We start from the raw sequence: 288,358 nt of genomic DNA on the forward strand, positions 1-288,358 counted from the left end.
GTTTTTTAGATCTCTTCAGAGATGTTCAATCGGGTTCAAATCTGGTCTCTGGCTGGGCCACTCAAGGCCATTCACAGTGTTGTCCTGTAGCCACTCCTTTGTTATCTTGGCTGTGTGCTTAGGGTGGTTGTCCTGTTGGAAGATGAACCTTCGCCCCAGTCACTCTGGAGCAGGTTTTCTTCAAGAAAGTCTCTGTACATTGCTACATTCATCTTCCCCTTCGATCCTGACTAGTCTTCCAGTTTCTGCTGCTGAAAAACATCCCCACAGCATGATGCTGCCACTACCATAATTTACTGTAGGGATCTACAGTAATGGCCAGGTAATGAGCAGTGCCTGGTTTTCTCCAGATATGCTTGCCATTCAGGCCAAAGAGTTCAATCTTTGTTTTATCGGACCAGAGAATTTTGTTTCTCATGGTCTTAGAGTCCTTCAGGTGCCTTTTGGCAAACTCCAGGCAGGCTGTCATTTGCCTTTTACTGAGGAGTGGCTTCCATCTTGCTACTCTACCATACAGGCCTGATTGATGGTGTACTACAGAGATGGTGGTTCTTTCTCCTCTCTCCAGAGAAACACTGGAGCTCTGTCAGGGTGACCATCAGGTTCTTAGTCACCTCCCTGACTAAGGCCCTTCTCCCCCGATCGCTCGCTTTGGACAGACGACCCGCTCTAGGAAGAGTCCTGGTGGTTCCAAACTTCCATTTTACGGATGATGGAGGCCACTGTTCTCAGTGGAAATGTTTCTGTACCCTTCCCCCTGATCTGTGCCTCGATACAATCCTGTCTCGGAGGTCTACAGACAATTCCTTGTACTCCATGGCTTGGTTTGTGCATTGCTAACTGTGAGACCTTCTATAGACAGGTGTGTGCCTTTCCAAATCCTATCCAATAAACTGAATTTTCCACAGGTGTACTCCAATTTGTAGAAACTTTTCAAGGATGATTAGTGGAAATGGGATGCACCTGAGCTCAATTTTGTCAACTTTGTCCTGCAAAGGCTGTAAATACTTCTGTACATGTGATTTTTGTTTCGCCTCGCCTCTCCTTTCCCCCTCCCTTCCAGTCAGAGCTCTACTCACTGAGTTCTGCAGAGTGTAACCGTGTTTTTGCACTTTTGGCTTAAAGCGGAGTTCTGCCGTTTTTTGTTTTTTTTTCCGCAGCTACAAATACGGCAACTGCTGACTTTTAAAATAAGGACACTTGCCTATCCAGGGCGCCCATGATGTTGGCACCCAAAGCCGATCAATCCCTCGGCACTCGAGTGCTGCCACCGCCATCTTCGGTAAGGGAATCAGGACGTTAAGCCTTGTGGCTTCACTTCCTGGTTCCTTACTGCGCATGTGTGACTCGCGCTGCGCGATCCCACTGGTCCCTGCTGTCTTCTGGGACCCGTGTGTCTCCCAGAAGACAGCAGGGGGCAGAAGTGGTGTAGATACCCACGGCTGGCTCTGGTATCTATGCACAGAAGTGGGAGAAAAATGCCTGTATTGGACAGGTATCTGCTGGGTGTTGCTCTGCTTTAATACAGATGTTTTTGTGCAGACTGCCTCTGTGACTAAATTTTTTTTCAAAATCCTGTGTGGAGAAATTTTCTGTTAAGGCCCAACTTCAGACAAAACATTTTTGTTCTAGATAAAGTGGGAAAGGGTTTGAACCACTGCCAGCTTTTATTGTCCCCATTTTGATTACTGTGGTGACAGGTTCATATTGATCGGAATGAGCTTTATAGAGATAGAAATTTGTTTTCCATGAAGATCAAGACACAAACAAACATTAGAGGGTAAGGGTTTTTAACTACTGTGGTTTTTACTACAATCTTTTGAAATTTTCTCAAAGGGCTTATTTTATGCTATGTACACATTTATGTAAGCAAATTTCTAACGATTTTAAACTTTTTTTTGGCTGCTCCATATGCTGCTTAATTAGTATCTTGACCATCTAGCATATATGGGCATCTTCTTTAGCGGAACGTAAAATGCTTTAGAAATGATAGAACTGGTAATGATTTTTTTAGGGAATCAATCAGTTTTGTAAAGTTGGCTAGTGTAAAGAGCATCTAATAAAATGTATAATCTGGCAAAACAAGGTGATTTGCCACCTTTTTTTGTGTTTTCCTCTCCCAAACCCCCCCTTCTGGGAGGGGAGGAGAGTGGATATTTTCTTTAATGCTCTTTACGGGGATAGTGGCGGTTTAATTTTTGGTTATTTTTTTTTTACTTCATCCACATTTATCAATTGTAAAATAACTTTATTGAACCATTGGCAATGGACAGTAAGACATTTAGACTGCCAATCTATGTATACGGTACATCATACTGTATATTTAAAGCTCTGTGTGGCAGAAAAAGCCAAATAGTTCCAAGTTTTTGCTATACACTATACAGTGTATAAATGCATATGTAAGCTTGCATGAGGTTTAAAGTAACCTACAGTGTTGAGTTGCTGATCCTGTCAGGCTTGACAAAAAAGACCTCTGTAAAACATTGCATATTGCTTAACATGGAGATAGTCTCTGTGCTGCACTGCCAATTTGTGCAGTATAATGGGCGTAGTGTAAAAAGCTAAGAATACAAACTGTCCATTTGGTGTTGTCTGGTAGAGCAACAGTTTGTACTGCTAATGGTATCTAAACAGATTCCCACATACTGCTATGGTTTTCTATGTGAAAAAGGGGAAAACATTTTTTTTCTTTTCAACACTTTAGATCATGTAGTCTAATGTCACTTGTAGTGCTCATGAGTTATGCTTCCATTTTTTTTATTTATTTTTTATTTTGCTTTGGTTGTTTCTAGTTATACAAATCATAAGCAGATTTTCAATGATTTGGTATATACTCGAATATTTACACTCGTGAGACCTATTACACAGTTTGTGAGTGTGTGTGTTTGCTTTACTGCATGACTTTCTGCAGCTCCAAGTTCATTGTGCCATTCAGCTTACATAATGCTTGGCTTCATAGTTGGTATCCTAATTCCTGGCATGAGAATTGGTTTACCTGTTGTGCCAATATTTTTAATTTTTTTTTTCCTGAATTTATTTCTAAAAAGCATCCAAACGTTTTTAGCACTTTTTGGCACTGATTTTTATTTTTTAATATAGTGTTTGTCACTGAATGCAGTATGAAAGTAATGACTTTATATTCGCCACCACAAAAAAATACATCAGTGTTTTTTTTTTATATTGACTAAAAATGTGTTTATTTTTACAGTGTGTTGCAAGTCCACTGCATTTTGCACAGTTTTGACTCATTGTTGTAGTATTTGTGAATTCAATATCACATACAAACCATATCCAGACCCCTTTTTTATTCATATGCTTATTAAAAAAAAATTCTTTTTTTCTTTCCCTTTGCTCTGTGACTTTGACAGATTCGAGTGGTGAATGCATTTCGTAGTTCTCTGTATGAAGGATTGGAAAAGCCTGAATCACGAAGCTCTATCCACAATTTCATGACACACCCAGAGTTTAGAATAGAAGACGACTCCGAGCCTCATATTCCGCTCATTGATGACACAGATGCTGAAGATGATGCTCCCACAAAACGTCACTCTACTCCACCTCCCTCTCCCAATCAAAATAATAATGCTGTTGATAGTGGAATACATCTTACTATAGAACCGAACAAGTCAGCTACCTCTTCATCCCCAGGCAGTCCACTACATAGTCTGGAGACTTCACTCTGATTGTAAGACGAATGTCAACATTCTAGCTGATTTGAAAAGAAAACTGGGTCCTTTACACACAATGCAGCGGGCAGAAGAGTGCCTGCTCCTTGGACTTCAAATGAAGACTCACTTGTATGAATGTAGATTTATTTTTTTAAAAAATGCTTTCTGCCAGACTGAGGGTGCTTTTCTTGGGAAGGAAAAGGGATGGGATAATTGGGATGAACTCTTTGACAAGATGCTTCGTAACCCAGCAAAAGCAACCTGCAGAGCATCAGTTACACTAAACGGTGATTGGCCTGGACAGTATGTTAGAAACATTCTAGTTTATATTGATCCACATTATTATTTTTTGGGGGGCCCGGGGTTGTTCATTTGATTATTTATGTTATAAATGATACAGATCTGTTTACAAGGTTTATAGATATTTTTTTCCTGTTCATAGAAGGGAAGTTTCCTTATTTGCAATGAAAGCGATAATGTCCATTTAAACACTGCTGTATTTTCAAGAAAAAAGGGGTGTTTCTATTGAAATTGTTTGAAAAAAAACTTTGCCTGCAATTTACTCAATATGGTAGATAAATGAACTAATAGCCAAATATAAAACAAAAAAACACTAATGCTTCAGACAAGATAAGAGCAGCAGTGTTATAATGAAAAAGATGGCCTCTATCCTTAGTTTCTTTAATAAAAAAAAAAAAAAAAAAGTAAAAATAAAAAAAAAAAGAAGAAAAAGAACTTGCATTTACTACTTAATGGTTTTCAAATGATTTTTTTTTTTTTATGTTCAAGAAATGGGAAAAAAAATACTTTTTTGTTCCAAAGCTCAACAGAAGTTTGTGAAATGCAGGACATCATGTGTGGCGGATCTTGCTTGAAACCTTTTTGCTATCTCCGTCAAAATATATAAAATCAAAATACATCAAAACTTTAGTCTTCTTAATTTTCTATATATATATATTTTTTTTTTGTTTGTCTAACCATGTTAGTTTTAGATCTGTCTTGGTGAACTGTGAGTGGAACCGTGTTGATTTTCTAATAAATCTTTAGATGACCTTCATGCAGCATGAGGGCCTGTTGGCATTTTGGAAAAAAAACCACAAAGATACTACTAGAAAGTAGTACAGTCATACATGTTTTCCTTTTTTGTTTTTGGAACTTGTTTGTAAACACAATAAACATGCCCTTTTACTAAATACAAATGCAGCAATGTTTTCTTACCTATGTTGCCACTGTGCATTTTCAGTGGTTGTACATGTTTCAAGATAACGCCAATAATGTGTTTTTGAAATATGTATATAATTGGTAGTAGCTGAATTCAGCCATATGGCTGACTGCTCTACCATGTAGTCGTTTAAAAAAAATAAAAGTTGAAATGAATTAAGGGCTTGTCCGCTTAATATAAGTTTATCTTTGAGTAGATGTTGATGGGCTAAATTCATTTTTCTTTCATCTTTTTTTAATGTTTAAGGATAGAAACATACACCTGGAGCTCTTGCTCTTTTCCCCTTACATCAGCATGCACCATACATTGTTTTAGTGTTTTGTTGCATTCCCTGTGTGGGAATTGAGACCTGCTTTTGAGGGCAGTGAACAAACCTAGTCTTCTGTGAGCAGGGCCACTTCCTCCATATTCTTCAGTAGATAGCCAAAGAATTTGACAAACCTCAAAATATTTTTTTTTGGTTCCGTATGAATGTGCTAGTGTAATCTATTGGTGTTGTCTTTTAAGGGTATAACAGTTTTCTGTGTTTTGATTCATAATCTAAACCCACAACATTATTGTAATTAATTGGCTTTGCATTACCCGCTGTACCATTGTATTCTGACATTAGGGGAATCTCCAGAACACACTAATCAGTGCCTGCGGCCCATTGGCTTTGATTGAAAAAAGTTGTCCCTTTTGACAGAAGTCGACCCATAGATTGACTTCTGTCGAACAGGAGGTGCCACGCAGAGAGCAAAATCTGTCTGGTCCCTGCTGAACCAGCCACATTTTTAATTGTGTGTACCCACCTTAAGCCAGTCATTTGATTATACCTCAAGGCTACTGCTCCAATCAGACTGACGGATTCCCTCTTTGTCCCATTTTTCTGGACCTCGTAAATGACACCTGCTTAAGGTCCACCATTGCACAATGCATATGGAATCTGGTTGCAATAACCTACATTCTCAAAGAAATCTCCTCACACGCTTCTACGTGCCCATTCCACCAAATCGGTGGGTGTTTAATGGGCATTTCGGCACCAAACCTTAGTAGCACAGTTGTGTAAGGCCATCATCTCATCTTCTGTTCATGCTTTTTTCAAAGTTTTACCAGTTGGACTTCCAATCTTCTGCTACTTCAGCTTTTGGCTGTTTGATCCTGCTCTCTGAAGTTGGGTATTTTGACCCTTGTTGGGCATCTTGGCACAATTGTGTATGCCTCCTTGTTGCCCACCCTTCTTAATCATTGCTTGGTGTAAGAATATTCTGCCTGTGTCATGTACTGTACAATTAAGATGGGAATTGACTTCCCTGTAAATTCTATATCTTTGAGTACTGTACAGGGCACAAGTCACCTTCCATTCCATTCCTTGGTTACTCTTCACTGCTTGCAACAAAACCTGAGGATTTGTGGACTGGGATAGGGTTATAGGGGGGGTGCCCATGGGGCATGTCCACTAAAGTTTTGCCAGTATCCAGTCACATGAAGGTACATGCCTATACCCCATGGTGTATGAATATTCTGCCTGTGTCCTCTATTGTACTCGGATGTGGAAATTACAGGTAAGCCAAAATTCCTCTTTTGTGTTTTTATAGTTCTTTTAGGCACTCCACTTTTACGTAGAACTTTTTTCCCCCCTGTAATCTCAGTAAAATGGCTAGAAAAAAAATTGTGCTTGTATGCATACCTTCCCTGTAGTAGTATCAGAAACCCACCATCTTGCAAAAACCTTTGTTAATGGTGGTGCCTTTGTTAGGTTATTTCCCTTACAGAAGTAATCTGCAGCATCTACTTTCATGTTTTGCGTGTATACAGTATATATTATATAGAATGTTTTCTCCCCCCACATTACTTTGCCCATGCAATCCCCTTATACTCATCTTGCTTGTGCTCCCTCAGTTGCAGCTGTTGACACTACCTGGTGCTTCCAGGAATTGGGGAGCATGTGACCTGCTCCCCCGTACAATGTGCTTGGGCCTAGCATCCAGTTTCTAGGCCCTAGCACTGTCACATGACCAGAGAATTGACGTCCACACTCACCCCCCCCCCTTTTTAACCACCCCACCGATTTTAGTGCAGGCTGCAATTTAAGAGGGGAAGTCAGGCAAGGTGAATATACATAGGGGGGGTCAGGGAGGAGGGGTGGGGAGGGTCCCTTTGCAGAGACCCTGACACTTTGCCTTGCATGAACAAGTTGACAATGTCTCAAGATATTTTTTGGTATGTGTGCATTTTATTCAAGGACAGATGTATACAAAACTATAGTTGCTCAAAAGTCATTTAAATTATGGCTGGCACAAAAAAAAGCACCAGAGTTGAAAAACCATACCCTATGTATTCCTGATTGTAAAGCTAATTTTATGAAAAATTCCAGAAAAACTTTACTGCACAGTTTCTACATTTTCATAGGAAGATATTTACTAAGGTGTAAAAAAGAAACCAGAACAGAAGTGATATTGTTACCCAATGACCAAACACATTTGTATTTTTCTTTTCTGTGAAAATCAAGCCTAGAATCTTATTTCTAATGATTTTTTTATAAATGGGGCTCATTTATTCCATTTCAGGTTTGAATCTTGCTGGGATGAATGGGAAAAGATAGTGGCGTTTAAACCAAGCTGGTCTTTACAGCTTTACTGCCTCAGCCTTTATTAATTTACCACACACAATTATAAACTGCTATGGGTAGGCTTTTTGCTAATACAATTAGTGCAGCATATGTTAAAATAACAGGATTTGAGTTTACAGAAAATCCACATGTTGGGTAAGTATGCATCTGTTGTAGGTAGTGTTACTGATGCTTATCAGAATTTGCGCTGAGTATGGTAAAGACAAAGACTGATAACATCACAAGTTCATTTAGAGTAATGTTCATACATAGTTGTAAATGAATGAAGCTATTGCGAGTCATTGTCATGACCAAACACTGGTAAAAATTCACATTGCAGCAGCTATAAAGTGTTTTTAAACTTTGTGTAATATATTGTGTAATATCTATAATAAAGGATTACACTTTGAAATACTTTTAAATTTTATTTTGTGAGAATTGGTGAGAGGTTTGATCTTCATTTTCAGGGATTTGGCCATATATTCTGTTTGACATTTAATAGGGGGTATGACCTCAACTTGTAGGGACACATTTATTATTTGGATTCTAGTAGAATGTAATTTTAGACCTCTTCCATGTAACTTAACCTCTTGGCGCCGGCCACACGCAAATATGCGGCTGCTCGGAGGGTAAGCCGTAGTGCCACGAGGCAGCATATTTGCGCGCATTAGTGCAAATATAGCTGTGCCGAGAGCATACGCGTTGTGTGCTCCTGACATTTACAAATTCCCAATTGCTGCTTGCCACCTGGAGCTTTCTGATCATGTGACTGCCAATCACATGATCATAAACCCCACCAGGAGGCATTGGCTCCAAGAGGCTCATATTTTAAGTGTATGGTACAAAAACTGTTTTATATAAAAGTCTCATTGACTCATTGTTTGTCTTATCTATGTCCAGTTTTTGATGTAATCTGAAGTCTGATATCCTTTTTATGGGGAACAAATTGCAGTTTTTAGGTACAGGTTTGTGCAATGTGACGACACTGTTAATAACTGGACTAGCTGTCATAGTCCCTGAACTATACCTAATTTGTCAGTGTCCAAACCCTCTGTACTGAGGAAGTTTTCAGTACTTTGAGTTGCAGAACCAGAAGTATGTGGATCAGAAGTTCTCACTTAAAACTGATCTCAGGGAGTTGAACTTTAACCACTTAAGGACCGGACCAATATGCTGCTAAATGATCCAAGGGGTTTTTACAATTCGGCACTGCGTCGCTTTAACAGACAATTGCGTGGTCGTGCGACGTGGCTCCCAAACAAAATTGGCGTCCTTTTTTTCCCACAAATAGAGCTTTCTTTTGGTGGTATTTGATCACCTCTGCGGTTTTTATTTTTTGCGCTATAAACAAAAATAGAGCGTCAATTTTGAAAAAAATTCAATATTTTTTTACTTTTTGCTATAATAAATATCCCCCAAAAACATATATCAATTTTTATTTTTTTTCCTCAGTTTAGGCCGATACGTATTCTTCTACATATTTTTGGTAAAAAAATCGCAATAATCGTTTATCGGCTGGTTTGCGCCAAATTTATAGCGTTTACAAAATATGGGATAGTTTTATTGCTTTTTTTTTTTTTTTTTACTACTAATGGCGGCGATCAGTGGTTTTTATCCGTGACTGCGACATTATGGCGGACACTTCAGACAATTTTTTATTTTTTTTTGAAAATTCTTTTTTATTTTTTTGCGCACAAATACAACACACACAGGCGGGCAACATACCCACCACAAAAGCGGCCAAGCAGGGCCGAAAACACATTTACATAGGGAAAACACAGTTCCCTGAGCATACCCTCCCCCCCCCCCCCTCCCCGACCAACACCCTCCCCCACAACCCTTACATACAGGAGTTTTTGTGTATATTTGTTCTAACAAACTTGAAATGAGAAATCTTGCATAGTTGCAATCACATAATACTGTAATCTATTGACCTAGAGTTTTAACCCACCGTCACCGGACTGTCTAGCCATTCCTGCCAAACCTTTGCAAACTTTTTCCCACAACCTCTTGATCTGTATGTGGCCCTATACAGGTGAATTACTGAGTTTACTAGCCCCTTCCAGTACTCTAGCGTGGGAGCAGCAGACTTTTTCCATCTCAGTAGGATAGCTTTCCTGCCATAGAAAAGCCCTATATTTATCAAGGTGCGATGGGCCAAGGAGGGAGCAACCTCCTCGACCAATCCTAGGAGACAGACTCTAGCCGTCAAGGGGACCGGTATGCTGAGAACCTCTGACAAGCACTCCACCACCCCTGTCCAGAAAGTTTTTATGAGGGGGCATGTCCAAAAAATGTGTTCCGAATCCGCTGGAGAGAACACACACCTCCAGCATTGACTACTAGTCGATGGGTACACTCGAGACAACCTGGCAGGAGTATAATAAATACGGTGTAGAAACTTAAAGTGAATTAAGCGATCCCTAGCCGAGACTAAATGTTTGAAGGGATGATCCCACATATCCTCCCAGTCTTCTCCTTGAATGTCTGGAACTTCCCTCTCCCAACGCTCTCTACATCTGGTGACTCCCATGGGTGTCCTCGTGAACAATGCTTTGTATACTGTGTACAAAGTTTTGGGCAGTTCTTCATTTCTCAAGAGATTCTCTAGTGTCGAGGGCAGAGACTCCACCCTGCGATCTCCAAACTGCGCCTGAAAGGCATGGCGCAGTTGTAGGTATCTAAAGAAAAGAGTTCGGGAGACCATGCCTATCTTTCAACTGGTCAAAGGTAATGAGCTCGCCCTCTCTGGTAATATGCTCTAACAACTTAACTCCCCCACAAGCCCAAATCATCGGGTCCGGGAGGGAGCAAAAGTCTGGTAAATTGGGGTTTAGCCATAGAGGAGCCGAGGGGGACACACCCAAATAGGAGGGCGACATCAGGACCGTGGCAGTCTCCCACACTCTGATAGTTGCCTTCATGGAAGTGGTGATAGGTAGGGAGGATTTCGGGCCTCTATAGAGGGCTAACCGTAAGCTTTCGTACGAACCTAATAATGCGGCCTCCAGTACAGTGGCCGTGTCTCCCTCATCAGCCAACAGCCACCTCCTGGCGAACACCATCTGGCCAGCCAGATAGTATTTCTGCCAGTCAGGAAGCGCCAGCCCTCCCTGTCCCCATGGTTCCTGTAGAACCCTGATGCTAATCCTGGGTGCCCGGGGTGACCATATGAAAGCCCCAATTAAACCATTCAGCTTGGTGAAAAAAGATTTTGGTATCCAAATTGGAGAGTGTCGCAGGAAATAAAGAAGCACTGGTAAAAACTTCATTTTAAGTAGATTGATTCTACCCATCAATGAGAGAGGCAGCTTTTTCCAGGCCTGTATTCTCTGTTTCACACTTCAGACAATTTTGACAAATTTTTGGGACAATTGTCATTTTCACAGCAAAAAATGCATTTAAATTGCATTGTTTATTGTGAAAATGACAGTTGCAGTTTGGGAGTTAACCACAGGGGGCACTGTAGGAGTTAGGAGTGTGTGTTTACAACTGTAGGGGGGTGTGGCTGTAGGACTGACATCGATCGAGTCTCCCTATAAAAGGGATCACTCGATCGATGCAGCCGCCACAGTGAAGCACGGGGAAGCCGTGTTTACATACGGCTCTCCCCGTTCTTCAGCTCCGGGGAGCGATCATAAACGAATAGCCGTGCCGTCGTCCCGGATCGCTCCCCGCGGGAATCCGACCGCCGCATGTAGCGGGGGGGTCCCGATCGGACCCCGACAAGGCAGGGACGTACAGGTACGCCAATGTGCCTGTACGTGCCATTCTGCCGACGTATATCTACATGCGGCGGTCGGGAAGCAGTTAAATTGTTTGGACCAAGCTGGTCCAAATGAACTATTTGTACATCGCACACAGTCTCTGCATCTGTTACTAAAGTAAACTATACAGCACTGTTCCAGCAGTGGGATGGGAACTTGGTCCTGCAACAAAATCGAGTCGGACTGAGTGCTACTCGGTCATTTACAGGGAACTTTGTAGTCTATGGAGGAATACAAAGCTTCCTTTAGTTGGTTGAGGGGGACGTTGTGACATCCATTGGTCTGCTTCCATCAATCAGAGGAAGCTTTATATTCATTCAAAGAATAGAGTTCCTTGTGAATGGCTGAGCACTGCTCAGCCCAACTCGTTTTTTTTCAGTTGGATGGGGAAGTTCCTGTTCTCTATGTACCTGAGTCTACTGCATACAGTTTATACAGCGCTCACAGCCACTGCATCTGTTAGTGAAGTAACTAGTTTGGACTAGCTTCACTGAAACATGGAGTTCTGCTTTAATTTTAACATTTCGGATCTGCATGCTTGTTCCAGGTCAGCGAGTCAAAGTACTGAAGTCATTGGTTCGGCACAAGATGCAGTTTTAGCAGGTGTTCCACAGTGGTAGCAGCCATAGTACATATTTTCTTTTTAAAGTCTAGAAATAGAAAATCTCCAGTTAACTTATGTTGTCTACAGACCCAAATAGCAGTCATTGCTGAACACAATTCAATGCCATTTGTCTAATTCATCCATGCTGAATTGTTTTCTTCAGTGGCTTAGTATTGGTGATATATGCTGTTGGGCTTCTGTATGAAAGTGGCAGGTCTTTAGACACAAACATGCAACTTTTGAGGCTGCTGGAGACACCGGAACATAAAATGGGTATATTGCAGCACCACAACATTTTTCCCTGTATTGAATGAAGACTTTAAACATGTCGGCACAAAGTAAAGGCTCCGTTACTTGAATTTGTCATGACTAATACAAAAAGCTGAAAATTGACTTGACAGTACTGTGCTCATGAGGTAGGAATGACCCTGAAATTGGGGTATGAAACAAATATATTCAAGCAAATAGTTTGATAAATGACTCCTATTTGAAGACCAAAATCATCATCTAGTCACAAGATTCTACCCATAGACATGGAACTGGTGTTGTACAATCTAATTGTTTTAGGTAAGGCAGAAGCATCAAATTATTTTGATGCTCAAAGTTGCAGTTCCTATTTTCGGTAGTGTTGAGTAATTTATACTTGTGTAAAAAAAAAAAAAAGCTAAAATCTGTTAGTTACTGTATTTCCAGCCCATCTCTTAGCCATCAGCTTCCTGAAAATTTAGTTGAAAAACAAAAGAGCACAGACAACTGTTGGAACTTAACTCCTAAATAGGCCAGAACAATCCTCTCACGTCTTCAATCAGCTCAGAAATCTTAACCTTAATTTGTGAAAGTTGGTTTACTACCCTGAGATAATCCCACATTACCAAAGGGTTCGAATTGCCCACAACTTCCATGCTGGTCAAACAACAAATGGTCAATAGAAGTATATCTCGCACTAAATGTCTTGCTGTTCTGTTCAGATTCTCCTGGCACACTCCATAGCCAGGTGTGAGTTCATGCTTCTTTATAACAGATAAACATTACAGCTTGAGTGTTTCACCCTAACCTGGCAAATGGAAGAGCTACCTGCTGCCAAGGTCACTCTTGTAAGCAAGCCCACAACGTTCTATATAAAGAAATATGCAATACAATAAAACTAAGACTGGCTCACATTACAGGCCTTCACACTCAGTTTGTAAGGCTGGGATCAGCCCCTGTTCCAGGGATGAATTGGGCCTGAATTTGGACCTAAAGCGAAGGCAAAGATGCGTAGGGTTTTGCAGCTGCCCTTGAGATGTATGAACAGGCTCCATTGAGAGCCGGTCAGTCTCCTGTCATGCAAATCCACATCCAATTCGCATAAGTGTGAATCCAGCCTCAATGCTAGTGTGCAGGGGTCAAGTCCTGGTGAAAAAAGTGTGGGAACTCCACCCAAGATCCACTCGCCCACCAAAAAAAAAAAAATGATGCGTTCATATGCATAATTACTAAACCGCATGTTTTTGTTTTTTTTCGATCCACTGTACCTTAGTAATCCTTTGTTACTGGCTGCTTCCTGTATATGGATTCATTGTGTAGTGTTCGGGTATTACGTCACTTCCTCAATGCCGCAATGTCTTCTGGGAGCTTTTGTCATTGTTCCCAGGAGATATTGCGGAGGTCTGCCGCGAGTTATCGCGGGATTTAGAAAGAACTTTAAGCAAGTACAGGAAGCAGCCAGTAACAAAGGATTAATAAGGTTCGCCTGCCCCTGACAGTGACTCGAGCTGAGCATCGCCGCTTAGTGAAGGATTGGCTCGGCTGCTCTAGTCCTGCAAAGGGAACTGCATTCCTGCTGTGAAAAAAGTGCAGGAACTCCCTTCCCGCAGGACTTGAGCCCTGCTAGTGTGACTGTGTACAGCAGATATTGCAAACATTTCAGCCACCTAGTAACTTTGAGGTCTATTACAGATCTTTATGGAAGAGCTGGTTGCCACTGCAAAGTGAACCTTTGCATTGCCTATGCAGAGAAAAGCAGCAGGTTCACTGTAATTGTGGCCCCACTGTAATACAAGTACCTTCCCTTCGATATTCTGTTCAGACACTGAGAGCAAGAAAAATACTGAATTGGTTTGGGAATGGGGAGCATCTGATTGATTCCTATTTCTTCCATGTGACATGACAGCACAGCTTGGATATAAGCAGCTCCAGCACTCTGTTCTTGGTGTCACCACAATGAATAGGTCTAAATCTGCCCTAAAATTACTTGCTAGCCACTTGAGTACATGATTGAAACTCCAATAACCTCTGTTCAACATCATCAAACTGGAGAGGAAGGTTCCTGTAGGGCCCTGTTCACATTTTTTTATATATTGTGAAAGATAATGTTATGCCCGCTCGTGGAATGGCGACAAACTTTTACCCCTAAAGATCTCCATAGGCGATGTTTAAAAATTGCTACAGGTTACCAATTTTGAGTTGGAGGTCTAGGGCTAGAATTATTGCTCTCGCTCTATCACGGTGTTGCCACACATGTTTTGAACCCAATTTTTTTAAGGCACTTATTTTTTATTACAAGGACCTCTTAAATATGAGATCTGGGGTCAAACAGACCTCAGATCTCATATTGACACTAAAATGCAATAATAAAAAAAAAATCTCCTTTTTAAGAGCTATGGGCGGAAGTAATGTGACGTCGCTTCCGCCCTCCCATGCCTTGAAGCTGAGCATGGGCCATCTTCCCCTCAGTCGGCATCCATCGGAGAGGACGTGATCGTGGCGGAGACGACCAGAGCGTGGTGAGGGCACGTCTCCCGCTGCCGATTTAAGTGCTCTTGTGGCGAATCGGACATGGAGACAACTTATTGTAAAGAGAAACTCATGACGTTCCTGAAAATACTGGCATTATGACAGCTAGCTGCTGCTATAACCCCGGTATTTGCGTGAAGTGGTTAATCCTCATAAGGCACCAAGTGAGTTTAATAACCACCTTAACCACTTCCTGCCCGGTCAATAGTGAATTGACGTCCGGGAAGTGGTTTTGTTATCCTGATTAGACATCTATTGACGTCCTGCAGGATAACAGCCGCCGCATGCCCGGGGGGGGGGGTGCGCATCGCGGCGAACGGTGATGCGGTGTGTCGGTCTGACACACCGCTACACTGATCTTGGTAAAGAGCTTCCGGCAGAGGCTCTTTACCACGTGATCAGCCGTATTCAATCACGGCTGATCACAATGTAAACAGGAAAAGTCGCTGATCGAGTAGAGGAGAGCCGATCGGCTGCTCTCCTGACACGGGGGGTTTGTGCTGATAGTTTATCAGCGCAGCCCTCCCTCGGATCACTGCACAGGAACACCGGCATACCGCCTAGGACCACCAGGGATGGGCATCTACACTGGACCACCAGGTATGCCCCCTAGACTACCAGGGAATGCCAATCGGTGCCAAGGCAGCTGCCAATCAATGCCCAGGCAGCTGCCAACCAGTGCCCATTCAAAATCCCTGCCAGTGCCACCAGGGATACCTGTCAGTGCCACGTATCGATGCCCATCGGGGGCCACCCATAAGTACCCGCCATTGCAGCCTTTCAGTGTCGCTTATCAATGCCCATCAGTGCTGCCTATCAGCCGCTGTAGTAGCATGCTGACAAACCATTACTGCCCTGTGGTTTACTGAGTGTAAGACTGCTGGATGCTATTACTCCTGTACTCTCAGCCAGTGGTCTTGTCACTTACCACATGTAGTTCTATATACAGCAAGCAGGGATGCATGTCTGTCCAAGCTTGCTGTATTGGGCAAAGGGTTCTCACAGCCCCCAGTCTGTACCACCCATAGAGGTGATGTCGTCTTTCCACCCCCCCCCCTCCCTGCCAGTCACTGCTCCCAACACCCCCCACCCGGTGTTCTGTCGAAGTGCACCCATCAAATAGTGCCCGGTTCAAATGGCGAATGCGCCGTACGTCATAGCACAAGAGCTGATTTTACGATCAGCTGGGCTGACGTAACCATGGCGCATGCGCAGATCGTAGAAAGGTATCTCTCGATGGGAGATACCATTTCATGGACACAATTGAAACCTATACAAACAATGGAGGGAGACCATAGTTCTCAGATTGTGCCTCGCTGTTGCGGGGCAGCTTTACAGTGTGCTGATGGTCTGGTTTTGTTTGTGTTGAATGGCCAGTTTTGCCTGTGTGAAAGGGCACGTTACATCACAGACAAAACCAGCCCTTCAATACAGCCACATGCCGCCCTCCAGCAGCAGCGATACACAATCTGAGAACTATGGTCTCCCCCTGCTGTATGTACAGGTTTAAATTGTGCCTGTGAAATGGTATCTCCCATCGAGAGATGCCTCCTACGATGTGTGCATGTGCCATTGTTGCGTCAGCCCAGCTGATCGGCAAATCGGCCGTTTTGCTGTTCTATACAGTGTTTATATAGTATGTATATACACACACCCCGGTTCTCGCTGTCATGTCGTCTCGCTGTTATTGCACCCGCTGGGCACTCTCATCGGCTCTAGGGGCGAGCAGCGCCACCTAAACCCTAGTGGCCACAGGGTGAAGCGACGTAACATAACGTCGTTTTGCGCAGCTGAGCCATGCTGCTGCAGTAAAATTGCAGCTGCTGGTTGGCAAGTGGTTAATCATTGTGTAGCTAAGGTTAAAAAAAAAATGGCACCGGTCCATCCAGTTAAACTTATATTTGTGTATGTGTGTTTTGAGTCTAAGAATTTCTATACCCCTGTAGATTATGCTCGCTAAAAAAAGACATCTAAAAGGTTTTGGATTTTATTAACGCACTCAGCTAATACCGCTACCTGGGAAGAGAGCTCCACATTTTCACTGCTCCTAGTAAATATCCCCTTACACAATTTAGGACAAATTGCATCCCATCCAGCATACATATATAGGTATAATCGATCTGGATGGGAGGTTGCTATACCAGCTGCAGCCAGGCTCCTAATGGTTTTTTCTTTTGTCAGCTGGCGATTGGCTTTCATGGAAAACTGATCTAAGTAGTTTTGCAACCGCCTGATTCCTTTTTACAGGGCTCACGTTTAACTCTAAACGGATAAACTGTGAACGCTTTTACGTTTTTTAATCTGAGTTATTGAAATCTTTTTCAATAACAAAATGATAGCAAATAGATGCCAAGTCCATAGTGCAAGGATACATTACATACAGTGGGGAAAATAATTATTCGATCCCCTGCAGAATTTGTAAGTTTGTCCACTTAAGAAAAAAATGAAAGGTCTATCATTTAAAATATATCTGATAAAAATTATAAATGCAGAATATCAACCAAAAATCCAGAAAAAACACAATACAAATGTTATAAATTGAGTTGCAGTTCAGTGAGTAAAAATAAGGATTTGATCCCCAAGCAACACATTACTTGGTGGAGAGACCCTTGTTGGTAAGTACAGAGGTAAGATGTTTCTTGTACTTGGTTACCAGGTTTGCACGCACTCCGAAGGGATTTTGGTCCATGCTTCTTTACAGATGTTTTCTAAATGCTTAAAGTTTTTTGGCTGTCGCTTGGCAACTTGAAGTTTCAGCTTCCTCCATAAAGTTTCTATAGAATTAAGGTCTGGGGACTGGCTAGGCCACTCCATGACCTTAATGTGCTGCTTTTTGAGCCACTCCTTTGTTGCTTTGACAGTATGTTGTGGGTCATTGTCATGCTGGAAGACCCAGCCACGAACCATCTTCGGTGTTCTGGCTGAGGGAAGAAGGGTCTCATCCAAGATTTTACAGTTCGTGGCACAGTCCGTTGGCCCCTCAATGCAGCAAAGTCGGCCTGTATCGTTATCAAAGAAATGGCCCCAAAGCATGATGTTCCCACCTCTGCTTGACTGTAGGGATGGTATTCTTAGGGTCATAAGCGCCATTTTTCTTCCTCCAAACTGAGCAAAGTCAAATTAATGCTGAAGAGCTCTATTTTGGTCTCCTCTGACCACAGTACTTTCTCCCAATCCTTCTCTGAATCGTTTACATGTTCGTTGGCAAACTTCAGACGGGTTTGTATATGTGCCTTATAGAGGGGGACCGCGCGGGCGCTGCAGGATTTCAATCCATAGCAGTGTATTGTGTTACCAATGGTTTGTTTGGTGACTGTGGTCCCAACTGCCTTGAGATTCCTCTGGTGTAGTTTAGGGCTGTTCCATCACTTTTCTCATGATCATCCTTACCCTATGTTTAAACCAAAAAAATGGAAGAAAGAGGTTCTGTGGACAGGTGTCTTTTATAAACATAACAAGTTGTTGTTAAATTGACAGGACTAATCTGTGTACCACATGAGCACATACTGTAGTCTGTCGGAGCCAGATTTATTGTGGTTTGGTAGGGGATCAAATACTTATTTTACTCACTGAACCGCAACTCGACTTATAACCTTTAAATACACCTATAATACAAAGAAATGAAGGATCTATAATTTTTTTAAGTGGGCAAACTTACAAATGCTGCATGGGATCAAATATTTCTGCCACTGTATGAGTAAGGCAGGTACATTAAGGCTGTATTCACACCTGCAAGTTTTTGAATTGTGGGCAGATTTGTTGCAATTTCAAAATGCCCAGGTGTGAATGACAAACTGCACAATGCGCTATTCAGATGCCATTCATTAGAATGGCACTTAAAAACGTGGCGTGATAAATCACGCTGCGACATGCTTCTCAGCAAATGGCGTGGGGTGCCTACTTTCGAAAAAGGGGTAATTTTGGGGGAGTTGTGTGCTATCTTTGCATTTCAGGGTCTCCAAACTTTTATAGGTAGTGAGGAATGAAAATGAGCAATTTATGCCCTTTGAAAGCCTGAAGGTGGTCATAGACCTGAGCAGAGACTGGAACGGATCCAATCATCTCTATGGCCTAAGAAACCGGAAGCTACAAGCATTTAATCACTTTTGTTTCAACAGTGCCATTTTTAAATTGGTAAAGCATCTGATCACACCGATCTTGTGGTGGTCATATGCTTTAAGGGCAGAGGAGAGATCTAGAGTCTAATAGACCCCAGATTTCAGACAAGAGTACCTGTCACTGCTTATAGCTATCACAAGGGATACAGTATTTACATTCCCTGTGATAAAAAAAGTGATACAAAAAAAATGAAAGGGATAGTGTAAAATAAAAAAGCAAAATAAATGATTTAAAAAAATGAAAGCACCCCTGTCCCTCCCGTGCTTGCACGCAAAGGCGGATGCAAGCATCAGTCTCATGTCATATGTAAATGGCAATTGCACATGCATGTGAGGTATCACCGCAAATCTCAGATCGAGGGCAGTAATTCTAGTACTTGACCTGTTTATACCTAAAGTGGAAACTTTTAAAGGCTTTTTTTTTTTTAAAAGTATGTTGTTTATTGCCACTGCACGGGCGTGCACAGTTTTAAAGCATGTCATATTTGGTATCTACATTATTTACTCGGTGTAAGATCATCTTTTAGATTTTGCCAAACAATTGGGCAATATATTGTGTTTTTATGCATTAAAATGTAATGTATTTTTTCCAAAAAATGTGTGATTGAAAAGCCACTCTGCAAACACTGTGTGACATAAAAATTGTAACACCCACCATTATAGTCTGTAGGGCCTCTGCTTTAAAAAAAAAAAATATATACCCTGCTCAAAAAAAAAATGAAAGGAACACTTTGAAAACATATCAGATCTCAACAGGGAAAAATCTCGTACTGATATGGACTGGGTAATGTGTTGGTAATGAAAGAATGGCACATCATTTGATGGAAATAAATTATACACCTACAGAGGGCTGAATTCAAAGACGCCCCAAAAATCAAAGTGAAAAAATTATGCAACAAGCTCGTCCGTTTTGTTGAAATTTTATTGCAACAAATCAAAATGGTCCTCAGTAGTTGTATGGCCCCCAAGTGCTTGTTTGCATGCCTGACAATATCAGGGCATGCTCCTAATGAGATGACGCATGGTGTCCTGAGGTATTTTCTTCCTAATCTGGACCAGAGCATCACTGAGCTCCTGAACAGACTGAGGTACAACCTGGTGGCATCAGATGGACATAAACAATGTCCCAGAGGTGTTATTTTGGATTTAGGTCAGGTGAGCATGGGGGCCATTCAATGGTATAAATTCCTTCATCCTCCAGGAACTGGCGGCATGCTCTCACCACATGAGGCCGGGCATTGTCGTGCACCAGGAGGAACCCAGGACCCACTGCACTACCGTAGGGTCTGACAATGGGTCTAAGGATTTCATCCTGATACCTAATGGCAGTTAGGGTACCATTGTGTAGCCTGTAGAGGTCTGTGTGTCCCTCCATGGATATGCCGCCCCAGATCATCACTGACCCACCACCAAACCAGTCATGCTGAACGATGTTACAGGCAGCATAAAGTTCTCCAGAGCCTTTCACGTCTGTCAAATATGCTCAGGGTGAACCTGCTCTCATCTGTGAAAAGCATGGGGCACCAGTGGCGGACCTGACAATTCTGGTGTTCAATAGAAAATGCCAATCGAGCTCCACAGTGTCCGGAAGTGAGCACAGAGCACACTAGGGGACATCGGGCCCTCAGGCCACCCCCATGAAGTCTGTTTCTGATTGCTTGGTCAGAGACATTCACACCAGTGGCCTGCTGGAGGTCATTTTGTAGGGCTCTGGCAGTGCTTATCCTGTTCCTCCTTGCACAAAGGAGCAGATACCGGTCCTGCTGATGGGTTAAGGACCTTCTACGGGTCTGTCCAGCTCTCCTAGAGTAACTGCCTGTCTCCTGGAATCTCCTCCATGCTCTTGAGACTGTGCTGGGAGACATGGCAAACCTTCTGGCAATGACACGTATTGATGTGCCGTCCTGGAGGAGTTGGACTGCCTGTGCAACCTTTATAGGGTCCAAGTAACGCCTCATGTTACCAGTAGTGACACTGACCCTAGCCAAATGCAAAACTAGTGAAAAACCGTCAGAAAAGATGAGTAGAGAAAAAAATGGCGGACACCTCCACCTGAAAAAACATTCCTGTTTTGGAGGTCGTCTCATTGTTGCCCATCTAGTGCACCTGTTGTTAATCAGTTTTTAGCTGCTTTGCTGTTAATTGAAATTAACAACCCCCTCTGTATACACCCCTCCCCCTCTGCTACTTAACTGACCAGATCAATATCCCAGGAGTTCTGATTCAAGTGTGTGTGTGTGTATATGTGTGTGTATATATATATATAATGTGTGTGTGTGTGTGTATGTATATATATATAATTTGGGGGTTCAAGCTTAATTTTCGAGCAAAAAATAAAAAAAATGTTGTTCATGTAAACAAAGTGTCAGAAAAGGCTTGGTCTTCAAGTGGTTAGAAGTTAGAAGAGTGGATGATGTGTGGCATAAGCTTCTATTGTTGGGCATAAAATGCCAGTTATATGCCACACCAAAAGTACACAGCTTGTTGCGTGCACAGTCATCCTTCCTAGACCCCTCTGCACAGTGTTGCCAACCCCCCCAAGTGAAATTTACTGGCAAGGTGCCTAAAAATTATGAACGACACCAATTTTTTACTGGCACTTCAAAAAAGCACCTAAAATGGCTGTTTTCGGTGCTAAACTGTGCAACTTTTAGTATGTAAGCTAAAAAACATGTTGCTAGTGCTATTAGCAATGTGTTTAAGTTAAACAAAAGTCAAAAGCTGAATTTCTCTATATACATGAAGGTCAGGTTAATATAACACAGCCAGCACAGAGTGCCCCCTTACAGTGCAAGGGAGAACTCTGTGAACCTTGATGTAAAGGACGATGCCACAGATCATGATCTAAGGGGGAACTCTGATGTAAGGAGGGGCTCTGCGCTCCCATTTACATCAGAGTTCCCACTTACATCAGGGTCTACAGAGTTCTCCCTTGCAATATAAGAGGAAATCCTGCATACTCTGATGTAAAGGGGAACATTGGGAACTCTGAGGGGGGCGACGACTCTGGTGACCAGAGATTACCTTCCGCAGAGTGAATACACTAAGGTAAGGGGGGTTACTGATATAAGGGTTAACCTTTATTTCAGTGCCCCCTTACATTATTTTGTTCACTCCCCCCCCCCCCCTTACATCAGTGACCCCCTTCTCAGACTGACCTCCTCTCAGGTGCACCGTGCATGGCTCAGGCAACTCCAGCTTGGCGGCTCTGGTTTTATCTGATTAGTCTCCGCTACACAGTCCACACACATCTGACTTCTCTCGCGATTTCCAATCTGTTGGCGCTCCCACTCTTGACTCCTCTACTGGCTCCTCCTCAGAGACTGCAGACGTGATAAAAGATGAGATGGTCAGAGACTGCAGACATGGTACAGGAGATGGTCAGAGACTGCAGACATGGTACAGGAGATGGTCAGAGACTGCAGACATGGTACAGGAGATGGTCAGAGACTGCAGACATGGTACAGGAGATGGTCAGAGACTGCAGACATGGTACAGGAGATGGTCAGAGACTGCAGACATGGTACAGGAGATGGTCAGAGACTGTAGATAGACATGGTACAGGAGATGGTCAGAGACTGCAGACATGGTACAGGAGATGGTCAGAGACTGCAGACATGGTACAGGAGATGGTCAGAGACTGCAGACATGGTACAGGAGATGGTCAGAGACTGCAGACATGGTACAGGAGATGGTCAGAGACTGCAGACATGGTACAGGAGATGGTCAGAGACTGCAGACATGGTACAGGAGATGGTCAGAGACTGCAGACATGGTACAGGAGATGGTCAGAGACTGCAGACATAGTACAGGAGATGATCAGAGACGTCAGACATGGTACATGAGATGGTCATGTGGACAGGATACAGGAGATGGTCATGCGGACAGGATACATGAGAAATCAGAGAGACAGCAGACAGAGATTGTGTACAATGATTTTGTACAATCTTACCACTGCCATTTTTGTCAGGAAACTGCTGCCTGTGCCTGTCTGACAGCACTGTGCACCACGGCTCCACCTGAGCCCCCTCCTCCCTTCCCCCTCCACCATCAATGAATCATTTCAGCCTGGCTGTCTCCCTGCTCACCCTCACACAGTCGACTCAAGATAGTCTCTCTTGTCACACTCACTGTCAGTCCAACTACTAGTTTGCTCCGACTGACTGGTTCACAAGAAGAGGTTTCAAGTGGTGAGAGAACCAAGTTCACCCCACAAAGTAAGGGGGGGAAAGTTGAAGCCACATAAGAGACACTGCAGAAAGGTTTTGCTTTTAAAGAATGGAAAGCCAGATGTCTCTATAATAAGTTCACATGCACAGAAGTTGTCAAGGGACAAATGTTGGTCTTGGCCCATATGCAAAAAGACTGGAATATGACCCACTGAGAATTGCCTTAGATTAAAGTTTCTATCCTTGCATCAAGCAAAGAGTGCCTTCCATGTGCAATGTTCGACCCTGTGATAAGTAAACTTACTAGCTTTTAGTATAACGGGAATCACAAATTCAGAGAAGCCTCTGTCACTCACAACCCTGGCTTTACACAGCCATACTGTTGAGGTCATCAATTGCTCAGCAGGATAGTATATTGGTCTTTGAAACTGAGGAATAAGGAGCCAGATGATCTGCATACACTCTTACCTCTATTGACACAGTAAAATGTATGACAGTTAATGTAAACTACTTTCATAGCCCTCTCCTACTTAATCTGGATCGGATGTCCCTCCAGTCAAGTGGGGGGTAGAAGTTGGGGATGGAGTAAATTTTTTTAGAAAATTGGCCAAAATTCCAGAAAGTTGATTGGAAGCTGAGAGTCCTCTGATTAGTGAAGGGGAGAAATTTCCAGAAGACTGGAAGGAAGGACTTGTTAAGTTCTCCTTGTGAACCAGTCTCCAACGGCGGGCAGCAGGCTCCACACGTCACTTACTCACTCAGTCAGGGCAGGCAGGGGTCTGTCCGTTGCTCCCGTGGGGGCAGGGTGTGTGTGTATGCTCTGTTTGTATCCAGTCCACCAGTCCCGAGTCCGACTGGCCAGGCTCCCTCAGGTCAGGTCACAGACCGTCACACACGCAGCCCTGCTGAGTCTGCTCTCCACTCTGAGGCTCCTCTGTCCTGCCTGTTCATAGGCTGGCGGGAAAATGGAATGAATTCATTGGCTGCGGGGCGGGTGGGCTGGGCAGAGTCTGTGCAGGAGTCAGAGTCTGCGGTTTAGGATCGGGTCTTCTCGGGGATTTCCGGGAATTGCGCATGCGCAGTTCTGACCTTGAGCCAATCGCCGACATTTTTACTGGCACCTTTCCCTTAATACGGACTTTGACGTACAGGGAAAAAGTGCCTTGTTTTTACGAACTGTACGTAATTCTACGGCAACACTGCCTCTGCATGTGAGATAAGCCACTGCCAACTCTCTTCAAGCCTCAGGGCCTGTCCTCCTTACTGCTTCCTTAGTGAGTCAGTCACAGATGGTAATTAACTCATCCTGCTTGTGTAGATAGCATGCCCTTCCAGCTTACGTACGGTCCACTACTGGCTCCAGGGCAGCTTGCAGCTTTCCTAATAAATAATTGGCCACTGATAGCCTGGGTCACTGTTACCCTCTCAAGTCCACATGTTCCACTGAGCCCTTCATTAGCTCCTTTAGGGAGGAATTTTCTGCAACTATGTCAAAGTTGAGGACATTCTAGATCAGGCGAGGGCAAACTCTGCCCTCCAGCTGTTTTGAAACTACAAGTCCCATGAGACCTTGCAAGACCCTGACAATCACAGGCATGACTCCTAGGCCGGGTACACACGGACAAACATGTATGGTGAAAGCGGTCCGTCGGACCGTTTTCACCATACATGTCTGCCAGAGGGCTTCTGTACGATGGTTGTACACACCATCGTACAGAAGTCCGCGGTGTCGCCGCGTCGATGACGCGGTGTCGCCGCGACAATGACGCGGCGACGTGGGCGGCCCGCCTTTAAAATGCTTCCACGCATGCGTCGAAGTCATTCGACGCATGCGAGGGACGGCGGGCGCCTGGACATGTACGGTAGGTCTGTACTGACGACCGTACATGTCCGAGCGGGCTGAATTCCAGCGGGCTGTTTTAAAACAAGTCCAGGAATATTTGTCTGCTGGGAAAAGGCCCGGCGGGCAAATGTTTGCTGGAATTCGGCCCGCTCGCGCCCACACACGACCAAACATGTCTGCTGAAACTGGCCTGCGGGCCAGTTTCAGCAGACATGTTTGGTCGTGAGTATGGGGCCTTAGAGGCAGAGGCATGATGGGATTTGCAGTTTCACCACAGCTGGAGGGCCGAGATTGCCCACCCCTGTTCTAGATTATGTGGATTAAAGTGACACTATGGCTAAAATAAAAAAATGCTCCTCCATAGATGAAGTGAAGGAGTGAATGTAGCCAACATGAGACAACAAGTTTGTTACTGGCTGATCACTACAGGAAAAAAATTGAATAAAACTTTGAAGAAAAAAAAAAAAAAAGAAAACAATTGCAGCCACCACATCCAAATGTCTGGTAAGCTGCATTCGAACCTGAAACAGAGCCAAAGACGTACAGGACCCCTGTGCAATTCACTCTGCAGCCGCCATGGAGAGGTGTGCACCAGATCCATTGAGAGCCGGGCACAGTCTCCTGTCATGTGAATTAGAAGCTGGGAAACCCACATCCAATTTGCACTAGTGTGAACCCAACCTTACACTTTGAAGACTGAAAGCTGTTGTCGCCCGGGTTCACACTGAGCTGCGGGAATGAAGCCATGTGAGTTCAGCTGAACTCGCACGATTTCACACCTGCATGTCGGTCCCGATTTCGGACGTGATTTCAAATACATCTGTACGGGTTTCTGCACAGATGTCAATGTAAATCGCAGCCTGAAATCGCAAAAAGTAATACAGAAACTACTTTTTAAAATCGGTGCAGCGCTGCAGATGTGGCGTTGCACCGATTAGGATGCCAATTTCTGCCGACTTGACATGTATGCTCCCGTGTGAACCAGGGCTTAAAGACCTTTTCCCCAGCAGATCCTGCCCTGCAATCTGTCATTGCTGTCATGCTCATTTGCCAGACTGTCAAGTCTCTGGTGTGAGGCCGGATTGCTGAGAGGGCGCCCCTTGCGGCTAAGTGCACCGCACCCCTGGGGATGAGACAGGGAGTGCAGGCCCAAAGGTGCACAGATTGCCGGTACTGCTGCTGACTGGGTAGATGCAGGCAGAAGGTAGCTGGGGTGCTCTGGAAGAGCGGACTCAGTAGCCGTGCAAGGAAGGGTTCTGGTGCGGTACCCTAGGTAAACGAAGAATGGAGTCTTAAGCCAGGCCAGGGGTCATACACAGGAATCAGTGAAAGGGAATTTACAGGAACAAGCCGAGTCATACACAGGAGCAGAAGATAATAGAGTAGTCAGCCAAGCCAGGGTCAGATGCGAGGAGATAAGCAGAGTCACAGGTTCAGACGTAAGCCAAGGGTCAAGCCAGAGATTCAGGATACACAGGAAGCTGATGATAATCCAGCAACCTGTATGCGCCAGTGACAGGTTTAAATAGGCCGGGGGGTGCGCCCACACAGTCACGGCGTGCGTGAGCGCCTGTGTGTGTCTGTGCGCACCGTCCGCCGTACGCATCTGCGTGCACACATGCGCAATGGAGTAAGTCTGGTGCGGCCTTGATGGACACTGGCAGGAATGCCAATAACTCTGCTATTTCCCTGACACAGACCTTGTGTCTGGTCCAAGGATATACCAAAGTCTGCACTGACACCAGAATGGACAGCTGGCGCATTTACCAGGAAGCTCTCCATTAGAGGACAATGTAGTTTATAATTTCCACCGTGGCTTAAATGTTACCAGCACAGTAGCTGGACACTGATTTTTGATATCTGAGCTCCTATTGCAGCCATATGGCCGTTTCCCCTGCCATTGACTGACTGGTTTAGTGGGTATGTGTTACGGTTAAAGCCTCTTTTGGGTAGGTATGCATCTCTGTCTCACCTAGTGCAGGTGCCTCATTGGCCCACTGTGGCTTTAAGGTGGAGCACCGCACCTGGTGTTAACAAGTGCTACCTCTGAGTTTTGGTGGGATGGTTTAGGGTCCTCTGGTGTGTGGGGGGAGGTTTTTGTGTAGGGGAGGGTGGGCTCGGCTCCGCTCCGCTTTGAGACTGTATCCTTTCTCTTTTTGTAAGGGTGATCCTAGGTTCTAGTCTGGGAAGGATCTTTTGGGGGATTCAGGTGGTTGGTAGGATTCATGGGGATAGCTTGGGTGGATATGCTTGTACTTTCTACTGCTGAGTCTACTGCTCAATACATTTGTAGTATACTCATTTTGGTGTCTAGTTTCTATTTTTTTTTATGTTTATCAATGTACAAAAGTACACTTGACTCATGGTGCTGTACAGCAGCATGCTGCAATAACATGCAGCATACCTCCTGGCTGTGTTGCAGTATGATTGGGACACGCATCAATCGCTCCTCAGAGAGGCAGAACGGGGATCTGTCAATGTAAACAAAGCAGATCCCTTTTCTGTCAGGGGAGTAGAGAGAGATCGTCTGTTCTTAGTTATCAGTAACAGCGATCTCTCTCTTCTCCCAGTCAGTCCCCTCCCCCCAGTTAGAAACACCTCCCTAGGGAACAGTTAACCCCTTGATCGCCCCCTAGTGTTAATCCCTTCCTTGCCAGTGTCATTAATACATTGATCAGTGCATTTTTTTTTTATAGCTCTGATCACTGGTCCAAAAAAAAAGTGTCAAATGTGTCCAAACTGTTGACCGCAATGTCGCAGTTCCGTAAAGAATTGCTGATCACCGCCATTACTAGTAAAACAAATAATAAAAATGCCATAAATATATCCCCCTTTTTTGTAGATGCTTTAACTTTTGCGCAAACCAATCAATTTACGCTTATTGTGATTTTTCCCAAGAATATGTAGAAGAATACATAACGGCCTAAACTGAAGACTTTTTTTTGGATATGTATTATAGCAGAAAGTAAAAATATATATATATATATATATATATATATATATATATATAATTTTTTTTTTTTTTTTTTACAAAATTGTTGCTTTTTTTTTTGTATAAATAAAAACTGCAGAGGTCATCAAATACCACCAAAAGAAAGCTATATTTGTGGGAAAAAAAGGACATCAATTTTATTTGGGCACATTGGCCCAGATTCAGGTAGGGGCGCGCACTGATACGGCGGCGCAGCGTCTCGTCTTTACGCTACGCCGCCGTAAATTACAGGAGCAACGCTGTATTCACGAAGCACTTGCTCCGTAATTTGCGGCGGCGTAGCGTAAAAGGGGCCGGCGTAAGCGCGCGTAATTCAAATGATCCCGTAGGGGGCGTGGATCATTTAAATTAGGCGCGTTCCCACGCGAACGTACTGCGCATGCGCCGTCCCTAAATTTTCCCGATGTGCATTGCGGTAAATGACGTCGCAAGGACGTCATTGGCTTCGACGTGAAAGTAAATGGCGTCCAGCGCCATTCACGAAAGACTTACGCAAACAACGTAAAATTTAAAAATCGCGACGCGTGAACGACGTCCATACTTACCATTGGCTGCGCCTCCTAATAGCAGGAGCAGCCTTACGACGAAACCGACGTACGCAAATGACGTAAAAAACGACCGCCGGAAACACGTACGTTTGTGAATCGGCGTAAGTATGCAAGTTGAATACTCTACGCTGACAACTACGGGAACGCCACCTAGCGGCCAGCGTCAGAATGCACCCTAAGATACGACGGCGTAAGAGACTTAGGCCAGTCGTATCTTAGGCTACAGTCGGCGTATCTAGCTTTCTGAATACAGAAAATAGATACGCCGGCGCAGCTTTTGAATTACGCGGCGTATCTATGGATACGCTGGCGTAATTCTTTACTGAATCTACCCCTCTGTTGCACGACTGCGCAATTGTTAGTTAAAGAGATGCTGTGCTGTATTGCAAAAAATTGTCTGGTCATTAAGGGGGGGCGTCCAAGGCTGAAGTGGTTAACTAGAGGTTTTTTTTTTCCATAATTCTCCTTTAAGTGGGCGTGACAAGGGGTGTGTCCTATGCTACATACTTTTATTAATACGTGTCCCGCATTCCCTTGTCAGAAAGTTGGGAGGTGTGGCTTATGCTGTGGGCCAAACCAAGATAGTTACAAGCAGCATGCTTTTAGGTGGTATTTGCGCCCCTGCTACGTTCCGTGATTTGCCACTCGCGTCCCCGCTCGGAAAAGGCTCTCCATACATACACATGGATTGCACTTCACCGTGCTGTTGATATAAACTCCGCCCCCCTCCCCCTGTAATTCGGTATGTCCAATAAGCGCAACGTCTTCTAACAGCCCCGCCGCCGCTTTCTAATTCGCGCTCTGCAGTCACATGGTAGAGTAGCGTCACTCCCCAACTCCGGTCATGTGACCGCAAAGGTTGTTGTGACGGAGATTTGAATGTGGCGCTTTTGGGTTCCATGGCGTCTGTTCTGGTGAGACCTTGTCAGTCGGCCTTCAGACATGACATGTTGATTTACGCCTGGGGGCGCTGTGTTTCCATATGAGATATACCTGTAGGTAGGGTGTCATAGGACTGCTCTTCTGTGTATGGACCGGGGACTGCTTGGAAAGGACTCCTGTGTACAGTGCTATCCACATACAGATTTCAGGCTGTTTAGATTAGCAGGGTGGCAGACAGTGTCCCTGCCTAGTCCTATGATAGCAGGTATAGTGGGGGAATATTTACTAAATGCATAGTAGCCAATCAGTTTCTATGTTTTAGAGTGGGTTTACACTTGTGTGATGTCAGACATCCCATGTGATTCGCACCACACATCACATGCCATGTCTGTGCGATGCCAGTTCAGCCATACACATTGCATTCGCACCAAAATAGTGCAGGACCCTTTCCTTGGTCCGCACTGAGATTGGATCACATGGGTGCTCACACCTATGCGATCCGATTAGGGTTGCCACCCTTTCATCAAGCCAAACCTGAACACTTTAGTGGAGCACAACAATTTTTTTTGCAGTTTACACTATAGGGTTGTAAAAGACCTGGCACACCTTTGGGTCCCCATGTAGCATCTTGTGACGAACAGTTGGTGTGACCAAATTGTGTTTAATAATAGGAGACGCTTAAGGAGCGTAGTTGGATCAAACAAGGTCAGTCAGTCCCCCAGTACATTCCCCCCTAGGTCAGTCTGGCCCCCAGTACACATGAACATATTCGCCAGCACACCGCGCATCGTATATAACGTCCAAAAAGTTTTAATGCACAGAAAACATCACACTTGCCTGACGAAGAGGTCCTGCCTGGCCTCGAAACGTTGCAACTCTTGTGATGTTTTCTGTGCATTAAAACTTTTTGGACGTTATATACGATCCGTGGTGTGCTGGCGAATATGTTCATGTGGTTGATTGTTCCAGTGCCCAGCTGGTGATCGCGTCAGCACCCATTTTTGTACTTATGAGCCGTTTCCCCAGGAAGGTGTGCGATTGGAATATTTATCAGACTGTCCCCCAGTACAGTCCCCCCTAGGTCAGCCTGTTCCCCAGTATAACCCCCCCCCCCAGGTCAGCCTGTTCCTCAGTCTGTCCCCCAGTACAGTCCCCCCTAGGTCTGTCTGTCCCCCAGTACAGTCCCCCCTAGGTCTGTCTGTCCCCCAGTACAGTCCCCCCTAGGTCTGTCTGTCCCCCAGTACAGTCCCCCCTAGGTCAGCCTGTTCCTCAGTACAGTCCACCCTAGGTCAGTCTGTCCCCCAGTACAATCCCCCCTAGGTCTGTCTGTCCCCCAGTACAGTCCCCCTAGGTCAGCCTGTTCCCCAGAATATCCCCCCAGGTCAGCCTGTTCCCCAGAATAACCCCCCCCCCCGGTCAGTCTGTCCCCCAGTATAACCCCCCAGATCAGCTTATTCACCAGTTAAAGCGGAGTTCCATTCTAAAGTAGGACTTCCGCTCACCTGATTTACCCCCCCCCTTCCGGTGCCCCAATTGGCACCTTTTCGGGGGGAGGGGGGACAGGATACCTGTCTTTGACAGGTATCCTTTTCCACTTCCGGGAATCTGGGTCGCGGCCCATGACGTCATCACGGGGCTCCCTCCCCCGGACGCCGGGCTAATAGGAGAGAGGAGGGACTTTGCGCATGCGCAGTCGTTTTCCCGGCGTGAAGCCGAAAAGGCTACATTGCCGTGTTCCCTTACCCGCAATGGCAGCGACAGCACCCAACAGCTGTTGGAAACATCAACTGTGGTGCCAACATCAAGGGACTCCAGGACAGGTAAGTGTCCTATTATTAAAAGGCAGTAGGTGTAGCTGCTGGCTTGAGATCTTTTTTTTTTTTTTGGCAGGAACACCTCTTTAAAGGCCCCCCCCCCCCCCACCAAAACAATTAAAAGCACTGAAAACTGACGAGAGGGGGATACAAGGACTTGTTCTGCAGGGCTGTCACTGATGTGCCTGGGTTTCAGGATCACTGAAACCTGGACACAGGATCTAAAACCTGGACTGTCCGGATTAATCCTGGACAGGTGGCAACCCTAGATCCGATTCCTGCACCATTTGACAGTTCGCACTGTGAACAGATCTGGGGGTGTCATTAAAGGATATGTAAAGGTTTGTTTTTAAAAAAAAAAACATGTTATACTTGCCTCCTCTGTGCAAGGGTTTTACACAAAGCGGCCCGTGATACTTCTCTTCTGGTGTCCCTCAGCGGCGCTCCTGGCTCCTCCTCTTCTCGAGTGCCCCGTTGGAGAGCCGCTTTCCTTCAGGGAAATCATGCGGGCGCGCTCCTGAGTCCTGCTTCTGCGTCCATTGACACAGACAGCAGGACTCTGCTCCCGCTGCTGTCAATAAATCCAGTGAAGCGAGAGCCGAGTCCTGCTGTCTGGCTGCACTGCTATCAATCTATCCAATCAGGACCTGATTGTGTCATCAGTGTACAAGGGGCTATATTGCACATTCAGCATTGGAGCAATTTGTCGTGCAATTTGACAGGTCAAATCACATGACAAATTGCAGGCAATGGCACGGGTCCAATTGGTGTGTCAACGACTTTGCGGCGCCGCACCAATTTGCAAAAGTAGTTCCTGCACTACTTTTGCTGCTTTCAGGTGCAACTTCAATAGACATCTCTGCATGAAGCCGCACAGATGTCCTTCAAGTAGCACCTAAAATAGCGCTGACCTGCAAATTTGAATACGTGCTACTTCAAGTGAAGTAGCATGATTTCAAAGTAGCATCAATGTGAACCAGGGTTTAAAGCAGAACTAAACCCTTCAGTTTAACAGTTTTCCAAAACCATTGCATTTGAGGCATGCTGTGAATGATACCTGTCAAAGTAGTTTGTACGCAACCTAAAATTTCAAACCATCAAATGACTGGTATCATAACTGATCACATGTGCAGCACCATGGTAATTGCAGATCACACAGAGGACAAAATGGCAGCTTCCTTGGCTGTAAATTATAGGAGGGTTTAGTTCCACTGTAAGTGACTTTGGAACAAAACTTTTTTTTATTTGAGATAGAGCAGGGTTTAACAAATTTGCTTGGAATCTAGGAGCGAGCTAAAAAAGTTTAGAGCCAGAAAACGTGCCCCGCGCACAGAAGCGAACGCATACGTGAGTAGTGCCCGCATATGTAAACGGTATTAAAACCACACATGTGAGGTATCGCCGCGATTGGTAGAGCGAGAGCAACAATTCTAGCCATAGACCACCTCTGTAACTCAAAACATGCAACCTGTAGACATTTTTAAAAGTCGCCTATGGAGATTTTAAAGGGTAAAAGTTTGTCGCCATTCCACGAGCGGACGCAATTTTGAAGCGTGACATGTTGGGTATGAATTTACCTGGTGTAACATTATTTTTTACAATATAAAAAAAAATTGGGCTAACTTAACTGTTGTCTTACTTTTTAATTAAAAAAAGTGTATTTTTTCCCAAAAAAAGTGCGCTTGTAAGACCGCTGCGCAAATATGGTGTGACAGAAAAGTATTGCAATGACCGCCATTTTGAGCTGTGGTGTGTTCGCAAAGCCCACGTGCAGAGCCTGCCAGAAGGTCGGCACTGCACTGCGCTAATCACACACAGGCAGTGAGACATTGTCCCGATGCGCGGCTGCAGAGATCGGGAAATGTCTCACTGCCTGTGATTAACGCAGCGCAGTGCTAACTTCCTGGCGGGCTCTGCGCGTGGGCTTTGCAAACACGCCAGAGCTCATCCTTAATGCGCAGTAAGCTGAGACGGACCTGTCAACCACCGGCTCAGCGGAGCGATCCCCCACTGAGCAAGCAGTCCGTACACAGACAGCCCTGTGTGAAAGAGCCCTAAGGCCCTCCCCAGCCAGTTTTTTTTTTTTTTGCCATCTGTGTCTCATTGGGGAGATTTCCCCTTACCTCCTGTCCCATAGCCAGAACAGGAAGTGAGAAGAAATCCCATTAAAATGAGAAAATCCCTGTTTGTCACTAGGGTAACTATTGGAAGATTTTCCTCTATTGCTGCTCTGGTGATAACCCCCAAAAAATTGCGATCTTATTTCAATAACGATAAACTGGGTGAATCTCCCTTACAGGGGCACAGACTGCATTAAAGTGGAAGTAAAGTCCACTTTTGAACGTGTATCTACTTGTAGGTACAGTGAATATCTCCTAAACTTGCCATCGTGACCCTGGCCAATTATACAACCGGAGCACACAAACCCAGAAGGAAGACCATGGGTGAACATGGAAGTGCCAGGGAGCCATGACAGTGCTGCACTGGAGGGCTCTGTTTATAGGTAAGTCTGCCATAATGTGCTAGTATGCAGTGAGTAATTGCAGGGAGGACTAGAGACAGCCACCGAGGGACCCCAGAAGACGTGGATCGGGGCCACTCTATGCAAAACGAACTGCACAGTGGAGGTAAGTATAACATGTTTGGTAGTAAACGAAAAAAATAATTTTCATTTAAAATAACGCTTTAAGTCATAATGTACTAATGTACATTATGACTTAAAGCGTTATTTTAAATGAAAATTATTTTTTTCGTTTACTACCAAACATGTTATACTTACCTCCACTGTGCAGTTCGTTTTGCATAGAGTGGCCCCGATCCACGTCTTCTGGGGTCCCTCGGTGGCTGTCTCTAGTCCTCCCTGCAATTACTCACCACAGTCATGCGAGCGCTCGTATGGTGGTCAGTAATTGCGGGCGCGCTCCCGTGATACAGCCATAGCTGCTCACTGTATCACTCGGCCCCGCGGCGCGCCGCGTCACTGGATAAGATTGACAGTAGCGCCAGCCACTGGCTGCGCTGCTCTCAATCCATCCGCTCTAGTCAATCAGCGGCCAGGCTGAGCGGTGAAGAGGATCTCGGGATCGCGCGGGACTTTCGAGGGGTCAGGTAAGTATATCGGGGGGTGGGGGCGGCTTTGCATCCGATGTTCTTTCACCTTAATGCATAGATTGCATTAAGGTGAAAAAATGTTTTTCTTTACAACTCCTTTAAACCTGCAGATGCCTGTTTTTTTCCTTGGTGTGTGTGTGTGGCAGTTTACTACCGCTTTAAGATCTAACAAGGGCCCTAATCTTTTTGCCTTTAGTTATATTTTATTGTGAAACGAAACCCTTCTATCCTTTACAGTGAAGGGAACTGCCATCTTAGCCTCAGCTTAGATCTGCAGTTGTCAGGGTGCTGAACTCAGTTATGACACCAGCCATTTGACAGATCGGTTGAGAGCTGGCAACATCCATTTTTGCTAATGTTATCTATAGATAATCGGGTTGGTTGATTTGACTGATGAGCACCCTGGCAACCTTGACAGTTATTACTAGGGCCATAGGCTGGGAAGCAGTTAAAGCTGAAATAAACATACCTTCTCTCCAATGGTTCTGTCCCTCGCTGGAATCTTCTGCCGTGCGCCAGTCTTCTGTCATCTTCATTGGCCAGCATGATATGATGTCACTACTGTGCATGAGTAATCCCACACACAGAGACCAGGCCAGTAGTGTAAGCTGAGCTGCGAATGCGCGGCTCCGTGTACAAGCTGGTGAAAACAGCGGGCAGGTAGGGGCATCTTATTGCATGTCTCTTCTGCAATAAAGAGCCTGCCTGCTTGCTGTTTGTGACAGTGGATCTAAACCATTCTATCCTCTATAGCAGGGGTCTTCAAACTACCGCCCTTCAGTTCAGGAACTACAATTCCCATCATGCCTAGTCATGTCTGTGAATGTCAGTGTGTTACAATGCCTCATGGGATGTGTAGTTCCGCAACAGCTGGAGGGCTGTAGTTTGAGAATCCCTGCTCTACAGCCAAGAAAGCGGCCATCTTTGCCTCTATTTTTTCTTTTACTTTCACTTTTGGTGATAGAGGGGGTGAATCTCCTTAACAGTGAAACAGACCGCATAAAACCTGCCAGAGATTCTAATCCCTCTCCACTTTAGTTATAATTTAAGAAAAGGTTTGGGCTAGGCATACACTTCAAGAAGACTATTTATAAAGCAATGAATGTGACATTTACCAAACAAATGCTGCAGGTGAATTACTCACTAATTGAAAACATATAAACCAGAAAAAAAAACCCACATGCGGGGTGCAGTATATGTCACATTCGCTGCTTTGTAAATATGCCCCTTAAAGGGGTTGTAAGGGTTCGTTTTTTTATTTTCTAAATAGGTTCCTTTAACCACTTAAGACCTTTATGCAGGTAAAGGACCTGGCCAGTTTTTGCGATTCGGCACTGCGTCGCTTTAACTGACAATTGCGCGGTCGTGCGATGTGGCTCCCAAACAAAATTGGCAAAATAGAGCTTTCTTTTGGTATTTGATCATTTTTGGGACCATTGTCATTTTCACAGCACAAAATGCTATAAAAATGCACTGATTACTGTGAAAATGACAATTGCAGTTTGGGAGTTAACCACTAGGGGGCGCTGTAGGGGTTATGTGTGACCTCATATGTTTTTCTAGCTGTAGGGGGATGGGGCTGGACGTGTGATGTCATTGATTGTGTTTCCCTATATCGGGGAACACACGCTCAATGAAGATGCCACTGTGAAGAACGGGCAACCTGTGTTTACACACAGCTCTCCCCGTTCTTCAGCTCCGGGGACCGATCGCGGGACTCCGGCGGCGATCGGGTCCCGCGGCCGCGGTGCTTCGGACCGGGTCGCGGACGCTCGCCCGCGACCCACGGCTGGGCACTTAAAGAGGACGTACAGGTACGTGCTTGTGCCCAGCCGTGTCATTCTGCTGACGTATATCTGTCCTTAAGTGGTTAAGCTAGTGCATTGTTGGTTCACTAACCTTTTCCTTCGATTTCCCTTCTAAATGTTTTTTTTTCTTTGTCTGAATTTCTCACTTCCTGTTTCTCCTCAGTAAGCTTGCCCCCATCGTCCATGGGGGTTAGTCAGCCAGAACAGCTTACTGAGGAGGAACAGGAAGAAAGAAATTCAGACAAAGAAAAAAAAAACATTTAGAAGGGAAATGGAAGGAAAAGGTAAGTGAACAATGCACTAGCTCAAAGGAACCTATTTAGAAAATGAAAAACGAACCTTTACAACCCCTTTAAGTGTGTATGTGTTAATTATCAGCTAATCAAGATAGAGGCATCTTTCTAGCAACCCATCTTATATTTAATAATATTAGTATTTTAGTGCACTGATACCAATATTGTATTTTTTTGCCAGGAGGATCCAGCTCTGCAGCAGCATTTCAAAGGACATAAAGATGCAGTCACATCCATTGACTTTAGTGCAGACAACAAACAACTTGGTATTTTTTATGATCCTATATCTTGTAAATGTAGATCAGGTGTATTACTGGCAGGAGTCTGTGATTTAAACCACAATTGTATAGACAAAGTGATGGAAACATAGATGTCAGCCACATGAGCTGCGATATTGTGTGATATGGCCTTAGAGCACAGCGTCAATTTCCCAAAAAGCATGATGTTGCTGAATTGATATGTGTGTCCATATGGTCATCATTATTTTATGTGATTGGTAATCGCAGTACTTGCATTGGATTGTTAGTGCAGTGGCTCCAACCGGGGGGTGTCAGGTTTTTTCCCCCCCAAAAGAAGAAAACACGTCTAACTCAATACTACCATTGACAGTTCGCTAATACAACTAGTAATATAGCCTGACCTAGAGAGAAATCATACCTTGTTAATCAGTGTATGACTATCAATCCAACTATACACAAAAACAATCAATGAGATATAAAAGTGCAATCAATATTTCTGATAATAAATTTAGAGTCCAAAATCTTAGTTACATTTGGCTAGATTCAGGTATCTGCGCCCATTATTACGGCGGCGCAGCGTACAGTATTTACGCTGCTCCGCCGTAAGTTAGAGAGGCAAGTGTTGTATTCACAAAGCACTTGCCTCCTAACTTACGGCGGCGTAGCGTAAATGGGGCCGGCGTAAGCGCGCCTAATTCAAATGATGATGAGGGGGGGCGTGTTTTATTTAAATTAATGGTGACTCCGCGTATTTTACGTTTTTACGAACAAAGAATACCAGTGCGCATGCTTGAAATTCAGCCGCAAATCGTCATTGCTTTCGACGTGAGCGTAAATTACGTCCAGCCATATTCGCGAACGACTTACGCAAACAACGTAAAAAATTCAAATTTTGAAGCGGGAAGGACGTCCATACTTAACATTGGCTGCGCCTTCTAATAGCAGGCATAAGGTTACGCCGAAAAAGCATAACGTAAACGACGTAATTAAATTGCGCCGGGCGTACGTACGTTTGTGAATCGGCGTATCTAGGTCATTTGCATATTCTACGCCGAAAACGATGGAAGCACCACCTAGCGGCCAGCGTAAATATACACCCTAAGATACGACGGTGTAAGAGACTTACACCAGTCGGATTTTAGGCTAATGTCGGCGTATCTTGCTTTCTGAATACAGAAAAAAGATACGCCGGCGCAGCTTTGAATTTATGCGGCGTATCTATAGATACGCCGGCGTAAATCAATGCTGAATCTAGCCCATTGTAGGCAAGGTTGACAAAAGACACAAGTCTATTAAGTCCAACCTACTGTAAGATTCCAAAATCAAGGTGCAATAATAATGTATGCCCCAATGTGAACTTGGGCCTCGTACACATGGTACCAAAATCAGAAGGGAAAAGTCGTAAGACGAGCTATCTGCGGATTTTCTGATCGTTAGTACGGTGCATTCGACATCGGATTTGACTTTTTCGTCAGACAAAAGCTGGATGTGCAGGCTATAAAGTTTTTGTCTGATGTGAACTCAACGTCTTTTTTGGATGATCAGTACAGAAATCCGTCACGCAAAACACGCGTGATCAGAATCGAGGAACGACTGGGAAGAGTTCTGTCTTGTAAACTATGGTTCGTAATCTAGAATTAACATTCGTGATGTGGCAATTGATGAAGTGTCAAAATTCTCATCTTCTTTTTTGGGATAATAATGAAGCTGCTTTGCATGTAACTTGTGTTACATACACACAGTCACACAAAATTCCAACCGTCAAGAACGCGGTGACGTACAACAAGCCGAGAAAAATGAAGTTCAGTGATTATGAGCATGCGTCAAATTGATTAGGAGCATGCGTGTTTTTTTGCGTGTCGGAATTTTGCATACAGGCGATCGGAATTTCCAACAAGAACTTTTTTTGTCGGAAAAATTGAGAACCAGCTTTCAAATTTTTGCTGTCGGAAATTCCAACAGAAAAAGTCAGATGGGGCCTAAAAGTTCAGATCAAACTTTTTTTGTCGGAATTTCTGATCGTGTGTACGCGGCATTACACTAAAGTTCTCTGTGCGACGATACAACAAAATCACTGTGTAATCTTTGTAAGCACTAATAAAATCTAATGTGCAGTTCATGCAGAAACGCTCTTCTTGCACATAAAATAATCTTTAGGTGGCATACTGCTCTCCCATATTACTTTGAATTGTTCACCTTGTGGTGTTGACCTCAAAGTTACACAGAAGTCAGCCAACACGGGGGCGTGGCCTGGCAATGGCCGAGTAAAGACGTGTGCTAGAAGAGCTCCCGGCCCGCCCGACTTCACACGGCCACCGCTACACTTTCCTTGACCGTGGACACGGTATGAACACCCCTAACAGATACGGGACACGATCGGCTCTACGGGGGTCCCTTGCTTCGACCTCGCAGCCCAGCATACACACCTTTTTCAGGAGCCCCCTGACTCTCTCGCCGGGCGCCAGCGCAGCCGCGCCAGGAGGATCCCACACGGAGCCGACCTCCACCGCTGCAGCCCAGATGTCGACACCGGCAGCCTCACAGGACACAGACCTCTTCGCGGTCATGGAGATGGCCGACCCTGCGCCGAGTCAGAGCCGCCTGGATGCGGAGCTCTGGAGCATGCTTCAGGCCCTCCCCACGAGGTCTGATATTGAGGCCCTAATCCTGAAAATTGAGGAGGCACATAGCCAAGACATCCAAGAGGTCCGGACCGAGCTAACCTCGGTCGCGGACCGGGTCACGTCGGGGGAAGCTGCAGTTGCCTCACTAGAGTCCCGGGTGCAGGCCCTGGAGCGGAGCTGTGAATCCCAGACAAGGGAGGCCCAGGAAATGCAGCTGCACATAGAGGAGATGGAGGACCGCAGCCGCCGCAATAATGTGCGGCTGCGGGGAATCCCTGAGGCCACAGGCTCCGAGGATTTAGCGGCGACAGTTACCGCCATCTTTCACAGGCTGCTGGAGTCCCCGCCGCCCTCCTTGGAGATCGACCGGGTCCACCGCACTCTAGGCCCCAGGCCTACAGACCCCGCTAGACCGCGGGATGTGCTGTGCCGCCTGCATCGATATGCACAGAAGGAGGTGATTCTGCGGAGGGCCTGGGATGTGGGGGACCTAGACTTTGATGGGGCGACCATTCGGATCCTCCCGGACCTGTCTAGAGCTACCCTCCAGCGACGGGCGATGTTGAAGCCTGTGCTGGAGGTTGCGAGGAGACATGGCTGCACTTACAGATGGGGATACCCATTGGCGGTCACCTTCCGCATGGAGCGGTCTTCATTCACCCTGCGTTCACCAGCAGACCTGCCAGACCTCTTCACCGCATTGGGTGCAGAGCCAATCCCGGTACCGAACTGGCTGCGACGGATCCCCAGACCGAACGGCCGCCTGGGCCCTGCCGGCGGCCGCCACGACCAACCTACCCGCTCTCAGAGGTCCCGCGGCCGTATGCGATCCGCACCTCCCGCTGAGGAACACGAGTCATAAGTGCTTACCAACTGCCCTGACTGACGTTTTAGCCCAGGCTGGCTGCTAGTTCACCCCGCATTTAGACAGCCGGGCGCTGCCCGCCCCTCCCCGGGGCCGCGGTCTGGATGCGGCGGCCCCCCCCTTTTTTCTATTTTTTTTTATATTTTATGATTGAGACCTGGCACCGGAAATTTGCTGTTCTGGCCCCCCATGATTGGCCGCGGCTGCGGTTCGGCGCCCTGCGGAGGGATCGCCGCCTGATCGCCGGGGCCCGGACGCCGGGGGTTGGATTGCCCCTCCCCCCGTGCCGCTGCCGCCTGAGATCGGCGAGACCCTGGCACACTTGTTTCTACCTGCCATGGTCCTCCTCCCTCGGATGCGCTGGAAATTACATGCCCCCCCCACCTGGTCCCCACCCTCGGCCAACTTGAGACACCAGGAACCACATAAAGGCTGCAATCGGGACAATGTGAGTACTTCTGGGATGGGGAAGACACTGCTGGACCGGGGGATGTGCCTGGATTACATATAATATGCCGGAGGGATGTGGAAGCGGGGTTGGGGGCTTAGTCTTATTGGGACGGTGGATGGCGTGCCGACTGGGGATCCGGTTGCTTGGGGGGGGGCGGGGGCGGCTGTGTTCCTGGTTGGGCCCCGGGGGGGGGGGGGGCGGGAGTGCCGCGGTGACACCTCCATGTTGGACAGCCGGCCTGGCCACTGAACTTAAAATGTTGTTTTGAAATGTCATCTGTTTCATTTACTGTTGTTATATAATGAAACCGTTGGTAATGTTAAAGTTCCTGTATGTTTATGTTCATTTTATTTTTTCTATTTTTTTTTTTCTTTTCTGTCCACACATCTTCAAGGCGTGGAAGCCCTATCAAGGGCCCACACCCTCATATTAGGCGGTGGCCGGTGGGGCTGGGGGGGTCCGGGAGTATCCCATAGACCCTTGCTAACCGCACCCCCACTTAGGCCGACGCTCGTTACCTGGATAATCTGGGGAGCGTTCTCGCAAAATATTTGCGCCACTTTAGTTACCCAGCTAAGCTGGTTAGCACCCGCTGCAGGCTTACCCCTCCAGCGGACGCGTCTTGCCTACCTACGGGCTGGTCACCCGTGGGGAGCTACTATCTCTTTTTCGACTTCTGATACCTGTACCTCTCACTAACCCTCTCTATTCCCCCCACCCCCTCCCCCCCCCTTTTTTGTTTTTTGTTTACTCTCCCAGCCACCTACATACCCCCCACCTTCCTTTGTGGCGATGGATGAGATCAACGTAGTAACCCTTAATGTAAAGGGGCTTAACATTCCCGAGAAGCGGCGGATGCTGCTGAATGACCTGAGACACCTAAATGCTGATGTTGTCCTCCTACAGGAGACACACTTCAGAGAAAATAACTTCCCGATTCTCAAAAATAGATTTTACCCGACTGTGTACCACTCGACATATGCGGAGGCCAAGTCCAGAGGGGTCTCTGTCTTGATCTCAGCGAAACTCCCATGGACCCTGACAGCGGTCCAGACAGACCCGATGGGCAGATTCCTTTTTCTCCGGGGCCTGATTGGAAATACGAAGGTGACGATTGCCAACCTCTATGCCCCCAACAGTCAACAAGACACCTTCATTAAAAAGCACCTAGCCGCCCTCCGTAAATTCTCAGAGGGTCAGCTTATTCTAGGGGGAGACTTTAACGTCCCCCTGCTCCCCACTGAAGACACCTCTACGGGTCGCTCATCGACTACTCGGGGCATGCGTAGGGCTATACACTTAGCTCTACATGCATCGCAGCTTAATGACGCTTGGCGTCTTTTTCATCCCGGGGAACGGGACTACTCTTTTTTCTCCCGCCCCCACAACGTGTACTCGCGCATAGACTACATCTTCGTTCCCCACAACCAACTGCAGGCTGTTAAGGGGGTCTCGCTGGGCTCCATTACTTGGTCGGATCATGCCCCGGTCTCAATGAAGTATGCCCTGACCGACTTTTACAGGGGCCAGCGGAAGCCGTGGAGGCTTAATGAGAGCCTTCTCCAGGACCCAGAGGTACTAGCCGATGTGAATAGGGAACTATCCAACTACTTTCAGTCTAACAACGCTGAGGAGAGCGGGGCGGGTCTAGTATGGGAGGCCCACAAGGCGGTGATCCGCGGAACCCTTATTAAACACGGCGCGAGACTCAAGCGGCTAAGGACCACTCAACTGACCTCCCTACTCGACAGACTTCAGGACCTGGAAATCAGACGCAAACAAACCCCGACGGGCTCACTGACGGCAGAATTAGACACGGTACGCGCGCAGGTTACGGACCTACTTACTTTTAAGGCCAAGATAGCACTTCAGACGACTCGCAAAAGGGTCTATGAATCAGGCAATAAATGCGGTAGACTTTTGGCACAGTCCTTACGCGATCAGAAACTGGCATCATACATACCGTTTGTACACTCCTCGACGGGACAGAAAATAACTATGCCTCAGCAGATAACACAGGAATTTAAATCTTTCTATGAGTCACTGTACAACCTACCCACGACGCCCCCGACACCAGACCAGTTGACGGAATACATAACGTCCTCCGGTATGCCTATCTTGGCCGCCGAGACACGTGCCCTTTTAGAAGAACCTATCACGTTGGCCGAGCTACAGCTCGCAGTGAGCAACACTAAACTAGGAAAGTCCCCCGGCTTCACGCTTCAATATTACAAGACCCTGCTACCATCTCTAGGCAATCACCTGGTAAAGATGCTTAATGGCCTTACCGAGGGTGATGTTCTACACGCCTCCACGTTGCAAGCGCAGATTGCCGTTATCCCCAAAGAAGGCAAAGACCCGTCCTATTGTGGGAGTTATCGCCCTATATCCCTTCTTAATACGGACCTTAAATTATTCACCAAAATCCTGGCCACCAGATTGCAATCCCACCTCCCTCACCTCATCCACCTAGACCAAGTAGGCTTTGTCCCAACCAGAGAGGCGAGGGATAACACCACTAAAGTCCTGAACTTGCTCTATACATCCACCCGGACTAAGACGCCTAGTATTTTCCTGAGCACTGACGCGGAGAAGGCTTTTGACCGGGTCGGATGGGCCTTTATGTTCGCCACGTTGCGCCACGTAGGACTCGGCCGTAAAATGATGCATTGGATTTCGGCGACCTATACGCCGCCCGCAGCCAGAGTCCGGGCTAACGGAGTAACCTCCGATCCGTTCCAGATTACCAACGGAATGCGTCAGGGCTGTCCGCTGTCACCCCTGTTATTTGCCATCTCGTTGGAACCGTTCCTTTGCCATGTGCGGCGGAACCCCGATATATTCGGAGTGACGATAAACCACACCCAACATAAGGTGTCGGCTTACGCCGATGACCTTATGTTTTCCCTTACTAGCCCCTCCGTCTCCATCCCAGCCCTCCTGATGGAATTTGAACGCTATGGAGCCCACTCCAATTTGAGAATTAACTACGCCAAATCGGAAGCCATGGGGGTGGGGATCCCGCACACACAACTCGCGCACCTGCAGGCCAGATTTAATCTAAAGTGGACAACAACTGCCCTGAAATACCTGGGCACACACATCTCTCAAACACTCACACGACTATATGAGCTCAATTTTCCACCCCTGCTGACGGCGATCCGGGCACTCCTAAACAAGTGGAACGCAGGACTACACTCTTGGGTAGGCCGCTGTAACATCTTGAAGATGACAATCCTCCCAAAGCTGCTCTACCTCATGCAAGCACTGCCTATACATATCCCTACATCATACTTTAAACGGGTGCAATCCGTATTCACTGAATTTGTGTGGGCTAAAAAGAGACCACGGCTATCAGCTAAACTCCTGGTCCTACCCAAATGCCAGGGAGGCCTTGCACTCCCAGATATCCGGTCCTACCACCAAGCGACCCACCTAAGCAGGCTTATAGACTGGTGCCGCAACCGAGAGAACAAGCTCTGGGTGCAGATAGAGCAGGACCAGACCGAGATCCCCCTTAACAGAGCACCTTGGTGCGCCCCGAGCCTACCGGCAGACGTTAAACGCCACCCGCTGATAGGCAACACGACGCGAGTCTGCGCCAGACTCATCTCACAGACGCCCTTGTCCTCGAACAACTCACCGCTGTGTCCCATTTTGGGGCACCCCCAGTTCATACCGGGCATACGTGACTTGGCCTTTCGAGATCTAGTCGAGGCGGGATTCCACCAAGCCTCCCACTTTAGTTCGGGGGGGCGGTGGAATACTATTGCGGAACTTTCTGACCCCACAGGCCCGTTTCGGTTGGACTTCCTGAGGTCCCACCAACTAAACCACTTCCTTCGATCCCTGACACCGCCAGCCACCAATCCCCAGCCCCTCACACCACTAGAGGACCTCTGCAATTCCTCAGGTACCACGTCACATACACTCTCCGTAGCCTATAGTCTTATAAACGCTCCATGCGCAGACTTCGTGCCCCCGGGTATGCTTAAATGGGAAAGGGAGCTAAACCGGCAGTTTACTGCGGTCGAACGACAACGCATTCTGAGATTCACGCACAAATCCTCAATCTGCGCCAAGACGCAGGAAACTAGCTACAAACTCCTGTCACGATGGTACAGGACACCAGTGCTGCTCCACAAGTTCTTCCCGGCGACGCCTGACCTTTGCTGGCGCTGCCGGGCAGACAGGGGGACGCTACTGCACATTTTTTGGTCTTGCCCTGGCCTTAGCCACTTTTGGCGGGTGATCCGTGAGGTGGCCCAGAAGTTCACGGCCCGCACTATACCGGACGACCCAGCGTTCTTCCTCCTGCACGTATCTACCGTCCCGGAGAAGACATACAAAAAATCTGTGATCAGGCACCTGTTGGATGCAGCAAAGGCCTGCATCCCTCTACATTGGAAGGCCACGCTCCCGCCGACGGTATCCCAATGGATCACGAAGGTAGAGGAGATAAAGCACATGGAGGATCTCATCCTCACAGCACACAACAGGCAGGAAACATTTACCGACACCTGGCAGTTATGGAATATTTTCATCTACTCAGCTGAGGGCCAGGCACTGAGAGAGCCCGCGACGGTTGGGTGAACGCTACCATACCAATGCGACTCCCCCCCCCCCCCCCCCTGCCCCAGTCCATTTACATAACAGGATGCGAACCCACAAGGTACAGGGACTACCCCTATGGCGAGACTATCTGTAAGGTGACCGACCCCCCCCCCCCCCCCTATCCCTGCCCACCCTCTCTCTTTCTTCCCTCTTTCAGACCTGTTTCCTTTCCCTGGAACTTTCTACTACCCCACACTGGGGCTCTTTCCCCCCTTCCCTTTCTTCTTCTCGACATAAAAAGAAAATGAGGGGACGGGACGCGTGGACCCGACACTGGGCTACGACTCAACAAACACGCTTCCCTATTTTAATAGGAGACACCCTCTGGGAGCCACCACTGGTTTTACCAGGGGACGGAGCCCGGGAGCCCTCCTAGGACACACACGCCACTTAACGCTTGCGCCACACAGTAGGCACCTACCATGATCCATCATGCAATGTGTAACGTTATATTGATCCCGTGTATTGTTGTGACCTACTTATCATATCACATGTACTGTTTGTACTATTGTAACATGTCGGCCCGCGCGGCCTTGTCCCTGTCTATAAATAAACAAATTAAAAAAAAAAAAAGAAGTCAGCCAACACATGTATCCCCTCCTGGGATCATAAAATGATGATGATCTCCTCTACAGAACTCCTGCAGGGAAAGCAGTTCTAAGGGGTGCCTCGTCCATTTAGAAGTCACATGAAAAATAAAGCCTATTATAGTTCCCACTGACCGTTAAAGGGACACTCGCATGCATAAATTCTTTAAAACAATGAATAAAAAGCCGCCACATGAATGACACTAGTGTGGCTCACCACTTGCTGGGCCCAATCCACTGCTAACCCTGTCACAGCTAACCCGCTCCCCCAATCTTCTATGCTCGATTAAAGCATGATGATGTCATTGGCTGGAAACTCCACCCCCTCACGCGTATCGTCCAGTGCTGGACTTCTTCAGAAATGTATATTCTCTCTCCTAAGAGGACATATATGTGTTTGCTGACCTCTGTGTAACATTGAGGTCAACACCACCAGTGACTTCTGAGTGGATGAGGCACCCCTTAGAGCTGCTTTCCCTGTAGGAGTTCATCATTTTATGATCCCAGGAAGGGATACATTTGTTGCTGACCTCTGTGTAACTTTGTGCCACAAGGTGGGCAGTTCAGAGTGATTTGCCTTGGTTCTCCTCTTTTTTGGAAAGCCGATCACAAACAGTGAAATTGGGACCTTTCACTTCTGAGAAACGCACGGTACCGTACGGAGTCCCTCAAGGATCGCCTCTGTCGCCAGTGCTGTTTAACATCTATCTTCGTCCTCTTTTTCGAAATCATTAGCAGCCAAAAACTGCTTTATCACTCCTATGCAGACGACACGCAACTGTATTTCCGCATTTGCAACAAAAAGGATCACCATCTCAATCTAGAGACATGCCTCTCTTCGATAGAGAACTGGATGACAAAGAGTTATCTTAAACTCAACAGAGCGAAAACAGAACTTCTCCTGTTTCACGCCAAGCGTATGAATCAATCTGCAACAACCTGGACCCCCCTGCCCATTCTGGGCGAAATCATCTCCCCTAGCGCCAAAGTCAAAAGTCTCGGGGTCATCTTCGACTCCCACATGACAATGGACGCACAAATAGGGTCAGTAGTCAGTGCATCTCACCATCTGTTGCGCCTACTACGCAAACTCACCCCTTTTATTCCCAAAGAAGACATAGCAGTCGTGGTGGGAGCAATTGTAAACTCCAGATTGGATTATGCAAACGCCCTTTACCTCGCGCTCCCAAAGTACCAAGTCGCCCGTCTGCAAGTCGTTCAAAATACGGCCGCCAGACTAGTGACTGGGAAAAAACCCTGGGAATCAATCTCACCTTCACTGAGAGCCCTTTATTGGTTGCCAGTAAAAGACAGAATTGTTTTTAAAGCACTCTGTCTAACGCATAGATGTATCCATGGGAACGCTCTCCATTATCTATGCGAAAAAATAAAAGCTCACAACTCCAATCGCGTTCTGCGATCCACCAACCAAAATCTGCTCCAAATACCGAAAGCCAAATACAAGTCCAAAGGAGAAAGAAGATTCGCGGTCCAAGGTCCCAGACTATGGAACGCTTTACCAACCAGCATTCGGTTGGAGGAAAATCACTTAGCGTTCAGGAGAAAGATCAAAACTCATCTCTTTTGATATCAAAGGAGACAGCAACAACAAGCGCCCAGAGGCGATTTAGTTCGCATGTGCCGCGCTATATAAGTTTTTCATTCATTCATTCATTCAGAGTATTATGGGAAAGGAGTGCATCACCCGAGTATTGTTTTGCTCACGAGAAGAGTGTTTTTGCATGTATTGGATTGAGTGCTTACACAGATTGCACAGTGATTTTGTTGTATGATCACACGGAATGGGCAGAGGCGTTTAATGTGTGTTCACACTGGTGCACAAGTTATTATTGCACCATGATTTTGGACTTTATATTTACACTGGTTATATTGATTGTAATTTTATATATGATTGTTTATTTTTGTATATGTGGATTGATAGCGCTAAACTGATTAATGAGTTACGGCTGCACTAAGGGTCATATTTTATAAAGCCATGAAAGTGTCTTACAGCAAATATTCACTGGTTGTTGATCACTGTCATTTAAAATATATGCACCAGAAAGGTTCACCTGCAGATAATGTGAGATTACCCGCTTTATAAATATACCCCTAAGGGTTCATTCACATGAGCCGCCAGGGAGCAGTAAAAGTAGGTGGTCGAACCGCAGTTTTACTGGCTGTGTAAACGCAGAAATGCAGCCAATCAAGGCTGTACAAATGCCGCAGACATATGAAAAATTAAATAGAGTGTCGCATTCAGCAAGTCTTACCACAGCTGAATGTGACCAATTCAAGTGAATGGGGCAGTTCCACAACTGTTTGCAATGCACGTGTTTGCAGTGCATTGGGTTGACATTTTGGGTCTTCATCGCCAGTCAAATGCCCACTGAAAAACAATCACTTTTCAGAGGGGTGACAATACTAGCCACACACGTGACCAAGACCCAAGAGGGCGTGGTTAAGGATCACTCAATCAAAATGGTTTGTACAGTATGTAATGGGTTTTCAGCATTCTAGTGCTTTGACTTCTTCTACTTTAAGACAAAATTCAGTGCAGGTATGTCTGTGGAATTTGACAATTTTTATTAAAAAAAAATATTTTGAACGCAGTCAATTGCTATAAAAGTAAAAACGATATATTATATATAAATATATTATATTATATATAAACTATAATAATTTCAGAAATACTTCACTGTGACATTTTGAAGCGAGTAAAAAAGCTGGTGGCTATTTTCATTAATTTACAAAATTGCTGATGTTCATCTTGGCATTGTACCTCCTATGTATACAGTATACGATTAACATTAGGCCCCGTACACACGACCAAACATGTATGCTTACACTGGTCCGCGGGCCAGTTTCAGCATACATGTTCGGTCGTGTAGGCGCGAGCGGGCCGAATTCCAGCAAACATTTGCCCGCCGGGCCTTTTCCCAGCAGACAAATATTCCTGGACGTGTTTTAAAACCGTCCGCTGGAATCCTGCCCGCTCGGACATGTACGGTCGTCAGTACAGACCTACCGTACATGTCCAAGCGCCTGCCGTCCCTCGCATGCGTCGAATGACTTGGACGCATGCGTGGAAGCCTTTAAATGGCAGGCCCGCCCACGTCGCCGCGACGACGCGGACACGCCCCGCGTATTGTTTACGCGCGGACTTCTGTACGATGGTTAGTACAACCATCGTACAGAAGCCCTCTGGCAGGCATGTACGGTGAAAACGGTCCGACGGACCGGTTTCATCGTACATGTTTGCTCGTGTGTACCGGGCCGTAGGGTTACCCCAAATGGAATTGTGAAAGAATTACATATTTTTTATTTAATGAAAAATACTTATTTTAGCCAAAATGTATGCAAGTTTGAGACGCTGTTGTCTTGATATTTTTAGATAATGAATCACTTAATGGGTTTGTTGGCACATACAGTACATTTTGTATCTAAAATGACTGAAAGAGTTATGCATTTAATAACAAAATAATTAAGCTACAATCACATTTTGTATCTTAGCTTTGTTTAGCCTAAAAAGGGAATGTAGTTTGAGAACAATTCCTGAAAAGGCATAAACCCTTAATGTGTAGAATCTATGGCACCCATTGGCTTAAAATGATATATCTGTAGGTTTAAAAAGACACAAAGCAATAAGAAATTTCCCAGTACACTCTAGACTAGCTAGTCCGCCCGAACGCCTGGCTGAACTGTTTTAACATCTCATGTGTTTCAATAATACAAAAAGCTTCTTGGTTTTTTTTTTTTTTTTTCCTCCTACTAAAATATTGATTGTGTTTTACTTCTGTAGCAACATCTGCAGCAGACACATTTGTCATGATCTGGAATTTCAAGCCTCAGTCACGTGCCTTTAGGTTTATTGGCCACAAGGAGGCAGTACTGAGCGTGCAGTTTTCTCCCATAGGACACTTGGTGGCATCGGCTTCTAAAGACAGGACAGTGAGACTCTGGACCCCTAATATGTAAGTAGGGGTTTAAATTAATAGTTTTTGTGCACTACTCAAAGTCCTGATGTTTCCACCTTGGCAGCTGTGCTGATAACAAGGCTCTTTTACATATGCATTTGATATTGACGTAAAAATATGTTAATTATATGTCCCATTTCACACTGCCAGCTGTCCGCGTTAGCAGAAATTTTGGCTTTTGTCAATAGGCTTTGGTCCGTATCCATGACATTCATTTGCGATGCTTCTGTGATCATGTATAATTGACTGACGCATGCAGTGGACCTCCTCCTGACCAGCATTAGAACTGTTTCAAGTGGGTTCTGTATTCCCAAAGACTTGTATGGGATTGTAAATCCCATTTAAAAAAATAAAAATAAAAACAGGTCCACACAATAAATTATTAAGAAAAACATGCAAAAAAAATGAATTTGCCAAAAAATTCAATGGGAACAAATTGGAGTAAACAAGAGGGGAAGGAACAGTATTAACAGAAATTATGTGGGGCTGCAAAAAAAAACAAAAATTCTTGTATTTGTACAGTTAAAAGGATTGGTTTTGTCAGGACCCGGGGCAGTAGATAAGTCATCCTCTCATTGGCTTCATTGAGAGCTCTAGCATTTGTTGCAACTGTACATTTCCAGTTTTTATTCAACATGCATTGAACATAACAAATATCCACCGACCAGTACATTGAAAAAAGGAGGTTGTGAAATCCAATATTGGAAAATAAAAAGTGAAGGAATATGGATAAAACATAAAATATATAAGCAGCACATGAGTAACACGCCTAAGTATAAAAGGCAAGGTAAACCTCCATAAATAAATGTAGGGAAACTTAAGAAAAATAATATATATTTTTTTTAATTAATTAGAAAATTACTACTAATCATCACAGCAACTAATAAAGAACCACAACACTCCTCAAAAGCCAAAGCATAATAAAAGACCAAGTGAACCTTTTTATATTTTTCAAAAAGGTAATGCAGTGAGGCCTAAAAATAAAGAATGTGGGCGTTTTTCAATGTGCTAGTGCTTTACTGTTATAATATTTTGCCCTGTTTCAGCAGATCTCTGGACTGCTACTATCACACAGAACTCGGTCTCATCCTTATTCATGCTGCATAGGGCTGCAGCATGAATAAGGATGCATGCTGTACCGTTTCCTTCTGTGTGAGCCTTGATTCATAAAATTTGGGTTGAAAGCTGCCAGATTTTTATATTAAATTGTATTTTGAAGTCTTCATTCACTATAGTCATGGTTACGTATTTTGTTATCCTATGTGATAATGGGGAACCCATATGGACCATTTTCTTTCAATATACTGTCCTTCTTTTTTATTTATTTTTTTATTTAGGTAAAGATTTGTGATTTTTGTTTTTTATTTTTGGAGAATTTTTTACTTTTTTATGCCAATGAAATCCTTTGTGACCAGTGCTCCTGGCCCTTCCCCTCCTGCCCCCCAGCAAGCAGCTTGCTATGGGGGCCCCTGAGCCGAGTCACAGCCCTGTGAGTCCATTCGGACACGGAACCGTGGCCTGGCCCCGCCCTTTTCTCTCCTCATTGGCTCACTGACTTTGACAGCAGCGGAAAGCCGATGAAAGAGTCAGAGAAAACACCAGGGGTCTAATAAACCCCTGATATCTCACTAAAGGAAACCTGTCACTATAAACATTCCATCACTTTGGGAACTATTTGTCCTCTATGTATAAGCAATACAGGTAAGTGAAAAACCCGGTAAAGAAAAAAAGGTGCATTCAAACACTTTAAAAAATAAATAAAAAATGTGTACATACATAAAACATCAAACGCACAAAAAACATTAATTGTGTTATACCGGTTCCATATTCCAGTGCACATCGGAGTTAGAGAAATACTTTTAGGGCCACTATTCACAGTTAACTCTAAAGTAATGACCTGTAAGTAATTTTAAAGCCCACATCAATAGAAAATGTAGGTACTGAAGTTTGTTGCAGTTTTATTGGCATGCACAATTTTAGGGCTTCACATGTTGGATATCTATTTACTCAGCACAACCTCCTCTTTTATAGTTTACCAAAAATTGTATGAAAAATTGCATTTGTGCACAATAAAATGAACTTTAATGTATTTTTACTGAAAGTTCGAAACTGCTGTACTAATATCATGTGTTAGATTTTAAATTCATTAATATTTTTATGTAATAAATGTATCTGAATCAATGCTTAAGACATGGTAGCTTTGAGGGCAAACAAGGTTAGCAGGACAGAACAACTGGTGTAGGTTAGGCCACATCTATTCTTGAAAGTCCTACGTCAAGAATGTGGGTGGAGATGTTACTTAAATATACACAAATGGGTGTATGCATTTGTGACAGAAGCTTGCCACCATCCTTGGAGCTATGAATTATCCTAAGTTTGGCTTTTAAATCAGTATATAAGAACACATGGGTAGTGTAGTGAGTTAGGATCTCCAGGGTCATCCGGCCCAAAGGAAGCCTCAGGGTCTTCGGACTCTGCAGGAGAGATGGGGGTGGGGATGGCACCCTCTCCCAGCAGAAAGATCATAAGGGGCTCTATCCAGCAGAGAAGATGTAACATCTAATTCCTGTTTCTGAATTGCCACCCTGCCATGATGTCTGTAACAACGTAAGCATTAAACTGTCTTGCTGTCATATCTTTGGAAGAATAAACATCGTATAATGAATTAAACCTATGTCTGAATATTTTGGAACCAACTACGCCTGGAAAAGGGAGAGGTTTTGACACATCGCATGACACGTGTTAGAGGCATATGTTCTCTGTTCTATCTCTCTCACCTCACCCCCCCTGCCCCCCGGCATCTTACATCATGTTACTAAAATTAGGAACTGCAACCATTTTATTCTCCTGTAGGATTTTTCTAGATGTTAAGCATCCTTTTCTTGGAATTCATTGAGGGACATAGGTCCTACTGCAGAACTGCTTTGCTACAAACTGAGGCATGCTGGTCTATCCTGGTCTGGCCTATAGTTGAAGGTGTCCCTCAATAAACTTTAAGATTTAATGGTGAAAAGGAAGTGTCTTTTTACTCTTGTGCTTGGCAAACTCCTCTTCCCTTTTCCTCAGCTCCCTACATATCCTTTCATGTAGCTACTGGGCTACTCAGCCCCCCTAATACTTACATGAGCCCAATCTTCCTCCAGCGATGTGCATGTGTGCCTCGGCCGTCTGGGACTTTACCTCCTGACTGGCTGAGACACAGCAGCGGGATCATTGGCTCCCACAGCTGTTAATCAAAGTTATTTAGCCAATCGGGAGAGAGGGGGGCGGGGCTGAACCACGCCTCCGTGTCTGAATGGACACACAGAGCAAGCTGCTTGCTGTGTGGGCACTAGGCAGGAGGGATGAGCCAGGAGCCTGAGGAGGGACCCGAGAATGGGAAAATCCAGGCTGCTCTGTGCAAAACTACTACACATAGGAGGTAAGTATAACATGTTTTTTATATTTAAAGAAAAAATAAGCAATACTTTAGCATCACTGTGCATACAGGATATTCTTATGGGAAGATTTTTGTTGAAATGAAATGAATGACCTGGCTACAGAGTATCTTTTAAATTGGCGATAAACTCGCAACTATTAGGAATCAGACGTGGAAGCCTCCTTATTTTTTCGTAACAAGTTTCTATTAAAATCACATTTATAAAATTCATAAAATTGTTTATTTGCTTGCCCCTCACCTTTTTGCCTGTTATCCCAACCCTCATCTAGAAAGATGAGCACTTCAAGTAGTTCAAGTCCATTTCAAGCATCCTACGGCCTTGCATGAGTCCGGCAAGGGGTTCTGGATGGTAGTAGAACCAGGAAGTGTATAGGGCACAACTAGCAGAACATAGGTACTAATGAAAAAAGAGGCATTTTCTTATCACTTCCTTCTGATAAAAGATATTTACTGGTCTTGTCTTTACAAGCCCTCTTATGTCTTGTTTTACAGATTCATGCTGGTAATGTTTTAGCTTTTACAGTCATTGTTCCAGTGCCAATTGAATTATTCGGATGTGTCTACTTTTGGGTGTCAGTAGAACAATATACACAGTGCACTTCAAAGTTCATACTTTCTGCCCACTAATTGTAATGGCTTGTTTTACACAGTACCTATGGGAAGCTAGTTTTAGAACACAAGGTGCTTGAAAGTGTTCTGGGAATCCTTCCAAAAGTTACATCTAGCTTTACTTACATTTTTATAGATGTCCCTTTAGAAAAAAATTGCCATAGAATGCTTTTCTGTAAAATTAAATTTTAAAAACATCTGAACTCAACTGTGACTTGCATACCCTCATATATAAGTGGAGTATATTTCATTCTGTTACAGGAGAATTTTTCATTTTGTTGGTTTATCCATATTTGAACATCTAAATTGATTTGCTTTTCTTGTATTCAGCAAAGGTGAATCAACCATATTTAAGGCCCATACATCTTGTGTGCGATGTGTTGACTTCTCAAATGATGGTCAAACTATTATCACTGCATCCGATGACAAGTCGATCAAAGCGTGGAATGTGTATCACCAACGTTTCCTTTTTTCACTTAGCCAGCATACAAACTGGGTGAGATGTGCCAAGTACGTATTTACAATATTTACATGTTTTTGTGTTATTGCATTGGCTATGATGAAAACTTTTTCACCTTAGAAAATACATGTTAACATAGAAAAAAAGAGTATTAAAGTATTTTGTTTTCCATTGATTAATGCAGAATTTTGGAGTTTAGATGATAACATTTATTGACTAACTTAGTTTGCTAAAGATGCAAGTTTTCGGGACCTGTTCAGTCCATTCTCTGGGTTTATACAATTCTGAAAATTGGTTTTAAATGCACATATACAAAGAGTTACAAAGATAAGTATTGTTTTCCTGACACACTTGAGTCCAAGCTGCGGCTCAGGGGCCGGATTTGGCCCTTTACTTGCCTTTATCTTGCACTTGGGCTCTATTGCACCAACTAACACCAATAATAGGGTACCATTCCCCCTTCTGACACCATAAATGGATCACTATGCCTCCCACTCAATCCAATAATGGGGCACTGATACCGGAGCATTTTCTACTCCCACTGGCCACAGTCCAGCCCCCCTCTCCCCAAAGGACAGTAAACTTGCCCCTCTCTTAGAAAGTTTGGGGACCCCTGGTTTAGGCAATAGAGATCAAAACTTCAGAGTCTTATTAGGAACATTATCTAGGATGAAGTTCCATTTCATCACACGTGATGAGAACTACCTCAAATGATATATTACAGAGAATGAGGGGAGACATCTGCATGCCCCCAAGAAAGGGAGTCCCCACACTCAAAGGTGCCTAACTGGTGAATATCAGGGAGTTAGAGATGCTGGAAGTTCGGCAAAATGTTGTGCTGAAGAAAATGTAAATATGATATGGAGATGAGACCCAGATATCCTTACTTGCGTGCGGCGGTCGCTATGTGGTTAAAGGAAAAAGATCTCCAAGGCACCCTCCTGTAGATGAATCTCTACTGTTTAACCCATGTGGTTTTGCTTCTGAGCGCCTGTTATCCACCATTGCTAATTGAGGATTTTCCCTTTTGTGGGGTACTCACGGAATGAATATGGACTGAGGGGGTTAAGCATGTTTAGTATGAAGAACTTGCAATAACCTAGGCGCTAACCTAGTTTCTGTGGCTGTGTCTCTGAGGTATATTGAGCAACAGGTAAGACAGTAAGTGATCCGCTTGCGTGATCGGCAGAAGTAGCGACCTGAAATGCACAGTCAGATGTCTGACGAGCAATTTGTCACTAGCCAGGGTTGTACTTCAGTAGTGAGGTGGTAGAAAAAACTACCAATTTTTTAAGCTTGGTAAAGGTTATAATAACATTGGAGGTAATTCAATAAAACTGGAGCAAACAGAATCGGGAGCAGCTGTGCATAATAGCAAATCGGCTTCTAAACTCAGCTTGTTCAATTCAAGCTGTGAAAGCTTGAAGCTTATTGGTTGCACAGCTGTTCCAGATCGGTTTATCAGCTGTTAATCAGCCATGACTAAGCACTAACAGTGTGCGAAATGCGTCGGCTGTCCCCTCATGTGACTGTATTTTTGGATTTACATGTCCAGTTTTTATTAATAAAGACTACTTCTTCAAGTTCCTTTGGAGTGCGGCTGTCCATCCATTTCCACTTTTTCCATGTTTACAGCTGTTCCAGACTTGGTAAATACCCTAATTTATGTATAAAGCTGAGTATGGAGAATAATGGGATAAAATCACTCAAAGTGTAGATTACCCCATAACTAGTGCCCTCCAAAACCATGTGCGTGCTTAGCACTGCAGTATGTCTTGTAGGTTAAGCAGTTAGTACATATCCAGATTATATTGCAACAAGATGTGTGGCCAGGAACCGGTGAGTATGGTGCAGAGAAACCCAGTTTTACCTTGTCCTTGTCGTTGGTCCCATACAGGGTCCAGGTTTCTCCTGTTGCTGTAGGCATACCCCCCAAGGGGTCTTCAGAGTCTGGGTGCCATAGGGATGGACAATGGCTCTGGACCTGTATAACCTCCTGTGGTTAACTTACTTGTTGCACTTACCAAGGTGCAAAGCTTTTCTCTGTATCCAATCACTTGAAGGTAATGGCATATAACCCATGGCTCAGGAATCATCTCCTGTGTCCTGTACTGTATGCATAAGATAACAATTATTGTATTATGTAGTAGTATTACCAATAACACATTTTTTTAACTGTGTTGTTTAGTAGGAATTGTCCTTTGTATTGTTGTCTTGTATAGCTTCCCTCTTTCGGGGGCTATGTGCTATGCTGTCACCCATTTTTGACCGATTTCTTTTGATCTTATATGATGCTTGGTTTTAGCCCTGCCTACCCGATCTTCTGTGTCTGTATTGTCTCACTGGTTCCATTTTTATCAGGTGCTAAAAACAATATAACATTTTTTTCTTTTTTCTGATGTTCTCACTGCATCTTTCTGCATTTACAGATTTTCCCCAGATGGAAGACTAATCACCTCATGCAGTGATGACAAGACTGTAAGAATCTGGGACACAACAAACAGAGTTTGCATTAACACTTTCATGGATTACAAAGGGTAACAAAGCTCATCTACTTGACTGAACATTTGACCATTGAGTTGTAGTCAAAATATAACATTAATAATTTTACTTTCCTTACATGTTTCATACTTTTGTTAGGTTATTAACCATGCTTGAATATTCATTAATGTTGGACAAAAGTTGCAAAAAATGGCAATGCATTTTCTGTGCCTAAGGCCCCATACACACGAGAGAATTTATCCGCGAATACGGTCCAGCGGACCGTTTCCGCGGATAAATCCTCTCGAGGATTTCGGCGGATTTTCATGCGATGGAGTGTACACACCATCGCATTGAAATCCGCGCTGAAATCCTCTGGCGATGACGTGTCGCGCCGTCGCCGCGATTATGACGCGGCGACGGGCGCGACGCTGTCATATAAGGAATTCCACGCATGCGTCAAATCATTACGACGCGTGCGGGGAATCCCTTTGGACGGATGGATCCGGTGAGTCTGTACAGACGAGCGGATCCATCCGTGGGATCCGATTCCAGCGGATAGATATTCTGTGCATGTCGACAAATATTTATCTGCTGGAATTCGGAAATATCCGCGGATAAATATCCGCCGGAGTGTACACACCATAGAATCTATCCGCTGAAACCCATTCGATGGGATTTATCTGCGGATAGATTCTATGGTGTGTACGGGGCCTTAGAGTTTGATGTTGTGTGAGTGTCGTGATAGTCATATCTGTTACATGCCTACCACCAGAAACCATGTTCTGCCTTATTTAGTAAAGCAGAGCAAATGACAATTACTGAGTGTAAAATCATAACCCATAGCAGGCTTTCTATTTTCAGATTAGTGTGATTGTAAATGGCAAGATTTCATGCTAATTTGATGGCCTGATGTATTAAAAAAAAAAAAAAAAAACACAAAACAAAAAAACACATTTAATGCAAGCATATCAAGCTAGTTTTTTTTTTTTTTTTTGGTATTCAGGGAGGCCTCCTGCTCTTGCGCCTTCACTGACTTATGTCCAAGTTCACATAATAGCTGAGACCACTCGCACCATAATGGATGCCATTCATAAAAATCATTGCTTATAACAGTGATCATCAAATCCTGATCACTTCCCCAGAGTAGTACTGTGTCAGTATGGTAACACTACTGCTCTGATTACAGTATGTAAAAAAAATTGTCAAAACCACATACTGTCTCCAGTCAGTATCCCTAATCACCACCATACTGGTCATATGACGACACTGTACTGCTCTGCTGACAATATGTAAAAAAAGAAACCTTGTGACAAAAAATTCACCATGCCTCTTACTACTTTTTTTTTCCGCCTTATATAGCAAACAAAAAAAAAAAAACAGTGGTTTAATACCACCAAAGAAAAGCTCAAAAAATATAAAACATTTATTTGGGAACAGTGTTGCATTACTCATTACTGAGTAATTGTCATTCAAAGTGCGAAGGCATTCAAATCCTTAAAACTGAGGTAAAATGTCCGGTATTGAGGCGGTTAAATCTCATGCGTTATATCATTTTCAGGGATTACCATAGCATTCTATTTTCAGAATCGTAGACTACTTATTTACATCATTGTGAAATTACTGCTTATTTTCTTTATTTATAGAGCAAAATATCTTTGATTTCAGGCATTCCAACTATGTGAACTTCAACCCATCGGGAACATGTGTAGCATCTGCTGGTGCCGATAGTACAGTAAAAGTGTGGGATATTCGAATGAACAAATTGCTGCAGCATTATCAAGGTAAAATGGCAGCATAATAAATATTTACCAAACAAGGCAGGTTTTAAAGCGAAACTTCAGGTATTGCCGCACTTTTAAAAATATGCAGGTTTATATGGGGTTAAATCCAACTAGGTGAAAAGCATGCTCTTCTCACTAAAGAAAAAGATAAAGGAAACAGGTCAGAAACTTGTGATGCCTTTTGAAAAATCTTTATTTATAAGCATATAAAAGACATAGTAATGAATCCGAAAGAGCAGATTCCAATACAATTCTGATTACATAAAAGAGAAACTATATCAAAGAGATCACCCAAACAAAATGAAATAGCTTGTAAAACCCAAGAGCATAATACAACAATAATTGTTACAAATTGGTGCAAAGTCCTTTGTTAAAAAAAAATGACAACAAAGTCTCAAATAAGGGCCTAATACCTGAGCCTACTGAGTCCAAAGAAGACCAAGAATTACAGAGCCTGGCCAGCAACTGGTGACACCTTTTTAGGATAAAAAAAGAAAAAGTTCCTTTCATAAGCAGTTAGCCTTGGGCTCAAAACTCTCTCTCAGAAAATGACAACCACAACGAAATTAAATATAACCTCCAAAGTTTTTTCTACATGACCCAACATGAAAAACAAATAGATCATATTAAAAAACATAGAATTCAGTATTAAAAACATCAATGGTATGAAAACACCCACAACTAAACAAACAGAACCCCTTATAGTGTTGGCTCAACCACAGCTTTATATATAAATCGTATTTTTATGCCTAATATAAACCATAAGTTCAATTGCCCAAATTTATAGTATTCATGTCAAACCTCTAAAGCAAAAAAGTGAAATAATGTCAAAAGCTGTAGAGGAGTGTCAGTATTTTAACGTGTTTCGCAGGTGTGCTTCTTTAGGAGAGGGGGTGTTTTGAAGTAAAAACAAAGACATAGTACATAGGTGTTATTACAAAGCACACACAATATGGTTTGGGGTGGTCACTACAAAGTGGCCATCCAAATAAGACGCCCTGCCTTATAAGGAATATTTTAGAGAATATTTACCTACATCAAGGAGTCTAATCCAAAGTGGTCACATGGAAAACGGCAACATTTCCTGAGCACCGAGGAGAGGGAGGGCCCCAAGAATAGGCGCCAAAAACAAGGGTCTTTAAAAAAAAAAAACACATATATTGAAACCCAGGAAGTCCCAGACGACTGGATCTACAGCATCGAGTGTGGAGGCTACAAGCTAGACACCATGTTTTGCTGCGTTCCACCACTCTACGCTTTTTGCAATCAAGGTTAGTCCCAAAGGATCATTGCAACTGTGCTGGGAGAGCAAAGGTCTCGTACCTTTTTGTTCCATCCTATTTATGGTTCCCAAGCCAAACTGAGCCAGTCGGCCTATTCTGGACCTCACAAGTCTCAATAAGTTCCTAAAGAAAAAATTCAGGTCAACCTGGTCGGGGATTACATCATCAAGGGAACTCTGGTGTTGGTGGATATCAAGGACGCCTACCTACACACCAGTGTCAAATGTCCAGCAGATGGTTACAAGGGCTGGAGAGGCTTGGCTGGGTGCTGTACTTTCAGAAATCGCCCTTGGTTCTGACACCATGCAGTACTTTGGGCTTGATTGGCACAGAAAATGTTTACATTTCTTCAGCTGGTTTCTGGGCTGATGACAGCAGGGACTACATCCCTTTGGCCTAGGCCAGAAACCTAAAGGCAGCTGAAGAAATGTAGTAAAAAAAAAAAGTGTAAAACCACCAAAAATAATATGCATTCTTACCTATTTATGAATGCTAACAGCATGAGGATTAAAAATAGTTGATTGAAAGACTTTAGTTCCACTTTAAGCTCTATTGCATTGTGCAGTGCAGACAGACTGATACGTTTCAGAGTTCAGGAGAGTTCAGGAAGGATCTTGCCAGTGGGGAAAAATACTATCAATATAATGAAGCTGTTTCTGTTCATGTTCTAGTTCACAGCGCAGGTGTCAACAGTTTGTCATTTCACCCGTCTGGTAACTACTTACTTTCTGCATCTAATGATGGCACTGTGAAGGTGCTCGATCTTCTGGAAGGAAGACTTCTGTACACACTTCATGGGCACCAGGTAATTGTTTCTCATAGTTACAGCAAGGAAAGCTTTTACTTTTTAGTACAGCTTTACATAAAAAATATACCTTCATGGCAATGACAGTTCACAGATGAAGAACCTAAAAGGGTTGTAGACCCAAAACCAAAAATATATTGCAGCTTACCAATCATTGAATGTGGTGGATCCGTTTCCTTTTTCTTTTTTTCCCCCACCTGGTGATGTGGCCAGTAATACATCTCCTATATTATTGAGCCACACATGAATGAGAAAAGGAGGCACAGCAGGCATTGTCAGTTTGAGGGGAGGATAGTGTTAAATGTATTAGCAGATTTAAACACACTAAACAAATTAAAGCCAAATGCTAGCTCACACTTTATAATCAGTTACAGAAAACTTTTTTTTTACCTTTTCAGATACAAGTTTGGTGTGAATAAATAAATGTTGATCATTTTAACAACCCTTGCCTTTTGTAAGTGGCTTGTCTTATTCATGTACACTGATGCATTCTGCTAGAGAACTTGTGCTTTTGAAAAACAATAGACATGCTGGCTGGATCAGCAGATGAAAATAGAAGAAAGAAAGCCTAAAATAGAAACAAATGCACTCATCACATCTCAGAATTGCAAAGCTGTAATATAATGTTTGGGTTTAAACCACTTTAAACTCCTCCAAAGAATGCATCCATAAGCTGGTGTTCTGGAAAGCATATTGCGAAATGTAATCCCTTATTCAGGATCAAAGTCATCTCAGAGCAGAGCTGTATTAAAAGAAGTGATGGGCTCAGGCGTGTTCGGGATCATAGTCCCAACCCACCTAAGAAATCTCGCCAGGAAGCAAACGCTGCACTCCGCCAACTGTAGGCAGTGAGGCATTTCCCAGTCTGTGCAGCTGCGGACCGGGAAATGCCTCACTGCCTATGTTTGGCAGTGTACAGTATGCACTTCCTGGTGGGATTTCTCAGGTGGGTTGGTACTATGATCCCAAACACGCCTGAGCCCATCACTAGTCAAGAGGGATAAATGTCTGTATATAATATTTATCTAATAACATTGTACATGGCATGGAGAGGTGCTGAATATACATTTTTACACACAGTACCTTCGTCCCATCAAAATTTGAAATATGTATTTGGGGGAGGCTGGGTTTTGGACTTTAATGGTACCATATATCAACTGATTACCAGTCAAAATTAGAAAAGTATAAAGAAGGTTTTAATGCAAAAAAACAATTTCACCATGTGGTGTTTTAATAATTACTACCCTGCTCTGCTACCCATTTCTGTAATTTCTATGGATTTCCAGTTACCTAATCAAATAAGCAAGCCTGTTTAGAAGGTGTGGTTCTTCTTTTTTTACGTACATACAACTGCAGGAAACACAATTCATAGCATGCAAAGTGTTCCAAAATATGCCTACAACATGCACAAGCCAATTACCCTTTTTAACGAATAAGCATAGCTTTCCTATTCTAAAAAATGGTGGTACTACAGGTCTAAACATGAAAAATCTAAGAGAAGAATGCTTTTTGTAACATCTCATCCTAGGTTGTTTGTCTTGCAGGGCCCTGTTTTGTCAGTGGCTTTCTCTAGAGACGGAGAAAAGTTTGCCTCTGGAGGGACGGATGCACAGGTGTGTTACAATACAAACTACCATAGTAAAACGCCACAAACAAAAGTGAAAAATTCAGCACTGTATCTTTATTCCTATGACCAGAAGTCTGTTGAAATACATCATCAGAGGTTGTGACCTCCGTATTTAACTGCTGGTAAAATCAGAGACTGCTAATGTTTAGAAACTAGCAGGACCTTACTCACTATGGTGGGTTTCTTTTTAGTGACAGTAAATCAATCATTTTAAGGAGTCTCTAATATTTGCTATGCCAACTGTGTCTGTCCAACCTGAGTGAATTAGAACATGCAGACAATGTAACTGTGTGAATGTCCAAAACAAATCTGCTCAATCATAGCTTTTCTTAGCAGTTCAAGAGGGACAAGCAGTCAGTCATCAATACGAAAACCTTGCCGTGTTTTGCACATAAAGCACTTGCTCCTAATGTTCCTTCGGAGAAAGCACTTTTATTTTCCTAGCACATCAAGGTTTTCATATTGATGAATGGCTGTGAGACCGGGCAAGGTCTGGGAGCTGCGATCTGCAACTGCCAAGGTTTCAGGATGTTTGCTGGTCTCCCTTATGGCAGCAGTGAGTTAACTGTGAACATAGTGAGTTAAAAATATTATTTTGTGGACCTAAAAAAAAGTGACATTGAGAGAGCCAACAGCAATGTATTCATCCTAAGCTTTGCTCATCCATATTAATCTTATTGAAGCAATGTTTTAAGTAGGGTTGTCCCGATACCACTTTTTTTAGGACCGAGTACAAGTACCGATACTTTTTTTCATGTACTCGCCGATACCGAATGCCGATACCGAATGCCGATACTTTTTTTTAAATGCAGCCACGTGTCCCCAAATGCAGCCTTGTGTCCCTAAATTCAGCCATGTCCCTAAATTCAGCCATGTCCCTAAATTCAGCCATGTCCCTAAATTCAGCCATGTCCCTAATGCAGCCTTGTGTCCCCTAAGACAAAGCCAAGTCAATCCCCCCCCCCTCCCCCCGCCGCTGCCGACATCTAGTTACTATGCACTGGGGGAACACAACAGCTGTCATTTGCATTTGAATAGCTGTGTGTTCCCCCACGGCGCCGTCATGTATAGCCCCTCCCCCTTGCCCAGAAACTTTGATAGACAGGTCACCCGTCGTATCAAAGTGCCCAGGCAAGGTGGAGGGGCTATACATGACGGCGCGGCGGGGAAACACACAGCTATTCAAATGCAAATGACAGCTGTTGTGTTCCCCCAGCGCATAGTAACTAGATGTCGGCAGCGGCGGGGGGAGGTGGGGGGATTGACTTGGCTTTGTCTAAGGCGGCAGTAGCTCTCCTCTCCCCCATACGAGGACTGCTCTGCTCCGCTCTCCACCCCCTCTCCACCCGCACTCCACCCCCTCTCCACCCGCACTCGGGGAGAAAAAAATAATTTTTTTTGACTGCCTCCAGAATGTTGGTAGAATATTTAAAAATGTATTTTAAAGTATATGTGATCCCTTACCTTGCAAAACAACCCATTTAGTTTAACTAGTTCCACTCTAGAACAATTTTTTTTTCTTGTGCTAGAATTAATACTCTTACTCTGACGTTGGCGATATGTGACACATATGATGCAACCGCAGGTTGCATAAGCCTGTACAGCCTGAACATATGTTTGTGTTTGCACATGTGAGCTGGGCAACTGTGGCTACGGCATATCATTTTTTTGTATACATTTTCTTTTATTTATTTATTTTTAATTTTTATTTTATTTCTTTTTACTTGATTGCTATCACAAGGGGTTAATAAACCCCCATGTGATAACACTGGGCAGGTGACAGTTACTCCTTTTGGAAACATTAGGGGTCTGATAGACTCCAATGTCTTCCTTACCCTTCACAGCATCTAACGAAGCACAGATAGGCTTGGTTAGACATGTTGTCTGGTTCTACCAGCCTGAAAATGGTGATGCCAAAACTGACAAAATCATCATTACTTCCATTTTCTTTGTTTACAGGGGAGATTAGGCATAGATTTCTCACACTGCTTCTCCACCCTGAAGCGGGCGGTTGTAATTCTGGGCTCCTGCTAAGAGCAGGAAAGGGCCCGGGAACCAGGTGGGGGCCAGCCAGTGGAAAGGGGAGGTTCCACTCCCCCTGTTCTGTTAAAATGATCAGCAGCTATGGAGCCACTGCATAATTTTAAGTTGATGGCTGCTACTGCAGTGCCAGTACTGCTGAGCTCTCATGCCTAGTGTGGTCAGTTTTTATAAGGAAAGCAGGGGGACTGACAGGAACACCAGGTATTTTTCCCAAAGAGAAAAGGATACTTTTTCATACAATAACATGGTTCAGCAGGCACATATCAGGAATTTTAAATGTTGGGGTAACATATTATATTATTTAAGTAAAAGCAATAATGTTTTGCTGCTACAAAAACAAGATGATCCATATAGCCTTTGGCTTACTTGCAGAAGTATCAACAACAGTTATCTATATTTACTGTATACTGTCTTTTTTTTTTTTTAGGTTTTAGTCTGGAGGACACATTTTGACAAGTTTGGCCATAAGGAAGTTGTGAAACTGCAGCAGAAAAGGCTGTGTCCTGAAGTACCGCCTCATTTAAATGATATTTATCCACGGTCTTCACATTTCCATACAAGCACTGGTCATTCTATTCAGGTAAGATGGCTTCTTCCCCAGAAATGTCCTTAATGCAAGGATGTGTTTTTTTGTTTTTTTTGTTATTAATGTGTAGCTGTGCCTTTGGTGCAGTTATATTTATATCCTAGCCCCTCTCAGCCCAGTCTTAGGCCCTGTACACACGATCGGACCAAACCGATGAAAACGGACTGAAGTTCAGTTTCATCGGTCCAAACTTGCTTTAAAATTCAACTGATGGACGCCTAACCGATAGGTCAAAACCGATGGTTAGTACGCAAAAGCATTGGTTCCAAACCCGCGCATGCTCAGAATCAAGTCGACGCATGCTTGGAAGCATTGAACTTCATTTTTCTCTGCACGTCGTTGTGTTTTACGTTACCGCGTTGGACTCGATCGGTTTTTGAACTGATGGTGTGTAGGCACATCAGACCATCAGTCTGCTTCATCGGTTAACTGATGAAAACGGTCCTTCGGACCGTTCTCATCGGATGAACCGACCGTGTGTACGCGGCCTTACACTCACCTGTTCTTAATCCAGATATCACTGACTAGATCACAACTGTTTGTCAATCTTCCCATGTGGGGCCTGCATATGCACTCTGCACTCTCCTTTAACCTGCCAGAGTATGAGCTTTTCTTTGGAAGCTCCATAACACTGAATGAGAGTGCAGAACATTTGTGTGCCCATCTGGAAAGATTCTGATAAGCAACGTCTCTCTGGTTCGGGGTCGGGTAAGTATGTGATTAGAATAAGAAGGCTGGGAGACTACAGTGTAAGTGTATCTGCATTAGATGGGCAGTTATATTTTAAGCAAACCAAACAAACACCTTTAAGGGAAATCTACTTATCTATTTTACGTTCTCCAAAAAGGGGGAGTAAGCAAAGACCAACCAGGGGCTGTATTATTGTACATTATTTCAATGATTTGCTTATGTTTTTATGTGTTAACCTTAGCTTGTATTTGTTATTCAGATCTTAAAGTGGTTTTAGAGCCTAAACATTTTTTTACCTTAATGCATTCCTTGTAGTAAGCTAAAAATGTTTTAGGTGTCAGCATCCCCCCCCCCTCCCCTTTTACTTACCTGAGCCCTCATTGGATCCAGCGCCATGCACATCTACAGCTCTCCTCTCACTTGTGGGTCTCCTGGCTTTGCTGGGGCTCTGGGAATCATCGGCTCCCAGTGCTGTCAATCAAAGCCAGTGTTGAGGAAGCAGGGGGCCAAGTCTCACTGTCTGTCAATGGACGCAGCAGCAGGGCACTGGACAGAGGGGAGCACTTGTGGGGGCACCCGAGTAGAGGAGGTTTGCGTTTTTTTTTATTTTTATTTTACCTTTACAATTACTTTAATGCTAGTCTTGGGCAGAATCCTTTGTGTAAACCGTGTACAATTACTTACATGCAAACCTTGCTTCATTATTTCTACTTCTTTGTGTCATAAATGCCATATAGTTCAAAACTTTGGGTAGATTTTATGCAAAACATACCCGACAAGCTTGCCTCAGAAGTGCAGCAGCCCTCTGTCATTACTCCAAAACTAAGAGTGACCATTATGATATAGTGCCCACCAGTCTTGGGTCCTTTAGAACCCCCAAAACCACATGGACTCTCCCAGTGCACTTACTGTTCCAAGTCTTCCTATTTGGATACTGTCTAAGATATGTCTCATCTGCATGGCCTTTGAATGACCATGTCTCTTTAGATCTACTTTTGAAACTATTTTCAAAGAAACTGTTGTTGGCAAGAATGCCCATCTTCTGCAGCGGAAGAAGCCCAAGAAACAGACTTTCTCTTGTACTACACCATCCACCTCCAGACCCTCCAAGGTTTGTTACCAATCAATCTTCAAGGTTTTGAGGCTTAAAATCTGTCAAATTTTCCGACAAACTTTCCTCAGCATAAATATGCACCCCCGCTTTCCTCTGTCATGGTACAGATGAGCAGATCTACATCAAGCCCATTCAGAGTCTTCTAGATCAAGGCATATTTGCCTCAGTTCTGTTAGAGAATGGCATTAAGTAGAAACAAAAAATAAATAAAGTGACAGACAACAGAAATGGCCCAGCTGATGCAAATCACCTGAAACGGCATCAACTAACCACACAGGAAATTAATCTATTGGACATGTATTCAAATCTATATGTAGATGGAATAAACCCCATATATACTGTATTTAAGTAACCAAGTCAAAATGAGGTCTGTCATGAGCTAGGAAAGAATAATACTGGTCAGAGTGGATATTGGGCACTTACGCACACAACCCCCAGGCTTCTGCAGATACAGGCTCCTCCAGTGCCAGCTTTTGACATGTAAGCCCAGGGTGTCTACATGCCAGCTTATCTTGTGTTTTTTCATTCATTTTGCTATGCAGCTCCATGGTGTTGGGCTTAGGCTTGCGGTGCACTTGACCCTTCTGACATTTAGCACACGGTGGCTAGAATTCAACTGGGCTAGTTTGCTATCTTTTTTTTCATTTTGTGTGTTTCAGGCCCAAGATAAAAAAATGTGTGGTTTGTGCAGATAAGTAAGCATCTTCTTGGGGAAAACCCTTTTGCCACTGCGGTATTGGCAGTCTGGTTAAAGAGGTGTTCTGAGCCCACGAAAAAATACTGTAGCTGCTGACTTATAATATTAGGACACTTACCTGTCCAGGGTTCCCATGATGTTGGCACCCCAGCTGATTTTTTGGATCGGCTGTCAAGTGCTGCCACCACCATTCCTGGTAGGGAAACAGGCAACAGTTGGCCTTATGACAACTTGCATTTTAGCAGGGCCTTGAGCACATCTAAATCAAAGACCTCCTCAGTTATTCCTTCTAAGAGGTTGGGATGGGTTCAAGGAGAAGCTGGACAGGTTGTTATATGTTTCAGTCAGGGTAAAACATTCTCTGTGGTGGTCGAAATCTCAGGCTTATCTCTGCAAGGTTTTTTTCTGGAATGGCCTATCTGTTTAAGAATAACTATGGAGGCAAGCTCTTGGAGAGCTCATCTGGAGGATGTTGGCCCAAAGTCAGTGGTGCAAAAACAAAGCCAGGGCCTCTTTAAACGGAAGAAAACTATTTTTCTCTATTTCTCCATTTTGAGCACTGAAGGTTTCTTAGAAGGATGTGAAGGGCCATAATTTAAGGTTCTTGCGTACATTACTATGGTTTCTCAAATGAGAAAGCAGGGGGGAGTACAAGTAGTCTTGCTCTACAAAGGGTAGCACATGACTATGCTTTGAGATCAATTCAATCCGGCTTTGATTTTGGAAAAACGCCTGAAAAGGCGTGGGAAAAACACTAGACAAATGGTCTCTCAATCCAAAAGTTTTCTGGTAGACGTCCAGGACAACCACTGGTGGAACTGTTTGCCTATATATTATTATCCAGTGCTCAGGGTGAAAACGTGTACGCCAAGACTACCGATTAAATATACTGTCCCTGCAGCTAGAAAAATCTTGCCCCCCTGGACAATTTTTACTAATTTTATAAATAAACAGTGATAGAAAAAAAGCGCTGCAATTCCCACAAGGGCCAATTATTGAACAATCTTACAAGGGTGTGTAAAATAAAAAAAAAAAAAGTTCTAAAATCAGTGCTTGTGTGTCTTAGTCCTTCATACAATCATTCAAATAAATAAAACCCTCACCAGTTGATAAGACCCTTATATTTCAATTGGTCATAGCAAGGATTATGCAACAGCAAGCACAGCCTCCAGATGTTTCTCTAGTTCATCCGTGTTTATCTGTGCCATGAATTTTCCAAGGACTACTAAAGGAAAAGCCACAAGGGTGGTGAAAGGGGGGATAGTTTCTCAAGGTCAAGTACAGCATCCATGGGTGGCTACTTTAAATCTTGCAACTTGGTTCTGGAGAACAGATTATAAAACAGAGTAGTCAAGACTTGTTGAACTGCTGCAAACCTCTCACGAGAACCATCTTTTGGAAGGTTTGGAAAATATTGAATTCTTGGATGATGGAACATCAGAGGCCAGTCACTATCATACAACTCTTGAAATGTTTTCAGGATGGTGCAGATTAGACAGTGGTCCTCCACAGGCCAAAGTTCAAGCATCCACAATGTGTTTTTCTACAGATTTCCCTTTTGGAGGACCCCACAGTTTTCAGAATTTTCAAAAGAGGAGACCTGTATTTGCAAAGATTTAGCCCCACATAGGACATTTTTTCGGGCCATTATTCTCCCTCCATTTGAACCTTTTGGAAGAGGCTTTTATCAAGCGTCTTACTTTAAAGACTGACCCAGGTTTTGTTTTTCTTCCATAGATCTCAGGATATTACTTACCTTTTACAATTACTCAATTAGAGACAGAAAATGAAGCTTCAGTTTAACTGGCGGATGTCTTTTGGCCTACCTGGAAGCTATTAGACATTTTTAGAATGTTGAATGCCTTTTTTGTTCTCTCTTACGGTAACCACAAGGATATACAAGCCTCAGTCTTTTTTTTATAACCAAATGGATCAGACAGGCCTTATGCAAAGCATACTGGAGCATACAAGCATCTCCGCCTTTTTGTTCATGCTCTCTCTCTACTAGGGCTTTATATACCTGTTGCAAAGAGAGAGGTGGTGCTACACCTGAACAGATTTGTAGGGTGAATTGGTCCAGATTTTCCACCTTTTGTGAAGCATTCCCATTTTGACTTATTATCTAGTCAAGACCAGGAGTTTGGTAGAAAGGTCCTCCAGTCGGTGGTTTTGCTTATCGTCTCATGGGCTGTCCTGGAAGACAACTGGGTGAAAATCTGTGTTTGGCTTACTGGTAACTCTATTTCCAATAGTCTTCCAGACAGTGGGATTCCCGACTTATTAAATTGTCATGGTTTTTTGTACTGTTCTTTTTAGTTCCATCCTTAAGTTCACTACTAGTCAGAGGTGAGGGTCTGGAGGACAGCCTTTTAACTATTGATGGTAATGGGTTTCCTGTCCCAGTGGGAGGAGCTCCACATCTAATGGGCTGTCCTGGTTGACTACTGTAAATGGAGTTACCGGTAAGCCTATCTCCAGTTTTATCTGCTTTAAAGAACAGAAATAGGGGGCATTCCAGTATTTCCTTTTGATTTGGACTGGCCCAGTGGATGTGGTACGCTGAACTGGTAAAACTCCTGACAGACGCTCCATGGGTTCTGAAAGCTTGTCACGATCTTCATGGTTGATGGCATTACTGGCATTAAAGATTTTGAGAGATAGTCAATCATTCCTATGATGCTAAAAGCAAGGAAAGCTTGTTTATGCAAGGTCTGTCTGTGGACATTAAAGGCATAGTTGATTTGAGTCTTGGCTGGGTCTTGACATGCGTATGGCTCTTGTTTCCCCTCATTGCCTGGATGTGGTTCCAGCTACTACTTCTATCAGAAGATTGGTTCCTCCTATTCATCTCAGATGAACCCATGTTGGATGCTTCAGCTTTTCGTTATACTATTTCTGGGTGGCTCAGGCGCAAACTATTACTCAAGGTTATAGTCTCGGACATCAGTTTCCACCTGTTTTATCAAGACACACTCTGTTAGATCTGTGAATGCTTACTAAAGTCATATTAAAACTAAAAACAAAAATGTAATTTTTTTTTGCAGGTTATTGATTCTTGGGTGTGGTGGCTGGATTTGTTTTTCACTCTGGACAAAGGCACAGCAATCTTTGGACAGCAGCCTACACTAGCATATTTAGATCGGATTGACTTAACAAATTAAAGCTAATCTCTACCTAGCACTTTTTAACTAGTTAAAGACATGTGCCTTTATTTTAAATGGCTTGTATCAATCCTCTTACTGCCACTTTATTGGACAGCTTTGTCTATTGGAGGAAGTAAAAAAATAAATGGGTTCATTATATAAAAATAATGGGAAAAAATTACAAAAGGGAAACAAATGCAGCCACAACATTTAGGAATTAGTAAGCTGTAATATAATACATGTTCTGTTTCTGGGTTCAATACCACTTTAAGTTTTTCTGCATCAAGCAACTGTTTCTCAGACTTTCAAGGCTGCCACCTGGTCTTCTGTTCACACGTTCTCTAAAAGTCTACCAGGTGGACATTTCAGCCTCAGTTATTGCGAGCTCTGAGCCCCACTTCCTGAGCTGGTTGGCATTTATTGCTTGTGTTGCCCACCCCTCAGTTGGACTGCGTTCGGATGTCCTGAAGCTTAAAGATCATGCTCTTTTGATATACTTTGCCATCAGACTGAGGTATGCTTTTATTTGGAAGGGATATCCTGGTCTGGTCTAGAGTTATATATATATATATATATATATATATATATATATATATATATATATATATATATATATATATATATATATATATATATATATATATATAAAAATCGGTGTCTAATACTCCTAGGTAGCAGCATAACCCAAAGGTGAAACAATGTGTCCTGCAATAGAATCTTGGAAAAGGATTTTACAGAAGTACAAAAATTCTATTTTGCACATCTTAAAAAATAAATGTTTAGATTTGCAACACAATGAAAAAGGAAGCTAAACGCACCCATAGCCACTGTTCAGACTCCTTTTTATAGATAGAATTGATAGTATTTCGGATGCATTTTTATTTTCATGTCCTTTTTTTGCTATTTAGAATGAGCCTTTAATTTGTTGTGATCTAAATGCTGTAACACACATAACTGAACAGTAGATGTCACTGTTTGTTTTCTGTAGAGGTTTCAGTTTTTATTCTGAATGTGAAAACCTCAATAAACCTATGTCTCCTGTCTTGATTCATGAAACCTGTTCAGATTTCAGCCAGTAATGGACTTGGCAGAATGAGAACAATCCCTCTATAGTGTGCACAAAAAAAAGCTGCTCAGTTGGCTGCTGAAGTAACTATTTAAGGCCGTTATCTGGACCCTAAATGTTATACAGCACTGAAATGTAATACCATGGTGATTGACATTTGTCTTTTGTATCCCTTTTAGTGCTCATGTAAGGAGATTTTATTAACTGATACATATTAAAACTCCTTATTGCATTTTATGGTATAGAGTAGACACACATAGCCATGTGCTAGAATCAATTTTATCTGTAACGGCTAATATATAAATATGTATTATATGTAGGTTTTATGTGCAATTATATGCCATATAGTTATTGGTTTTTGCATTTTTAAAACACTTCATTGGTTTGCATGAGTAGGCTTGCTTTCATGACTGCATAAAAGTGGTCATCGATAATAGTCGGGACATTGGTAAAGGAGCAGACTGCCAGAAGATAACCAGTTTGTCATCCTAACTGCTGGAAACTACCTCTAGTAAATGACCACCATCTAATATCTACAAGTACCCTTAACCATGATCACATATCTTCATATTGTATATTGTTAAAATTGTCTGTGACTCACCAGACCTCCAGATGCAGTGCATATCCTTTCAATATTTTGTTGCCCCACAGGTGCATCAAGCTGCTGGGAGAGCTGATTTTTTTTTCTTTTTTATGTATTTATTTGTATGTAACGTGTCACATAATAAGCAAAAAAAAAAAAAAAAACGTTCTTCTTGAAATCAAGACCTACTATGGGATTATTCAGTTAGTAATATAGTTCTGAAAAGGTTAGCTGAGGCAAGAATTCTTGAACCAGGAAACTCGTTTTCGCTTACTAATAAAGGAAGATTATGTTGCAACTTGGTGTGTGGCATTCCTGTTTCTGATACAGTTGATTGCTTTAGTGGAGACGAGCTGAGCCAGCATTAATGATGTGATTGTGGCTTGTGAAGACTGATCTCACCTGTAGCAACATGTGAAATATATGATATCTTTAATATGACTAAATATGTAGTGCTCTGCTAAAGCTTTAGGTCTCGTTTAGACTTGGGGTTGGGGGGGGTTTAGAAAAAATGTGCGGTTAAGCCGCATTTTTTCTGCCTTCCAACACAAACACCCCCCCCCCCCCCCAAACTGTGGGCAGCAGATGGGGGTGTTTAAATGCTGCGGCCGCGATGCTTCACTTCACACCTGCAGACAAGTTGACCTGACATGTAGCATGACCTGACATGTAGCAATCGATGGATGACAAGCCCCCTACACATTCAAGACCATGGGGAAGCGCCACAAATGCCCTCAACCCTGTACATTGTACACAGTTGCAATGCACTTGTCATTAAAAAAAAAAAAAAAAGAGGGTTAAAACAGGTGGCAAGTCGTTGCATTGCTTCCTCACCGCTGGTCAGTAGCCTCTGGAGCGCAATCCGAGTACAGATCGGTTCAGAGGCAAGGGAGATTTACACTCATGTCTAAATCTACCCTTGGGAACCTGTAAAAGAAAAGTGAGGATTCTTTGGAATATAATGCAGTAAATTGTTCATTTATCAAGTAATAGCCTTCAAACAGTGGTGGTTCGTCCATAGAGGGCGCTGGAGCACCGCCCCCTCTGGCTCCGCACCGCCACTGACTAATAACATAGATTCATTGCATTGCATGAATCTATGTTATTGTCGCCGCTGTCGCTGGTCTATTCAGATAGCCGTACATAGAGCGCCGGCCACTTGAATAACGGCAGCTGGTTGGCTGTACGAAAGTGTCTATCAGAGCCAGCGGCCATGCTTATCCTCGGGACGTACCGGCGGTGCGTTCCTTGGATAAGACTGACAGGCGTCTCAGCCAATCGGGTTCACCGGTTCTGACTATCGGTAACCTGATTGGCTGAAGCGTCATCAAGGGCAGGAGAAGACATTGAGGGATGTGGATGGCTGACTCCAGTAAAGGTAAGTGCCGGGCGGGGGGAAAGGGGAATTTTACAGGGCACAGCAGCGATGAAGGGCACAGTGACATCAATGGGCACAGTGGCGACAATTGGCACAGCGGCATGAATGGGCACAGTGGGGACAATGTGGCACAGTGGGGACAATTGATGGCACAGTGGCTGTTTGATGGCATGGCACAGTGGCTGCGTTTGGTGGCATGGCACAGTGGTGACAATTGATGGTACAGTGACTGCATTTGATGGCATGGCACAGTGGTGACAATTGATGGCACAGTGGCTGCATTTGATGGGCACAGTGAGGCTGCAATTTTTTTCTTTTTTGTTTTGAGCACCAGCCGCCACTGCCTTCAAAGTGTGTAAATTAAAAATTTACACACAATTCTCTAAGATACTTGCACATTTTTTTAAGGATCTCAACAGGCAGGTTTTCAAAACATCTAGAACATCTGTTGATTAAGGCTGTCTCAGTTCTCTCTCTTCCTGATAGATTTAATGATGTTAAAATCAGGGCTCTATGGGGGCCAAACCATCACTTCAAGGACTTCTTGTTCTTTTCGCTAAAGACAGTTTCTTATGTGGCTGTATGCTTGAGGTAATTGTCCTGCTGCTGTATGAACTTGGGGCCGATCAGATCATCCTTGACGGTATCGCATCATCGATAAGTATCTGCTAGAGCTGCACGTTCATTAAAAAAGAATCGTGATCTTGATTCAACCTTTCTCATGATCTTAATCCCGCATTTCCACGATTTATGTAACGAGTGCAGAGACATTCTCTGCTCAGAGTTGTCAAAAAAGAAAAAGGGGGCTGGGAAAGTTTATCACAACATTGCTCAGCGCTGAGATAAAAAGAAACATTGTATCATTTAGTTATTTTCTTTTGGATCAAAGGGTGAACTTTGGTCTGCAAATGAAGGCAGTTTAACCACTTAAAGAGGAATTGCAGTCTGTTCACATAATTTGTAATAAAAACCATCTTTGCCATGCTGAAGCTTCCTCCCAACGACTTTGCATATTATTTTATATATACTGCGATTCTGTACTGGCAAAATATGCTGCAGAAATCTCCCTCCACCGAGTCTGGCTGCAACCATTTTAACTGTGGGCAGCTGAAGCTGCTGCCTGTTCACTTCCTGGAAATGCAGCCCCAGACCTTCCTCTGAGGAAGAAGGTAAATCCTCCGTAATGAGTCAGACAGCAGGAGCTCCTGTATGGTTTCTCCTGTGGTCTGTGTAGTGCGGTTTCCAGGACTGCAAAGCCACATGATGATGGCATGTTCAAGCGATATTCTGTCTGTATTGTTGGTAGTTTCTATACCTTTTTCTCCTTTTTTTTTATTTAATTTTTTTATTTATTTAATAATTTTTTTTATACAATAAATGTATCTGGGATAATGCACTAGGCTGGTGCGGCCATCTTTTTTTCAGCAATAAAAACTGCTGTGTTTTGATCCCTCTCCACTTTATCCAAAACTAAGAAAGTTTTTCCTTTAGTTATAACTTAAATTGTAGCGTCATTGGCTTTTTTTTTGCATTTAACACTACCCTCTCCCCAGATTGACTATGCTTCTGAACCAGAGACCAGGATCTAAAAATAGATCAAACTGTTTAGACCAGGATCTAAAAATAGATCAAACTGTTTAGACCAGGATCTAAAAATAGATCAAACTGTTTAGACCAGGATCTAAAAATATATCTAGGCTATAAAAATAGATTGAACAGTTGAAACCAGGATCTAAAAATAGATCAAACTGTTTAGACCAGGATCTAAAAATAGATCAAACTGTTTAGACCAGGATCTAAAAATAGATCTAGGCTATAAAAATAGATTGAACAGTTGAAACCAGGATCTAAAAATAGATGGAACTGTTTAGACTAGGAACTAAAAATAGATCTAGGATTTAAAAGTAGATTGAACAGTTGAGAACAGGATCTAAAAATAGTTCCTACTGTTGAGACCAGGTCAGGATCTAAAAATAGATTGAACAATTGAGACCAAGATCTAACAATAATTTGAATAGTTGAGATCAGGATCTAAAATTGGATACCCCGCTATCTATTGCACAAAATGGTGTACAGGTACGTTTCATGCAATAGAGCCGCCCTGCCACACTATATCTTCGGTTGGTGGTCTTTAAGTAGTTTTAATAGCAAACATGTCATACTCGCCTGCTGTGGGCAATGGTTTTGGCCAGAGCAGCCCCATCCTCCTTTTCTGGGGCTCCTGCTGGCACTCTTGGCTCCTCCTGCCTTCAGAGTGCCCCCCATAGCAAGCCGCTTTGTGCTTGCCCCCCCCCCCCCCAGCTACCTCATACTAGCTGTGATTGACAGCTTCTTACTGCTGCTTCTGAGTCCTGTGAGGAGGGAGAGAAAAATCAGCACTGCTGCCCCTGGGCACAGCACTGGTTTAAGAGCGAGATCAGGCAAGTATTACAGGGGAGGCTTGGGGGAGCTGGTCACAAAAGTTTTTTTATCCTAATGCATAGAATGTATTAAAGTAAGAAAAATAACTTTCTGCTGTTTAAAATCACAAATCACCTCCTTCTCCTGCCCAGGACTACATGTCCATGAGACATTGTTCCTCACATTTAATTTCACAAATTCTCAGGCACTTACTGACATGTATGGACGGTGTACTGAGCTGCATGTGTGTGTTGCACAGTGTATACAGACATGTGCACATAGTGCAGCACATTAACAGCTTGGTACATTGTTCGCACATGTCTGTATACACAGTGCAACACAAATACAGCTCAGTACATAGTTCATACAGACATGTAAACAAATAATGCATTCTGTATGCAGGTCAACTAATTGGCTTCCCAACTAATTGATACTGAAAATAGTTGACAACTATTTTTGTTATCGATCATAATTGATTTAGTCTATTAGTTGTTTCAGCCATACAAAGGTGTCTGTTGCTCCTGTATCCGCAGTGGAGAAACCCTAAGACGGGAGTGTGTTATTGGCTGGATCATGTGGTGGGGAAAAAGCCTAAAAAGAAAGCCATCACATTCCAGAAATTCAGCGCACACTATGAGTTAAGTCCATAGAGGTGCATGGCATCTCCTGGACTTCTCTCAATAATTTATATCTGGCAGGTTCATGGCACTACTGAAAGACAGATCTATCTGACCGTATTTACGGGAGCCTAACACTAATCCTGTTCTGTGCATCTTTAACAGTAAAATCCTGCCGCTGCTATGCCATCCCCTCCTTCCCAATCACAGAAGCGTTGGTATTATGTAAACGCATTCACAAACTACAAAGGCTTCTCTGAATGGGCAGCAGAGGGGAGGCGTGAGCATAGCTGCTCTGTGTGATTTCCTCAGATTCTGGAGTGTCTCTTCAGCACATCAATAAGCCTGTCAAATGTAAAAAACTGAGAATTCCTGGAATTCAGCTTTAAGTATTGATAAACTCCAATGTATTAAATTTTTTGCTTTTGGGTTTAGATGCGATTAAAAGGCTCGTTCACGTAGGGGGTAGCAAAAGCAGGCGACTAAGCTGCGGTTTTACCACCTAAGGGCATGCAGATGCTCAGAACTGAGCCTGACTATGCAGAGTTTCATTATTTTTAATTGTGCCTGTTCACACTTGTAGCTGTCCTACACTCGAAACATTACATGAGCTTCTTTTTTTTCACTTTATTCAAAGTCTTTATTGGGAGCCTGGTAAATGTGCATTTTTTTTTTAGTTTTTTTTTTACACCTGAAAAATTCCTTTCCTCCTCTTGTCCAGCCTAGTCAACAGGCTCGATGTATGGGCCCATGCAGCAATTGTGTACAAGGCACGAGATTGTCATGTGGTGGTTTAGCCTTTTTAGAGTTAAAACAAGCGGTGAGGAGGTGACATATAACATGCCAAAGCCCAATTGTTAATTGATAAATAAAGATTATTCATTTTATTACAGCTTTTTCCACAAGTGCCCAAATTGTTTGCGTGCGTGCGTGCGCGCACCTGTGTATACCTAACTTTTCTCAGGTGAAATATTTATCTTTAACAATACTTTTTTCCTGTTCTTTCCATTTCCCTTTTTCAGATTAATCCGGTGTTTGAAGTACCAAATACACAAAATGTACATCCTGCAATTATCGATGTAAGGAACAAACCATCTTCCAAACAGCAGGTACTGAAGATGGTTGCAATATGACTGTCTATATTCATACATGATTGAGTTAGATTTTTTTTTTAACTTGTGATAAAACAATGAGTTTCTGCCTTAATGAAACTCGAAATTGCTTTTGCTGGTAGCATTACAGCTTTAAACTAGTTGTATAGGTGGAAGGCTTTCACCTTAATGCATTCTTAGTGGTGTATTGTAATTCATGTGTGTTGGGGCTGTGTTGCCTTAGTGTGCTTTGATGCTATTCAAAATGAATGTGCAGTGTGCTAATACTTGTAATGTCATGTGTTGTGGTAATGCGTACATCAGTGAAAAACTGGAAGCAAGGCCCTAGTGTAAAAAAACAAAACAATCTGTAGCTATTATTTTCATAAACAGTGTTCTGTTCATTGTTTGTTTGTCTAAAGCTCTACAAAGATATTATCACTTTGCCCTCCATGAGCGAGGTGACAACGTTTCTTTTAGGGGGCAAATCCTTCCACTCTGCACTGCAGGAAGTGACTGCAATGCATGAGTCTGTTTTAATAAAATAACACCTTGGAAATGACCTGCGGAGGATTGTATTTTTTTCTTTCAGTAAAGTTATATTTTAAAGATAAAATATAAATTCAGAGTATGTCATAATTTTATATTTTTGTTGTCTCCTGTAGCACGGAGTTTCATTTGTCACTAAAAAAACATTATTTCTTTTTGAAAGGACGATTGGTTTGGGACTTTGAATGAGGCATATGGTTAACCAACATATGCCTTCTTCCCTATCATAGGATAAAGGAAGGGGGGTTTTGGGACTTTGAGTGAGATGTGTAAGAACAGTATGTAATTGTTCCAAAAAAAGATATAATAAAAATATATTTTATTCTTAATAACATAAATAACACATGAGACATAGTACATAGCAATTATGACAGACTGACATGAATTATAGCCCAGACATTTCAGACATTGCACATAAGTAAACTTCCTGTAAAAGATGGAATATGGACGCATAAAAACTGCATAAAAAAATCTTGATGTGTTTTGTGGATATCATTCCACTTCCTCAGAAGCAAAGCAGAATGCATGTCTAAAAATAGATATTCAAATTACTCAAAGAGAGAGACGGGGGGAAAAATAAATCTAACGCACCAAAAGATTACTTGCATAACAGTTCTGTAAAGGGTCATAAAATGCTAAGAGCTGGAAGTTTGTAGAAGGCTAGGGAAAGTCCCCGTTGGGAGCTGAGGGGGACGTGCATCCACGAATAGCCAGGTGGACTACCCCACACCCGAGGGGAGGAGCGGAAAAGTGTCCACGGAAGGGGACATGGTAATGCCTGGTAACACATCCCAAATCTGAAATGGTGATAGAAAAAAAGAGTGAGGTGAGAGAGAATTAAGACGGTAAAGGACGAGCAGCAAGAGAGATGGTAGGAAAAAGAGTGGGGAATCCCGAGCAGCACATCCCAAACCTGAAGAGTGATGGAGAGATGGGTGAATAGAGAAAATGTGGAACAGGAGTGATAAACTGTGTGAATTGTGGAGAGGAGGAGTGTAGAGAAGGCAGAAGAAAAATAATAGAAAAACCACCATCTACTTGGATACCTAAAGACCCGAGTGAGTGCAAAGTCCTGGATCGTCCCAGACCAATCCTGTCCAGATTTGCAGGCATGGTCTGGGGCGACTAGATTTGGGATGTGTCACCAGGCATCACCATGTCCCCTTCTGTGGACACTTTTCCCTTTTCTGCTCCTCTCCTCAGGTGTGAGGTTGTCCGCGCGGCTATCTGTGGATGCACGTCCCCTCAGCTCCCAACGAGGACTTTCCCCAGCCTTTTGCAAACTTCCAGCTCTTAGCATTTTATGACCCTTTACAGGGCTGTTATGCAAGTACATTTTTGGGGTGTTATATTTATTCCCCCCCCGTCTATCTTTTTGAGTAATTTGAATATCTTTATTTTTAGACATGCATTCTGCATTTGCTTTTGAGGAAGTGGAATGATATCCATGAAATGCATCAAGCTTTTTTATGCATCCATATTCCATCTTTTACAGGAAGTTTACTTGAAATCATTTATCTGAAATGTCTGGGCTATAATTCATGTCAGTCTGTCATAATTGCTATGTACTATGTCTCATGTGTTATCTATGTTAAGAATAAAATATTTTTATTGTATCTTTTTTTTGGAACAATTATATACTGTTCTTGCACATCTCACTCAAAGTCCCAAAACCCCCCTTCCTTTTTACATGATTTTTTGCTTAAAGTTTAATCTGAAAGAGTGTACCTTTTAGAATGCATAAAAATTTTATAATGTTCCATGTAATGCCATACACGTTTAAAATGCTTTAAATAATCCAGAGATTCCACAAAAAATTAAGTCACTATATACTTTTATTCAGAAAGTCACTGATACTCCCTAGTAAGAAGAAAACAACGTTTCCCACAGCAAAGTCTACAGATTTCAGAACAGTTCCTTTTTGTCTCTTTCAGACCTCCGCTTTAAAAGCCATATCCTCTAATCAATTCCATAAGTCCTGGGCATCTAAGCCAGCTAAATCTGGGAAAAAATTCTCCTGACAATAACCGCACCTCCACTTTGCAAGCGGTTGGGGAAATCTACCGACCTTTTTGACCACTTGGGCTCGGGGCAATTCAGATCTTTGGGTTCGGGATGGTGTGACCCAGAGGTACAGGCTGGAGTTTACTCCCTACCATCTCCTCACTTTATGTCCCTAAATCTACCCACTTGTCCGAGGTTGTGGGCGTTTCAGACTCAGGGCTGTGGAGTCGGAGTCGGGGGAAATTTTGGGTACCTGGAGTCGGAGTCGGCAAACAATGCACCGACTCCGACTCCTACTAAATTTAGATTGGAATTAAAAAAAAAATTCCAACAGGAGTTTTATAAAGCACTAAAAGAAGTTGAAAAGTATGATCGCTCATCAAAACTTACTGTTGAAGAAGCCATCCTTGTTTATCCAGAGATCGTTAGTGATGTGGCCAGAATAGTTACTGCAATGCCACCCACCCAAGTCAGTGTCGAAAGATTATTTTCAGCCCTAAAAATAATAAAGTCCGACTTGAGAGCCTCTATGAAAGAGGATCTGGCAGAGGCAATTATCTTCCTTAGAACTCTACATTGAATTGATTTGCATTTGCTAAGCCTATAACTACATTTCAAGATTAATATAAACCATTTCTGGGTTTTACAGATTTTGTTTTTGGTTCATTATAGATGTTCTAAAACAACCAAATAATGTGGTTTGTATTTTTGAACTGGTAAAGATCCTGTTTCTGATGTTTATGCCTGCTGCTACTATCCAGCCACTTGATTGATTAATATTTTTTTTTTATAAAACTTTGTTTTCATTGTGTTTGTCTTTTGCTTAAACTGTGCAATACAGTAGACTGTTGGCTTCCCCGCCAGTAGTTCTGTGGTAGGCAGGGCCATCTTTTCCATTGGGCACGCTGGGAAGTTGCCCGGGGGCCCCGCTTGCCTGGGGGGCCCCACCGGCTGCCCAGCAACCCCAGTAAAAAATTATGGAGAGTGACGGGTTAGAACTGCCCATGCCCAGTTCGCGGAAATCACAGAGAAGATCCGGTCCTCCACGAGTGCGGGGGGTTGCTGATGTAAGGGGGGAGTGAATGCAAAAATGTAAGGGGGCACTGATATAAAGGTCCCCCCTCCTATATTAGTGACCCCCCTTACCTTAGTGTATTTAATCTAAGGAAGGTGGTCTCTGGTCACCAGAGTACCCCCCACATCAGAGTCTGCAGGATTCCCCCTTACAATGCAAGGGGGAACTCAGTCTGCGGACCCTGATGTAAGTGGGAAAGAGAAAGCAGTGGACTCTGATATAAGGTGGTCTCTGGTCACCATAGCCCCCCTCCACATCAGAGTTCCCCCCTTAGATCATGATCTGCAGCGTTCCCCTTTACATAAGAGTTCCCTTTCACTGTAAGGGGGAATCCTGCAGACTCTGATGTAAGAGGAAACTCTGTGTTGGCTGGGTTATAGTAACCTGACCTTCATGTCAATGAAGACATTTTTTTTTTTTACTTTTGTTTAACTTAAACACATTTCTAATAGCACTAGCTATATGTTTATAGTTTAAATACTGACATTTGCATTGTTGGGCACTGAAAACTGTAATTTTAGGTACTTTTTTTGCAGTGGCAGTAGAAAATGTGGTTCTGCCAGTAAATTTTATGATTTTTGTCAGGAAAATCTTGTGCGTGATTGTGTAGACAGGGCCCCAGTGCACTGTATTGCCCGGGGGCCTATAATGCTCTTAAGATGACACTGGTGGTAGGTTGCGTTTCTTTCCCTCAAGGAATGTATAAAATACATTCGCATATTAATACAGAGGAGTCGGAGTCGGAAGTACATAAAACTGAGGAGTCGGAGTCGGAACATTTATCTACCGACTCTGAAGCCCTATAGCAACTTCACTCTTTGGAAGTGATTGTTCCTTCCGAGGAAGGGTTTTTAGGGACTTTAATTCAAACCTGTTTAGAATTCCAACTTGAAGGTCCTCAATGCCTTAATGTGGGTTCAAAAGTTCTGAATGGAATTGGCCCAGTCTGTGATTACTTTGCTGCACAAAGAGAACTTCTAGCAACTTCAACATTTCCAGTTTGTGGCTCTTCCCCTTTGGCTGGTCCTCACCAAGGTGCTTGCCCCAAAGCAGTGTTGTATTGTCAGAGAATCCATATAATTGGATATCTAGATGACCTTCTCTTAAAGAATCACTCTGTCCCAGCCCTGGCAGTCCATATGCAGTGAACGACAGACATTTCAGGGCTTTGGATGGATTTAACCCTACAGATGTCTGAGTTGGATTCAACTCGGTGCAGACATGTGTAGGTGTTTCTTACCTGGAATTAGTGTTGACCCTCTAAGCTCATGTGTGGACCTTGCACTCCAAAAAGCTTCCAGCAGTCTGATTTTGCTTGACAGTACTAAGTCTCTCATTTGAGGCGATGTTTGTCCAGTTTCACTCCACACCTCTACAGCTCAATTTGCTAAATGCGTTGCAAAACTACAAGTCCCATGAGGCATTTCAAGGCTGACCGTTACAAGCATGACCCCTACAGGCAGAGGCATGATGGGACTTGTAGTTTTGCAACAGCTGGAGGGCCACCAGTTGGAGACCCCTGCTTCATATACAGGTGCTAGCCTGCCAGTCTGGAGAGGTTTCTTAGGGAAGGAATTGGTCCAAGGGACATGGTCGTCGCAGGAGTTCAGACTTTCCACCCATATTCTTGAATTAAGGGACAGAAATAACCTTTTGGTGGTTTTAAGGCCTTGGGCTTCCTTTTTGCTTTAGGTAGCTTTCTCCTTCCACCATAATCAGGACATCATCCTGCCCTTTCTTTATCTTGCCCCAAGCACCCCAATGATCTCTCCTATACTATTTAGATGTAGTACTTGCAGTGCAAGTTTACCTCTCAGCCTTACCTGTGGGCTCTTGCATGGATTGTCCTGCTTCTCGTTCTGCCAATTCTAGGTGCATTAGGCAGGCTATATCACTAAGGCTTAGGCCTTGAGGGATAGGAGTCCTTTACATGTTAACGCTCATTTGATGTGTTCATTTAGTGCATCTTGGGCTTTTCAGCACCAGGTGTCTGTTTCCCAAATTTGAAAGGCCAACACGTTTGTGAAGTTTTACCAGGTGAATGTTCTCGTCTCTGCTGGTGCTAGCTTCAGGTGTATGGCTTCAAGCCTGTGTTGTGTAGTGTACTCCAAGAAAACTATTTTACAGGCAAGTCAAAAATCCCTATTTTATTCACTTGAAATTTGCCTTTAAACGTTGGGGAATTCGACTATTCCAGGATGGGTCAATTCCCTTGCACTAATCGTGTGACCGTTTACTGATAGTTCTGAACCTGCTGACATCACAACTAAGATGACAGGGCACAGCAGCAGTTCCAGGTGTTTTGGCTAAATAACATGCATTAAATGCACATGTAATCTTATAGGAAGATTGTGCTTTAAATTGCAAGCTTGTCTGTACAAAATTACAAATTCTTTGGCAGGTTCATAAGTAAGGGACGTTCACACTGCTCCAATGATGCTGCACACTAAATGTGGTGTTGTCTAACATATTTATTTTTGTCAGTGAAAGCACATATTTTGTATTCCTAAAATTAGATTCTAGCACTAGATTGAACAGCACTCCCATTGCGTTCTGGGTTATTGCTATAAAAATAACATAACAAGAATAATAATAAATAAAGCTTAGACACGTTATAGACCATCGTCGTTTTATGATGTGCAACAAGGTTTGTTGCAGTATGGACATTGTATCTGCCATAAGATTCCAGCTATGGAAAGTAAGGCAGTGAAAAGCTAGACTTCCGCAGGCCTGTTATTAATAGCAACAGCACTAGTGTTGGTTTCCCTACAGTTATTCTCCACTGGTTCTCTGCACAGTACAGCTGAAAATAGTTCTGTTCAAAGTGACATCGCTCTACTCATCAGAGCCTGATCCTTCTCTCATGGGAACCTGTCATAGTTAAGGCTTGTCTTTTGCCGATTCATTTAGAGAGTATATTTCTGCAGGAGCCCACGACTGACACAATTAAAATCCCAGATGTATTGGCCAGTCTGGTGTAGTAATGTAATAATCCTTGTCCATAGACCTTTAACAAATGAAATGTTACATAATAAGGGATTTCTTTTCTTCCCCGTTTCATAGTAACATACCAAAACAAATAGACTGCAGCTGTTTTACCGTTTTTTTTTTTTTTTGGGGGGGGTGTTTTAATGCTTCATTTGAAATAATTATTCAGTTGTGTTTTTTAAAGCTGTCCATACACTAGTAGAATTTCAGAAAATCTTTGTTTCTCAACTCATCTTCCAGGATGGCACACCTGAGATGACACGTCTCACCTGACAGATAACACAATCAACAACAGAGTTTAAAAGGCCCCACTCTTTCCTCTGTCCCTCAGTTATTGATTGTGCTTCCCACAGGATGCAGTGAAACCGTTTTTGTTTCTTTCTTTTTTCCAGACCAAAGCATGGGGCTGAGGATTTTTTCCAAAAAAGATTCTCAGGGGAGGTACAGGTATTTAAAGAATCCCCCTGAGAAGCTGGAGGCTCCTGGACAATGTAAAGGGTGTTCAGAACTCCAGGGACCACTTAACCCCCTCTCTCTTCCTACCTGATGGTGGCAGATGGAACAGAGGAGCCACTCGATGTATCCCCATCTTTCTGGGGAGGAGGTCCCTGAAGCACTTGATGCGTACCCGGCGTCAGGTTTGGCTGGCCAGGCTAAGGGGATCTCCTGCTTGCCGGTGTGCGCCGTGCTGGCGGTTCTTCCGGCTGCTACTGCGCATGTCCGGATGACGCTGATGTCACTTCTGCATATTCCGGAGCACATGCTACAACAAAATTGCGGTGATCTGCACGGCAGGCTTGCATAAAAGCAGCAGCTTTTCCGGGTCCAGTTTTCTACCCAGTCTATCAGCGCGATCCCTCCCTGTTGGTTGAATCGTCCAGTTGGGATGGAGAAGGAGGAAGGATCCACAATGGCAGCACCTGAGGAGACCACAGGGGTGAGTCGACCCAGCTGATGTGGGGGTGAGATTAGGGGTGGCCCTATTCCCTCTCCCCCGCAGGATATTTTAAAAGAGCAATGGCTAACAGGGATTTGTTTTTTTTTGTTTGTTACAGAGACTGAATGCCCTGCCCAGGGGACAGCCAGTAGGTCTAAGTCCAAAGCCACCTCTAAGTCAAGACATTGTGAGTACTGCAATGAGAAACTCTCGCAGGACCACACCAAACCTTTTTGCTTTAAGTGCATCTATAAGTTAGCGTGCAAGGAGACAGCGCAAGCTATGAAGGAGTGCCGGGCGCTACAATCTGAGATGCTAGCAACTCTCCAGTCCTTCAAGACTACGGTAGAGAAGAGGCAGGTAGAGACCCCTTCCGGTAGGGAAAGCTCCTCCTCTCAAGAAGGAACCTCGGTGAGTAATTCAAGGGGGTCCCAGGGACCGGCTTCCTGTTATTTGGATGAGGAGGAGGCAGAGGCCTCAGAGCAGAGCTCTCTGGAGGACGGAGAAGACTCTGACCAGGATAGTCAGGTTGAGACTAGACCTGGAGGGCCATCTCTTCTCAGCCGAAGATATGGAGGGTCTCCTCAAGGCAATCTACGCGTCTGAGGATATTTAGATGCCACTCACTCAGGTCTCGGCTCAGGATAGAGTATATAGGGGACTAGACAGACCTCAAGCTAAGTCCTTTCCTGTACACAAATCTCTCAAGGACATAATCCTGAGAGAATGGAAGGAGCCTGAGCGTAAGGTAGGGGTGTCAAATTTAATCGCTGCATCGCGATTCCGGTGTCCCCGATGCGGCACCGATGCATGCGACCGTATTGATCGATGTTTGGCCCCGTCTCCGCCCCTCCCGGGAGAGCGCTCCGTTCACTGAGACGTTGCCTTGTTTGTATAAGGCACGCTCATGTGACTGCCTGGCCCGCCTCTCTCCTCTTACGTCTCTCCTGGCGTCAGCCTCGCCCACTGACTGTAGAAAGGTGTGAGGTGCACTGCTGACGCTGAGAGACCTGAGAGCATGGAGATTAGAGGCAGAGATTCTTCGGTTGTCTTGGTAACAGTGCGCCCACCCATGTCTCCCCCCCAGCCTGATGCCTAGCGATGTGCGAGTCCCCGGATAGGAAGGCTTATGCAGTGCACAGGAAAGAGATGATGGACTCCTCCCAGTACACCCGGAAGTGTCTGACTGCTGTGTACTATGGGGAAAGGAGAGTAATTCATGGTGAACATTGTTGCTGGGAGCAGACAGAAGGGTGAGTGGTGATCACAGACACATCGTGCAGGACTCTGACCACAGCTGGAGCAGTTCATAGAGGCTGCCTAGGAAAATTGGGGGTACAGGAGAATTAAAGGCTATGCAAATCCAGGAACAGACATGTAATATGTCAGCTTACCAGTGCTTAGATGTGGTGGCTGCACACTTCCTGTCCTAGAGTGACAACACTCACTCATCTATGGAGGGAGTCGTGGTTGTCACCCAGGCTGAGCTTTTGCTTATCTCCATTACATGACATTATCGACCATGTCTCAGAATATCACCCAAACTGTCCACTCGGCTCCTCCCAAGACTCTCTATCCCCCTCACCACCTCTTTCTATGATTGCCTCCAGGACTTCTCCAGTCCTCTTGAAATCCTTACCCCAACCTGTCCAGCTTTCTCCTGCTCTGTCTACCCTTAGGTGATTGCTGAAATCTCATCTCTTCCAGCAGGCCTACCTTGCCTCCACCTACCAACTAAACTTTTACATAGGGGCCACACAGGACTGGTACTATTACTCCTCACATATGGGCCACACAAGAGCTTCTTCCTCACATTCCAGTCACACCAGGCTTTTTCCTCACATAGGGGCCACACAGAGATGGGACTTATTTCACACATAGGCTGGAGCTTCATACTCAGACAGGGGCCACACACAGGGCTGAGACTTATTCCTCCTCACATATACAAGCCTGGCTAGTAGGTGAGGAGTGTGCAGCTTGTGGGAACTTGTCTGGGGTTCACACACATCTGTAAAAAAGCACTCAATAAATACAAAATAAACATGTAAATCCAGCAAAATTGGTACCATTGTGACTGCAGGCAGGGACTGGGCTGTATGGAGGAGAAATATAGACGATCTCCTGTATTATGTCTGCAGTCTCTGATCATCTCCTGTACTATGTCCGCAGTCTCTGATCATCTCCTGTAGCATGTCTGCAGTCTCTGATCATCTCCTGTAGCATGTCTGCAGTCTCTGATCATCTCCTGTAGCATGTCTTCAGTCTCTGATCATCTCCCGTACCACGTCTGCAGTCTCTGATCATCTCCTGTACCACGTCTGCAGTCTCTGATCATCTCCTGTACCACGTCTGCAGTCTCTGATCATCTCCTTTAGTATTTTGGGGGGAGAGCCATGCACACTTGCGCTGCAATCTTAATGCATCGCGGAATCGAATCGTGGACTTGATAATCGTAATTGCATCGAATCGTGAGATTGGTGAAGATGCGCAGCCCTAGCGTAAGGTACTAAAACTTAAGATCTGGAAGCGTAGATGCCCTCTAAAATTGAGGAGGAGCAAAAGTTCTTTAAAGTACCGCGTTTGGATGCTTCTCTAGCTCAGGTATCCAAACATTCGGACCTCTCCTTTGAGGATTCCGGCAACATACGGGATAAGATGGATAGGAGATCAAAAACTCTGCTACGCAGGGCCTGGCTCGCCACTGCTGCAGCTATGGGTCCAGCACTGGCATTGCCAGAAACGCAGATGCAAGGGGTCAGCAGGTTGACAGGGTCGGGCCTGAATCAGGTCCTATGCCGATCGACAGAAAAGGGCAAGAAATTCCTGACTAAACCCATTAGGGATAAAGGGAAGATGTTTTTTCAAGGCCACCCTTCAAAAGACCGTTTTCAGGGTAAGAAGGAGCAGAGGAGAAAGTGGGGGTTTTGAAAAAGGTGGGATCCTTTTTTCTGGGACCGGACCTTCCAACAAGGAAACCAAGTGACGCCAACCTAAAGGTTGGAGGGAGGCTCACATGCTTTCTCCCCCAGTGGTAAAGGATCACACAAAGCCCCAATATTCTAAACCTCATAAGGGAGGGCTACAGCCTAGAATTCCTGTCCACCCCTCCTCAGAGCTTTACCCTTGCCTATCTACCCAAAGATCCACAGAAGGCAAAGGGCCTTTTGGAGAGTGTCCGAGAGTTGGCAGAACAGGAGGTCATCATGCCTGTTCCTGTAGGTCAGGTCGGCCAGGGGTTTTACTCCCACATCTTTGCGGTCCAGAAACCCTTGGGCAAATTCCGACTGATCATAAACTTACGGAAGCTGAACAGATATTTGCTATACAAGAAGTTCCGTATGGAAAGTATCTACACGGTCAGAAGACACCTTTAAGGGGGAGTCTTCATGATCACGTTGGATCTGAAAGATGCTTATCTGCATGTCCCCATTGCCCCGAAACATCAGAAACTTCTGCGTTTTTGCGGTTTAGGGCATGGTGTCCAACACTGGCAGTTCAAGACGCCCCCCTTCAGCCCAGCGGCCAGTCCGAGAATCTTTACAAAAGTTCTCGCCGAGGTGGTATCTTTTCTACACCTCCAGGGGGTAGCATTGATCCCATATTTGGAAGATATGCTAATCTGCAGTCCGGCCCTAGAACAGCTTTGGTTAGACCGAGACAAAGTGTTGTCCACTCCAGAAATGCTAGGTTGGATGGTCAGTCGGGAGAAGTCCTCCCTGGATCCCTCACAGTCCAAGGTGTACCTAGGCTACCTGGTAGACTCAGTGGCCCAAAGAGTTTTTTCCTTCCCCAAGAAAAGATTGCAAAGGTGCAGAGGGCTGTCAGCTCGCCACACGGCCGAGGGGGCCTCTCTGAGGACCATTATGAGAGTGCTGGGCCTCAAAACATCATGCGTTCCACTCTCGAGGGCTGCAGGGATTCCTTCTCTCTTCCTGGAACGGGAGAAGGGAATGCCTGGACACAAGAGTATCCCTGTTAAAAAGTAAAAATAATGCGCAACCAAAAGATTGCAACAAAGTGCGAATGTGTGAAAAACTATATGGATACACACAAGCCTAAGAACTTGAATATAAATTAAACAGTGTATAATCAATAAAAATTATGTGGTTAAAGAAAAGCACAAGCAAAAATCAGTGTCCATTTAGTCAACTGTGAAGATTTGGCTGTAATCACAGGAGCAGAGGTGCAAATCTTCATCCTATACTTCCATTAGGCAGGTAAAAATTGATGATAAAAGGTATATAAAGGGGCCGCTTACTGGATCTGCTGGATCTCTATCACAGAGATCAAATGAGCTAAGCATGTGAGGTTACTCCAGATATTCACAGCAGGCAATCATGCATTCATCCAGGTCCTCTCCTCCACTAACCCTCCAGGGGACTTCAAACATTCTCCTCCAGAGATTTATTGTGGGTAAGACCGCTCATAGAGCATAATAAGGCATGTTGGAAACAAGAAAAAAGGGCTTTGTGGTGCAGTAAGTTCATAAAAAGAATACCCTTTATTTGAGTACCAGGTTATTGACATCCAGAAACATGAAAAAAGTTTGTCAAACGAAAAGACGAATGCAACAAGCGGCCAGACGCAGCTCAAGCCAGTCAGCTGGAGTGTGGTGACGTCAGGATCCTTGGCTCCGCCCGACGCTGCGTTTCTCCGTATGGGCCGTCCACTGGGATAGCTCCTGGATGAATGCATGATTGCCTGCTATCTGGAGTTACCTCACATGCTGAGCTCATTTGATCTCCGTGATAGAGATCCAGCAGATCCAGTAAACGGCCCCTTTATTTATCTGTTATAAATTTTTACCTGCCTGATGGAAGTATAGGATGAAGATTTGCACCTCTGCTCCTGCGATTACTGCCAAATCTTTACAGTTGACTAAATGGACACTGTTTTTTGATTGTGCTTTTCATCAACCACATAATTTTCATTGAATATACACTGTTTAATTTATACTCAAGTTGTTAGGCTTGTGTGTATCCATACAGTTTTTCACGCATTTGCACTTTGTTGCAGTCTTATGGTTGCGCATTATTTTTACTTTTTAACATATTTACCTTAGTTCATTATTTAAGCTAATTAATAGTTGCAAGCACCGTCACACAGTTTACTTCAGGTTTAAGATATCTGTCCTTGTTAGGACCATTGCACTTTTTTTTGCACTATTGCACTTTCGTCTTTTTTTTGTGGACAGTGCGGATTGTCTACATTACATATAAGAGTATCCCTCACAGGAGAGGTAAGAAGCATTAGACTTTTTCAAGGACCAGGTTCAGGGGAGGGAAGTACAGATCTTCTCGGACAATGCAGTGGCGGTGTCCTACCTAAGCCACCAGGGAGGAACAAGATCCCACAAACTAATGAAGCTCATCCAGCAAATCCTGGGGGAAGCCGAGAAGATAATATCCTCTGTATCGGCAGTCCATATAAGAGGGTCTCTCAATACTCAGACAGACTTCCTCAGCAGGCAGCCCGTTCTTCAGAGAGAGTGGGAGCTTTCTCTTTGGTAAGCCAACACTTTGGCAATCCAGAAATAGATTTGTTTGCTTGCCAGAAGAACAGAAAAGTTCAGAAGTTATTTTCTCTCACCAGGGAGCTGAGCTCTCAGGGGGAAGATGCCTTGGTGCTCATTCCCAGGGTGTTACAAAAGCTGTCCCAGTCAAACGGGTGCCTCATTCTGATTGCACCCTGGTGGCCGAAGCGGGCATGGTTCCCCACCCTGAAGAGGTGGTCGGTCGCTCCTCCATTGCCTCTCCCATTCCGACAAGATCTCCTTTGCCAGGGACCAGTTTTACACCCCGCCCTGGGGGTTCCTTTCCCTGATGGGCTGGAGTTTTGAGAGGGAGATCCTCGGGAGTAGGGGATGTTCAGAGAAAGTGATTGATACACTTTTACTAAGTAGGAAACCAATCGCTAGTCAGATTTATGCTAAAGTTTGGAAAGTCTTCTCTTGCTTGGCTCAGGCTAGGGAGAGCACTGTCCAAACAGTCCCTACGGTCCTGAACTTCCTCCAGGAGAGGGTCTACCAGGGCTTAGCAGTCAATACTCTGAGTTCAGGTCACAGCCTTGTCTGTATTCTTTGATGTTGGACTCGCCCTGAACCCCCTCATCAAGAGATTTTTGTCAGACAGGGAGAGGGTAACCCTGGTGAGAACAGACAGATTCCCACCATGGGACTTATCCCTGGTATTAGATGCCCTAACTAAAGGGCCCTTTGAGCTGGTGGCTCAGGTTTCAGTTAAGATTCTTTCCCTTAAAATGGCCTTCCTTCTAGCGATCATGGCTGCCAGAAGGGTTGGCGACCTACAGGCCTTGACAATTAAAGAGCCTTTTCTGTTGCTCCTAGAGGATAGGGTAGTCTATTGGTTAGTTTCGGTGGCCAGAGAAAAGGTCTTCAGACCTCCAAGCTGACGATAGCCAGGTGGATTACACAGACTATCGCAATAGCCTATGAGCGCTCAGGTAGACCTATCCTTAAAGCTCATTCAACTAGATCACTGGCAACCTCCTTGGCAGAGAGGGCAGGTGCTTCGATCGACCTTTCCTGAGGCATTACAGAGTGGAGCTAATGTCACCTCAGGACTTGGCGTTCGGCAGGAAGGTCCTACAGGCGATGGTCCCGCCCTAAGGTAGGCCTGAACTTCTTGCTTATCGTCCTGGAAGATGACTGGAGAAAATTACCAGTTACACTTTCCAGTAACGGGTTTTCTAGGAAATATTCCAGGATGGCAGGCCTACTTCCCTACCCTTAATTGTCGGTGATGTTTCAATTCTCACAGAATGTACCCTCTGGCACCGGTGTGGGCTTATACTTCCTCATAACTGAGGGAAGGGTGGGGCCTTTTAAACTCTGTTGTTAATTGTGTTTCCTGTCAGGTGAGATGCGTCATCTCAGGTGTGCCGTCCTGGAAGATTTTCTAGAAAACCCGTTACCAGTAAGTGTAACTGGTTATTTTTTATAACATTTGTTTGACTTTCTAATTGTTAGTTTGGCCAAATTGGCATTTGTTTTCAAACACGTTGACAAGAAAATTTAAAGGAGCAGGATGGAAAATTTTCTTTAGCAACGAAATTTCTAACAGTGAATGTGGTTTTCATTCTGTAAAGTCCATGCTTTTCAAAACTAAATGTTTAAAGTAAGATTTTGATATACTTTGGAATGAGGTTCATCAAGTCTGATAGCATTATCAAAAGTACTAATGAAAATTTTCATGCAAATGTTCATTTGGAAATCTACTATTGTATGAACAGCGTTCATACAAAGAGAGATTCACAAAGTAGGTTTGATTAAAAGTGTAAAACAAACTGATGTCCATCTAGTTTTTTCCTCCTAATTGTCCGGTCTGCAATCCGATCTCATGCCTAATTAGCAGCCTGCAGGGTAGCAATGCGACCTTTCAAAATCTATCTCCAGTTTGATGACTTTAGCTTTCTTTGAAGTCTAGGTGTAGTCATCACTACAAGAATTCTGATCCAAATAAAAGGGATAAGGTTTCAAAATGAAGAACTATAGATATTACTAAATATAACCAATTAACATTTTCACCTACTGTCCTTACAGTGGCAAAGCCATATTCAAACACCGTAACTGACTCGGCTACATGCTGCGTGTGTGTGTGTGTTTACTCCCCCATTACATTATGTTAATTGGAAGCACAGCACATACAGGATTAAAGAGCAAAGAGTATAACATCAAGGAAACTGGGATATTTTTTTTCTTCAGTCAGACATGCTGTGCTATTTTTGAGCTTGAATACTGTGTGTAACCTTTCAATTCTTAAAAAATTCGGACTCTAGTTGAAAGCATGTGATGGGCATACATTTTTTTTATACTAAGAAGAAAAAAACTGCTAGGCTACACTTACTATCGCATAGCTTGTATAAATTCCCTAAACGCGTTACTAAACCCACAACAGTAAAATCAGTATGTATATGCAGTAAAGCGTGCTTGTTCTACTCACTGTGGCATCTAAGGGGTAAATCTTTCACATTGTGTAAAAAGGCTGTTTGATCTTCTCAGATCCTCCCCTTCTTCCACTGACTCCAGAACATGACCAAATAAGACTAAGTTAGTGGAGTCAGGCTGCACATGCTCAGTTGGGGGGGTATTGCTAGAGTTTTTTTTCTTTCTTGGGAGAGTGCATGTGATCAGCACAGGACCAATCAGCACTGTCCAGACAGAGGGTCAAGGGTCATGCATCTTGATAGGACAGCCAGTGCAATGTAAAAACTCCTCCTACAATCTTTAGCCAGGCACTGATAGAAGTCCCAATATTGCTATATACTGCTGATTAGAAAAGGTTTTGAGCAGTTTATATTTACTAAAATAATTGCATTTCCATTTTCTGTGTACTGTGGGAGACCAGTTGAAGTTACTGCAGGCTCCTGGGTTTAGTAACACTTTAAGACTCAGTTGCGCCCTGCATATGTTCTGATATTGCCGGTGGCTTTCCTGCTTCACTTTTGGTTAGGCTTTTTATCATGTAGACAGAAAAACAAACAAGGCACCTCTAAGTGCAGAAGTAAAAAACTTTTAAAAACACTTACAAGATAGTGAATGAAACAGGCATGTAGCAGGTAAGTGCGTGCAGGAGATGTTCCAGTGGCAGGGCAGTCCCAGTCTGTGATGGTAAAGCTTCCAGGGAAGTCCACGAGATAACAGCCAACTTGTGCTGTGAATGTTCAGAGGACACAATAATGCTGGAGCCTGGGGATGACGTCGGAGGAAGCGAGACAGAAACCAGCATGGAACACAAACAGGAAGTGAACAGGAAGTGTGTCATAGAGGCAGAACGCGTTTGGGAACAGCTCATTAGTTCTTTCTTCAGCCAGTGACAATGGTTCCATAAGAGCTAGACTTCTTATAGTCTGTGTTGTAATGGGGGCGGGACTTGAGGACAGCAATCAAATAGAAAGCAACACAGTGTTTTAGCAGCAGAACGTTGCCAAATGACTATACACTGATTACACACACACAGATAAAAAAACGTTCTGCTGCTAAAACACTGTGTTGCTTTCTATTTGATTGCTGTCCACAAGTCCCGCCCCCATTACAACACATAGACTATAAGTAGTCTAGCTCTTATGGAACCATTGTCACTGGCTGAAGGAGGAACCAATGAGCTGTTCCAAAATGCGTCCCGCCTCTGACACTCTTCCTGTATGTGTTCCATGCTGGTTTCTGTCTCGCTTCCTCTGACTTCAACCCCAGGCTCCAGCATTATTGTGTCGTCTGAACATTCACAGCACAAGTCGGCTGTTATCTCGTGGACTTCCCTGGAAGCTTTACCCTTTAGGGGATATTAAAAGTTTTATACTTCTGCACTTAGAGGCGCCTTGTTTGTTTTTCTGTTTCCATTAGAGATTGCTTGTCTCCCTGAGTGCTGCCTAAAGTGTGTGAAGATTTGCTACCCTCTCCAACACAGACTTTATCTGTCAGGATTCAAATGCTTGGAGCGCACTGGATATACACATTTTTTTTATCATAGAGATGGACTGATGGTTAAGCCTGGTTAAGTGGTGGATGTGGGACCAACCTTGGCTTTAATAACTGAAGTTCCTGTTTGCATATTCAAGCACCCTAGGCAAGAACTCTGAAAACGGTGTGCCTGTATGTGCTGGCACCTTTAGTTGCTTGCTTTGCATATGTGTTAGCATGGCATGAAGGCATACATAGAAATTATACTGTACCTTAGCAGGAGTTTAGATCTGTTCAAGAAAATGTCTACATTCAATTAGAGACAGATATGCTTGGGGCCTTTGTAAGCCCCTACTGGGTGTTTAGGGTACAATGAGACATGCATAATTTTAAAAAATTACAAGCCGCTCCTTTTGAAATAGTAAGTACACCACAAGAAAATTGTTGACTTTAGCATACTGTATTGGAACCAACACATTATTAGATAACTTTTATCTTTAGGCTCTTTTTGAATAAAGAGAACATACACAAATGACACAAAATTTACATGGTGTATTCGTTCTCATAATCTACATTCACAAAAGTGCAAATTTATTACCTAGAATTGGTAATTGCAACCCTACATTTGCCACCACATCAAATCCCTGAAATTTGAATCGGCTGTTCAACACTAGGTGTTGGGGAATAAAACCTCCATAGGGAGTGTTCAGGTAGAATCCTTAGATGTGTAGGGTCTGGTCTTCTCTTTGCGTAGTGTCATCATGCCAAGATAAAGAGCTATTTAAAGACCTCAGAAAGAAGGCTGAGGATACCTGTGCTTATGTCTTGCTAGGGATTTAAATATATCAGCAAATTTATTTTAAATCATTAATTCCACTTTATGGAAATAATTTACAAGTAGCATAGATTTCAAATGACTGCTAATTTATACAGGGTCGGCATGCTCAGCAGATTCAGCACAAGAGCTGACTGAGGCTAAAGTTAGGCTTATGGAACCCCAAAATGTCATTGGGGGATCTGCAGGTAACTTTTTGCAACTGTTGGGGGTGAATTATTAAAAAAAATTGCATAGCCTTCATGTACATTCTTCATTCCTCATTTGGCAGCCAGTAAATGGTGCAAGCCAAAGAAAATATTTTGGAAGAGCCTTGTGTCCACTGTGTGTCTGTAGAAATAATATGGTTTGTGGTTGCTTTGCTGCTTCAGGGCCTGGACAGCTTGCAATCATCCAACTATGAATTTTGCATGCTTTTAAAGGGTAGAGACTGTGAGGCCATCTAACCAAAAGTTAAAGCTGAACTGAAAATTTATCTTTTAAATCAATATTGGTCTGAAGTACACTAGCAAATCTATCCAGGAATGGCTCACAAGAGAAGAAATGGAGGGTGTTATGGATTGGACTAGTCAAATCACTGATTTGAATCCTATTAAAATGGTATGTAGCATTTTGAAATGGGCAGTTCATGCAAGGAAATTTCATCGAAAAATGGTCAGAAATTTCACTGAGCCAGTGTCAGAAACCTGGTGGTGGCAAAACCCCCCACAAGAAGTAATTTCTGCTAAAGGGGCAAAATCAGCTTTTGAGGCCAGGGCTGTACTCCAATCCACGTGTATCGCTTGCAATGGTTGCTCTTTGCCTTATGTGTGTAACAAAATCTTTGTGTCTCACTATACCCATCTGATGTGCTGATGTTGGATCTAGGGCATTGGATGCTAAATCTTATTAGCTATGCACCAGCATCTGAGAATCCCTAGAAACCTCAGAAACTCGGTCTGCTGACCTGTTTTGTGTAAACAGGTCTTTTAAGAAATGATTGCATCAATGTTTAGGAATATTTTACTTATTAAACAGGTATACATCAAGTATTTCCCTGGTGTATTAAATGCATGGTAATATACACGTAGAGTCATTTTTGTGAAGGGAAGGAACCTGGAGAAGTAAATGAGGTTGTTTTGGAAAGCTACTAGTCTAGGTTAGCAGTTCTATAAGCTGACCTCCGGGCAAATGTTTTTTCCGCACTGCACGGGTTAACTGCTTGTTTTTTTCCCCGATGCATTGAGGCTGTGCCTGCACTACATGGGTTAACTGTTTGTTTTGTCCATGGGTGAGCATAAAGCTGTATACTCACCCAAATGTACAATAGTAAAAGCACTGCATATATTGTCAGCAATTCATAAATACCAGAAACAAATTAAATAAGGAGCCAACAGTGTTCGTGTGCTAGCAATAAATATTTTAATAGGACAAGAGAGCTACTTTTCCTTTACTGTCCAATCTCAGGTTGTGGCAATGACGAGAACGCTAAGGCAGGCCAAAGATGATGCCCCTTTCTTCCCTAGGCATCACTGTTGGCTGCTGTAGCCGCCAGCTGGTTGTACTAAAATCGTTTGATGGATCGATTTAGCACAGTCAACCTGTTCATAGTTCGCATCTCAGACAGTCCCTTTTGAACAAGCCAAGAATCGATCCATCTATGGCTGCCTTAAAATTATACTAAAGTCTTCTTTTTTTTTTTCTTGAAAATAACAAACCTTTTATACTTGCCTGCTTTGTGCAGTGGTTTTGCACAGAGCAGCCTAGATACTACTTCTCGGGTCACTCTTCGGTGCTCCTGGCCCCTCCCTCCTGGCGAGTGCCCCCACAGCAAGAAGCTTGTTATGGGGGCACCCGAGCCGCAGTTCCGCAAGTCCATTCAGGCCTTGCCTCCTCTCTCTCTCTCTCTCTCTCTCCTCATTGGCTCCCTGACTTTGACAGCAGCGGATCACCGCTGCTGTCTCAACCAATGAGGAGGGATATCCCAGGCAGCCGATTCTTTCCTGAAACATTGCTGGATAGAGATGCGCTTGGGTAAGTATAGGGGGGCTGCTGCACACAGATTTTTTTTTTTTATCTTAATGCATTAAGAGAAAACACCTTCTGTCTTTTAAAACCACTTTAAGTGTTTAACTGTATACCCGAGAAAGATCAGGTGTTCTGTCCTGCCAGACTGGTCTGTAATATGTAGCAGAGCTGTGTAACTCCCCAGACTGCATGATTGAGATACATTTGTTTTAGCTGGTGAAACTGCTGTCTTTTATATATACAGGGCTCAAAATTTCAAGTCCTGAGCTACTAACCAGGCCTCAAGAGTTACTCGCCACCAGTTGCCCCACCTAATTCATACACTGCCCTGCGCCTAATTGCACCCGTAAACACGCCCTCGTAGATTATCTCATGAAATGACAGAATCAAGTTACAAAATTAAATATTACCAACAACAACTTTAACAAAATGGGACAGGGCACTGGGGGCAGACCAGAGGGACAGGGCACTAGAACTGGGTCTCTTCCCCATTCTCTTGCTGTCTCCTCTGCAACTCCCATCCATCCTCTCTCTCTCTCCCATTCATCTCAATATCAGGAGCCTGTGTGTGCGGCTCCACGCTTGCATGTCCCCACTTCCCCCTTTTATTCAGGCTGGCAGAGAGGAGAGGAGCTGCAGCACAGCGGGAGGGAGTACAATCCAGCGCTGAGATCCACACAACTGCACAGCCATTGACACCATAGCACAGCGCACACTGACAGCGCACAGCACACATTGAGACCAGTCTGTTCACAGTGCTCAGGCTAAACTGTTGGACACTTACATAGAGCACAAGGAGAAGAAAACGGCACAAACTAGAAGGCTGCCGCTCTCATGTCAGGGCAACTTTCAGTGAGCGCTGCACCGGAGTGGTAATTTTTGCAATCCTCCATCTCACTCATTACTTTCTGCTCTCCAGCTACATTGGGAGGGGGAGGGGGGGAGGGGGGCAGGCTCAGAGAGGTCATACTGTTAGGTCCCATGGCTTAATGAGAATTGTAAGGAGAGCACCTGTGTACTGCTCTGCCTGTGCGCGGCTCACCAGACTACTTTTCCCGAGCATGCACCTTTCCTCTTCGGCCGCCAATCTCATCGGGACTCTAAGTGGAGGGAGATTGGTCATGCAGCCCTGTCATCACTCGCCCCCAGCTTAAATCCACTCGCCAAATGCTAGTAGGCGAGTGGACATTTTGAGGGCTGATATATATATATATATATTTGTGTATTTAACTCTTTCCCTAGAGTACCAAAAAAAAATCCCTCAAGGCTGACAGATTTATTCCCCGTCTACTTGGACGATTTGCCACTGACTGTAGTCATGAATGGAAATTTTTCTAAAAGTGTGCATCAGTGGAACCTATAAGGGTAATCTAAAAGCAGTGAAGTTAAAATTGTCTAATCAAAAAGGTGTTGTGTCTTATCAGTGCCAGGTTTATGGTGTCCATTAGCTAGGGTTTCAATATGTGAGCCCAATCCCCCTGAGAATGTTCAGGAGCAGAATGTGTTGTCGCTGCCCCGGCCATTAGATTTATTTGCTGATGACTTGATATCCTTTTGCATTTATGAAGTTAATCCAATTACAACATCCGCAAGAATGCTCTTGTGAGATAATAATCCTTAAGTCAATCCATAAATCTCAGAGAAACATATTTCTGAGAGTGTCAGTACCCAAAAGAGGGCAGCCATACCATCCTCATGTTACCATAGTGCTAAATGGAATACATTTGCAGTTTTATTACACTGAATTTATGCATGCTGATATATCAAATGCTGGCTAATCTGTCCTGAATGTTGATGGTAAAAATAAATGTACTTAATAAATGTACTTAATATTGCGTTGATCAATTCTGGCAATAAGGTATTCAATTTAACTTATTTTTGTAGTGTGAATACAGTATTAGAATTAGCATGTTAGAATATTGTTTAACCTCTTCCTTACCGGGCCATTGTAAAATGATGCCGGCAGGAACCCTCCCTCGATCCGGGTGGACGTCACATGACGTCCTTTCGTCCCGGCAATCTAGGGCGCGCGCCCGCGACATCCGCCCGTGATGTCCGCCCCCGCGATTGCCGGTGATGACGGCAGGAGTGTGGATCTGTGTGTGTAAACACACAGATCCACCTCCTATCAGAGGTGAGGAGACCGAAGCTGTGTTCCCAGTACAGATGAACACACAACGGTCTACTCCCCTTGTAAGCCCCCTCCCCCCTACAGTTAGAACACACTTTAGGGAACATATTAACCCCTTCAGCACCCCCTTGTGTTAACCCCTTCCCTGCCAGTCAAATTTACACAGTAATCAGTGCAGTTTTATAGTACTAATCGCTGTATAAATGTGAATGGTCCCAAAAATGTGTCAAAAGTGTCCGATGTGTCCGCCGTAATGTCACGGTCACAATAAAAATCGCAAATCACTGCCATTACTAGTAAAAAAAAAAAAATGCTTGATTTCCCCCATCAACACAGTCGGTGTTGATGGGAGAATCCTTCCCACTGAGATTGTGTCCCTGCCGGGAGAACACAGTGATTACTGCTAACAGCTGCTTGTAGTAATTGCATGTAAAATCCAACAGACTGGCTGTACTCAAGTTGGTTAATTGACTGACTAACTTGGGTACATTCAGCCTGCCCACTAATGGTTCGACTCTCGGATGGTCCCTGCTGAACCGGTCGAGATTATGATTTTTTAGAAATCGTAACTGAGTATGTGTAACAGAAACTCTCATAGGTGGGTGTTGATTGTGTGGGTGTGTGCAGAGTGAATATTTCCTGAAAAAAAATATTAGGGTGGCTATTGCTGACCTCATTTTGAAAATGCTATTTAACTGGCTACCATGCTGACCAATTGACCTTTATGCCTGAGTTACTGATAGTTACTGATCTGGAACAGATCAGTAAAGTCATACCTCTTGATCTGCCTGCTTGTTCAGGCCTGTGACTTATGAAGAAGAATGAATGAAGAACATGATTAAGTAATGAAGCCAGGTGGTCAGCAAGGTAGCCAGGCAAATAGAATTTACAGAATGAGACCTCAGTAATTGCAAACTACCATAATTTTCTCATGAATAGTTCCTCATTGATGAGCATATTTTAAATGCTGGGAGCCCCTGTGCGAATTCTTGTGTTGAGGAAAATTAAGAAAGGGCTCTGCATATACAGTTGGGGCCATACATATTTGGACACAGGCACAATGTTCATACTGTATGCCTCCAAAATAAAATTTAAAACAAAACAATCCAAATGAATTTGAAGTGCAGATTTTCAGCTTTAATTGAAGGAGTGGAAAATAAATATCATATGTACAAACTTTAGGAACTGCGACCAATCTTATACACAGTCCCCCCATTTTTCAGGGGCTCAAATGTAATTGGACAAATGAATATAATCATAACTAAAAATGTTAATTTTTAATATTTTGTTGAGAATCCTTTACTGGAAATGACTGCCTGAAGTCTGGAACCCATGGACATTACCAAAGACTGGGTTTTCTCCTTTCTGATGCTTTGCCAGGCTCTAACTGCAGCTGCCTTCAGTTCTTTGTTTGTGGGCCTTTAGTTTTGCTTTCAGCAAGTGAAATGCATGCTCAATTGGGTTAAGACCACCGGATTGACTCGGCCATTGCAGATTATCCCACTTTTCCTTTTAAAAGCTCTTGGGTTGCTTTTTCATTGTGACTTGGGTCATTGTCCATCTGTACTGTGAAGCGCCATCCAATCAACTTTGCTGCATTTGGCTGAATCTTGGCTGACAGTACATCTCTAAACATTGCAGAATTCACCAGGCTGCTTCTTCTGTCACATCATCAATAAACGCCAATGACCCAGTGCCACTGGAAGCCATGCATGCTCATGCCATCACACTGTCTCCACCATGTTTTACAGATGACTTTGTGTGCCTTGGATCATGAGCTGTTCCAAGCCTTATCCACGCTTTTTTTATTCCCGTCATTCTGGTACAGATTAATCTTAGTTTCATCCGTCCAAAGAATGTTTTTCCATAACTGGTCTGGCTTCTTTTTTTTTTGTTGCAAAGTCTAATCTGGCTTTTCTATTTTTCAGGCTTATAAAAGATTTGCACCTTGTGGTGAACCCTCTTTATTTTCTCTTGTGAAGTTTTCTCTTGATTGTAGACTATGACAATGATACACCTACCTCCTGGAGAGTGTCCTTTATTTTTCTGGATGTTGTGAATGGGTTTTACCATAAAGAGGATCCTGCGATCATCCACCACTGTTGTCTTCAGTGAACATCCAAGACTTTTTATGTTACTGAGCTCACCAGTGCGTTCCTCAGAATGTACCAGGCCGTTGATTTGGCCACTCATAATGTTGCTGCTATCTCTCTGATGGATTTGTTTTGTTCTTGAAGCCTTACAATGGCCTGTTTCACTTGCATGGACAGCTCATTTAAATGCATGATGTAGGTTCACAGAAATAGATTCCAAATGCAAATACCACACCAACTCCAGACCTTTTACCTGCTTAATCACTAGCCTACCAGCCGCCGTCATACTGTGGCTCTCCTGCGCAAATTGCCGTAGTTGTACGTTGGCCCTTTAAACAGCTATAGCAGGCGCATGTGTATAGCAGGCAGGCGTGTGGTCCGCCGGCACAAGAGCCAGAGCAGGGATGTGTGTAAACACACAAATCACTGTTCTGACAGAGGAGAGACAGATCGTCTGTTCCTACTAGTTGGGAACAGCGATCTGGCTCCTACTCTAGTCAGTCACATCCCCAACAGTTAGAAACGCACACGAGGGAACATATTTAATCCCTTGATCGCCCTTTAGTGTTAACCCCTTCCCTACCAGTGACATTTACACAGTAATCGGTGCATTTATATAGCACTGATCGCTGTATACCGGTCGATGGTCCCAAAAATGTGTCAAAAGTGTCTGATCTGTCTGGCACAATGTCGCAGTCCTGCTAAAAATCGCAGATTGCAACCATTACTAGTGAAAAAAAAATTATAATAAAAATGCCATAAATCTATTCCCTATTTTGTAGACGCTATAACGTATGTGTGTGTGTGTATATATGTGTGTGTATGTGTGTATATAATATGTATGTGTGTGTGTGTATGTATGTATGTATGTGTGTGTGTGTGTGTATGTGTGTATATATATATATATATAATATATATATATATATATATGTCATGGACCTTGAGATATTAAAGTGTTTCTACTTGACATATGTTACACAGGAGAGGGACATTCAATGCAAGGCTTTTGAAATGCTAAGTGGAACCAGCTTGCGAAATACCTTTTATTGTGTTCTGCAGGTTAAGAGCGGGTGTCGGAGTCAGGCCGTCTAGCTGGAACCAGGTTATTGTGTACATTGATTACCCCCTGGGGCTTCTGTCTCAATACACAAGTCTTTCTATCCAAGCTATTGGACCAATCCCTGTTGACAATTTCAAGTCCTCATTTGCATGGTCAAGGAGGACTTGAGTGAAGACTGGATATACTTTACAATTGACCAATAGGAAAGCGGTTGTTGGGAGTGGGATGTTCCAAATTCTGTATAAAAGTGTGCTGTGTATTTGAAAATAAAGAGTCCTGCTTGAACTTACATACAGCCTGCCTGGTGTTTGTTCTTAATGGGTCTGAATGGCACATAGCTGTAGTTCGGACCCCGGAACCTTGGATGACTGGACCATCAGACGCTGCAATCTGCAAGCTGACTCACTGGTAGCAGAGGAGTGTCGGGAGAGCAGGACCTGGGCGAGGAAGGATCTCGTCACATTGGTTGGCAGCGGTGGGATTTGCTCTCCAGTTACTGGGACAACTCCAAACCACCACCATGAATGACCAGCTATGCAGCCTGGAGGAGAACCATGCTAAAAGACTTGCTTGAGAGCCGTGGAGGGACCGGTGGGAAGAACAAGGCCACCCTGATCATTGCGCTAGCCGAGATGGATCAGAGGGATGGTGATGCAGGACCCCGGTCAGTTGAAGACTTGTTCCAGCAGCGAGTTCAACAGCGGTTGGCATTATATGGTGCGAACCCATCAGAGACCGCCATACAGAATACCATTAGAGACCTCCAGCGGCAGGATGAGAGAGAACGAGAGCGACAACAGAGAGAACGAGAGCGGCAACAGGAGCTGAGAATTGCAGAAATACGGCGATCGGTGACAACGCCTAAAGAAGCAGCACCAAATGAAAGAAGAGGAGAGGTACAGATATCAGTAACCATGGAAGAGGAATTCAGAAGGAGGTTGCGAGAGAAGCAGATACAGCGCAGAGGACCAGTATCAGAGGAGGTCCTGCTTGGATGGTCTGATTCGATCCGCTTGCGAACTCTGGAAAGAAGCGCTAGCCCGCGAGCAGCGACACCAGGGAAAAGCTCTCCCCTCCATCCATGTAAGGTACTGGTCACAGTATGAAGTACGGATGCTGTTATTGGGGGAACAACCAAAGCAGGAGTGGACAGCAGAGTTAAGCAGGCTGATCCGGGAAGAGATGCGGTTGGACGAGAGCTACAGAGCCCTCCGGTGGTATGTAGTCCAAGAGTGCCCGTGGTCAGCGGATGACAGCCCCACGGAAGGCTTTGACTATGATGGCCTGGGATTGTTGTATTGGAGGATGTCCAGGGATCCCAACTTTGGGAGCGATCGGGAGTGGCGTTGGGAGGAAATAATGGAGCACAGAGAGCGAAGACTGAATGTCCCGGAAGTGCACTGGTTACAGGAAGATTTGGAATTCCTGGCCGCTCAAGAATGGGAACTGGAAATCACCTACAAACAGCTGCTAGACTCCGCTCAGCAGCAGGGTGAGGTTCCCTTTACCTGGGACTATGAGGAAATATCAGCTGACAGTGATGAAATCCTGGCTGATGAATCAGCAGTGGAAAATCGGGAGCTTGCCATTCCCAAAGCTGAAGTGCTGACCGCACGGCCGAGCTCTGCTAACCTCTGCTCAGTACCCATAGCATCTTCTGGGTTCCATGGACAGGAGATGGTGAACCTCTATCCCCAGACACCAGTTGTAGAGACAGGGGATTTGATAGACTTTTCTGCTGAGGAAGAACAACCTGGGGAGCCTCCAGCAGAAGAGCTGGTATCAGGGCCAAACTTCACTGTGCTCTGCCCAGCACCAAGGGCAGTATTTGTGGAGTTACAAGGAACTTCCCCAGCTGAAGCGCTGGTCACAGGACAGAGGGATCAAGACCTCTGCCCCACCCCCGTGGCAGTTCCGGAGGCTCAGGGTGAGAAGATGGCAATCACTCCCCAGCCACAGATTACAGAATGTATGGACTGTTCAGAGGATGTTATGGATTATGCACCCCCAGCAGAAGTGCTGGCAACAGGGCAGAATGCTAGCCATCTCTGCCCAGCACTGGGACCAACTGTGGAGTTCCAGGGAGCCGGGGCGGTTGGCCCCCCTCCCCAGCAACAAGCTGAGGTAGTAAAGCTGTTACTCCCAGCTGAATCACTGGCAGCAGGGCAGGATGCTACTGGCTGCTGCACACAACTACAGCTTGAGCGGATATCGGTGGATGGGACTGTGGTCCCCACTCACAGCAACCCAGCGGAAGAGCTGGCAACAGAGCAGAGTGCCCCGGGCCTCTGCTCTCAACTAACAGAAGAGGGGGTTCCTGTGGTAGTGGATGGGACTCCGATCTCCACAGACACAACCCCAGAAAATGGTGCGGCACTGAGACAGGAGGATGTCGGCTTTGCTTTGCAAGCACCGGGGGATTTTTACCTAGCATCAGTGGATGGGACTGCAGTCTCCACTGGTATACCCCAGGAATGGTGGCCAGTTGGCCCAGATTCCCAATGGCATGATGAACTGAGCCCAGCCACCCTGTCTTCTCTCCAGCGGCTGAAAGGACTCCAGGGAGAAGGGCCAGTCCAGGCCTCTCCCCAGCGGCAGGCGTGTTCTCTGAGAGAGGCAGAGATTGGCTGGGTGAGTAATGCTCTCTTTGGGACAAGGTATCTGGGGTACTGGGTGGGTACCGAAATTGGGGTCTCTCCCAGTGTTAGTCTCCTGCCAAAGGGGGAGATGTGTGACAGACCTAGCCGGGACAGGGGCTTTTGGAGAGGACTGAATGTGAGCCTCTTGCCGTCCGATTATGGGCCAGGACCTCAAAACAGGAAGGCAGATGGGTCATCCCAGCACAGTCCTGGAACTTTAAGACTACTTTTCCAACATCCTCGAGTTGACCCGTTTGGGTCCCACTGCGGCTGTTGGACTGGTTCCCAGGGGAAGTAATGTCATGGACCTTGAGATATTAAAGTGTTTCTACTTGACATATGTTACACAGGAGAGGGACATTCAATGCAAGGCTTTTGAAATGCTAAGTGGAACCAGCTTGCGAAATACCTTTTATTGTGTTCTGCAGGTTAAGAGCGGGTGTCGGAGTCAGGCCGTCTAGCTGGAACCAGGTTATTGTGTACATTGATTACCCCCTGGGGCTTCTGTCTCAATACACAAGTCTTTCTATCCAAGCTATTGGACCAATCCCTGTTGACAATTTCAAGTCCTCATTTGCATGGTCAAGGAGGACTTGAGTGAAGACTGGATATACTTTACAATTGACCAATAGGAAAGCGGTTGTTGGGAGTGGGATGTTCCAAATTCTGTATAAAAGTGTGCTGTGTATTTGAAAATAAAGAGTCCTGCTTGAACTTACATACAGCCTGCCTGGTGTTTGTTCTTAATGGGTCTGAATGGCACATAGCTGTAGTTCGGACCCCGGAACCTTGGATGACTGGACCATCAGACGCTGCAATCTGCAAGCTGACTCACTGGTAGCAGAGGAGTGTCGGGAGAGCAGGACCTGGGCGAGGAAGGATCTCGTCACAATATAGTTTTAATATGAGGTACAGCGCTAGGAAATTAATATTGATACCCCAAATTTCTGTGAAAAAATTGGGAAAATATACAACATATGTGCAAAATACGTGAATGAAAAAGTCGAAACTAAATAATAAACTATTTAAATGCATAAATAAGTGAACATGGTAAACCACTGTAAATAATACAAAAGCCCCAATAATCCACAACTGAATTGGCATAAGCCAAGGGAATTCTTCATATATATGAACTGTGTGGTAAAGCCAAAAATACACTCCTTCCACCAGGGGGTGTTAATGCAGTCTCCTTACCAGAAGCTGTGACCACAATCACAGCGGTCAGTATGTGCCTGGGGTGTTTAACGTCTCCCTGAAGACCCTTGGTTAAAACTGGACGTATGCAGAAGATCGGATCAATAGTATCTCAGAGAAATAAGAAAAAGAAGATCCATAGTGTATACTGCGATAAAATAGGTTTAATGAAAAAGATCGTATTGCACTTACAAGAGCAATTAGGGAATGCGCGGTGGATATGGCTACAAATACAACGTTTCTCTGTGTCGCCTCCACTAAGTTTGTGGGCCGTTTCACAGGATCTCCGCATGGAGAGACGTAATGTCGTCGGGAACGCAGACCACCCTACGCGTTTTGTCACTAGCGGACATTGTCTGGAATTGTCAGCAGCCAATCCCAGACGACGTCCGCTAGTGACGAAACGCATAGGGTGGTCTGCGTTCCCGACGACATTATGCCTCTCCATAAGGAGATCCTGTGAAATGGCTGACGAACTTGGCGGAGGAGACTTGGAGGAGACGCGAGAAACGTCGTATTTGTAGCCATATCCACCGCGCATTCCCTATTTGCTCTTGCTGCATTTAAATAGTCTATTATTGTTTCGATTTCATTTTTATTTCATATATGTTTGTTTTTGGAATATTGTTTTTCATTCATGTATTTTGCACATATATGTTGTATATTTTCCAATTTTTTCATCGAAATTTTGGGTATCATCAATATTAATTTTCTAGCGCTGTACCTCATATTTAAACACTTTTCCAATTTTGTAGCCACAATTTTTTGGTACTGGCAGCAATTTTCCCAATCACTTGATTTAGTTCAGCGCAGTATTTTTTTCCAATTTTATATATATATATATATATATATATATATATATATATATATATATATATATATATATATTGGTGGGGGGGGGGGTATTTGTTATAGCAAAAAGTAAAAAATATTGCTTTTTTCACATTTGTCGCTTTTATTTTTTTGTTTATAGCGTAAAAAATAAATGCTGCAGAGATGGTCAAATACCACCAAAAGAAAGCTCTATTTGTGGTGGAAAAAAGGGACATCAATTTTGTTCGGGTACAGTGTCGTACGACCACGCAATTGTCAGTTAAAGCGGCGCAGTGCCGTATAGCAAAAAAAATGGCCTGGTCATTAAGGGGGCAAATCCTTCTGGGGCTGAAGTGGTTAATTGGTGAACAAATAATGGAGTAGCCCACACCTGGCCATGAAACCGATTTTGGTTCATTTGTCCAATTACTTTTGGTCCCTTGAAAAAGGGGGATGGCTATTCTTAGGAGTTGTAATTCGTAAATTTGGATGTACATACCCTCAAATTAAACCTGAGAGTGTGCACGTTCAGCCCATATACATTATATAACTATAGCCTGAATATGTTTTGGTACATATCTGAAAAAAAAAATTGTGCCTGTATCCATATGCACCTGTACGTATCACATTTTATTTCTGGCCTGAATTGCAGACATAATTGCAGCTGACCGCCATGTTCTAACAAGAACAGGCAGTTAAGCAATCGTCCCATCTTAATAACAGTGTATGGCCATCGTAATGTACAAACCACACGGAAATAATTTTTGCGGCAACATAAATCATCTCTGTCCCATGGATTGAGGTGGCTATATTAAGATTATTTTCCTAAGCTGTTTATATTACAGGAACACCCACAAGTGAGTCATTCTCTGCAGAAGGGAGTTAGTCTTAATTAAATTCTTCTAGACATCCATTTACAAATTTTAGATTTCAGATAAGCTTTAACACTGTGTCACTATTTTCTTATGTAACCTTTAGTAGGTGTTACACAAGTGATACATACATTTAGTTCTTGAAGTCTAATGGGAATGAAAATGCAGTGCACCCCACGTGGGAGCCGCTGGTGAATGGCGATCTCCCACCCTGCATAGCCAGGCACACTGAACCTTCACAGGCACATTTGGGTCAGGAAAACAGTCCAGTAACTTTGTTTTGTCTGTTTATTAGGGGTATTGAACATGGATGGGGATTTGATTATTCTTGGATGCCCACTTGAATGGAACAAAATTCTCTTTGGGGACACTTCAACTATATATACTCTCTATGTACACGCCTCTTCCTCCAGCACATCACTTGCTTGCTGCCCCTTTCACTTCAGGCTTACTTCTCCCCACAGTCCTCCAGACTGCCACACTCACCAGCCACCTGGCTGTCTTCTCCCTGGAGTTCTGGACATGCCCGTCGGCTCCTACTGTCCTCACTCTTGCTCTCGTGTCTCTGGACAGGACTCCTCCGTGTGTTTTAAGAGGATCCCTCCAGCACCCAAGCCCTAGGCCAGAGGTCCCCCATCCTCCCTCACCCCCAAAATCTAGCGGCTACCCTCAAGGGCCTCTGACAGCCTCCTCAGCACTCCATGTCCAGCTTCCACCTGAACTTCACACTGCCCCTGCTGGCCTAACCCCGAGTATTTAAGAGGTGCCCTCCTTTGCCAGCCCATTTGGCCGGGGACTGGTTGGGGCCCTCATCAATATTCCAGAAAGCTCCTCCGAACCTCCCTCCCATTCTTCTGGAAACGTCTCCAAGGTTCCACAAGTAGGGGGAGGTACCAGTGATGCTGTCGGATGAGTCATCCAGCCTCCCTGAATGATTCACCCTGACCCAGATTCAAAACACAGGCTTGGCTGGCAGCCAATTTTAGGCTTACCTGTAGGTAAAAGTTCAAAAAAAGACTATACAACCACTTTAACCACTTGCCGACCTCCTCATGTACATTTACGTCAGCAGAATGGCACGGACAGGCACAATCACGTACCTGTACGTGCCCTGCTTGACGTGGGTGGGGGGTCCCCCCCCCCCCCCCCCCCCCCCGGTACATGCGGAGGTCGGGTCCCCTCGGGGAGCGATCCGGGACGACGGCGCGGCTATTTGTTTATAGCCGCTCCGTCGCGATCGCTCCCCGGAGCTGAAGAACGGGGAGAGCCGTGTGTAAACACGGCTTCACGTGCTTCACTGTGGCAGCGCATCGATCGAGTGATCCCCTTTATAGGGGAGACTCGATCGATGATGTCAGTCCTACAGCCACACCCCCCTACACTAGTAAACACATACACAGTAAACACTAAATGTTACAGCGCCCCCTGTGTTTAACTCCCAAACTGCAACTGTCATTTTCACAATAAACAATGCAATTTAAATGCATTTTTTGCTGTGAAAATTACAATGGTCCCAAAAATGTGTAAAAATTGTCCGAAGTGTCCGCCATAATGTCGCAGTCACGAAAAAAATCGCTGATCGCCGCCATTAGTAGTAAAAAAAATAAAAATGCAAAAAAACTATCCCCTATTTTGTAAACGCTATAAATTTTGCGCAAACCAACCGATAAACGATTATTGCGATTTTTTTTTTTACCAAAAATAGGTAGAAGAATACGTATCGGCCTAAACTGAGGAAAAAAAAAATTATATATGTTTTTGGGGGATATTTATTACAGCAAAAAGTTAAAAATATTGCATTTTTTTCAAAATTGTCGCTCTATTTTTGTTTATAGCGCAAAAAATAAAAACCGCAGAGGTGATCAAATACCACCAAAAGAAAGCTCTATTTGTGGGGAAAAAAGGACGCCAATTTTGTTTGGGCGCCACGTCGCACGACCGCGCAATTGTCTGTTAAAGCGACGCAGTCCCGAACTGTAAAAACCCCTTGGGTCTTTAGCCAGCATATTGGTCCGGGGCTTAAGTGGTTTTGATCACTACATGGTGGTGGATGGTGGAGATCGACACCAGGAGTTTATAACATAATATCACAACACTTGTGGACGGTCTATTATTTTAAATCAGAATTTATTACATTTATTTGATTAGCGTGATCCTATATATTTTATGTTTGTGTACTGTGTATATTTTTAACAGGAGGTTTGCTGCTTAAACTTCATTTTATGAGGTCATTTATTAGCACAGTTTTTTATTTGAATTATTTTTTTTTTTTATTAATCATACACCTGACTCTAATCCTACAAGATTCAATGTGCAAGTGTACAAAGTATGCAAGTGTAATAATTGATGGTTTGACGCCAAAGGGTAGTTACGCTATATATTGATTTAATTTACCCTTTTCTTCTCTTTGTTCACTGCATTTTGTAAAATTATAAAAATAAACAATTAAAATATATAATTTTGAAAGCATTCTTACTTTACAGCATTTCTTCGCACCTGCATAAAACCTTTGCATGGTACTGCATATTGTGACACTTTAGGAATTTATACAAGCAGATTTGTAAAATTACTGAATGGTGTTTTTTTTTTTTTTTTTTATGTTCTTGGAAGTTGTTGGCATAGTTTATAAATTTACCGTTTTATTTTCCTCAAGAACACCTTTCTAAGCATGGAGAATGCTGCAAAACCTGAAAGGTAGCTTTAATGCATAATTTTGCCTGCTGTTTGTGCAAACACTAAAATAGAATATGTGTAACATCCATTAAGGCTTAAAGGATATGTTTACCTTTTACAAAAATTAATAAATGCAAATTTTTTTGCAGGTTAAAAAAAAAAGATTTATTTTTTTAGGATCCTATAAAGGATTGTTCCCATGATCAGCAGATCATGGGTGTAATACCAGGCTCCTGCAGACTGTCAGTGTAGCTGTCTAACCATACCTCCCATACAGGCAAGCAGTTATTGAATGACAGGAAGCTCATTAAACCATCTAGAGCTCTCATCAGCACCCTGGTAGTTCATTGAGAGCTACAAGCTGTCTCCCACAAAGGCAGGTAGTTGTAGTTCATTGATTCACAGGAATCATCTGCCCTTACTCAAAATGTTCAAGTGATTTAACGACAAAATAGAGACATGGATGAGAGTTTGCTTTGAATTGAATGAAAAAATCAAGAATTGAATAGCATTTTCTGTTTGTGATGCCCAGATACAGTTAAGTTCTGATTGAACTAAAACAAAGTACAATATGTTGCAGATTTCCAGTTCTTAGATTTGGGGGCCACATTAGCTTAATGTTTCGACTAAGAACATACCTGTTGATGTTGCCAGAAATTACCTTGTCACTTTTGGTGGCTTGAACTGGAAGCAAAAACAGTGGTATCTTTGTATAAACTACTAATTCCCTAAGCCCTCTTGTAATGGAGATGAACAAAGGGCAGACAGAAGTCAAGCCTGGGTGGCTACCTTGTCTCCTTTTCATAGATACACTGGAGGTATGAAAATACCCACACAGGGACAAGAAGTGTGTTACCTGGTGAAAGTAAGGCCCGTTCACATCTGCCATTTTGGATCCCAAATCGCATTGCAATAGGGGCAAAACTCACCATGTGTGTTCATGTGCCAAATAATTTTCAATGGTACTTACCCACCATGTGGTTTTACTGTGATTGTCATGCGAGGAATAGTGGCAAACCCTGTCGCCCAAAAGAAGCTCCTGTTAATTTTTGGGTGACAAGCTTCAAGTGAGGTGGTTTGCAGCACAATTGACATGAGAATCTCCTCGCATTAAAGTGCCATTAAAAATGAATGACACCCGAATACACGTGGTGCGTTTTGGCACTATTGCAGTGCGATCTGGGATCGCGGGAGAGTCTCAGTGGTTCTGACCCAGATCCCAAAACGCCAGATGTTAGCAAGGGGTTTAAGGAAGAAAAGCTTGAAAAGAAACCTAATGTAGTCATCTCATTTCAGGACCCACCTGGGGACTAGCAGGATCACTCGTTGAAAGTAAAGGAAGAAAAGCTGGAATAGAAAACTAGTGTAGCCATCTAATTTAAGGACTTAGAAGCTGAAAAGATATGCTATAGGCCACTTTCACACTGCACTCTCCGCCAGCGCATTCACCTGCTCAGCGGGGGGGATCGCTCCGCTGATCCCCACAGGTGGGTGACAGATCCGTGTCTGCTCCGCTTATGCAAAGCGGACACAGACACGGCCTGCTTTTCTTTTTGGGCAGTTTAGTTACAGCCGACTGTCATTCAATCCGCCAGACAGATAGGGAACGGATCCCCCCATACATTTGTTTTTAGTGGACTGGATTTGATGCTGCTCCATAGAGGGCAATAGATGGCCAAACTGGGTCAGTTAAAAAAAAAAAAAACGACAGGCAGACCCGATCGGTCTACCTGTGTGAAAGGGGCCTTAATGTGTCAGTCCATCCATATCAGATGTTCCCAGCAATGTGTGGTAGTCTAAAGTGTTTTCCTTAATTTCTTACATTCTGAAAGGGAGTTTTTTTGCCCACAAATTCTGACTGGCCCACACGGGAGTACTAAAGAAGGCAGTTACCGTATTTACCGGCGTTTAACATGCACAAGCGTATAACACGCACCCTAACTTTAAGAGGGAAGTTTCAGGAAAAGACCTTTCCACAGCACCCTGCGTATAACACGCAGGCACAGTTTACCCTCTATTTTCAGGGTAAAAAAGTGAGTGTTATACGCCAATAAATGCAGTAAATGCTTCCTTACTTTGTCACTTTACCTAGGATACATTTAGCTACATAAATAGGGCATGAAATAGAGGGAACAGGGAATACTGATATTTGATTTCAGGTTTTCAGTTAATTCTGGGAAAGTGTAAGAAAAACCACAAAGGTGTTAATTTTTAATAATGATTTTGCCTGTTTATAGCTTTTATATTCTTAATACTTACTCTAATAAACCAGTGATTAATCATGCCACCTAAGGAAAGCCCCAACAGAATACACAAAACCATTTTTTGAAGGCCCCTAAATCCTCTGGCTTTGAAGGGGTCTAAAAATGTTACAAATCTGGAAAAAAAAAATCCCAGCGTGATAACATTTAGAAAACGCGCCAGGATTTTAACTGTCTTTTTCTTTTTCGAAGCCTGCAGATGTCAATTGTTTTAGAAGCTTCTCAGGGGTCACGTTGGCAGGTCACAAGCAGGGTGTGTAGCTTTCCTCCACCTTGCACAACCCACATTGTATAGATGTTATTTTCTTATTGAGCACTGGTAGCAAGGCAACAAAGCATAGATGTCAGTAAAAGGCTTAAGTAATGTTTATGTCAACATGATTTATTTCTTTGTGCTGGTCTGAGATTAAATGAGCAATTTCCTGGCAGTTGGAGGTTTAGACGTTCCAGGTGTTATTTCGGTCTCTGAGCTTCCTGAGATCACTGTACTTGTAAACCGTGACCCTGTCTTTACAGCCATCATTTGATTTTCCTCACTGGGCTGGGAACTTGAGCTCAAGCCATCACTCTCACACAGCTGATACTGAGGCATGCAAAAAATGCCCGACAGCTATCATCCCACACATCCAGCAACAACTGGTTCCTTCCTCTCTTCCTGGGGAAGAGTAACATCCTCTTATAAGAAATATACCCTGAGGAATGCATCTCTAACAGGAGGGCTTTCACACAGGAAATTATTCATGTGCCACTTACAAAAAGTGCTTTGGTAGCTCGAACTGTCAATTCATAATGAGCCTCCTGCTGACCTAGAACATGCTCCATCTGAATCTGGCACAATGGAAAATACCAAAGCTTGTTTTCTGTGCCTTCGGAAATATGCAACCACTTTGTTATGTAACTTTTGTTAATTGTTTACGCTGGCAAAAACCATTATGTTTTTATGGTTCTTAGTCACCTGTTAAGGGCTGTTTTTGTTTACTTAAACCCCAAAGCTTCTTGAAAGCCCTCTTTGCCCCTATAACGCTTGTTTTGTTTACTTGAATGAGCCAGGATGGAGGTAAAAGTTTAAATAAACATTAAAATCGCTGTGGGTTAAGCCTTATACACGCAATGAGAATATTAGACAAATGATCATCCATTTCTCTTTTTTTTTTTGCATGCTAGTCTTAAATCGAAAACCAATAGGTTACTAAAGTTGCAGAAATTCTTGTACAACAGAATACCATTTCGGAAGTGATGTAATCTATTGTAATGTAGTCTTTCATTTCTAAGCATGGTCTTGGTTTTCCAATTATTGTCAAACAAAATAAAAATAGTTTGTTGGTATCGTACAAAAAAAATTGATAATTTTGGATAGACTGTCGTGAACGGCTTTTGAAAGCTGTGTACTAGTGATCAGATTATCCTACGATGGTTTAGAAATCTGTATTTTTCGTCAGATTTTCTCATTGTGTGTACGAAAAAGTTTGGACACACCTTCTCATTCAAAGAGTTTTCTTTATTTTCAGGACTATGAAAATTGTAGATTTACACTGAAGGCATAAAAACTATGAATTAACACATGTGGAATTATACATAACAAAAAAGGGTGAAACAACTGAAAATATATTTCATATTCTAGGTTCTTCAAAGTAGCCACCTTTTGCAGCAGACTCATCTCTAGAACTGTTAAGAGGAGACTGTGTGAATCAGGCCTTCATGGTAGAATATCTGCTAGGAAACCACTGCTAAAGAAAGGCAACAAGCAGAAGAGACTTGTTTGGGCTAAGGAACACAAGGAATGGACATTAGACCAGTGGAAATCTGTGCTTTGGTCTGATGAGTCCAAACTTGAGATCTTTGGTTCCAACCCCGGTGTCTTTGTGCGACGCAGAAAAGGTGAACGGATGGACTCTACATGCCTGGTTTCCACTGTGAAGCATGGAGGAGGAGGTGTGATGGTGTGGGGGTGCTTTGCTGGTGACACTGTTGGGGATTTATTCAAAATTGAAGGCATACTGAACCAGCATGCCTACCACAGCATCTTGCAGCGGCATGCTATTCCATCCGGTTTGTGTTTAGTTGGACCATCATTTATATTTCACTAGGACAATGACCCCAAACACACCTCCAGGCTGTGTAAGGGCTATGTGACCAAGAAGGAGAGTGATGGGGTTCTGCGCCAGGTGACTACCTCTTGAAGAATGCCAAGAGTGTGCAAAGCGGTAATCAAAGCAAAAGGTGGCTACTTTGAAGAACCTAGAATATGAAATATATTTTCAGTTGTTTCACACTTTTTTGTTATGTATAATTCCACATGTGTTAATTCATAGTTGTTATGCCTTCAGTGTGAATCTACAATTTTCATAGTCATGAAAATAAAGAAAACTCTTTGAATGAGAAGGTGTGCCCAAACTTTTCATCTGTACTGTGTGTGTGTGTGTGTGTGTGTGTGTATATATATATATATATATATATATATATATATATATATATATATATAATATATATATATATTTTAAGGTTTATATGGAATTTTCTTTAGGGTGATGGCGCCAAACTATATTTGTATTGTTGTGAATACTGATAACTATGCAGTGTGGGCCTCTATTATGTGCTGTATCCTATCCAATACTGACAAAATATAACATTTGTTTGGGGGAGGGGGTGTCTTCAGCTTTCAATAGCTGAAATGCAGTTGGTGATAGATCAAAGATGTCCATATCAAAGCTGAGTACACACAATGAGGAAATCTGACGAAAAATACAGATTTCTAAACCATCGTAGGATAATCTGATCACTAGTACACAGCTTTCAAGAGCCGTTCACGACAGTCTATCCAAAATTATCAATTTTTTTTGTACGATACCAACAAACTATTTTTATTTTGTTTTGTCTGAAAATAATTGGAAAACCCACATGTGTTAATTCATAGTTTTGATGCCTTCAGTGTGAATCTACAATTTTAGAAAATAAAGTGTGTCCAAACTTTTGGTCTGTACTGTGTATGTATGTATGTATGTATGTGTGTGTGTATGTATGTGATATATATATATATATATATATATATATATATATATCAGTTGTGGCCAAAAGTTTTGAGAATGACACAAATATTTGTTTTCACAAAGTTTGCTGCTAAACTGCTTTTAGATCTTTGTTTCAGTTTTCTTTTTTTTTTTTTTTTTTTTTTTTTCATTCTTTAAATTACATTTTATTCGGCGATGTCACAAGCTGTTCACAAGTCAAAAAATACACAAATGGACTTTCCTGGCTGTATTTTACATTTGCTGAAAAAGGAGCCCGGACATTCAATGTTTTCCGCAAGATAATCACCAGCATTTTTCCATTCGATCACAGTTGTTTCTGTGATGTAGTGAAATATAATTACACGCACTTCATACGTTTCAAGGGCTTTTATCGACAATTACATGACATTTATGCAAAGAGTCAGTGTTGGCCCTTCTTTTTCAGGACCTCTGCAATTCGACTGGGCATGCTCTCAATCAACTTCTGGGCCAATTCCTGACTGATAGCAACCCATTCTTTCATAATCACTTGTTGGAGTTTGTCAGAATTAGTGTGTTTTTGTTTGTCCAGCCGCCTCTTGAGGATTGACCACAAGTTCTCAATGGGATTAAGATCTGTTTCCAGGCCATGGACCCAAAATGTCAACGTTTTGGTCCCCGAGCCACTTAGTTATCACTTTTGCCTTATGGCACGGTGCTCCATCGTGCTGGAAAATGCATTGTTCTTCACCAAACTGTTGTTGGATTGTTGGAAGAAGTTGCAGTTGGAGGGTGATCCAGCGATGTTGCAGGAGTGTTTCACCTGCCCGGGACTCCCCTCCTCATTGGCTGAGAAAGCAGTGTGGCATCATTGGCTCCTGCTGCTGTCAGTCAGCCAATGAGGAGATAAAGGTGAACGGGGCCAGGCCACGGCTCCATGTCTAAATAGACATAGGGAGCTGTGGCTCGGCTCGGAAGCCCCCATAGCAAGCTGCTTGCTATGGAGGCACTCAACAGGAGGGAGGGGCCTGGAGCATCAAAGAGGGACCCAAGAAGAGGAGGATTGAGACTGCTCTGTACAGAACCACTGCACAGAGCAGGTAAGTATACCATATTGTATGTTATATTTAAAGCAGTTGTAAACCCGTTTAAAAAAAAAAAAAATTCTCCTGCAAGGCAAAAGTCATAATGAGCTAATATATGCACCGCATTTTAGCTCATTATGAAATACTTACCTCGCAACGAGGTGTGTAAAACTTACCTGGTTCACGCCGAGCGAGAAATCATTTTGCTGCGGCGTGTCTTCCGGGTATCGCCGCTCCAGCGCTGTGATTGGCTGGAGCGGCGATGACGTCACTCCCGCACGCGTGCGCGCGGGAGATTTAAATTCGGCAAGGTCCGGCGGCTGCCGGTCCTTTAGCCGAGGATCCCCCCTGCGCATGCGCCGTTGACGTCAGCGGCGCATTGCGAGGGGAATATCTCCTAAACCGTACAGGTTTAGGAGATATTCTTTATACCTACAGGTAAGCCTTATTATAGGCTTACCTGTAGGTAAAAGTAATAAAGTGGGGTTTACAACCACTTTAACTAAAAAAAAAACAGACTTTACAATCACTTTTTAAGATCAGCAAAACCAAAATAATAAATATAAATGAATCAAAGTCCCAGTGTGTGAAAAAGTGTTCTTAATGCAAATAGATATTCCTCCACTACTTATGTGACAGCGTTTTCCACCACATGATCATCCACGAACATCCACTTTCCCAAAGAAGTACATGGGTGTCCGTTTTTCTTCTGTCAATGGACGGAGGAAAAGTGGAAAAACTAAATGCCTGTTTGAAAGGGGGATAAATGAACCCCTAACCTACCATTCCGATCAGCCTAAAAAACTTTCTGGTAGATCTGTTCAGAATGGTCCTGGGAAAGGGCATAATAAAAGGCCAAATACCACTCTAATCAGAATTTGCAGCTGCGTCTGGTTCCCATCGAACCTGAAACACAGAGTGTAACCCATTTTTGCCCTGCGATCAGTTTTGTAATTTATTTAAAATGTAGACTTTTATGGTTGCATCTAAATTGGCAGTGCAAAGATCAATTGTTTTTGTTAGTAGAAAAAGACTAATAACCCCGTACACACAATCGGATATTCCGACAAGAAAACCATGGATTTTTTCTGACAGAATGTTGGCTCAAACTTGTGTTGCATACACACGGTCACACAAATCTTGTCTGAAATTTCCGACCGTCAAGAACGTGGTGACGTACAAGATGTACGACAAGCTAGAATCAATGAAGTGCAATAGGCAGTTCGGCTCTTTTGTTTTCTTCTGAGCATGCATGTTTTTTTGCGCATCAGAATTGCACACAGACTACCAGATTTCCGAAAGGGAATTTGTTTCGTCTGAAAAATAGAGAACCAGCTCTCAATCTTTTGTTGGCCGAAATTCCAACTGCAAAAGTCCGATGGAACATACACACGGTCGGAATTTCCGACCAAAAGCTCACATCAGATTTTTCTTGTCAGAATTTCCGATCGTGTGTACGCGGCATAATGCACAAATGACACTAACCCATACTACCTGCAGCATAGGTTACTACACGCTTTGCACATTGGTCTTCGCTATTTGAAATGAACCAGAAAGTACACTTTACCTTCAAGTATGTATGTTTTCAGTGAGTAAACCTTTGCAGGTTTATTCCATAAAGCAAAATACAAACCCTTTTTCAGTCAATTAGAATTTGTTTTTCATTGTTCTTGCTGGCACGAGTGACTGCAGCTTGTACTCATTTATTACGTAGGCCAGGTTTAGTGATTATTGTAATGTTTTCTTAATATTCATTTTTTAATAATGACTCTTACAATTTTTTCTTGCTTGCTATGTTTCCATGTGAGTTCAAAATGATATTTAACAATTTCAGATATTTTCCTCCTAGTAGTGGGTGTGTGTGTATGTGTATATATGTGTATATATGTGTATATACACATATATACAAAGGCCCAGAGTGTCTCAGTATTATACTGCTTACCCAAAATACATAAGAACCTTACTTATAGTATATTGATAATTTCCTGCATTAATTTTTGACACTATTGGCACATTTGCCCCTTTTTCAAAATGGCGGTGATGGTGTCGGGACTCCCGGATTTCTGAGCCGGGCGTTCCCTTTGTAGTGGAATTTAAATAGCGGTGTGTCAGCACGCCGCTTGTGCCCCTGGATGACGTCTTTTACGACTAAACGACGTAGGGAAGAGCGGCGTGGTGACAATACCGCATACTATATCACGCAGAGTCCCGGAACGTACAGGCTGTGGAAGCTGGCCGGCTATTTTACATATTGACGCGCTATTTTATATCTATATTTCTGTTTTTAAGTTTAATAAAGTGCTTGTGAGCCTCTCCTCTCTTTGTCATACCTCATGTTGATTGATTGGCGGATTGAGTTTCCATTCGTACTGGGATCCATTTGCACGGGAAAATAGAGGAATTGGTTTGGGAAGAGCAGAAACCGTGGCTGGGTTATATGCCATAAGCTGTTTTGATCTCGTTCATGAGATCAGGAAATCTGGTAAGCGGCAGTGATTCCTGTGGTGGTGGCTTTTCTATCCATTGGGGATTATCACATTTTCCTTGGGTGTTTCGTTTATCACCACGGCATTTCACGTTTGGAAATGAACTTGTGAGCACTGGATTTATTGGACTTTAATTTGGACTACATTACTATTTTTTGTTTACACTGTCATTTATTTGCATATTCTGTTATTATTGCACATAGAAGTGAAAGGTTCTTGCGAGTGGTTAGTGTCATCCAGATATTCCACTGATGGGGACTGTCTCATTGGGATTTTAGGATGTAATCCATAATTTTCACCTACTTCGTCACCTAAGGGGAAGAGTAGGTGATCTTCAACACGCACACAGGGTGTGTTTTTTTGGTTTTTAAAATGTCATTTTTTGCTTATATAATTTTACATTGCAGCGCAGCCATTTCTTTTATATATATGTGTGTGTGTGTGTGTGTATAACATTTGGAACATATTTTGAGTGCTAACCTTATGGTTTTACTTCAATTCCACTAAAATGTAATTACTAGCAACTTCCTTTCAAATAATTTCTTGTGCGTCAATGAAGACCCTGGATTTAAAGGTTTGCTAAAGGAAAAAAAAAATGTTTCTTTAAAATAACAAACATGTTATGCTTACCTCCACTGTGCAGTTCGTTTTGCACGGAGTGGCACCGATCCACGTCTTCTGGGGTCCCTCGGCGGCTGTCTCTGGTCCTCCCCGCAAGAACTCACCACATTCATGCAAGAACTCGCATGGTGATGAGTCCTTGCGGGTGCGCTCCCGTGATACAGCGAGCTGCCATTGTTGCTCACTGTATCACTCGGCCCCGCCCCTCTGCACGCCGCGTCACTGGATGTGATTGACAGCAGCGCCAGCCAATGGCTGCGCTGCTCTCAATCCATCCGCTCCAGCCAATCAGCGGCCAGGCTGAGTGGCAAAGAGGATCTCAGGACCGAGTGCAGGACTTTTGACGGGTCAGGTAATTAAAATAGGGGGGGGGCGGCATCATCCGATGTTTTTTCACCTTAATGCATAGATTGCATTAAAGCGGTTGTATACCCAAGATTTTGTCTTTGCATATCATTTTGTAGTTTTTTATTAACAATGAATTGCCATGAGTCATTTTTACTGTACCTGCCTCTTGTCCGTGTTATCAATATTTTCTCGAGTCATTACATATGACACATGCGCCGTATCATCCTTCATTCCGGCAAGCCGAGACCCGGCCGGAAAGATTCAGTGTCCATGTCGGGGCTGCGTCATTTCCTGTTTTAGACGTCGGCCCTGACATCCCGCGATACTACATCATCATTCATGTACTAGTACGTCACCTGGTACAGGAGAGACAGACGGCAGACAGATGGCCAATTTCAATGACATTTTAATGTGTCTTTAGAATGTGCTTACACAGCGTGCTCCCGGAGGTATTGTCACTCCTTTCTGAAGCACGCTGTGATTTATTTTCTATACGTTTCCATAGTAACCGGAAACGAGGCTTGGAATATCTGTTTACTAGTGCGCATGCGTGGGATTATCGAGAGAAGGACGTTCTGTGGGCGGAAATACAGAGCAGATTTAGACGCAGAAGACCACAGTGAAGATGGCGCTGGCGAATATACTGAAATAATGTTTGGATTATTAAGAACATATGCAGTAAGCTAACATTTTTATATATACACAAAGTGGTCATTCGATTCATACTTAATTTGCCTTTTAGAATATTATGAATATAGTATTGATGTATGTGGGTTTACTACCGCTTTAAGGTGATTTTTGTTTTCCTTTTACAACTGCTTTAAGGGCCATTCTGACTATTTTCCAAGATGGTATTAAGTCCTGTCCCCTCCTTCAGCTAAGACTTATCCCTGTGTCATTCAGCTGTCAAATTCCAGAGCTTCAATGGCCAATAGAGGTTCTGGTAAATGACGAAAGATGGACCTTAAGAGAATGGGTCTCTTCCCCATTCTCTTGCTGTCTCCTCTGCAACTCCCATCCATCCTCTCTCTCTCTCCCATTCATCTCATCATCAAGAGCCTGTGTGTGCGGCTCCACGCTTGCATGTCCCCACTTCCCCCTTTTATTCAGGCTGGCAGAGAGGAGAGGAGCTGCAGCACAGCGGGAGGGAGTACAATCCAGCGCTGAGATCCACACAACTGCACAGCCATTGACACCATAGCACAGCGCACAGCACACATTGAGACCAGTATGTTCACAGTGCTCAGGCTGAACTGTTGGACACTTACATAGAATACAAGGAGAAGAAAACTGCACAAACTAGAAGGCTGCCGCTCTCATGTGAGGGCAACTTTCAGTGAGCGCTGCACCGGAGTGGTAATTTTTGCAATCCTCCACCTCACTCATTACTTTCTGCTCTCCAGCTACATTGGTCGGGGCCCGGGGGAGGGGGGCAGGCTCAGAGAGGTCATACTGTTGGGTCCCATGGCTTAATAAGAATTGTAAGGAGAGCACCTGTGTACTGCTCTGCCTGTGCGCGACTCACCAGACTACTTTTCCCGAGCATGCACCTTTCCTCTTCGGCCGCCAATCTCATCGGGACTCTAAGTGTAGGCTCAGATTGGAGGGAGATTGTTCATGCAGCCCTGTCATCACTCGCCCCCAGCTTAAATCCACTCGCCAAATGCTAGTAGGCGAGTGGAAATTTTGAGGGCTGATTTTAGTATAGGAGAGGGCTTTAACCCCTGTGCCAAGGATATAAAGGTCAATAAATACAGCCGGGGCTTAGGGTTCTGGCCAGGCACAAAGGCATTAATCTGAAGATAAACACAAATTCTTGCAGACACTACAAGGTCGCCACATTTATTGGTAATCTTAGAGAGCACAAGGATGTGTAATTCATATAGTTCAGGGGTCAAGGAGTACCTAACAAACCCCCTTCCTCTCCTTCTCCTTAAAGCAACACCTGCCCCCCTCAAAAAAAAAAAAAACATTAATCTGCATATTTAACCCCCCCCCCCAAGCACAAAAATGCAAAGATTCCCAGTTAAAATCTTATCCCTTCTGGTTAAATCCTCCTCAGCATACATCTCCTCTCAACACCCCCAAATCTCCCTTCCCAGCAGAAATCTTTATCCAATTCTCTCTCTGAGCACAAATTCCTCCCAGATCAATATTGCCCTAGCACAAGTCCCCCGTCCCTCAAAAAGCAAGGGAAAGCTACCCCTCCACTCATGTCATGTGACTTGTCAAACCCAAGAAGGAACCTAGGGGAAGCTTATGTCAGCTCTGAAATCTGTTGCCCTGGCAGACAGCAGGGCGGTTTCAGTGGTGGGTGGTCATAACATCAGCACCCAGGGCGCATCAGGCAGGAGATGCAGGACACATGCCCTGGATGTTTGCTATGTCCCTTACATACCATCACTTTCCATTCCTGAGGATTTTGTCAGTTGGCAAGGGAAAGCTACCCCTCCACTCATGTCATCTGACTCGTCAAACCCAAGAAGGAACCTAGGGGAAGCTTATGTCGGCTCTGAAATCTATTGCCCTGGCAGACAGCAGGGCGGTTGCAGTGGTGGGTGGGCATGACGTCAGCACCCAGGGCATCGGGCTTGAGATGCAGGACACATGCCCTGGATGTTTGCTATGCCCCTTGCATACCATCACTTTCCATTTCTGAGGATTTTGTCAGTTGACAATAAGGTACCGTAGTCGCATGCAGTAGACAAAGCATTTCCTCTAGATGAAAATAAAATACTTTAGAAAGTAGATAAATAACAAACACAAGAAAAACTGATGGAACAGTTGGAGGACAGACAGGCGACACGTTATGTGGTTTTCTGATGCAATGTGAAAATGGGCTAATGGTATATTCTCGTGTCATCTAGAAAGGTAGGATTTTCTTCCCTTTTCATAGAATGAAATTATATTTTTGGTTCTTACATGCATAGTTGATGTCGCTGTGTTTATGGGTATGACCACAACTGATAATACCCAATGTCGTGCAGTTTTACCTTTTTTCCATACTTTCTCTTCTGACCTAGAGCTTAATTAAATGTGCAAAGTGTGTAAAAAGCAGTTCCCATTACACTGCTGCGCTACTTATGCCACACACCTCACAATGTTATTTTTAGCACTTACTGTGTGCTTCAGTGTTTTTGTAATTTATGTAAGTGTTGGAGTGTTATCCTTCCTGGCCTGTTAAATTTAGACTTGGCTGTCTGTTAGGGAATTTCTCACCTTTAGAAATCTGCAGCCTTTCAATTGCTTCAGTCAGCTCACATTGCTTTACTCAATAGTAATGTATTTTGGAGCTATGTTGATATGTTTAGTTGAGGTTGTATTTTTTCAGCTTAATAGATATCTAAACCCAAAACCCCCAAAAATACTCTATGCCAGTTTTCCAATATTTGCTGTGGTGGCTGCATTGTTGTTCTTCGTTGAAGCCTTTTTTTGCTTTATTTTCACCTGGCTATCCTGTGAATAACGCACTTCATGTTCCTGGGTGGCTACATCACCCCTAATCTCTATGGTTTTCACCCTGGACTGCTGTCGTAATATTATATAGAAACATGTCCTTATCTCTTTATCTCCATTACATGGGAAAGCAGAGCAAAAGATAGTTTACAAAAGATAGCGAGGAAGGAATATATTTTCTTGATGCAGCCCACAGTAAGTGCTGAGATCACTGCATTATGACAGGTATTTTCTGTCCTTATTTAAATTGTTCTTTGCTTGAAAGCACTGAGGTCGTTGGTTTGAATCCCAACCACAGTGCTACCTGGCTGGAGTTCGCCTGTTCTTCCTGTGCCTGTGTGGGTTTCCTCCAGGGACTCCAGTTTGCTCCCACACTCCAAAGACATGCTTTTAGGTTAATTGGCTCCTGTCTAAATTGGCCCTAGTATGTGTGAATGTGAGTTAGGGACCTTAGATTGTAAGCTCCTTGAGGTCAGGGACTGATGTGAATGTACAATATATATATATATATATATGTGCAAAATGCTGCGTAAATTTACGGCGCTATAGAAGTACCTGAAATATAATTTTAAAAATAAAACGAATACAGCCACCACGTATAAGGACTGTATGATGCAATATATTATAGTTTTGTTCTTGAGGTGTTATATACGTTTATTAGGATTTATTTAGGAATGTTTACCTTCATACCAAAGAATATTATTAAAACTTGGATAAAATGGCTGTAAACCTCAGACATGAAATATAAACACTGCAATCCTTCTAAAGTGTGTGAGAGTAAGCAGTGTAATTTCTGTCTCCTGCTTTGTTTCTCTGCTTATCAGCATGAATCACTTCTGACGAGTTTTTCTGACACCAAAAGAAAAAAAAGGTGACAGGGGAGGGAGCTTCAGCTGATTGACAGCCTCAGCTCTGTTGCTTTGTGGAGGGGGGCATGTCCCTCCCCTCCAATTAGCTTTCAGAGCTCTCCTCACTGAGCTCTGCATAGTGTAATTTTAGCTCTCCACTCCCTTTTTCCTGACAGCTCAAACAAGCTTACCATATTTTCCGGCGTATAAGACGACTTTCTAACCCCTTAATCTTCTTAAAAGTCGGGGGTCGTCTTATACGCCGGTAACCTAACTTACCTTATCCCAGAATCGCAGCGGTACGATTTTTCAAAAACCTGCGCCTCCGACGTCTTCTGTTCCGTGATAGGTGGAAACAATCAGCTTCCCAGGAGGCACTGTGTTCAGTGTCCGCCTATCACGGAGGCCCTCTCGTCCTGTGTTTGGTGTCCGCCTATCACGGAGGCCCTCTCGTCCTCAGACGAGAGGGCCTCCGTGATAGGCGAACACTGAACACAGTGCCTCCTGGGAAGCTGAATGTTCCGCCTATCACGGAAAAGAAGACGTAGGAGGCGCGGCTTTTGAAAAAACGTACGGCCGCGATTCGCATGTCTTAGGATAAGGTAATGGCACAGTCTGGTCATGTAATGGGGCACGGTCTGGTCATGTAATGGGGCACGGTCTGGTCATGTAATGGGGCACGGTCTGGTCATGTAATGGGGCACGGTCTGGTCATGTAATGGGGCACGGTCTGGTCATGTAATGGGGCACGGTCTGGTCATGTAATGGGGCACGGTCTGGTCATGTAATGGGGCACGGTCTGGTCATGTAATGGGGCACGGTCTGGTCATGTAATGGGGCACGGTCTGGTCATGTAATGGGGCACGGTCTGGCATGTAATGGGGCACGGTCTGGCATGTAATGGGGCACAGTCTGGCATGTAATGGGGCACAGTCTGGCATGTAATGGTGGCACCGTGAGGCATGACTAGTAGGAAGGGGGTAGTCTTATACGGTGAGTATATCCCAAAACCAACATTTTGGCTGGAAAATTAGGGGGTCGTCTTATACGCCCAGTCGTCTTATACGCCCAGTCGTCTTATACGCCGGCAAATACGGTAATAAATGGATTTTGAATGGATGTAGAGAAGAGAATACTGCAGATAGACAGGTGCAACTTATGTAGGAGGATTTGTTTCATCGCTTTATATAACCTGAGGCCAGTCACCTCACTGGGTATATGTAAGGGTTTATAAACACTTTTAGCGGAACCACACTGTTTCTGAGCATCACAAGCAAAAAACGCTAATTTGAGTGAGTGATAAACTTATATAGCGCCACACATGCAAACTGAATCACCTCTGGGCGCTTAGTATCCATTCCCTGGGTAAACGTTATTTTCCCTCAGAAGAGATGGGTTTTGATTTTTCTTCTGAAGGCTAAGTAGTTCACCTCCAATCGGATGCTGGTTGGAAGAGTGTTCCATAGTCTAGGTCCTTGGACTGCAAATTTTAATTCATTTTTAATATTCAAAGCAAACACGCTCATTCATCCATGTCTCTGATTTATTCTGTGACAAATCACTTGCTGAGAAAACCCGACTTCCCCTCCTGAAGACTCCTGGGAAATATGACATCATTTGGCTGGGCCTGGAAACCAGGAAGTAGCTGAAGAAACATAAAAAAATTAAACAGTATAAGAACCGATAAATATGATATACTTTTCCATCTATTTACTAATGCTAGCAGCATAAGGATTATTAAAAATAGTCAATGTTGATTGAGACAATGAAGTTCTGCTTTAATAGTGATTAATAGTCTGAAGTTTACCTCTTCAATGGGCAAATGTGTAAGTTACATAGGTTGAAAAAAGATCATCTAGTTCAACCTACACATATTTGTGAATTGTCTTTCTACTTTAGACTTCCTCTTGTGGTCTCTCATTTCACTGTTGTCTGTTACTGCTTCTCTTTTACCCCTTTCATGATACTTCCTTCCTACCCAAAGCAATGTCTCTAGAAAGAAAAATAAAACAGACATGGCACAGTCCAATTTTTAATGTACAAGCAGCATGCATATATTTGTATATTGGCACCAGCATCAAATGTAGGCTGATAACACGGTCTTATTGAACCCTGCATGTTTCAGCTATGCTCCGCTTGCCCTGCAGCAAATAGCAGGTGAGGTGAGTCAGAGGTGCAAAGTGATGATTAAAGTGCAAATCCAAGTAAACACATGTAAAAGATTTTGCAGCTTATCTTTGGGTTTCAACCTGGATATGCGTTTGGTAAACACCAGCTAATAGTTGAGACTGATTTCCTGACTTCTCAGTAGACTAGACTGCAGATTAGATATACAGCCTGGACAAGGACCCATTCCAGCTCGTAAGTAGACAGTAAGGCTTCGTTCACATGCGACTTTGGACACATAGGGTCAACATGACAATGACGAGTTGCATTCCCATTGTTTTTAATGGCAATCGTGCGGATTTACATGACTTAAAGTTGCAATGAATTTCTCTGGCAAAATAAAGCACAGAGACACGGATGAATGGGTGAGTTTGATTTGAATATTAAAAATGAATTCAAGAACGAAAGAAAGGGGAAAGCACCACCTAAGTGCAGTATCACAAGGGGTTTATTAAAACAATGGTTAAAAACACTTATAACATGTAAGATAAAGTAAGGCTTATCGTGAGCTGGCTCGTCCGCCAGAAGGTTCTGGGTTCTTACTCCTGCATGGTCTGCCGGTTTCAGGTTCCCTGAGAAGAAGTGGAGGGGAATGAAAGTTCCTGTGGTGTGTCGAAGGTCTACGACAAACCAGCCTGGAATGCTCGGGCGGACATGACGTCGCCAGGAGAGGACAGAGTTGCTGGATAAGAAACAGGCGACGCGCTCCAAGCTCTCTGCTCATTCTGAAGGCCTGGGGTGGTACTACAGGCTAATGATTTATATAGGGAGAAGCGTGCAACAACACTTGTGGAACTAGAGGGACCAGTGATGCTGGTAAAAGGCATAAATACAAAACATGGCACAGATATGATAATAAACTGGCAGATCAATGTGGCAACAATAAAAAAAAATGGTAATTATGGACATGAAAAATGAGAGGAAACAGTGTGAATAATGACATCCATAAAATGAACGAACAATGATTTGAAAAAAATGTGAAACAGGAAAAAATAAAATGGAATAAAAATAGAGATGAAAATAACAAAGATAAATATAAATGTAAACATAAAATATATAAATATATATATATATTAATAAACAAAATTAATAAATGAAAAAATATAATAATAAACAATAAAATAATTAAACTGATTTGAAGAATAAACAAAGTGGTCGACGGTTTCTACATTGTAACTAAAATATTATTGTTATGATACTAAACTTGTCACTAAAGTTACTTCCTATAACCCCCCCCCCCCCCCCCCCCAGAGGACAAAGACACTGTCCATATAGGTCTGAGTATCCAGGGAGAAGACCATAAGGGTCCACTGTGAAAAAAGTTAATGAAATCTGGGTAAGCATAATGGGAATGACAAAAATGTAATTACATAAATCTGAATTAATAATGACAATGCGGACATGTGGCATGGCTGGAAAGCATGAGGTGTTTAAAGCAGGGTTTGCGTTTTTCTATCTTTTTGTTTAAACCATCGGGCACAAGAGTATGTAAAGCCCTGTACACACGATCTGTCCATCCGATGAAAACGGTCTGATGGACCGTTTTCATCGGTTAACCGATGAAGCTGACTGATGGTCAGTCGTGTCTGTACACCATCGGTTAAAAAAACGATCGTGTCAGAACGCGGTGACCTAAAACACAACGACGTGCTGAAAAAACCAAAGTTCAATGCTTCCAAGCATGCGTCGACTTGATTCTGAGCATGCATGGATTTTTAACCGATGGACGTGCCTACAAACGATCGTTTTTTTCTATCGGTTAGGTATCCATCGGTTAAATTTAAAACAAGATTGCTTTTTTTTAACCTATGGATAAATAACCGATGGGCCCCACACACAAATTGGTTTGGACCGATGAAACCGGTCCATCAGACCGTTCTTATCGGTTTAACTGATCGTGTGTACGCAGCCTAAGGAATAGATCCAATACGTTTCCTGCTGACACAAACATTTAAAACATTCTGCAAGGAACGTACTGGGTATGGCTTCAATTATCCACACACTTGATTCCACTGGTGGAATTCCCAAAAGTGTCTGTGAACACTTTGTTTGTCATTACCCTTTTCAATGAATCTCCTGTGTTCACCAAAATGTTTCCTAAGGGTCCTAATCATATGCCCCACATAAAGACCACATGGGAAAGTGAACTGGAATCTTAGTGACATTGCTGGGAGCCACCTTACTTTTAATATTTCTGGCCGTACGATAAGATATGATGGGTTTGGGAGTAAGCATGGGTTGTAAGAACGGGTCCTCCAAAAGAATGGGCTGATTTTTTTTTTTTTTTAAATGTCCATTTTTTTTAAACGTGCATGAAGCGTCGTGAAACGGGTGGGTTGTGACTCGGTGGAAGGGCCCTTAACCTTACGCTGGTGATTAAGAGTAGTGCAGAAAGGCCCCATCTACTAGTTCTGTATGGAACCCCTTTATCAGCAGAATTTCTGGTGAGCTGTTGTCCATGGGAATTATAATCTGTGTCTCTAGTACATATGTTTTGTAGCCAATAGTATTGGCTACGGGGAATGTTACTAACCCACCTAGAATGATGAGAGCTGGTAAAATAAAGGAAAGAATTACCCGCTGTGGGTTTGTCATAGTTCTGGGCATAAATCTTATTGTCATCTTGACAAAGTAAAAGATCAAGAAGGGCTAGTGAGTTGGAAAATTTGACATGGGTGAAAGAAAGACCCAAAGAGATTTGATTACAATGATCAACAAATCTGTCAACAGTGTCTGATGAATCATTCTATATGATGACTGTCCTCTATGTACCTGCCATAGAAGACCACGTGTGATACGCAAGTATTGTTTTGAGTAATGTGCAAGGACTCCCAATACCCCATAGCAGGGTTGGCGTAACTGGGTGCAAAATTGGCACCCATTGCGGTCCTGTTGATATGTTCACAGGTGCCATTGGATTGAAAATGGATATGCTTCAAGCAAACCTGAGATTGCCTGTTTGGGATTGGTAAGGGGGGTCTTCTGCCAGAAAGCATTCAATCGCTCTTAAACCTACTTTATGGTGGATGGAAGTATAAAGTGATGGAACATCAAGACACTCACATATAGGCTGGTTCCCATGGATATGATTGGAATGTATCTAGTAAATGGATGCCATCTCTATTGTAATGTACATTTTGGGCAAGGGGCTGAAGGAACTGATCTATGTAAATTGAGAAGCCACTTGTGACACTCTCCATGGCTGCCACAATGGGACAACCTTGTAGATTAAGATCTTTATGTACTTTTGGTAAATGATAAAAATGGGGGACTTTTTTAAGTCTCTCTGGAGGAAAGCAGCTTCAGCTTGAGAAATAATGTTTTTCTCCAAGGCCCACTCTGTGAGATAAGAAGGCTCAACAGAGAACTCAGGTAGGGGGTCGCAAAGTAATTTTTGATATGTATCAGTGTCAGATAGTAATGAGATTCTTGGATGTAACCATTTCTGTTTTAAACTACTATACCCCCCACCTTTTATCAGTGGATTTTATTGCAATGTCATGAATGCGGGCTAGATCATCTAGGGACTTGTGTTCCGTTACTACTAATCTTCCTTCATCTGAACAAAAGAAATGACTAGATTGACACAAGAGTATTAGATCTTCATTAACAACTTGATACAATCTTTGATGGTAGGAACCCTTTATATGAGTGGGATTAAAAGCAGACTTGGAACTTAACTGCATGTGTTGGATGGGTGGGGAAGAGGGACAATGTTGGGTTAACCAATCAATGTCATCATAGTGGCTTTCGCCAAAAATTCTTCTAGGTGAGATAGGATGGGTCGGTCAGCAAGGCTGTCCAACAATACATATTCTATGGATCTCAGATTGATGGTCTCATCTGTGGTGGATTGGTTAGTTGCAGATTTAATGCTGTAGAAATTTTTAACCGTGCGGTCACGGATGAATTTGTTGAGATCTTTTCAAAGTACAAATGGATTGGGCTGGGAGGTGGTTGCAAAAATGAGACAAGGAAATATCATGAGGGAATAAGACATAATTTGATAAATTGAATATTTCAATATTCCTCTGCCCCCCCTTCTTCCTCTTCAGCAAACTTTCATTTGTTAAGGATCTCTAGGGGGCGTACCCCTAAAAAAAATCATCAGACGGAAGAGATGAAATGGTAATTGAGGGCAGGTCCTGTGAGACCTGCGTCCTGGGGTCACTGACAATGGGGCTAGTTGGACAAACGGATAATATGGGGTCCAATGGGATAATATGCAAGGTGAGAGCGGAGGTAGACTCTGTTTGGGTGATGGGGACTAAACTGGATGAAATGGAATTGGTGGTGGCTATGGGCCTGTGCTCACCAGCAGCAATCCCTGGGGTTTGTGAGGCATGAGTGTTCAAATCCATGTTTCTTTTGGAGAGAACACTAGGTTTTTTCCTAGTACTCTTGGGTTTGGGGGTGGGACAGAGAAGACAATTGTTCCAGTGGGGAGTGGATTTGGAAGATTGTTTTGAATTGTGTTGTGGAGGTGGAGGTCCACGAACACATGGAGTAACCCTAGGAAAGGTATGGCATGACATGAGCAGGATCGGGGTAGTATGGGAAATGTTGAGTGTAGGGAAGGATGTCTCCAATTGAAGTCCCTGTCAAAGTTGTAATCATCTATATCCCTTCTAAATTTCCCTAGTTTAATCCTTTACAGGTCATCATTACTTTTGGTAAATTTTTAAGGGTGACAAGCCAGGTATTGGGTACTTGGGTGGTGATTATTATTATTATTAGCTCCTGGATTTTTCCTTTCAGTGTGTGACATTTTCTATCTCTTTGTTGGATCAAAATTTTGATCCGTTTCTCTGTACAGAAATGTGAGATGTGCGACCATTCCTTGATGAGATCTGGTTCAAGGAATGTGCATTGTTTTAAAATTCTAAGGGGAGATTTTGTGATGAAGGTATTGGTGAAAAAAGAAACTATCCCACCATTGTTGGTTAGCTGAAGAGATCAGGTCCTCTAATTTTCTAAATGAAGTGAACGACATTTTGGATTTAAAACTGGATCTGGGGCATGTGAAATTAAAAAATTGTGTGGGAAAGCAAGCATATAGCTCTACTTAAATAATATATATTTGGCATTTTCGATCTTGGAAATAAGCTCCATAGCAGGAGGAATGAAATTATAAAACTGTAGTCAAATGTAAATCATCAAAGATAAAAACAAGGAACGTGGTGATAATAAAAACACAGTAACAAATGTTGAGCATTGTTACTCCTGCAGCACTGAAAACGGCACAAACAGCATGTACAAAAAGTCATAAGATCAGGCGCATGGAGTGTATGCCGCACAGTAGTTCAGGCAAAACATGCAGCAATAGCTGATGCCTGGGCACAAGTTTGTGAAGCACTGTGGGGCTGCTGTTCTCAGAGTTGAGCCAGCTCTGTAAACAAACACAGAGCTATTGCTGCATGTTTTGCTAAAATTACTGTCCAGCATATACTCCATGCGCCTGATCTTATGACTTTTTATTGAAAATGAATTAAACGCTTTCTGCCCACGCAATAGCTGAAAGATGGCTACAGCACGGCTCTCCAGTTCTGTGGGGATGTCTATTGGTGCGCTCTGTGACCGCCATATCCTTTTGGACACAGTTGATCGCAATTGTCATTCATAGAGCGGCAGCACTGAAAGCTGAAAATCGGCCTGGACAAAAGGGGGTAAAAGTGCCTTGTATTGAAGTTGTTATATAGCATTTTTGGTTTGTAGTGCTTAGATGTAGTGTGGTTTTGCTGTAAGCTCAGGTATACACTGGCAATGTTGCTTTGTAGGTTAATGTGGGTATCCCCATTGTAATATCACATTTGGTCCAGCATACATGCATTATTGTTGCCGGGCAGTTTTTTTTACCTATACAGTGAGGGGAATTTGATCTCCTGCTGATTTTCTATGTTTACCCACTGACAAAGAAATGATTAGTCTATAATTTTAGTAGTAGGTTTTTGGGACAGAATAACAAAAAAATTCAAAAAAGTTATAAATTGATTTGCATTTTAATGAGTGAAATAAGTATTTGATGCCCTATCACACAGTAAAAAGGTTGAGAAACACTGCCCATCGTCAAACATGGAGGTGGAAACATTATGCTTTGTGAGTGTTTTTCTGCTAAGGGGACAGCACAACTTCACTGCATCAAAGGGATGATGGATGGGGCCATGTACCGCCAAATCTTGGATGAGAGACACCTTCCCTCAGCCAGGACATTGAAAATGGGTCGTGAATGGGTATTCCAGCATACAATGACCCAAAACACATGGCCAAGGCAACAAAGGAGTGACTCAAGAAGTAGCACATTAGGGTGATGGAGTGGCCTAGCCAGTCTCCAGACTTTAAGCCCATAGAAAATATGTGAAGGGAGCTAAAGGTTTAAATTACCAAATGTCAGCCTTCGAAAACCTAATCATTTGGGGAGGATCTGCAAAGAGGAGTGGGATCCCTCCTCAGATGTGTGCAAACCTGGTGGCCAACTACACAAAACATCTGACCTCTGTGATTGCCCACAAGGGGTTTGCCACCAAGTACTAATTCATCTTTTGCGAAGGGGTCAAATACTGTTTTCACTCATTAAAACGCAAAACTATTTAAGTTTTTCTGGATTTTTTTTGGTGGTTGTTCTGTCTCTCACTGTTAAAATTATAGACTGATAATTTCTTTGTCAGTGGACAAATGTACAAAATCAGCAGGGGATCAAATAATTTTTCCCCTCACTGTACATTTCTCAAAATTTGTACTTATCTCTGACTGGAGCTGCCATTTAATAAGTAAATATTCTGCAGTTAATCAATTCCATGGATATGAATGACCATGAATGTGTGTGCTATATTTTTAACCATTTCATTATTAATACGTGTACCATGTACTTTTTTTTTATAAGCCTGCAGTACAACCCATACTATCCTACATTGTGCCACAAAATGCCTCTGAATTTGTACATCTATGCTTGTCACTATAATGCTGCTGTGTAGCTAAAAGGAAGTACAGAATTAAAGAAATGCAGGCATTACATGAGTTTTTATTCTGCTTTTTACTCCCAGGGTTATGTAGTTTTAACCCACCGGTTTGTCATCTTTCCTGTTATTTCACAACACAAGTATCTATTTTAATGACTCCTTACTGATCATCTAAAATTACGAGAGACCCATCTTAAAAGCTTAGGTTTCTGTAATATATTTTAGCTATATGTGACCCAGATGAACACTGAGGTAATGCATTTCTCACCCCTTGCTCTTTTTTTCTTTGTTTTACTGAATGTATTACATTCAGCTCAGACATTAGTATTTTTCTGAACAGGAAGCAGCTCTGGGGAGACAATGAAGTGACAGTATAAAGACTATAGGCAATTTTGAGTTTAGCTCTTTGCATATCATGTGTATAATGACTTTTAAGCCTCTGGTGTCAGAATGCACACAGGCATTAGGAATGCACTCCATTTTTACAGATATATGTATATAGCACAAATGTGTCTGGCTCCAGGACCAAATGGCTGCTAAGTTACTTATCAATTTGTATACCTGGTCAGATTATCAAAAAGAAATCTAGAAACACCCTACTGACCACACCTACCACAAACACAAAAATCACTCCTACATTACAGTCATTTTTTAAACAATGTGTACATGTTAAAGTAATTTTGAATTCATTTTTTTTAACAAAATAACAAACATGTTATGCTTACTTGCTCTGTACACTGATTTTGCACAGAGCAGCCCTGATCCTCCTCTGGTCCCCCTGGTGATGCTCCTGGCTCCTCCGCTTGCTATGGGGGGTACTTGTGCATGCTTGCTCCAGAAACCCTGCACTGTGTGTCCATTGACATGAGGGACGGCTCTGTCTTGCCCCTGCTCCCTCCCTACTGACCAATGGCTCCCACTGCTATATAAAAACTGAAGAATTAGGCTTCATTTCCATGGACGTTTTTACAACCACTTTTCTGAGTGTTTTTTGCAGCTTAAAAACGGCTCTCCATGTTAGTCTATGGCCTCATGCCCACCATGACGTTTTTGAGCTGTAGATGGCTGAGCCGTTTTTAAGCTGCAAAAAAAAAACAGGTTCTGAAGCTCCAGAGTAGAGCTGTAAAAACGCCAGACGTTAAACGCGCAAAAATGCTACCGCAGCGTTTTTGAGCTCCAGCTCAAAAAAAAACAAAACATGGACAGGCGTTTTTAAGCTGTAAAAAAGGCTAAAGAAAGTGGCTGTAAAAACGTCCATGGAAATGAAGCCTTATAATAAAACATAAGGAACCATCTCATTAAAATATATTGCATATATTCTATTTTAAAGTATAATTAAAGGTTTGTTTTTAGTTTTAAAGTGAGTGGAGAGGGTTACATCACCTATAAGGTTTTTTGTGCTGTCTTTGCCCCGTTGGAGAGATTCCCACTCTCTATTTGTCCTGTTTATTAAATTTTGGGTCCTCAAAACAGTAATAGAGAGTATCTTCCAATGGGGACACTAGTTCCGGTGAGCCAGGTGGCAACCAGGTATTCCCTCACTTTGGAGGCATTTCCTCTTTTGGCTATGGGACAGGAAGTGATGGGATGTCTCCCCAATGGGACACAGATAAAAGCGGGATTGTTTCTGTGGTCATCTTACTATAAATGTATTCAACAGAATCCATATTGCATAATTTGTAGTTCATAGGTTAAGGCCAAACTCCAGGGAAATAGAGATCACTGTTAATTAATTTAATAATTATATATTTTTAAATACAGCTAGTCTAGGTCTCTTAATCTGTCTTTGAAAAATGATTTTCTGTGAGCAGCAACTTAGGCCTCGTACACACGGGCAAACATGTCCGATGAAAACGGTCCGCGGACCGTTTTCATCGGACATGTCCGCTGGGATCATTTGGTCTGATGGCTGTACACACCATCAGACCAAATTCCCCACGGACAGGATACGCGGTGACGTGGCCGCGGCGACATGCGTGACCCTGGAAGGTCAATGCTTCCACGCATGCGTCGAATCACTTTGACGCATGCGAGGGCTTTCGGTCGAGCGGACATGTCCGGTGAGTCATACAGACGACCGAACATGTCCGACGGACAGGCTTCCAGCGGACATGTTTCTTAGCATGCTAAGAAACATTTGTCCACTGGAAACCTGTCCGGTCGGCCGTACAGATGACCGAACATGTCCGGAAACTGGTCCACGGACAGACAGTAGCGTGTTTTTTGTTTTTTAGTAAAGCTGAACTTACACTTTACCCATCCTTGCTAAAAAGTTGATTTTAGAGAATCACATAAACTACCTGTAGTATATAATTCAATAAAGGGTTGTTTGCACTTTATAGTAACAGTAAAACACAATTGTGCTGCCCTGTAGAGCATGTATAATCTGCAAATGTGGTTGCTCACATGGGCAGATATGTTCATGGACTATATTCTGAGACAAATAGTAAAATGCATAGATGAATGATTTCTCATTATGCTGATCACATACATATAAATGTGAAAGACTGTAGTCTCCTTTTTATAGTGCACATCTTGTGCAATTGTTAGTATGATTGGCTGGCGTGCATGCTGTGTGTAACATTAAATGGCTTAGAGCCATGAAGCAGAAATGTTTTGCAGTGCTCAGACCCTTATGATTATTTTAGTACCGGCTATTTTTTTCTGAGAGGAAGCGCAACAGCCTTTTGTTATCTCTGTGGCAGAACTAACTAATAGTAAGGGGATGTGGTCTGGGGTGACACTATTGCACATCCAGGATGTGGTGTACTGTTATGTAGCACATGCAAAAACTTGTTTCCCATATTAACCGGTAAATAAGTTCTTTGTAATCATCGTCGCTTAGGCTCTCAACAAGTTTTCATTTCTTGTCACTGGAAATGTGTGCATATGTGGCTTACACAAACTTGAACAAAGGAGAATATTTGTAATGAACATAATAGATTCAAAATGATGTATTATATTTTATTATTATTATGTTGTGGTAAATGTACTGACAGTAATGAGTCTAGCCTTTGTTTCGGCTCCCGGTGGTGCTAAATTCTAGAGCCAAAAATAACTATGTATTTTAATTCTTATGCTGCTAGCATTAGTAAATGGATAGGTAGGTATATTTTATATTTACTTGTTTTAAACTTTTGTTGTCTACATGCCCGCACGAATCCGAGGGGGCACACAGTGATCGCGGCGTATCAGTCTGTCGGTGTGTCAGTATGACACGCCGCATCTCAGATCTTGGTAAGGAGCCTCTGACAGAGGCTTCTTACCACGTGATCAGCTGTGACCAATCACAGTTAACCACTTAAGACCCGGACCAAAATTCAGGTAAAAGACCAGGCCCCTTTTTGCGATTCGGCACTGCGTCGCTTTAACAGACAATTGCGCGGTCGTGCGACGTGGCTCTCAAACAAAATGGGCGTCCTTTTTTTCCTACAAATAGAGCTTTCTTTTGGTGGTATTTGATCACCTCTGCGGTTTTTATTTTTTGTGCTATAAACAAAAATAGAGCGACAATTTTTAAAAAAAATGCAATATTTTTTACTTTTTGCTATAATAAATATCCCCCAAAAATATATAAAAAAAAAAACATTTTTTTTCCTCAGTTTAGGCCGATACGTATTCTTCTACCTATTTTTTGTATCGATTGGTTTGCGCAAAATTTATAGCGTTTACAAAATAGGGGATGGTTTTATTGCATTTTTATATATATATATATTTTTTACTACTAATCGCGGCGATCAGCGATTTTATTTTTTCATGACTACGACATTATGGCGGACACATCTGACAATTTTTACACATTTTTGGGACAATTGTCATTTTGCTATAAAATGCATTGTTTACTGTGAAAATGCCAATTGCAGTTTGGGAGTTAACCACTAGGGGGCGCTGAAGGCGTTAAGTGTGACCTCATATGTGTTTCGACCTGTAGGGGGGCGGGGCTGGACGTGTGACGTCATTGATCGCCTTTCCCTATATCAGGGAACAGACGATCAATGACAGCGCCACAACGAAGAACAGGGAAGGTGTGTTTACACACACCTCTCCCCGTTCTTTAGCTCCGGGGACCGATCAAGGGACGGTTGGGCTTTTAACAATCACGTACAGGTATGTTATTGTGCCCAGCCATGCCATTCTGCCGACGTATATCGGCGTTAGGCGGTCCTTAAGTGGTAAATCATCACATGAACCAGGCATTCCTTGGTTCGCGCTGACAGGTAGAGCCTATCGGCGGCTCTCCCTGTCAGAGGGGGGGGTCTGTGTTGATAATCAGCACATTGATTATCAGCCCCCATTAGATGTGCCAATCAGTGCCCAACAGCTGCCAGTCAGTGCCCCCTCAAAGTCTCTCACTGCCCACCACCGTGCCCAGCAGTAACACCTGTCAGTACCTCATCATCAGTGCTGCCATCTCTTAGTGCCACCTATCGGTGCCCATCAGGATGCAATTTCTAGCCACCATGATAACCTGGTGCCTGGGATTTACTAAATATAGTATAGTAAAAAAAAGTCCACAAAGCACTTGTTCCCCTTTATTAACTCTTTTCAGTGTAACAGTGCTAAATGCTATGCTGCCCAGCTACCGAATCCAACTTGTTTCACATGCATTTGGCTTTGTTACAGTTCTCTTTATTATCCCCACACAATGTGGCATTTTGGCTCTGGTGCCTAATCAATTTATTCTTGTTTAACACCTTGTTTAATCTCTTAAACACCTTGGCTGCTTGAACCAAAGTCTGATCAATTAAAACCTGACAGAGGCTCTAATGCCTTATTCATGCTGCAGCTCAAAAACTCTTGTTTTACAGGCATTTCACTTTTTTTTTTGCTTCTAAACGCCCTCTATGCTAATTTAATTAATATTCTAGACAATCGAATGAATGAACGCCCAAGTGCTCAGCATAGCTAAACGCAGCTTTAGGTGCGTTTTTTGTTCCTGCTTTTCTCCTTGCAGTTAGAAGAGCTGGGCAAAGTGGGCCTAAATGAAATGGGGTTATATCATTGTCTTTGTTCTTGTCTTGGTGACCACTGTCATTGTGGAAATAAAGTGTGGGGGGGGGGAATTCATCCCGGTTGGAGAATATACTGTACAGCAGTAAAACCTGACAGAGGTTTTAACAATGTATCCAAAAGAACAATTATTGGTTGGAGTACCACTTTTGCCATTCTTTAAGTATAGGTGGGATTACAGAAAACACTGTTAAATTAGGATTATAGATTACACCTATGACAAAGATCTGGTTTTCTTTTTTTTTTTTTATGGCAAATATCAGTATGTATGTACATGTTTTTTTTTATGATCATATCTATCTTGTTTTTTTGTATCTTTATATAAGTGTACTTCCTCCATCGATGTGTCATTTTGTGTAATAATGTGATTTGCTTATAAGCAAAATTAGAGTTCAGAGAAATGCCCTCAACTGAACTCTTCATGAGACATTTAAGCATCTTCCAAGTATGTAAATATCAAGTATTCTATTGTAACAATAGAAACAAAATTTGACATTTTAGATTACCAGGGAAGAGTTACTCTGTTCCTTTAGGGCGCAGATCAACAGTGCTGTCCTGCATTATGTAGTTTAGCTGTTCATCATAGTAACTTGACTGATTCTTTAGAATCCGGAGGCCTGGCAGGACTGACATACAGTCATGCCCAAAAATATTGGCACCACTGTATTTCTATCAGATAATGCACCACTTTGCCCAGAATATTGTTGCAATTACAAATGTTTAGGCTTTCACATGTTTATTTCTTTTGTTTGTATTGTATGACACAAAGTGGAGAAACAAAAGCCAAATCTGACACATTCCATGCAAAATTCCAAAAATGGACTGGACAAAATTATTGGCACCTTCAAAATTGTAAGAAATAATTGCATTCCAAATTTGTGATGCTCTTGTAATTTGTAACCAAACTCACCTGTATCAATTAACAGGTGCCGACAATATAGAAATCGCACCTGGTAGAGGGGGTTTCCCTTCTCCCGTCCATTATAATATAAGGATGAAGAGATCTCCCCCTAACAAACTTGTAATTGCTTTAGTTTTAGGGATCACACCCTTCATTTAATTGTTTATCATTTTAAGTTCCTGTTTCTCCGATAGCTTGCATGAATCTATCCTTTTTTCTAGGATGTTTTTATTAATTTATCCATTTATTGACTAATGATTTTGTTTATTTATAAACATAATCTTTTTTTTTTCTTTCTTTCTTTTTATCTAACATGATGTAATGTTCTGTATTATTTATCTTCTTCTGAAAATAAAATATTTTGGAAGAGAGAAATTACACCTGCAACCAGTTAAAATTGTGAAAAATTTACTCAACCTTTCTGTTGTGTGTGTCTGTGTGCCACACGGAGCATTGAGAAGAGAACAAGCAGAAAATAATTATCTGAGGTTTAGAGTAAGGATGAGCTCCAGCGTGTTTGCATGGTACACGTGCAGAGCCCGCCAGGAAGTCTGCACGGCGCTGTGCTAATCACAGCCAGGGAGACATTTCCCGATGCTCGGCTGCAGAGATCGGGAAATGTCTCCCTGGCTGTGATTAGCGCAGCGCCGTGCAGACTTCCTGGCGGGCTCTGCATGTGTACTATGCGAACACGTTGGAGCTCATCCTTCGTTTAGAGAATAAAAATTGTAGAAAAGCATGGACAATCTCAAGGTTATAAGTCCAACTCCAGAGATCTTAATGTTCCTGTGTCCACTGTGCGCAACATTGTCAAGTTTACAGCCCGTGGCACTGTAGTTAATCTCCCTGGAGAAAAAATTATCAAAGAGTTTGCCAAAACGTACCTAAGGAAGCCAAAATCCTTTTGGGAGAATGTGCTGTGGACAGACAAAACAAAATTACATCTTTTTGGTAAAGCCCATCATTCTGCTGTTTTCAGAAAAATAAATGAGGCCTTTAAAGTTTAAGAATACAATCCCTACAGTCAAAGATGGTGGAGGTCCATTGATGTTTTGGGGTTGCTATGCTGCATTAGGCTCTAGATGTCTTGACCATGTGCATGGCATTATGAAATCTGAAGACTACCAAAGAATTCTAGAGCCCAGTGTCAGAAAGTTGGGTCTCGGTCAGAGGTCATGTGTCTAACAGCAGGACAATGACCCAAAGAACATGTCAAAAACCACCCAAAAATTATTTAAGATGGAGTCAAGATCCCATAGAGCACCTGTGGAGAGATCTCAAAACAGCAGTTGAGAAAAGGAACCCTTCTAATCTGAGAGACCCGGAGCAGTTGGTGAAAGAAGAGTGGTCCAAAATTCCAGTAGAGAGATGTAAGAAACGAATTGATGGTTACAGGAAGAGATTGATTTAAGGTATTTTTTCCAAGGGTTGTGCGACCAAATATTAAATTGAGGGTGGCAATAATTTTGTCTAGTTATTTTGGGAGTTTTGCATGGAATGTGTCAGATTTGGCTTTTTGTTTCTCCACTTTTTTGTGTCCTACCAATACAAACAAAAGTAGTAAACGAGAATGCCTAAACATTTGTCATTGCAACAATTTTCTGGGCAAAGTGGTGCATTATCTGACAAAAAAGCAGAGGTGCCAATATTTTTGGTCATGACTGTAGCTGTAGTAGGAAGCACTGTTGAGGTAATTGCAGACAGCTTATGGTGCTTGCAACTACACTGTTGCATTTATCGTAGATAATCCAGTCTCGGCACAAACCGCATTTACTAAATCAGCAAAACTGTGCTTCTGTTTGAATTATGCAGTCATTTAGAAGATTGGCTTTAATTGCAATATTTTCAAACTTGCTACTACATTGTAAAATATGTTAACCAAGTAAAAATGCTAGTAAGATATAACCTTAATTATGCAACAGGCAATCACTCTGTATGTTGCTTTCTCCAGTGTCACATTTCATTTCTTTATAACCGCATAAGATGTTATAAAACCCTGAAAGTTAGAGACCTGTGTAAAATGGCACCTCCTTTTTTTCTCCTCTATGGTGAAATCGAATTAAAACGGACTGCCTGTCTGTTTTTATCCGATCTGATCCACCAAGTGGGTGGAAAATATGACCACCGTCCATCTAGATTCAGAATAAAGGATCGGATAGCAGCGGGTGTCAGCGGACATGTCACCGCTGACATCCGCCGATCTATAGGAGTGAATAGATGGTCCGATCGGCCCAAAAAACTGACAGGTGGACCTGATCCAAAAGAGATGAACATTTCTTTTTAAAATGAAAATGCATGCGTTTTATATTAAATTAGGAGCAATGGACCCAAGCAAGGTCAGGCAGGTTTAGTTTGGAAATATTGAGAGACCCTTGAGAAAAGCAAGTGATATGATTATTGCATATCATATTTAAGTTCTTTCATGTTCAAAACAGCAGTTGGATGACATGTGGCTCTGAAGCTACCCAATTCTACAGGGCTTGTATTCACAGACCTTGGGTTATATGCAGGTTACCATCAGGTTATTTGACCTGCAGTTTTTTGGGGTAATGAACCTGTATCCTCCTGGAGAAGTATTTTTTTTTTTTTTTTTAAACCATTCAAATTTTTTCTCTGATGCTTCTATCAAGATCTGACTGCGGATTGCCCTGGGCTATCTAGTAATTTCCTTAATTGGTTACCCTTGGCATGTGTCTTGGGGACCGTATGTATGTATGGCTGGCCTGTAATGTTTCCTTTGGGCACTGGAACAATGGTGTCAATGAGAGCTTATTTGAGAGGCAGAAATTGCTCAAAGAACCCCTAGCAACCTCAGGGGAAACCCTAAGTGAGATACCCTGCGCTAAACTTCTAAATAATATGGTCTCCTTCTCTAGCAAGGATGGAAATATATAATGTATATAATTGATCACTTTGATAGCCAATCACAGGCTATAACATTAAGCGTGTAGGTTCTACTGACTCTTGATCATTACTTCAGGACCCAGAGCTGTCGATGACTGCCCAGTCTCCGTTCTGGGAATACACTTCCAGCAAAAACTCAACAGTGTATATATGTGGCACCCAGAAATAGGCTTACTTCCTCTTGGACACTGCATATATGTGTTATGTGGTTGTAAATGGGTTAAAGCAATGTTTCTCAACTCCAGTCCTCAAGTACCCCCAACGGGTCATGTTTTCAGGATTTCCCTCAGATAAAACAGCTGTCGTAATTACCAAGGCAGTGAAACTGATCAAATCGCCTGTACAAAATAATGGAGAGCCGGAAAACATGACTTGTGGGGGGTACTTGAGGACTGGCGTTGAGAAACATTGGGTTAAAGAAACCAAACAAAACACACAGATAATGGCTTAAAGTACTTGGTGACCATAGTTTACATCAGCCAAGGCCTGAATATGTGTGAACCGAGAACCAGGTGGCAGCCTCACAGATCATGGAAGTTTGGTCATTGTATGTCAGAACTGCACAAATCCACTGTCTTCATTGACTGCAGCCAGGCCCGCATTTCCCACAAGGCCACTGAGGCCAGGCCTTGGGGCGGCAGTGGCATGGAGTCCCCCGACGCCCGGAAGATACAGTTAAGGGCGGTAAGTTCTGGGGGAATCCACTCGCTCGTTAACAAGTGATTGCGGCGATGTCGTAAAATATGTGCTCCTATCCGTCCTCCCCTTTCCCCCCATCCCACATACCTCTCTCTGCTGGCTCTGTCTTCGGGACTCCATCCTCCCCCCGGCCACCGAGTCTGTCTCCTGTCCCTGCTGCCGATGTACACAGTGAGAGGGGAGAGCTGTGCTCTTCCCATCTCAGCTGTGACAGGAGTTCTAGCACAGTGCTAGGACTCCTGTTTTGGAGGTGACAGGGTCAATAAAGAGAACATGTCACCCCCAATTGCTATCACAAAGGAAATTGTTTTCTCCTGTGTGATAGCATAAAAGTTAAGTGAAAAAAAAAATTGATAAATAATAAGAAATAATAATTAAATTAATAAAATAAAGTAAAGAATAAGAAAATGATACAAACATTTAAGAAAGTAAGCAACAAGCTACAAATAAATAAAAATAAAAAAAGTGATAAAAAAGTAAAAAAACAAACAAAACATATTTGATCTAACCGTGCCGCACATTCTCCGTTGATTTGGGGGGGGGGGTTCGATTGGCGGTGCATTGTGGAACCTGGTCTTGGGGCGGCAGGGAGAGAAAATCCGGCCCTGACTGCAGCATGCATTTACTTCAGATAAATCCTATTTTAATGATTGTAGGTGAAAGAAATATCTCCTAAACCTGCACGGTTTAGAAGATATTTACAATAATGACAATTGCCGATGTCTACGGCGCACCGAGTGTGCCTTTTTCTGAATGGCGTAACTTGGGTTAATGCCGTATTTCCGCGCATGCGCAGGGACCGACGTAATCGCCGTTCCGGCCAATCACAGCTCCAGGGGGGGCGGAAACAGGAAGAAGATGCGAGGGGACATGGCAGCAGAGGGGAACGAGGAGGACTTCGGGGGCTTCGATCTCAGGTAAGTGCCACGTAATGAGCTAGTATGCTTATGCATACTAGCTCATTATGCTTTTTCTTTTGCAGGTTTATTTTTCTCCCCGCTTTTTTGGGGGGTGGGGGGGCAATACTTCCTCTTTAAGGTAGCACTTACCTGAATACAATGCCCTCCAGCACCACTTCCATATTTACCCAGTCTTCCTTCTAGGTTTGCGGGCTTCAACGTTGTGTATGGCCAAGTCGGTCGGTGATGTCACCCCCACGCATGCGCACAGGAGTCGTTGTTTACAGCTCCACTCTGAAAGAACAGCAGTGGTATGCCATTCCTTCAGGCTGGGTTCAAACTTGATCACAGAGCAGCTCACAGCAGGGGGTCCGGTGCGTCCCCATTCATCGCTTCAGGTTAGATTTCCGTTCGAATTTTTAGCTGAATTCGAACCTGAAATGGACCAGAAGACTCACAGGACTCCTGTGCAATTCGCACCGGAGATGTGTGCACCGGTTCCATAGAGAGCCAGTCACAATCTCCTGAAATGCGAATTGGATGCGGAGAAACCCGCAATAGTGTGAACCCAGCCTCAGAGCGAATGCGCTGGTGACATCCCTGGATGCATCTAAAGTAAAATAAAGTAAACTGTGCAGGTTTAGAAGTTTTTTTTTTTTTTTTTTTAATCAAATAAGGTTTAGGAGATATTAACTGTACCTATAGGTAAAAATCATACATATTTTAAAGCACAATTATGTTTGTGGTACCAAATCTTTTTGTATTTGGCGCAGCAAAAGTGAACAAACTCAAACAAATATATATGGTTAAAGAAAAATCTTGGAAAAATTCACAACATGCCCCTAAGAGTAGCAGACAAATTGTCCGGTGTGCATGAGGCCTAAAAACCACATTGCTGATCAACCTAACTGTAAGCAATACCGTTTCTAGATGGCTACATCCCTGCACAACATCACCACTGGCACGTTCACAAGAGGTTCAAAATAACGTTTATATTTACTGTGTCTCTTTTGATATTTCTGTATCCTTATACAGGAACAAGATTGGAACAATCATCAAAGAAGTGAAGCCATGCCTCATGCTCCTTTATCATTACCAAGCACCAGCATGAAGAAACATGGTCATACAGGAAGACCTCTGACAGATGAACAATTCGCTCCCCACCCTTCACTGACTAGCACTTTGGAACACATACTAGATCAACTGAATGTGTTGACTCAGGTGAGATAGGCGGATGCCGGGATTTGTCACACCTGTCATTCTAATACAAGCTTTTCCCTTTTGACCTATTTTTATACAGATTATCTCCTGTGCTTTTTTTTTTGTAAGAATCGTAGAAGTTTGTGTACACACCATGCTGCTGTTCATTCATATATCAAGTATGAACTCATTGATCCTTCTGCCTGAACACTCAAATACCTATAGCTGTAAAAGAAAAAAGGTCTCTACTTCCCTTATGCCCAGTCCTTTCCCAATAGCATTATTGTGTTTACTGTGAAAGAGATGAAGAAATACACACTGCATATTAAACTTAGGCCTTGAAAGTCCTAAAATAATCACTTGAAAACCTGTAAGGATGTATTATGAGCACAACAATAATACCATTAGGTGACACATACAAGATACTAGTGCTGGCAAGATAAACGGTAGGAAATCATAAAAAAAAAAAAAAACAGAACGAAATAAAATGTTATATATATATATAATATATATATATATATATATATGTATATATATATATATATATATATATATCCAAGCAGCTAAGAAAACCTTTTCTGCTATAACAGTATATGTGTATATAGCAGCAGCTCTTCTATAGTAATATATACATTTTAGTGCACCTAATCTTATCCTGGAAGATCGTTTGGTTGTCAACATCACAACCAATTTTTAAACTATGAAGCCTGTGCTTCAGCACTTTTATTGTTTTTAGAGATTTTGGCATTGTCCAAATTTACGCTTTTGCTAATGATTCCACATTAACCACTCAAGTACTAGAATGTGTGTGTGTGTGTGTGTGTGTGTATGTATATATATATATATATATATATATAAAATGTAAGGTATTTACACAGCAATTTGTGATAAGGGTCCATGCAGAGCCATGGAGGGAATACTTAAACGTTGCTTTGTAGTTAGCCTTTCCTGCTACTTTAACCACTTGCTTACTGGGCACATATACCCCCTTCCTGCCCAGGCGAAATTTCAGCTTTCAGCACTGTCGCCTACAAAATAGGGGATAGAATTATGACGACTTTTTTTTATTATTATTTATTTTTTACTAGTAATGGCGGCGAGTTTTATCACGACTGTGATATTCCGGCGGACACATCGGACACTTTTGACACCTTTTTGGGACCATTCACATTTATACAGCGAACAGTGCTATAAATATGCACTGATTTACTGTATAAATGTGACTGGCAGGGAAGGGGTTAACACTAGGGGGCGAGGAAGGGGTTAATGTGGGGTTAATTGAGATTCTGGAACCTTGGTCGTTTGTGGCCTGTGTAGTGTTTGTGTGGCCAAGATGTGGTTGGCTGAAGAAACATTTTACTCTGAGGGCACATTTAGTGTCCATTATTTGTTTTTTAATATGTCTGTTAAAATCGTATATGTAGAACTGTAGAACAAATATGAATAGATTAGAAAATGGTTGACTATTATGACTACATGAATATTTTCTATATGTTCTAAGTCTGATCTGGGATGAAATGGGATTACCATTTATGTGATATGTATGGTACATTTGATTCAGCCAACTATGGTTTGGGTGATACTCCTGTAATGCATACCATGGGTTTTATTCAACTTATTTCTAATGTTTTTTATTCCAAGCAAAGATTTTTTTTTTTTCTTTTTTACAAACTAGGTTTGTTGCTGTTAAAGTCCTAACAGAGGTTTTTGTATTTACTCATATTGACTATAGGGATTGTGGCAACCGCTGTCTACACCAGAAACGCAATTTGAATAAAAAGACAAACGTTTTGTGACAATTGTACAGAATAATATCATATGCTTTGTTTTACAGACTGTTTCCATCTTGGAGCGTAGACTGACAATGACAGAAGATAAACTGAAAGAATGCCTAGAAAATCAGCAGCATATGCCTTTGCAAGATTCAGACACGGAGTGAAGTAGAACATCTACTAATCTTACTGTTTCAAGCTCCTCCACTGTAAATAAAATATTTAATATGTATTTATTATATTTTATTTTTTATATTTGTGCCAGCTTTTTTTAATGAAATTTAGACTGAGTGTGTGGCTTTATTTTTACTATTGCTGCCAAAGATGAATAGAAAAGAGTAACTTGCAAAATGATGATAAATAAGTTATGACACATTAACACCCTTATTGTATAAAGAGTTTTAAATATGGTAATCCATAGCAACCAGTCACTGCAATGAGTCAGGGTGAACCTGAACTTTAGCAATACCGGAGCCAGGCAAAAAGGTCACTAAAATGTTCTGCCGTTCAAGTATGGATCGACCGATATATCGGCCGATATTTGTTGTTTTTTAATTAATCGGCATCGGCCGATTTTGCTGGGAAAGAAAGCCGATATTTCGGCACAATTAAACTTCAGCGCGACTTGCTAAAAAGCTTCTGTAATGGGAGTCAATGCAAGTTGCCTGATAAGTTTCCCCTGGAAGCAACTTCTCCCTCCTGGGCAGCCTGCCAAGTCGGAGATAAGAATACAATGTTTCAACTTCAATGAACTGAATGTGTAGGAGAGTTCTCAGTTTAACCATTTAAAGACTAAATCTTTTTTGACACTTGTTGCTTACAAGTAAAAATCCTGTATTTTCTGCTAGAAAATCACTTAGAACCCCCAAATATTATATATATTTTTTTAGCAGAGACCATAGGAAATAAAATAGCGATTGTTACAATATTTTATGTCACACGGTATTTGCGCAGCGGTCTTTGAAACACATTTTTCGGGGGAAAAAAATACACTTTAACGAATTAAAAAAACTAAACAGTAAAGTTAGCCCATCGGCCGCCGCGATTTCTAAATATCGGCATCGGCCAGAGAACAAGCCATATCGGTCGACCTCTACGTTCAAGTTGCATATACTGGTAACTTTGAGAGGGAGAACAGAATCCTTGTATACATCTGGTTATTCGCTAGTAGATGTCCGTATGAAAATTCTTTGTACATTCGATAAGTGGATGAAAGTCGTTCAAAAACGACTTCGAGATTTCATTTGCTTTTAAAATTAAATTTTGTAACGAATGTAATTTCCCAAAACGAAAACCATATTCACTGTTTAGAAATTAGTTTGTTCTGGAAAAATGTTCTATCCTGTGCCTTCAAAATTTCTTGTTATATTGGTTTTAAACCAATATCTGTTGATTGATTGGAAATGTGTGTATGTATGTATGTGTGTGTGTATGTATGTATGTGTGTGTGTGTGTGTGTGTGTGTGTGTGTATATATATATATATATATAATATAAATATATATATATATATATATATATATATATATATATATATAAATATATGTGTGTGTGTGTGTGTGTGTGTATATATACACATGAATCAGCCATAACATTATGACCATCCACCTAATATTGAGTAGGTCCCCCTTTTGCTGACAAAGCAGTCCTGACCCATCGAGGCATGGATTCCACTAGACCTATGAAGGTATGCTGTAGTATCTGGTACCACCTTGTCAGTAGCAGATCCTTTAAGCCTCTGTAGACTTGCCTTCTTTTCATAGTGCATCACAGTGCCATCTCTTCCCCAAATAGGCAATGCACACTCAACCAGCCATCCGCATGATGTAGAAGAAAACATGATTCATTAGACCAGACCACCTTCTTCCATTGTTCCATGGTCCAGTTCTTATGCTTACATGCCCATTGTAGGCATTTTTGGCCATGGACATGGGTCAGCATGGGCACCCTGAATAGTCTACAGCTATGCAGTCCCATACGCAACAAACTGTGACGCACTGTGTGTTCTGACACCTTTACATCATAACCAGTATTAACATTTTCAGCAATTTGCGCTGCAATATCTTTTCTATTTTCTAGCGTAGCGTATCTGTTGCGGCATAAGGGCGCGGAATTCAAATGGAAGTGATGGGGGCGTGTTTTAATACAATACGTTGTGACCCGACGTAAACAACTTTTTTTAACTGCGCATGCGCCGTCCCTGGGGGTATCCCAGTGCGCATGCTCAAAATTAAACCGGAACCAGCCAATGCTTACGGCGGTGACGTCATTCTACGCAAATTCCTATTCACGAACGACTTGCGCAAACGACGCAAAAAATTCAAAATTGTATGCGGGAAGGACAGCCATACTTAACATTGAGTACGCCTCAGAACAGCAGCTTTAACTATACGCCGGAAAAAGCCAAACGCAAACGACGGAAAAAAATGCGCCGGCCGACGTACGTTCGTGGATCGCCGTAAATAGCTAATTTGCATACTCGAAGCGGATTTCGACGGAAACGCCACCTAGCGGCCGCCGAAAAATTTCATCTAAGATCCGAAGACGTACGCCTGTCGGATCAAGCCGCGATGCCGTCGTATCTTGTTTTGAGGATTCAAAACAAAGATACAACGCGGGAATTTTGAAATTACGCCGGCGTATCAATAGATACGCCAGCGTAATTTCTTTGTGGATCTGCCCCAACATGTTTACTTTCTGCCAAATATATATATATTCCACTCACTTGTAGATGCCATTTTAACAAGATAATCAGTGGTATTTACCTGTCATTGGTCATATTTTTGTGACTGAATGGTGTATATGTATCTGAAGTATGTAAATTGAACTGTATCCTTGTTTGTTAGATGCAGTTGGTTGTTTGCTAGTGTTTAAATGAAATGGCTAAACACACTTAATGATGAACTTCACAATTATTTTTTATGTGTTTTTGTTTGGAATTATGCATTTAAATAAAATGAGATGGGTCTCTAAAAGTCTGTAGAATTTATAATCTTGAAAATGGATGAAAATGAAAGTAATTTTTCTTGCTTTTTTTGCATCAGCTGTAGGGCATCAGTTTTTTCTGTGAAAAATAACAAACCACATAAGCAGACATTCTTTTTCTGCTGTAAACCAGCCGTAAAAGTCCTTTTTTTGTGCATGAACAAAAAATTAGCAACATCAAAGATGAGAACGGATTGACCGTGCAAATTTACTTGACACAGTACTTAGTACAGCCTTTTTTTATTATCTACTTACAAAGGTCATCATGGCAGACCAAACACATTTTATAGATTTAGCAATCATTTCCAACAGTTTTCACGCTCAAGCAATAGCCGCGTCTATGAGTTGACCACCAGAGAGGACAGCTACGCTGGCAATGAAAAACATTTATTTTTTTATTATTGATATTTATATAGTGCTGACAATTTGCATTCCGTACATTATCAGTCCCTGCCCTTAAGGAGCTTACTGCTACATACTAGGGCCAATTTAGACAGGAGCTAAATAACCTACCAACATGTCTTTGGAATGTGGGAGGACACCAGAGTACCCGGAGGAAACCCATGCAAGCACAGGAAGAACACGCACAACTCTAAGCATGTGTAGTGTCATGGTTGGAATTTGGTCTGTTGGAATAGTCATGTTGGAGATGCTTTGCAATATTAAAGCAGTTCAGTAGTGGTACTTTATTAATCTTTCCTTGAACAATGCTTGAAAAATCTATATATAAATGCACTTTTATGTAAAGCATTAACCCACTTGTATATGATAGTTATACACTATATTACCAAAAGAATTGGGACACCTGCCTTTACACGCACATGAACTTTAATGGCATCCCAGTCTTAGTCCATAGAGTTCAATATTGAGTTGGCCCACCCTTTGCAGATATATAACGGCTTCAACTCTTCTATGAAGGCTGTCCACAAGGTTTAGGAGTGTGTCTATGGGAATATTTGACCATTCTTCCAGAAGCACATTTGTCAGGTCAGGCTCGCAGTCTCTGCTCTTATTCATCCCAAAGGTGTTCTATCTGGTTGAGGTCAGGACTCTGTGCAGCCCAGTCAAGTTTCTCTATGCCTAACTCACTCATCCATGTCTTTATGGACCTTGCTTTGTGCACTGGTCCAAATCATTTGGTGGAGGAGGGATTATGGTGTAGGGTTGTTTTTCAAAGGTTGGACTTGGCCCCTTAGTTCCAGTGAAGGGAACTCTTAAGGCGTCAGCATACCAAGACATTTTGGACATTAATACTCCCAACTTTGTGGGAACAGTTTGGGCATTGCCCCTTCCTGTTCCAACATGACTGCGCACCAGTGCACAAGCAAGGTTCATAAAGACATGGTTGAGCGAATTTGGGGTGGAGGAACTTGACTGGCAGATTCTTCCTCTGATTTGTCCTTCCACCACTGTATTCCCAAAGCTGAAAGATACAATTTTGGAGTTTATTTAGGACGTCCTCAAATGTCTTAAGTTAGACTCTGCAGTGCATGAGGGTCCCAAAGTGACCAGCATGGGCTCTAGAAAACATAAAAAAAAGCTCCTAATGACTGTATGGTTCTTGCCTTAGTCAAGGATGTTTTGTACTAGTATTGGAAACATCCCAAAAACTTTTATGATCTTTCTAAGCGCTTTGCACAACAATATCCCTTGCACCTGGAATTCTCAGAACAATCGTTTTTTCCCAAGGTAGACCTGGCTATCTCTTGCCTCAGTGAATTTGGTGGTCCCGGTGAGAACTTGCCTACTTTCAGGAATTCTAATGATAAGCGGTCTGAGGCTTTGCTCAAGGCTTCGTTTTTCTATCTGGGCAAACTGCACGGTGGTGTGTCAGAAACTCGATTCATGGTCTGGATGTACCCCAGAGGTAATAACCAGCTGAACTTGTTTCCAGCAGCCTTACACTACTGTTCTGTTTGAACTGTATGAGTGATGCACTGTTAATTATCGCATATTGTACTTCTGTCTGAATAAATATTAATACTCTTCTGGCTGAAGCCTTATTCTGCCGGGGTGTTCCTTCTGCAGGAAAAACTTTTCCCCTCTAGGCAAGCAAGCTTGGGTCCTTTTGGTCTACTGTGAATCCCTCAGTGATAGCATCCAAGTAGGTCCTGGGCATCATGGTGGCCTCTTTAGAGGGTCTGCCGTATGCTCAGTGGAATTCCAGGCATCTACTGTACAACAATCTGTCAACCTGAAACCAGGCATTCCTTTTACAGAAATATCCTATGTGTGTGTCTTCCAGAGCCCGTATTTCTCTGATGTAGTGGGTGTCAGGGTCATCATTGGAACTGGCCTGTTAGTTACCCTCCCTTCAGTTACTACTTTGAGATGTCCCATATGGTATGATGGAAGACCTGTGCCCTATACTGTACTCACAGAAAATGATTTTACAGTTGCATTAAAAATATTTTTTTTGTCTAATCTTTTTTCCTTTTGTATCTACATTTTATATTTGAATCTTTCTATATTTACAAAGCTATTGTATTGCACTTAATCTGTTCAGCTTTTAGACTAAAATGGTTAAATGGACATTATTAGCCACTAATCTTGTCCAATGGCCTCTTGTGTCTGAGAATTAGTGTCCAATTTAAACCTGCTGTGGAAGATTCTCCAGGTATGATAGCTGGGAGAGGTTACTTCCAAATATGACCTTCGACATAGAAAGGCGTTCGTTACCTCAAAACAATTTAGATCTTTTAATTATCGCAGGGATTTTTTATATGCCGACAGCTAACCATCATACACATAAACATACACCTCATTGTCCAATATTGGTACGGTCATTGGATAGGAAGTTGGCAGCTGATGGGTCTAAGGCTTAGCCATACATCCTTTGGTTTCTCTCATGAAAGAGAAGCTTCAGCCCCTCCACCAAAAAATTTCAAGTCAGCAGCTACAAGTACTGTAACCAGTGGCGGCTGGTGCTCAAAATTTTTGGGGGGGCGCAAAGGAAAAAAAAATTGCAGTCTCACTGTGCCCAAACGCAGCCACTGTTCCATGCCATCAAACGCAGCCACTGTGCCGTGCCATCAAATGCAGCCACTGTGCCATCAATTCGCACCACTGTGCCATGCCATTAAACGCAGTCACTGTGCCATCCATTGTCACCACTGTGCCATGCCATTAAACTTAGCCACTGTGCCATCCATTGTCACCACTGTGCCATGCCATTAAACGCAGCCACTGTGCCATCCATTGTCACCACTGTGCCATGCCATTAAACGCAGCCACTGTGCCATCCATTGTCATCACTGTGCCATGCCATTAAATGCAGCCACTGTGCCATCCATTGTCATCACTGTGCCAAGCCATTAAACGCAGCCACTGTGCCATCCATTGTCACCACTGTGCCATGCCATTAAACGCAGCCACTGTGCCATCCATTGTCACCACTGTGCCAAGCCATTAAACGCAGCCACTGTGCCATCCATTGTCACCACTGTGCCATGCCATTAAACGCAGCCACTGTGCCATCCATTGTCACCACTGTGCCATGCCATTAAACGCAGCCACTGTGCCCTTTAATGGTCGCGACTGTGCCAATTGTGCCCACTGTGCCCTGTAAATTGCTTTCTCCCCCCCCCCGCCCGGCACTTACCTTTACTGGAGTCAGGCATCCACGTCCCACAATGTCTTCTCCCGCCCTCGATGACTGACAGGCGTCTCAGCCAATCAGGTTACCGGTAGACAGAACCGGCCAACCTGATTGGCTGAGGCGCCTGTCATCTTATTCAAGGGGCGTACAGTCTGTGCGCTCCGAGAATAAGCTTCTGGGACCCGAGGGCTGTATTGGGAAAGCCTATCAGAGCTGTTGGCTTTGATAGACATTTCCGTACAGCCAACCAGCTGGCGTTATTCAGATGGCCGGACATGAGCGCCGACCATCTGAATAACAGCGGCGATAATAACATAGATTTGTGCAATGCATGAATCTATGTTATTTCAGTGGCGGTGAGAGCCAGAGGGGGCGGCGCTCCAGCGCCCTCTATGGACGAACCGCCACTGACTGTAACTGATGACTTTTAATATTAAGACACTTACCTGTCCAGGTATCCAGCGATGCTGGCACCCCAGCGGATTTTTCAATCTGCTCTCAGATGCTGCCGCCACCATTCCTTGTAAAGGAATTGGGTGCCCTACTGCACATGCGCAAAGCAAGCAACGCTTTGTAAATGGCTCGGTGGAGGAGGGGGTGCTGAAAACCGGGCCCCCTCCAAAATGTGGCAGCGGGGGGGGGGGGCTAACGAGCAGAGCTTCCCCTTTTGGGTGAAGCTCCGCTTTAAGTCTGTGGGAGAAAATCATTTGATTCCCCTATTCACACTAGACAGCATGGATAGAGGAATATCCCTTGCCAGCTATTGTATTCAAGCTTCTAGTAACAAAACTGGTTTCAGATTGGTTTAGGGCTCATGATTATCCTACTAATAAAATAAATAGCTGGCATTTGTAATGTAAACACTTGGTTAGGTTTGCTTTAAAGGGGAACTATAGTCTTTTTACTAATACATGTAAAAATGTGTAATAAAAAAAAAAATATGTATATAGAATTACATAAATCTGTTTCTTGCTTTAAGGGCCTGTTCACGCCATGTTTTTGCAGCAACGTATGTAGTACTGCACCACATGTTAATGGTACTGGAGAGATAAGGTGCCATTTATTCTGAATGGCACCCCATCACAAGGATTGTTTTTCTGTACGTAACTGCTCCCTGTTTCACAATCTGCCCCAGCTTGCTGCTGACTCACCTGGATCACTGAACCTCTTTCCTTGACCTGCACTGGACCACTTTCCTTACTCTGCACTGTGAATATCTTGGACGTTTTTCCCTTTACTGTACCCGGATTTTTTGGTCATGCTGCGCAGGAACACTGAACTTCAACTTAAACAGAACAATTTCTTGGCTAAAGGCGCATTTGATCTTTGCCGGAATATTGCCATTTTACAACCAAAGTGATACATGCATAGTGGCACAGGACACTTTTTCCCCACAAATAGAGATTTCTTTTGGTGGTATTTGATCACCTCTGCGGTTTTTATTTTTTGCGCTATAAAGACTGACAATTTTGAAAAAAAAAAACACTATTTTTTTCTTTCTGCTATTATATGTTGCAAAAAAAACGAATTAATCAGTTTGGGCCAATATGTATTCTCTCTGGGGACCCTGTTGTAAGGGGAGGCTCTCTGGGGACCCTGATCTAAGTAGGGAGGCTCTCTGGGGACCCTGATCTAAGTAGGGAGGCTCTCTGGGGACCCTGATCTAAGTAGGGAGGCTCTCTGGGGACCCTGATCTAAGTAGGGAGGCTCTCTGGGGACCCTGATCTAAGTAGGGAGGCTCTCTGGGGACCCTGATCTAAGTAGGGAGGCTCTCTGGGCACCCTGATCTAAGTAGGGAGGCTCTCTGGGGACCCTGATCTAAGTAGGGAGGCTCTCTGGGGACCCTGATCTAAGTAGGGAGGCTCTCTGGGGACCCTGATCTAAGTAGGGAGGCTCTCTGGGGACCCTGATCTAAGTAGGGAGGCTCTCTGGGGACCCTGATCTAAGTAGGGAGGCTCTCTGGGGACCCTGATCTAAGTAGGGAGGCTCTCTGGGGACCCTGATCTAAGTAGGGAGGCTCTCTGGGGACCCTGATCTAAGTAGGGAGGCTCTCTGGGGACCCTGATCTAAGTAGGGAGGCTCTCTGGGGACACTGATGTAATGAGGGGGGCTCTAGGGACCCTTATGTAAATGGGGGATCTCTGGGGACTCTGATGTAAGTGGGGGATCCGTACTCAGATATGTAATGATAATATATACATATTCATACACACACACAGATTTTTATTGTTTGTTGAGAAGGCGGAAATAGAGTGGGTTTGTAAACCATTGTGTGTGACCAGCCCCCCCATTTTACTTACCTGAGCCCCGTATTTCTGTTGGCGGAGAAGCGCTTGTTCTCTCTCCACGGGGTCCCAGCTCTTAATTGGATAGATTGATAGCAGCGCAGCCATTGGCTCCCACTGCTGTCAATCAAATCCAATGACGCGAGTGCCGGAGGATGGGGCCGAGTCCGGCATTTGTGTCTGTAGATGCAAATGCTGGACTCGGGAGTGTGCAAGCAAGGGAGAGCGATTCTACTAGGGGGATTATCTGATGCGGGGAGGAGCCGTCGGGGGACCCCAGAAGGCGAGGTTCGGGGCCACTCTGTGCAAAACGAGCTGCACAGTGGAGGCAAGTATGGCATATTTGTTATTTTAAAAAATATATAAAAATGAACCCTTACAATCACTTTAAGGGGGCAGCTCATTCTCCCTAAACTGGTAAAATAATGTACGCCTACTTTTTCGTGTTCTTGATTCAAGTTAGCCATTGTTTCCACTCGGTGCATCTCTCATATATATAGTTACATAGTAGGTGAGGTTGAAAAAAGACACAAGTCTATCCTGTGTGTGTGATTATATGTCAGTAAATCATACATCATATGAAGAAACCAAACAAATATAGTGTAGTACTCCGGTTTCCTCCCACACTCTAGAAGACATTCTAGTAGGTTAATCAGATCCTGCCTAAATTGGCCCTACTACATGTATGAATGTGTGTTACGGACCTTAGATTGTAAGCTCCCTGAGGGTAGAGACGGATGTGAATGTACAATGTATATGTAAAGCGCTGTGTAAATTGACGGCGCTATATAAGTACCTGAAATAAATAAATAGTATGTTCAAAAAGAACAAATTATAAGGAGGTAATTTTTATACATACAATATATGGACTTTTTATTTCAGTATTTAATGAACATTGTGTTTTAAGAGGATTATATTGATTGATTTTAAGCACTGGTTGTTGTGAATCATCTTGTCCTGCTCAGGGGGTAGTTTGTTTCCAGCCTCTGGGAATTTTATACGTTTTATATTCTTTTTTTATATTTCTTTTTTTGCATAACCTAGTGCGATGATTATTATTATTAAGAATCAATGCCAAACATGAAAGATAGTTTTTCTGTTTTATTATAATTGGTAGTGAATGCAGTCTGGATAAACCGAGGCTGGGCAAAATAAGGTTTGATTTTTGCTTCGTTATGAAGTTTGAAGTTTTTTTTATGTATTTTAAAAACGTCATCCAAAGAGAAAGGACAGTGTCACCTAAAATGGTATTCTAAAAAAGATTTTCATATAACCTCGTACACCTACCTCTCCTACAACAAAAATAAAAGGTAACAAGTCACTTAGTTTGTCTGGAGGGTACAAAATGCTCTCTCAATTATAAAAAAAAAAGTGATAACATATTTAAGAGGCAGAAATTGCTCATTGCTTAGGAACCCCTAGCAATCTCTTAAGAAACTCTGGTTGAGAAATGAGAAAGGCTGATCTAAAATGTTGGTGTATGCTTTAGATGTAACAGTGCCCTGGTAACACCCAAAACGACGTAATTTGTAGGTGAGTCCAGCAAGGCAGCTCCAACATCAAGGCCCACCAAAAACTGAAATGTAAGTTCCGTGTGGAGCCTAATGTCGCGTACACACGATCATTTTTCGGCATGAAAAAAACATAGTTTTTAAAAAATGTCATTTAAAATTATGTGTGTGGGCTTCACATCATTTTTTGGGTTCTGAAAAACGACATTTTTTTTCGAACATGCTGCATTTTTTAATGACGTTTTAAACTATGTAATTTTTCGGGTTGTAAAAAATGATCGTGTGTGGGCTAAAATGACGTTAAAAACCTGCGCATGCTCAGAAGCAAGTTATGAGACGGGAGCGCTCGTTCTGGTAAAACTACCGTTCATAATGGAGTAAGCACATTCATCACGCTGTAACAGACAAAGCGCAAATTCGTCTTTTACTAACACGGAATCAGCTTGAGCAGCCCCCAGGGTGGAGTCATCTGCATGGAACTTCCCCTTTATAGTGCCGTCGTACGTGTTGTACGTCACCGCGCTTTGCTAGAGCATTTTTTAGAAACTATGGTGTGTGGGCAAAGTTGTTTTAATGATGAAGTTGGAAAAACGTTGTTTTTTCTACATGCCGAAAAACGTCGGTTTTTTTTCATGCTGAAAAATGATCGTGTGTACGCGGCATAAGGGCCTTTTCACACTAGGCGAACTTCGTCTCAGCGGATTCCACCAGCTCAGAGGGAGATCTCTCCACAGATCTCCGCTGAGCCCGTGGATGACAAGTCCCTCTCTGCTCACTGAGCGGGGAGGGGCTTGTGCAGCGCCGCTGTCTCCTATGGAGGGATCTGATGAAAACGAACAGCATGTCTGATCTCACCCGATCTGCCATGGATGGGTGGCGACGTATCGGATTGGGTCGGATGTCAGCGGACATATGGATGTATGGAGCGGCCGTTCAGGACCATGTGAAAGGGGCCTAATTCACCACGATGGGCCAATGAACACAAGGGTTGCAGTGTTTGGGCTGAGCTCAAGTCCTAGACCTAGACGGTAGGGTTGTACAAGCTACACAAGTTTCACTTTCAGCAAACCTGCAAGATGCTAATTGTGAAATCGTAACTGCAGTGTTTTCCCAACGTGGTTCTGTGAAAGCAGAAGCTCTGTTCTAGCAGTCCTTTCCTGCTTCTGCTAATAATAGGAGCATGTGATCATAGCCATTAATCAGCTTATTTAAAAAAGAATATATTTTATCTAACCAACTTTGTCCACAGCTGCTGTGCAGCACAGTCGTGACCTTACACTGCTGTCTGGTGGGGTTTCCTTCGGTCCGTCACGGGCTGCTGTAGCTACTCTGAGATTTTCTTTCCTCGCTTTTGAAATCAGAAGAGGACTCACTGCTGCTCTAGTGCTTCTGCCACATTCCTGCACAGGTGCCTCTCTTAGACCCCTTTCACATTGGACCTGTAGCGGCGGTGGCGGTATATCGCCGCTAAAAATAGCAATAGGATTGCCGCGGGAATCGGCCGCTAGCGGTGCGGTATTAACCCCCGCTAGCGGCCGATAAAGGGTTAATACCGCCCGCAATGCGCCTCTAATGTTTTCAATGGGAAGGAGCGGTATACATGCCGCTCCTCTCACCGCTCCAAAGATGCTGCTGACAGGAGATGTTTTTGTCTCCCGCCAGCGCATCATCAACTAGCATTTTCAGAAAAGATCCACAATGGCATCCTCCATACAGAGAATGTTGAAAAAAAAATATAGGAATAGTTACTAGCATTAAAAGTAAGGAGAATTTTTTTGTGCAGCTTCACCCAGTACAGAACCCCCCCCCCCCCCTCCCCGAAGTACACAGCTGCCCCCCCACCCCCTCCCCAGTGAAGCCCACCTCAATGCATGCCTCCCACACCCTTCCTCAGTGCAGGCCTTTCAGAGTAAGTGCAGTGCAAGAACTAACATTAGTAATGATAAACATCTCCTGCTGGCCCATACCTAAGGCTCCTTTCACACCGGTGCCCTTTTCCAGGGAAACAAGCTTATGAAAACGATTCCCCATTAAATCCTATGTAACTGTTCACACTGCAAGTGCGCTGCACTTTGAAAAGTAATTGCATGCTGCATCCTTGGTGTAAGTCAATAGGAACGCAATCCGTGTAAAAGGGCCCTAAGACAATAGGGCCAGCCAGTAGTTTTATATATGAATAGGAAAACAATTGTAGTTGGATATTCAGGGCTTCAGTGTTGGAAGAAAGAGTGTGAAATATTTGAGGAACCCATTTCTGCTCTATACATTTTATGCATCAAAATTGTAATATTGGTTTGTATAATTTGCAAAGATATTGGGCCAGATTCACAGAAGAAGTACGCCGGCGTATCTACTGATACACCGGCGTACTTTCAAATTTCCAGCGTCGTATCTTTAGTTTGAATCCTCAAACCAAGATACAACGGCTTTTGGCTTCCAACCGACAGGCGTACGGCTTCGTACGCCTTCGGATCGTAGGTGCAATACTTTGGCGCCCGCTGGGTGGAGTTTGCGTCGTTTTCCGCGTCGGGTATGCTAATTCGCTTTTTCCGGCGATCCACGAAGGTACGCGTGGCCGTCACATTCTCTTACGTCGTCTCTATTTCGTGGCGTATAGATAGACTTGCCATGTTAAAGTATGGCCGTCGTTCCCGCGTCGAATTTAGAATTTTTTTTTTTTTGCTTAAGTCGTCCGTGAATAGGAAAGGACGTAACTCTCGTCTACATTCAAAAAATGACGTCGGTGCGACGTCATTTCGCACAAAGCACTGTGATTTTGCCTAGGCTCAGATAATGCCATTAGTCAACAGCAGGCAGAAGGAAAGATTTCTTCTGTCTCCTCTTTACTGATCAGCCTGCCATGTTATAACCTCGTAGCAAGTTGAGAAGCAGATGTCTGATATGTGTCCTGTTTGTGGCCAAGAACTGAAATAACACCAAGATTTATATGATTGAGTCATCTGTGAGCCAATGTCACAACTTAGGAAATGGACCCTGACAATGGATGATGACTGAACAAAGGTGTCAGAAGAATGTTTCTTATCGTACATCACGGGACACAGAGCAGCATATTCATTACTATGTGGGTTATATGGAGTACCTTCAGGTGATGGACACTGGCAATCTCAAACAGGAAGTGCCCCTCCCTATATAACCCCCTCCCATAGGAGGAGTACCTCAGTTTTTTCGCCAGTGTCTTAGGTGTTGGTCATGGTTTAGCTTGCCTCCACATCCTTGGGATTAGGTGAGCTAACCGGTTCTGTCCAAAGGCCTCAGCGCTAAAGTGGTCAGTAACCGGGCCCCAAACCCTTGGGGTATAGCCCATAATGCTTTTCTTTTTAGAGAGCTGGACCCTGGGCCCAGAACTTAGAAACCTTTGGGGGCCTAATGTTTCTGTTGCCAGAGTGCTATATGGGCCCAGGACAGTGGATCCTTCATAGGAACCCAGGGCCTGAAGGTCTAGTACGCTACCCACGGAGATGGGGGAAGATTGGACCGCTTGCTGTGCAAAGTCCTGCGGCATGGAGCAGGTAAGAGGGGGGGCCTGCGGGACTTGGTTCGACAGCAGGCCCTCCAGGGATCTATGGGGAGGTTAGCCTGTGTATGCTCTGGCATTGGCAGTTGAGGTCACTATGTCTAAGAAAGACAGGATGGTCTGGATATTTTACCCCCCAAATATTGGATTCCCTGGTCTGTTTGCAGGTAACCATCTGACTGCGCGCTAGGTGGGTAGAGGGGGCTGTGAGCCTATACCTTTCCAGAACTTAGGTCTTAACCTACCAAAAGTTCCTACCTGGCTGGGTGTCAGGCCGCAGGCAGCTGAAGGAGGGGACTTCCCCTAGCCGCTCTGTGTCCGGTAAAGAGATGCTTTAAGAGCTTACCTATAGCTGCGCTGTGGCATGTATCCTGCAGGGCAGGACTCCTGGTGTCTTCCAGCATGGCCCCCCCCCGATAGCGGGCGCGCGCGCGGGCGCGTGCATGAGAAATAATGAAATTCGCGCCATTTCGGAGGGGGGGGCGGGGCGTCAGGTTCATAGGAGGAAGGGGCGTCCCTTCCTCTGTGGTGTACAGCTCATTCAGTCTGAGCCTGGAACAAGGAGGACACAGAGCGGCAGCGCTGCGGCTGAGAACAGTGACACCCGGTGGCGCAAGCGAGTATTACAGTTCTGGAATTCAGAACTAGCTTAAATTTGTCCAGCCTAGAAAATCCTTATGGCAGCAGGTGGATACTAGCAAATTCTGCTGTGGGGGACAGTGTGCTTTGAAAAAAAAAAAAAAAAAACTTTTCTTTTGAAAAAAAAAAAAAAAAAAAAAAGGGAAAAGGTAAAAGCACTGACTGGATTCCCCACCAGGTTTTTGGTCATCAGTAGTACTGTTGTTCCCTAAACCACATATATTATCTCCTGGTTACAACAGTCAGTTGTTGTATACAGGGGTACCTCGGTATTGTACCATGGCTCCCAAAGGCTCGGGATCAAAAGGGGTCAAAAAACCAAAGGGTTCCCCCTCGGATTCTGAGGATACGAGTCAGGCTATGCCGGTACTCTCCCCACCTGTCAACCCAGTGGTGGGTGCCTTGGATGAGCCAGTAGGGGGGTCTGGTGCTGAGGCTGGCCCAGATCCACCCAACCCTGTGTTTATCACAGAGGAGATGCTAGCCGTCTCCCTAGGAGGGCTAGAGGAAAGATTGGCAGCTATGATCACCAGATCCATGCCAGGCAAGAAGCGGACTAGATCCCCTTCGCCTAAGGGTGTATCCTCGGATAATGAGGTTCTTTCCCCGGAGGAGTTAGCAGTATTTGACAGACATGGTCCGTTCGGCCTTTAAGATGCCCTTACCAGGGCCTCAGCTTCCGGAGGTTTCCTCTTTGGGATCCTTAAAAGCGCCCTTGAGCAATGCAGTTTTTCCGGTCCATCCTCTGTTAGAGGGGTTAATCTTCCAGGATTGGGGTACGGCCGGACAGAGTTTTTCTGCCGCCTAAAAGATTTTCTATTATCTACCCTATGGAAAAGAAATTTGCCAAGAAATGGGCGCTCCCAGCTGTGGACGCAGCCATCTCCTGTGTGAATAAATCATTAACTTGCCCGGTGGAAAACATACAAATGTTTAAAGACCCGGTGGATAAACGTTTAGAATCACTTTTGAAAGCCTCCTTTGCTACGGCAGGAGCAGTGGTACAGCCAGCGGTGGCTGCTATCGGGGTCTGTCAGGCTTTAAAGGACCAGACAAAGCAGATGCTTAAGGACATTCCTGCCCAACAGGCAGAGGAGTTATCCGATATTCCCAGAGCTTTGTGCTTTGCGGTAGATGCTATAAAAGACTCCATCCAACAGGCGTCTATCTCTATGTTTGGTGCATATGAGGAGGCCCTTATGGTTAAAGAACTGGGCGGCCGAGCCACCATGCAAGAAACTGCTGGCGGGGTTCCCCTTCCATGGAGGGCGACTCTTCGGAGAAGATCTGGATAAATACATGCAGACTATTTCAAGTGGCAAAAGTACCCTTCTACCAGTAAAAAAAAAAAAAAAAAAAAAAAGAGGTTCCGGGGGCCAGCCTTTAAAAAACAGCTTTCCCCTATGCCGAGTACCTCAAATTCCAGGCAGTATCGACGGCCTCCTGCGCGATCCAACTTTAACAATAAATCGCAGGGACAGGCCCCTGGGGGCAAGAAGCCATGGTTTCGCAAACCAACAAAGCCAGCCCCTAAGTCTGCTTTATGAAGGGGCGCCCCCACTCACTCGAGTGGGGGGAAGGCTTCGTCTCTTCGCAGAGGTTTGGGGAAGCCAACATCCCCGACAAATGGGTCCAGTCATCTGTGGCCACAGGCTACAGATTAGAGTTTTTAAGGTTTCCTCCGCCTCATTTCCAGGAATCAAGGGTTCCGAACGATCCAGCAAAAAAGGCCTTGCTGCTAGCGGCATTGGATCGTCTGCTTCGCCAGGGCGTGATAGTAGAGGTACCAGCCCAAGAGAAGGGGCTAGGTTTCTACTCCAATCTGTTTGTCATACCAAAACCCAACGGCGATGTCAGACCCATTTTGGACCTAAAGAGTCTAAATGTTTACCTAAAGGTCCAGTCATTTCGGATGGAATCCGTTCGGTCAACAGCCGCCGCGCTCCAGAAGGACGACTTTCTGGCGTCTATAGACATAAAAGACGCTTACCTTCATATACCGATCTTTCAGCCACATCAAAGATTTTTACGCTTCACAGTGGCCCAGCGTCACTTCCAATTTGTGGCGCTCCCTTTCGGGCTGGCTACGGCCCCCCGGGTATTCACGAAGGTCCTGGCTCCAATTCTAGCCAATCTAAGAATCCAAGGGGTCACGGTCCTAGCATACTTGGACGACCTCTTAATCATAGATCACTCGGCTCCTTGCTTGGAGCGAGCAGTAGCCCTCACGGTTCAGTACCTGGAGAGGTTCGGTTGGATCCTAAACCGAGAAAAATCAGCATTTCAACCCTCAAAACAGTTGGAATATCTCGGCATGAGGTTAGACACGGCTCAGCAGAAGGTATTTTTGCCCCTGGTAAAGGTCAAAGCTATCAAAGAATTGATTTGGTTGGTTCTAAGCAAAAGAGAGCCAACCGTTCGCCTATGTATGCGTTTACTAGGCAAGCTAGTGGCCACGTTCGAGGCGGTACCTTACGCACAGAGCCATACTCGCGTCCTACAGGCAGCTATTCTAACAGCTTGGAACAAGAAGGCCCAGGCCTTGGAGTTTCCTTTGACTCTATCATCAAGAGTCCGGCAAAGTCTGGGCTGGTGGTTAAACCCTCAGAATCTGCTAAAGGGAAAATCTTTCTCCCCCATAGCCTGGAAGATAGTGACCACAGATGCCAGCCTGAAAGGCTGGGGAGCGGTCTTGGATGGTAGCACTCGCCAAGGTACTTGGGCAGAGGCGGACAAGCAGCTGCCCATCAATATCCTGGAGCTCAGAGCAGCGTGGCTAGCCCTCGAGGCTTGGACATCCAAATTACAGGGGTCCCCGGTGAGAATACAATCAGACCATGCCACAGCTGTGGCATATATAAACCACCAAGGGGGAACCAGGAGTCGCGCCGCTCAAAGAGAAGTGAGCTTAATATTTTTATGGGCAGAAGCTTATGTTCCCTGCATATCGGCAATATTCATTCCCGGAGTGGACAACCTGCAGGCGGACTTCCTAAGTCGCCAAACTCTGTCGCCAGGGGAATGGTCTCTACATTCCCAGGTCTTCCGGACAATCTGTCAGAAGTGGGGTGTGCCAGACAAGGATATCATGGCATCAAGGTTCAATAAGAAACTAGACGGGTTCATATCCCGGACAAGGGATCCGATGGCCTGCGGAACCGATGCGTTGGTGTGCCCTTGGCATCAGTTCAAACTTCTGTATGCCTTTGCCCCGCTACAGTTACTACCCCGCCTGTTGCGCAGGATCAGGGTGGAGCACAAACCAGTCATCCTGGTAGCTCCAGCATGGCCCAGGAGGGCATGGTACTCACTAATCCTAAAGATGGCAGTGGGAGACCCTTGGACGCTTCCTCTACGGCCAGACCTACTCTCACAAGGACCGATCCTCCACCCTGCATTACGGCGTCTAAATTTGACGGCCTGGCGGCTGAATCCCTGAGTCTCAGGGGTAGAGGGCTGTCTAGGCAGGTAACCTCTACCCTGATCAGGGCTAGAAAGCCGGTCACCAGGGTGATTTAATACAGGATCTGGAAGACCTACGTAGGCTGGTGTGAGTCCAAGAAATGGCTTTCCCGCAAGCATACCATTGATCGAGTGGTTAAGTTTTTTTTTCTCCAGCTAGGAGTGGATAAAGGTCTGGCATTAAACACAATCAAAGGACAGAGGTCAGCTTTGTCAGTGTGGTTTCAGCGGCCGCTGGTCACCCACTCGCTGGTTAAGACCTTCATACAGGGGGTCTTGTGTATTAATCCTCCAGTTAAATCCCCGCTTGGTCCGTGGGATTTAAATCAGGTTCTGTCAAGTTTACAGAAACAACCTGTTGAGCCACTCACTCGCTGGTTAAGATCTTCATACAGGAGGTCTTGTGTATTAATCCTCCAGTTAAATCCCCGCTTTGTCCGTGGGATTTAAATCGTGTTCTGTCAAGTGTACAGAAACAACATTTTGAGCGGTTGGCTTAAATTCTTTTTGTTTCACTGACAAGGAAGTCAGTAATTTTGGTCGCCATAGTTTCCGCCAGAAGAGTAGCGGAGCTGGCAGCCTTATCCTGTAAGGAACCATATCTTATTTTCCATAAGGTCAGGGTCGGTTTTCCGCCCTCATCCTTCCTTCCTACCGAAGGTTATATCCAGTTTTCATCTAAACCAGGATTTTGTATTACCATCCTTCTTTCCTAAACCTACTTCCAGAAAGGAAGGGTTGCTGCATACCTTGGATATTGTCAGGGCCATGAAGGCCTATCTTAAAGCTACAGAGAAGATTTGAAAAACAAGAGGTGTTGTTCAATTTGCCAGATGGGCCCAAGAGAGGGCAGGCAGCTGCAAGATCCACCATCTCGAGGTGGATTAAACAGTTAAACACTCAGGCCTGCGGCTTGAAAGGTTGCCTCCTCCTTTGTCATGGGCGCCTCCTGGGCAGCACACCATCAGATCTCTATGGCTCAAGTTTGCAAGGCAGCAACCTGGTCTTCAATCCACACGTTTAAAAAATTTACCAGGTGGATGTTAGAAGGAATGCTGATACAGCCTTTGAGCAGGCAGTGCTGCAGGCTGTGATTTAAGACCCTCAGAATCGGGGGCACCCTTGAGTTAAAATTTAAATTTAAATTTATTTTTTCTCGACTAAATGGGATTTATTATTATTTGAGTATATCTCTAAATTAAATCCTGTTGTCTTGGGAAGATGTCTCCCTCCCCTCATTAAAGCATTGCTTTGGGACATCCCACATAGTAATGAATATGCTGCTCTGTGTCCCGTGATGTACGATAAGAAAAAGGGATTTTTAAATACAGCTTACCTGTAAAATCCTTTTCTTGGAGTACATCACGGGACACAGAGCTCCCACCCCTCTTATGGGGACCATTTTGGGAGGCATACTGCTTGCTACAAAACTGAGGTACTCCTCCTATGGGAGGGGGTTATATAGGGAGGGGCACTTCCTGTTTGAGATTGCCAGTGTCCATCACCTGAAGGTACTCCATATAACCCACATAGTAATGAATATGCTGCTCTGTGTCCCGTGATGTACTCCAAGAAAAGGATTTTACAGGTAAGCTGTATTTAAAAATCCCTTTATTGTCAGGAGGCGTACTATTCTGTCTATGAGGGGTAACAAATACCTGCAAGTAACGTGCTCGCCAATTTTACATTATTTATCCCTTGTATGGGGAAGATAACCATCCACTTTGTATCCACTATATGGGCAGTGTTTTTTATTATTGTGTACCAAGTGAGATGATTGCAACATATCTATATTTTTGAATGCATAGTACTTTTAGTCTATACCATATTTTTTTAAATAAACTTCATGCAATAGACCTTGCGCCTTCCTTTTATCTTTGTTAAACAGCGTCTGTTACAGGAACATTAGTCCCCTCAGTGCCCACCAGTGCCGCTAATCAGTGCCCATCAGTACTGCTAATCAGTGCCACCTATTGGTGCCTCATCATCAGTGTCACTTATCGGTGCCGCCTACCAGTGCTACCTCTGTGCCCTTCCCTGCCGCCAATCAGTGCAGCCTCATCAGTGCCACCTATCAGTGCCTTTCAGTGAAGGAGAAAAAAATCCTGTTTGCAAACTTCTATAACAAACATTTTGTTTTTCAAAATTGTCGGTCTTTTTTTGATTGTTAAGCAAAAAAATAAAACACCCAGTGGTGATTAACCACTTAAGACCCGGACCTTTAGGCAGCTAAAGGACCCGGCCAGGTTTTGCGATTCGGCACTGCGTCGCTTTAACAGACAATTGCGCGGTCATGCGACGTGGCTCCCAACAAAATGGGCGTCCTTTTTTTCCCACAAATAGAGCTTTATTTTGGTGGTATTTGATCACCTCTGCGATTTTTATTTTTTGTGCTATAAACAAAAATAGAGCGACAATTTTGAAAAAAAAACAATATTTTTTACTTTTTGCTATAATAAATATCCCCCAAAAATATATAAAAAAACATTTTTTTACCTCAGTTTAGGCCGATACGTATTCTACCTATTTTTGGTAAAAAAATTCGCAATAAGCGTTTATCGGTTGGTTTGCGCAAAATTTATAGCGTTTACAAAATAGGGGATAGTTTTATTGCATTTTTAATAATTGTTTTTTTTTTTACTACTTTTGGCAGCGATCAGCGATTTTTTTTCATGACTGCGACATAATGGCGGACACTTCAGACAATTTTGACACACTTTTGGGACCATTGTCATTTTCACAGCAAAAAATGCATTTAAAATGCATTGTTTAATGTGAAAATGACAATTGCAGTTTGGGAGTTAACCACAGGGGGCGCTGATGAGGTTATGTGTGACCTCATGTGTGTTTAAAACTGTAGGGGGGTGTGGCTGTTGGTGTGACGTCATCGATTGTGTATCCCTATATAAGGGATCACACGATCAATGACGCCGCCACAGTGAAGAACGGGGAAGCTGTGTTTACACACAGCTCTCCCCGTTCTTCAGCTCCGGGGACCGATCGCGGGACTCCAGTGGCGATCTGGTCCGCGGGTCCCGCTGTCCCGCGACCCACGGCAGGGTACTAGCACAGGACGTACCTATACGTGCATATGCCCAGCTGTGCCATTCTGCCGAGGTAAATGTGCAGGAGGCAGTCCTAAAGTGGTTAAATACCACCAAAAGAAGACTATGTAAAAAAAAAATGATAAAAATGTCATATGGGTACAGTGATGCATGACTGTGTAATTGTCATTCTAAGTGTGACAGCGCCGAAAGCTGAAAATTGGCCTTGGGCAAGTAGGGGGTGAAAGTACCCAGTAAGCAAGTGTTTAATTTACATTTTGTATATGATTATTTACATTTTGGGACTTAATACAGACATAAATAATACCACACACATGACCCAAATAAAACAAATGCAAAATGTTATGTACTATAGTACATAATATTATGTATTCATAATATTGTCTTAATAGCTGTATTATTTATTCACATGTGGTTTGATTAAAGCGGAGTTCCACCTATTTTTTATGTGTGCACTGTATCTTATGGCCATTAAGAATGCTTTTACCAATGGGCATTTTTATTATTTATTCTTGGAAGCAAATACCCTTTATCCTTCTTTTTTCAGCAGCACTTCTGGCTGCGACCACCTAGGCGATTTGCAAAGACTCCTGGGATAGCGGCGTCATGTTTTCCAGGAGTCCTTGCGAATCGCCTAGTGATGAAATCTTACGTGTCAGAATCAGGGAGGGCCACGCAGTGGCGTTAGTGCACAAGCGCGAGATCGAGAGGTGCCAGCTGCGCTGAAATCCTGCAAATTAAGAGAAGAGGGCTTCAGATGCCCACAGCTAACATGGAACCTGCCTGCTTCCGAGGTCTGGTTAGTAATCAAATATTTTAGCAAAAACTACAACGACCACACATATGACAAGTTCTAAATGTTGCTGTATATATTAGACAAGTACAGAGGTGTTTTAAAAAAATAAATAAAAATGTATTTGGGAACTGAAACTCTACATGCATTGCTGCAATACCTAGATGTGGCACAACATTGCTCAACTTCCTCTGCCTCCAGCCTTCTTCTTGTACAATGAATTGGCATCATGTGTCCAATAAAGCAAGAAACAGGAGTGTCACCTGCCTGGCTGTGTACTATGGTAGAAGCATGTGAAATACAAGGTTAGCTGAACACAATTTGAAATCCTTGGAAAGTGTATATACACAGTGCCTTGCGAAAGTATTCGGCCCTCTTGAACTTTGCGACCTTTTGCCACATTTCAGGCATCAAACATAAAGATATAAAACTGTATTTTTTTTTGAAGAATCAACAACAAGTGGGACACAATCGTGAAGTGGAACGAAATTTATTGGATATTTCAAACTTTTTTAACAAATAAAAAACTGAAAAATTGGGCGTGCAAAATTATTCAGCCCCTTTACTTTCAGTGCAGCAAACTCTCTCCAGAAGTTCAGTGAGGCTCTCTGAATGATCCAATGTTGACCTAAATGACTAATGATGATAAATAGAATCTACCTGTGTGTAATCAAGTCTCCGTATAAATGCACCTGCACTGTGATAGTCTCAGAGGTCCGTTATAAAGCGCAGAGAGCATCATGAAGAACAAGGAACACACCAGGCAGGTCCAAGATACTGTTGTGGAGAAGTTTAAAGCTGGATTTGGATACAAAAAGATTTCCCAAGCTTTAAACATCCCAAGGAGCACTGTGCAAGTGATAATATTGAAATGGAAAGAGTATCAGAACACTGCAAATCTATGAAGACCTGGCCGTCCCTCTAAACTTTCAGCTCATACAAGGAGAAGACTGATCAGAGATGCAGCCAAGAGGCCCATGATCACTCTGGATGAACTGCAGAGATCTACAGCTGAGGTGGGAGACTCTGTCCATAGGACAACAATCAGTCGTATACTGCACAAATCTGGCCTTTATGGAAGAGTGGCAAGAAGAAAGCCATTTCTTAAAGATATCCATAAAAAATGTTGTTTAAAGTTTGCCACAAGCCACCTGGGAGACACACCAAACATGTGGAAGAAGGTGCTCTGGTCAGATGAAACCAAAATCAAACTTTTTGGCAACAATGCAAAACGTTATGTTTGGCGTAAAAGCACTGCCAAACATGGTGGTGGCAGCATCATGGTTTGGGCCTGCTTTTCTTCAGCAGGGACAGGGAAGATGGTTAAAATTGATGGGAAGATGGATGGAGCCAAATACAGGACCATTCTGGAAGAAAACCTGATGGAGTCTGCAAAAGACCTGAGACTGGGACAGAGATTTGTCTTCCAACAAGACAATGATCCAAAACATAAAGCAAAATCTACAATAGAATGGTTCACAAATAAACATATCCAGGTGTTAGAATGGCCAAGTCAAAGTCCAGACCTGAATCCAATCGAGAATCTGTGGAAAGAACTGAAAACTGCTGTTCACAAACGCTCTCCATCCAACCTCACTGAGCTCGAGCTGTTTTGCAAGGAGGAATGGGCAAAAATTTCAGTCTCTCATTGTGCAAAACTGATAGAGACATGCCCCAAGCGACTTACAGCTGTAATCGCAGCAAAAGGTGGCGCTACAAAGTATTAACTTAAGGGGGCTGAATAATTTTGCACGCCCAATTTTTCAGTTTTTTATGTGTTAAAAAAGTTTGAAATATCCAATAAATTTTGTTCCACATCATGATTTTCCACATCAAAACTTGTTGTTGATTATTAAAAAAAAATTACAGTTTCGTATCTTTATGTTTGAAGCCTGAAATGTGGCAAAAGGTCGCAAAGTTCAAGGGGGCCGAATACTTTCGCAAGGCACTGTGTGTGTGTGTGTATATATATATATATATATATATATATATATATATATATATATATATATATATATATAGTAGCTTAACAGGACTTCCACTTTAACGTTAAACACGATTTACAATATAGTGGAGTAGAATCTCATAGGACAAGAGATGTGTCAAATAAGAAAGAAAATTGAAAAAAAAAAAACAAGCCCTATGCGTTTCGTCTGACTAGGACTTCTACTGGGGTTCCATCGTGCGTTGCTAACCCCATATTTTGTTGGGTCCTAACGGCCAAGTTCTTGGTTCTAGCTACTCAGAGTTGCCAGACAAGTTGAGCTGATCTGTTTTGGGATTTCCCATGCCTTTATGATCTGCTGTCACTGACAAGTAGATCTAATGGTTCTGGTAAGTGTATTCCATCTATTTCACATAGTTGGAAGGAATGTTTCCCCCATGATGATCCACGTGGCTATATGTTTATTTTCTTCATCGTCAATCCACATGTTTATTTGATGGACATTCATTTGTAATTTTTCTTCTTTTTTGTGGACTTATTGGCACATTCACTCATATTGATTCTTTAGTATATATTTGTTTCACATCCAGTGACTATGTGTACCCAGTGAGACACTGAGGTCTCTCCACAATCACCAGCGCTACATTTATATTTATCACTTTTGCAATTTTTGTCACATTGTTGTGTAGCAGCTTTAAGTAATTTTTTCCTTTTTTTAGACAAGCGCAATATTTATTTCTGAATATACGTACACAACTATTGTGGGATCTATGCATAGTCATATTTTGTCTCTGTTTAATTCCAGGGCCTTTACTTTCTATCAGACGGTACATACCCTGAAGAAGCTCAACGGGCAAAACATGTTGGGATTCATCCCTGTACTACCGCTATAGACTAAAGGACTATAGGAAATGGGTTATGAATGCACTTGATTTTACATGGATATGTTGTCTTAACCTAATCTTTCAATACATTTTGCAATTTTAATGAATTTTCTATAGTTGTTATGTTGTACCTTAAAAGTCCCAATAAAATTAATACAATTGCCATAATGTGGAAGATATTTCATGTTATATTTATGTATATACTTTTTAATTTCCTTAAACTATTGTTACACAACTTGCCTTTCTCAGTATTTGTTTATTATACCAAAAAAAGCTTGCCAAGTAGTAAAATGATTTTTCTTTTTTTTTTTTCGAATTTTCTTTCTTATTTGACACATTCAGGAAAGGGCACATTATACTTGACAAATGTTTGGCTTTGCTTTGTACTGTTAAACTCATGGTTGTTACTTAATATGGTAGAAACGGCTCTAGTACAAAGACCAGTGCTTTTTTTTTTTCATGATAATGAAGAATTTCTGGTATTTTGTGTGTATATAGGATAAATCGTAGGACGTCATTTACCATGAGTGTTCGCTGCTAGTGTTTAAGGATCACAGCCCTGCAATTCAAAACAAACGCGAGATTGCAGTAAAAGGAAATGTTTGGGTCTGTTATGTTTTTATTAGCCTTTTATTTAGGAGAAATATGGATTCGGAAATAGGTTATTAATTATTCTGTTTCCATTTAATCTAAATTGTAGTGTATATTTTCATGAGTACGACTTTTTATAGACTAAGTTTGGCAGAATAATTACTGATACTTGTAAATTAGGGGGCTCTGTAAACAGTTTATTCTTATGAGTGAACTTGTGTTTTTTTCCTAATCATTCATTAAGGGACATGAGGTCAAAAGGAATTTTGAGACAATAGGTTATTTTGCCTCCTTCAGGAGCTAGTGTCCTAGATAAAAGCAAACACATTTTTATTATTTTTATTAAAGCCTTTTTTCCTCCAATCAAGTTTCTGAATTCATTGCAGATCCACGAGAGCTCCTTTTGCGGTTTTCCATGTTGGCTGTTCCTCGGCTTTAAATATTACAAAGCCCTGTTGTATAAATGACACTGGCAGGGAAGGGGTTAAGACTAGGGGGGGGTGATCAATGGGTTAACTGTGTTCCCTGGGTGTGTTCTAACTGTGTGGGGGATGGGCTCACTGAGACAACACAGAGATCGCTGTTCCTGTTCACTAGGAACAGCAGATCTCCATGTTGTCCCCTTTTAGAAATGGGAATCCGCCTTGTTTACATAGGCAGATCCCCATTCTGCCTCTCTGTGCAGCAATCGTGGGTAACCGGCGGACATCGAGTCTGCCAGATCCGCGTGTGCCCACAGGATCTTTTGTATGAAATGATGTACAAGTACGTTGTTTCTGGCAGTAGAGCCGCCCTGCCGCAGTATATGTAAAGTGGTTAAAAACCTACCGTATTTGCCGGTGTATAAGGCCCCCTAATTTTACAGGGTTTTTTTTACAATTTTTTTCCTGTACTCACCGTATAAGACGACCCCCCCTTCTAAAGCTTCTGATGCTTCATATTTCTTCCTTCTGGAGCCATATTCTTCTTCATTCTTGCTGGAGCCAATCACGGCGAGCAATGTATTCTATTAATGAATACAAAGCCTGCTTGGATTGGCAGAGGCTGTAACATCATCAGCCCACGCTCTGACTCCCAAAGCCAATCCGAGCAGGCTCTGTATTTATTTGAATACATAGCTCACCGGGATTGGCTAAGCGGTATATACTGTATGTAGCCGAAGCTACATACAGTATTGCTGCACATCCAGCAGGCATCCGAGCAGCTGACCCGGCGTATAAGACGGCCCCTGCTTTTTGGCCAGTTTTTTTAAGTGTAAAGGGTAGTCTTATACGCCAGCAAATACAGTATACAAAATCTCAAAGCTGCTGTGCCAAACACAACCTTGTGTTTCTCTATGTATGTACTATATCACAGCGCTAAGTCACCACATTTATACATTAAAATATCAACAAATAAAGTGCATCTGTCTTTAAAATGTCAAATAAATATCACAAAAGAATAAATGTCCAGTGCGTAGTTGTAACAATTAAATCAATGAAAGTGTCCAGTGTCTCCTAAAAAATAAAGTGTTTAGTGCTTTTGCTCCATTATCTCTTTACGGTACTTGCAATAATCCATAATAATAATTTGCATCTTTGGCTTGATGGAACTTATTATGCACATGCCAACACCTTCACAACAAAACATTTACCAGATGACCATTCTCCAGATGATCATAGAGCAGGAGTCCAGGGCAACAGTCACAATTTATCCTCTCAATATGTTCCTTGCATAGGTTGAAATGTCATGAAAAGAAAAGCTTATAGTGTAAAGCCGTATTTTTTTTTTAAATGTCATCAATAAAAACAATGTACATCCACTCACATTTAATTGTGCATAACCTTTCACCAGGAATGACACATGTAAAATATGTAAGGCATCGGCTCCACCATCTGTGATGTGAGTCCTTGCTCCTTCTTTCTCCCGGGAGGAGCGGCAAAACCCCCACCCCCACCCACTTGCAAGCCCCGCACTTGCACTATCCAGGTCGTGGACTGTTTCCCCGGCTTCTCCTCCCAGCCAATCTGGTTGCTTCTCCTCCCTGCCCATCTGGTTGCTTCTCCTCCCTGCCCATCCGGTCTCAAGACTCACTTCCTGTCCTGATTGCCTGGGAGGGGAAGCAGGATTCAGTATTGTCCCAAGTGGTGCTGTGACAACCATTTTGAAGCCAATTAGAGACTCCAACTCTAATCATGTGCTTCACAAAAAACAAAAACCTGCATGGAGATTAGGGGCTGGCACATAGAGATTAAAGACGGGGCGACGCTGTGAAGGGGATGTGGCTACATGTTTCAGGGCAGACAGGAAGGCTTCTTTATCAAACCATGGCTTCCATTTTTATTGTCTTTTATTATTTTTTAATACATTGCTACACCTAGATAGAGACGCCCTCTTGTGTATAGGTTTTTACATTGGCACAGGGTTTTGTAATATTTATTTGCAAACTTCTCTAAGAAGGTATCACCAGCAGCTCTGAATGTATTTGAATATTTACAAAATAGAGGTTTTAATGCAAGATTAAGTATTTGATAGCGAGAAAAATGATAAAATGTATTGCAACACCATTTTTAAACATCTGAAACAAATCTTTCACGTTACAGCACTTTCTACCACTACCACTTTCCGCAGCAGCAGGCCCTACCATGGGACCCGATGGTACCATTGTACCAGGCAGCACTTTCAGGGGGAGGCAAATTTCCGCCCGCACGCAATCCCATTCCGCCAGCTCCGCTCTCCACTCCACTGTGGGGCTAATTGCTCCCCGACCGCTCCTCCTGGGGGGGCAGCATTTCATTCTTGGTACCAGGCAGCACAATGTCTTGGGCCGGCACTGCGCAGCAGCCTGGGGTTGTTTAGGGGTTCTGTGGCAAAATGCTAAAACCTGTACAAATGCATGGGGATCAAGTAGCTTGATCCAAGCCTTACTTAATACAAGCCCTGTCCTAGTGCAGGGCTGCCTGCTTACGTCCTGTTAACTGTTAAATGACTTTTGCTTGCTAAGGAGCACATCAAGTTCCTGTGCAGTGTTCTTAAAGTGTAAGTAAACCCCCCTATCGTTTTCAGCCAAGGAAAGTGACATCTTTGCCTACGTTTAATCTACAACTGCCATGATGCTGCATGTGATCAGTTTAGACACCAGCCATTGGATGGTTTGACAGTTTGGTTGCGAGCACAACCAATGGGAGTGTTACATTTCCGGCTCATGCCAGAAATTAAACGGTTTTATGGATGGGTTTATTTAGGCTTTAAGTTACCCTCATCTGCCTCCGATTCAATACCATTTTTAAACACCTGAAACACAAAATGGAAAAGAAGGTAAAAATCTGGAGGGATATTGCAGCGTTAAAAAGCTATCAAAAAGAGGAAATAAGATGGGCTCATTGATAAACAATATGTAATGGTATGACTGTTGAAACCATTGTAAAAGGAAATGATTGGAAATATTTATAAAGAGCAAAAAAATAAAAAGCGATTTTACACTATATAAGCTTTTCTATTCAACCTATGCAAGGAACATAATCCGAGCTACGGCAATAAAGCTCACCAAAGAGCAAGGAATATGGCCATAGTGCAGTATTTTGTTAAACCAATGCATACAATAAAACCAAAGCTTTCATGGAACACAATAACACTAAAAACATAGGGCCAGATCCACAAAAGGGATACGCAGGCGTATCTACTGATACGCCGTCGTATCCCTGTTTCTATCTATGCGGCTGATTCACATAATCAGTTACGCATAGATATTCCTAAGATCCGGCAGGTGTAATACTTTTACACTGTCGGATCTTAGGATGCAGTACCTCGGCCGCCGCTGGGGGCATTTCTCGTCGAAATTCCGCGTCGGGTATGCAAATTAGCACTTACGGAGATCCACAAAGCTTTTTCCCTTCGTTTTTTTTCCGTAAGTGTTAGTTTGCCGTCGCAAAATTAGGGCTACTTTTACAAAGTGTAAACTTAGTACACCATGTAAAAGTAGACCTTTCTTTCCCGCGTCGCTGTCAATTTAAAAAAAAAAAAAAAAAATTCCCGCCGCAACTCTTTTTTTTTCTTTTACGCCCGTCGCGATTCTCAAAACTCGGCGCAACGTAACTTCACGCAAAGCACGTCGGGAAAATCGCATCGGGAGCATGCGCAGTACGTCCGGCACGGGAGCGCGCCTAATTTAAATGGGACTCGCCCCATTAGATTGGGCACGCCTTGCGCCGGACGGATTTAAGTTACACCGCTGCAAATTTCTAGGTAAGTGCTTTGTGGATCGGGCACTTAGGTAGAGATTTTGCGGCGGTGTAACTTAAATCCCAATATTTAAGTTGCGCCCGCTGTACGTGGATCTGGCCCATAGAGCCATTCCAAACCTACAGCTAAAGCCACTGCTGACAGATTTGTGCAGCGGCATGACGTCAGCACATAGACTCTGCCCTGATACCTTTCATTTAGTGTTTCAGTTCTACAAATATTTACAGGACTTCTATATATATATGTATATATATATATATATATATATATATATATATATATATATATATATATATATATATATATGAGAACAAGTTCAAGATTTGCTGCACTTAAAATCGTTTTATTTTTCAAATCTTCTCGTAAAGGTTACATACCAACAAAGTATACAGAGTATTAAGACATGGATGTGCATTTCGACCTTACATGCTACCGCCCTTCTTCAGATCAAGTCAGAACATATCTAACAATTTCATCAAAGTCATGTGATTTTAAACACTTCACACATTACATCACATATGGAATCAATTACATGGTTAATTGCTTACTAATCAGATCAAATTCACACAAGGTAATTTCAAGTATTTCACACCATTGATACAAAAAAGGGTAAATCCAGCTGGCCACAGCCTCAAAATTCTCCAGGAGCTATCCCAGTGTCAGTCTGAAAAAAATGATATATATCATGCAAAAAACATTTTTAGATATTAAATATACATAAAAAATCTAAAAATATATATATATTGAAAAACATTTTTTTCAATATATATATATTTTTTGATTTTTGTAATGTGTGAAGTGTTTAAAATCACATGACTTTGATGAAATTGTTAGATATGTTCTGAATTGATCTGAAGAAGGGCGGTAGCATGTAAGCCCGAAACGCACACGCATGTCTGAATACTCTGTATACTTCGTTGGTATGTAACCTTTACGAGAAGATTTGAAAAATAAAACGATTTTAAGTGCAGCAAATCTTGAACTTTTTCTCTTATATATATGGTCGGTGGGAAGACCTGTTTGCTGGCACTCGTTATATACCGTGTGCAGTTCTCCTCCATTTCCTTGTGTGTGTATATATATATATATATATATATATATATAGTTGTTCTGTGCACCCATATGAAGTCATTCTTATTGCTGTCATATGGGATGCAGTGGCTGAAAGGACTGCTCCCAATGTGACATCCCTGCGGGGTTTGGGTGCACGGACTGTGTAATGGTGGCCATACCTGGACCCTGCCATGAGAAAGATGCGAGCTGGCCAGTAATGTGACCCTAGAGCTCTGGACTCTGTTAGCTGGTGATCTGTGTTAGCTACAGAGTGCTTTACAGGTTCAGGGACATGATACACCAACTGGTGTAAGTCTGTCGATGAAAGACTCTTTTGGAGTGTGCCCACTGTAAGCACATAGACTGTCTGGACCTGCCAATGTGGTAAGTGTAGGGGCTTCCTCCTCTGCGTTATCCAGGGAGGTTTTTCCATTACTTTGTCAGAATTAATGCAAAAAGATCAGTGCCATGATTGGTGATTTAGGATGCAGGGGCTACTAGCCTATTTCTACACCACCTTTTCCAGAGTCTGTCTCTAACATGCCAGCAGCTGCTATTGAACACACTGCACAACAGGATGACAAGGAGTCTAATCTATTCCTTTTGTATGATCTAGTGCCTAATGAGTTACTGTCTGCGTACAGAACTCATAGGCTTAAAGAGGAGTTCCACCCAAATTTGGAACTTCCTCTTAACCCACTCCTCTCCCCCTTACATGCCACATTTGGAATGTAATTTTTTTGGGGGGGAGTGGGGGCTTCAGGAGGAGTGGGACTTCCTGTCCCACTTCCTCCTTCCGGGTAGACGATTAAGCCTAATCGCCTAGGCGAATAAGCTTAATCACCTACAGGAAGGGGCTGCTGTAGGCGATCGCCCAGGACACGTCACAGGTCCTCGGCGATCGCCTGTCCAATCAGACGGCGCCTCGCCGGGCCGCGCCGCTCGCGCATGCGCAGTGGGTGCCCGGCCGTGAAGCCGAAAGCTGTCACGGCCGGGTGCCCACACTGAGCATGAAGACGCCGGCCGGCGAGGGGGGGCGAGGAGCGGAGCCCCGTCCGGCGCGTCGCTGGAGCCGTGGAGCAGGTAAGTGTCGGTTTATTAACCACTTACCCCCCGGACCATATTGCTGCCCAAAGACCAGAGTACTTTTTGCGATTCGGGACTGCGTCGGTTTAACAGACAATTGCGTGGTCGTGCGACGTGGCTCCCAAACAAAATTGGCGTCCTTTTTTTCCCACAAATAGAGCTTTCTTTTGGTGGTATTTGATCATCTCTGCGGTTTTTAGTTTTTGCGCTATAAACAAAAATAGAGCGACAATTTTGAAAAAAATGAATATTTTTTACATTTTGCTATAATAAATATCCCCCAAAAATATATAAAAAAACATTTTTTTTCCTCAGTTTAGGCCGATACGTTTTCTTCTACATATTTTTCGTAAAAAAAAATCGCAATAAGCGTTTATTGATTGGTTTGCGCAAAAGTTATAGCGTTTACAAAATAGGGGGTATTTTTATGTCATTTTTATTATATTTTTTTTACTAGTAATGGCGGCGATCAGCGATTTTTTTTTTCGGTACTGCGACATTATGGCGGACACTTCGGACACTTTTGACACATTTTTGGGACCATTGGCATTTTTATAGCAATCAGTGCTATAAAAATGCATTGGATTACTATAAAAATGCCACTGGCAGTGAAGGGGTTAACACTAGGGGGCGGGGAAGGGGTTAAGTATGCCTGGGTGTGTTCCTACTGTGGGAGGGGGGGGGTGGTCTCACTAGGGGAAACACTGATCTTCTGTTCATACATTGTATGAACCGAAGATCAGCATTTCCCCTGCTGACAGGACCGGGAGCTGTGTGTTTACACACACAGCTCCCGGTCCCCGCTCTGTAACGAGCAATCGCGGGTGCCCGGCGGCGATCGCGCCCGCCGGGCACACGCACGGGAGTCGTGGGCGAGCGGGGGGCGCACGCGCCCCTAGTGGCGGCTGGGAGAGAGGACGTCATACTACGTGCTCTCGCCCAGCCGAGCCACCTTGTGGACATATAACGGCGGTGCGCGGTCGGCAAGTGGTTAAAAAACAGCAGCTACACTTTTTGTAGCTGCTGACTTTTAATAAACTTACAAAATGGGTGGAAAACCCCTTTAAAGTTACCATCTCAGTCCGTATTGATGCGGTGTGTACATGTTTAGAACTGGAGTGATCTGTGTCTGCATACTCTTATGCCGCGTACACACCATCACTTTATGTGATGAAAAAAAACGACATTTTTAAAAACGTCAATTTAAATGACCGTGTGTGGGGGAAAGCGTTGTTTTATGTCTTGTGAAAAACGACAAAAAAAATTGAAGCATGCTTCAATTTTATGTGTCGTTTTTCAAAACGTTGTTTTTTACTTCACAGAAATTGACCGTGTGTAGCAAAAAACGACGTTTAAAACGACGTTTATAAACCAGCGCATGCCCAGAAGCTAGTTATGAAGCGAGCTTCAATGGAAAAAAGTGGTGAACGTAACCTCGCTTGAAAAAACGATGGTGTGTAGGCAACTTCGTCTTTGAAAATTGAAGTTTCAAAAACGTTGTTTTTTACTTCACAGAAAATGACGTTTTTTTTTTCATCACATAACCACTTCCGGACCGCCTCCTGCACATATACGTCGGCAGAATGGCACGGCTGGGCACAAGCATGTATATATACGTCCTGTACTTGTACCCAGCCGTGGGTCGCGGGCGCGCGGCGCGCTCCCACGACCCAGTCTGAAGCTCCGGGACCGCGGGTCCCGCGGACCCGATCGCCGCTCGAGTGCGGCGATCGGTCCCCGGAGCTGAAGAACGGGGAGAGCCGTGTGTAAACACGGCTTCCCCGTGCTTCACTGTGGCGGCGTATCGATCGCGTCATCCCCTTTATAGGGGAGACACGATCGATAAAGTCACACCTACAGCCATACCCCCCTACAGTTGTAAACATTCACAAAGTGAACCTGAACTCCTACAGCGCCCCCTGTGGTTAACTCCCAAACTGCAACTGTCATTTTCACAATAAAGAATGCAATTTAAATGCATTTTTTGCTGTGAAAATTACAATGGTCCCAAAAATGTGTCAAAATTGTCCGAAGTGTCCGCCATAATGTCGCAGTCACGAAAAAAATCGCTGATCGCCGCCATTAGTAGTAAAAAAAATAAAAATGCAATAAAACTATCCCCTATTTTGTAAACGCTATAAATTTTGCGCAAACCAACCGATAAACGATTATTGCGATTTTTTTTACCAAAAATAGGTAGAAGAAGAATACGTATCGGCCTAAACTGAGGGAAAAAAAAATTATATATGTTTTTGGGGGATATTTATTATAGCAAAAAGTAAAAAATGTTGCATTTTTTTCAAAATTGTCGCTCTATTTTTGTTTATAGCGCAAAAACTAAAAACCGCAGATGTGATCAAATACCACCAAAAGAAAGCTCTATTTGTGGGGAAAAAAAGGACGCCAATTTTGTTTGGGAGCCACGTCGCACGACCGCGCAATTGTCTGTTAAAGCGACGCAGTCCCGAACTGTAAAAACACCTTGGGTCTTTAGCCAGCATATTGGTCCGGGGCTTAAGTGGTTAAAGTGATGGTGTGTATGCGGCATAAGGTTACTTCTCTGGGCTCCCTTTAAAGTGCCTAATGTCAAAACCTTCCTAGTACAGGTGTTAGTACAACTGGTTTTATATGGTGACTAGTGGTCTACTAACAAGTTATTTTCCCCTTCCAAACATATTGCCCTACAATACCCTATTTAGGAGGCTTTTTTCAAGAAAAGGTCCCTTCCCATGGTGGATCTGGCCTTTTCTTGCCTTAAAGCGGAGCTCCACCCTAAAGTGGAACTCCCGCTGATCGGAACCCTCCCCCCTCCGGTGTCACATTTGACACCTTTCGGGGAGGGGGGTGCAGATATCTGTCTAAAGACAGGTATTTGCACCCACTTCTGGCCACACAGTCTGCGGGTAGACTGCGGGCAGGACGTCAGTTCCCGTCCCCCCTGTTGTGTTCTGGGAACACTCGGCTCCCAGAACACCGGGAGCCAGTCAGACGGCGCAGCACGACTCGCGCTAGCGCCGTAGGGGACCGGGCAGTGAAGCCAGAGCGCTTCACTTCCTGGTTCCCTCATCGAGGGTGGCGGGGGGGGCAGCAGAGTGAGGAGCGATCGCTCGTTCTCTGCTGCGGACGGCGCTGGACTCCAGGACAGGTAAGTGTGCCGATATTAAAAGTCAGCAGCTGCAGTATTTGTAGCTGCTGACTTTTAATATATTTTTTTTCAGCGGATATCCGCTTTAAAAAAAAACTGACTTCCCTTTTTGAGGACATGTCAGTGTTCATTTCTAATAAGAGAGAGAGAAATGATCCTCCAGGTTTGTGATAAAACATAGAAATAAAATTATGATATGCAAAACTGATGAAGGGAAAAGATTTAATGAATCAGTGGTTAAGTGAAAAACAGGAAATCACTTTTAAAACACAAATGTCTTCTGTGTGGGATCATGTGACTTTTCATACTTTACCAAATATAATTGGGATATCTGGAAGAGGAATTATGCTTGTGAGTATAGCAAGAACAGATGCTATAACAGAACAATAACCACAAGGCCATCTGTGTTTAATTGGCAAACCCACTTTTTTCCTGGGATGCTAATAGGACTATTGGATCCATGTATCGGTTTAATACCAAAGCCAAGTTTTAATTTAAACACTTTTGAAATCATGTTTTTTAGTGAAGAATGCCATGCAAGGGCATATGGTAATTTTATTTACATATTGTCAACTTCACAAAATAACACCACAGTCATGTCAGATTTTAGGAATTGCATCACTGTGTTATATCCGTCTTAAATTGAACAATTATTATTAGTATACAGGACGTATATAGCACCAACAGTTGACGCAACGCTTTACAATATAAAAGGGGGACAATACAGTTATAATACAAAAAAATACAAGAAGGCCCTGCTCAGAAGAGCTTCCAATCTAATAGTGTGGGGCAGGTGGTATAAAAGGTTGTAACTGTGGAATGAGCTGATGAAAGTGGTAAAAAAATCGTTGGAGACGTGATAGGCTTCTCTAAAGAGATGAGTTTTCAGGGATCGCCTGAAGGTAGCAAGAGTAGGGATTAGCCGGACAGGTTGAGGTAGCGAGTTCCAGAGGATGGTAGGAGGAGACGAGAGAGCTTGAGAAAAATAGACTGTGAATACAATGTATTGACAATGCAAAATGAACTTGAATTTTAGAAGCACTGAAGAATACTTGTAGGTGTGATCCGTTTTAAAAGCTTGCATTTATTTTGTTATATGACAGTAATTCCTAGGAATACCTACAGCATGCTCTACCATTCTAGGTTGGTGTAGGGTGGAGTGGGGCCACTGCAGGACAAAACTGTGTATAAGATGGAGAATGACATGGCAGACAAAAACTGGATATAAGAGAGAAAACACAAATGACATCTGATGATGACGAAGTAGGATACATTAGACCAGTGGTTCTCAACCTGGGGGTCGGGACCCCCTTGGGGGTCAAATGATGATTTGTCAGGGGTCACCAAATCCTGGGCTGTTCCTGAAGCTCTCACTGTTCTCCCAGCAAGGGAGATAAGAGGAAGGAACAAAGAAAAAGGTAGAGAAAAGAAAAAAAGAGAGCGCAAGAGACAGTTAGAGGGAGGAATGGGGGGAAAAAAACAAGGAATTAGGATAGAGAGAGATGAAAGGAGAACAAAGAGAAAGGAGTGGTACATCCTAAAATGTACCCTAAGGGGTTTTAATACTGTACGAGTGGAAGGCACTCAGGGAGCGCCAAATGTCCATGGGTTACAAATTACTTGCCTTGGGTGCTTTCAACCAGGGCTGGACTGGGACAACAATTTGGCCCTGGACTTCATCCAGACTGGCCCACTTTGACAGGTCTCTCCCATGGCGGCCGGACAACTCCCGCACCCCCTTCCCCCGGCCACCCAAGCCCCCTCTCCCCCTCCACTAGCCATTCTACTTTATTAGAGTAGAACGGCTGGTGCTGGTACTCTTATAGGCAGTACCAGTGGGGAAGCTAGACATTATTTCACCCGGGGGAAAGAATCAGTTTGGTGCCCCCCCTTATGGGACAAGATTATGCAGAAGTGAGAAACTCCCAGGCCTGCTTCTCTGCCCCCCCCCCCTGGTGAGCGCTGCAGGGAGGGAGAGACAGAGGAGCGAAGGTCTGCTGTCTCTGAAGCCGGCCCACTGAGCCATCGGCCCACCAAGAAACTCCCTGTAGTCCCAATGGCCAGTCCATCCCTGCTTTCAACCCACGCTATGAAAATAATTTTACTGTTAGGGGTCCTCACAACTTGAGAAATTTTATCAAGGGGTCACGCCACTAGAAGGTTGAGAACCACTGCATTAGACAAACCCAATAGTGGTCATTGGATGGTATGGTGTCATATTATAAAAATGAGAATAGCATAGTAGTGTGAGAACTGAGGGATTGTCTATTTGCTAAATGGGTAAAAGAGGCTATGGAATGGAGGAAGTTTGATTTGACTGGGTAGGTGAAAGAAGCATTGTAGCATATGAATGACTGGATTCATGGGGATTGCAATGGAGTAGTGTCCATTAGAGTGGGAGTTGAGAACTGGCACTTCTGTCTGGGGAGATTAATGGACAGGAGATTACAGTACCAATCCTGTAGTGCACTGATACAAGTGGACATTACTCAATTGTGCATCTGTCAGTGCTATAATTGTTCTAGCCCAACACAGTACCAACCTTATATTCCATTGCATGTTGGATTGGTCTATCCAAATATTCAGTTCTATCAGTACCATCGAAACCAAAAAGTCAATGCTCAATTACGCAAGAAATTCTCTTTCCTCGAGCTTCATAATATCTAATTTGTTAGAGCATGGGTGCTCAGCCTGTGGCCCTCCAGCTGTTGCGGAACTACAAGTCCCATCATGCCTCCGTCTTTGGGAGTCATGCTTGTAACTGTCAACCACGTGCAATGCATCATGGGACTTGTAGTTCCGCAACAGCTGGAGAGCCACAGGTTCGGCACCCATGTGTTAGAGGAGCATACCATCAGTTATATGCGCCCTTTGGAAAAAATAAAGAAAGGGTCTGTGGAGTTTTATAGTGATTACAATTGTATGAACCACCTTGTGTGGTTTATGCTATCATGGTTTTAAAAGCGTCCCTGCACACTCCAAAATTCCTAGATTCTTGCTGAGTGACAGGAATTGTACGTTTATTGAACCTTGAGTGCAAACTCCAACCAATAATCATTAACTGCGTCAATCTGTACTATTAGCTCTCTATAATGTAGATGAGGAAAACTGGGTAAAAGAGGCAACTACTGTATTTCATTTCATTACTATACATTTCTTCTCTGCACAGGGCAGTACCAATTATCAACTACACTATATATAGTATTTGGTTAGGTGTTCTTCCTGTTCTGGGTTATTTAGAGTTTTCACTAGCATATAATGTCTTGTAAGATGTATTGCTTTCTCTATGTAAAACACTTCTGGTTTTCATCCTTCCACTCTGCATACAGTACTAACAAGCTGACTTCTCTAAACAATTCACTAAGTATCTGTAGCATCAAAGGAATGTTCATCGTATCTGGGTTCATTTAACAATGAAAGGGACCTTGTGCAGAAGGAGAGTTGTGGTTGAAGGACAGCCTGATATGCAAGTATCGTGGCGATACCTCACATGTAGTTGTAACTTCTTTGGAGTAAAGTCTAATGCCCCGTACACACGATGGGAAATTCCGATAGCAAAAGTCCGATGTGAGCTTTTGAATTGAAAATCCGACCGTGTGTATGCTCCATGGGACTTTTGCTGTTGGAATTTCCGCCAACAAAAGATTGAGAGCTGGTTTTCTAATTTTTCGACGGAAAAAATTCCTACCGGAAAATCCGATCGTCTGTAGCAATCTGACGCGCAAAATTCCGATGCATGCCGGAAACACTGAACTTAATTTTCTCGGCTCATCGTAGTGTTGTACGTCACCGCGATCTTGACGGTCGAAAGTCCAGAGAACTTTTGTGTGACCGTGTGTATGCAAGCCAAGCGTCAGCGGAATTCCGTCGGAAAAACCACCCAAGGATAGTGTGTACGCGGCATTACTTCTGTGGATGCATACTCACCTAAAATTGTGTTATGATAATTTTATGGAGTTAATATATATTTTGATATTATTTAGTATAGGCATTGCTTTAGTTAACAAACCAGTATATTTTTCTCCTCATTTACTTGCAAACCAAGCTAAACTGAAAGTATCAATAACAGGAGTTAAAATATGTTGTAATGCTGCAGAAGTACCTTCACAGTTGCAGCTACGGTTTTTTTTTAAGTGTAGCTTCACCCAAGAGTGATATCTTAGTTGTAGAACCCAGTATGCCGAGTCAGTGTCTTTTTATACAGTGCCTTAAAAAGGTATTCATACCCCTTGAAATTTTCCAAGTTTTGTCATGTTACAACCAAAAACGTAAATGTATTTTATTGGGATTATATGTGATAGACCAACACAAACTAGCACATAATTGTGAAGTGGAAGGAAAATTATACATTTTTGAATTTTTTTTACAAATAAATGTGTGAAAAGTGTGGCGTGCATTTGTATTCAGCCCCCTTAACTCTGATACACCTAACTAATATCAAATGGAACCAATTGCCATCATAAAGAACCTAATTAGTAAATAGAGTCTACTTGACTGTAATTAAATATCAATATAAATACAGCTGTTCTGTGAAGCCCTCTGAGGTTTGTTAGAGAACCTTTGTGAACAAACAGCATCAGGAAGGCCAAGAAACACACCAGACAGGTCGGAGATAAAGTTGTGAAGAAGTTTAAAGCAGAGTTAAGTTATAAAAAAAAATCCCAAGCTTTGAACATCTCCCAAAGCACTGTTCAATCCATCATCCGAAAATGGAAAGAATGATGAATATGGCCGCTTACCTGAACTGACAGGCTGGGCAAGGAGAGCATTAATCAGAGAAGAAGCCAAGAGGCCCATGGTAACTGGAGGAGCTGCAGAGATCTACAGCTCAGGTGGGAAAATCTGTCCACAGGACAACTATTAGTCGTGCACTCCACAAATCTGGCCTTTATGGAAGAGTAGCAAGAAGAAAGCCATTGTTGAAAGAAAGCCATAAGAAGTCACATTTGCGGCTTGCAAGAAGCCATGTAGGGGACACAGCAAACATGTGGAAGGAGATGCTCTGGTCAGATGAGACCAAAATTTTACTTTTTTTGCCTAAAAGCAAAATGCTATGTGTGGTGGAAAACTAACACTGCACAACACCTCTGAACACACCATCCCCACAGTGAAATATGGTGGTGGCAGCATCATGTTGTGGGGATCCTTTTCTTCAGCAGGGACAGGAAAGCTGGTCAGAGTTGATGGGAAGATGGATGGAGCCAAATACATGGCAATCCTAGAAGAAAACCTGTTAGAGTCTGCAAAATACTCGAGACTGGGGCGGGGGTTCACCTTCCAGCAGGACAATGACCCAGTCAAGGTCCCGACCTAAATCCAATTGAGAATCTGTGACAAGACTTGAAAATTGCTGTTGTATTTCTCTCCATTCAATCTGACAGAGCTTGACCTATTTTGCAAAGAAGAATGGGCAAAAATGTCAGTCTCTAAACGTCTCTAAAAGCTGATAGAGACATCCCCCAAAAAACTTGTAGCTGTAATTGCAGCGAAAAGTGGTTCTACAAATATTGACTTAGGGGGGCTGAATACAAACAGAAGAAAAAGAAAGGCGCACCAGCCTAGTGTGTTACCGTTGACAATTTATTAAATAAAAAGATAGTAAAAAACTACTCACAAAAGAAATGTCATAGTTGGCTTGTCAACAACGATGTGATAGATACCCCTCGAGCCACACTCCAGATTAGGGGGGATAGAGGTGTGTCACTGCCGGCTGACGCGTTTCGAGGCGACAAGGACCTCTTCATCAGAGCCCAGCAGTCTGACTACACACTAGGCTGGTGCGCCTTTCTTTTTCTTCTTTTTGTTCTCTGCTAGGATTTTCCCCATCCATGAAGGGCAGCAAGGCCACGTTTTTGGCAGTTGTGGAATTTTCCATGTGAAATTTTGAACAATTGTTGGACAATCCACCCGTGCAAAGGAGTTTTTTTTTTTTGGGCTGAATACAAATGCATGCCACACATTTATTTGTAAAAGATGTTGAAAACCATTTATCATTTTCCTTCCACTTCACAATTCTGTGCCACTTTATGTTGGTCTATCACATAAAATCCCAATAAAATACATTTACGTTTTTGGTTGTAATGTGACAAAATGTGGCAAATTTCAAGGCACTGTATCACTTAGATATTCCAATAGAGAGCTCCCTCTGTTATACTGTAATGCCCAATTCTGTTTAACTGCTGGGAATTTGCATGTCCTTGTACATTCTTTTCTCACCGAAAAAAGTTCAACAGATAGAATGATAGTCCCTCATTATGGCTTAAAATGTATTAATTTTATCTAATCTATCATTATTTTGTGCTATGCATACTCCCTTTATTATTCTAGTGTATTGAAGAGAAACAGAAAATGTAGTTGTTGGAACCATGCATCAGTTGGGCCCATATTTTGAAAATGTAGATATGGAGTTGTTTAGGAGAGGACAATGGAAATGATATGGGTTGCGTTGGCAGGGAAGCCAACTGCATAATATGAATGCTAGGATAAAAATGAGAGCCCTTCAGTCTACCTTGTTCTATTCCCTGAATCGAAATACATAATTATCATCTGCCTAGAGTCTCACCATTATTTTCCAAAAAACAACATTTTTCAGTTGCTGCAAAACTGAACCTAATCATCTATAAAGGGCAACTCCACGTGTTAAAAAAAGATGTTACACGCCTAAAAAAGAATGTATCTTTGTACAATAAAACAATAGTGGCATGTACAGAACTCCATCAGAAATATAACTTCTTAATTAACTGCAGGGACACAGGATGAAGTAAATCAGGTATATCAGGTTATGTAAAATGGTATTTTTAAACTCTAAAAACAAATAGTGTTCAAAAATAAGTAGCGCTGTAAATAATATAAGAGAATTGTCTATTTTCATGAACCATTCAAATGTGAACAAAATTTTAAATCACCCTGTGACACTTGTGAATACAAGATTTGTATATATAGCATAAAGTCCATAAATTTGAATTCAATCGTTGAATGTGTAACAATATCTTCTAATCATCCACCATACCCGAGTGCCAGTGATTCCTCTCCCGTCAGATAAAACACTCACCAACTCAATATACCTTACACTCTCGTGCTTGGCGTGTAAACGTGAACAAACCTCACAAAAAGGTTTACCGGATATTCCAAATACCAACCGTGTAGCTACCGTAATACCGTAAAACCAGTTTTAATATACACTGTGTAAAACTTCAACCATTACACTCACATAATCACTTTAAAAAATGAGCAGCAAATATCACAGCAAAACTTCCAATAGATGCCCAAGCCAGTGTACTATGGTCACAGCGGACCCGAGGTATGTGAATATGATCTCACCACCACTCGCTGCCTTAGCTTGAAACTCCGCTTCCTGAATCGGCTTTGCACATCACACCTCACATGTTAGTTCAGATGGTTGCCGTACAGCCACGGGGCTGCTGAAAAGAAAAAGTGGGTCCAGCCTGTAATGTGTCTTTTGGTATTGATATTACATTGTGCGTTTGTCTAGGTACCTTTGGTGCAATCTGCTGAGTCAGCTGCAAAGTGCCTTACAGGTCCAGGGCTGTGCTGCACCCATTGGCGGGAGCCTGTTACTGAAGACTCCCTAGGGGTGTACCCACTAGAGGGGCAAAGGCTGTCTGGATGGGTAATGTGCTTTGGATCCTGCCTGCCTCTTTAACATGACTAGTAGGAACCACAGGCAGGACTTCCACTCCACTCGCCTAGGCGGTCAGAGCGTATGTGGGAGCAGTTACCTGCTAGAACTAGATCCTCGTAGCCCTACCTCTTCAGGAGCCACTGGTAATATTAGGGCATCTGCTCTTTCTCTGGCCCTAGGCAGAACCTTACTCCTGCTGACACCACCAAAATACCTTGTCTGGGAACTCCCAGCAGGCACACAAAGATGGTACACACTGATCATTAGGAAATAGGCATTTGCAGACCAAAGAAAAAGGTGACACAGCAGATCAGTAGTTCAGTATCAACATATGAGAAAACAATTCAGCTCCAGGCCTTTTCCTTTTATAAAATGTAAATATCTGTATTTTTTGCTAGAAAATTTGTTAGAATCCCCAAACATTCTTTTTTTTTTTTTTTTTTTTTTAAGCAAAGGCCTTAGAGAATAAATTGGCAGGTGCTGCAATTTTTTTTATGTCACATGTTTGGGGGATTTTTTTATTTTAATGCAAGAAAACACAATCCATAACCCATTTTTTTGTAAAAAATAAAGGATAATGTTATAATGAATAAAAAGATACCAAAATGTCACACTTTAAAATTGCACACATCTTTGCAACGGCGACAAACGGCGTACATTTTACTATTCATAGGCGATGATTTAAAAGCCTTTACAGGATACCACTTTAGATTTACAGAGGAGATCTAGTTCTAGAATTACTGCCCATGATCTGACATTTGTGGCAATACTTCACATGTGTGGGATGATCGTTGTTTACATGCGTGCTTGACTGATGCGCACGTTTGGGGGAGGGGAGCACACTTTTTTTATTCATTTATTTAATTTTTTCTTTATTTTTACACTCTAATGCTTTCATTTATTTGATCACTTTTATTGTCACCACAAGGAATGTAAATATCATTGTGACAGCAATATGCATGTGACAGGTACTCTTTTTGGAGAGATCTGGGGTCTATGAGACCCTAAATCCCTCCGCTGACTTTAAAAGCATTTGAAAAAACCAAGACTGCTGTTTTTGAATGCTTTTGATTTTTCAAAAATGGCGTTGTTGCCATCTTGTTAAACAGGAAGTAATATCAGGTCATCACTTCTGGGTTACCATAGTGGAGAGCTGATCAAAGCTTAACCTGTATAAAAGTTGCATTCACACATAATACAGTATCAAAAGCCTTGTACACATGTCATGCCTCCTTCAAGATGGCCGCCGTAGCTTACCAACAGGAACTGGATATGTCAACCGGAAGTTGCCGCCCAACATGTTTTGTCATAAAAATGTGATGTCCTCAGGAGCTGACTCTGACCTAGGCTATTGATACTGTTTATTGTGCAAGGGGAACTTTTATACATTTTTATGGTATAATATATGGTGCTTTCACTATATGGAGCCCTCTTTTCTTCCCTAATTCATGCCACTTGTTGAGAATATGGTCAGATCACATACTACCAGTGTGGAAATTGGGGAAACTATTTAAAGTGGTGGAGGTGTTGCAGAGAAGCAGGAGAAGAAGTATAAATACCTGCTGTCGACTCGCTTGGTAAAACATGTGGTCAATATGATCCGGTGAGTGCCGCGTTTTACTTCTATCGTTAGGGTTTTTCCTCTGCTTGGATCCACCCAGCTTGGGAGTTCTTCACACATCATAACTTTGCACAGGAAGGAGAGTGAAATGTTATGAACACTGAGCACATACTCGTGTGGATTATTTTATATTACGAACTTTGATTTGTGGATTCCATATTTTCCCACATTTGGTTCACTGTTTATTCTTTTGGAAAGCACCATCATCCCTTGTACAGTATTAAGGGGATATATGGTTTATGGTCTATTAGGTGATTCATCACTAGTTGGAAGCAGCTACTAGCATTGATTTTATTATTTTTTGGGGGGGTTTGTCATTTGAAGTATTTGTATCACCATTAGTGCGAGAACATTGGTTTCAGATAATGATTTCCCACTTACTGCTCTCACTGCACTCAGGTGGGTTATGGTCTGTACCAGCAATGGTCTTCCCCAGTAAAAGACCCTTCTTCCTCTTTCCACCTGGGAAAATTACTGCTGCCCCTTCCTTTTAATATCTCTCTCTTGGGAACTGTAGTTTTCCAGCAAACCTCTGGTAATAGATCAGAGAGAGGATCAGTCCACAATACATTATTCCTGTCCTTATTTTTTCCCCAATATACATCGTAACAGATGTGCGAGTAAGGCCCCGTACACACGACCAAGTTTCTCTGCAGAATTCAGCCAGAAACTCGATCGGAGCTGAATTCTGCCGAGAAACCCGGCCGTGTGTACACTTTCGGCCGAGGAAGCCGACAAGTTCCTCATCGAGCCAAATAGAGAACATGTTCTCTATTTTCTCGTTGTTCAATGAGGAAAGTTGGCTCGCCGAGATCCTCGGCGGCTTCACACAAAACTCGACGAGCAAAACGATGAGTTTTGCCCGTCGAGTTCCTCGGACGTGTGTACGGGGCCTGATGGTTTTGTCTATAGAGCCTGTATGGGCCAGCCTTTATAAAATGACAGTTCACATAGAAGAGTTAAGTGCAGAATATGAAGCAAAGTCACAAAGCAATAACAAGAGTAAATTGGAGTCCCATGACTCACATTGCTGGTAATGTAAATGACTTCTTGGAAAAACATACAAGCACACCAGTTAGACTTGGATGGAAATTTTTAAAACAAATGCACAACATTGTTTACGTTTTGTCATCCAGCTTTTGTTGGGTAAGTGTAAGTGCCTGGTCTTTAGAAACAGCTCATATGAAAAACTTTTTTGGACTTGGTCTGTGGAGATACCTATGGCTGATCCATGTATGTCTCTATAATCCAGAGTTTAGTGCTTGAAATATTAAATGTTTTTGTTAGTTAGGGAAAAAGTCTGGGAATTGTACAAATCTTTGTCAGGTTTGAAATTCTTTCTGTGTTCCTGTTACTATTTGCCATCATTGTCTTCCTCCTCTAACCCCTCTTTGGGTATGCATTGGTGGATAGATTTGCATTTGCCAACTCAAATGCCATTTTAAAGAATTTAAGAGATTCTTGCTATTTTACTTTTGCTGTTTTAAGTACGTTATATGTGAATACACAATATAAATGTATAAGATGATGTAATATTATAAATCATATTCTGAAACTTTCTATTCCTCCTGAAGAAGTGAGCTTGCTGCCCAAGAAAAGTGTTGGGAGAAGTTCTTCCATCAACCAAGTGATAGGGGTTGATATATTACGTATTATGTTGTGATATTGCTATTAGCATACCTAGATGGTTAGAACTATGCAGGGCTTTTTTTTTCAGTGGGACCATGCGGAAACACCGTTTTGGGCACCTCCAGCACACAATGTATGCAATGGCAATTGTTGCTATTGTTGGTAGTGGGGACCTATTGTTGCTGTGAGGGTTCTTATGTTCCTATGGGGTCAATTGTTCCTGGGAGAGATCTACTGTTGAAGGGGGAGTCTATTGTTGCTGGCTTTTGAAGGTTCTACTGGTTGCTGGAATATATATTGTTGCAGGCTTGGTAATATTTTTGTAAGGGGCCTGTTGTTGCTGGTGGGAACTATTGTTCCTGAGGAGATCTAGCTGGCTGCATGGGATCTATTTCACTGGCTTATCATTAATTAATTCCATACAAATTACACCGTAAAATAGTTCTTGGTTCTGAATTCTCTAAAAGGAGTGGCACTGAAAGGCGGGTAGGGAGTGAGACTAAGGAACGGTTGCTTGGAGGTGGAGGAGGGGTGGAGGCAAGGGGTGACTTGGAAGGGTGGAGTGCCTGTACCTATTCTTTGAGAAAAAAAAGCCCTGAAACTATGTATCAGAGGCTATATGATCTATAGGGTATTGGAAAATATATGTATGTTTTGGAACAGTGTTAAGAGTGTATATAATAATTTTTAAAGCGGTAGTTCACCCTCACCCACATGATTTTACCATCGAGACAGTCATTGTAGCGCGAGCTACAGTATGCCTGTCCCAATTTTTTTAACCCCGGACTCACCTTGTAATCGTACATTGTAGATTTCGGCTCCCGCGGGGAATGGGCGTGCCTATGGAGAGGGAGGATGATTGACGGCCGGCCCTGGCACGTCACTCTCCCCGAAGACAGCCGGAGTAGGTCTCTGCTCTTCACGGCGCCTGCGCACAGGCTATGCGCAGGCGCCGTGAAGAGCCAAGCCTATTTCGGCTATTTCTGGAGAAGCGTGACGCGCCAGAGCCGGCCGTCAATCATCCTCCGTCTCCATAGGCACGCCCATTCCCCGGTATCTTCGATGTACGAGTACAAGGTGAGTACGGGGGTAAAAAAATTGGGACAGGCATACTGTAGCTCGCGCTACAATGCCTGATTTTATGGTAGTAGAAAAAAAAAAAATTTCCGTTCATAGGGTGAACCCCCGCTTTAAGAAAAAGCTTTTTTGTGGCAAAATACCAGTAATTTTATTTTGTAGCGCTACCCCCACAAGAGGAACTGTACTTTAACCAGTTCTTCTCCAGAATAAGTTCAAATGCAGCCAGGCACACAGCAGCAAACCATCCACTTTGGCTCAATAATCAGTCTAGGGGTGTCTTTTTAGGATTTTTATTGTTGAAGAACTTGGATGGGGTGTAGGGAGATATGGGATACTCCAGGTTCACTAATTAATTACAGGAGGACACTTTACTTTTGTTCAATCTTCCTGAACAATCTCTATGCAGAAAACAAGTGGCCGAACACTACTGCTCCTCCACCGAAGGGATACAGCACACAGTCACTGGAACCATGAGCTCAGGTCCGTACACTTGATGTCAAAAGATCTGTCAGGGTTGGGCTCTCAGCAGCTCTCTTCTCTGTGCTTAGGCTGCTCAGCTGTCAGATAATTGTCAGCACTCATGGTTTCTATAGTGGCTCACCTGGTGATCATTACCTGCTCGCCAGTCCCGCCTACAGCCAGCCTCTTCTGGCTATTTAAACGGCATTGTTCATTTCTTTTGTTTCCTTGCCTTTGTCAACATATCTGGAGATTCTCTGCTGTGTGCCTGTGAAACTTTGCCTGCCTGACGTCCCTTCTGGTTCTTGATCCTGTTCTTCTGCCTCCGACTACGCTGATCTCTGGTTTCCTGATTACTGGCTTGTCTGACTACCCACATTGGTTACCGATCCCTGGCCTATGTTTTGACCACGTTTACTGATCTGAACCATTTTTACCATTACATCAAAGGTGTGATTTGTTTCTGCATTTCTATCTCAGTATGATTCATGGTTCCTGACAGGATCAACCGCTGCCTCCTTCCAGTATCCACTGGGCACTCTTCAGTGAAGGAGAGGATTGTACTCACATTGCAGGACACAGGACAGCTAGACTCTCTTTAACTTCCACTGGGTACTCTTCAGTGAGCTCCTAGGGTGAGGGTTCCCTTGATTAGCTTCAAAAATGGTTCTCTGGAAGGCCTGCCAGCAATTTCACAGCTTGGACCTCGATGAGTATTCAGGAGAGCTGTTGCAGATGAGGGTATCCACCCCCCACCCAGATGGGTGATTTTTCCTTCAAAATGGAGAAGAAGAGAGGCTTGCTGTTCTAAGTCTCAGACTATTTATATGCCTATCCAGCCACCTTCTGGGCACACCTGCCCGGGGATTGGCTACAGCAGAATAAATATTCAGGCTGCCCATTTGCCTTGTCCTACTGTCTATGTTCCAGAATCCTCTGGAAGACCAGGGTAAGCAATCAAATCTGCAGCCTGTGGGATTCAGAACAGCCAAAAAGCACTGATTACAGAGGCGACAAAAATAACTAAATTTACCTAATATCCCAGTAACCTAACTAGGACAGCGCTACATTTAAGACAAGGGTAGCTAAAAAGAATAACACCCACAGATCCCAATTTGGTGGATGTTGTTCTTGTTTTCTGCTGGTCTTTCTGTATTCCTGCTGAGGAGATTTTTCAGATTTCAGATAGATTTTAGATGATGTCTGTATCCCTAATGGAAACTCCTTCAGATTATAATCTATTTGAAAAGATTATAGCAATGTGATAGGTTGTGTAACCATAAAATGTCAATCCACAAATGGAAGCCTCCACAAGGAGATTAGAAGCAAAATCCAACAGGAGCTACAGAGTATAAAAGAGAAGAGAGGCGCCTTTAAGTTTAGCAATATGGTTACATTTAATGAAGGTACAACATTTAGCACCTCACATGGTTGATGATTACAAGAAGCACATCTAAGTATGCAGACATCCTGGGTAAAGCTGTCCACATAGACCGTCCTCCGCACCACCGGCTCTCACCGCTGTCAGTCTGCAATCGTGACCAGGAAGACTACCCTGCAGTAGAGCGATTTAAAAGTGAGGCATGCAGTATGGAAGGGATGACGTTGATGGTGGTGTGGAGGATGGTCTATGTGGACGGCTTTACCCGGGATGTCAGCATACTTAGATGTGCCTGTTTTAATCATCAACCATGTGACTTGCTAAATGTACCTTCATTAAATGTAACCATATTGCTACACTTAGAGGCGCCTCTGTTCTGTTTTACACTCAGTTGTGACATGACGCTACTTATATATCAAGTCAAAATTTTGCTTGTCTTGCAAAACGCTCTCAAACCAAGGTTTTGCTGTACAAGAAAATCTGTTTGCAGCTCTTGGCAGTCCCCAACCTTTAACTTTGCAGAAGTGATAAAACCCTTTTTTACTAACATGCTCGGCAACATTTTGTTATGCGTTAGATAAAAACACACCATGTGAAACACGGGACATATCATGAGTTTCGTTCCTTGGTACCCAACAAGCAGCCCACCAGCACGTTGTGTATGGTGCCATCATGACTCACTGTGCATACGTTTCTTAAGTGTATGGTGTGTTACGCTCAAGACTTTTAACAATGTCTGGAGCAGCACAGCAGGCTGCATTCTGAATGACAGTGCCTCCAAGAGGCTTAAAGTGGAACTTTACAGCAACCTGGGGCCCTCCAGCTGTTGCAGAACTACATTTCCCATGAGGCATTGCAAGGCTGGCAGTTACAATTACTCCCAGAGGCATGATGGCACTTGTAGTTCTGCAACAGTTGGAGGGCCCCAGGTTGCCTACCCCTTCTTTAGCATATCAAACTCTATAAGAAGCTGACAGCTGCTGGGGCTGGAAGGTGCACCTAGTGTTATGAATGTTTAGGGCAGTATATTCCCAGATGCGAATGCCCAGATCACAAGAAGTCTGCGTTTTGGGTGTTTGTTCCTAGGTGCATACTGCCCTAATCGTTCATACCTGTAGGTGCACCATCCAGCCACGGCAGCGTGGCTATAGTCAGTTTCTCATAGTGTATGACAGGCTGTGGGACACCTGTGCCCTCTGCCCACAACTCATTCATTTTGACATCATACCTTAAACCACAAATTGGACATGACTTTTTTCAACACTGCAAATTCCAATGTGCAGTATGTGTACTGTGGTGCAGTGCAGATGCATACCCCACTACTATGACAGCATCGGGGTGCTGTTTAAAATAATGGAACTTCAACACATGCAATTTAGCACACACACATTTTACACACATTAACACAATGCAAATTTCAGAAAACTAAACTATTGTGTAGCCCACTGGGCATGTTGACAGACGAGGCCCCTGTATTTACTGATGTAAATGAACAATATATATACAGTGCTGTGCTGTGTATATTGTCAGCGCTATGAAAGGACCGGTAATAAATACATTGAATGCCGCTGATTTAGAGCTATATAATAATTATAAAGTATCTATATCTATATCTATAAATATATATATATATATATATATATATATATACCGTATTTACCGGGGTATAGCGCGCTCCCGCGTATAGCGCGCACCCCTAAACTTGACCCGGATTCCTGTGAAAAAAAGATTTTTTGTACATACAGTTTTGGTGTCTTCCGCGGCGTCCATCGGCGGCCTCGTCGGGTCCGGCGTCCGTCTGCGGCTTCGGGTGTCCTCTTCGTCGGGTCCGGCGTCCTTCTGCGGCGTCCTCGCGTCCTCCCCGCTCGTTTCCGGCGCCGAGTTTGAATACTGCGCCGACATATACCGAGCGCAGTACACTCGTGTATCGTCGGGCAGGCTCGGCTACTCTCGTGGTGACGTCCTGTACGTCCAGGACATCAGCGCGAGAGGCGCCGGAACTGCCCGAAGATACACGAGTGTACTGCGCTCGGTATATGCCGGCGCAGGATTTAAATTCAGCGCGGGAAAGCGGGTATCGGCGTATACCGCGCACCCACGATTTTGCCCTGATTTTCAGGGCAAAATAGTGCGCGGTATACGCCGATAAATACGGTATATATTAGGGCTGGGGAAATTAAAGATTAATTAATCTATTAATCTTAAATTTTTTTGATCGATCAAAATTCTTGACGTCACTGGACAGCCTGGACAGTGAGACTTACCCTGCTGGATGCGAACAAACTGCACCCATTGGATTGAGGTACCTTTGCATCTGTGGAGCAGGAGAATGCATCAGGCTCCATCAGGGGAAGGGGGCAAAAATAACCATTGTTTTCCTGGCCTAAGCAGTTTTGTGCAGACAATTCTTTATGTATCGGCAACATCCGTTCCGTGCGAAAGACTGTTCAGTTCTTCAGGGTATATTGTCAATAAAATGCGATCATGTCTGCTTCCAGAAAATATAAACACTCTGGTATGTCTGCGTGACTGGCTAAAGTGATGCCTACTTGCCTACTATAAAGTGACTGACAGTCAATATACTAGATAAGTTTTATAATTAAAGTTAAACTAACTTTCTATGTTTTTCTTAAAGTTTAATAAGAAAAAATTACTTACGTCAGTGCTACAATTTGAATTTAAAACGTATTTGTGTGAACTGTGAAGTTAAGTCATGGATTGTGGAAACTAACTAGTGTCGGGTGATTGTATATAGTGTATACCACATTTACCACTGACTAATGCAGAGTTGCAATGCAAGGAGATCAGCTAAAAGTAGTAGGATCTGTATGTGCGTTATAATTAATCGAAATTAGTCGATTAATTGATTAAAAAAAAATGATTAATTGAACACGAAAATTTGAATCAGTAACAGCCCTAATATATATATATATATATATTATATATATATATATATATATATATATATATATATATATATATATATATATATATATATATATATATATATATTTATTTATATATATATATGTATTTTTTTTTTACTTTATAAGTTGATTTGGTTAAGAGATCCTTGTACCATTCATATATATATTTTTTTTTCACAAAAAATATATTTTTTAATAAATACATAACAACATCTCTTTATATGCAGTGTCTAGACAGATCCAGTCTATCTTCTACATCCTTCAGCTACACATAGACATATTTTACCATTATATTGGTGCCTATAGTGAATACACTGCTCAACATGTACAAAACAATTAAACAATGTGCACAAACAGCATACATGGACAATATGGCTTCTTATAGTTACAGCTTGTGCTATTATTGTCCATAACCTCCTTTGTACTACATCCTGGGAAACTATAATTTCATATTTATTAACATGCTGCCAAAAGTTTGTTCCCCTCTTTCATTCGACAAGCAGCAATTATTCCACAAGTGAATGATTCATTGGTATTCCTGCTGAAACATTTTCTTTGAAATAAAAAGGGCCAGGCTTAGTCACTCTTTGAATTCGAAGCTGCTGTTCCATTCAGCCCTATAATGTAACACCCCCATAAGTATATTTAGCATGTGGGTTTTTTTGTCCCTTTCTGTCCCATTAAATTGTTCTCAATAATTCTGATGATTTTTTTCCTCTTCAAAACAATGTTACACTCATGTAGAAGGTGGTATAAAAAACACAAAAACAGTCAAAATTATATCAAACCTATACCAAAACAGCGCTAATGTTGGTAAATGAGAAGTGGCCAACTCCACAGTAAAAGTTTTTGAATAGATGATCAAGTGCAGAGTGTCAGACAGTGTCCATGGGTGATCCTATAGAAATAACAGCGTGCACCTTTCACCGAAAATTCCTGGTCCACCTCGTGAGAACACACTCCCCCTTAGGGGTTTAAACTCACCAGAGCAAGTAAAAAAACAGACCATAAACAGGGGATGAACGTCAGAAAAAAGCACTGCACTCGGCATCAATCAGGGAGATGATGGAATAATGAAGGCTCCAAATCAGATAAATGAACAGGAAAAAAACAACATAGCGTAATTCCGTTTATGTACTGTAAGAGAAAGAAACCCCCACATCACATTTCCCCTCATATATTGCACGTACTTGAAATATTGTCAATGAGTGTAAGTAAAATGGCACTGCTTAGAAGAGGACAGAATATCGCTGTTCGCAGATGATATTCTTTTTTTTATTGGAGACGTCAATAATTCACTGACCCCAGTGGTACAGATGATGGAAAGGTTTGGTGGGTTTTCTGGGTTAAACATCAATTGGGACAAGTCGGCTTTGTTACTAATCGATACAGAACGATATAGAGTGGCTGCCGACATGCCCCAATTGAAAACCCTGACGACATTCAAGTATTTGGGGATCTGGATTACACGAGACGTAAGTGAATACATTGTAAAGAACCTGGCCCCTCTGCTGTCTAGGCTCAAACAGAAAAAGGAGATTTGGGGGCGCCTCCTGCTCTCCACGGCCGGGAGATGCAGCTTGATTAAAATGGTTTGGCTCCCACAGATACTTTATATTCTCCACAACTCCCCAATGTGGATCAATCAAGGGTGGTTTAAGCGATTGGAGACATTATTTCGTGAACTGATGTGGAAAGGTGGGCAGGCAAGAATCGGACTCAAGACTATGCAGCTGCCGGCCGGGGGGGGAGGGATAGCGGTTCCACACCCAAGAATTTATTTTCTTGCATCTCAATTACAGCACATTGCAGGCTGCGAGAGCTTGGATCGCGGAGGAGACCGCTTCAAAATAATGTTGACAGGGGCTCCACACAGAAGGTTAATAGAAGCTCTGGAGGCAAATTCATTCGCATATAAATGCCCGACTACTGATTTACTTGATAAGGTGTGGAAGACAACAAAGATGTTGTTGGGATATTGTGGTATATCTGAATTTGCACCCTTATGGCATAACAAAAATTTACCAGAAATCGAGGGGGTAGAGAAATGTGGTATCTGGGAAAGACAGGGAATTACAAGAGTGCTCCATTTGTATAAGGGGGTTACAATAAAGACGTTCTCAGATTTAAGACTAGAATTCAACATCCCAAATAATACCTTCTTTAAATACCTCCAGATTAGACATGCCATTCAGACCCAGTTCAAGTCCCTCCCATTAATCAGGGCTAAGACCCCTGTCATTAATAAAATAGCCAAAAAAATCTCAACAAAAGGGTTAATATCTGAACTATATAACAACCTGGGTGACAGGGCTATAAACCAAAAGGGCAATGTAAAGAGCAAAGAAAGATGGGAACGAGACTTGGGGCTAATAACCCAGGAGAGATGGGACAGAATCTTGGCAAGAGGGGTATTAGTGTCTATTGCTCCTGCACAGAGACTATCTCACCTCTTTTTGTTGCACAGGGTATACTATACCCCCAAAAAAATGCACCAATTTGGCTGGAAAGTGGACGATCAATGCCCTAGATGTAATGCTACAGGTGACCTCGTCCATATGTTTTGGAGATGTCCAAAACTTTTTAGATACTGGACTGAGGTCATCAATAAGCTCAATGATGTTTTTGGGACCTCATTGGTGCTAGAGGCTAGAACCTGCCTCCTGGGAGACATGGAAGACGACAGTCTTCCCCAGGGGACATTGGAGGGGGTGCTGAGAGGCCTATTTCAGGCACGTAAATTAATCGCCCAGCGATGGCAGGCACAGGATCCCCCATGTGTCAGGCACTGGACTGAAACAATAAATAGGTTAATAGAGTGTGAGAGAGTGGTATTTATTAAACAAGGAAATCACAGAAAATTAGAAAAAGTGTGGGGACCTTGGTTGAAACATATAGGCCTCCCGATGTAGAGGTAAAAAGTTTGGTGGGATTGGAAATTTCCCTACATTTATTGAAGCCGGGAAACCTCAAATAGCTAAAAATAACAACAAGCCATATCTGAGTTAGATTCTGCTCTCTTCTACCTTTTTTTTTTTTTGTGTGTTTCCTTTTTCTCTCTCCTTCCTTCCTGACTTCCTCTGCTTTTTGCTTCGAACTAAGATGATACGGGTGCTGCCTGAGGGGGGGGGGGGCGGGGGGAGGGTAGAGGTGGGGTGGGGGAGGGGAATGTGGGCAAGATATTATACATACAGGCAACAGGATAAATGTCACTTTGAATGTGTGTACTATGTAATTTTTATATAGAAGTGATGATCCTTGTTTGTAATAGATTACATTTTTGTAAAGCAAGAAAGAAATATAAAATAAAAATAAAGAATTAAAAATGGCACTGCACCGTCTCCTCCACAGGGAGAAATGCCGCTCCAACCTCGGGATGTGTACGAGCAGCTGAATGCTTCCTACTTCCGGGTTCGGCTGCGGTGAAGCGCACACGTCACTTTCGTTTCGTCATATCCTGACTCCGACAGAGGGCGTAGGAAGCATTCAGCTCCTCGTACACATCCCGAGGCATTTCCCTGTTTTGCCTAGTGACAGGACACTGATCTACTGCTCCTTATCATCGGGAGCAGTGATCACTGTCATGTCACTCGTAGCCCAGCCCCCACACAGTTAGAATCTCTCCCTAGGACACACTCAACCCCTTCCTCACCCCCTAATGGTTAATCCCATCCCTGCCAGTGTCATTTACACAGTAATCAGTGCATTTTTATAGCACTGATTACTGTATAAATGATAATGGTCCCAAAATAGTGTCAAAAGTGTCCGATGTGTCCACCATAATGTCGCAGTCACGATAAAAATCCCAGATCGCCGTCATTACTAAAAAAAAAATGTATCATAAAAATGCCAAACAACTATCCCCTATTTTGTAGACACTATGGCCCAGATTCTCGTAGAATCGTGCAAAACTGTGCGGGCGTAACGTATCTCATTTACGTTATGCCGCCGCAAGTTTTACAGGCACATGCTTTATTCACAAGTTGCGGCGGCGTAGTGTAAATCACCCGGCGCAAGCCCGCCTAATTCAAATTAGGCCGGTAGGGGGCATGTAGTATTTAAATTAAGTGTGTTCCCGTGCCGACCGTACTGCGCATGCGCTATCCGTAAAATATCCCAGGGTGCATTGCTCCAAATGACGTTGCAAGGACGTCATTGGTTTCGACGTGAACGTAAATGGCGTCCAGCCCCATTCACGGACGACTTACGCAAACAACGTAAATTTTTAAATTTTGACGCAGGAACGACGGCCATACTTAACATTGATTGCGCCTCATATACCCAGGGGCAACTTTACGCCGGGACAAGCCTAACGTAAACATCGTAACTCGTCGGCCGCGCGTACGTTCGAGAATTCGCGTATCTAGCTAATTTGCATACTCGATGGGGAAAACAACGGAAGGCGACACCTAGCGGACAAAAAAAAAATTGCATTTAAGATCCGACGGCGTAAGAGCCTTACGCCTGTCGGATCTAATGGATATCTATGCGTAACTGATTCTAAGGCCCCGTACTCACGACCAAACATGTCTGCTGAAACTGGTCCGCAGACCAGTTTCAGCAGACATGTTTGGCCGTGTGTTGGCCCGAGCGGACCATTTTCGGGCGGATCGGACAGGTTTCCAGCGGACAACTGTTTCCTGGACTTGCTTTAAAACAGTCCGCTGGAAACCTGTCCGCCCGGACATGTACGGTCGTCTGTACAGACCTACCGTACATGTCCTGCCGCCCGCCATCCCTCGCATGCGTCGAATGACTTCGACGCATGCGTGGAAGCATTTTAAAGGCAGGCCGCCCACGTCGCCGCCACATTGTCGCGGCGACACCACGTCATCGACGCGGCGACACCGCGGACACGCCCCGCGTATTGTTTACGCGCGGACTTCTGTTCGATGGATCTAATGGATATCTATGCGTAACTGATTCTAAGGCCCCGTACTCACGACCAAACATGTCTGCTGAAACTGGTCCGCAGACCAGTTTCAGCAGACATGTTTGGCCGTGTGTTGGCCCGAGCGGACCATTTTCGGGCGGATCGGACAGGTTTCCAGCGGACAACTGTTTCCTGGACTTGCTTTAAAACAGTCCGCTGGAAACCTGTCCGCCCGGACATGTACGGTCGTCTGTACAGACCTACCGTACATGTCCTGCCGCCCGCCATCCCTCGCATGCGTCGAATGACTTCGACGCATGCGTGGAAGCATTTTAAAGGCAGGCCGCCCACGTCGCCGCCACATTGTCGCGGCGACACCACGTCATCGACGCGGCGACACCGCGGACACGCCCCGCGTATTGTTTACGCGCGGACTTCTGTTCGATGGTGTGTAAAGCCATCGAACAGAAGTCACCGGGCAGTCCCCGGCCAGACATGTCCGATGGAAACGGTCTGCAGACCGTTTTCATCGGACATGTCCTGCCGTGAGTACAAGGCCTAAGAATCAGTCGCATAGATACGACGGCCCAGATTAGGACTTACGACAGCGTACATGACGTTGCGCCGTCGTAAGCCCTTTGAGAATCTGGGCCTATAACTTTTGTGCAAACCAATCAATATGTGCTTATTGCAATTTTTTTTACCAAAAATATGTAGAAGAATACTTATCGGCCTAAACTGAGGACAAAAAAAAATGTTTTTTTTATATATTTTTGGGGATATTTATTATAGCAAAACTTGTCACAATTTTTTTTGTTTATAGTGCAACAAATTAAAACCGCAGAGGTGATCAAATACCACCAAAAGAAAGCTCTATTTGTGGAAAAAAAGGGCCGTTAATTTTGTTTGGGTACCACGTCGCACGACCGCGCAATTGTCAGTTAAATCGACGCAGTGCCGAATCGCAAAAAGTGCTCCGGTCAGGAAGGGGGTAAATTCTTCCAGGGCTGAAGTGGTTAAAGGAGAATTGTACAAAAAAATAAGATTGGTTAAACCCACAAGTGCACTACTATTCCTTTATATTGGCTTTTGGAATTTACAAATGCAACAATTTAGAAATCAGATGAAAGGTTTACTTCTGGGAAACACTTTTTGATAGATAAAAAGTGCATTTTATATACATCTATATAGATCAGACCAAAATATGGGACAAATGAAGAGGAATGTTCCAAATCGGGGACAGTCCCTCAAAATCAGGGACAGTTGGGAGCTCATGTTGGATGTCATTAGGACAGGAGAAGATCAGCACTAAAGCCTCGTATGGGTTTCCCGCCTGGAAAACTGCCATGAGAGCTTTTGGCCGGGAATCCCGTTTGTGTGTATGCTCCATTGCAGTTTTCCCGACAGGAAAACTGCCAGGAAAAAAAAGAGAACCGGCTCTCTTTTTTCCCGCCGGGATTCCCTAAGCCAGGAGTGTTCCTATTGGAAAAGACTGCGGTGGAGCATACACACAACCGGGTTTCCCAAACAAAGCTCTCATAGCAGTTTTCCTGTCAGGAAACCCGGTTCTGTTTAGGGGGAAAAAGTTACCAAGCAGGTTCTCGGTTTTCCCGGCAGACTTTTTCCCACCAGGAAAACCGATCGTGTGTGCAAGGCATAAGATGTAAAAAAGGTAAAAATGAATGATTTATAAAAATAAAATGAGTTATTTTTGATACACAGTGCTCTAGAAAACTGCATACCATTTAGTTAGCGTTTATATCTACTTTAACGCACAAAAATCATGAGAAACATTAGTAGGCTTCCTTAGAAGATCTGTCCTTTTTTTTATAAATGATTGTTGCCTGGCTGTCATGCCAACACTTTGGCTTTATACTTACCGAGTCACATGCTTGTAACAAGTATACAGACAAAGAGATCTGAGCTTTCTCTGATTTTGTAAGCTCCATGTTTTTTTCTGAGTTAGCAAAGTATTAATGCCAAGCACAGCTAGAAAGCTATTATTTTAAAAGAGGAATAACAATGGCAGCTGTTATAATTCTGTCATGATGAATGCACTTTAAATGACATTAGGACATCTTAATTGGTCTCATAGAGTTTTCTATGTTAGCTAATATAGTGTATACTCTTGATACAGTTATGGAAGCAGGTCATTTGTAGTTCATATGAAAATTTAATTAAGCTGTCTATCAGGTCGCAAATACCTCCTGCAGAACTGACAGGCAGCCTAAAGTCAACGGAAGGAGCATGGACAACTTTCTGACAATGCCGCTGCTAATTGCTAGGCAGTAGCTTAGTGATGTCAACCTTCAAAAACAAGAGCTGTTACTGGCAGGATCTCCAGGTAAGAAGCTTTGCCGCAGATTTAGATTTGTTTAAGAAACATATGTAGCGGTTCCCCCAGAAGGAGCTTCTTTTCTTTGTTCAGTCCATTCCTCTGCCTCTCAACCCTAATAAACTGGCACACCTGGCAATTGTGTAAGTGCAATGACCAATGAGAAACACACACGTTATGATAAAACAGAAATTGTCTTTATTGCAATATTTCTGTGGAAGAATAACAGACAATAACAATATATATTCAGGTAATCAACTAGAGAGCAATAACTGAGATTTAGGCTGCATTCACACCTGAGCGTTTGGTCGCCTGAAGCGCGACGCTCAAAAACGCTAGAGGGGAAAAAATACATTATTCCCTATGGAGATGGTTCACATCTCCACTCCAAAACGCCTGACGCCGAACGACTAAAGCTCAAACAAGTTCCGGACTATTTTTTGTCGCGCGAATCGGGCGGTTTGGGCATTTTTGAGCGTTTCTATTTCCCATAGAAAGTAATGGAAACGCTCGATTCAAGCGACTAGCGCGTCAACGAGCGTTTGCTACGGGCGTTTTGTCGCTTTAATCAATAGAACATTTCACCCAGGCAGAAGATAAAAAAAATCTACCAACATAGCAACAAGTGATGAAAAGATGATCATTTTTCCTATTGGCTAAAATAAAAAACGTCGAAGTACAAAAACGTCGGACAACGCTGTATGCAAACGCGCAAATAAGCATGAATACGACCGAACGACCTACGCTCAGGTGTGAATGCAGCCTTAAGAGCAATATAGCTCTCAATCCTATGTTCAAGCTGCTTTCAGGGGATTCCAAACATGAGAATGTCTCTAAGAGCAGAGGCACACTTAAATGGTAAATAAAGCACAATATGACACTTTAAATTGGATTGGTTGCCTTTACTCAGGTTGGCTCTATGAGTCCAGGCAGGAGGAGAGCAGAGGAATGACTCCCTTTGTGTCAGGCCTCTCTTCTATTTCCTGACACCACAGTCTCGACTTTATTCAAATCAACATGTAATGGCTTAACCTCCTAGATAAACTGTCCCACACACCCACTGCATATACAGAGAATGTGGGTGTGTGGATCCGTATGGCGCTAGTAGCTTCAGTCCTTTTGAAGAAAAGATAAAACTTTGTGTCTTCAGCTAGCCACTTTGTTTGGTGCACTTAAACTCCTGGATAGCGGGCCCAAACAACACAATTGGCCACACGATTTGTTCGTTCTCCATTCGTGTCAGTGAACATATTGCTCTCATTAAGGGTGGAGACACTAATCATACGGCCCCTAGACATTTTAGACAACACCATAATAGAGACCCCACAGGCACCCAGTTTGTAATCATTGACAGATACATACCCCCATGGAGAAGGGGTGCCAAGACCAGGGGTGTTTCACGTCTGGAAACCTTCTGGATATATGAGCTCCAATCTCATTGCCTGTCAGGTTTAAATGTGGAATGGGGCATTAATTCGTTTATAGACATGGCTTAATTTTTATTGTTATGGTGTGGTTTTTCTATATTCACACATTCAGTATAGATTATATAACTTCATTTAATTCCATTTCCCCTTTGCTTATAAAATTGCGCCTTTTCTTGTATTTTATTTTTATTTTTTTATTTTATTTAGAGTCATTCACCTGCATCCATATATGTATATCTAGGTCTCTACTTTTATTTTGATACATGTGATGTGAAAGAGTTTTGTACTAATACCGTATGGGAGTCCAGCTCACGCTAATGACCCTATATGGTCCTATTGGGATTTATATTCTCCTCAATTATTCTGGTTGAGTTTTTTTATTATCCTATTATTGAGATTAATTAATTTATATACATTTTTTACTTTCATTTATTAGCCTTGTATTAAAATGTGTTTTTTGTCCACATGGCTTTTTATTCAACCTCAATATAAGCAATTGCTTTTATCATAAATACATATCTAATTTAAAAGTTATTATATATAACTCTTCCTTTTTCGCATTCCCCCAAATTCAGCACGGCCCATTTATTTAGTGTGACAGCTATTTACTTATTTCCAGCCAATTTTTTCTTCCCATATAACCATTGATATATGTCATCTATATCTGGCCTGTTCTTTGCCCACCACACTGCCCCCGTTGTTTGTCTTCCCTTTGCGGTTTTAATTCGGCCATGGTTTCCACGGCTAGCGCGACGTTCTGGAGCGCAAGCATCTTCTCTGTATAGAGACGTGGAACGCATATGCTCCACCTGCTAGATTTCCAGTGTCGTGACGACGCTTGGAACGCAAGTGGTGTTCCACATTGAGGCGTGGAGCGCACGCGGCCAAGCCATTTTGCCGAAAACCGTAAGTGGCTATGTATGGCACCGCTTGGAACGCAAGCGGCTGATGCGTTGAGGCGTGGAGCGCACGCTGCCACGACATCTTGCCGAAAACCGGAAGTGGCTGTGCGGGATGTCGTAGCTGACAAGTGAGCTTGGCTCCTATCACGGGGGGCTATTTATCTATAACTTCATTTTACATGTAAGTGCAATTGCCTATTAAATCTCAGCAATGTTTACGGTATCACACTATGTTGCCTCCTCTCTTCCTCCCTTTATCCTTTTTTGACTGAATACATACCTGAGGGCTATACAAGCCAGTGCCTACTTATTATACGGACGAGTACATCTCTGTTGAAGAGCCATTGGTGGATTCCCTGTTCCTAAAGAGATCCCTTTGGAGTTTACATTGACCGCTAAGCCTGTTTGACTCATGAAATATATGTTTCTTTGAGTCCACGATTTCTCGTAAGCCTGCATCCTTATCGGTGGAGGGTTATTTCACTACACTTAAGAAGTCACTTTTCAGCAGAATCTTGTCTCATCACTTCAATGTTTTGTCACTTATAGTCATATATGGACATTTAACCCCATGGTGCAACTTTGGACATTAGTTTTAACCTTCTGCGATTTCAATGGATATCATTCACGTTTTGCTTTTTATTATTACAGTTTTCTCATTTTATGTTAATTTTTATACTAGTATTTTATTATACATTGTATTTATAAGCACTGCACTTTCACCCAAACACAATTGGCCCAGATGATCAAGTGACGCAGGCAAGATCTTTCTCAGCAAGGCGAGAGGACAATGATGTCTGTATACAGTGTCCCAGAAATGGATAGCCTTATCCTTTATCCCTGTGGCACTACAAGTGTCAGCAAGATGACTACAAGCAATGATGTCTGTATACAGCATTCATTTGAATCCTCCTGTGGTGCAGTGTCCCTGTTTCCTGCAAATGGGCAAAAAGCCCCCTCACCCAATCCTGCGATTAATTCTATTCGGGAGAGTCCAACTATTCCAAAATCAAATGTTCAAAGCAAATGTAATTTTGCAGTACTTTCAAACGACATTTGTAAAGCCATCTGAGAATTTTTGTGCGAAGTTTGTTTGAAAATCTACAAGTGCATGGCCAGCTTAAGTTTCATTAATGGACAGGCACTAGAATTTTACTCGTTGGGCCAGAGGCAGTGTACAAACTTATATTTTAACCACTTGACTTCCGGGCCATTTTTTTGCAATACGGCACTGTAGTACTTTAACTGACAATTGCGTGGTCATGCAACACTGTACCCAAATAAAATGTATGTCCTTTTTTTCACAAAGAAGCTTTCGTGTGGTGGTATTTGATCACCTCTGCATTTAAAATTGTATGCATTATAAACAAAAAAGACCGCCATTTTTGCTCTTTCTGCTAAAAACACACACACACACATATATATAAATATATATATATATATATATATATATATATATATATATAAAAAATCCTCATACATTTAGGAAAATATGTATACTGCTACATATATTTGGTAAAAAAAATCCCAATAAGCGTATATTGATTGGTTTGTGCAAAAATTATAGCGTCTACAAACTATGAGACTTTTTTTTAAATTTATTTTGTATTAGTAATGGCAGCGATCGGCGACTTATAGTGGATCTGCGATATAACGGTGGCATTCTGACACTGAACTGACACTTTTGAAACTTTTTGAGGATCAGTGACACTAATACAATGATAGTGCTAAATATATCTACTGTTACTATACTAAAGGTAAGGGGTTAATATCGGGACGATCAAAGGGTTAACTGTGTACCTAACCAGTGTTTTACTATACTGTGGGAGGTATTTTTACTTGGGAAAGAGATGAAATATATTCACACAAATTCCATTCCTTCCCTTCTCTCAGAACTGCGATCTGCTTTGTTTACATAGGCAAATCGCAGTTCTGTCTCTCTGCCTAACGATCAGTGTGTGTTGGAGGGCATCGGATACCCTGCACCCACCGATCGACTTCCGCTAATCCGTGTAATCACAGCGGAAGCAAGGCAACGGTGGCACGCATGTGTGCCCCCTACCCGGAAGTGTCACATCATGTATATATCCATGATCTGGTGCACAGGTGCCACCATGTAGCGGTAAAACTGCTATAGGGAGGACCTGAAGCTGTTAAAGTACAATTCCAGGTATGGATGTTTTATGCCTAGTTACCTTGGTCTAGCCTGGATCAATGTACCTATACATGTACCATACCTGGCTGATGCTTTTAGAAGCTGGAAATCACTGAAGTAGACACCACTACATTAGTGATCTCCACTTGCTTCCAGATCCTGCGCTGAGTAGCTGCCCTGCTGTATTCTGAATGCAAAGCATTCTCTGATTGGATGAGGTAGAGAAGTATAGGTGGAGAAGTGAAAAAGGATTCTCTGTTTGGTGACTGGGTGCAGTGGTCCACCTCTTCTGTTCAGAATGCAGCAGGGCAGCCGGCCATATGCCGCATACACACGACCGTTATTCATGTCATGGGAAAAAACAATGTTTTTATCGACGTGATTACTCTCAAGCCTGCCTTGCATACACACGATCGTGAAAAAAAATGCTTGAGCAAACCGCATGACGTATAACACGTACGACAGCACTATAAAGGGGAAGTTCCATTCGGATGGCACCACCCTTTGGGCTGCTTATGCTAATTTCCCCGTCTCATAACTTGCTTTTCCCCCTCGTTAACCACTTCCATACCGGGCACATATACCCCCCTCCTGACCAGGTGAAATTTCAGCTTCCGGCACTGCGTCGCTTTAACTGACAATTGCGCGGTCGTGCGACGTGGCTCCCAAACAAAATTGGCGTCCTTTTTTCCCCACAAATATAGCTTTCTTTTGGTGGTATTTGATCACCTCTGCGGTTTTTATTTTTTGCGCTATAAAACAAAAAAAGCAACAATTTTGAAAAAAAAATCAATATTTTTTACTTGTTGCTATAATAAATAGCCACATTTTTTTTTCCCAAATTTTTTTTCTCAGTTTAGGTCGATACGTATTCTTCTACATATTTTTGGTAAAAAAAAAAAATAATAAAAAAAAAAAAAAATCGCAATAAGCGCTTACAAAATATGGGACAGAATTATTATTATTATTATTATTATTTTATTTTTATTTTTTACTAGTAATGGCGGCAATCTGCGATTTTTTTATTGGGACTGCGACATTATGGCGGACACATCGGACACTTTTGACACATTTTTGGCGCCATTCACATTTATACTGCGATCAGTGCTATAAATATGCACTAATTACTGTATAAATGTGACTGGCATTGAAGGGGTTAACACTAGGGGGTGAGGAAGGGGTTAAATGTGTAGCCTGGGTGTGTTCCAACTGTGGGGGGAGGGGGGTGACTGGGGGAGGTGACCGATCTGTGTCCCTATGTACAAGGGACACAGATCGGTCTCCTCTCTCCCCTGACAGGACCTGGAGCTCTGTGTTTACACACAGAGCTCCACGTCCCTGCTCTGTCACTGCTGATCGTGGGTGCCTGGCGGACATCGCGACCGCCAGGCACGCGCATCGGCATCTCGGGGACGCGCCGGGCGCGCGCCCCCCAGTGGCCGGAGGAATCCAGGACGTCAATTGACGTCCTGTTGAGTTTCCAGAGCCACTGTGAAGCCGTCATTTTACATGCGGCCGGTATTCAAGTGGTTAAAGCATGCACACGACCGTTTTTCACGATGTGAAAAACGACGACGTGAAAAACTACGAGAAAATATAGAGCAGGTTCTAAATTTTTTCCACTTCAAGTCTATGGCACAGTTGCCATGTATCTCAAATCATTTAGGACTGTCACACACAATATCTCACAATGGTCATCTTCTCAAGTATGGCGCATTATAGCTTTTAAAACCAAAATCAAATTTTGGCTATATTGTGTGTCGTTAACTTCTTCTGACCAAGAAAGATGCCTCTTGTAAATTTTTCGGTGAGTTGCTGATATTTATATTGTGATTACTGTTAAGTAGTGCACAAGTTCTTAAGAATGTAATCAAGTCAAGTTGCAAAACTGGAGAATCTACTAATTTATAAATGCATTTATCTTTCCGATTTCATGAACTCAACTTTGTAGTCTTCTCTTCATGAGCAAACTCAATATCTATGTGACTACCATAAACATAATCTTATATTCAATATTTTATGTTCAGATGAAAAGGAACACACACACACTGCGGGTTTACATTGTTAATGCCAACAGGAAATCTTCATGCTTTTTTAAATAGGATAAAACATTAGATCCTGTGACGGGAACTGGCTGTCAACATTCAGAAGATTTTCACAGAACCTTTTCCAGAGCCGTTTTGTGGAAGCCTCTGACTTATAACATGTCTTCAGCACCTGTATAATAATATGCTTGGGGTTTATGTGCTCAGGGTAAATACAGGCTATAGCAGCTCCAGAGGAACAACGTGTATTATTATTCCATGGTAAGGTAAAGATAAAAGAGTAAAATGCTATGACAAGTAATGCGACTCAAGGTGTTTATATACTCACACCTGCTACGGCTATGTGTATTTTAGGTGCAGGTGCATGGAACAGAAGGTTTTCAGACCTACCACAATGCACCTGGGAAATACCAACACTTTCCTCCATCAATAAAATGTAAAATCCTTTTAAAATCAAAATGAGTATACAGTTGAACCTCGGATTATGAGCATAATCCGTTCCAGGAGAATGCTCGTAATCCAAAGTACTCGCATATCAAAGCAAGTTTTTCCATCGAAGTCAATGGAAACGAAAATAATTTGTTCTGCATTGACTTCAATGGGATGAAATACCGAATGTGGCCAGAGAGCGCCAAAAACGGCCGAATAGACCCGAGGACACTTCGGCTCAGCTACTGCGCCCCGTACCTCAGGCCAAATGAGGTACTGCAGGCCAATGTTCGGCTCCTGCGCCCCTGTACCTCAGGCCAAATGAGGTACTGCAGGCCTATTTTCGGCTCTGCTCGGGTCCTGCACCCCTTTACCTCAGGCCAAATGAGGTACTACAGGCCTATTTAGCTTGAATTCTGCTCATCTTGCGAGTCAACACTCGCAAACCGAGTCAGAATGAAAAAAATAAGTTGCTCGCAATTCAAAATGCTCTCAAACCAAGTTACTCTTAAACCAAGGTTCCACTGTATTTAGTTTCGGATAGACTTGGAAGAATTAAAGCTGAATTCTAGGCAGATGTAATAGGCACAGCTAATTGGACAGTCACAGGTTGGGGTAGGTCCAGGACAATCTTAGCTCAAGAAAAGTGGGTTGAATGATGTTGGCTATCAGACTGGGGAGAATTTTAGGGTGGCAAAAAAGTATTGCAAGCTCTGGATTAAAACTGAATTTTGCAAAAAGTAAAAAAAAAGCTGCTTATTAAAGTGGTTGTAAACTCCACTTTTTGACTTTTACCTACAGGTAAGCCTATAATAAGGCTTACCTGTAGGTATAAAGAATATCTCCTAAACCTGTACGGTTTAGGAGACATTCCCCTCGCAATGCGCCGCTGATTGGCCGCCGCCGTCCCTTGCCGGAATGAAATCTCCCGCGCGTCATCGCTGCTCCAGTCAATCACAGCGTTGGAGCGGCGATACCCGGAAGACACGCCGAGTCAAGATGACATCTCGCTTGGCGTGGACCAGGTAAGTTCTCTTCTCCTCGTTCCGAGGTAATCAGCACACGGATTGAGTGGTGAGAAACATCTGGTTGTTTACATAGGTCCGCCGTGACCGCAGTTCATCAGCCATACGAATATTGAAGGAGTTCTGCTTTTGTTTTGATTCACGAGTTTGATTTTGAATTTTTGTGAGTGCAACCTTTGCAGATTTTTTATGTGGTGTGTTATTAAAACTGGTTTTACGTTATCACACTATTATATGCTTTCTTCATTATTTTATGAGGATCTTATTTAACACTTGGCTGGATATGGAAGCTCACTTAATGGTTTGAACAACTATTACTTGCTATTGTGCCAAAACACAAGCGTGTCAGGCAAATCGTTCTGGTGAGTGGCCAATTTTTATTGGTGGAGGATTCACTTTACACATCGGGTGTGGTGGAAGATTTCTTTAAAGATTTATTTAGAAGATTTCCCATTTGAGAAAGAGAAAGTGTTTTGCCTTGTTTTTCTAACACCTATGAACTATTTTTGCTTATGAACACTTTCATTCACGGGTTCTGCTTATTTATTTGTTTATATATATTTTATTTAATTTTCTATTTACTTGTGTGGGTCATACATACATTAGCGCTGTTTATATATAATATCAATTTCAATTTCACTATCTTGAATACATTATATATACTTTTGTCACATGTACTTTTCAAAACAGCAGCTGTGAACTTCCTACTGTATTCAATCCTGAGCGCAGCGGTGTGAGTCACTAGGGCGCGTATATTGTGATCACATTTCTTTGCATTCTTGACGTAATTGGATAGCTTGATGTATTGGCTAGTTCGTCAGAACCCCGGGCACTGGTCCGGTTCGCTAAAAACAGATGGATGGGGATCCAGATCGAATCGATTACAATCGGATGAAAACAGACATGCCGTCTGTTTCCAATCTGACCGCCCCATAGAAAACAATGGGCTGTATCCATGCCCACTTTGCATAGCAGGACGAACACGGACCTGTCATCCGTCTGCTCAGCGGATTTTTCCTTTTTTTGATCCTCTGAGGCCGGGTACTAACGAGCAAACATGTACGATGAAACCGGTCCGTCGGACCGTTTTCACCGTACATGTCTGCCAGAGGGCTTCTGTACGATGGCTGTACTAACCATCGTACAGAAGTCGGCGCGTAAACAATACGCGGGGCGTGTCCGCGTCGTCGCCGCGACGATGACGCGGCGACGTGGGCGGGCCTGCCATTTAAAGGCTTCCACGCATGCGTCGAAGTCATTCGACGCATGCGAGGGACGGCGGGCGCTCGGACATGTACGGTAGGTCTGTACTGACGACCGTACATGTCCGAGCGGGCAGGATTCCAGCGGACGGTTTAAAAACACGTCCAGGAATATTTGTCTGCTGGGAAAAGGCCCGGCGGGCAAATGTTTGCTGGACCAGTTTCATACATGTTTGGTCGTGTGTACGGGGCCTTACTGTTTGTTTACCAGACAGTATCTGTCTGACTGAAACAAAAATCTCTGAAGTCTTGGAACAGAAGCATCCACAATACTCTTGTTAGCTACAAAGGATAGAAACTTTTCTTAGGCATAGCCCCCAACTGTCCCTGATTTGGAGCAATGTCCCTCTGTCCCTCTTTCCCCCTCAATTGTCCCTCATTTTGGCCTGATCTATATAGTTGTATATAAAATGCACTTTTTAGCTTTCAAAAAGTGTTTCCCAGTGCTAAACCTTTCATCCTAATTCTAAATGGCTGCATTTGTACATTTTAAAAGCCAATATAAAGGAATAGTAGTGGTGAAAAAAAAGCTCTTGTGGATTTAATGAACCTTTTTTTAGGGTTAATTCTCCTTTAAGGGGCGTGATGGGGCGTGTCCTATGCCTACATGCGTTTGCTAGTAGGTGTCCCTCATTTCCATCTCAAAATGTTGGGAGGCATGGCTTAGGCCTTACGGCCCATTAGAATGATCAGGATTTTTGATGGCTTAAAAAGACTAAAAATGAAAATGTGACTTGTTAATGTGCCCCATTGATCCATTGGCAGGTCTGCTTTATCAGAGAATTGTGTATTATTTTGGTTGTGTCAGCTTTAGCCCCCGTTCACACCAGTGCACCCTATTGTTGGCAATGCAATTGTTTAAATCGGTGTGACGGCGACTTTGCGATGCCGCACCAATTTGAATAAGTAGTTCCTGCACTACTTTTAGAGATTCCAGGTGCGATTTGCATAGACATCTGTGCATGAAGTCGCACATATTTCAGCCAAGTCGCGCCTGAAGTCACACTTATTTCACATGAAGTCGCACAAATTCAATGTTAGATTCAGTGTGAACGGGGGCTTAAAGCAGAGTTTTCACTGAATTGCACTGAATTTTTTTTTTTAAAGTTAGCAGCTACAACTACTGCAGCTGTTAACTTTTAATAATCAGACACTTACCTGTCCAGGGTGCCCGCAATGTCCTCATCCGAAGCCGATGTGTCCCTCGGCTCCGGGTGCAGGTGTCGGCATCTTCAGTAAGGGAATCGGGAAGTGAAGCCGTGCGGCTTCATATCCTGGTCCCCTAATGTGCATGGGTGAGTCGCGCTGCGTGTCCTCATTGGTCCCTGTTGTCTTCTGGGACCTGTGTGTCTCCCAGAAGACAGCGGGGGGAGGTTGGGGGACATGCCGTAGATCGCCACGGAATCTGCCGGAAGTTGGAGCAAATACCTGTATTATACAGGTATCTGCTCCCCCCTCTCCCTGAAAGGTGCCAAATGGGTCACCGGAAGGGGGGGGGGGGACACCAGAAAAGCGGAAGTTCCATTTTTGGGTGGAACTCCGCTTTAAGGTCTCTTATTAGGTTAGCCTATAACAAATGTACATTACTGCTTACATTTTTACAATGAAGCTTCATATCACCTAAATGCAGTTATGCAGGTTACAGCTTGATAAACGACTCATTTAAAGTATGTGGCACTACTAGTTTGAACGAGGAAGTGGGACTTTTACGTCACTATTCTCAGATAAACTTTGTGAAAATAAATGTAAAGTCTGCCCTGCTGCTTACTCCAAGTCTGGCTCTCCTCAGAATGCATTACTCATAATGTCTGGAACAATGCACTGCTGGTATATATAAGCCCAGAAAAGGGAACTGTACATTTAAAAAAAGGGAACTTTCCACTCTTGTCCAGTACAATTAAAGCTTATCTATTATTTAATGATGTACACAAAATATTGGACAAAACCATATGACATTAGCAAATAGAATATGGATGCTGTGATAAGAAATTGGACATTTTGGCCCAGATTCTTAGAGGAGATACAACGGCGTATCTCCAGGAACGCCGTCGTATCTCTGCGTCCGGCCGGTCGTATCTATGCGCCTGATTCTTAGAATCAGTTACGCATAGATACATGTTAGATCCGACAGGCGTAAGTCTCTTACGCGAATTCCCGAACGTACGCGCGGCCGACGCAGAAAAGATACGCTGTTTACGTTAGGCTTTTCCCGGCGTAATGTTGCCCCTGCTATATGAGGCATAACTGCGGCGTACCAAAGTTACGTCGTTTGCGTAAGTCGTCCGTGAATGGGGCTGGACGTCAAAACCAATGATGTCCTTGCGGCGTACTTTGGAGCAATGCACACTGGGAAATTCCACGGACGGCGCATGCGCCGTTCAGGAAAAACGTCAATCACGCCGGGTCACAGTACATTTACATAAAACACGCCCCCCTGATCCAAATTTGAATTAGGTGGGCTTACGCCGGCCGATTTACGCTACGCCGCCGCAACTTACGGAGCAAGTGCTTTGAGAATACAGCACTTGCCCATCTAAGTTGCGGAGGTGTAACGTAAAGCGGAAACGTTACGCCCGCACAAAATTGCGCCGCTGGACGAGAATCTGGCCCTTTCATTCTAATGAAAACATCTTGATTACGGGAAACCTATTTTGTACAGTAATTAATAGTTACTATTCATTAGTTGTGTTTATTCTTTTATGGTACCTAACTACCTTTGTTGAGCACCTGGATTGGCTCCCAGACTGGCCACATGTTGAGTCATACCCACCCCATCCTATGAATCACGATAGTCTTTCCTTGCTGGAGATCTTTCGAAAACAAAGTTCCTCTTTGTCATACCATTTGCTGAAAAAATCTGCATGAAAATGCCTGTATGACTGTTCCACTTGAACTTTATTTTAATGGCCTTCTGAAATGTTTATTGCAAATGTGAAAAATCTGCTTTTGCACCCTGGATGCAGAGATATTAAGCTTTGGTGAACTGAGAAGACTTAATTATCACTATATTAAACCCTCAGTTTTTTTTAAAGCACATTTAGCATCTGATTTAATGACTTTCTGAGTATACAGCTTCTTTATCTTTTTATCCTTGACTTTTTTCCAATTTAGGATAGTTTCACACATGAGAATCGGATTTCCCTGCATCCAATTCGCGAGTGTGACCAGCTCTCAATGGAGCCAGTTCACACAGGTCCGGTGCGGCCGCGGTCCGGAGTGCAGAAGGGTCCTGTGCGTCTTTGGGTCCAGTTCAGGTGCAAATTCAGGCAAAAATTCTGACTTGAACCGGTGAACAGGGACGCACCAGACCCCATGCTGTGAACCCGGGCCACACATATGTGAACCCGGCCTCAAACTGGTGCCATGGCCGCCTAAGGTTTCATTTTTTGGGGTGGCTCCTTTAACTTGAAGCATCCATTGGCACCACTTTTGAATGCAAGGACTACAGTTGCATCTCTGCACTGTTTGCATCAACAGAAACACTCATGATGACAAAACACTCCCCTGCTGATACCTCCTCCCTTCACTAAGCTAACAGACTGACTGGAGACTGCACTGTCTAGTCTTAACGCTTCCCTGCGAAGACCGGAAGTTCTCAATATGTTAAAATAAAGAATCTGAGGGTTTAATAGTACTTTAAAGTGGGTGTAAAAGCTGAAAGTTTTTTTACCTTCATGCATTCTATGTGCAGCTCCAGCCTCAGCCCCCTTAATACTTACCTAAGCCCAACCAGTGATGTGCATGAAACCTGAGGCTCTCCTGTGTCTCACCCTAGTGATTGGCTTAGATGCAGCAGCAGGAGCCAATGTGTCCCACTGCTGTCAATCACAGCCAGTAAGGTGAGGGCGGGCTGAGCCATGCTCTGTGTCTTCTTAAGGACCCAAAAATGCTCCTCGGGAGCGAGCCTGCACGAGTGCCCCCACAGCAAGAGGCTTGGTATGGGGGAACTCAGTAAGGGGGGGCCAGAGTGCCAGCGGGGGTCCTGAGAAGAGGAGGATCGGAACTGCTCTGTGCAAAACCACTATACAGAGCAGGTAAGTATGACATGTTTGTTTTTGTTTTGTTTCTTTAATACAATTTTTCCCTTTACAATCACTTTAAGTGTGCTGGGTGTACGATATTTATATCTAGTTGTAGAGGACAGTCATTTGACAGGTACATTGCTGCATCGATGTTTTAGAATTATAGGTGTTAGGCTAAAAAGAAAAAAAATAGAGGAGTTCCCTTACCTTGACCTTGATATATATACAGTATCATTATATCCAAGCTGCAAGCATACGAGACAAAAACTGCAATATAATGTTATCCTATCATGTGTGTAAACAGAAATAGCAGATATTCAAGCGAATCATTTGCTTATTAAAGGAAATCTGTGATTGAAGATACAAACAGGCTGGGATTTTTTATTTTATTTTCAGGGCCTCTTAGTGGCTCGCTGAGAGGCTGAGCCAGGTGCCGGTCCAAGCATGTGGGTGGATTCTGACCATATGGTCGTGATCCTAACCGTGCCTGGACCTTCTCTGTGATGTCCGCTGACAGCGGGCTTCAGCCTGTTGTCTGCTGAAAACGGGTCACAGGAGTTCAGAATGATCTGCACTTCTGTGATCCACAGGGGAAGTACAGTCAAACAAGCTTTGGCTGTATTCTCCTTTAAACCAAGATTATATACAATCTACTATTCTGACATACAGTGATGATATGTTAAAAAAATTGTTTAAGGTACACATTACGGCTTCTGTACGACAGTCTAAACAAATACCAAATCCAGTTGCTATGTGATGCACAAGCTGGGGTGGGTGCCTCCTAAGGCCGCGTACACACGGTCGTTCCAAACCGATGAGAATGGTCCGACGGGCCATTTCCATCGGTTCACCGCTGAAGTGTCCTGATGGTCTGAAGTGCGTACACACCATTGTTCCAAAAACTGATCGGGTCAGAACGCGGTGACGTCAAACACACGACGTGCTGAATAAAACAAAGTTCAATGCTTCCAAGCATGCGTCGACTTGATTCTGAGCATGCGCGGCTTTGAACCGATTCTTTCTGTACTAACCATCAGTTTGGACCGATCGGGCAGCGGGCCATTGGTTCGATTTTGAAGCATGTTTTAACATTTTGGACCGATGGACAACAGACCGATGGGCTATACACACGGTCGTTTTGGACCGATGAAACTGAACCTCTGTCCATTCTCATCGGTTTTGTCCGACCGTGTGTACGCGGCCTTAGGCAGTAATTTTTGGGGCTCAGAAGTAAAGCTTTATAAATGTTTGGGGGAATTACCAAACAGTGGTGTTAAGGTATTGTTACTTCTTATTAAATAGACTTGCCCTCATCCCCCTGGGAACATTATTCGACCCCCAAGCTGTAACAGGCAGTGCAGTACAGGGCTATATTAAACACATAAAACTGTAGAAAGGAGAGCCGGCAATTTGTCCTTCCAAATAAATTCTTTTATTACATTGGGTGTAGTGTACAACTTGCAGTCGCTTATGCGTTTCGCCAATGCGGCTTAAGTATAGCCATTAAAAATTGCATTAGTGTTGGGAAGACACTCTGAGCAGGAGAACTGTCAGTCACCTTTCACAGGGAATCTACCTGGGTGTTGTATCCCTATATTAAACATAGTTTAAACATAAATATATAGATAAATATATAGATAATGGATTAAAAAACATTTTGGGGTAATTCCTAATTTGCTGCCATATTCACAAATACAGAAGCACTTTATTTATTACAGGTACTTAGCACCGTCAATTTACACAACACTTTACATATATATTGTACATTCACATCCATCCCTGGCCTCAAGGAAAATTACATCTTAAAATAAAGATGGCTGCTTTGCTTGTCTGAAAATGGACCTAGCATCAGATATAAATTTTTTATCTTAAATGCATGAATGCTAAATATTAATAGAAACCATCCGTCATTTGGCCCATGTGTATGGCAGCCGGTCCGACAGAAGCCGACCGAAAGGCTCATGAGCAAAAAAGGTCTCCTGACCAGCTCGCGATCAGTGCTCTCAGCCAATGGCTGAAAGCGCTGACCGAAGTCTTCTGGTGGTGGGGCCATCCCCCTGTCAGAACACAATAGCACAGCAGGGGAGATCGCTGTACCACTGACATCGGATAGTTAGTGCAGCGGCTCCGACTTCAGCTGTCAGTTTTAAAACTTTAAAACTAATGGTGTGTACTAGGATTAAGTGTAATACCTACAATTATTTACTGCCTCTCATATGTCAAAGCACTCCCTTGACCAGGGCTGTATCCTGGCCTAGGCCAACAAGGCCTAGGCCTAGGGCAGCACGTTGCAGGGGGGCAGCACGTAAAGAGTCCCCGCTGGCTTGCGCTATTAGTGTAGCACTGTTAGTGTAGCACCAGTCTTATGGGGCGGACTGGGCAGAGAGGCAAGCATCCTGCAACTGTAGGGGGGCGGAGCTTCTAATTTTGACTGTCCTATCACCCTGGACCACAAACCTTCCTTACCGTGCTACATATTTTCTGCTGCACCATTGGCATGGTTATATCTTTTTAGTCCTCTCCATAAAATTATCAGAATTTTGTGCCTAAAGTAGAACTACAGGAACACTTTTTTTTTTCCATTTTGGATAGAGTAAGGGTAAGGGAAGGGCAGGTCTTTAACAGCAAGGGTTGTGGCCTTGACAGGAAGGGGTGGGTCATATTTAAATTAGGGGTGCACAAGTTTAGTCATGCCTAGGGCAGCACAAAACCTAAATACATCACTGCCCTTGACACTACCTTCATCTGCTTTTCTCTGTAGAAGGACAATGCCATCTTTGTTTAGGCATTATCCAGGGCCAGCATCTGCTTTCTCTACTTAGATAACCTGGTAAAAATGTGTGGGCCGCTCAGGCTTGATGGGGAGGCAGTATATGAACAGTGCATCCGTGGGTGCTGCTTGAGTGCTGACAGGGGATGGAGCCCGTCCTGGCTCCTGCAAAGTTTCAAAGAAAGAAGGGTCCATGACTAAACCTGGGGGACGGAGTGAAATGCGCTGGGGTGTGGCCTGGTTGGAGTCAAGGCTGAGGTTGCCACTTCATTCAGTGCAGCAGGACAAAATAGGTGTGCGACTTCTTGGGGTCACCCTTCTTTCTCAAATTACGCATCGGCTCATGGATGCCACAGTCATATAAATTCTGGTTTCTGTGCAGTTCTTGGTTGTGTTCACAAATGTCTGATATGAGATCAGCCCCTGCTGTAGCCTCTGACTTTGTGCCTTGTTATAAGGTTACAATCACTGTTGAAAAGAAGGTTGAGAGAATGCCCCCTCCTGCCTGCAGCAAACAAATGGCATCATTAAACCCCAAGCAAAGTCACTGGGCTGGAGATCAAGAATTGCCTTTTATTGATAAAATGTAAAGCTTGTTGTACATTCCAACATGTCGGTGATTTCTTCATGCAGACTTGTAACGTTACTGAAAGGTCCACTTTAATCTACGTAGTGTGTCCTTTACTGAGGAATCTAGTGAACGAGTAGAGCTTATTCTAGTAATATTACACAGGGCAGCATGCCAGGTACAAAGAAAATAATAAATTCTTAGATCTTTGTCAGCATCCCGCCTCCTGGCTACGATATTGGAAAACTTTAGTGTGTGTCTAGATTAGCAAAGTACAACTGTGTGTTTGGTGAGTGAGTCACAATAAAACATTGCACTCTCATGAATCTGCAAATTCTGTGAATCACTTGCCATTGTACTGTAGTCTTCTACGCAGTCTAAAAGTAAAAAGTTGCCTAAAATGTTTTGTTCACTGTAAAATAAAAGTGGACCAAGATATTAAATCGTGTGTGCCTTTTTTTTTAAACCCATTTGTATGAAACCTTTGGAACATTTTACACTGCTGTTTACACTCAAAGGGCCAGATTCTTGTAGAATCTGCGGCGGCGTAGCGTAAGCCATTTACACTACGCCGCCACAAATTACTGGAGCAAGTGCCGTATTCTCCAAGCACTTGCTCCGTAATTTGCGTTGGCGTAGTGTAATTGGCCCGTGGTAAGGCCGCGTAATTCAAAGGGGGCGGCTAGTTTTTAAATTAATTGCGCCCCTGCGCCGATCGAACTGCGCATGCGCCGGACGGAAAAATAGCCCAGTGCGCATGCTCCAGCTCATGACGGAAAACGTCAATGACGCCGACGTGAGCGTCATTGACGTAAAGTTGTATTCGCGAACAACTTACGAAAACGACGTAAACTATGGAAAAAGCTGACGCTGACCCGATGCCATACTTAACATGGCATACGACGGACCTACGTAAACTTGCCCCTCATTATGTGTCGTGCGCGCGTACGTTCGGGAATCTCGCATAACTAGCTAAATTGCATAGACGACAGGGAAAACGACGATGCGACACCTAGCGGCGGGAAAAAAAATTGCATTTAAGATCTGACAGCGTAAGAGCCTTACGCCTGTCAGATCTAATGGGTATCTATGCGTAACTGATTCTAAGAATCAGTCGCATAGATACCCTGGGCCAGATTAGGACTTACGACGGCGCAAATGGCGTTGCGCCGTCGTAACGCCTTTGAGAATCTGGCCCAAAGAGTATGGTTGGATGTATTTGAAGATATAACACGCACAAGCAGAGGAATGCATATAGAATTTAAGAATGAAAAACAGCCTATGAGTCCAATATAAAGTTTAATACTCTCGATTATGAGCCTGACAGCATAGGATAATGGAACTGTTAGGCCGGGTACTAACGACCAAACATGTTTGCCGGAAAGTGTCCGACGGGCAGTTTCCGGCGTACAAGGCTGTTTTGTCTTTTGGCCCGCTGGCTTGTACACACCAGTGGACCATATTTCTTGGCGGACCAGAACGCGTGCACGTAAACCACGTTTGACGTCACTATAAAGGGAAAGCCCAAAGTCAATGGCGACGCCCTCTGTTCCGCTTTTGCTAGTTACGGCTTTGCTCGTGTTAGTGAAGGTTTGGTTAGAGCTGATTCGCGCTTCTCGGTCTCCGTGCTTTAGCAGGTCGTATTTTCTGGTTCAGTGCGTGTGCTTGTGGGTACGTAGTTGGCATTCGGGTACAGGCGTGCAGTTCGTTCTGCTTTGCAGTTTCGTACTGTGCGCTCGTATCTGTGTGTCGTGCGTTCTTTGCAGGTACCGCTGGATTTGATTGTGCTTTCTGTTGGAGTGTGTTCTTGACTGACCAGCCGGCCGGTTTGAAGCCATGATGGAGCAGCAGCGTAAATTTTCGCGAGTTGGTGCTGTTTATGGGATGGCTGCTGGATATGTTCATCATTCCAGTACTTTGGCCAGGAACAGGGGGAGGAGGCGTTCCTGGACCAAGAATTGGTTGCGCCAGCGTGACCAGTTCTCACATATGCCTCTGCTTAGGGAAATCCAGGAGAATAATCCTAATGACTATAGGAACTTTCTCCGCATGACGGACCCCGTATTCAACAGTCTGCTGGATCTTCTGTCCCCCTATATCACGAGGCAGGACACTGTGATGCGCCAAGCCATCACGGCCGAGCAGAGGCTTATTGCCACGTTGCGGTACCTGGCGACTGGGAGGAGCCTGCAGGACCTCAAGTTCTCGACAGGCATCTCTCCGCAGACGCTTGGGGTCATCATACCGGACACATGTGCTGCCATCATCAAAGTTCTGCAGGAGGAGTATATTAAGGTAAGTTTCCTCATTTTAACCTCACAATGGGGGTTATTTACTAAATCTGAAGAGTGCAACATCTGGTGCAGCTCTGCAAAGAAACCAATCTTCTTCCAAGTTTTATTGCCAAAGCTTAATTGAACAATCTGCAGTTAGAAACTGATTGGCTACCATGCACAGGTGCACCAGATTCTGAGCGCTCTAGGTTTAGTAAATCTACCCCAATGTGTCTTTAATAATGTGTGCAACTAACTTTTTCTTTTATTTCCCAGATATGCTGTGTGTTTAACTAACGTTGCCTTTTCTCCCTATGCATGTTGATATCAGCTTTCTATGTTATTTTTATTTTGGCCTACCTGCATATTTGTACCTTACCCAATATTAACCTGTCCAGCATGCTATCCTAGGGCCAACCCCCACCTTGCCTCTTTTTATTTCATATTTTTGATTTTTAAACAGTTTAAACAACCCCCACCCCCCTTAAAAGTGTTTTTGTCCCCATCAGAGGGCTGTGGAGTCTCTTATTAATTAAGTGGGCCTATCTATTTGTGCCCCGAAATTCTCCCTTCACAATTCTAAAATGCTATTTGAAAAATGTGAAGTTGCACAAGGATGCTTGTAGGATTATGTTTGCAATGTTTATGTGCCAAAGTACTAAATCTCTTTTTTTGTTTGTCCCCACAGCTACCCTCCACACCACAGGAATGGCAGTCTGTGGCTTCCCAATTTGCCCAGCGGTGTGATTTTCCTAACTGCGGTGGAGCAATAGATGGGAAACACGTCCGCATAGTGCCCCCACCCCACTCGGGGTCCTACTATTATAACTACAAGGGTTATCATAGTATTGTGTTGATGGCGGTGGTGTCGGCACAGTATGAGTTTCTATATGTGGACGTGGGGAAGAACGGCCGGCTGTCAGATGGGGGATTATTCGCACGGACAGAATTCTACAGTCGTCTCCAAGCTGGTAGTCTGGCATTGCCACCAGATGAAGAAAATGTTGAAGGACTTCCGTTTGTGTTTCTAGCGGACGAAGCTTTCGGACTTGGTCCTCACCTCATGCGGCCTTTTCCCCAGAGGACCCTCACCTCAGAGAGGAGGGTGTTTAATTTTCGGTTGGCCAGGGCTCGGAGGGTAGTCGAGAATGCCTTTGGGATCCTCACCAACCGGTTCCGCCTGTTCCTGACAGCGATACACTTGGCGGAATATAAATTGAACACCGTTGTATTTGCCTGCTGCATTTTGCACAATTTTCTACGCAGGCACTCCCAGTCGTACCTACCCCCCATGGGCTCTGAGGCAAGACTACCCTCAGATAACATTCCTGGGCTGGACACTGGTCGCGCTGGCTTGGCCCCCCTATCTGCTCGTGAGGTACGCGACAAATATGTTGAGTACTTCATGGGTGGGGGGGCCATTGCTATGCCAGATCATATTTCTTTCTAATTCGGCCCCCTAAAGAAAGAAATATTCACAGAACTAATAAATAATTAGACCATTGGACTTTATACAGTTGTTTGTCATTAATGCTTTTTCTCTTTTTTTCTGTCTTCCTGGTTCTCAAACTAACTTCTGCACTTCTAGTGCCAATTTTAGTTAGGCAGATTTAGTAAATAACCACAATTGCACATTATTCACTCATCTACAAACTGGGTATTGAGTCGAGAAATAAGAAGCCACTCATTTTTCAGCTTTTGATGTCACCATTTTTTTTTTTTTTTATTCCTTACTCCCAAAAAATGATGCATTTTTGGAGTCCAACATTTTTTACGAATTTTGTTGTAAAAATATTTATCTTATTATATACTTTTGATTTTTTTTTAAGTTTTTTTACAGTGATTATCAAGAATACTGATATAAACACAATGTCATATTTTATTTTAGCAAATCGACATAATAATTTGCTGGCTTGTCTCTATATATATATATATATATATATATATATATATATATATATATATATATATATATATACACACACACACACTTCAAAACGTACATATCTTTATTTTTAGCATCAAAATAATGTTTTTTTTTGTGTGGTTTTCTGTAACCAAGATGTATTGTTTTGCTCATATTTTTGTGTTGTTTTTCAAAAACATATTTTTTAATATTTTTTTTGTAAAAAATGTTTTATTTAAAAACATTTTTCTAAAATGTCAAATTTTTTTGGTTGTGTTTTTCTCCAAACTTAGCCTTTTGTATGAATTTTTTTAGATTTTTTTTGTATTGTTTTAACCCAACAAAAATGTGAGATTTATCTTTTAGAAAAATATATCTATTTACATATATTTTTTGGGGTCCTTATTTTTATTATTTTCTCTTAATAAATCTTTTTTTTTCTTAGATTTATTTCCCTTTTTTTGGTTTTGTTGATTTGTTGTTAGTTTTGGGATCTGAAACTGTAAACATTTACAACCAAAACAAGATCACCACCAAAAAGAAATATATTTTCAAAACAGCAGTCAGTCATGGATGGTGTGCTTTCACACTGGAACACGCCAAAATTTCAAGATGCACACATTCAGTGTGAATTCGCCAAATGTCATTGGTTAAACAGACAAATGGCCACATGTGCTATCTGACATCATGGGTGATCAATGTCTGTGTTTTGTGGGAGCAAACCCTTCCTCTCAACTACTTGAGGATCGAGGAGGGGTTTGTACCCACAAAGCACAGACAATAGATATTCTGTGATGGCAGATAGCACATATTGGCACACTGTGTGTGCATCTTGAAATGTTGGCGTATTGTTAAATACAAAAATTTAAAATGGTTGGAGGGGCGGGGGATGGGCGGGGGGTGTTTCAGTCTTTGACACGGCCCATCATGTCAATGATATTTTTGAAATTCTGTTCGATGACTATCATCCTTTGGCGCATGTTGTCCATTTCCGTGCTGCACTCCAAAATGACATTTCGAACATTCTGCTCCATGACGTCCATCCTTTCCCGCATATTGTCCATTTCCGTGCTGCACTCCATTACCTGCTGTACTAGTATTGAAGCACTTGCACGTGAAAAATGTGCTACACCATCTTCATCCCCTAAAAACAAACAAATTGGCATTCAAAATATGTAAAGAGTTTCCGGCCTATCTGCATATCTTTGGCCCTATTAAAGTTGGGGTGACACTGACCTGATGGCCTGCTAATTTCCACATCCACAATTTCGCCATCTTCTATCACTCCTCCTTCTTCCACCACCTCAGCCTCATCCTCCACGACTCCTCCTTCTTCCACCACCTCCCCCTCTTCTTCCACGACTCCTCCATCTTCTTCCAGAACTCCTTCTTTATCCATCAATACCCCTTCAAAATCACTCAATTCTGCTTCGTCCAGTTCCGCCTCATCTTCCCTGAATTCTAACTCCAAATTTAAGTCTTCCTCCTCTCTTCCTTCCTCCTCTCTTACTTCCACATCCTCCTCTCTTACTTCCACATCCTCCTCTCTTACTTCCACATCCTCCTCTCTTCCTTCCACATCCTCCTCCTCCTCCACATGCGGAGGTGTGTGATTTTGGGGGTGTCTGGCCCTCTCTGCCTCCTCCAATTGCTGGCGTCTTCTTTCCCCTATAAGAAATAATAAAAAACAAAAGGTATACTCATCAGCACACAGATATTGTAGAGCAGAAATCGCACACATTGCTTAGACAGGACATTTTTTATGATTTTTGTTAGTTTCTTCTTTCAGCAATACTACATTTTTGTAGTTCTAGGCCAAGCTCTGATCCTGCCCCTTTTTTGCTAAGAAGTGACACACATGGATGTCCCCCCAAAACATTAATTCTCGGAGACCCTACATCAAAATCTCCTTTGATTGTTGAGACACAGGTGCTTTGCATTTCCAGATGTGAAAACATCTGCTTTATTAGCACTGTTGAGAATGAATCTTGTTTGGCTGTCACATTCACTCAATTAAATTTCTGGGATTTATCTTTTCAACAATGTTTGCAAACAAAGTTTGGGGCCAGTCAGCCATGTCCAGGTGTGTTGTTCCTGGACTAACCTCGCATTTCTGCGAAACAATGTCATATTACGCGTGTTACTATTTCACGATATTTGGTAAAGGTTGTTATTTAACATAAACACAATACAGTATCTACACGTGTTCAAAAGTACAAGCAGGCCAAGGAGGCAGATGTCAAAAACTACATGTCAACACATTCTTGCAGACATTTCCCCCCCCCTCCCTTAAATAATATGGACTTACTTTTCCGCAGAATTTTGAGAATCTTCTTCATGTGATGTGGCTCCCTCAATTTCAAGTCGGACCAACGCTTCCTGAGTTGCTCCTTGGACCTGGTGACACCAAACATCTTCCTCATTCTCCTCGCCACCTTGTCCATAATGTGTGACTTTCTGCGGTTAGGTGTTTTGTAGGGCCCAAATTCACCATCATAGTCCTTCCTCCGCATGATGTAAACTAACTCCACCATTTCGTCGAAAGCCATATTAGTGGCTTTATATCTTTTTGGCCTGGATCGGGACGGTCCTGCCTCTGTCCCTTCACTTGCGCCATGAGAGCTCCGTGCCCGCTCGTGTGACATCGCCATCTTTCCTTCCCACAGAGATTAGGGGCGTGGAAACGAGGAAATGTCCCGTCATGGGCGGAGATGAGGGCGGGGATTCATGCATATGCGGAGTGTCGAGAATGCAAACAACGTGTTGACGTAGGTTATGCGGAGAATATTCGCGCGATTCCAGAACCTACACAGTTAACGCCATATTTCCATTTCAAATTGATTAGGGGCATGGCAAAGGTGATGAGGGCAGCGTTTCATACATACGCGGAGTGTATAAAAGGCGCACGATGTGATTACGTAGGTTACGCGGTCATTAATCGAGCGTGACAAACGACCAATTTCAGAGAGGAAGGTAAGAAATTTAAACATGGGATCAGCAGCGGGCTAGAAAATGGAGAGCCATGGGATGGGGGTTTGGTCTGTTGGTTGCACAGTTTTATTTAGCTATTATGTCTCTTGGATCCCACAATGGGATTTTAGTAGCCAAATGCTTTTGTAGACATCACAAAATATAGATGTGAAAAATGCTCTACCTCATTCCAATTTATGTAGGGTGTATTCAGATCAGGCCAAGTATTGTTCTGTGTTGGTTGGACAGAGGACATTAGGAAGTGTCTTTCATGTAATCAATGCTGAGGGGCAGGATATCTACACATGAAATAGTGCCTTGATGAATGCTCTCATTTGTAAGAATTGGGTATGGTTCTAGATTACACTTATTTACTGCAATGGAACCAAAGGGGCGGCATGTATAAAAACAATGTTAGCTACAACCAATGGGGCAGAGCTGGCCAGCATTTTGTAAACAAGAGACACTGTGTTTGTATTTCTATATAGGTCCTACATTTTGGGCCACATATTCTATCAATGTAAACGCTGAGCCTTTTTTTATTCGTGTTTTTCAGAGAAATGCCCATCCTGTGGGATTCCAAGCAGCCCACTTACCACAACAAGGACCTACGAGCGGCAGCACTTGAGCAGCTAGCAGCATACATGAGAACATGGGTGCCAACATGGTGAAGGATAAACTTACCAACCTCAGGGGCACATATAGGAGAGCGTACAAAGCTCACCAAAAGCAGCTAAGATCTGGAGCAGCAGCAAGACCACCAAAGGAACCCAAGCTATGGTATTTTAACCAGATGTTGTTTTTGCGGGATCAACTGGAGGGCAGGCCATCAATGTCAAGTCTGCTTCCCAGCCTTCCCTCCACGCTACCTTCCAGCGGGACTTCCCCAGATCACCACAGCCCTGCAGAGTCGGATGAAGAGGGCCTGGCTGACAGAGAGGCAGATCTGCGCCTCTACGATGATGAGGTATAGTAGTTTCATAAAGATTTCTGGACTAATGTTAATTATTGTTGGATTATTGACTTGATATTGTAAAATAAAAGACAAGCTGGGAAAAATAATTCTAAAGTCGTGGGCAAAGAAAAAGGTGTCAGGGATGACAACTGCAGGGGTCAGAGGGTGAGTCTGTTGAAGTTAAAATTAGCCCCAAAAAAGGACATTCAAGCATGAAAATGTGAGTGATTATATTTAGAAATATATTACAACATGTCCCTTTTTTTTACACAGTCGAAGAATTGACCAGCCAGGAGGTGGCAGATCCTTTCCTCACTGTCAGCCAGGCCGAAGGGGTCAGTGGCAGCCAGGAGGAGGCCGGGCCCAGTGGCGTTCAGCAGCTCCCCAGGACAACCACCACCAGCCAGGCTCTTCCCCTTCAGATTAGGCCACCAGGCCGAAAGAGGAAATTGGGGCCAGTGGAGGAAGCCAGCCTCAAAATGATTCAGGAGGCGAGTGCCATCATGAGGGCCCCCCTCAACCCCACTGAGGCCTACAGTGCCTCCCTGGCACACGATCTCAACAAAGGGACGGAGGAGCAGAAGCAACTGGCAAAGGGCGTGATCAACCAGGCCCTTTGGTGGATGGAGAGGGAGCTGCTGACCACAGACACTGGGCTATGTGACCCGGCCCGGCTTGCTGAACACCATCCTCCTGCTGCCACATCATCCCCACCTGCAAGGGGCCAGGGAAGACCCGCTGGAAGGAAGCCTGGAGGGAAGGTTGCAAGGAAGAGGAGACGGTGATTCCCTGCCTTCCATTTGATCCCCCACAAATGGCATCTTGTTTGGACTACCACAGCTTGGGTTCCTTTGGTTATGTGCTGCTGCTTCAGATTTGTGTTTGTTTGCCTCCTGAGGTTTGCTAGTTTATCCTTCACCATGTTTGAAATGCAAGTCTGCATGTATTTTGCTAGCTGTTCAAGTGCTGCCATTCTGTTTTAGTTACTTTTTAACATTTGCCAAAATAAATGGCTTTTTGTTTAATTTCAAAACGTGCCTATTGTTTGTTATACTGTGGGGATTATTTTAGGCATCAAACATTCCAAACAAATCCAATGTTTCATTTAAAAATAAACAAAGTCCTGTGGGGGGGGTGCATTTGGTGTGCCAACATGGTAGACAATTGAAACAACCTTAAAAAAAAAAACAAGGGAAAAATACAAACAAAAGCAAAATAAAAAAAATTACGTAACACAAAATTCTAAATGGTGACATAACTATAAACACATAAAAAAAGTGGCAAAGATAAACATTAAAGAAAACCTAAAATAAGATATACATGTGGAAGACCCTAAAAAATATGATACGTCTGGCCTATAAAAGATTGCTAAAATCTTACTACATCCCAAGCAACAAATGTCACTTTTCAGTATGGAACAACTCAGTTGAAATAGCATCAGCAAGATAACGGGTTTATTCTAGCAAGAGAACAATGAATAAAACGACGGCATCAACTGTTGTTTATTGTCTCGTTTTCTTCAGTGTTCTATTGCTAGAATTAATCTTTCTATTGACGAATGTGCCATATCCCAAACAAACGTGAGTTTTACCTGAACGAGCGCTCCCGTGGCCTCATTTAGTCTGAGCATGCGCAGGGTTTTTGTACGTTGCTTTTGTGTACTAACCACCAAACATGTCCGAGCGGACAGGATTTCAGCGGACGGTTTTAAAACAAGTTTGGAAATAAATGTCTGCTGAAAAATGGCCCGGCGGGCAAATGTACGCTGAAATTCTGTACGCTCGTAACTACACACGACCGAACATGTCTGCTGAAACTGGCCCGCGGACCAGTTTCAGCAGCCATGTTTGGTCGTGTGTACGGGGCCTAAGTGGCAAAAGAGCCGTATTCTGCCGAGGAAACCGGTCGTGTGTACACTTTTGGCAGAGGAAACTGACGAGGAACTCGTCGAGCCAAATAGAGAACATGTTCTCTATTTCCTCGTTAGTCAATGGGGAAACTTGGCTCGCCGAGATCCTTGGCGGCTTCACAAGGAACTCGACGAGTAAAACGATGTGTTTTGCCCGTCGAGTTTCTCGGACGTGTGTACGGGGCCTAAGGGAAGAGCAATGCCCTGTACACATGATCGGAATTTCCAATGGCCTAAAATCCGATGGAATTTTCCGTCAGAATTCCGTTCAAGCTGTGTTGCATACACACTGTCAGACTAAATTCTGACCATCCAAAACGTGGTGATGTAAAACACTACGGCGAGCCGAGAAAAATGAAGTTCAATGCTTCCAAGCATGCGTTCGACTAGATTCTGAGCATGCGTGGGTTTTTTCTCCGTCGGAATTGCACACAGACGGTAGGAATTTCCTATCGTTTTTTTTTCCCATCGGAAAAAAATAAAACATGTTCTATTTCTAAACACCGACGCAAAAAAGTCCGATGGGGCCCACACACGATCGGAATTTCTGATGGATGGACTTTTTTCATCGGAAATTCCGATCGCGTGTACACGGCATTAGGGAAAGGCGAGCAAGTAATGCTGGGGACTGTGTAGCATTGGCAAATCACAGATTAATTTTAAGGGTAATAAAAAAAAAAATTCTCCACAGTCCATAGTACATAGCTTTGTTTTTTGCTTTATTTTTATTGAGGGGATTACTCTGGGATGGGAAATTGGGAATTTTGTGATGCCCAGAAATTTTCAGTGCAAACTTGCTCGGGACTATATACTCTCCAGTATATACACTCCAGTCTTCTCTCCAGCACTTACTCTTGCTTAAGACCTCTTATACTTCACTCCTCCAGCACTTCACTTGCTGCACACCGCTTCTCCTCCAGCACTTCACATAATGCAGACTGTTACTCCTCCAGACTAGTTAGCACCACATGGTTAACTCCTTGCTCTCTCATGTGCCTCTCCTTCCAGGATCTATTCACTCCTCCTGGATGCACCTGAGCCACAGCTCAGGGTCACCCCACCTGGAGAGCTCCCTGTGGGCCCCGACAGCCTCCACAGTCTCTCACTCCAGCTCTTCTTCCTGACAACTCCTCCCCAGCTGGGCTGACCCCAGGTGTTTAAGGATGCTTGTCCCCTGCCAATCCGAGTTGGGGATTGGTCAAGGCAACCTCAAAATACCCCAGGCAGCTTAACCTCTCCTCTCCTCCTCTCCTTTCTAGAAGGAAGAGGGAGGTGAGAGTGATGCTACCTGTGAGTCACCCAGCCCTAGGCCACTCCCAGCTCAGAATGAAAACCAATAGGCCTGCCTAAATTTTCCTACTCTCCAGAAAAAATCCTCACTCTAGCACCTACCTAACTAGAGGGTGCTACACTTGTAATTCTCTATGCACACAGGTACAGCCCTTTTAATCTTACTGCTGATAGAAAACAATAGACTTTATGGATTATTGCCTGGTAGCCAGAGACCTTGACTACCGTGTCTAGGAGATTGGGAAGGTACATTTTTCTCAAAATTGATATGCTCTACAGATTCAAATACAGTATGAGTTTTATTGATATGCCCACTTTAAAAGAAAACCTCCTGGTCTGCTTATAGTGTCTCAAGTATACAGGATTTTGAAACAAGAATTTGAACCATATTTCACAATGCAATGAGTCAAGGCTTTCTGCATTTACTCTCAAACCACTGTAAACTGATTACTCATTTTCCCCAATTATATTCCGTGGATGGCTATGAGTGTGAGTTTAACAATCTGCCCAATATTGAAAATATTATTGTCCCTTTAAGCCTTGGGTCTTTGGTTTGTTCAACCAAGCCAACAATGCTGTGCACAGCACAAAATTGAGGGAAGCTTTTCCTAGGAATTTGGTCGGAGGGCAATGTTACGCTTCTTTATTCTGCACTTAATTATATTTTTTGTATTGCATTTTTTGATTATATTGTTATATTGCATTGTTAATGATATTTGCTTTATATATGAGTAATTTAAATTAGGATGCTAATGATGACTATCTTGTTAGCTGGCCAGACTTTGGAATATTTAGCCAATTGTTCCAGTACCCCCTAGACATCATCTTTTATCCTCTAACAACCATCCGCCAGGCAGTCTGCAGTAAGTTACATCTAACAATGTTTAATCTTTGCAGAGCACAACATGTTCTTTTTAACTACGCTGGTCATTTCCTCTCTCTGCAAGTGGAATTGTTTTTTGAGAATGCATTAAAAGAGCCTCTTGGCAAAGATTACTATATTCATAAATGACCAGCACACTCACATGAAAATGTATCAGGCTTTTTTCCTGTTACATTTAATATTTTTTTTATGATAATTTAAGAAATAATACATTTGGTTTCATGATTATTTGCTATACAGTACATGTTAGATGTGGTCATTATGAATATGGATTTTCCATCTGTCCCTTGCAGCATCAGAATGACCAACCATATAGTCTGTGTAGCACACCCCACATAGGAGCTGCAAAAAAATACAGAATAAAGCAAATATTCAGACAGCATATATGACTATTGTTACATAATTAATATCGGTTTAACATGAGTAGTTTTCCAAGGATATAAAAAAAAAATGTCCTCTCTATTTCCTCATGTTCATGACAAAGTTCCGCCTGAGGTAGGGTAATCAAAGGGGGAAAAAAGGCAAGAGTAGGAAGGTAAGAGAAGGGAGAGAAACTGAAAACCAAAGAAAGAAATAAAAAGGAACCCCCAGAAAAAATGCAATATAAAATAGCAATATATTGTCATGGGCAAAAAAAGAACCTGTCTATCGATCAACAAGCCTGCATGACTGTAGGAGGACCAAAATTCCCATTTTCTGGTAAATACGGGAATAGTATCCATAAGGGGCTGGTAAACACGTTCCATAAGTTGTATGGCCGCCATACGCTTCAGCTCCTGATCCCAAGGGACCGTAAAGGACTGCCATTTCAAAGCAATTGCCCAGTGGACTGTACTAAATAGGGTGTGAGCTAACCTTTCGCAAGGGGGGGGGGGGGGGTCACTTCCTGTAAATTTGCGGAAAATTATATTAAGTTAAAGTTAACCACGTACCTGCCATTTGGGCCACTCTAGTGGACACCCCTTGCCAAATTGACTTGATTTCCTTACAGCTCCAAAAGATATGGAGGTATGTGCCTGTCTGAACAACCCCTAAAGCAAGTCTCCGACACTAGTGGATAAAATCTGTGTAATTTAGCATGTGTATAGTATCATCTATTGTGAAGCTTGACTACAGTCTCCTTCCTTGCCATAGACTTTGTGCACCTATGCATGTTGGAGAGCATGTCCAACCACTCATCTGGGGGGAATACATGGCCTGTTTCTGCCTCCCAACTGAGCATCGTTGAGCACTTAGCCGAAAGATCCCGCTCATTGAGGTATTTATATAGAATAGAAATGCTACCCTTATCTCTAGAGGAGACTCTGCAGAGGTGCTCAAAGATGGTGTCATCATTGTCTGAGCTCAAGGAGAGTTTTTGTCTTTTTATTAGGGGGTTAACAACTTGGTTGGGGGTAAGGGGTTATGGGATGCCCACTTGACTTTCACAGAATGTCAGGGACAACTTCCTATATACACATAGCTCCCAAATGTCCCTGATTTGGAGGGACTGTCCCTGATTTGGAACAATGTCCCTCTGTCCCTCTTTTCTCCGCATTTGTCCCTTATTTTGTCTTCTTTATATAGTTTTATATAAAATGCACTATTTATCTTTCAAAAAGTGTTTCCCAGTGCTAAACCTTTCATCTGATTTCTAAATCCCTGCATTTGTAAATTTTAAAAGCCATTATAAAGGAATAATTGTTGTTAAAACATCACTTGTGGGTTTAACTAATCATTTATTTTGTAGAATTTTCCTCTAAGGGGGCGTGACAGGTTTGTGTCCTATGCATATACATTTTGCTAATAGGTTTCCCTCGTTACCGTCTGGTTGGGTGGTATGTATACAGACTCCTCTTCAGCTTTCTTCCTGCACACACTTTTCCCTTTTCTTGCACAGCTTCTGCTGGTTCACTCCTAAGGGAACTGCCAGACTCCTTGTCGGTTCTGTAGCAGCCCTTTACAGGTAGGAACTCACAGTCTCTCAAAAGTATCACATGTGGAGTGAAACAGCATGTAACCTTTCCTTTTTCTTCCTCTGTGGCCACTGATCCCAGCACCACTTCTTCAGGCAATGCTAGCCCACCTGACTGCAGCTGCCTCTTTCACCAGCCCTCATGGCTGCCTCTACACTAGCACACTCGGCTGATTCTCTGGAGATCTCTCTGGGAAAGGTAGAAGACTTAAAGCGGAGTTCCACCCAGGAAAACAACATTTGGCCAAAAGTCCTAAAAAAATAAAATAAAAAAAAAGTGAAAAAAGAAAAAATTTATACTCACCCGAAATACCTGTTGCTATGCGGAAGTCCGTAATCTGCCTCTTCGGCACCGCGGTGTGTTTTCTTCTTCTCCTTCTCCTAGTGAATGGGGCGCGCTGCTTTCTGGGAACTGTGTGTGTTCTCAGAGAGCAGCCGCCCATTCACAAGCCGGCACGAGACTCACACAGGCTTAGTAGGAAATGGGCAGTAAAGCCGTAAGGCTTCACTGCCTGTTTCCCCTAGTGTGAATGGCGGCTCGGGACCTGCATCAGTCGTGGGATCGGCATCGGGGGGGCCATCAGCGCGGGCAAGTAGGACAAGGTAAGTGTCCTTATTAAAAGTCAGCAGCTACACTGTTAGTAGCTGCTGACTTAAAAAAAAAAGAATTGCGGGTGGAATCCCGCTTTAAGCCCACTGCTGTTTTCAAGGTAGACTGGTTACATGTGGCAGTCTCACCCCTTTGTTAGTCCCATCAGTGTTGAATTACTTACTCTGTCCTCTCTTTTGCTACCGTGCCTCCAGGAAAGACTCCTGCCTTTGTGTCTTTGGCAGGATCCCTTTAGCACCCGAGCCCTGGCCCAAGACAGGAACCCCCCCCCCCCACTCCCCAGACTAGAGGGTACCCCTCAGGGCCACCGACAGCATCCTCAACACTAATTATTTTTACTCACTGAACTGCAACTCAATTTACTGTATAACATTTGTAGTGTGTGTTTTTTTCTGGATTTTTATCTTTATCATTTAAAATACACATATGATAAAAATGATAGACCCTTTATTTATTTGTAAGTGAGCAAACTTACAAATTCTGTAGGGGATCAAATAATTATTTTCCCCACTGTAGGAAGCAGTTTTGGGTTCTGGATCTTCCTTTAGGCCATTAATAAATCTTTACACAATTGCAAACAAATACACTAGCTAACCAGAAATGACCAAATTATTTTGTTATCTTTATTTTCTCCATTTCTCAATAATCCCAAAGCAGACCCAGGTGTAACATTAAGGAAAAATAAAAGTCCAAAAATCTATCCCCTATTTTGTAGACATTATAACTTTTTTCGCAAACCAATCAATATACGCTTATTGTGATTTTTTCTTTTTTTTACCAAAAATATATACAAAAATACATATGGCCTAAACTAATGAATAAATACTTTTTTTATATATTTTTTGGGATATGAATTGTATCGGAAAGTAAAAAAATGTATATGTTTTTCCAAAATTAAAATAGAATTTTTTTTGTTTGTTTGTTTATAGCGCAAAAAATAAAAACCGCAGAGGTAATCAAATACCACCAAAAGAAAGCTCTATTTTTGGGATAAAAAAGGACATTAATTTTGTTTGGGTACAACATCACACAACCGCCCAATTGTCAGTTAAAGCGACGCAGTGCCATATCACAAAAAATGCCTAGGTCATTAAGAGGGTAAATTCTTCTTGGGCTGAAGTGGTTAAATAACAAACTTGTTATACTTACCTGCTCTGTGCAGTTGGTTTTTGCACAGAGCAGCCCAGATCCTCCTCTTCTTGGGTCCCTCTCCGCTGCTCTTGGCCCCTTCCTCCTGTCGAGTGCCCCCACAGAAAGCATGGGTTTCTATGGGTGCACCCGAGCCGAGCTGCAGCTCAGTGTGTCCATTCAGATACGGAGCTGCTGTTTGGCCCGCCTCCTCTTTCTCTCCTCATTGGCTAACTGACAGCCAATGGAGCTGCTGCTGTGTCCCGGATTTGAGGACATCGCTGGATAGAGATGGGGCTCAGGTAAGTATTAGGGGGGCTGAGGGGGGCTGCTACACACAGAAGGCATTTTATCTTGATGCATTGACTGCATTAAGATAAAAAAAAACTTCTGACTTTACAACTCCTTTAACCACTTCCATACCAGGTACTTACGCAGCTTCCCGCCCAAGCCAATTTTCAGCTTTCAGCACTGTCGCACTTTGAATGGCAATTGCGCGGTCATGCTACACTGTACCCAAACAAAATTGGCGTCCTTTTTTCCCCACAAATAGAGCTTTCTTTTGGTGGTATTTGATCACCTCTGCGATTTTTTTTTTTTGCGCAACAACTAAAAAAAGGCTGAAAATTTGGAAAAAAAATTACGTTTTTATTTTTTTCTGTTAATTTTTTTGTAAATAAGTTTTCTCTTTCAATTACGGGCACTGATATGGCGGCACTAATGGGCACCGATGAGATGGCACTGATGGACATCGATGAGGTAGTACTGACGGGCACAGATGAGGTGGCACTGATTGGCGGCGCTGGTATGCGACACTGATGGGCACACATAGGCGGCACTGATGGGCACACATAGGCGGCACTGATGGGCACACATAGGCGGCACTGATGGGCACACATAGGCGGCACTGATGGGCACACATAGGCGGCACTGATGGGCACTCATGGGCGGCACTGGGCACTCATAGGCGGCACAGATGGGCACTCATGGGCGGCACAGATGGGCACTCATGGGTGGCACAGATGGGCACTGCTAGGTGGGCACTGGGCATGGATGGGCACTGTGGGGTGGCACTGATGGACACTGGGGTGGCGCTGATGGACACTGGGGTGGCGCTGATGGACACTGGGGTGGCAGCACTGATTGTTGCCAGTCAGTGCCCATTTGTGGGCACTGACTGGCATCTTTTTTCTTTATGTTTTATTTTATTTATTTTTTTTAGACTTTTTTTTTTTTTTTAGCTTTTTTTTTTTTTTTGCCCACCCTGGTGCTCCAGGGTGGGCATCCCTGGTGGTCCAGTGTGGCGATCCGAGGGGGGGCTGCGCTGATAAACAATCAGCGCTAACCCCCCCTGTCAGGAGAGCCGCCGATCGGCTATCCTCTACTCGCGTCTATCAGACGCGAGTGAGGAAGAGCCATCGGCGGCTCTTCCTGTTTACATCGTGATCAGCCGTGGTTGGACACGGCTGATCACGTGGTAAAGAGTCTCCGCCGGAGGCTCTTTACCGAGATCGGAGATGCAGGGTGTCAGACTGACACCCCGCATCACCGATCGCCGCGATGCGCGCCCCCACGGGCGCGCGCGGCATGAAATCCTGCAGGACGTTCTAGAACGTCCTGTCAGGATTTCATAACCACTTCCCGGACGTAAATCGGCCATAGGCCGGGCGGGAAGTGGTTAAGGAATTAGAGAAAATCTGTAAAGAAGAGTGAACCAAAATCCTCCCTGAGATTTGTACAAATCTGGTAACCAACTTACCTCTGTGCTTGCCAACAAGGTTTTCTCCACCAAGTACATGTTGCTTGTGGATCAAAAACGTATTTTACTCACTGAACTGCAAATCAATTTATAACATTTGTATCGTGTGTTTTTTTGGATTTTGGTTGATATTCTGCCTCTATCATTTTAAATACAACTACTGTATGTTAAAAATTACAGACCCTTCATCTCTTTGTCAGGGGGCAAACTTAGAAAATCTGCAGGGGATCAAATAGTTATTTTCTCCACTGTAATTGGAAATCTTTGTTCTCTTTTGGGACGTTGGGATGATACCATTTTGGAACTAATAAAGAAGACTGAGTTGTCCTGCAACGTCCTTGTCTGTTCTTATATATACTGTGCATTTTATGTATATCACAAAACAGATGCTTGCTGCCCTGGTAAGAACAGTATGTATGTGGCAAATAACAAGCTGTAAGATGATCAGTATGAAGAGGAAAATATTTCATAGGACAAGCTGTGATGTAATGAACTCAAGCAGGAATTCTCAGTGCCAGGATATTTTGTTGCCTCATGTTAACTTGTACTGGGGCTCATGTGACAGCCATGAACTAGATGCTTCCTGCGTCATATTAAATACCCAGCGTTTCCTTTACATAGCAGTTTCTGAACTAGATTTGTTTCTGGTCATACATGCACAGTAAAGAGAATCATATGATCAAATGCTGATGCAGTTATGATTACCTGTTGTAAGCACATACAGAGGTGTGTAAGATAGATCTGTAATTGATCAATTATTCAGCAATAGTTGTAGATTTATGAGAAATGCAATGGCAATAGATATTCAGTTGTTTACTGTTTGTTGTTATGTTATACACCTTATTTATTGCACCATTGTGTGCAACTTGGGTCCTTAGATCTAACAATATCTACCGTATTTATCGGCGTATATCGCGCACTATTTTCCCCTTAAAATAAGGGGAAAATCGTGGGTGGGCGATATACGCCGATAGCCGCTTCCCGCGCTCAGTTTGAAATCCTGCGCCGACATATACCGAGTGCAGTACACTCGGGTACATTCGGCTAGTCTCGGCTTCGCTCGTGCTCACGCATAAACGTCACAGAGCGTGAGCGCGAGCGAAGCTGAGCCTTGCCGAATGTACCCGAGTGTACTGCACTCGGTATATGTCGGCGGAGGCGTTCGAACTGAGCGCGGGAAGCGGTGACTCGATTCGAGGCGCGCGCTGGGGAAGCCGGGAGGACACCATCGAGGCCGCAGACGGACGCCAGACCGGACGATGGACGCTGGGAAAACACCAAAACTGTAAGTAATAAAATCATATAACTTTTTTTTTTACAGGAATTACGGGGGCAACGCGATAAATACGGTAATTTGTAAGTTTACACATGATATATTTACCTGCTCTGTACAATGGTATTGCACAGAGCAGCCTGGAACCTCCTTTCTGGGGTCCTATGCCAGTGCTCTGCCTCCTCCTCTTCTTCTCTGAGTGCCACCATAGAAAGCCGCTTCCTATATTGGCACACCTGCGGCTTGCACCTGAGCCGGGCTTTGTGCGATCATTGACACATGCACAGTGCTGCTTGGCCACGCCCCACCACTCCCACCTCACAGCAGCAGGTTCTATGGCTCTGTCTGCTGCCTCTGTGTCCTGTGAGGAGAGAGAGAGACCGGCGCCACTGCAGACAGGCAGAGGGCTAAATCAAGATTACAAGAACAGCTCTAAAGATCCTGGTTTTAAAGAAAGCTCAGGTAAAGGAATTAGATATGTCAGATGCCTGTGATCATTTACTGTAAATAAATGATAATTGTTTGTGTAGCCCTCGTTTTTTTGGGGTGGGGGTAGGTTATGTCAAATGGCCCTCCCCAAACCGGATATTGCGCTAAACCTCTAGGTAAACCAGAATCTTTGCTAAGCGGAAGAGCCCAGATAGCAAGGATAACTAGCCGCATATTTGTGACAGTGTTGAATTGTAAGTCTGGTGACTTGCTGCACATTTTCACTGGCGAGTTGCACACTTGCAGAGCAGTTGAAGCACAAATTCTAGATGACACGTTTCCAATTTGTACCAAATGTGCGTGGCAAGTCTCTAGTTGCAGTGGTGAGTCTACAACAAGAGCTTTGCGAGTCTACATAATGATAATTCAGGCACAGGGATGACTATTGCACAACATAACGAAACAGAATTTGCAGCAGACTTGCAGAATGTTTGCAAAGAAAGTTGATCAGAAGTCATGCAATGCCGACTTGCTGCAATTATGCAACAAACTTGTGAAGCCTGGCAAGTCTAGCAATAGCTTAGCAAGTCATTTTCAAACATGGAGCACAATTTTTTGCTATCTGGGCTAGGACATGAGATAGGTTTGTAGAAAGGGAGGTGGGGGTAGGGGGCAGTGATACAACTAGTGGGACATTTTTTACCTTAATGCAGGGAAAGCATTAGGGTAATACATTTCTAGCCTTTAGAACCACTTTAAAGCCCAACTGAAACAGGTAGATACTGTACATTGAATAGTGTTAAAAAACACTGGCCCGGATTCAAGTAAATTTGTGCATTTTTTACGGAGGCGCAGGGCAACGTTTTTGCCCTGCGCCCCCGCAAATTTACTGCGCTGCCCTTGATTCACGGAGCAGTAGCTCAGTAAATTGCGTGGGCGCGCCGGCAAAATGCCCGTCGCAAGCTCGCGCAATTTAAATGATCCCGTAGGGGGCGGGAATCATTTAAATTAGGCGCGTTCCCGCGCCAAGCGTAGAGCGCATGCTCAGTCGGGAAACTTTCCCGACGTGCATTGCGGCAAATGACGTCGCAAGGACGTCATTTGCTTCAAAGTGAACGTAAATGGCGTCCAGCGCCATTCACGATTCACTTACGCAAACTACGTAAATTTCGACGGGTATACGTAACATTGGCTGCCCCTGCTAATAGCAGGGGCAGCCTTACGCAAAAACCGCCGTACGGAAACAACGTAAATTGCGTACGCAGGGCTCGCGCAACGTTGTGAATCGGCGTTAGTATGCAATTTGCATACTATACGCTGAGCACAACGGGAACGCCACCTAGCGGCCATCGCAAGAATGCAGCCTAAGATATGCGGGCATAAGAGCCTTATGCCGCGCATATCTTAGGCTGCAGTCGGCGTAACGAGGTTCCTGAATCAGGAGCATTCGTTACGCCGGGGCAAGTAAGCAATTGCGCTGTGTAACCTATGGTTACACAGGCGCAATTGCTTCTTGAATCCAGGCCACTGACTTTTAAATTTCCTTTTCTGCATAGTAGAAAATCCCAGCCAAAATCCAAGGCACAGGCAGCAGGCTGCAGAGTAATGCCGCATACACACAATCGGAATTTCTGACCTGTGAGTATTTGGTCGAGAAATTCCGACCGCGTGTAGGCTCCATCAGACATTTTCTGTCGGAATTTGAGAGCTGATTCTCAAATTTTCCGACGGGAAAAGTTCTTGTCAAAAATTCTGATCGTCTGTATGCTATTCTGACACGCATGCTCAGAATCAATTTGACGCATGCTCAGAATCATTGAACTTTATTTTTCGTTGTAGTGTTGTACGTCACCGCCTTCTTGACGGTCGAAATTTCAGACAACATTTGTGTGAACTTGTGTATGCAACACAATTTTGAGCCAAAATTTCGTTGAAAAAAAATCCACAGTTTTCTTGTCAGAATTTCCGATTGTGTGTACGCGGCATTAGACTACACTATGGGTGAGAGCAGTAGTCTCTTTGTAGCTGTTTAAAGCGGAGGTTCACCCAAAAAAGCAACTTTAGTCTATCCTTATCAGTGCACCATATACAAACACATATGGCCAATATTTTTTATAGTGCTGTTTTAATTACCCTGATTCAGATGTCTGTAAGATGCACTTCCGGGTTTTCCTCCCGCGGGAGTGGGCGTTTCTGCTGTTTTCTGCCGACGCCGCTGTGTTTGCTGGGATGTCTCCTGGGAGCAGTGTCATCATTCCCAGGAGACAATGCGTAACGCCGTCCAGCGAAATCTCTCGAGATTTCACTCGTCACGTGACTCATCAAGCCTGTCACGTGACGAGGGCGAATCCAATTCCGCCATCTTAAATCAGGGCACATAGTTGAATAGATGGCAATAGGAAGTGTTGACTGTGAGTGCGCGAGATAGAGCGGTGACGCGCATTCACCGCATCCCCGAAGTCCGTGCCCACAAGCAAAATGGAAAATGGCAAGATCGTTTTTTAAAAGTTAATATTTCATACGAAAACTGACGGGAGATGATTTACAGCGCCAAAATAGTGAGTACTAAAATGTAATCAGGAACACCATTGAATAAATATAAAGAAAAAAAAAAGTCAGACCGCGGAACCTCCGCTTTAAACAGCTACAATTTTGCAATCAACAGGGATCATAAGCTTTGCTGATAGTATACTATTGGCTTAAGTGGGCATGTGTCTGCAGAGAATGGTCCAACAATCTTCATAGGTACTGGCAACCAGCTCCCTGCAAGAAAGCCTAGTGTCTCTAATGACTTATTTGTGGTCTCTACATATTACAATATATGAGGAACTGTAGAGAGCTGGAAATAAGTTATTACGATAGTGATGGGTAACATCCTGTGCTGACAGCTGATTGTTGGTATGTGCAGGGATCATGAAAGGTTAGTGGAGATCAGAAGTTTCCCCAAATGTCAGGTCTGGTTCCCACTTACTATACATGCACAGTAAAATTGCATAGACTTATATAGGACCAGGAGACATAAGTCTGTGGGGTTCTACTGTGCACATGCAGGAAGCAAGAAGTAGAAAACATGCCATCCACAGGTAAACACTAGAGATGGTACCAGAACTGTTGGAATATACAGGGGAAGGAGGAAGGGTTTGATATGCACAGAAAATGCACAGGAAATGCTGTTTCAATGTTTCATCTGAAATAAAAGTGAAACTCAACATTTGGTGAGAAAAAAAAAATCCCCTCTGAGTGATCTATGTTCATTGCAAAGATTTTAACACATTTTGTTGCAGATTCCTACCCTTTTCTATTCTAACTATACAGGTGCTTGTTTCACAATGTTCTGTGCAGACTGTTTGTTAAATGGAAGGGTGTTGTCTACTATAACCATCTGAAGATGAGTCTAATGCCGCCTACAGGCGATCGGACCTTCCGACAACAAAACCGTGGATTTTATTTACGACGGATGTTGGCTCAAACTTGCATACACATGGTCACACAAATGTTGTCGGAAATTCTGAACGTCAAGAACGCGGTCACGTACAACACGTACGACGGCACTAGAAAAGGGAAGTTTGGTGAGAGACGATTCGCACTTTTCAGCCTCGTGCTTTTCAGTCCGTTACAGCATGACAAATGTGCTATCTCCATTAGGACCGCTAGTTTTGTTGTCATTAAATTTGAGAATCAGCTCTCAATTTTTTGTTGTTGGAAATTCCGACAGAAAATGTCCGATGGAGCCTACACACGGTCGGAATTTCCGACAACAAGCTCCCATCAAACATTTGTTGTCGGAAAATCTGAGCGTGTGTACGCGGCATTAGGGAGCATAAAAAGTGGAATTCTGATTGCAGGGGATGTTTATGATTTTACTTGTATCTTAGTGCAGAAAATGACTTATCCAATCACATGAGTAGGAAATGCATTTCTGGGGGCATTATGCAAACCATCTGTCTATGGAAAGGTTCCAGGGTGCCATATTACATAAACGACATCACCAGCATGATGTTGGAAGGGCAATTTTAGTAACATTAAAAACAAATGGCTTGTGAAGCAACTTTTTTTTTGACACAAGTTTTTTTTTTTTCCGAAGTCAATCTCCCTGCCACCCAGCACCGCTAACACTGAACCCCCTGCACCCCTGATTCTGAACCTACCTGCCACCCAGCACCCCTACCAGTGAACCCCCCTACACCCCTGACTCTGAACCTTCCTCCCACCCAGTACCCCTGACTCTGAACCTTCCTGCCACCCAGCACCCCCAACACTGAACCCCCTGCAACCCAGAATCTGAACCTTGCCACCACCCAACACCCCTACAACTGAACCCCTCTACACCATTGACTTTAAACTTCTCTTCCTCCAGCCCTTCTTACACTGTACTCCAAACACGGCACTTTTTCTGCCAACCAGGACTGAATCTAACCTATCTGATTTGGAGGTGAAGTAAAAAGAAGTCAGGGGGCATAATATCAACACTATGTGTGAGTCACTAACAGTCTTTCACACAGTATCATGACATGGGAAACACTAGTATGTATTAGGCTGTGTTTAGATTACGATGATTAAACAGAACCTGTGCCCCTTTATATCAGATTTTCCTATGAGAGTCCCCCTTTACATCATGAGTTCTCATCAGAGTTTCCTTCACATCATGTCCTCATCAGAGTGCCCCCTTACATCAAGATCACCATCAGAGTGTCCCCCCTACACCAGATGTCCCCATCAGAGTGCCTCTTTATATCAGGGTCCCCATCAGAGGCCCCTTTACATCAGGATCCCCATCAGAGTGCCATCTTACATCAAATCTCCCCCTTGTACACCTCTTGTGTATGATCAGTTATCCCTTTCAGAGTTCCTCCTTACAACAGGCATGGCTCCCAACTGTTCCTGATTAGGAACAAAGTCCGTCTGCCCCTCTTTCCTCCTCATTTGTCCCTCATTTTGGTCTAATCTATATAGTTGTATATAAAATGCACTATTTATCTTTCAAAAAGTGTTTCACAGTGTTAAACCTTTCATCCAATTTCAGAATTGCTGCATTTGTAAATTTCAAAACCTAGTATAAAGCAATAATAGTGGTAAAAAAAGCACTAAACGTATTTTTTATAATTCTCCTTTAAGAGGTCGTGGCCGGGGATGTGTCCTATGCCTACATACTTTTGCTAATAGGTGTCCCTCATTCCCATCTCAAAAAGTTGGTAGGTATGCAACAGGTGTCCCCATCTGAGTGCTTCCTTACATGGATTGTCCCCATCAGGGTGTCTCCTTACATCAACTATCTGCATCAGACTGGTTCATGGATCAGTGGATTCACTCTCAGGACCTAGGGGGGCACAGCCCACCCCAGCACCGAACCAAGTTGTGAAGGTTCCGCCAGACGGGGAACCAGTTGTGGTCAGAGGTAAAGAGGATCCTAGTCGTCACCGGATCTCCTGAGCTCTGCCACAGCTATCCCACTGTATACTCAACAAGCATCACCCCCTGAAAACCTGCTGGGTCCCTGGCTTGGCACTCACTGAAGCTTTCCCACTTTTTCACTGTCCCCGGCTGGTGAGAAGACTGCTCTGGTACTTGCTCAAGCTTGGTCTCCCGTAATAAGATGGATGGTCCCTTGGTGGCGACTGCATCCCCTTTACCTCTGACCACAACTGGTTCCCCGTCTGGTGGAACCTTCACAACTTGGTTTGGTTCCAATACTGTAGTCAAAACCCTATGCTGCTTCTCCTGCTCCTGGATAAGCCTCAGGCAGCCTAGCAGCCAGGTGTCCCTGGGATAGGCCTCAGGCTGCCGGCCTAGCAGCCTGAGATGACATAACATACGTCCACCCAGACAGCCGTCCAGGTGACACAGAACCCTGATCCCCTGACTCCACCCAAATTAATAGGCTTTCGCAGCAGGCCAAGGGACCAAATAAACCCTTGCCTATTGGCTGAGTCACCCCATCCATTCATGATCTGTCCTTGCTATATTCTTGTTGCGATAATGTCACCAGTCACAATGCCACCTAGTGACAGAAGAGAAAAGTGCAGCAATTCCAAAATTAGGGGGAAGTTAGTGGATCTCCTAACAATTAGCCAGGACAATTACTACCTGGCAAACTAAATTTGTTAGCAACCCTGCCTTAACACCAGAGTGCTTCATCCTCCCCCTACCTAGAAAACTATGTCTTGGAGTATGCATAACATATGTACATAGTGTCAGGGAAGTACTGCTCGCTCCCCTCGGCGCACACCTACGCGCATGCGCCAACCACGAACCTTGCACGCACCTATACAGCCGCTGCGCGCGCCTGTGCGCATGTGCGCGTTAGATGCACCTTTGGCGCCCAGCAGCCTATAAAAGGCGCTGTAGGGATACTGCACCTTGCAGCTTGATCTGCGTCTGTTCCCTTGTATTCCTGTTCCTGTTTGAAGCATTCTGTTCCTGTGTATGACCTGGCATCTCCTGACCTTGCTTCTATCTCCAGTCCTGACTTTGGCTTGTTTGACCCTGCTCAGTTCTCTGCCTGATTACCCATTGCTTAGACCCAGCCTGGACTCCGACTATTCTCCTGCCTGCCGTTTATGCTGTTGCTCTGAAGTATGCGACCCAGCCTGCCTGACTCTGCTGCTCTGCTGACCTGCATCACCTGCTCTGTTGATCTGCATCTGCTGCCCTGCTGACCTGCTTCTGCTGCTCTGCTGATTCGCGTCTGCCGCTCTGCTGATTTGCATCTGCTGCCCTGCTGACCTGCATCACCTGCTTCCTGCCCAGCGGTTCCAGCTTCACCAACAGCAACTACCAGAACAGGCACCCTTACCTCACCGTGTTCTTACCACCACTGTCCCCATTCCAGTGGTCTCCGAGCCGGGGTTGTACGGGAGGTCTCCCTCTACGCATCAGGCTCACACCCAGGTACGTAACACATAGGCAAGTGGCAGTTCACACAAGGGCAGATAAATAGAATTATTGACAGTTTTCTGTACCGCCCGAACAAGTGAGAAAAAAAATATCGGTAGCCTTATATCCTAACTATCTATCTACTATATACAACTGTAGAGAACAGAATGTTTTAGCATTGTTGTACAAGCTGCTGTCATTGTCTCTCCTTAGCCAAGGAAGACACGATGGGTGCAGGAACACCTGAAAGACAAGAAAACAGAGAGCATAGAAAGAAACACATCCTTTTATACTAGTGTTAGGACTGATTTGCTAAAGGAGTTGAGAATCTTCATTCAATGAGAATAATTATTACAATTTCATGCCCCATGGGACAATTCAGTGCACAAGCTAAGCCCTCCCTACTACTTGGGGTATGCTGACTTGTATAGTCATTAGTCATGTCCGAATCTTCGGGACCTCATGGACCATAGCGCGCCAGGCTTTTCTGACCTCCACTGCCTCCCAGAGCTTGCTTAACTTCATGTTCATTGTTTCAATGATGCTATCTATCCATCTTGTGTTCTGTTGTCCTCTGCTCCTTTTTCCTTTCATGTTTCCCAGCATCAGGGTCTTTTCCAATGAGTCATCTCTTCGCATTAGGTGGCCAAAATATTTGAGTATCAGCTTCAGGATCTGTCCTTCCAGTGAATATTCAGGGTTGATTTCCTTCAGGATTGACTGGTTTTATCCTCTTGCCGTCCAATGGACCTTCAAGAGTCTTCTCCAACACCATAGTTCAAAAGCATCAATTCTTCGGCGTTTAGCCTTCCTTATGGTCCAATTTTCACAGCCATAGGGTACTACTTGGAATTAAATAGCTTTGACTATACGGCACTTTGTTGGTAGGGTGATGCCTCTGCTTTTTATAATGTTGTCTAGGTTTGCCATTGCTTTTCTCCCAAGAAACAAGTGTCTCTTCATTTCATGGCTACAGTCTCCGCCTGCTGTCATCTTGGAGCCTAGGAAGATAAAATCTGTCACTGTTTCTAGTTCTTCTCCTTCTATTTGCAAAGGAGTGATGGGACCGGTTGCCATGATCTTAGTTTTCTTAATGTTCAATTTCAGGCCAGCTTTTGCGCTCTCCTCTTTCACCTTCATTAAGAGACTCTTTAGTTCTTCTTCACTTTCTAGTGCCATGTAAAAGTACATTAGTAGCAGAATGTTTTCCCTTATATTTATAAAATGATACATTATTAAAATATCATGTTAGTGTTTCAAATAATATATTGAAAGTATCTGGAAATGTTGGTCTATTATCATGGCTGTCTACATATTGTTGTAATGACTGTATCTGCTTCTCTTTTCTAACAATAACCTATTGCTGTGAGATTAGCCCCACAGCTGATGAATGGTATTGTCAGGCAACAGGATATGCCCTTAGAGCTGGCTAAAACCTGAGAAATAGTAATGCTCATCCCAGACATTTTATAAGTGGAAGTAATGCTGCTAAGGGCTCCGGCTTGCAGCCAGGAATGTTTTTTGAAGAGAGCCTACAGGACAAGTGTGAATGTGGGACTACAGATGGGAATATGCTTTCATTAAGCCACTTCCTGCATTGAAGTAGACCACCAAGTGAGCTGATTCTAATTTTATATTTGTAAGGTTCAGCCTTGAGTTAACTGATCCATCCTAAGGCAAACCCGGGCTTTATACGTATAGAGCAAAACAACAATTTTGCTATAAACCTCTCCACAGTACCCAATCCCACCCCAAAAGCACAGGTTTATTTAAATTATATTGAATTGCACACCCAAAAAATAAATCTGTTGATTTTTCGAATCAAAACTGAAAGGAATCCTATTCCACATTCTTTAATACTTTGCTTTTCCTATCAGGATGAAGTTTAGAACTTAACCACTTGGAGCCCCGGCCATAGACAAAAGACGGCCACAAGGTGTCTCTCAAAAGCCAGGAGGATGTCTATTGACGTCCTCGGCTCCTCCGGTCACTGAGGTGCCGATGCGCGTGCCAGGCGGCAGGGCTGATCCTAGGGTCACAGGCGCCTGGGTGCAGAAATATTTCTGGTGCCCCAACATGGGCGTGGTCATTTTTACTAACCCCTCCCCTTTACAAATGTTTCTATGGCAATGACTCAACCACAGAGATGCTCCCCCCCATGACATCTTCATTAACCTAGGATCCTTACATGATCTCTTAACAATAAACAAAATATAGGAAGAGAAGCAAAGTACTTTATTGGGACCTGGAGGGGGGCCACTCTGATGGATACAGATAGGGCTTCTGTTAGAGAGTCTGTTAGAAAGAGCCCCAGACATACTACAAACATGATACAGGAGATGGTCAGAGATTGCAGACATAGTACAGGAGAGGATCAGAGACTGCAGACATAATACAGGAGATGGTCAGAGACTGTAGACATGATACAGGAGACGGTCAGGGACCGCAGACTTGGTACAGGAGACGGTCACAGACTGCAGACATAATACAGGGGATGGTCAGAGACTGTAGACACAGTACAGGAGATGGTCAGAGACTGCAGACATGGAACAGGAGATGGTCAGAGACTGCAGACATAGGACACAAACAAGGAGAGAAAGAGAGAAGGAGGGAGGGGAGAACTCTGGCACTTTGGCGCCCCCACCTCTGCAGGCGCCTGGGTGCAAAGCACCCTGTGCACCCTGCCTAGGATCGGCCCTGCCAGGCGGCAGCAATGTCCGCCAGGTACCCGCGATCGGCCGTTACACAGACAAGGACGTGGATCTGTGTGTGTAAACACACAGATCCACGTCTTGTCAGGGAGAGGAGACCGATGCTGTGTCCCTTGTACATAGCGACACAGATCGGTCACCTCCCCCAGCCAGTCCCCTCCCCCCACAGTTAGAATCACTAGTAGGAAACACATTTAATCCTTTCCTTGCCCCCTAGTGTTAACCCCTTCCCTGCCAGTCACATTTATACAGTAAACAGTGCATATTTATAGCACTGTTCGCTGTATAAATGTGAATGGTCCCAAAAATGTGTCAAAAGTGTCCGATGTGTCCGCCATAATGTCGCAGTCCCAATAAAAATTGCAGATCGCCGCCATTACTAGTAAAAAAAAAAAAATACTAAAAAAAATGTCATAATTCTGTCCCCTATTTTGTAGACACTATAACTTTTGCGCAAACCAATCACTATACGCTTTTTGCGATTTTTTTTTTTTACCAAAAATATGTAGAAAAATACGCCTAAACTGAGAAAAAAATATGGTATTTATTGTGGTATAGCGCGCTCCCGCGTATAGCGTGCACCCCTAAATTTGCCCAGAAATTCCTGTGAAAAAAAGATTTTTGTACTTACAGTTTGGTGTCTAGCACGGCGTCCATCGGTGGCCTCGTTGGGTCCGGCGTCCGTCTGCGGCTTCGGGTGTCCTCTTCGTCGGGTCCGGCGTCCTTCTGCGGCGTCCTCCCCGCTCGTTTCCCGCTTTCCCGCGCCGAGTTTGAATACTGCGCCGGCATATACCGAGCGCAGTACACTCGCGTATATCGGCAATGCTCGGCTACTCTCGCACTGACGTCCTAGACGTACAGGACGTGAGCGCGAGTGTAGCCGAGACTGCCCTACTATACACGTATGCGCTCGGTATATGCCGGCGCAGTATTCAAACTCGGCGCGGGAAAGCGGGTATCGGCGTATATCGTGCACCCACGATTTACCCTGATTTTCAGGGCAAAATAGTGCGCGGTATACGCCAATAAATATGGTAGTTCTTTTAAAAAAATTGAAATATTTATTGTAGCAAAAAGTAAAAAATATTGAGTTTTTTTCAAAATTGTCGCTCTTTTTTTGTTTATAGCGCAAAAAATAAAAACCGCAGAGGTGATCAAATACCACCAAAAGAAAGCTCTATTTGTGGAAAAAAAAGGACGTAAATTTTGTTTGGAAGTCACGTCGCACGCCCACTCAATTGTCAGTTAAAGCGACGCATTGTCCAAAGCTAAAATTTCGCCTGGGCAGGAAGGGGGTATATGTGCCCAGTAAACAAGTGGTTAAAGTGGAGTTTAACCCATTTTATGAACTTTCTCCCTATCATATCCCCTTAGCTCATCTTGTTCCAAAAGCAATTATTTATTTTTGTTATTCTACTTAGAAGTACCTTTTTCAGTGGTATTTCTCTTTTACATCCGCCATTCCCCACCTAAGCAATTACGTCACTAGGCGATTCGCAAGGGTTCCTGGGAAAGCAGTGTCATGTATCCCAGGAGTCCTTGCAAATCGCCTACTGCCGAAACCTTGCATTATTTGCGGAGAGGAAATGATGCGAATGGGAGATCCGTCTTTTATTATCTTACTATACTCGCCTCTGATTGACAGGTTGCTATAGTAATGGGGCGGGAACTTCTGCCGATGCCAACATTGTTATGGCAACCTGTCAGGAACAAGGACTGCCACGTAACGGAATTATTGCACATGTGCGAGTTCGGGAGGGTTTCAGATGCCCACAGCCAAAAAGGAACCTGTCTGCCTCCGAGATTTGTAAGCAATAAACTATTTTAAAAGAAAGTAAAAGTGCAACAAGTATGACATCTTCTAAATGTTCACAGACATGTTTGGAGAAATACAGAGCAGTCTTTAAAAAAAAAGTGTTTGGGGACTGGAACTCTGCTTTGAATAAAATCATTTGGGTTTCTGCTAATATGTAAAGTAGTCCTGCCAATTAGAGATGGACCGAACAACCGCCTGTTCGATTACCGGCAGAAATTTCGAACATCGCAAAAGCTCAGAACCAAATAACGAACCCCATTTAAGTCTATGGGACCCAAACTGGAAAAATCAAAAGCGCCCCATATTTTATATATTTTAGGATATTGTAGTTAGTTTTTTCGATTAATTAGATGATCACCTTATGATTGCTAATGTCACTTGTAAACAACAGACTGTCGGCTCGTAATTTTTATAATTTTTTACTCTTTATTTTCTATTTTTTAATTGTCATCTGTTTTACAACCACTAGATGGAGTGGCCTCATGTTGAGCACTTAATTGTGTATTCCAAGGGTCAGTTGTGTTTAATATATTTGCATAGGGCTTTTAAACCCTATTTGCATAATTAATTACTGCAGACTGTGCAACACTTCTTAATCTTAGGCTGCATTCACACCTGAGCGTCGGTCGTTCGGTAGTTTTTTCTGGGTTTTTTTTCGGCGTTTTGTCGCGCGTATTCATGCTTATTTGCTTATTTGCGCGTTGTCCGACGTTTTTGTACTTCGATGTTTTTTATTTTAGCCAATAGGAAAAATTATCATCTTTTTATCACTTGTTGCTATGTTGGTAGATTTTTTTAATCTTCTGCATGGGTGACAAGTTCTATTGATTAAAGCGACGAAACGCCCGTAGCAAACGCCCGTTGTCGCGCAAGTCGCTTGAATCGAGCGTTTCCATTACTTTCTATGGGTAATGGAAACGCTCAAATACGCCCAAACCGCCCGATACGCGCGACAAAAAAGTGTCCAGGACTTGTTTGAGCTTCAGGCGATCGTCGTTTCAGCGTTCGGCGTTGAGATGTGAACAGTCTCCATAGAGACTAATGTAATTTCGACCCTCCGGCGTATTGTAGCGTCGCGCTTCAGGCGTTAAAACGCCTAGGTGTGAACAGAGCCTAATGGTGCGTGATGCCTTACGTTTCGGTCTTCCCCTAAGAGGACGTCATTGATGATGAAAAGCGCCGGGATGGCCTGCACGGGTGACATCACGTATGCTAAGCATGTTACTCGCGGCTTTCCTTCCGTTCAAGCTGAGTCTGAGTCAAGTCTGCTGGGATATATTACTTCTGCTTTTATACAAGAATGTCGAAGGTACTTATACTTTTTTAAATAAAGAGATTGGAACAGGCTTCACTATGCTTGGCTTTTTTCTCTATATTTGACATGATTTGAGCTGTTATCGAGTGGCCACTACCTACCTTGATGCCAGGTTACCACATGCTTCTATGACAACTATAATTTATGGTCCAAGATATTCGGCAAGAGGCGTACGATAATTGTTGGTGTATGGTGGCGGAGCTCGTCTATCAACTTTATGTACATTTTTTTTTGCATTTTATGGGCTCTTTTATTGGTTTTATATAAAATAGGACTTTTGTTTGGCGATTGCGGACACTCTGGGCCAGATTCAGATAGGAGATACGACGGCGTATCTCCTTATACGCCGTTGTATCTCTAAGGCCGGGCGGTCGTATCTATGCGCCTGATTCATAGAATCAGGTTACGCATAGATATGCCTAAGATCCGACAGGTGTAACTGACTTACACCGTCGGATCTTAGGCTGCAATTCCAGGCCGGCCACTAGGTGGCGCTTCCATATCTTTTACGCGTCGAATGTGCAAATTAGCATTTACGCCGATTCAGAAACGAATGACCGCCCGACGCTTTTTTTTACGTCGTTTGCGTTCGGCTCTTTCCGGCGGAAAGTTACCCCTGCTATAGCAGGGGTAAGTGCGGCGTATCCTATGTTAAGTATGGCCATCGTTCCCGCGCCGAGTTTTGAATTTTTTGCGTCGTTTGCGTAAGTCGTTCGTGAATACGGCCGGACGTAATTTACGTTAACGTCATTTGGAGCAATGCACGCTGTGAAAATTTGCAGACGTTGCATGCGCTGTTGGATCGGCGCGGGGACGCGCCTGATTTAAATAGTACACTCCCCCTAGCCGCGGAATTTGAATTCCGCCGGGGGATTTACGATACGCCGCCACAAGTTTTGAGGTAAGTGCTTTCTGAATTAAGCACTCGCCTCAAAAACTTGCGGCGGCGGATCGTAAATCAGATAGGTTAGCGGATCTTTAGATCCGCGTAACCTATCTGAATCTGGCCCTCTGTGTTGTTAGGACACGGCACGACCCCGATCTCTCTAAAGAGCCTCTGACACAGCTCTTCTATTGTGTGATCGCCTGTGTCCAATCACAGCCGGTCACATGTAAACAAGGAATTGCCCGTTAATCATCTCTCCTCGCCTTTAGCCCAGGTTCACACTGGGTACGATTTGCTTTGATTTGAGATGCGATTTCACATGTGAAATCGCATCTCAAATCGGCGGCATTTGCCGGCAATTGTCGGCAATGACACTGTCTATTTCTATGACAGTCGCCGCATCTGCGACGCTGCACCGATTTCAAAAAGTAATTCCTGTACTACTTTTTGCGATTTCGGCCCGCGATTTACATTGACATCTCTGCACAGATGTCTCTTAAATCGTGGCCGAAATCGGGACAGCCAGTGGGAGTGAAATCGTTCAGCTGAACTCGCACGGCTTCACTCCCGCAGTCCAGTGTGAACCAGGGCTCACACTGACATAGTGTGTGTCGAGGAATGCTGATCAGCGCCACACTGATGTTCTGCTTTCGTGGGCCAGCTTCCCCGCGCCCCCCAAGCTGGAAGAACACAATGGCTCCCCCATCAACACTAACTTTGTTGAAGGAGAAATGTTGTCATTTTGTTTCCTGCAACCCATGAATACAGGAAAGAAAATTGCTATGTATATGGCCAGCCTTTGATCAAATTGGCCGGAACTTCAACTTTAAGGAAAACAAGCAACACAGGGAATATAGCTACACTAATACCTAATTAAACCAGCAAAAACATTTGGAAGTGCACAACGCCTTAAAATAGAGTCATCGAGGCTGCCATTCCTTCTGAAAATCTTAGATGCCTGACTGTTATTTCAATTCATTGGCTTCAATATGTATTGAGTCTTTCACCTAGAACACTAGATACTTTTTCTCTAAGTTCTCACCTCACTGACTGCATTCTTGGTCAGTGACTCAAAAAATATCAAAGCCATTAGATTGGCATGACAACCAAACACCTAGCATTTTTAGTAGAAACTTGGCAGCCTAAATTTTATTTTGATGCAAGTTTGTTGTATTTATTTTGAATATATCCAAGTCCAAATACATTTACTTTCTATTATCTATACTGTATATTACATTCCAATCACAGCCGATCACATGTAAACACGTAAATGCTGTTATTGGCTCATCTAGCCTCACACTGACAGGAGAGGAGAGCTGATCAGCAGCATCTCCTCACAGGGGAGACCTGTACAGATAATCAGTGCCTATCAGAAATGCCAATCAGTGCCTGCTCATCAGTGCTGCCCATCAGTGCCGCCCATTGGTGCCATCTATCATTGCTCATAAGTGCCGCCTATCAATCGCACCTATCAGTGTGACCTATCACTGCTGCCTACCAGTGCTCATCAGTGTTGCATATTTGTGCTGCCTATCAGTGCCCATCAGTGCTGCATATTACTGCCTCATCAGTGCCCATCAGTGTAGCCTTATTAGTGCCCATCATTATGCATATTACTACCTCCTCATCAGTGCCCCTTATCAGTGCATATCAGTGCAGCCTCATTGGTGCACATCCGTGAAGGAGAAATATTACTTATTTACAACATTTTCTGACAGACACAAAGGAATTTTTTTTTTTAAATCTTTTCAGTCTTTTTTAATTTTTGTAACAAAAAAAAATCCAGCAGTGATTAAATACCACCAAAAGAAAGCTTGATTTGTGTGAAAGAAAATGATTAAAAATGTCATTTGGGTACAGCATAGCATGACCATGCTATTGACATTCAAAGTGTGACAGTGTTGATAGCTACAAATTGGCCTGAGCAAGAAGGTTGTAAAAGTGCCCAGTATTGAAGTGGTTAATGGGTTAAAACAAGCAGAAAGGTAGTGTCATATCGCCTCCTCACTGCCTGTCAAACGCCACTAAGAAGAAACTTGAGCGTGGATTGATTTTCAGAAGTGTGTGGCATACTAATGCCCTGTACACACAATCGGTTCGTCTGATGAAGACGGACCGATGGACCGTTTTCATTGGACAAACCGATCGTGTGTGGGCCCCATTTTTTTTTTTTCCCATCGGTGAAAAAAAATAGACCCTATTTTAAAAATTTCTGATGGTTAAAAAACCGATAGAAAAAAACGACCGTCTGTGGGGAAATCCATCGGTCAAAAATCCACGCATGCTCAGAATCAAGTCGACGCATGCTTGGAAGCATTGAACTTCATTTTTCTCAGCACGTCGTTGTGTTTTACGTCACCACGTTGGATACGATCGGATTTTTAACTGATGGTGTGTAGGCACGACTGATGAAAGTCAGCTTCATCGGATATCTGATGAAAAAATCCATCGGTCCATTTTCATTGGATGAACCAATCGTGTGTACAGGGCATTAGCCGCACATGTAGACTTATGCCGCGTACAGACGGTCGTTTTTGTGACACAAAAAACAACGTTTTGAAAAACGACATAAAAAATTGAAGCATGCTCGAATTTTTTTTTTTTCGTTTTTCAGAAGACATAAAACGACGTTTTCCCCACACATGGTTATTTTAAATTACGTTTTTAAAAACAACGTTTTTTTTCATCACAAAAAACGACCGTCTGTACGCGGCATTAGCCTTAGTAAGCCAGGCCTATGTGTTTGAGTGTAGGAATTTGTAAATGTGTTTTTTCCCCCCCCTAAACCTATATATTGTTCATTGAAGGAAAATATCCAAGAATTTCACAAATTGCATTCACTAGAAAACAACAAGATGTTCTTGTGATAAACAGTGTCATGCTGTTTAGTAGAGACACAAATTCTTGCTCCTCCTACACAAACTATACAACAGCAGTCTGTTCTGGAATTTGTTCTGTTCCTGAGGTCAAAGAAGGAGCAATGTTTATTTTTTTCTAAGAGACTGTTGACTGGAGCTTGGCAGACGCTGATGACAAAACTTTCTGGATATCCCAGGAAGATTCTTATGTTGTGTTTTCCGTTCTTGAAACAAATGTGGTTTTGAGTAGCGCAATTGTCATGAAAGAAGATCCTTGTCTAGTCGAACATCCTGTTTACACATGTCCCTGTTTTTTGTACTATTCTAAATCAGTAGGAAAAAATGAATATCCTTGTGTCTTTTTATTTACAGTTATTATCACATTTGTTGTCTAATTAATTAATTTATAAATATATATATATTTATTTATAGTTGGATTCCCCATTAAAGCAGTGCTCCGCAGCCCCCCCCCCCATGGAAAAATTAAAAGTACACATACTGCATACTACACATACTACAGCTGCTGACTTTTAATGTTAGGACACTTACCTGTCCTGGAATCCAGTGATGTCGGCACCCTAGCCGGCTCTCGGGTGTTGCCGCCGCCATAGCTTGTAAGGGAAACCGGCAGTGAAGCCTTGCGGCTTCACAGTCAATTCCCTACTGCGCATATGCGGAGCGTGCTGCGGATTTATGACTGGTGGCTGGGAAGGAGGAGGAGGGCTGAACTTCTGACGTACCTCGCCACGACAAGGTCAGATAGAAGTGGGGATGAGTACCTGTCAAAAACAGGGTCCCGCTCCCCCAGAAAGGTACCAAATGTGGCACCAGAGGGGGAGAGGACACAGATAAGCAGAGCTTAGTAGTCCTCTGCCAAAAGGCAGGAGAGACTATGAGGCAAATTTTCTCTGTATCGGGCAAACAATCTTGCCATAGCGGGAAACAGTCTTATCATAAAAGAGTGTTACATGTTGTCACAATAAGTTAAGCCAGGTTAGGGGGTCGCCAAGGGGACTGTAAAAAGGGGCGGCTGAGTTACATTTTGTTTTGTCCCCCAACCACCCACCTTAAAGTCTAAAATACAACTGGAGGAAGCTGTGCACATGCTGCAGTCACATCACATTTAACCAGTGACAGCTCGTGCTCAAACCTTTTTTGGGGGGGGGGGGTGCAGCAAACAAACCTGGCCCCCTCAGTGGCCTTACCTTAGGAGGCTGATGACAAGGTGGTGCTGGATCTGGGGTAAGGCTCCTGCCCCTTCGCCTCTCCATCTGCTGCTCCTTGCTCCAGCTTTCCAAGGGAAGAGCCAGGGCCGTTGCTTCTCCTCCTGGCCAAACAGGCATTGCTTCTCCTCTGGGCTGAACAGGAAGTGGGTCCTGAGACCCAATTGGCTGGGAGTCTTAAGACTCCCTGCCCAATAGGGTCTCAGCACTCGCTTCCTGAGTGGCCGAGAGGAGAATCGGGAAGACATTAGCTAATATTAAATCGCTAATGTCACACAACTGGGTGGGCTCAGGGTGTAGTGCTCTGTCCCCCAAGCTCACCCTTTTTTGAAGCCAGTTAGAGCCCCAAGCTCTAATCATGTGCTAAAAAAAAACACATTGAAATCCATACGCCCAGCGTCCTGCATGTAGATTAGGGGCCGGGCACATAGATTAGGGGGGCGTGCCCCTTATGAATGGGCCGCCACTGAATTTAATGCGGCATGTTGGATTGATAGATGGTGCCACCTGTCAAACTCAGATATTCAAGTCAATGAAGCCATGTGGATCAGTTTTTAGTGCATGGGCTAATGTGAGCCTAGCCTAAAACCATAAAATAGTTGTGTAAACAACTGGTTGTTAGACTGTTACCGTGGCTTTTTGTGCCAGTGTGCAGGCAATGAAGAAAACCTGGCCTTGGTCCTTATGCCGCGTACAGACGGTCGTTTTTTGTGATGAAAAAAAACGACCTTTTTCAAACTTCATTTTCAAAAACGACGTAGCATACACACCATCGTTTTTTCCAAAAGCTCTAGCAAAGCGCGGTTACGTTCAGCACGTACAACGGCACTCTGTTCCATTCAAACTCGTGTCCTAACTTGCTTCTGAGCATGCGCGGGTTTAAAAACGTTGTTTTAAACGTCGTTTTAGCTACACACGGTCATGTTTTGTGACACAAAAAACGACGTTTTGAAAAACAACATAAAAAATTGAAGCATGCTCAAATTTTTTTTTGTCGTTTTTCAGAAGACATAAAATGACGTTTTCCCCACACACGGTCATTTTAAATGACGTTTTTAAAACGACCTTTTTTTTTTTAATCACAAACAACGACCGTGTGTACGTGGCATTACAGTCATGGCATTGGTAAATATTTCTGGTCATTTCATACTAGTTAGACACTGCCATATCCCAGGACTTTCTCCATAATAAGCTGGTGTAAGGCATGAAATCAAAATGTTTTCATCCACTTTGAACATCCAGCACAAGCGATGGAAATCTAACTGATTAATTCTGTACTGTAAATATCACTTTAATTTTATACTTAAAGAGCATATCCCAAAAACGAATAATAGTTGCCTGCAAAGATGAACCCCAACTGGTTATGTGATGAAATGAAAAGTTTCTGTTCTGAATAGTAGATAGTTATCAGAATCTCTGACAAAAGCTTTAATGCACAGATGAAGCCGATGGCATTAAGATTTTTTATTGCAAGGATTAAATAACACATCATAGGTAGCAGGAAGGGAAGACCTAATCACTGTGTTTCAGCTTCAGTAATCCCAAAGTTAGTTGCGATGTGATAATCCATTCTTGGAAGGACATTATGGATCTTGGCAAGTAGTTGTTTCAGAGGCTTACTGAAAAATAAATGACACAGTTGCATGTGATGGTATTTGAAGATTTGAGCTATACTACTATTGAGGGCACGGGCTTAATTTATACAGTGTTTATGTATATATATATATATATATATATATATATATATATATATATATATATATATATATATATATATATATATATATATATATATTTATTAACAAAAGGAAAACATATTAAAAAGTGGATGTAAACCCAAAATATTGTTCAGTGAAAATTAACAGACTTCCAGATAAAACCCTGTCTAAATACAAAGTCCTTTCCTCTCTCCTTGCTTTGAGTGACAGGTTATTTACATATCTAGCTTGGACATTTTTATCATAATATTATGTTATGTTTATCATAATATGAGGTGATCCACAGTATAAAAAGTGAGAAATCCACCCCTCCTCCACATAACACATCCTGGTAATATACAATGACCAGTGGATCACCTCATATTATGATGAACATAACATAACATATGATAAACATGTCCAAGCTAGATATGTAAATAACCTGTCACTCAAAGCAAGGAGAGAGGAAAGGACTTTGGCCCAGATTCTCAAAGGGCTTACGATGGTGCAACGCAATGTACGCCGTCGTAAGTCCTAATCTGGGCCGTCGTATCTATGCGACTGATTCTTAGAATCAGTTATGCATAGATATCCATTAGATCCCACAGGCGTAAGGCTCTTACGCTGTCGGATCTTAAATGCAATTTTTTTTTTGCCGCTAGGTGTCGCCTCCGTCGTTTTCCCCGTCGTGTATGCAAATTAGCAACATACGCGAATTCCCGAACGTACGCGCGGTCGATGCAGTGAAGTTACGACGTTTACGTTAGATTTGCGATGCGTAAAGTTGCCCCTGCTATATGAGGGGCAACCAATGTTAAGTATGGCCGTCGTTCCCGCGTCGAAATTTAAAAATTTACGTTCTTTGCGTAAGTCGTCCGTGAATGGGGCTGGACGCCATTTACGTTCACGTCGAAACCAATGACGTCCTTGCGACGTCATTTAGCGCAATGCACGTCGGAAAATTTTAGGGACGGCGCATGCGCATTACGTTCGGGTTAGGGACGTTACGTTAGGGACGGCGCATGCGCATTACGTTCGGCTAATGAGCCTACCCGGCTCATTTGAATTAGGCGGGCTTGCGCCGGGGGATTTACGCTACGCCGCCGCAACTTTACAGGCAAGTTCTTTGTGAATAAAGCACTTGCCTGTAAAACTTGCGGCGGCGTAACGTAAAGCAAATACGTTACGCCCGCACAGTTTTACACCCAGATACGAGAATCTGAGCCTTTGTATTTAGACAGGGTTTTATCTGGAAGTCTATTAATTTTCACTGAACAATAAAAGGGGATTGCTCAGAGCTGGATTAACTCTGTGTGGCAAGACTGGGCACAGATGATAGGAAATCTTATACTCTACATTGTGACATAAAAAAATAAATAAAAATGTTGGGTTTACATCCACTTTAAGTAAAATGTATTAAGTAAAATACAAATATTGGCATTAGGGATGGAGAAATGTATGTATTGCTTTTTTAACTTAAGAGGGTGCAAAAATAATGATTCCCAGGTGGGAATTCAGGTCTTGCTAAGAATTGAACGCATAACAGAAAATCCACTAAGATGTATGCTGTAACAATCAGATTCTGATTAATTGTTGCATTTCTAGTTTTAGATTTGAAGGTTTGGTAGGAAAACACACCTCCACAAAGGTTTGGTCTTCTATAACAGAATTGAGGCCTGTGTCAAGTCATTTTTTGCTACCTTTTACTTAAAATAATGTAGTTCCGCCGAACTCCTTCACCGATACACACTGAAAACTGGAACATGCATAGACAACATATTATTTGTTCTATAATGAAGTGAAAAGATTTTTTCTCTTATGCCCTGTACACACGATCGGTTTGTCTGATGAAAATGGTCCGATGGACCGTTTTCATCGAAAGAACCAATCGTGTGTGGGCCCCATCGTTTTTTTTCCCATCTGTGAAAAAACTTAGAACCTGTTTTAAAATTATCTGATGGTTAATAAAACAATCGAAAAAAACGATCATCTGTGGGCAAGTCCATCGGTTAAAAATCCACGCATGCTCAGAATCAAGTCGACACATGCTCGGAACGATCGGTTATTTAACCGATGGTGTGTAGGCACGACTGACCATCAGTCAGCTTCATCGGTTAACCGATGAAAACGGTCCATCAGACCATTTTCATCGGATGAACTGATCGTGTGTACAGGGCATTATATTGCAGCCCTCCTGGAAAATAACGCTGATGGTGTGTAGGCAAGACTGATAAAAGTCAGCTTTATCGGATATCTTTGTGCTTTACATTCAGCAGTGAATGAAGGGGTGGGTGAGTGAAGCAAAGGTAAGTATTGGATGCATGCACTGTGGGGCGGCCTTAGGGTGAACTTATGGCATTGTCCTTCATTGCAAAAGCACAGCTTTAGTTTCAGGGCACCAAGTCCTGCTGTAGCAGGTAATCGGTGGCAATCTATAGAGCCTTGCTGCTCAGTGATGGATTTCCATAGTTTAACACTAAAAATATCCATGAAGAACAACAGGTTCACTTTAATGACCGCTTTACCAGCTACACCTTGCCTCTTTTCTTTTCCTTCCTCATCCTTTCGGGCGCTATATAGACACAAGTAGTGAAGGGAAGAAGTATGGAGTAAGCTTCATGTCATAACTTGAAGCTTAAGGCCTCGTACACACGATAGGTTAACCAGAGGACAACGGTCTGAAGGACCGTTGTCATAGGTTAACCTATGAAACTGACTGATGGTCCGTCGTGCCTACACACCATCAGTTAAAAAAACGATCGTGTCAGAACGCGGTGACGTAAAACACAACGACGTGCTGAAAAAAACCAAAGTTCAATGCTTCCAAGCATGCGTCGACTTGATTCTGAGCATGCGTGGATTTTTAAAAAAGTTAGGAGCCAGAAAACGCACCCCGTCCCGACGAGCTTGCGCGCAGAAGCGAACACATACGTGAGCAGCGCCCGCATATGTAAACGGTGTTCAAACCACACATGTGAGGTATCGCCGCGATTGGTAGAGTGAGAGCAATAATTCTAGCTCCTCTGTAACTTAAAACATGCAACATGTAGATTTTTTTAAACGTCGCCTATGAAGATTTTAAAGGGTAAAAAAGTTTGTCGGCATTCCACAAGCGGACACAATTTTGAAGCGTGACATGTTGGGTATGAATTTACTCGGCGTAACATTATCTTTCATAATATTAAAAAAAATGGGGATAACTTTACTGTTTTATTTTTTAATTAAAAAAAGTGTATTTTTTTCCCAAAAAAGTGCGCTTGTAAGACCGCTGCGCAAATACGGCGTAACAGAAAGTATTGCAACGATCGCTATTTTATTCTCTAGGGTGTTAGGATAAAAAATATATATAATGTTTGGGGGTTCTAATTAGAGGGAAGAATATGGCAGTGAAAATAGTGTAAAATGACATTAGAATTGCTGTTTAACTTGTAATGCTTAACTTGTAATACCAACGGCCACCACCAGATGGCGCCAGCTCACATCTGGTGGTAATAACTTGTAATACCAACGGCTCACCACCAGATGGCACCAGCTCAAAAAAAAAAAAAAAAAAATTTTTTTTTTTTTTTTTTTTTTTTTTGCTCCCCTCACTTCCACCCTGCCTGAGGGCCATTTATAACTGGTCCGCGGGCCGCAAATGGCCCGCGGGCCGGTACTTTGAGACCACTGATCTACATGTTGCATGTTTTAAGTTACAGAGGAGCTAGAATTATTGCTCTCACTCTACCAATCGCGGCGATACCTCACATGTGTGGTTTGAACACCGTTTACATATGCGGGCGCTGCTCACGTATGTGTTCGCTTCTGCGCGCAAGCTCGTCGGGACGGGGTGCGTTTTCTGGCTCCTAACTTTTTTAGCTGGCTCCTAGATTCCAAGCAAATTTGTCAAACCCTGACTTACACCAGTGCTGGTGGTAATAATGCGCTCGCTGACACCAGTGCTGGGGGTTAATAATGTGTTCGCTGACACCAGTACTGTTGTTTTTGAAGTTTGAAAGTTTGCATGCGGCCCCCCATGGCATATGAAAACTTGTCTTGTGGCCCTCAGGTAATTTGAGTTTGAGACCCCTGATGTAGATTTTTTTAAACGTCGCCTATGAAGATTTTAAAGGGTAAAAAAGTTTGTCGGCATTCCACAAGCGGACACAATTTTGAAGCGTGACATGTTGGGTATGAATTTACTCGGCGTAACATTATCTTTCATAATATTAAAAAAAATGGGGATAACTTTACTGTTTTATTTTTTAATTAAAAAAAGTGTATTTTTTTCCCAAAAAAGTGCGCTTGTAAGACCGCTGCGCAAATACGGCGTAACAGAAAGTATTGCAACGATCGCTATTTTATTCTCTAGGGTGTTAGGATAAAAAATATATATAATGTTTGGGGGTTCTAATTAGAGGGAAGAATATGGCAGTGAAAATAGTGTAAAATGACATTAGAATTGCTGTTTAACTTGTAATGCTTAACTTGTAATACCAACGGCCACCACCAGATGGCGCCAGCTCACATCTGGTGGTAATAACTTGTAATACCAACGGCTCACCACCAGATGGCACCAGCTCAAAAAAAAAAAAAAAAAAAAAAAAAAAAATTTTTTTTTTTTTTTTTTTTTTCTCCCCTCACTTCCACCCTGCCTGAGGGCCATTTATAACTGGTCCGCGGGCCGCAAATGGCCCGCGGGCCGGTACTTTGAGACCACTGCCCTTGCATTGTGAGTGAAAGTGTATTTTTTTTGTGCCCAGAGTTTTTTCTTGTAGGTCACAGTAGATGGTGGAGCGAGAAGAAACTTTCTTATTGAAGCAGTGGCCGAAAGGTAACCCAGCGTACCCGAACATAGAGATAGAAGAGCAATGTTCTGGTTTAGGTTAAAGGCCAAAACCAAAAAAACCCTTTGGAAGGAAGGGGGCTCTAGGCCTCAACACTCCAGGCCTCAACACCATCTTATCCTTGTGTAACAAAAGGTTATGTTCTTGGCGGCAGAACTTTTTTCTTTCCACAAGATTTTTTTAGTTTGTGACTAAATTTAGGCTGTGGCACTCAGGGGGATGTTGTCTGTAGAATGATCCAAGCCATGGCCATCACTGGGAAATAAACTACAATACCCAGTGGAACCTGGCAATGAAATCTGTTGTTCTTTTATAGAGTTGTAAATCTAATTCTTTTGTGCCTGCTAAGGTTTACAGAAAGGTATACTGGTGGTGTAAGTGAGATTGAGGCCTCACATAGGGCTGGACAAGAGCAGACGACCCAACTTAACCACTTGCTGACTGCACTCTAGCCGAATGATGTCTACAGTGCAGTCGTAGTTCTGGGATGCCGTCATATGACGGCTGAGGAAGTCTGCCTGGCAATTATTCACACCTGGACTGTGAATAGTGGATAAGACTGGAATGTAGAGTTCTGACCAGACTACACCAGACTGACCAGACTACAGTCCTTTCAGAAGCAGCTTGGAGGTCTCAGAGAGGCAGGTTGGACAGCATGAAGTGGGGAGGGACATAGAGCGTAACTATATAGAAGGGGGGGGAGGTTTTGGGACTTTAAATGAGATGCGTTTTTAGCAGTATGCAATTAAATATATTTATGGAATATAAAAAATGTTTCCATAATAGCCAGGCTCAAAGTTACCAACCAAAAAAGCAATAAACCAAATTAACCTGTCTAGCTGTATGCATTAAAAACAGAGGTTTAGTTGCATGTATTTGCAAATACCTGTGTAAGCTGCAGGCCCCGTCAAGGCACTCTGTGTACTGCAGTCCTAACTATGAATTTTAAAGTCTCCTTAATAGGAGCACAGGAGTGTTAATCAATAGAGCGTAACTATAGCTTGTAGTCTCTGGAAACCATGGGCCAAATTCTCAAAAGAGATACGCGGACTTAACTCAAGTTTTCTAAATTTACACGGCGCATATTTTTGCGCCCGATCTTCAAAGCGAGTTAAGCCCAGATTTCCGTATTTTCAGTCCTACCTAAAATAGTTACACCTGCGCATCCCCGGGCGCAAATTACGCTAGTCTCGCCGCTGTTTTTGATAGGCAAAGATGCAAATGAGGGAGTTAGGGCGATTCTCAAAATTAAGTGTGTGCGGCGTATTTTCCGCCCTGTGCGCACCTGTTAGTTTCCCTGACTAAATTTCCACATTATAAAAGCAGCCCTAATTTTACACATGCCGTGGAAGGGTTTGCTGTAGGTAGTGACTAGAGCTATAGTTGTGAAGGATCTGTCTTTAAAAATGCCTGGGGCATCAATGATTCTGACGGCACTTGCCGCCTTACAGGCACAAAGGAGGAGGAGGGCACAGAGGAGGAGGATGAGGGCACAGGCGAGAGTTTATCAGCCACGGCGTGATCTTTTTCAAATGCCAGATTATGAGGTGTATGGCAACTACAGGTTTGATAGGGAAGCCATCCTGGAGATCACCCAACTACTTCAGGAGGATCTTATCACCCCAACCAGACGCTCCCATGCCCTGACACCTCTACATAAAGTGATGGCAACCCTCCATTTTTTATCCAGTGGCTCATTCCAGCGTGCATCTGGAGGTCTGGCTGGGATGGTGCAGTCGACAATGAGCCGATGTGTCCATCAGGTGGTCCCTGCCATACTGCGGCGCATGACCAATCAATTTGTGAAGCCCACCCAGGAGGAGCAGCGTCTGCAAGCCATGACTGACTTTTACAGCATTGCTGGCTTCCCAAGGACCATCGGGGCGATATACTGCACCCATGTGGCACTACAGCCCCCCCATGAAACTGAACACCTGTTCAGAAACAGAAAAGGGTGGCATTCCATCAACGTCCAGATGATTGTAGATGCCCATGGCCTCATCTGGCACGTTTGTGCCAAGTTTCCAGGATCGTGCCACGACAGCTTCATTCTACGGCAGACCAAGATCTACCAAGACTTGGAGCAGAATGTGTATGGAGACAGCTGGCTGATTGGTGAGTGACATTGGTGTCAGGTATGCCCCCCCCATGATGCAGACATCACAAGGGGCACATGCATGACTAATATCCTCCTGTCTTTTCCCTTACAGGTGACTCTGGATATGCGTTGGGACCCCACCTGATGACCCCCTTTAGGAACCCCCAAACACCCGGAGAACGCAAATTCAACAAGGTGCACATCCAGACCCGGTCAATAGTAGAGCGGACATTTGGCCTTCTCAAGTCCAGATTCAGATGCCTTGACAAGACTGGGGGTACACTCTTGTATTCCCCAGACTTTGTCTGTCAAATTATTGGGGCATGTTGCATCCTCCATAATTTTGCTCTGAGAAGGGGCCTGCATGTTGAGATATGTCCTGACCTAACCCCCCACCCAGGCAACCCCCCCCCCCCCCCAACCACCTCTACCCGGTCTGCTGAGGGCCAGGCAATAAGGAGACAACTGGCTGAAGGCATCTTTGCCCAGTAAATGGACCCTAATTATCTTTATTTTTTTGCTTTGCCAAGAAAAAATCACAGAGATTATGTGACCTTTAAACATTTACTTTGCACATAAAATGCACATTACTTATATGACAATGAGAATGTCTTTTTTGATACAAAACGCACATTAATTATCTCACAATGAGAATGCATGAATGCACGTCATTGTGGTCCCTAGCACAGACACATCACATGCACATCGAATTGGATTAGATCCAAGTACCCCCCCCCCCCTTTGGTACTTGGGAGCAGTAACGCCCCGCCACGGCTCCAATTATGTCACTGTGCATTCATACACCAATCAGGAACCTGGCATGACTTCTCCCTGGTCCTGGGGATCCCTACTCCACCAAAACTGAGGGTGACACCCTTATGTTTTCAGGAATGCCACCCCCCCACATTCACACATCATTCACACACATAAACCAAATCATAAGTACAGTATAAAAAAAAAAAAGTACCCCTGCAACTTAATGATGTTGCCGAGTGCTCCTTCTGGGCTGGCCACGGGCACGGCCGACTGGGGGATCTTCACGGGGGGGGTCTGTGCAGGGGAGGGAGTATTTTCATGGGGGGGGTCTGTGCAGGGGAGGGAGTATTTTCATGGGGGGGGGTCTGTGCAGGGGAGGGAGTATTTTCATGGGGGGGTCTGTGCAGGGGAAGAAGGAGCCTCCCCTGGTGTCTGTCCTTCTGCTGGCCTGCCCTCCAAGGCCACGGCTATCCTTGTCAGACAGGCAGTAATGTCAGCCGTATTAGCCTGGCCAGCCCGGGTATTGGCCTGCACAGCCCGGGTATTGGCCTGCACAGCCTGGGTGAGGGCAGTCACCTCCTGGGCCACGCCTGTTGTTGCGTTTTTCAGGCCCCACAAACACGTGATGACCCCCACTGAGTTGGTGGCCACGTCACCCAGTGACCCCCTCATTAAACCCAGGCTGTGCTCCACCTTGCTCATAGATTTTTTTAGTTCAGCCAGACTGCGGGTCTGCCGGGCATTGTCCCTCAACAGACTGACCGTCAGACGCACAAACCCCCCCCTGGTTTCCGGGGTCGGCCTCCTACTTGCCCCTGAGGCTTGTGGCCTTGGAGGAGGGGTTGGAGTGACCCATGGGTGCTGCTGCATGTTGGAGGAGGGTTGGGAGGGGCCACCCATGATGGTGGCCTGACTGCTGTGCGCCTCTGGGGTTCCCTCAGGGGATGACTCAAAGGTCATATCTTGGCCCATCAGGATTTGCTGGCCAATATCAATATTCTCATCTTCATCCCCCTCATCCTCCTCCCACTCAACATCCAAATTAGGGGAGTTGTGGGCACTCCCCTCCCATGGCGAATCCTGCCCTTCTTGGAACTCTGCATCAGCCTGTCTTGGGGGTGGTGCAGCAGCCTGCACTGATGGGCCAGCAACCTCCTGCCCTGATGGGCCAGCAACCTCCTGCCCTGATGGGCCAGCAACCTTCTGCCCTGATGGGGCTGCCACCTCCTGCCCTGATGGGGCTGCCACCTCCTGCCCTGATGGGGCTGCCACCTCCTGGGCTGATGACCCAGCAACCTCCTGGGCTGCCACCTCCTGGGCTGATGACCCAGCAACCTCCTGGGCTGATGGGGCTGCAACCTCCTGGCCATCTGGGGAGGACACAAAACAATCACAGGTTGGTGGATCCACACACTTGGCACATCTTCCCTTCCCCCACCCACACATGCTAATCACCAGATAGAAAATTAAAAAAATTACCTGTCCTCATAAGAGGATCAGAGTCAAAGCCAGGCAGGCCCACCACCTGCTGTGGGTGGAAACACTGGGCCACTGCCCATTCCTCCTCACTCATCCTGACTGTGCAGGGTCCCCCTCCTCCAGTGCCCCTGGTATGGGCATGCAGCGTTGCCAGCTTGTTCCGGGACACGCTCTTCAAATCATTGATTTTTTTTTGAACTCCAGCGATGGTCCTGGTCTTCCCCCCCCCCCCGCCGCATTGATCCGATCTGTGATCTTTTTAAGGATCTCCTTCCTCCTGGCCGGGGTGGTGTTGTGGCTCTCAGGGCCATGGAGAAAACGCCCATATTTTATGACGCCCTGAGCAAGAATATGCTTCTCTGCCACTGTAAAATTTAGCTTCCTGCGCTTGGGGGCCATGACAGACAACACCCAGCAACAGGAAACTCACCCAAAAAACAATCAACAATACACACACACAACAAAGAAAAGAAAAACAAGCAAAAAAATAAATAAAAAAACAGACAGCTACTATAAATTCAAAAACAAACAGGCAAAAAAGGGAAACAAAAAACAATCACACACCAAAAAAGAAACACTTATCAAAAACAAACAGGCAAACAATCAAAACAAATAACAAATTATCAAAAACAAACAGGCAAACAATCAAAACAAATAACAAATTATCAAAAACAAACACCAACTATACTCTCCAACTCCTCAACAACTTTTCTCACAAACAAATCTTACCAACAAACACTGACAAACGTTCAAAGCAGAAGCAACTTGCTTTAGGAAGGGAACACAGGGAAATACTTTTGCAATAGAAGTGTGTTTGACTGGGGCTATTTAGACACAGGGCGATCCTCAAACTAAGTACGCTTGGCCTTTTACCTATCTCACTGATTGCGATGAGCAAAGTTCTGCACATGCCCAGTGAGGTCCAGATTCGTGCGCGCATGTGCAGTACGGCCGGCCCTTCATTTGCAGGGGGTCACGGCTCATTACAATGAAGCACGCCCACTTCATTCCCACTTGCCATAACCACGCCTTACGCCTTGGAACTTAGGTTAAGGATGGCGCAATTTTGTGCGCAAATGCGCTGTGGATACGGCACTTACGACACCAACTTAGGGCGCCGTAACTTAAATGACATAAGTTAGGTAATACTAAATTTGCACAGCTTTTTGAGAATTTGGCCCCATGTCTCTTACCCAAGCATCCAAGATGCTTTTTTAAGCAGGTGTCCACAGTTACAGCCATTGACATGCTCTCCCTTCTCTCCTCTGTCTTGTGAGCAGTTCCCAGTCTTTTAGCTAATAGGACAGTAGCGGCCTGTAATGTAGGACACAGGGGCGTCAGCCCCCTAATCTATGCGTCCAGCCCCCTAATCTACATGCGGGTTGCCCGACCCATGGATTGCAATCCACTATGTAAAGAACACCCAATTGTGTGACAATAGAAAATTAATAATCGCTATTGTCTTCCTGATTTTCCTCCTGGCCAATCAGGAAGCATTGGCTGAGAAAATAAGTGATCCTATTGGTCGCTGAGGAGGAGAAGGGAGGAGACGCAGGGGAAGCCATGAAGCACCAGAAGGAGGAGACGTCACTCGCCGCCTGGAGGAATCCCACCTGTCACCCTGCCCGGCATTTAAAAGACACGCCATGATAATGAACAGTCAATATGTTTTGTTTTGTATTTTTATTAGGGGAATTGAACTGGGATGGGTTAAGGGAAATATGGGATGCCCAGTGGAATTAGAATAACTTTCTTGGGACAACCTATATACACTCTGGTATATACACGGCTATCTTCCTCCAGCACAACTCTTGCTGCAGACTATCACTCCTCCAGCACTCCCCTTGCTTGAACTTCCAAGCACAACTAGCACCACGTGGTTAGGCATGACACTGGCTCAGCCAGGCCTTAGCAACTGCCGTTTTCCAGTCATAGCGGCCCCCTATAGTGTAGCAATAGAAAGTTCCCAGTGCTAGCTGCCCTAAGTTTGGCTACTAATCCCAGTAACCCATCTTCTGGCCCTGCCAGCCCTCCTGCCTGCAGTTGCCCTTCTCCACTGCCCATGACACCACAGTCCACTCCGCTGGCTCTGCACACATCCCAGACTGCATGCTCTCAGTCCTCTAAGGCGTGCCTCCTCAGTCCTCCTGACTGTGAATGTCACTCCCCAGCTCTCCTAGCTGAGACCAGTTGTTACTCTCTCTGGAGACTTGCCCAGCAATGCTCTCTCCTGTTGTCTTCTCTTCTCTTGCTCCTTCTGTGCCTCCTGTCCAGGACACCTCCACAATTTCTTGAAGGGCCCCCGTCCGCACCTGAGCCCATGCCCAAGGTCACCCCCCTTCAGACTGGGGGCTCCCTCAAAGGCCCCCAACAGCCTAGCATCTCCAAAGCTCTAAACAACTCCAACTCCTCCCCAGCTGGGCTGACCCTGGGTATTTAAGGAGGCCTGCCCCCTGCCAATCAAGGTTGGGGATTAGTCAGGGCTCTCTAAAACAACCCAGGCAGCTCCACCTCACTTCTCCTCCTCTCTTTTAAGAACCTTCTAGAAAGAATAGGGAGGTCTCAGTGATGCCGCCTGTGAGTCACCAGCTGCTACCCTGGAAATATGGAAGGAAAGCTGGAGGCACCAAATTTGTAAGAAGCCAGGGGCTGACTTAACCCATCAATCTCCACCTCTTAGTTAATTATCTGGCTGTCATTCTTATCCAGTGGCTTCAATGCTCATTGAGTCACCAAAACAGCATAGTCAAGAACTAGTATACAGACCAAGAAAGTCAGATTAACTTTTACTGAAAAAAACTAATCTGGGATAAGATCTGGAGGGAGAAAGGCAGATTTTGGGGTAAATTTAAGTCATGAGATCCCCTTTAAGGTAAGATTTGTGGATTTTTTTTTACAGTTTCAGTCTTCCATACATTGCATTAGCAGTTTAGTGAGTGGAGTTGCTGTTTATGAATCGCCAGTGCTCATTGACACTGTTGTTTTCATCACTGTTTTGCAGATCCTTGTCTGGCGGTTCTGATCTCTATCAAGTGACCTACAAATGCAGGGTCTAAAGAGTATTGAGCTATTGAGCAAATGAGTGGCTGATTGTTGTGGTGGTGGGCTTAGCACTGTCTGCAGTAGGTGAACTGTGTATGTTTTTTGTTTTCTGATGCTGTTTTTTATAGTTGTCCTGCAAGCAGGACATTGCCCAAAACACAAATTACGTTAAATGCTCTTAGTGTGAACAAAGCCTAAACATTATACACATCAGTTCCTACAGCTCCTAATGTTGCCTCCAATATTAATGTAATATTGTTATAATAAACTCTTCTTCATCTGTTATTTAATTATCTGACTATGTGACTCTACAGGCATGCAGTAAGTTGGCAGGGCAATCAGCAGCGCCAGTCCTGGGAGTGCCCACATGATGCTGACAATGTGAAAGGTCCAATTACTGGCAGCAACAAGTTAATGTTTAGGCATTTATAAAAAAAAACTAAAATTTTTAGGCTGACAATGCTATAATACACTTACCAAAAGGCAACTTATACATTCCTTTTTTTTTTTTTATTAGGCCAATGGCATACAAGCTGTAAAGTACAGTGTATGGGCGTAAAGTAGAAAAATATGTCTGTGTTGTAGTACCAAGGACCACAGCTGTAGTGTACTTTTGCCCATAAGAGAAAACGATATGCACGCATAAATGTAGAAACAAGGAAAAAACACAATCACTAGAGTGAATGGTGGTCGGACTTTGAGGCAAGACGGAAGTATGTATAAAATATATTATTTATTACAAAAGTAGAAAAATAGAAAAATTACAACATTGATGAAAAATAAATAAAACCATCTAAATTAAAAATTCATTAATTATGGACAAATCCTTTGATTTGAAATCCTTTCAAAGGATTTGTCCATAATTAATGAATTATTAATTTAGATGGTTTTACTTATTTTTCATCAATGTTGTAGTTTTTCTATTTTTCTACTTTTGTAATAAATAATATATTTTATACATACTTCCGTCTTGCCTCAAAGTCCGACCACCATTCACTCTAGTGATTGTGTTTTTTCCTTGTTTCTGCTATGCACGCTTAACCACTGTGTACCCATGCATGGGTATAGGGGCACTTTTTAAAAAGTAAAATGTTAGCATTTTGAAAAATTCAACCATACGCATGCATGAGTACACATCTTTCCTGGTGGTTAATCGTGCACAGATTCTTCTGTAATTCATTCCTATGGGCAAAAAATACACTGCAGCTTTGGCTACCCAGTGTCATAACAAGAGACCTTGAAGTTAAAGCCTGTCACCAGACGATTCATTTAAAATAAAAATAAATTTTAAATGTGCATTTCACATATTTATACATATCGGGCTAGATTCAGGTAGAATAGCGCATTGTTACGGCGGTGTAGCGTATCGTATTTACGCTACGCCGCCGTAAGTAAGTGGGGCAAGTGCTGTATTCACAAAGCACTTGCCTCCTAGGTTACGGCGGCGTAGCGTAAATGGGGTCTAATTCAAATGAGGATGAGGGGGCGTGTTTTATGTAAATGGGTGGTGACCCGGCATGATTGACGTCCGTGTACATATCCCAGTGTGCATTGCTCCAAAGTACGCCGCTAGGACGTATTGGTTTCGACGTGAACGTAAATTAAGTCCAGCCCTATTTGCGAACGACTTACGCAAACGACATAAAAAATTAAAAATTCGACGCGGGAACGACATCCATACTTAACATTGCGTACGCCTCATAGAAGCAGGAGCAATGTTCCGCCGGAAAAGCCTTACGCAAACGATGTAAAAAATTCCGCACGTACGTTTGTGAATCGGCGTATCTAGGTCATTTGCATCTTCTACGCCGAAAACGACAGAAGCGCCACCTAGCGGCCAGCGTAAATATGCACCCTAAGATACGATGGTGTAAGAGACTTACGCCAGTCGGATCTTAGGCTAATTTCGGCGTATCTTGCTTTCTGAATACAGAAAGAAGATATGCCGGCGCAGCTTTTAATTTACGCGGCGTATCTATAGATACGCCGGCGTAAATCATTGCTAAATCTAGCTCATCATTTACTGTAAAAGTCTTCCTTATGTAGAGATCCAAAAGAACTGAGACTGCTGCTGGGTGCCACCATATTGAATGTGATGTCAGCAGCCCCATAATACTCAGAGTTGTCCCTCAATTGACACTATAGCATTCTCCTTCCCTCCATACCCAGTAGCCACATAATGTAGGGAAGTAAAGGAATGGGCAGAGGAGCTGGGACACCACAGAGAGTAATTAGCCACTCCCTAAACACGAGAGGCCTATGATATGCAAACAAGTACATTTTCTAGTTCAAAGACACATTGCAAATGATGAAAAATAAAAAAATGATGGCACTTATGTAGCACTACCCCCGAAGGAGCTGCTGGTTTGTTTTGGGTGGCACATTTACCTCGTGGCTCTCCAAATTCCTAGGGGTGTATGGTGCATATAGCAGAAGTAAAGGAATGTCTGCAACAGGTGTCTTTTTCTGTGCTCTTTATTACCCAGCCAGGTAAAAACAATAAACCTGTGGTGAGGAAGGTAAAGTTGAAGGAAGAAGAAGAATAGCAAATTCAGGCGTAGTATTAGGGAAACAGTCCTGCTCCCACGTGAAACACTTCTTTGCGCCACTCCTACCTGAGTGGGAATAGCGTACCCGGACAGGCCCCTTTCACTGACCTGGCAGCCAGAGTATCGCTCAAACCTTTGAGAAGAAGTCTCTGCCACAGACCCTCCTAGAATGGATTCAGTAATAAGCCTCTGCCACAGGCCCTCCTGATGTAGTTACGGAGATGTACCACCTCAGTGGAATTACGCCTGGATCTCCTTCTAATTTCTCTCAGGTACCGACTGACAGGTGACCAGCCTCCCAGTGTCCGGATACCTCGATCCCCGGTGGATTGTCGAGACCCTATTGGATTGCCAGCCTCTCACTAGCTCTCCTCAGATGGACTCCCCACCGAACAGCTATACCGCTTGGGATCCTCAGGGTTGGGAACCCAGTCGACCACTGGGCTCCCTGCCACGACTCAAATGCTCCAGACCCATATGGTCCCGGAAACCAGGAACTCCACAAGGCACGCACGCCCCGGCCAGGTAGACCATAATGCCGGGCGCCGTGGTGCAGACACCCTAAAGGTGGATGCCGCACTTGAAAAAGAAGACCCAGAACCAATGGCGTCTGCCCCATAAATACCCTCCCCCAGCATGCACAGCGAGGCTTAACCCTCCTCATTTACTGCTGGGGAAGAGCACCCAAACCTTAACTCCACTGCTGCCACCTACTGCCCTGGGGTGGGAAGAACACCCCAGCACAACAGAATGAGCCCACAGCACAGGGAAGCTGAGACAGAGACCCAATTTGAACAATTTAACCAGATCAGAGTTTAACTACACTCTGATCTCCCTCTAAATTTAAATAGCACCGGTACTTTGAAGTAACCAGGCGCTACACCTAAAAACACTGCAGTCTCCTAGACTGTAAGCTCTAACGAGCAGGGCCCTCCGATTCCTCCTGTATCGAATTGTATTGTAATTGTGTTGTCTGCTGTAATGTTGCAAAGTGCTGCGCAAACTGTCGACGCTATATAAATCCTGTATAATAATATTAATAATAATAATAATAATAAAAAAAAACATTTAAAATACTTGACATTTTTGTGACAAATGACAGGATCTCGTTATCATACACTAAACTAACAAAGCATGCATGGATGTACAAATGATCTTATAACATTTCTGCAAATATGTCAAATAGAAAGATCTCAAGAATCTGAAATTTTAGAAAAAGTATTTTCGAAAAGCAGCTTTTGAGGCAAGAAAATTAGCTAAATACTTTTCCACCACATATGTGCGTCATAAGCATCTTGTTAACTCGAGAATATACTTAGTCTTGCTGTCTTCTAATGAATGTTTGTAGCAAAGCTGATCTTTTATAAAAAAAAAAATACACAAGGAAGTCTTTCAAGCATAATAAGAGAGCGTACAAACAAACAGGACATTGTTATCCTTAGATTACCTCACCCTTGAGAAATTAGACGCGTGTAAATGGCTGCATTAATGTGTCCTAGGGGGCATGATTATGCCATGTAAACTATGCCCTTTGTTTTACTCTATTGTTTAACTATATATAATTATCAATGGGCGCCATGTTTATGAGCTAAATCACTTTCAGCATACAATATCTTACAAAAGTGAGTACACCCCTCACATTTTTGTAAATATTTTATTATATCTTTTCATGTGACAACACAGAAGAAATGACACTTTGCTACAATGTAAAGTAGTGAGTGTACAGCTTGTATATCAGTGTAAATTTGCAGAAGTAACCCCCAGGAGAGATGTGGACAGACAGAGGGGGGTACGTGCCTTTGTCTTGCATTTTTTTTTTTTTTTGGGGGTTTACAACCACTTTAAAGCGGGGGTTCACCCTAAAAAAATTCTAACAATACATGGAGCTGGCCTATGAGACCGACAGTATGCTTTTTTTTCCCGTACATACCATTATACGGCTGTTTTCACCCCTGGCTTTCCCTCGGGAGTGGGCGTTCCTAATCACAGGCTGTGATTGACGTGTTTCCGACCGGCGCATACTGCGCGTCACGAGTTGCCGAAAGAATCCGAACGTCGGTGCGCATGTGCCAAATAGAGCCGCACCGACGTTCGGCTTCTTTCGGCAACTCGTGACGCGCAGTATGCGCCGGTCGGAAGCACGTCAATCACAGCCTGTGATTAGGAACGCCCACTCCCGCGGGGAATAGTGATGGAAAGGAGAGACACTGCTGCAGTACTAAGGTAAGGATAGCGATAAAAAAAAAAAAAAACAACGGATTAGTTATTGTCTATGCCTGTAGGTTTACTTGAGCCAAAGTCAAAATTTAGGGTGAACCTCCACTTTAAATGCTTCAAGGAAAAACGCTTATAACTCTTCTTCAGCTCAAAAATAAATGCCTTATATGTTTGCATTTGCTTGCTTTGGGACTCTGATTCAAGAAAAAGTCCCATTCATTCTTCTAGTTAATAATAAAAAAAAATGTCTTGGGATGAAAAAAAAATACTGTCACGTGACCTGTTCGAGGTGACAGTATAGTGACTTATACAGCAAAGACCACACTCCTGGTTCTACACTACCCTCTGTATAAATAAAATGTAATATGCAGTCAGTGTGGAGTATTGCTGTAGTTTGCAGAATCTGCAAGCCATGGGTCTTGATAAACAGTCCCTTTACATTTCTTTTTTTTTCTTTTTGTCTCTGAAATAAAATACATGAACAATATTGGACTGTTAATGTAACTGGTATACAATGTAAAGCCCTCTCTTGTTTCTGGCATTTAAAGCACCTGCCACTTTCAAAGTTGGCAAAGATTCTTGCGCCTCCCTATAGTGCTTGTAAAATAATATCGTGCACTGATAGCCAACACTTCCATCACTTTGTTCTTTCATCGGGATCTCACAGATGATCTTCTTTATCATTAAAAACCTTGCAGGAAATTGTTCCTGCAAGCAATTACATTGACTGAAGGGCCACTGTAATGTGAGCTGAAGCTTCAAAAAAGCCTGTGCCTTTGATTGTCAAAGGATTCTGACAGTTTTAAAGAATCGGTATCCTGTGTGATCTTAACAGTGTAAATCTTAGTGAAATATCATGGTGGCACTGGATGTGAAAAAACTAAAGCAGTGCCAGAGGATATGGTTACATAAAAGCATTCTAGTATTGTTGCTTGTGGCAATATGATTGTTTTATAATAATTCTCTAGACAGCGCTCAGATTACCGTCATGCAGCAAGCTCTACCACCACATAGTGTTTTCTCTGCTCCTTGTACAGCAAACCATAGAAGTAGTGACACATCACAAAATCAAGAAGGGGGTCTAAGCATCATTTTGCAAATAACAGTAGTTTGCTCATAAATAGCTTGAACCTTCTTCATTTAGCTAAAAAAAAAAGTTGACCAAAATACATATAGCTGTTATCCTTTTATGTTCTCAGTAGTATCACCAGGTTTATGCTAAGGCCCGTTTCACACGGGTGGATCCGCTCAGCGGTGTCCGCCAGCTCAGCGGGGGATCGCTCCATTGATCTTCGCTGAGATGGCGGATGACAGGTCCGTCTCTGCTCACTGAGCGGGAAGGGTCCTATCAGAGCCCTGCTGATCTCTATGGGGAGATTGGACGAAAACATACAGCATGTCCGTTTTCATCAGATCTCATCCGATCCGCCAGACGGATGGCTGAACGTATCGCCATACGTCTGCTTTTAGTGGATCGGATGCAAGACAGTGTCAGCGAACACTTATCCTCTAATATCCACCTGCCCATAGGAGTCAATGGGTGCCCTGCTCGGATCTGCCTGAAAAACAGACAGGCAGATCTGAGTGGGCTTATCGTGTGAAAGGGGTCAAATCATAGGTGTGCGCAGCCCATTGTATTAGGGTGTGCACTGTGCACCCCAAAGCTCAAATACACACCCCTTTCTCTGCAGCCTAAGTCCACTGCACAGGGAGTGAATAGGAGGAGCCCTGTGCTGAGCAGCTTCCTGTTCATTCACAAATTGAAGCATAGTAATCACAGTTTAATATGCTTCAGCTATGAATGAACACAGAGAGCGAGTGTGTTCACTATGTTCATTTAGAAAAGGAAGGGGCCAGTCAATGACATATTGACTAGCCCATGGGTACTCAACCTGTGGCCCTCAAACTGTTGCAGTACTACAAGTCCCATCATGCCTCTGCCTTTGGGAGTCATGCTTGTAACTGACCGCAGTGTCTCATTGGACTTGGAGTTCCCGCAACAGCTGGGGGGCCACAGGTTGGGCACCCATGGGCTAGCCCCTTCCGCTGCTCTCCATCCTGAAACATCCCCCGTAACAGCCAGGGGTAGAGTAGAGGAAAGGAAAGAAACCAGTAGCACTGTGGGGGGCAAAAAACAGAGGGAAGCCTGGGCAGTAGGGGAAATTGGCAATGCACACCTGGCACACCCCCTGCACACGCCTATGGGTCAAATAGTTACTGCAAAACCAACTGCCTAAAGGATTAACAAATGGGGGTGTTTGCTGTGTGCATAGACAAAAATATTAGCAAAACAGGCGTGTGCATGTTTATATACATCTTGGACAAATTAATAATCAATTGGAGGTCAGATTATTACCAAATTGCATTTTAAAGACTAAAAACTGCAGCTTTTGCACCGTGTTATACCCGTATTAAAGGAGTTGTAAATGAAAAAAATGTTTTGCCTAAAATTAATGTCTGCAAGGTAGACAGACAGAATTGTGTAATGATTCTGTTAAAAAACTAGTAAATACCTATTAAATTCCTTCATCTATATCACCTCCGGCTTTCTAGTTTCTGTTCTCTCATTCACTTCCTGGTTTGCATCGCTCGTTCATGTAAGAACTACATTTCCCAGTATGCATTGCGGCACGCCCAGTAATTCACACCTCCTTGAGGTCTCTAACACGTAGAGAGCGTCCTGCCACACAGATGTAGTTCCCAGGAGGGGGCGAGCACGTTAATGACCACCGCAGTAAACCCTACCGTTATGGTGGTCAGTAAAATCAGACAAGCAGGAAGTGAACAGAACAGAGAAGAAATAGAGCAACTTCTGAGCAAAAACGAACAATGAGGAAGTGAAAAGAGGAATGTCTGCAGGTAAAGGATGCTTATTATGAAAAAAATGTTTTTCCTTTACAACCCCTTTAAGGGTGTAACATGTAACATGGAGCAAACAGGATTGCTCTTACCCCCCAAACTGCCCAGGCGCCCACCCCTGTTACAGCACGCAGGGGTTCTTCTCCCCTGTGAAAGCTATCACTTTTGAAATTTGCACAGATCCACCTGCACAGCGGCTCTGTTTATAAATGAACTACAGTTCTCTTCTGGCACAGCAGCAGACAGACTTTTAGTTCTCAAGGAAACATGAGTGTAGTGATTACTGCACTTGTACATAGTCAATGGACACTTCCTCCAACTCTCTAACTGTAAGGCCCCGTACACACGACCGAGTTTCTCGGCAGAATTCAGCCAGAAACTCGATCGAAGCTGTATTCTGCCGAGAAACCCGGTCGTCTGTACACTTTCGGCCGAGGAAACCAACGAGGTTCTCGTCGGGCCAAATAGAGAACATGTTCTCTATTTCCTCGTTAGTCAATGAGGAAACTTGGCTCGCCGAGATCCTCGGCGGCTTCACAAGGAACTCGACGAGCAAAACGATGTGTTTTGCCCGTCGAGTTTCTCGGACGTGTGTACGGGGCCTTAGTCTGTATCTCAGCACAGAGGAAGAGTCAGCAGGATCCTGACATTGCACCCTCGATCCACTGATTTGTAAAACATTTTATGTAAAAGGTGGACTTAGCCTTTAAATCTCGATCCAGCTTTAAACAGAATCTGTGAACATGAGCATACTTTTTAAAGGTCAAACACATACTGTAAGTGATTGACATAAAATAATATCTAACACTGGAAGTATTGGCCCTCGTTGTAGAGTATCCCCAGTATTCAATCTGGTGGAATGGTCAAGTGGGGAAGCGATTCAAATGCATTCAGATGCTGCAGCCCAGCTCAATAAACACTCTCCTAGGGAGCGTGTTTTCATGTACACGTCAGCAGTTCATTCATTTCAATAGGCTACCCTACCCACGCGAAATGCGGGGAAAAAAGTTTCCGAAGCTTTTTTAGACATTGTGCTACACTCAATCGCAGCACCATGCGATTTAGTGCACACTAAATCGCGCTGCTCTGCTGATGTGAGTGAGAACTTGTATAGCGCTGCAAATGTGAACTAAATCGCCTCAAGGCCCTTTGCATCCAGAGTCGTCCTGATCCTTTCAGAAGAGGTGGGTCTTAAGTTTTTTCCTGAAGGCGCAATGGTTTTCTTCCATTCAGATGATCGTTGGTAGCGCGTTCCACAGCTGTGGCCCTTGAACAGCAAACCTTCGTTCTCCTTTAGATTTTTATCGAGTCTTGGGGATGCAGAGCAGGTTTTGATTCATCGACCGAAGGGCGCGACCAGGGTTGTAGTGTTCTATTTTCTCACATAGGTATTGCGGGGATTTTCCTTGTGTGCATTTGTGGGTAAGGCAGAGAGGGTCTTGAATGTGACCTGATCCTTTCAGGTTTGCCAATGAAGGGCCCTCAGGGACGGGGTGATAGATTCCCATTTTTTTTCCCCCATTATCAGTCTGGCTGCTGTATTCTGGGCAACTTGTAGACGCAAAATCTGGTATTTTGGTAGTCCGAGATAAAGGGAGTTTGCATAGTCGAGAATTAATGATTGTACCAACTACTAATGCTGTGTCCTCTTCCGGGATGAAAGGGATCAGTCTACGTAGCAGGCGGAGATGCCATTAAAAATGAATGACACCCCCGCACATCTGCTAAAATGCAATGCATTTCTCTGTCAGTTGGGAACGCATATCATTTTGTGCTCATTCCCCAGAACCTAGCTGTACACAGGAATCTGTGATGTACAAGAAAACAAATTTTCTATAAAAAGAGGGTTTAATGATCAAATAATGAATACACCCAAATACACAAAAAACTGCTCAATAAATAGACAGATAAAACCAGGGCTGGACTGGGACAAAAATTTGGCCCTGGACTTCATCCAGACTGGCCCACTTTGACAGGTCTCTCCGATGGCGGCCAGACAACTCCCGCACCCCCCCCCCCCCCGGCCACCCAAACCCCCTCTCCCCCTTCACTAGTCACTAGCCGTTCTACTTTATTAGATACTGGTACTCTTATAGGCAGTTCCAGTGGGGAAGCTAGACAATTTTTCACCCTGGGCAAAGAATCAGTTTGGTGCCCCCCCCCCCCTTATGGGACAAGATTAGGCAGAAGTGAGAAACTCCCTGGCCATAGCTGTTGAGTCAGCTCTCTGTCCCCTTCCCCATGCTTCTCTGTTCCCTGCAGGAAGGGAGAGACAGAGGAGCGGAGGGGGGACAGCGGTCCGCTGTCACTGAAGCCGGCCCACTGAGCCATCGGCCCACCGGGAAACTCCCTGTAGTCCCAATGGCCAGTCCATCCCTGGATAAAACAAATGTTACTTCAAGGCCCTGCTTACCTGTGCTAGCACACATGGTTGGTAGCCAATTCATTTTGCCATTTACCAAGACACACCAAAGGTGCAAGCAGCATTTTTGGCAGCACAACACACTACAACTCTACTGAGTGTGTTGGGAAGGAGGGTTAGGGTGTCATTTAGAGTAAATGGGGTCTAAAGTCCACCTCTGGGCTTGGGTCCTGCCTGCGTTTTGCTCCTCCCCCATTGGAGTACCATCTGACCCCTTAAAAAAAAAAAAACCTTTATACGTTCTATTTTTCTAGGAGTCTTTGGTATAGTGTTGAACAAAAGAACAAAAGATTACAGTGCACACATACAAAAATTACATTTAACTCCTGCAAGGCTATTTACAACACCTGAACATAGTCAGAAAATATGGGGATTTGGTTACACCATATGTCCAATCCATATAGTGTTAAGCCCACTACTATATCAAAGTACCCCATTATCAGTGGGTCCTACGCTATCCATAGAATGGAAGATCCTGCTTCTCTGAACCTTGGGAGAAATATTGGTATAGTGTTGTCACAGGTTCTTTATACCCTTTTCTCACTCCAGTAGAAGGCGGGTACTAAATGCTACAGTAAGCAGTGCCATGTAATGATATGACATCATTCTCTGTAGCATTCTCTTGTATGTCCGGGGCATGGAAGGGGATTGGCACTGAGTGGGTGAATCTGCAGGAGACAGCGCCAAAGATAGGAGCATTTATATTGAATTTGTGTTGGGGAATTAGACTTTTATCTTTTTGGGCAAGCTGAGCTTTAGGCTTCATGCACACTGAAGCTGATAAATTGTAGTTTATTGGAGTTTTGGCTTTTTTTTTTTTTTTTAACCTCCCTGGCGGTATGATTCTTTCCGAAAAAACATGCTGAAAGCGGTACCATTATTTGCAAGGAAATTTGGCGTTTTATATTGTAGGTCTGTAATTTTTAGAAATAACTCACTTAAATCTGACCAAACAAGATTCTAATAGGCATCCCGGGTATGACATTTTTTTAAAAACAAAATTATAAATTATAATATAATAAATAATTATAAATAATTATAACAAATAATAATATAATTATAATAAAAATTATTCAATAATGTAATCAAATTAAAATCACTGAAATTTGCTCAGTTGCAGAATTGTTGCTGTCATTATTTTTTTTTTTTATGACGAATTTCCCCACAAATCGCTATCGCACAATTCTGCAAGTGATTATAATTTATTATCGCTGTTTTTTAGCTGATCTAAAACTATTTTTGACATAAAGGGACACTTTTGGTTGCTATGGACAATCTACAGTTTGCAGGGAGAAAAAAAGGTTTTTATTATATAAAATGACATGCATGACACAGGACAGACCACTAGGGACAGGGGGGGTGTGTTTTTTTTACATACAGTACTGTAATCTATAAGATTACAGTATACTGTATGTAAGGTGTTTGTTTACGTTTTTGAATTTGGCGCCGTTCTCCGTCCCCGTGCGTCGTAACGTCGCAGGGAACGGAGATCGGCGTCACACGGAGGCACTATGTGAATCGAGCGAGGTCCCGCTCGCTCACACAGCGCGGTGGCATCGCTGGATCCAGGGACAAGGTAAGTAAAAAGTGCCTGTGGATCTAGCGAGGCAAGCCCGAGACTGACTCGGGGTTACCGATCGTAGCAGGAAAATCTAACCCCGAGTCAGTCTCGGGAACACCGCCAGGAAGGTTAAAAGCCCATAAACTGCACTCTATGTTAGCCTATGTGTCCATGCACGCATGGAAGTTTTTTACTGTTAATGAGCAGTGGAGTTTATGGGCTTTTTTCTGAACACCAGAAATTTGCGTACAAAGTGCCGTTTTTCGGCAGGAAAAAACGCAAAAAAATGCAAAACGCTGATAAATGCTAATAAACGCTCAAAAACGCAGCTCGCCAGCATTTTTAAGCGTTTTTTATCCATTGAATAAAAAAAAGCTAAAAAACGCTACACTGAAAAACGCTATAGCAAAAACGCTAAAAACGTTGAAAGGCTCCCTGCAAAGCTACTGGCATTTTTTATAGCTTTTTTTTAGCTTCCAGTGTGCTTGGAGCTTTAGAGTAGCCTAATTAGTACCCTATGTAAACCCTACCTGGATGATAGTTTGCCCTGTGCACAGTGTATCTTAAACAATTTTTTGTTGTTTTTCACAAAATGCTTTTTCCATTCTGCAGATCTCCTCTATCCTCTTTCAGGCTTACATGTCTATATGCACTCGTTCCAGCATCAGCTGCATACCATTGCTCTGGATTGGAGTCCAGATAGTGACAGCAGTGGACCATGCCTGCACAATGTATGTCAGCACAGCCACTTGGAGTCTCTACCAGTGGCCCATGGGACAGAGTGACAACACAGGAGAAAAACTGGGAAGTGCCTGAACAAGGACCTTCATGGCAGAATTACCAGGGATTATTTTAAATGCAGAATTTCTTATTTTTTTTTTTATCAAAAAGCAAGGTTTTATTGTACATATATCAAAAGGATAGATACAACAGTTAGTTCGACATGCCCTACAAGCTAAAAGAACGAGTACATTGACAAGGACAATAACATTTTGAAATGTTTTAAAGGTAGCTTAAATATAATAAAATAAAATTACAATAATAACATGTAAGAAGCAATATGAAAGGAGGGTTACACCATCTGCAGGTGGATATATACAGGACAAAAACCATATGCATTAACGTATGAGCCTGAATTAGAAACGCCCGTAGGGAGACTAATGTACATCTATACCAGGATATAAAAACATATCACAGGGAGCCTTTCTGTATCTGAACAGGTAGAGGCCTCCTCCAACCATCGGTCCTAGATTTTGTGATATTTGTTAGGACATCCCCTATGTGTATAGAGAAGCACATTGTTGTAGGGAAGAGTGCTGTTAAGAGCCCCAATCCAACTTGTTGAAAAGTTGGGGGCAGTACCCTAATTCAGGTTTTAGCAACTTGAATTAAAAAAAGACTTAATGTATTGACATTTTTTGAAATTGCACTAACATGTTAAGACTTAAAAAATACATGTTTACATCTATTTTAAGGTATACTTACTTAAAGTTCTCAATGCACTTTCAGTACCAATGCACTGGATAATTGCTGTTTTCTGTCAGGAGTTTGATAAATAAGTCACCCAATGATTTTCCAGCCGAGACAAACAGGAAGCTCTATTTTCTGCTCTTCCTGTTTTCTGCCTCCAGCTTTCCCTATAGGGAAATACATAGCTGACATTCCAGACAATGTTTTAGAAGCAGGTTCCCTGGAGAAGTGTTGTCATCTAGAACTATAGCTATTTTCCTCTAAAATATACTACTATATTATGTTAGTACAATAAACTATGCAGATGGAGACATTAATATTGAAAGTCAGAAATGCCTTCTAACTGATTATTTTACGTATATCTGTGTAGAAAACATTTAAACTGCATATCTAAAAAGAGTTACTAGAGTTACAATGCACAATTGCCCATATCAATGAAACATTAGTAGTGTTGAGAGTGACACCCTGCTTGCGGCTCCCCTCATACTAACCTGCCCCCATAGCACTACCCTTCATACACTAGCTCTCCCTATAACCCCAGTCATAACATTAAACGGGTTGTAAAGGTTTGTTTTTTATTTTCTAAATAGGTTCCTTTAAGCTAGTGCATTGTTGGTTCACTTACCTTTTCCTTCGATTTCCCTTCTAAATGTTGTTTTTCCTTTGTCTGAATTTCTCACTTCCTCTTCCTACTCAGTAAGCTTGCCCCTATCATCCGAGCCGTTCTGGCTGGGTGTTAGTCAGCGTGCTCGCCCCCGTCCCTTGGGACTACATTCCTGCGGGGAGATGCTGTGAACGTACACAGCGTCTCCCCACAGGGATGTAGTCCCAAGGGAGGGGGCGTGCACGCTGACTAACCCCCAGCCAGAACGGCTCGGATGATGGGGGCAAGCTTGCTGAGAAGGAACAGGAAGTGAGAAATTTAGACAAAGAAAAAAAAAATTTAGAAGGGAAATTGAAGGAAAAGGTAAGTGACCCAACAATGCACTAGCTTAAAGGAACCTATTTAGAAATTTAAAAACAAACCTTTACAACCCCTTTAACACTGCCTAATGTTAATGTAACCCTTTCTTTGCATACTCAACTCTGCTTTGTACCAAAAAATACCAGTGGCAGCATAAAATGTTTCATGTTAAACTAGGTATTTATTAGTTCTGATCTGTTTGGGGCTCTTTATACAGATAAACATAAAAAAAAAACTGATGATGCAGGTTTACTAGTGTTGTATTCAGATGTATTCAGAGACCATGTTTGGCCAACTTTGGGAACAATTCAGTTACCTTGGGCAAAGCAGCAATATTTATTCTGTATATGGCTAGCCCAAAGTTTGGTGTGTTAGTTAAGAGAATTGCTTTCTGGTAAAGAAAACCTGACCTATAGGGATCTGTTTACTAAAGGTAAATAGGCTGCTCACTTTGCAAGGGAAGTTGCACTTTGCAAAGGATCTTAGTGAATGTGGTGAAATATCACTTCGAAAATCTAGCGGGTGCTGCGCAGCCTGCCCGCACACCACCGCTAGTCCGGCCACTGCCGCTGGACACAGGCAGCGGCGCCAATATTACTGACAGGCTGGGACACACAGATGCTTCCTCATTGGCAGGGGAGGAAAGACCAATTACCAGGAAGGACTGCAGCATCAGAGGAGTGTGGGAGATGTAGTCCCAAAGA

At 43.4% G+C, this 288,358-nt stretch overlaps 2 protein-coding genes across 7 annotated transcripts in view; both read left to right on the forward strand.

Moving 5' to 3' along the window:
• ATP2B1 (ATPase plasma membrane Ca2+ transporting 1) overlaps positions 1 to 7,892 on the forward strand; it is a 236,509-nt gene extending 228,617 nt beyond the window's left edge. For all 4 annotated transcript variants that reach the window (XM_040344148.1, XM_040344149.1, XM_040344150.1 and 1 more), the window contains one exon: positions 3,369 to 7,892. In XM_040344148.1, coding sequence (XP_040200082.1) covers positions 3,369 to 3,683 — 315 coding nt within the window. In that variant the 3' untranslated portion in view covers positions 3,684 to 7,892. The remainder of the gene's footprint in view (positions 1 to 3,368) is intronic.
• A 21,192-nt stretch (positions 7,893 to 29,084) lies between these two features.
• POC1B (POC1 centriolar protein B) lies at positions 29,085 to 147,595 on the forward strand. 3 transcript variants are annotated; one of them, XM_040344153.1, is made up of 12 exons: positions 29,085 to 29,210; positions 36,386 to 36,470; positions 49,387 to 49,558; positions 53,940 to 54,119; positions 56,499 to 56,606; positions 58,219 to 58,334; positions 60,289 to 60,422; positions 61,967 to 62,035; positions 64,520 to 64,672; positions 77,389 to 77,475; positions 145,408 to 145,593; positions 147,407 to 147,595. In XM_040344153.1, exons 1-12 carry the CDS (start codon positions 29,196 to 29,198, stop codon positions 147,509 to 147,511), a joined length of 1,410 nt encoding a protein of 469 aa, XP_040200087.1. In that variant the 5' UTR covers positions 29,085 to 29,195; the 3' UTR covers positions 147,512 to 147,595. The 3 variants fall into 3 exon arrangements, with proteins under 3 accessions (XP_040200087.1, XP_040200088.1, XP_040200089.1); XM_040344154.1 differs by having other exon boundaries at positions 29,210 to 29,295; XM_040344155.1 differs by lacking the exon at positions 29,085 to 29,210 and adding an exon at positions 29,313 to 29,443.
• The last annotated feature ends 140,763 nt before the right edge of the window (positions 147,596 to 288,358 follow it).

The sequence above is a fragment of the Rana temporaria genome, chromosome 3 (assembly GCF_905171775.1).
Source record: "Rana temporaria chromosome 3, aRanTem1.1, whole genome shotgun sequence".
Taxonomy (NCBI): Eukaryota; Metazoa; Chordata; class Amphibia; order Anura; family Ranidae; genus Rana; species Rana temporaria.

Excerpts from the sequence above, each read along its gene's own strand:
- POC1B (XM_040344153.1), top strand. Across the intron at positions 36,471-49,386 it reads TGCAGACAACAAACAACTTG|CAACATCTGCAGCAGACACA; the intron begins GTATTTTTTATG and ends TTACTTCTGTAG. Across the intron at positions 56,607-58,218 it reads ACTTTCATGGATTACAAAGG|GCATTCCAACTATGTGAACT; the intron begins GTAACAAAGCTC and ends CTTTGATTTCAG.